Genomic DNA, 271,718 nt, shown 5'->3' on the forward strand with positions numbered 1-271,718 from the left:
GGATCTATAGCCATCAGAATTGTTGTCTTGAGGCCAAGAAAGATGCCAAGGGGATTTATTTTAAGTGGATCATCATATTGGTCCATTTGATTGACCTTTATTATAATTATGAATTTATTTTATTTTCAGTTGCAAACGGGACAGACATGACTGTGGGATAGGACAGGGGGAAAGAATGAAAGAAAGAGGGGGAGAGAAAGAAAGAAAACCAAAGGGGAGAAAAAAAAAGAACAATACAAAATTTGTAATTTATTTTATCAACTTTCCTTCTGACGATGCTGTCTGTGTTGAGCGCTCAGTGAATCTGCGTTCGACTACTCCGCCTAGGCTCGAGAGTGCAGCCTAGGCGGAGTAGTCGAACGCAGATTCACTGAGCACTCAACACAGACAGGATGGTCAGAAGGAAGAGCGCAGGGCAAGCTAGCGAGACAGAAGTGGACCTCCCCACCCTCATTCAGATCTGGCGTTTGGAATTATTTTGGTTTTCATGTGACGTATGACCCTGAAGGTAAGCGAGTCATGGACTAAAGTAAAACAGTATGTTGGATGTGCCATGCAATGCTCAATTACATGGGTGGGAACTAGTGTGTTAGCGCAGTTAGCTCGTTAACGTGTTGGCCGTCTAGCCCCTCTGTATAGGGTAGCTCGTTAACGGAGATTTGCCGTGTTGTGCCGTTAAGGTTATTTCAACGAGATTAACCTGAAAGCACTAGTGGGAACACAACGAATATGACTGCACATTTACACCAACATCATCCTAGTGCAAAGACAAAAACAAGCATGAATGCTACAAACTTTAGCCGAGTCATTTAGACAGCTGTTAGCACAGGATTCTCCTTATGGAGACCTGATATGTTTAATATGCTGCTGAGAATATAGCCCAGAAGAAACGGATAGTATAGCTTTTATTTTGGAAAGAGACATTTCTCTGTAATAAACTCTCTTTTCCAAAGATGAGTGATTTCTTGATCAGAAAGATTTATTTATTTATTTTTATTATTTTGTTGTTTCAGCAACATTTAATTTAAAAACTGTACTTTTGAATTAAAATATATATTTATAATTTTAATAGATGACAAAATTAAAAGGCATGAACATTTTTTTGTATCGAAAAAATATTGAACTGTGACACCAAAGTATCGAACCATCACTGCTGAAGACAAACAAATTGCTGTTCATCAATACTTTGAAACATAAGAGTTCAGTTTGAAAGCATACAACACAATATTTGTGAGTACTGTTGCATCACCACCAGGTGGTGCTTTTAGGTTAACTGAGGATTTTGTACATTACAAGAAAAAAACAAAAGAAACTCACTGGCACATTCAAATCTTTATATTTTTTTTTCATTAAAGGAAAGAAAAAGGATGAGTTTGAAGTCACAATCCATAGTATGAGTTTTTGTTTCTCTGGTTGCAAAATCAACCTTTATGGTATAAAATCCATATTCAGATGTGGACAGTATCATTTGTGTTGTTATGTGTGAGTGAAGAGTAGATTTGATCCAGGTCCCTGCTGGCTGGATCAAGGCTCTGATAGATCGGATCGTCTGGCGTCGGGACTGGAGAACAATTCTCATAAAGTGTAACCTAGGGGAAAATATACAGATTTGATAAAACTGTGACACATTCAAACAGAAACTGATGACATGCCTTAGCTTTAAGTAATTGAGGAAAATTGCAGAATTCACCACCATCCTCCCAGACATTTTCACCAGCACAATGCATCCGGACCTCACCACCATCATCTGCATGTTGGTAAAATACTTAGCTAACTAGACATAGAGAGTTAGACTCCATCCCCAATTTTTTCCATGTCACTCTGCACCACTGCTCCTCGAAACCAAGCCCACTGCCTTACTTCCTGTAGAAACCAAACAGCGAGCCCATAAATGCACGGCACAACAAAGACAAGCCACCTCGACAGGACAAGACTCAGCTTTACATCTGCATCTAAAGACAAACGGTCAGATTTTCAAGGATGCAAGTGTTCACATTTTGGTCCAAGAAGACAAATGGTTTGAAAGAGCAGTGAAAGAGACCATTTATGTCCATCATCACTGATCACAGATGAACCATTATTAAACAGAGGGGGTGGCTTACGACATCAATTGTCAGTCTTGAGATCCCTTCCCAGGCACCTCAACCTCTACTCACATCTCGCATCACCTCAATAAATCCCATGATAAGCTGAGGCAATATCACACAGTGGTTTCACCCCAAACCTCTGGTGGTAATGACCCATGCTTTTTTTCACACAGGCAAAAAACACCCTACATGGCGACATCCGATCTGCTGCAAAGATCATTGGCTTATCACTACCCACAAAGGATGACATTACCACATCCCACTCCCTCAGTAGAGCCAGGAACATCATAAAGAATCCCTTACACCCTGGCCATAATCAGTCCTAGCTGCTGGCATCAGGCAGGCACAACAGGACTGCTAAAAAATCCGCATCCAGACTCAGAGATACTTTATTCTCAGTTCCAAAATCATAAACTCTTGTATGCAGTAACAGTCACTGAGTCACAGAGACAATACAATCAATCTTGATTTAAAAAGAAATGTGATTTGTGATTCCTTTCATCGATAACATATTGCCACTGTTGTGGTTTACAAAGAAGACCCGGATTTGTCTGTAACAAGTAGTGAAACCTGAAATATGTGTGATGCACACTGGAAACTGAGATCTTCACATTCAAAGCACAAGTTTCACCTTACAGCTACTCCCAGCATGTTTCAAAAGGCACATCAGCAAACAAACAAAAAGAAAAATGAAATTGTACTAAAAGATTCATAATTGTCAACACAACACAAAGCTATTTGATACACCATTAATTAAAAGAAAATCTGATTACTGCAACTTTAATTAAAGGTGAAGTAGGGATTTGATACAAAATCAGAAATAAAGCTCTTCTAAAAACAAAAGAAGAAGAAGAAGAAATGAAGATGGCTCGCCTCAGTCTGGTTGTGGTCGGGGTTTCTCCGTCTGTTCTGACCTATAGAAAAAACATCAGTTAAATATAACTTCACAGTCATGAGGACAGTAGAAAGAGCATCACTTCCTTTGAGGTGACAGTGCTGACCACTGCACTACTGGGCCACCTGACTATTTGAATGAGTTACAGTATCTCACAAAAGTGAGTACAGCCCATACATTTTTGTAAATATTTTGTTATATCTTTTCATGGGACAACACTGAAGATATGACACTTTGATACAATGTAAAGTAGTCAGTGTACAGCTTGTATAACAGTGTCAATTTGATGTTACCTCAAAATAACTCAACATATGGCCATTATTGCTTAAAACCCTGGCAACAAAAGTGAGTACAGCCCTAAGGGAAAATGTCCAAATTGTGCCCAAATAGCCCTTTTCCTTCCCTAATGTCATGTGACTCATTAGCGTTACAAGGTCTCAGGTTTAAATGGGGAACAGGTGTGTTGAATTTGGTGTTATTGCTCTCACACATTCTGATATCATCATGGCAAAGTATTCTCTAAGGATCTGAAAAAGAGAATTGCTACTCTACATAAAGATGGCCTAGGCCAGCGGTCCCTGACCTTTTTTGATAAATACAACAAAATAAAATGATACGACCAAGACAATAACTGTGGTGCTTTGTAAATATATATAAAAACATAAATTCACTGTGCAATTGTGTAACTTTATTAGCAGCGTCCTCCTGAAATGCGCCAACAACATAGTTATAGTTATAGTTTATTTATTTATATAGCACATTTAATTACAACAGGAGCGTTGACCAAAGTGCTGTACAAGAATACAACATACCTAAAATAAAATAACTTAGAGTATTGATGGCAAAACACCTAATATGAATTAACAAATAACTCTCATGCTGTATTAAAGGCCAGTAAATAAAAATGTGTTTTAAGATAAGATTTAAAAAGATTGACAGTACAAACCTCGCCATGGTCGAATATGGTCTGATGAGACCAAGATAAACCTATTTGGTTCAGATGGTGTATAGGATGTGTGGTGGTAACCAGGTGAGGAGTATAAAGCCAGATGTGTCTTGCCTCCAGTCAAGCATGGTGGCGGGATGTCATTGCTGCATGAGTGCTGCTGACACTGGGGAGCTACAGTTATCTGAGGGAACCATGAATGCCAGTATTTACTCTGACATACTGAAGCAGAGCATGATCCCCTCCCTTCAGAAACTGGGCCACAGGACAGTATTCCAACATGATAACGACCCCAAACACGCCTTCAAAAAGACCAGTGCTTTGCTAAATAAACTGAGGGTAAAGGTACTTGACTGGCCAAGCATGTCTCCAGACTATTGAGCACCTGTGGGACATCCTCAAATGGAAGGTGGTGGAGCGCAAGGTCTCTAACATCCACCTGCCCCATGATGTCATCATAGAGGAGTGGAAGAGCTCTAGTGAACTCTATACCCAACAGAGTTAAGACAGTGTTGGCAAATAGTGGTGGCCACACAAAATATTGAAACTTTGGGAACAGTTTGGACATTTTCCCTTGGGGCTGTACTCACTTTTGTTGCCAGCAGTTTAGAAATTAATGGCTGTATGTTGAGGTATTTTAAGGTGACATCAAATTTACACTGTTACACAAGCTCTACACTGACTACTTAACATTGTATCAAAGTGTCATGTCTTCAATGTTGTCCCATGAAAAGGTATAATAAAATATTTACAAAAATGTATGGGGTGTACTCACTTTTGTGAGATACTGTATTCTTAATCACACAGATAAGGTTGGAAGGTAACTTACGATCAGAGATGTCTGTCTTCTTTTTACAAACAAGAAACAGAAATACGGGCAACACCAAAACCCACAACGCCTCCTTTTTAAACTCAGGCAAATCTAATGGAAGACAATGAGAAAGCGAGACAGAACTTTAAAAGGCCAGAATAACATTATAGGAAGGAAAGAGACCCTTGAAGCTCAGACTACCATGTAGAATAATGAAGGTGAATTAAACTTTCTTTAAAGGATCAGAGAAATCAAGCTACATTTTTTTAGACAAAACTCACCTGTGACGACAATATGAAAATTACAGCACGACTCCAGATTCCCCGATTTGTTCAAAGTGCAGTTGTACATGCCTGAGTCTGAGTTTTTCAGCTGTGTGATGCTCAGATAAAGAAAATCTTCGTTGTGAATGCTGTATCTCTCCCTCTGAGCCGAGTCGTTAGTTGTTTGAAAGAGAATAATTGTGTCACCATTTTTCTTGCAGAACAGTTTCTTTTGTCCAGGAGAAGAACATTTGCACATGATTGTGATGGACCCTCCTTCTTTTGCCATATGATTGGGAAAACCAGTGTTTCCATCCTGCAGCGCTGTTGAAAAACCATTAGTTAAGATTTTCCTACAGGTTAAAGCAGTTTACAATTTGATTTGATTATTCAGATTCAGAAATTTATACAACATTATCTTCTGCCAGAGGTGTGGACTCGAGTCACATGACTTGGACTCGAGTCAGACTCGAGTCATTAATTTTATGACTTTAGACTTGACTTGAAAAAATGTTCTAAGACTTGTGACTTGACTTGGACTTTACACCAATGACTTGGGACTTGAATTGGACTTGAACCGGTTTACTTGAAAAGACTTGATATTTTACCCCAAATATAAAATTTAACATGCATATTATATAGAGATTGAAAATGTGACGTCATTCACGGGTAGAACCGCAAAGGATTCTGGGAACTCGTGGCAAGAGGTACTAGCGCACACAGACTTTCAATTGAAATCAGTTATACAGCGATAAAAAGAAACACAAAAATGTCAAGAAGCTGTTGTATTATTAACTGCAATAGCCGGTCGCATGACAGCCACGGGAAGCCGACGGGTAAAGAGATCGGTTGTTATCGGATTACGTCGTTGAAGAGAAATTGTTCGAGCCATGTTTCCGAAGTAACAAAGACGCGACGGATGGCCTGGATTGCAGCCATTCAAAGACCAAATATAACGTCCCAGAACACTCCAGCTCACAGGTTAGTCTGCTCCAAGCATTTACACGAAGGTCAGTCTGCTGTTGTAGTTAATGCGTCATTTTTCATAAAATAATTGGTGATATAGGTTACAAGCAAGTCTGGCGCTGAACAGAAATGGTCGCGCTATGCTCCTTTATTTATTGTGTTTATTGTGCATACATGATATTGTCCTGACATGATATTGCGTTTCGCTTCTGTTATTATGGTACATTGACAAAAACATACTTTTATTCACAGGATAAAACAGGTTTTTTTGTATCACTAATTGCCCAGTGCGATTACAGCATACAGTATTATTGTCACTGCTACATTTCTGTGATGGGTACCAGAAATTATTTCCACTACTGATTAATTACCGTTGAGCTCAAAGGTCCTATTAATAAACGGTTAACGAATGTGTATTTATGAAGATGATTTGTGAGACTGGTAAACTTATGATACGTACGATGGTCTTTCGTTCGACACGGTGCATTTCAAGGTCCTGCACCCATCCGTCGGTAAACTGTACCTGGGCTTGTTGCAGTGACCTGAAGTTACTAAACTTCATGAGTGTATGCACTCACTCCAAGAACCGTATAATTATAAATATGCATATAAATATGCTACGATGAGATAGCTGACTTCATCTAACTAGCAAATGTTGTCCAGGCTACGTTGGTGATACAGTTTTTTTTATGTGTATGATATTTTTGTCATGCGATTTTAAAGCCGGTCCTACAACCGCATCCAAGAACAACATGCAGCTTATCTCAGAACTGTCGGTGAAAATTATTCTTGGAGCTAGGTTTAATTGAGCTGCATTTTAAAGAGGTGCAATTTCACAATTTGTGTATATTTTCTAAGTTCACTATTTTGTCATGTGTTGAGAAAAACACAGATTTAAAAATTACATGGTCTAATATTTACATTTAGCATAACTGCAACATTATTTTTTCGTTTTTTTGAATGACTCGAAAGGACTTGAAATTCAAAGTTTCAGACTTGTGACTTGACTCGGACTTTTACACCAGTGACTTGAGACTCGACTCTGACTTGCCTGACATTACTTGAGACTTGACTTGAGACTTGAGGATAAAGACTTGAGACTTACTTGAGACTTGCAAAACAATGACTTGGTCCCACCTCTGTCTTCTGCTAATAAATGTATAAGACTTGTAAAAAGAAAAAATACCAGCAGCCTATAGAAAAAATATTGATGTGACCAAAGTTTATTGGTCTTCATCTGTGGATTGCATTTTGTGTAAGAAAAGGTCATGGATGTGGAAGAGTGCATCTACAAATGTTTTTATCAACAAGTTGTTTAGTGGTGAAATGCTGTTCTAAAAACTCTGTGAAGGTTTTCAGTCATCTAGGTCATCGTAGTCTAAGGAGCTTGGAAAGAAAAGCGTCTGGACTTATTTAGGTTGCTTGCAGACGTTTCATCTCTCATCCGAGAAGCTTTTTCAGTTCTAGGATTAAATGGTGGAGGGTCTCAGATTTAAAGGGAGTGTCCCCCCAACAGGGATAATGGGCCCCCTTATGATCCTCTAATTAGTCACACAAGCCAAGGTGTGAAAAGAGGTGTAGGTCACAATCAGCCAAGGTTTCGGGTGAACTCATTGTGAAACCTAGCCGTACCCTATCATGTGAGTGGGCGTTAGGTGTCTGGGAAGGGATCTCAAAACTGGATTATAGATGGCAGACAGTTGGTGTTGTAAACCACCGCCTGTGTTCAAAGACGGTCGTTCACAGTGGAACTAGATAGCCCCAGTGGACATAGATGGAGTCACCACTCCCACCACCCTCTGGAACACAAACTTGGAGTAATCAAGACCCTACAACACTATCCAGGAAATGTTCCCTCTGAGCCTGATGGGAAAAAGAAGGAACGCACACATGTGAAAGAGGCTCTTAAAACATGTGGTTATCCTAATTGGGCCTTCATCAAGTCAACAAAGAGACTGAAAAAAAGATCAGACAACTGGGGAGGGGAGGATCAGAAAGAGAAACGCAATATTATTATCCTGTATGTAGCAGGTTTATCAGAAAAACTCAGGAGAGTCTACAAACACTACATCCCAGTGTACCTCAGACCCAGCAACAGACTCAGACAAAAACTGGTTCATCCCAAGAACAGAAATCCTAAACACAAACTTAACAACGTAGTATTTGCTGTACAGTGTAGCCAGTATTGGGGAGTAACGGAATACATATGAGTAACTGTATTCCGTTACAGTTACCGTTCAAAAAGGTGGTATTCAGAATAAAGATACTTTGTAGAAATAAAAGGATTACACAGTGGTCTTCTCCTGTTTCATATGTTAGGCTATGCTCTCTCTATTTCTGGTAATTCCACAGCAGTGGGAACACCCCCCCCCCCCCCCCCCCCCAAAAAAAAAAAAAAAAAAACATGCATTAAGAGGCTCTAATGCCTGTGTCTCAATCTCGCGGCCCATGTCACCCCTAGTTGCGGCCCGCATTATGAAGTGAAGAAATATTTTAAAAAATTATTATTCAAAAACTTATTTAACATGAAGGCAATAGGCAGAGTGTTTGTACAGGCATCACCCTAAAGAATGTAGCTTCATGGGCAGCGTAGCCCATGCTGCACGGAGAATGGAGGGAAGGAGAAGGTCACTCCTTTGAGGACACCTATGTTCACATTTTGGACAGAGAAGACAGATGGTTTGAAAGATGTCATCTATGAACGACCATCTTTGAACAGAGGCGGTGGTTTACAACACCAACTGTCTTCCATCTATAATCCAGTTTAGAGATCCTTTCCAAGACGCCTTAATGCCCACTCACATCCTGGGCGTTTGACCTCAGGAAATCACATGATAGGGTATGGTTAGTTCTCACAGCGAATTCACCCGAAACCTTGGTTGATTGTGATCTACACCCGTTTTCACTCCTTGGCTTGTGTGATTAGGTAGAGGATCATTAGGTGGTCTATTTTCCCTCTTGGGGGGACTCCCCACCATTTGACCTTAGAACTGAAGAAGCTTCTCGGATGAGAGGTGAAACATCTTAAAGCAACTTAAAGAAGTCCAGACGCTTTTTTTTCCAAGCTGTGCTAATAAAATAAAATAGCATGTTTTAGACCAGTGGTCCCCAACCCCCAGGCCAAGGACCGGTACCGGTCTGTGAGTCGTTTGGCACCAGCTGGGGTGTGAAATTTATGGCTTTTGGGGGTTTTAACTCGGTTTCTCTGGCTCTTTTCCTGTATTGTAGTTGTGTGTCTGATTTTGAAAGAAATATACATGTTACCATTGCGACCAGAAAGCATTAAGGGGCACAGAGAGGAGGATTTTACTCTCAATGTTGTCAATATTTTAAAGGCAGGTCAGTGAAAATATTGTCTGACATTAAAACGGTCTGTGGGCAAAAAAGGTTTGGGGACCGCTGTTTTAGAACATAAGGAAGCCTCTAAATTTAGTGAACTTGTCATTTGCAATGGGGTTTTCCTAGCTGCAGTCTAATAAAAGCAAAATCCACCCACTCTTGTTTTGGTTGAGTGAGCTTCCTGCTTTATCTGTTTTAGTATCTCAGCTAGAGCTAGGCAAAAGCAACATGAGTAAAACCTAAAAATGTGTTAAATCTTTAAAAAATATATATATTTTTACAGCTTGGACAGTCTCTGTCGTTGTGTCCTTGGGCAAGACACTTCACCCGTTGCCTACTGGTGGTGGTCAGAGGGCCCGGTGGCGCCAGTGTTCGGCAGCCTCGCCTCTGTCAATGCGCCCCAGGGTGGCTGTGGCTACAATGTAGCTTCCATCACCAGTGTGTGAATGGGTGGATGACTGGATGTGTAAAGCGCTTTGGGGTCCTTAGGGACTAGGAAAGTGCTATACAAATACAGGCCATTTACCATTTACCATAGTTAGAAATATACTGTAGTATAATATATAATAAGCTCAAGTTATTTGTGTCCAGTTATTTCCAAATCAATACCCATTATCGATTATCCTAGTGCTACACAATGTTTGTGTAGTCAAAGTAAACAGCTGTCAATATATCAGATTTTTACAGCACTACAAACTCCTTAAAGTACATTTAAAAAGACCAAAGGAAACAAAATGAATATATATACAAAATATATTATATCATTTTCTTAAAGTAAATGGTGCCCAGAAAGTGAGCTCCCTTGGTTTGCTCTCACAGTGCTTCGTGTGTGTCTGTTCTTATCCTGAGTATAAATTGCTATCGAACTGTGCTTTAAAAAGTGCTAGACACTTATTATATAAGTTATTATTATTATTGCTGTTACTGTTATTATTATTAATATTGTTATTATTATATTATTATTATATTATTGTTATTATAATTGTTGCCTAAATTAAAATTGATAATTGATAATGTGCACAAACTTACTGGTCAACTCTAAATATGTTAGTATGTAAATAAAGAATAACATATTACAAAGATGTACTCACAGATGAAGACGAGGAAGATCAAAGTCTGGTATACAGTCATGTTGAGAATCTGGTTTCATCTGACGTCTCGTTTTTCGCTTGCGAACCAGGAACTTCTTACTTCGATTAGTAATGAAACTGTATTTTTCTTTGAAAGACAGCTTTTGTTTGATTTCTCAGCAAACCAGACTTCACATAATAATGAGCTACAACATGCTGAGAGAGCGAAAGATCATTCACCAAAATAACTGTGTAGAATTCATATGATAAGAAAAAGTCCAGTTTTCCCTTAAGAAATGTCTTCATGTATTTCAGGAGCTGATGCATTGGTCAAATCTTAATCACCTCTGCAGAAAACAGAAGGATCAACTTGTAGATTCATGAGAAGGCTACTTTAATGATTCGAGTCATTGTTATAGAAATAACTCCACAGGAAAAACATCATAGTGGTGTCATTTAATGTTTGAGACAATTTTAACTTTTCTAAGAACCATTTTCTTAAACTCCCTTAAATACTGTCACTTCCTTTTTTCAAACCTCTGTATGCAATTGTTCTTATATCTTATAAAGCGCAGATTAATTTTAAATACCTTCAAACTTAGGGGAAGTGAAAAAAGTTACTAGTAAGGCAAGAGTAAATAAACATGTTGTTGGTGAGTCATATTCTAAAAACAAACAAACCAAAAGTCACTTCTGAAGTTCTTTATTGTTAGTAAAAGGAAAGTTAATCACAAAATCACCACTGAAAATGATCAATAATAACATTAGCCTAAACCACATATAACAAGTTAAACATTCTAAGTCAAAACAATTGCATTATAATGAACTTTAATGAGTTTCTTAGATCAGTGATTCCCAAAACGTAGGCCATGTCTCACAGGAGTATCATGAATGTAATGCTCGTGAAAGCGAAAGGTCCTTTAAGGAAGTGTTTGCTCACAGGGGGTCGTTTGACGGTTGGGGTTTTCTCTGTACCACCTTAAAATATAAAGAGTTTCCGGGTGACTGCTGTTGTGATTTGGGGCTTTATAAATGAATTTCAATTGAATTTATTAACAATAAATATACACTAATAATCACATGATTATGTCCACATTGCTAGGCTGGGCCCCATTTTACCTTAACTGTAATAATTTCAGTCCATATTGACGTGATAGCATCACACATTGCTGCAGATTTGTTGGCTTAACATCAACAATGCGACTCTGATTCCAAAACAAAAGTTGCTTTACTTCCTAATTAAGCTTCAAATTCAAAGTTGCATTTTCCTTGCACCGCTCCATCAAAGCTTGCTTTGTAAAAACACATGCTACCAATGATGCCTGAAGCAGTAACTGCTTCGGCCCTCTGTTTGAATCGCATGACTGGTCCAAATTAATGGAACTGCTAAGCAACGCAAAATGCTTCGTAACAGCTCATCAGTGCTGGAGAAAGAAAAACTGCAGAAAAGATGTTGTTTCTCAATTACAGTCTTTGAATTCCCATACCATAACTACACCCTGTCCTAGTTATACAAGCACAGCTTACCATCGCATCCCCTGTTTCTCCAAGCACATCGTCTTCCAGCTACTAAGTTACATAAGTTTACAGAATCAATTGGCTAGTCAAACTATCTTTACAAAATTGTATTTACATCATTCACACAATCCTTAGTTACACTCAGCACATGATTACTGAGATGTTGTTTTGGTGTCTCCTGTTTCGCCACTGTCACTTAAACAAAGCTTTGAATGAATGAACCAACTTTCAAAACAACTTATGAAGTGGTTCAATACTGATTGATTGCTTTATTTGCACATCACTACTAGCAAATAAGACAGAAGCAAAACAACCTCACAACTTCTCATCTAGTTTTGTCATGCATCATGGGGCTGAAGAATGACAACAGTTTTGGGTAGGAACAGACTGACAGGGGCTCAGAAAACAGAACAGCAGGAGAGGCAGACAATATACAGTGGCTTACAAAAGTATTCGGCCCCCTTGAACTTTTCCACATTTTGCCACATTACAGCCACAAACATGAATCATTTTTATTGGAATTCCACGTGAAAGACCAACACAAAGTGGTGCATACGTGAGAAATGGAACGAAAATCAGACATGATTCCAAACATTTTTTACAAATAAATAACTGCAAAGTGGGGTGTGCGTAATTATTCAGCCCCCTTTGTTCTGAGTGCAGTCAGTTGCCCATAGACATTGCCTGATGAGTGCTAATGACTACATAGAGTGCACCTGTGTGTAATCTACTGTCAGTACAAATACAGCTGCTCTGTGATGGCCTCAGAGGTTGTCTAAGAGAAAATTGGGAGCAACAACACCATGAAGTCCAAAGAACACACCAGACAGGTCAGGGATAAAGTTATTGAGAAATTTAAAGCAGGCTTAGGCTACAAAAAGATTTCCCAAGCCCTGAACATCCCACGGAGCACTGTTCAAGCCATCATTCAGAAATGGAAGGAGTATGGCACAACTGTAAACCTACCAAGACAAGGCCGTCCACCTAAACTCACAGGCCGAACAAGGAGAGCGCTGATCAGAAATGCAGCCAAGAGGCCCATGGTGACATAGGACAACTATTAGTCGTGCACTGAACAAAGTTGGCCTTTATGGAAGAGTGGCAAGAAGAAAGCCATTGTTAACAGAAAACCATAAGAAGTCCAGTTTGCAGTTTGCCACAAGCCATGTGGGGACACAGCAAACATGTGGAAGAAGCTGCTCTGGTCAGATGAGACCAAAATGGAACTTTTTGGCCAAAATGCAAAACGCTATGTGTGGCGGAAAACTAACACTGCACATCACTCTGAACACACCATCCCCACTGTCAAATATGGTGGTGGCAGCATCAAGCTCTGGGGGTGCTTCTCTTCAGCAGGGACAGGGAAGCTGGTCAGAGTTGATGGGAAGATGGATGGAGCCAAATACAGGGCAGTCTTGGAAGAAAACCTCTTGGAGTCTGCAAAAGACTTGAGGCTGGGGCGGAGGTTCACCTTACAGCAGGACAGTGAACCTCACGTGTACACCACTTTGTGTTGGTCTTTCATGTGGAATTCCAATAAAAATTATTCATGTTTGTGGCTGTAATGTGGCAAAATGTGGAAAAGTTCAAGGGGGCCGAATACTTTTGCAAGCCACTGTATGTACAGGAGCAGATTAGGGCAGAGTGTACACACCCGAGAGCACAGCTGAACAGCATCAGACTCACTAGACAGGGGAAGCAAAACTGAACCTAACACAGGAACCAGAAATAAACAGACATGGAGACATGACTTACTGGGGGCACAAAAGGACGGAACACAGAGAGATGATAAAGAGATAAACACAGGGACCAGGAGATAGAGTGACCAGACAGACACAGGGGTATGACTGGGGAGACAGAAGGAATAACAAAACACAGAGACAAGACTGATTTCCACAGGGTCGCTGATGACAAGACAAGAGACGAGATTGGGACAGATAGGGAACTAACATAATTAAACAAGAACCAAGAACTAGAAATATCTCTAGAAGTAGAAGAAGTATCTCATAATATTTGCAGAGAAATAAATCATAAGAACAGAACAGGCTCAGTGATCCATCACCGTTGGCTTGTGTGTCAACATTAAACAACTCATTAAAAGTCAGGGTCCATCTGCAGATAGGATCGTGTGTGTTATTGTGCCTCCATGAGTGTGGAAAAGGTCCAGTCCTTGTCCTTCAGGTTGCACCAAGAGTAAGGTAAGTTCAGCCTTCACATTTGGAGGTTGGAGAAGTGTCATCATAAAGAACCATCTGAGGGGGGAAATAAATAAATAATTTTGCAGAAGCTGTCAACAGACAGCAGATTTTCACTTCAAGTTGTTTTGTTCATATTTTTTTTATCTATCTACTGTATATCTATATATAGTTTTATATTGTATATATATATATTGATTCCTTTTTCTGTGAAAGCTTTCAAAGTTTATGTAGGTTGTGTGGGTATTGTTGAGAGTCCATATCATAGCTGGTATGCTCTTTGCAGGGCCGATATTTAAACTGCCACAGATTTAAGTAGAAATATTTGATTTACAAAACCAGTGGTTCTTCATCATTTTCATTTTTATGTTTTTTTTTTTAATTTAGTTTGCCTTTCTATTTGAAATTCAATTTAGTTTTAATTTCCAGGTTGAGTCAGTTCAAGTGTGAATAAAAATTTGTTTTAGTTATACGTAACTGTGATTGCCAGTGACAACACTGTATACAGATATTCTAAAACATTATATTATGAAACAACTTCAGAAGAGCATTCAGCTTTTTAACAGGTTAATTATTTTATTCAACAGAAAATCACTGACTGTGTCTGTCTGTGCATTGTACTGGGGGTTCACTGAGCTTTGCTCTTTTTTGTACTCAAAAGGCTTAACAAAAGCACAGACTCTAAACCAAAACAAACACCAACACCATGAACAATAAAACCAAAAGACTGCAATCACAGAACTGAACAATTATGAGGTGTAAAAATTCTGATATTACTGGTTTTAACATTACGTAAAGATATTTGATTGACTGTTAATATAATTGCAGATTAGCGAAATTTTCAGTGAAAAGAAAACTTTAAATAGAAACAGATGAATGATTGATCTTGGACTGAAATAATTTTCTCATGAACATTAACCACAAAGATGACCATGAAGTTAATCACTGCCCTTAAAACACGGCTCTGAATTGGTAGCATAATGATGATTTAACTTTATAGTCTTTGTGTTTTTGAATGTAAAATCCTTGACTGCAGTTTTAGTGGATTTAGCAAACCGTGAAATCACTCCTTGGTTCCTTCTTTTTATTAAGTAGTACTTAATACTAAAGTACTTAAACTTACAGAGAGAATAAACAAAGATAAGTCACCTCAGTCTGGTTGTGGTCTGAGCTTCTCCTGTTTAAATCTGTAGAAAACACATTGCCATTGTCTAATCAGTCATGGCACTGTTGAACCACCGAACTACTGTCCCACCTTTTAATAAATTTAATTTGAATAAATTGCTCTTAAGGGTGCAGAAAGAATCGTTTGGACTCACCATTAGAATGAACTGCCCTTTTTTTATAGATGAGCAGCAGAACAACAGGCAGGAGAAACACAGCCAATACCACTATTATAACCACAGGCAAGAGGATACCTGTAGGAAAGAAGATGCAATTAAAGAAGCCAGAATAACCTCCACTATATGCACTGCAGAGTAGTTAGGAAAGGAACTCTGTTCCTGTCCATTGGCTGAGAGAAAATCTTATAAAATGTAGAATAATGAACCTGAACTTGCAGGTGATGTTTTAGGCTGCTTGGTGCTTTCACTGAAGGCTGATAAAGGTAAGGTGCTTCCTGAAGTAAAACTCCATGTTAGTGGTTGTGGTGATGAAGGGAGATGTGCTGACGATGAAATAGGTTTCACATGGGATTTAGTCTTGAAAGTTGAAGCTGAGAACAAAGAAACAATCAGAACAACACTTACTGCTCAAAGCAGTCTCTAACCAAAGAAAGTTCACTAATATTCTAACAACACAGTTGTTCTCAATCTACGATAAACTAAATACACATATAATCCTCAGAGACATGAAGGTTTTCGTGACTTTCTGTAGAAACTCACCTTCTGTGACAACAACTTCAAAATCCCAGTTTAAAGATAAGTGATCTGAAGGTGTTCTGTCCAAAGAGCACCTGTACCGCCCTGAGTCAGACTTTTCCAGCTCAGTGATGCTCACATAGACAACTGTATGAATGAGAAAAAATCCTTCTATATATTTAATACTATATCTGCCACTCTGGGCTGAATCATCTGTTGTTTCAATGAGAATATTTCCTTTTTCACATTTTTCTTTACAGAAGAGCTTCCTGCTTCCAGACAGAGTAAATGAGCATCCAACTGTGATGGTTCCTCCTTCCATTCCAGTGCGGATGGGAATGACTGCACCGACAACACCAGTGTTTCCATCCTGCAGAGCCGCTGAAAACACGAAAAATCATTATTTACTGTCTTCATGTAAGACAAGACTGCTTTATATTTAAAGATACACATGTTGCTTTGATTTTAAACTATTTAAAATGTTCTAATCAATTCTGTTTACAGATACTCTACATAAAAAGGTCAATCATGATCGCAAAGATCTAGATTGCTGAGAATTGTTTAAAAAAAACCGACACGAAAAATCATACAACGATTTTTGATACATTAGTTCTGAATTTAAAATTTACCAGTAGCCCAAAGTAAAACTCCATACTGTGTTGCAGTTGTCTTAGAGAATTACTACAACTTACACATATGAAAAAGAATATTTTCACATGACCCTGTGTACTTCTGTGATTGAGTAGCTTGCTGAACCACCATAGCAGTGGTACCCTGAAATCATTGCTTCTAACATAAAAAGTGTTTGTTTTATCAGTCTTTCATATCTTTGTGGACACAAAGATATGGCCCACTCTTATTTACAGTGTAGGCTCAGTTCAGTCGAGGCTTGCAGGTATTCATTTGTGCACTGCTCTCTTAAGTCCCACCAAAGCATTTTAATCAGGTTGAGGTTTGGACTTTAACAGGGCCATTGCAATATCTTTATTCTTATATTCTCCCTCAAAGGGAGGCAGTATCAAATTGGTTCCATTTGTTTGTCTGTTTTTTAGAAATCCATCCATCCATTCATCTTCTTCTGCTTATTGTGGCCGGGTCGCGGGGGCAGCAGCCTAAACAGAGAGAACCCAGACCTCCCTCTCCCCAGCCACCTCCTCCAGTTTCTCCGGGGGGACACTAAGGTGTTCCCAGGCCAGTCAGGAGCGTGTCCTTCGTCTGCCCCGTGGCCTCCTCCCAGTGGGACATGCTTGTTACACTTCACCCAGGAGGCACCAAGGAGGCATCCTTATCAGATGCCCAAACCACCTCAACTGGCTCCTTTCGATGTGGAGGAGTAGCAGCTCCATTGAACTCCTCACCGTATCTCCAAGGAAGAGGCCAGCCACCATTTGGAGGAAGCCCACTTCTGCCATTTGTATCTGCGATTCTTGTATCTTTCTTTCGCTCTGTCTTCACCACAGTGGACTGATAGAGTGTCCGCATCACTGCAGCAACAGCACCAATCTGTCTGTCGATCTCCGGCTCCCTTCTCCCGTCACCAAGACCCCGAGATACTTGAACTCCTCCACTATGGGCATGAATTCGTTCCTGACCTGGAGTGGGCACCCCACCCTTTTCTTGCTGAGGACCATTTGCCTCAGAGTTGGAGTGGCTGATTCTCATTCTTACTGCTTCACTCTTGGCTGTGAGTGCTAGTTAGAAATCTATCCTTCAAATTCTTATCATATTCTTAAGATTTTGATTCTTAAGATATCATGTTTTGTGTGAAGACAGACAACAACAACAACTCAAGCTGATTTAAGTTTGGTGAAAATCGGGTCAAGGTCACACCGTTTTGGGGGAGTCTTATTTTTAGGCTTCTGTTGTGATTTAGGTTTTGAGTGCTCAGATGAGTAGAAAAGCGCTATATAAGAACCAGTCCATTTACCATCAGCTCATCACAGCGGTTGATAGGGGGGATAAGGTAATAGCTAAAGATGCTAAAGAGGATGATGAGACAGACAAAGGGTTATTTAACCTCACATTTCAGCCTATCAATCTCAGGCTATGTTGGCTGATTAGTTTTGTCCTAATCATAAAGTGAAGCATCTGATCCACTGATGTCATTTCAGTTGCTGTGTAGAAGATGCTTAAAAAAGATTGTTCTAACTTATTCACAACAATAAAAGGAGACATTGAAGAGAAGCCAGGAGCCTGTGAAACTGCATCAGTGTCAGACAAGCTGCCCACTGTTCATGTCTTTGAGCGTGAAATTAGATTTTTGATGTGTTGCTCAATAAGCAGTTTACTGCCGCACTGCTGTTCCTCTTTAACATTAGTCTAAAAAACAAACAAACATGTTTTTCGTCACCAGCTCTACAAGGCATGTAGAACTATTTACAACACACTTTGTGTAGAATGAAAGGTACACTCTGTGAGTGGGTGGGGATGTTTCAGGCTATTTGTTGATTATAGTTGAATAACCCACAGATCACCTATAAATAAATGAATAAAGCAACAGGAAACAAAGAGGTGGATGTACTTACTGAGGAAGATAAAGGCGATAAAAGTGTGGCAGACTTTCATTTTGATGCTTTGATCGTTTGTCGCTACCTCCTCGTCCTTCTTCACTGGCAAACCCGAAGCGTCTCGTTCTTTTTATGTTTGGGTTCTTCTTCTAAACACAGGACACACTCAGCCCTACTCTCCTCCCCATCTCTCTTTACTCAAGGTTCAAGGCTCAAGGTTCTTTATTTGTCACATGCATAGTTATACAAGTATAACACACAGTGAAATGTAGCCTGACACGCTCCTTGACATGTGCAAATTTGGGGGGGGTGTAGAGGAAGAACATTATATATATATATATACATATACATACATATAGTATGTACATTGGGTGAATGTGCAGTAGTAGCAGCAAGCAGGTGAATTCTGTACATTAATATGAATAGACATCTGACTATTTTACAGGATAGACAATATAAACATATTTAAAATTAAAGGAATTGAAATGTACATTGTGCCTTGGTTTAGAGTGTCTGGAAGAGTCCTGTCTCAGTCAATTATAGATGATGTGAGAGGGCGGGTGTGTGTGTTTAGGGCACGGATGGCTTGGGGATAGAAGCTCCTCTTGAGTCTCTCTGTCCTTGCCCGGATGATGCGGAACCTTCTACCAGATTGCAGAAGTTGGAACAGTTTGTTGCCAGGATGGGACGGGTCCTTCAGTATCTGCGCTGCTCTAGTCCGGCATCTCCTGGTGTAGGTGTCCTGAAGCGGGGGGAGAGCAATCCTGCAGCAGCGTTCTGCTGTACGGATCACTCTCTGGAGAGCTTTTTGGTCCTTCACACAGCTGTTCCCAAACCACGATGTCATGTTCTGTGTGAGGATGCTCTCCACAGCGCCTGTATAGAAAATCCTGAGGATCTTTGGAGAGACCCTGAACTTCCTCAGTTGTCGTAGGTGGTACAGGCGCTGCCTAGCCTTTTTGGTCTGGACCTGAATGTGGGCAGACCATGTCAGGTCTGAGGAGATGTGGACACCAAGATACTTGAAGGACTGCACCCTCTCCACTGGAGCTCCATTGATGATGATGGGCTTGTAGTCTCTGTGCTGACCCCTTCTGAAGTCCACCACCAGCTCCTTGGTCTTGCTGACGTTCAGCTGGAGGTGGTTGTCCTGGCACCACGATGCCAGATTCTTCACTTCATCCATGTAGGCCGCCTCATCGTTGTTGGAGATGGCACCCAACACCACTGTGTCGTCAGCAAACTTCACAATGGTGTTGGAGCCGTGGGTGGCCACACAGTCTGAAGTGTAGAGGGAGTAGAGCAGTGGCGAGAGGACACATCCCTGAGGTGCTCCTGTGTTGATGGTGATGCTGTTGGAGAAGCACCTGCCCACCCTCACCACCTGAGTCCCTGCATTTGATCGTATTAACTGATATAATACAATGAAAGGATAAAAAATTAAAGCCCCATCTAAATGTTCAAATATGTAGAATTCATGTGGTGACAAATGATCCAGTATAATTCCTGGAGCAATTTCTTCACAAATTTCAGAAGTGGAGTTTTTGGTGTAAATTCGGATCTTTTACTCAGTAAAATCATTTTTTTTAGTAGTAATGAAAGACTTACAAGAGCTTAAAACCATTAACAACAACCAATTAACTAAAGAAGAAGTTAAACATAAAGAAAAAGAAAATAATGTTTAAATACAGTTTTTGTCATGGATCCTATGTGTTAGCACATGATACAGAATATAGCGGTGCTTCAAAAACAGATGTCAAGTCATGATTCTGTCTAAATCTTTTTATGAAGTTTTGTCTTCTGCTGGGAGTCATTCCACAGCAACATCAGACATATTTACTTTTAAGTCAGACCAGATTTTGGGGCAATTTTATACTTCTCTTTTCGACCCATTATCACAGATCAAAAATAAATAAATAAACATAACTAAAAATCCCCCCTCCATGTATCGGGGTTTGTGTCTCCCACAGGTTCCAGGGTGTGTGCTGACAGTTAGCTTTTGTTCCCTGGTAGGGTCTCCCATGGCAAATTGGTCTGGGTGAAGGACCCGACAAAGGCACTTATCAGTGTAAGCTCAAGGGAACAGTTCACCCTGCCTGGGATAGGGTTACCAGGGCCCTGCCCAGGAGACAGGCCTGGAAGGGGGGGGGGCAAGGGAGAGATCTTGGTGGCCAGGTTGGACCGGAAGAAAATGGGTGGATGACAAAAAAAAAAAATCCCCCCAAATAAATAAATGAAATTGCAATTATTTTTTCTTTTTCTGTTGTAACCATCTCCAAGTAGGTTATGTTTCTGGTAGTTTTAACATGCATGTGTGTCATTCTTTCTGTGTGTAAACACAATAACTCAAAAAGGTTTGTGTGAATTCTAATAAAACTTTGGTGGATGTTTGCACTCTCAGAGTGCTTCGTGGTTTTTAGGGTAGGAGGGTTTGTTTTCCCCTCTGGTTCTCAGATGTTCTCAGAGTTTGGAAAACCTGTTTGGAAAGAAGACATACCAATATACAAATGTTTATTATTGCTTTGCAACTTTACAGATCAGTTTGATGAGCTGTTATTTAATCCTGATATTTGTCACTACTCCTACAGCACCCCCAGGTGGTGCCTTTGAATATAAGATGAGCTCTAATTTTGCACCAGAATGAGAAGAGAAATTATTTTAAACCAAAATATTATAATGATCATAATGCTCAATCTGTAAAATCGTTATCTTTTAGTAAAGTGAAGAATAAAGAAGTGTTTAAAGATGTTGTCTGTTGTATCAATCTGTGTCTGTTGTGACACATAAATTCAGGCCTGAATGCTGGATTATTTGTGCTTTCATGTCTGTTTAAGTGTAAGGTACACTTGGTCTTCATCCCTGCTGGCTGGATCCAGGCTCTGGTATACTGACTCTTCAGGTGGCAACGTCAGAGGATTGTCATAGAGAACAATCTGGAAAAGACAGAATGATGAAAGTAACCCTGTTAAATCAGAAGCTCTTGAGGTTTGAGATAAGCACCTTTAGGTGGGGGAACTCCAGGCCTCAAGGGCTGATGTCCTATCTCCTCAACATGTCTTGAAGTTCTCCAGAGGCATGGTAATGAACTAATCATTTGATTCAGGTGCGTTAACTCACGGTGATATCTAACACCTGCAGGACACCGGCCTTTGAGGCCTGGAGTTGCCCATCCCTGATATATAGTAATAATAAGGACTACATTACCCAGAATGGCTCCAGGCATTCTGGGTAATGTAGTGCATAGAATGAGGCATTACGAATAGGGATGGGTATCGTTTAGGTTTTATCCGATACCGGTGCCAAACCGGTACTTTTGAAACAGTGCCAGTGCTTAAACGGTGCTCAAACCGGTGCTTAAAGAATGGAGAACACAAACTTTGTCGAAAAACCTCTCATGTTTAGCTGTTTTCCACTTTTTCTTTGGTCATTTTTGCCCAGGGTGAAGGGAGTATCTGCCATCAAGCAAGAAGACAGCCGCATTTAACTACGATGGTGTTTGCTAGTTCACCTTACATGCATTAATGTAATAACGTGGTTAGCCTACTCAGCGTAAATTACACATGAACAACATTAAGCTACTCACGCAGAGAAAAACGGCTGCTGCTGCCGTCATCATCCGTCATCATTTCTGCTACACTGGCAGGGCTAGGGATCTGGACTGTACTCTTCGGGTTTTTGGAGGATGTTGCTAACTCCAGGTCCGATAACAGACACCACACCCGCAGTAGATGTGCTCGGCGTGAGGTCCCGCAGCAAGCTATCAAATACGGCGCATTTCTGGGCTTTTAAAAAAAACGCTATGCGTCGCCAGGTGTTTCATCAGATTCGAGGTGTTACCTCCTTTGACAGTATCACAGTATCAGCTTAAAGCACTTGTTGCAGGCTGCTGAGTTTGCATATTTTGCTGTGAAGTACAGCCAGACTTTTGACCGCTTCGCCTTGGGCATTTTTAATCTGTAGCTCTGCTCTAAAAGAACGTACGTACCTGGCCCCGCCTACTATCCTCGGAAACGTAAAATGATTGGCTAGAATCTAAAGTGTATCACAGCTCAGGAAAAAAAAGCACCGAAATGTGCGCTGCTTTTCGGTCTGGTTACTACCGTTTAATCAGAATCAGAATCAGAATACTTTATTCATCCCGAGGGAAATTAGGGTTACAGCAGGCAGCACGCTAATGGCGCATGCGCACTTACAATGTCAGAACGATACCGGTACCCATCCCTAATTAGGAATAGTGCCATCATTATTGTTGTTCTGGCTGAGTATAAAACTTTTGGGCCAAGTCAGTGTACTATAAGCGCTGCTTTATGCTGTTCATAAAAGATGCAAAACAAGATTCCTCCCCCTGCCTTCATTGGTATTCGTCATGTTGACATCATAAACAATAGATTCTGTACAAATTACCTCGCTCTTTTCATAATTCAGAATTTTCTGTTTCTTCAAACCTGAAAACGGTAAAACACAGAAAAGTATTAGACAAACATGAAATATTCTTAGATGTAAGGCTGGTTGGAGACTGTACACTCTGTGCGCTCCACAAATGTCAGCAGTCGGTTACAGGGTTAAAAATCCACACATTAGAATCACTAATCAGCTTATCATAAAGGTGCCAAAGAGGTGAAACATAACTCACAAGAGTCCGTAGTCTTCTTTTTGCAGATGAGATGCACAACAACAAACAACACCAAAAACACCATGACTACAGCTATAACCACAGGCCAGAGAAAACCTGCAGAGAGAAAAGAGAAGACCAAAATATGGGAGAATATAATCTTTGTATAAAAACTACTGTTCTTATATATGTATGTACGTATGTATTTATGTATAGAAAAACTACCCCTTCATGTTTCTGGATTGAGAGAAATAACTTGTGAAATATATTTCACTGCACCTGAATTTACAAATGTTATTTTAGGCTGTTTAGTGATTGCTGTGGAAGTTGAAAAAGATTGCGGGCTCAATGCTGGTGTTGAAGCTGTTGATGCTGCAAACAGGGACACAATCAGAAACATTACTGATGTAAAGAAGTTATCAGTGAGCAATGAAAATATTGCATGTTAATGATGACTAGTAAAAACTCACCTTCTGTCACCGTGAGCTGAAAGCTATCAAACAAATATGGATCCAAGTCTCTGTCCAAATAGCACCGGTACAGCCCCGAGTCAGATTTTTCCAGCTGTGTGATGCTGACATAAAAAACTGCATGACGTGTTGGAAACTCTTCTTCTTTGTATTTAATAAAGTATCTGCCTCTTTGAGCTACAAGGTCGGCTGTTTCAATGAGAATGTTTCCCCTTTCACATTGGTCCTTACATAAGAGCTTCCACTTTCCAAAGATATAAAATGAACATTTAACTGTGATGTTTCCTCCTTCCACTCCTGTGTGCATGGCAATCTTTGCATTGTAAGGAACAGTGTTTCCATCCTGCAGTGCTATGGAAAAGATTAGTAAATCATTACTATCACTCAAATAGATATTCGGGTCTGGTGATAATTTGAAGATCAACAAATTGATTTAACAATAATTCTCTGTACAAATATCCACATTTCCTAACACCTGAAATACTATATTAATGTTTTATCAGCTGTAATTAATATTTAGAATCTCTCTATGTTCACCTAGGTTGATTTTCTTGCTTAATTTTATCCTTTAACCATCAACTAAATGCTGATGTTCTTTCAGTGGATACTGAAGCTGAAGACGTACTTACTTGTGAAAGTCTGCTTTGTTTTCACAAGTATTTAAGCCTCAGCTCCACCAAGAGACTCATTCTGCTTTTATGAACTTTATAAAGTGCATTGGCAAAATTCAAGTGGCGCTGTGGGAGTGTTGAGGGTGCCACAGCACCCCCTGTGTAAAGCTAAGATCACTGCATTCCCAGTCAAGTGCAAAAATAAATAAATAAATGCACAATGTAATAATTTAGTAAAATAAACAAAGGTGTTAAAACACTTAAAATATTATTTATCTAAGAAATACATGAGTTGGACAGCTGTGGTAAATAAATCAGTAAGGATTTTTCAAACATATGGTCTTATGATTTTACACGTAGCCTCTTCGTCACCATTAACACGAAATTATGCAAAATGAGCTGACAGATCATTTTGCATAATTTCCGGCTGGTTCAAATGGGCTGGTATCTGATAATTACCACAGCTGTGGTAACGAGCTTGCAGCTGCTGCTGTGTTTACCCATGTCAGTGGCCTCATCCAAGTGAGCATTACTGACAGACCACCATAATGCAAAAGTGACTCACGCACTGTTGTTTTATTAATGTCTTCACAGACATTTTGAACACATCAGTGCCCCTCATGAAGAAATTTATCACCAAGTCACATTATAAGTCACAATATCATAACTGTGCACCCAAATCAAGGTAAGTCTTTGGCTAATTATGAGCAGCACAAGACCCGTTTAACATTAAGCAGTAGTTCACCACTGCTGCGAAAGGGTGTTTGATTATGTTATAATATGTTGATTATGTTACTCAACCTCACGACTATTCCTGAGGCTCTGAATGCAAGTTAACAAAAAAAAGTTTGGTTTAGAAAATGCTAATATAGTTGGAAAAGGCTCTTTGGTTAATCAGAATAAATGTGTTCCTGTGTTGATGTATAAACTATTCTGAGAAATACATGAAATGCAAGAAAGAGACAAGTGGTGTCAGAATGATGAAGGTAAAATCTCCATAGTGACTAATGAATCTTAAAAATTAAATCAAATAACAAAAACCTTTAGAAATAATACAGGTAAATGTACTTACTGAGGAAGATGAAGCAGATAACAATGTGACGGACTTTCATGTTGAGACTTTATCACTCGAATCCTTGAATTTCACTGTCATATCAGAAACTCCTTATTTCTAAATGAAGAACTTGTTCTGCTAAATAAACAGTCAGCCCTACTCTCCACCCAAATTTTTGCATCATTTCTCTTAATTCAGTCACAGCAGGACACTTGATTTAGCTAAGTCACGGTCAGATGACTTTGAAAGAAAGCTGTTATTGGTATTTTTTTCTTATAAAGATATGAAATAAGAAAGTTTTTTTTGTTTAGTTTTTTTTTTAATTATAAGATTAACTGTATGCTCTTTCATGAACCCTCACTGACCTTTAAGGTGTTGTAATTACTTTAAGATTTCACAAGAGAGATTGCAGGAAAACAGCTGCTATGAGGAAGCACGCTCAATGAGTATATCATTTTGAAATTTCTAAAAATGCAAGAACATGAACATGCTGGTGGCAGAACTGCATTTTTCTTTTTCAAAAAAAGAGGGGGAAAGGACATATTTTTCTCTTCCGGGTACTGGTTGTTTTTTCATTTGTTTGTTTTGAAATAGAAATGAATACCTAAATTTAAAAATGTGCATTCTGAAACTAGATGAAAAAGTAGCTGATATAAACGCATCTGAAGCGCTATTATTTTGAAATCCAAAGTTCCATAAAGTAACGCTGAGTGTGTACCCTGTCATCTACTCTTCCACTGGTCTGTGGAAACAAAAACTTTCCTTGCAATAGATTCTGAATTCACACACAAACAAGATCATGGTAGCGATTTCACAAGGCTATTATTATGAAATCCAAAATCAGACTGACGTGTGATATTGACTGAGTAACAATATGAGGGCGTATTCTGTTGATCTACGTATAAACTGGTCTGTGGAAACAGGAAGTTTCCTTATAACAGCCTTCTAGTTTCAGAGAAAAATTGCGCATATAAGACATTTCTGAGGGCTTTCAATTTGAAATTAAAATTCATGTTTCTTTTTTTACAAACAAAATATGATATTGGCACAATAAAGGATTTTCTTTTTACCACACAAATACAAAATTAATTGGTATTTTGTAATGAAATCGAAATTCAACTGTAGACAGGCTCATTTGTGTTATTGTGTCTGTGTGTGTTAAAACAGAATGATAATGATATTTATTATGACACTGATGTTTACACTCTGTGAAACAAAGTAAGCATAAACAGACCGGTGGAAGTTTGGAAAGTTTCCTTAAACGTTTTTCTTCCACTTTCTCTTTGAGAAACCTGTCACGCTGTCACTTTTTTTAATGTGTAAATAACTTTGAGACTATGGGGTAAATAGTTTAATTTTATCAGAAGCATAATGACCATGCTGAGGCAAAATCAGGTTTGAAAACTGTAACAAACTCTAATCAATAAAGATGTGCCTATCCTCACCTATGGTCACAAGCTGTGGGTAGTGACCAAAAGATCAAGATCGCGGATACAAGCGGCAGAAATGATCTATCATGTAGATCGACTTCTTTCCATAGTAGAACTTTTGGAAGTATTAGAAGCAGGTGTTACTGGTAGGGACTCAAGCCAATACCATCATTTGCAATAGTTAATATCATTGTATGTATTATGTAGAGACAAAAGTAGTAGTTTTCATCAGGAACAGGTTCTTTAAAGTGCAAAAGAAGGTTCTGGAGAGCTGCTAAGTCTGCAAAGTTTTTGAAAACTTTATTGAGTTGAATGAACTCATTAAGTAAAAAGAAGACAGAGTCATTCAAATGAAAAGACTGAAAATGCTGAGATCAATTAATTAATAAAACTTCCATACTTAGTAAGGAAAAAACAGGTAATTTCAATTTCAATAAATGTAGTGAAGGAATAATAGCGGTGCTATATTAGGCTTAAATGTGGCTCAGCAGTGCACATTCTTGACTCACTACTTCCTCATTTTAAAATGCACTAAACGTACAAATAATTGTTTTCTATATTTATCTATATTGTTTTGGGTTTCAGACATTTTTAAGACATGTACCACAGCTATTTAAATGCAAAGTATATCCTTTATAATATTACTGACTGCATCTCATTTTCACTGTATTTTATTTCATTTTTACAGCTCAGTATCCAGAGAAAAGCAAAGAGCTGCCTGAGGTGTCAACACCTGAAGACACAAGCGATCCAATTTCAGGTAAAACACACCTTACAAAGTAAGTCTCCCACTTCTATGGGAGTTTCCCTGTGTGAGATTCAGGGAGTGTAAGTGTGAATATGTTAAGGCAACATTGAGTCAGTTCAGTTCGACTTTCTATGACTATTTCATACAGTTTCATCTCCTGTGTTTAATAAAACAAAATTAAGAAAAAGCTAAAGTGACTGTGGAAAATTACAGTATGTAATTTTCACTGTTCACAGCGTCAACCACGTTCCCTACAACCACCAAACTGTATGAACGGGAGCTGGCTGAGAAATCAACTACAGGTATTAATCCACCTTCTTGGCTTTAATTACCTTGCAGTCCTACAGCTGATCATTTTATTAAAGATGAAAGACTTTAGACAGTTTTTCAACTCTCAGTAATGCCATAGTGATCGTTTGATATATGGACCTGCAGCGGAGTTTAGGTCCAGACACGGCTAGTGACGTCAGACTGAACAACCGGATATACGCGGAATTCTGAGGACTCTCCTTATCAATCTTGCACCTTCCGCAATGGGTTGCTCGCGTATACGGACAGGACATGGCTGCGACAAACTTCCCAAATCCACCTTCGCTTTTATAGCCGTGGTCTCTCATCTTGCTTACATGAAGTAATTTACTATTACTACTCTGAACTGTGAATTACATCTGAAATAATCAAATACATGAAATAGAATGATTAATAGTACATTTCCCTTTTTTTAGGAAATGACCTGTATGTATCTGTATGAAATCAATAAAAGGATCAAGTGCTGCATTATCTTTAGTTACATTGATAATATTTATTTATGGTGAAACAGTGGTAAAATATCGCTGTTGCTTTCGTATAAATGAAGCGGACATACCTGAGTGGCCGCGATCTAATCTTGTTTACATAAAGTAAACCTGCTCCCGAGCAGGTTTACGCTTACGGATCTGTTGCTATGACAGCAAGTCCCGTATGAGCTTCGGAGAACCGAACGATCCAAGATCACGCGAAATCATCAGCAATCAAATCCAGCGAGGTACGAAGAACGGACCCCAGGTTATTCTCCTGCTTGTCTTTTTAGTAGACCACATATTGTAGTTATGGCTACAATATGTAATAATACATATGATTTACGTACTACATATTGTCGTATGTAGTACATAAATCAGTTGACACCAAATACTGTACTCAGACCACTTAACCACCTGCAGTATTTAAGTGTTCATGATCTTTTCAACTTTTTAGCGTCCATCAACAGAGTCTGAACAAAACAAGAACAATCAGTAGCAACTTGGATACTTTAATTGGATTGAGAGAGAAAACATTGTATTGTGCTTAAACAGCACAGCTGCTTTGAAAAGTTCAATAGGTAAACGCTCTACAGCAGGGGTGCCCAATCCCGGTCCTCGAGAGCTACCGTCCTGCAGCTTTTAGATGCATCCTTGTTCCCACACACCCGAATCAAATGAATGGCTTGTTATCAGGCCTTTGCCAAACATGATGGCATGCTGAAGAGGTAATCAAACCATTTGATTCAGCTGTGTTGGAGTAGGGATGCATCTAAAAGTGTTCCGTTATTTGAGGTCATGGATGTTATTTGACTGGAGGCATAACTCACAGACACACGAGACGCGCCATTACTCCAATGAGTGTCCTTTATTATTTTTCATCCCCCCCCCCACAACAACAACCCAGCAGAAACGTTCCTACCACTTAACATTTACCTGATACTACAAAAAGCTGCAGGATAGTAGCTCTTGAGGACAGGGATTGGGCAGCCCTGCTCTACAGTATTTAATGAAAATTATTACCACAAGGGGGCAGTGTTTTCATCAGGTTTTAGTCAGGCAGCCGCAGTGGATTCAGCTCTGTTCTTCTGTACTGTTATTTTCATGAATGACTTTCCAACGATTCTAGTGCTTCTGTGCTCTTCTAGCTACCAAAATAACTGTGAAATTATTTCTGATCAAAAGTTGAGCTAAAAGTAGCTTTAGGGATTGTAGAACAGCTCATGTTGGGCAGATTTTACTTTACTTTTTAAAAAAAAAAAAATCATCCAAAACCTACATTAAATGAATAAAATGAAGAGATAAGGTGCTATGTGGAATGGCAGAGCTTGGTCACTGTCTTAAATAGACACTACCGGTATGAAGAAAAGTGTATTTATCATGTTTATTCAACACCAAATCTTGCAGGTATTCGTTAAAATGCAAACCACACCTGATCAACTTCCTAATTTCTTGCTTTGTCTCTTATAGTTTACACCCTGATTGTCATATTTACTGCGGTTTGTGCTACGATGGTTGTCATTGTGGTGCAGGTGGTTTTACTACTACTGTTTTATAAATGGAAGTCAAAGGTGGAAACTGCTGGTGAGTTACCTGCTCAGGATTTTATTTATTTATTTATTTATTTTTAGTTTATTTAAATATACCACTGGGGATGGGAACTGATAAGATAAGTTCTCATTGGCTCATTGTCACCTTGATCTCTAATCAGCATACCAAAGACATTACATTCATGCAAATGAATCACATGCTACTAAGTCAAATGTTTGTGAATGTTGGCGGTATTGGCCGTCTTTGTTGTGATTGGTGTTGAATTCATTGCTCAAAAAAAGTAAAGTAAAAAAAGTTATTACACATATTGCACACAACACTTTTCTTAAAAGTAATGGAGTACTTTATATAATTACACCCAGTAGAAAGACATTCATTATACTACTTGTTACATTACTTTCATGTCAACAATACAACCCTACAGGGTACAGCCCTGCACACCAACACACACCAGCACAAAGAGACTTTAAAGCATCACTGTGATTCTACTGCAGAAACATAAACAGGTAGAAACGGAGGCAGCAGCATAACTGCTCATCAGTTTGTTACCTGTTAAAGTGACTTCTTGACTAGCTTATTGTTAGCATACTGTCTGTGCAGGTGCTTGCTAAGAGCCGAAGTTGCGTTAACAGTATAATGCAGTTGTTTCTGTCTTTGAGCATTGTCCACTTTACCATTTGTGCAACAAAAATAAACGTAATGTCCATAGTAGGGTTGCCAACTATCCGGCTTAGTCCCTTATGAAATGTCCCGCATATTGACCGGTACCTGCAATGTCCCTTTCTGACCAACAGATGGCACTGTGATACATACCAAATCTGATTTGATCGTGATTATATCAGATAAGCGCTTGTGTCCAGTCAGTGATGGCCCATCATGCACACCAGATGTAAGGTGTTATACGTGATTCGTAAAAATATGGCGAGGTTTGGTCTGCGTAGCATAATAACATGAGTCATTAAAGCCGGTATTTACAGTATTTTAAAATTTTTGTCTTGCTTATTTTTCAAAGGAAATGCCCAGATATGACGCAAATAACAAGAAACTGCATGCAGTCATGACGCAGTCTGACCCAAGACAGTACAAATTTCCTGCGAGTAATTCTTCCTCCCTGTGTTTATTTCAGGAGTTAGAGCTCGATATAAGGGTTGAGTCTAAAGTCTGCACATTTAACCTCATTGCATAATACTCACCACGTTATCATTTACAATTTTTGATGTCATAAAAAGCATTTATATAATAAAACAAGTGAACAGATGTTTTTTCACATTTTTACACCTGTAATTTTCTGTTCAATAAACGAACGTTTTGATCTCATATTGCTGGAATTTGCTCACTTGGGAAAAAATATAAACTGATTAAAAATAAAAACCACATCCTAAAATTGTTGCACTTTAAATGTTTTTATTTTAATGAACACATTCTTCAATCTAAATGAAGCAGCCATCTGATGCTAATAAGAAAAAGAATACAGCAATAAATGCGAAATATGCTGTCACAGCTTCATAAGTTAAATTACACACACAAATAAAAAACAATTTTATGTGGCAAAATGTGATTATTATTCTTACTACTCATCTGAATCACCTAATTAATCTAGTTACTAATTGATCTAGTTACTTGTCCTCTGAAAAGTGCCAGGACAAAATGTATAGAAGTAGTACAAAATAAGCTACAGCCAGATTTCCAACCACTTGATTGGTCTGTTTTTAATAAATCAGCATGGACTAACAATGCCATATGTGAAAAATAATCAGATAAACTGAATGTCCAATGCATCTCACCTGTTAACCAGTACCACCACAAAGAGATCAACAGCCTCATGTATGAAAACTTTTTGCACCTGAATTTGTTTGTACTTTATGAACAAATAGGCCAGTAGCATATTTACTGAAAACAAGTAAGAAAAATTCTGTATCTGATAAAACTAGACAAATGTTTACAGACGTTTTTTCCTTTAAGACACTTTGCCAACAGAAATTCTGTATTTTAACTAGCATCATTAAAAGAAGATAATCCCTGTTAGCTAAAATCAGAGGTTTCAAACTCCTCTGTCTCTGGTTTAAACAGTTCTCTCTACGAGGCTCCATAAGGGGTCAAAGGAACTAGAGATCCTTAATATGGTCTACCCACCAACCAACTGTTCCAAACATCTGTTTACAAGAGATAGCCAATTAGAGAAAAAATAGCTTAAAAGAGGTTAGCTTTAATGCTACAGAAGCTGATTTCAAAAAGAAGATTAACTACAGGGCTGCACCAAGAACCAGTATAAGATAAAGGAGGATTACCTTGCTGACTGAGGTTAGCGAAATGAGATTAGCATAGCAGATTCAGGTGGGGGATTCAAAACATTATTTGATTTAAAAAATTTATGTCATTGTCATTAAATTCATTTTCAATGTGAGATCTTTATATTTAGAATCTTAACACTTTCTTTAACAGTATATTACTTGAGCTAATTCATACTCTTTGAACCATCAAATATACAATATAATCAAAGTTGTTCTATTTTTTCCTACTAGATACATGTTAAGAAATTTCTGTTTAATTCTATTCTTTTTTTTGATGATCACTTCCACTTTCATTTATATCAATTTAAGAAATCTGTATTACCACAGGCTTTCGGACCCCTGAGGAGAAAGGGACTCTTGAGATGCAGATATCTCTAAATATCACAACCTGTTATGTACGGAAATAGACACAATATATTATCTAATGTGACTCCACAAAGTACTGATTAATTCTGATCATTTTTATTTTTTACAGAAAATCTAATCGGTCTTTCTCAGATCTGTCTCCACCACAATAAGGAAGTAGTCACTTCCTTATTGTGGCACCTGGCATCTATTATTATGTTTAAATTATGCTGCATACCTTCTATGAGTAACAGCCAATCGAATTCAACTGAAATTTGTCAGATGTCCTATAAAATAGAAATTGTATGTTTGGAGGTTAAACTGAGACATGTGTTTATACAAAAAGAGAAATTTCAGGGTGGCACATTTTTCTCAGTTTAGAATCTAAAGTGAAACTTGAAATAAGTTTTTTCTTTTTCTTTGTCATATATAATCCCTGTAAATACAATTCAGAGGGACCAGGGGCTTTAGAGACTCATAAGACTTTATCATTGCATTGACTAAACAAGTCAAATTTATATAGCTCAGTTTAAACCACCAATATACAAATCATTTCAAAATTATTTAATAAACAGACTTCAGTTTGAATTAAGTTCTGGAGGTGGAAGTTTAAAATAGACTTTGGTAAAAGAACGATAATCATAAAAACAAGTGTGCAAAAATTACTGAGGATGCAAGAGTGTGTGGGTGCAGGAAAATATGTTGTAATGAAAACTTTTCAGAAAAGGGAACTAGAAAAAGAATGTATGTGTCACACAGGCAGAAACAGAAAGTGTTTTTTCCTTTACACTTAAAAGAAATGTCCAATCTGTCTCATGTGCTGAATGCTGGGTGGGGACTCATCACCTTAATTTATCTTAAATGCTTTTCTTTGTGTAACATTTGTTCTTTAGTTGTGCTCAGATGGAAAGTTCTGACTACTCTAATTATTATCACCATAGTCTTCCTGAACATGCTCTTCATCATCATCCACACAATCATCATCATGTTTATTAATATAAATCCTTAATTTATAAAACCTGGAGTGTTTCTGTGGACGTAAGATCTAGGCATAACCAGGTGGTGGAGTGTGTCCACTTTGGTGGCCTCAGGATTTCATGTTTGCTTTTGACAGACAGATTGAGGTGATGTCCGCAGTGATGTGGAAGCTTTACTAATATGTTGTGTTAGAGAGAGACCTGAGCATAAAAGTGAAGCTGTCGATTTATCAGTCAGTCTATCTTCCTACCCTCACCTATGGTCACGAGCTCTGAGTAGTACCCGAAAGAATGAAGTCGTGGATACAAGCAGCAGAAATTAGTTTCCTCTAAGGAAGAGTGGCTGGGCTGTCCCTTGGAGATAGGGCAAGGAGCTGGGTCATTCAAGAGGGACTCAAAATAAAGCCACTGCTCCTCCACATCAAAAGAAGCCAGCTGAGGTGGTTTGGGCACCTGACAAGGATTCTTCCTGGGCGCCTTCACGGTGAGGAAGTCCAGGCATGTTGTACCGGGAGTTGCCCCGGAGCAGACCCAGGAGTTGCCTTGGAGATTATGTCTCCCGGCTGGCTGTCTCAGTGTCCCCCTGGATGAGCTGGAAGAGGATGCTGGGGTGAGGGAAGACTGCGTTTCTCTGCTCAGACTGTTACCCCCGTGACCTGAACCCTGTTAGGCACAAAAATCACACAGAAGTGTAAGAATCAGTCTCAGCACTTAAAAAATGATGCTGCAGTTTTTTTTGACACATCTGCCAGTTTGACCTTTTCAAGAAAAGAATATGTTTAAATATCTAAGGTGTTTGTTTAGTCAGTTTGTAGAGAATCATCCTTGTCAGTTGTATTCAACCGGGAGAAAGATCTGTCAACACCTGAGACGTAAATGCCAAATAGATACCAGTGAGGAAGAGTGAAGTGGTTTAACTGGAGGAAAGGGGTGACAGGCATCATCTAAAAATGTTCAACATTTATCTCAGGTTATTATTTCCAAATGAGGTCACAGTCAAAACAAAAATAAGGAAGACTGAGTGGGAAATTGAGTAAAAGCTCAGTTTTGGAGAAGGCGGCAGGGGGGTGACATAACAGTTTAGTGGAGTAACTTAACTCAGGAAGTTGGTAAAGGTTAAACTGAGAAGTTGCAAGGATTTATTTAAACACCAGACAGAGGCAGTTCTCAAGCCATTTGTTGATTGTCTGACTGTCAAACCAACAGGCTCAAGATTCAGAATGAATATCCACCATGTTCTGTTCTTCTGTGTCTTATCAGGTGAGTATCCGTCACCAGAATGACTCTTAAATACAGCAGCTCACATTTTGTGAAGTTTTCATTATCATTATTACCAGTTTCTGGGCAAAAAAAGTTAAATTCATACAAATTTATCTCTGAACACACAGAGACTATGAATTTGCAAATTTTGAATGTTTTTTTATTGATATTGATATCATTGTTTGTCAATAAAATAGTCCAAAATATTTCTTACTGTCCAGGGTTTAAATCCAAAACCCAGAAATGTCAAATTTGGATGACAAAAGCAAGAAAAACACACCTGCAAATTTCATAAATTAGAGACATTAGAGAAAATAATCAAAATACAAGAAGGTATTAAATTAGCTAAATACTCACAACTCTTGAGTTGAGTCACAAACAAGAGTTTTATATTGACCAAGGGTGTTGTTCTTTATATCACAGCAGGACTATTTGACAAAAATACTCATCTCATCAACGCACAAACAAACCTTTATACAAAAGTGGAAGGCGAAGACTTCAGAATTGAACTTGACCATGAAGTGCCTGCAGGAAGTAGAAAATATATCTGCAGGAATGACACTGAAAAGGAAGACATCCTCATTGAAACTACTGAAAACAGAGCTGAGAGTGGCAGATACATAATACGATATGACATAAGTGACAAGAGAGTGCATGCAGTCATCAAAGAGCTGACCCAGTCTGACTCTGGACGGTACAAAATTGGTGTGAGCAATTCTTCATCCCTGAATTTATTTCAGGTAGTAGAGCTCAAAGTTAGAGGTGAGTTTCTTCCAAAGTCAAGGATTTTATATTGATTGCTTCAGGTAGTTCTCTATGTCAGTCTATATTTTTATATCTCAACAGAACTCTGTGAAGAAGATATCACCAATGGTAAACCCAAAGTCTACAGTGCTACTGTGGGAGGAGAGGTTACAATCAGATGCCTCTTGCCTTTACATTCACGAAACATAAAGTTCCTCTGTAAAGATGAATGTAAAACAACGATCATCAACACAAATAATCTCACAATTATGAATGGCAGACATGAAATTGAGTATTGGAGTAACACGGTGTTTAACGTGACCATCACAAACCTAATCAAGTCGGACTCTGGGCGGTACAAGTGTGGCGTGCGAAAAAAAGATGCAAAAAATACATGCCTGGAATTTGAGATCTCAGTAACAGATGGTGAGTTTCTACTGGAAAATGTACCTGCATGTCTCCGGGTCTGATGAACGACTTTACTGATACATGCAATGGTCCATAGTAGTCCTTCCATTTGCTTTCATTGTGTTTTCAAGATGAAGAATGAACTTTTCCAGTCCAACTTGATGCAGTCTGCAGAAACCCTGTATCAACTTACATCCCTTAATCAAAGAGTAGCAGGTTATAATCAAGCTTATATCTCATTTTAAAATGGGAGAATATGTGAGGCATCTTTTAGAGCCCTTATCACAAATAAAGTTCAGTATAACCAGAAAATCCTTTCCTTATCTGATTAAGTTTACTTCAATATCAGGAATCACACAAAGACGGTTACCACCTCAATAAGTTGATCCAGGGTTTCAGGCAGTTTGTTAAATTATTTTAATGTGCATAAAACTCTTTTCTCCTCAGTCGTTTAGTCCTCTTCTTTCAGCTGCAGTCCCAGGAGTGTTAAAAGTGAGATCATGCAATGAACAAGTATGAAAACAAGAATTAAAACCAGCAGGAATGAAGTTTGTAAGAGTCAGTGTTTATACAACTACTACTTTGGATCTTATTAAGCAGACTCCAATCCTGCTTCATCGTACAGACCTTGAAGGTGTACTATATGAGAGAAAATTACAAGCTAATTTGCCCGAGGTCATCTGCAATTCTCATGTGCAAATGGTTTAATTTGTTCAATCGTTCCCACTCTCCCCCGCCTCTCAATCAGGTAACATCCTGCTGCTGGCTGTATGCGTGACTGTGGTTGTGGTGCTACTCGCTGTTTTTGTTCTGCTCTTCTACAAACTGAAGATAAAGCGTAAGCGTGTTCAGTGTAAGTTACTTTTATTGTTTATTAAGTTTCTATTAAAAGGAAAGAAAAAAACACGTTTCTGCTATATCTTACAGATGTGAACACGAGAGGTAATGGAAGAAATATGGAGGTATTTCTCTCTGAAATCAGTTATTTCAGCTATCACTCCTTGTCATCCCAATAATTTGTTTGTGGGTCTGTCTGTTTGCTTGATCGATTGTTTGTTTGTTTTAGGTTGCTGTCTATGATGATGTTGCTGAAGTCTACCAAAGTGCCACTGACGGGTCAACATACCAGGAGCTCAGCAGCAGGGAAGAAGCGCTGTACTCTTTATTTGAGCCTCCACCAAATGCAAATCTGCACTGATAATCAATAGATTATGTTCGGGGGGGTTTCTTTCTGGTAGAATGTGTCTTTTCCTTTTCCTCACATTGTTTATAAATTTAGTTAGAAAAGAAGAAGAAAGGCAAAAGGTGTGGATTTACTTTGGTAAATCTTTTATTCAGTTAAAAGTAAGTGTTACCTGGTTAGTTATGGAGTATTCAGTAAAGATGTAGTAGTTTCTCGTGGTATTTTTGCTGCATGTGACAATAAAGCTTAAACAGTACGAACAATTTGGAGAGTTTTACTTCATGTCTACATAATGAAATAAAGAGAAAAAACATAAAATCAACATTAGCCTTCACTGGTTTATTGCTAGGCAAGGAATGTCTCAAGTCAATGAGCGTGAAGTTAAATTTCAATGTTTAAATGATATCTGATCCCCTTAAATGCGGCCCTGTGAATGTAATTTATTGGTAATGTCACATGAATCATAATTATTCTTTTGTCTGCTAGATACATGTCAAGAACTTCCGTTTATTTCTATTCTTTTTCATGATGACTTCCACTTTCATTACTATTATTATAAGAAATCTGCATTGCTGTAATTTTTACGGCCCTGAGGAGGAACTCAGGTTACCTCAGGTACCTCTCAATATATATATATATATACAAACACAATATGCTATCCAGCCTCAATCTGACTCCACAGAATACTGATCACTTCTGACAGGAGATGTAGATGATCTATTTTTTCTTACATCTGTCTTCACCACAATAAGGAAGCGACTACTTGTCAGAGAGGCACCTGGTGTCTATTTTTAATCTCTTTGAAATTATGCTGCAGAGTTTTCAGGAGGAGCTTATCAAATGTAACTAACTTTGATGTTCATATATTTACTCTTTGTAGAGTAAATATGTATATTTTAGAGACATTATCACGTAAACAGAGGATATGACTTACAAAATATATCCACTTCGTGTTGTATTAGGCACATGGCAACTTAGAACAAGACAAAAAGAGCATTTACCTTCTGCTGCCTTCATCAAAAATGGGCACTGATGTACATGAAATACATAAACTGTAAATAATTAAACAATGTGGTCAGACATACTGTGACCATTAAATTTCAGACAGTCAACATCCCAACAAAAAATACTCAGGTTGAAAAAGTTATTGTAGGAAGGAAGATGTGGCGTTAAAGTTCACTCCAGGTGAACCTCAGCGGGGGTTCAGTTAAAGTGTTTTTGTTTTTAAGATTTTATTTTCTGCAGCGTTAGCGGGGAGGGTAACCTTTGTGTTTTCAAAACAAAGAAAACAATCTTTAAATCCTATATTTTACTGGTAACCAGTGAAGATAGGCCTTTACTGGGCAAGTATTACTGGTGAATTCTGAACCAGCTGCAGGTCAATAGGACTGACTGATTCCTAACACAATTAAATGGTGGGTGTAGAAGAAAAGTTCAAAGCAAAATGAGGAAGCGAGACACTGAAGTGTGTAGCTTCAGCTTCCCGACTGCTCAGATATTTAGAGACTAGAAGCAGTGAAGTGATCTCCTGCAGTTTATTCTCCTACTGAATTAACTTCAGAATGAACATCCACTGTCTCCTCTTCTACTGGTCCTTCTTCTTCTCAGGTGAGAACTCATTGTCCTTCTCATCATATTGATTCAAGCGGTTTAAAGCAGCTATAGGTTCACTCAGGCGCTTTACTTTATAGTGCATTTCAGTGTTCCAGTATTAATCATATGCATCTGTTTCAATATATTTTTGTAATCTAATTTAGTAAGAACTAAAAGGAGTGTAAAAAAAAAAAAAAACCTATCTAAACCTAACTGGCCCAATGCTAAAAGAAAGGAAATTAATACTTATTTAATACTTATTTCCTTTTGTTTTCTGTCATAGTGCTATTTAATTTATGTTTTTATTTATTGTTACGTTTCGGTGTTGTCAGTTTTTTGTTTTTTGCGTGACTGTCATGTATTTCCTGCTTTACTTTGAAAGTCTGTGTTATCTTAGTGTGTTCAGTTTACGTTTCCTTGTCTCGTCAGGTCTAATTTGCCCCAGCTGTGTTTCCCTCCTGTGGTCCATTCCCTGATTGCTCCTTCTATGTATTTAAGCCTTGTGTTTCAGTATGTCATGGTCGCGATCTCCCCCCCGTGTTGTAAAGAAATAGTTTGTTGTAAATAGCTGTAAATGGGTTTTGTCAATACTTTCGTTTTGAGACACTTCCGTTTTGGGAATTTGGTGGAGAGCCTTAGTGGGTTTTTTTGTCGTGTGTTTTTTCCTTATTTTTATTTTCCTGCGTTGCACGCCGGTTGCCTAGGCCGGGGTGTAACATAATAAACATTATTTTGACAATTTTCCAGCCAAAAATTAACATTTGTATATATATTTGGTTTCCTTTGACGAAGTAGTAAAACCTTGTGCAAAGAAAGAAGGGAAACATATTTAATGAGAATGACATAAGGTAAAAAGAAAAAGAGTTTTAAAATTTTAACTTAGCAGTTAACTGACTGGACCTTTTAACCCAGAGTAAAATTTCCACACTGTAAGATTTAACAAATATAGAGTTAATTATATGAAAGAGAGACGAATGCAGACGTAAATCTTGATTGTCGGTAATAAACTAGATGAATTAAACAGAATCAGAGATATGCTGAACGTTCTCAGCCTGATGCTGGATTCTGTTCAACAATTAACGTTTAACAGAAAAGAGTAATCACTATCATTATGTATGTTTTCCACAGCGCTGTGTAGCTGTGGGCTCATCAGTGCAAAAACAATCATCCACACAGAAGGAGGCAGTATCACAGTGGAGTGCTCCTTCTCCTTATCTGGAAGAAAAAAGTTTCTCTGTAAGGATAAATGCGAAGAAGGAGACGTTCTCATTGAAACTGAAGGTGACACAGCTCAAAGGGGCCGATATAGCATCCAGTATGAAGAGGGATCCTTTCCAGTATCGTCTACAGTTCTGTATGTGAGCTTCACAGAGCTCACAAAGTCCGACTCTGGACGATACTCGTGTGGTTTGGAACGGCCTCTCTTACCAGACTCATATCAGGAGTTTGAAGTCAGAGTTATAGATGGTGAGTTTCTTCGTCATTTATAAATAAGGACAAATCAAAATCCTCAGTCATAATCCTCACAATGCATTGCATTTTTATGGATCAGCCATAAAGTTTTCACCATTTCGTTTCATCTGTTTTGTGTAATACAAGTGCCGCACCTGCAGATTTACCTGCAAGAACAGTCAAGACATGTTTTACTTTACAATCCGATATTGAGCCAGTATTGATAATATTAAAACTTTACAATTTTAACATGAGGTTAAAAAAAACTAAACAAAAAAAAACAACCTTTTACTGTTAAAGTCTGATGTGAGCCTTTGTTTCAGACATGAAGGTCACAAATAAGAAAAATGACCTCACATAGACATTGAACAATCCCACTTAATTCTTAAGTCATGCCTTAAACCAAGTAATGGTTTAAGAAATCAATGGTTCTGCGTTTTATTATCAAGATTTCTGCAAATGTTAGCTTAATGTGTTCCCGGGTAACATGTATAAAAAAATACTCTGGTCCAAAAATACAGTAATTGGTGGCGACAGTCGATGTTGCCAAAACCCTCGTTTCATTTTTTTTATAGATTACAGACAGCTGCTGATCTTTTAAATGTCATATTATTATATTTAAATCAATAAACTTAGTTGTTGGTCATAAAGTATTGCATGCATCATGCAGCTACATTAATTAACTGGTTTATTTTGTTATTCACAGCCTTGAAGACTTTCCCTGAGACACTGAGGCAGCTTGAACAGCAGCAGACTGACGAAACCGCTCAGGCTCTTAGTTTCAAAGGTACGAGTGTGCGCAGCTACCTCTCTCATATCTACAGAATATTTTGTTATTTATAACAAAATGTAAAGACTACTTCAAGTTTTTAAAACCTTGTTTTAGGAGTCAGTCAGAAAGCTTAACTAGTGACTCTCTGGAGTGTTTTTATTGTCTGGTCTGAGTGAAATAAAGTTGATGCCTTGGACTTGGGAGCTGAGAAAGCACAAATAAGCATGTTGAGCAAAAATAAGCAAAAAGAACTCCCTGTATTTTCCTTGTCCTTGAAAATATTTGTCATCTGACTGCTCTTGTATATACAGATTCATGACTATATACACAAAATGCAAATTTTTCACCTTTAAGCTGTTAAAAGTACATTTTTGAAGGCAGAAGTGGTTGGAAGTAGCATAAATAAACTTTATATACTGTCTATATATTCTACATCAAAAGGTATTTAAGTGGGTAAAGTATTCACTTAAATAATGATTTAATTATTATTCATTTAATTTTTCTGATGTTTTCTTTTACTCCTGTCTCTTCTTACCTGCTCAGCTCATGTCCTGCCTTTGGTCACATGTGTCTCTGTGCTGTTTGCTGCTGTTGTGTTGCTCTTCTACAAATGGATCAGAATAAGGGAGACTGACGGTGAGTGTCCCTCTAGCTCAATATTAATAATATTTTAACTAAACAGAAAAAGAAAAGAAAAGCTTTTGTATTTGTGCTCCACAGGTTTGACCACCAGGAGGCAGTCAGACACAAAGAACAACACAAGCAGAAACCTGGAGGTGAATCATCTCTGTTTATGTCTAAATTCAGAGGCTGGATCACCGAGTATATGAATGTAGAACTAATACTTTACACTGTGTTGTCAGTTTTCCACATGCAGGAAGTGCTCTCCAGTCTCTAGATGTGCAGACTTCACCCCCCCAGTGGATGAAACCTGCAGCAGTCATAATAAAATCTACTGTAACCTCTGAACCTTTGTTTCACCTTCTCACCATCAGAACTAATGCAACTAAAACGATCTAATCACTCACCAAACAATTTATTAGGAACATCTTGCTTTTACCAGGTTGGGGCCACTTGTCCCATGCTGGAAGCACCTGCCGTGTGGTCATAAGGTGTTGTACATGTTTAGCAACAATACTCATGAAGGCTGTGGCACTTAAACAATGCACAGTTGGCACTAAAGCCCCTTTTCCATTAGTACCTATTCGACTCGCCACAACTCTACTTGTATGTGTGCGCTTGTCGTCAAACGCATCTCTTATGACTCGAGTGACGCTCATAAAGGGAGCAGCTAAAAGAAAAAGAACATTAAGATCAGAAAAACATCTTGAATCCACAAAAGACTGTTTATATGTGATATAGTGTTTGTTCAGTTTGCTTATAAATGTTATAATTGTGCCAAAAAGGACCTCCCAAGGTGTATAACCTAATAAACAAACCAGTCTTTATTTAGGTGAAAAACTGAAGTCCATAAAAATCCACAAAGAAAACTCAGAAATGACTCCAAAATCTTCCTGAGCTCCAGAAGCACACATGAATAGGCAAAATAAGCAAACTACAGAATAAGGAGAACATTACACAGGGTTGAAACTCGGGCCAAAAATATAGATGGTCTGACTAAGGAGAAAGGGGAGACAATTAATTTATATACACACAGTAGGCAATAAGGAAAGACTGACAATAACTAAAGTGTTAAGGTCAGGCTGTGTGGCAGGCAGGACGAAGGAGCAGGACTCAAGACAGAGGATTAAAATCAAAACGGCAGCTTTTATTGCTGGAAAAAACTAACATCAAATGCAAAACTAAACTAGAAACTTCAACAAGAAAACAAACCAGAATCTGTCAACTTGGCATAATGAGGGTACAACACAACAAAGAATAAGGGAAAACCCAGGGCTTATATAAACAGTGGCATAACAAGGGAATGAGACACAGCAGGAGAAAACAGCTGGGAGTAATCAGACTTAATAAGACAAAAAAAAAAAGCAAAGCAGAATCCAATGACTAAAAACAGACTGTCAAAATAAAAGAGGAAGTATAAAACAGAGAAGCGGACTCTACACTGAAGCTGTGTCCCAATTCAGGGTCTGCACGCGCACTACACGTACTACGTACGGTGCGTACTATAAGTACGAGAAGTGCGGAAGTGAGAGGCTTGTGAAATGGGACGGTATACGCTTCGTCGCGCTGTTCAGGTTGCCTAGCAACCATGATACTAACCGCGAGACACGGTACATACAGCGTTGTTTGACAGAAATGAAGGAGAAAAATGTTTTGTTGGTCATTCATTTTTGTCATGACATCACTATGATTGGTTGAATATCTGAGGCTGAGACCACGGGACTGTAAAACATGATAGTTGGGCTTCATTTCTGTGCTGAACAGTCATTTAAGATTAGTTAGTGAATAACAATTAGCTAATGTTGTTCATTAGACTAAAGTCATCTCACTGTGGTAATGTAAATATAATATAGCCAATATTATAGTATTGTCAGATTATTATGATATATATATATATATATATATATATATATATATATATATATATATATATACACACACACACACACACACACATATATCACTGACTTTCAGCTTGTTGTGTTTGTGGATATATGACTGACTTTAATTATTAAACATTCGCACATAAATAAGTGACGTCATATTCAGTACTTTTGACAGTTCACTCTTCGGCCGCTCCATCTCATTAGGGAAATTCCATATACATAAATGTAAATTTCAAAACTCAACCCCATCATTTAATTTGTTTTTGATTAAAATTGAATATTACTTAAACTCTCTTAAATTAACTTCCAATAAAAAAGGTTTATCATCGATTGAAATTCATTCAGAAATGTTTAACGAATGAGCTGTCACAACTTTCAAGTACAAAGTTGTTATGAAGTCTGTCACATCCCCCCCCCCCCCCCTTTTTTTTTTTCTTTTTTCTTTTCTATCCTTTATTTATTTATCCTTCTTATTTCATTGTACTGTATATTGTTACTCTTATTTGCCTTGTATGTCTACTGTACAAACTGAACTGGAATGACTGACTGTTCGCTTTATAAGTTCAATAAAGTTTTGGGAAAAAAAAAAACCTCTTCGGCCGCTCCCTTCTGCCGTATTTTGCGGCAAAATTCTCCACACCCACCGAAGCGCTATGAATTGTGGGATATATGGGACCACGAAGCGTGCACCGGACCACGCTTGATATTTGGGGAAATCGACGGCGCATTTGGAGCATGCATTTGAAGCACACTTCGAATTGGGACAGCCGTCGTCGCGTGGCGGTGACGTAACCGCACTTGAAATGCGTACTTCATGCGTGCAGACCCTGAGTTGGGACAGAGCCTGTGGCAGAGGATTGAACCGTGGGACGGGAAAAAAGCACAGAGTAGATATAACATGTTCACAGGGAAGGCACACTAACTGAAACTATAAGCTAGAGCAACACAATATAACCTCAAAACAACTAAAACCATGAATAACAAATAATCAAGAAATATTAATTAAACACAAAACACTGGGTCACACCCAGGACCATGACATTGAGAATTACACACAGCTGAACAAGATCAGATAATGAGATTTGAGAAAGTAAAATAAAAACAAGGCACAAAAGACAAAGACTGTCAACTTAAAGCAGAAAGTAAACATGGCAGAGAAACAAGAAACAAAGTATACAAGGGAAGCTTAAGTAAACTTAAAGACAAATCATTACAACAACATGATGTCACAGCCCTGGGCCTCGGAGGGAGTGAGACCTCCCTTTGCTTCAAGCAAATCCAAGAGTGCAAGGACTCGTTGACAATTGGTTAATTGGAGTCCTGTGCCTCCCTCTCGTAGGCAGATTGAAGTGTGACAGCCCACGCAGATGATTGGCTGCCTGGGGATCCCATGGTAATCCAAGAGGCAATGAGTGGCTGATTGTGTGCACTGCAGTTATAAAAGGCTGAAGCGCCTTCACTCTATTCACTTCTTTCTAATCAATGATTTTAGATGTTATTTTTTTCTCTTTTTATATAAGCAAATATGTGTTTTTGTGCTTGAGTAAATTAAAGCCCAATTTAAAAAATATAAGATGTACTATGTTTCATATTATAATCATGATGATTTTCTTTTGCGTGTACGCCAAAAATCCTGTCAAGTGGAATCAAAACATTCTTGTATGCATAAAAAATTCCTGCAACACATTTTGGAAAACTTTATATATGTAATATGAGACAGAAAATGGCATCATATTTTTATTTGAAAATCTTGTTTTCTGTAACATGCTTTGCTGACTTTTGAGTTGTCTAGTTTAGAGTTAATAAAATAAAAAAAAAAGAGTTAATAAAATCATACATACAGTAGAAATCAGAGTAGAATCAGTCTTCATCTGTAAAAGTGCACCCTATTTGCTACTGTCTTGCAGCCACTCACAGCAAATACTTGCTCCAGTTTGGGGTAATAGACTAAACTTCTGGCCACCTGGTCTGCCACATTTTCATCTGGCTGAAGACCTTTGTCTCTCATCGCAGCCATCGCACACTGTACAACATGTTTGTACTCCAGAGGCAGGAATGGGATGAAAACATCAACCAGACAACTGTCAATCAAAGTTGACTTTGAAAAACCGCCTACAAAGAGAGATTTTCAGTAAGAAAGATGATCATCGTAAGTGGTGAATGATAAAGACATAAGGATACACTCACTTTGATCACTGTTGAAAACTATAGGAGAAATGAAACTTTCAAAATCTTTGAGCATCATCTCTTCTCGATCTTTTCCATTTTTCCAGAAATCTACAGCTGTTTTTGTAATTTGATCTGCTCCTGTATTGCTGTGAGAAAGAAAAAAGAAATAGTAAAAACATAAGAAGTGTCATAATGTGAATGAGCAACTGGTCCGTTTTCAAATATTTTGTATTTTATAATAGGTGCTAACAAATATAACTATATATAACTATAATATATTTTATAGATAGTAGATGCTAAGATAGCATCTTAGTTAGTTTGTTAGTTATCACTTTTCTAATCACATGCCTGTTATCATCCAGATTTCGGTGCCATGTCCTCCAGTTAAACCTCTTTTACCTGCGCATGAATTCTGCATCATCACTCCGGCTACTGCTGGACATTTCTCGGCTGTTTATCAGAATATTGGTGTCCCTTCCTTGGACAATTGTTCCCTTAAACCGCATGCTGATCATTTGCTCACTTTGTTCAATACCACTTGTTCAAATGTTCTTGATATTGTTGCTCCTTTTAAATAAAACAAGTTTAATAGGTCTAAAATGATCCTTGGTTAAACTATGTCACTCGGGCTGTCAGAAGGACGTGTAGAAAAGCGGAAAGAAAATGGAAAAAGATAAACTCCAGATTTCCTTTGATTTGTTAAGGGAAGCCCTATTTCTTTATCAGGATGCTATTCAAAAAGTATTTATCAGATATAATCTCTAACCACAGCTACAGGCCCCGTGTCTTATTCAACACCATTAATTCTGTTATCAACCCTCAACCCACCTCACACCTACCAGGGTCTCCAGCCACCTGTGAAAACATTTTTATGTTTTTCTGTCGATAAGGTTGATACTATCAGGTCTCATATCTCTCCTCCAGGTTATGATCCCTTTGTTCCCCTGATTTCCTCAGTTGTGTTTGATCACTTTGAGCCTTTTTCAGTGAGCACTCTGCCCGAAATAGTCTCCCATCTTAAACCCTCTATGTGTCACTTTGACTTTTTTGTTTTTTCTTTCTCACCAAATGGACCATCCCAGCCTTGCCATATTGGTCTATTTGATTCACCTTTGATTTAATTGATTATTTTATTTTCACTTGCTGAACACAGGACAGACTTGACTGGGGAAAAGAAAAGGGAGAAAGAAAGAGGGAAAGAAAAATAGCGGGGAAGAGGAACGGTGATAAAGGGCAAAAAACAAAAACCAACAAAACAAACTGACAAAAAATACATAAATCAATCACCTGTTGAGAAAGAAAAAAGAGAAAACAAGCAAAAAAAGAGCAATATAATAAACAACATCATTGCGATGATCTATGCAAATATAACAGTAAATACTAAATATTGAATGTTGTTGTGCAGCATGCAGGACCGACAGCGCACAGTGTGCTTTGAGCCAAAAAGGGTGTAATTTGTGTGTGTGAGCACCCGTGTGTACACCTGTGAGCATGAGCGCGCTTGTATTTAAAAGGTTCCTTCATGTAATGATCTGGTAGAGGGTGTGAGGGGGGCCATAGCCCCATCCTCCTGGGCATGAAGCAGGTATGGGGGAGATCCAGGCTCCAGACATCCAGAGGCCCTCAGAGCACAAGAGACCAAGGAAGACCAACGGAGGGGCAGCTGCCACTATCCCAGAAAGAGCTGAGGAGAGCCCCAGATGAGGGGTCACTCAGCAGCCGCGGAGCAGAAGCCAGAGGGAGTTGCAGTGACGTGCCCGTGAGCTCCGCCGGCAGCCAGCTGTGCCAGAGTGACCGAGCCCCAGGCCAAGAGCCCGGGGGCACCCCACCTCCGAAGGGGCCCGAGCGAGCCCCAGGCTCCAGGCCCCGACAAGCAGCCACCAGGAGTGAGCTGGTGCGTACCTGGACGCCCATCCCCGAACACAAAGAACCACCAATGCACCGATGTCTGAGAGCGTCTGCCACTGGCAGGGGGAGTGGTGGGGGGAGATAGGCCTCCATACCTTGGATGGCCTGAGATGTCCCTAGAGAGGTGGCATCTGATACCCGACCTGACATATATTGTAACAAATTATTTTACCAGTCCCTAACAAAGTGGAAGCATTAAACTTACCTCTGGAAAGGCTTCCAGATTTTTACCTGAGAAAGATGATGATCGATCTTTGAAAAAAAACTCCTTCCACTTTTCCATAGTCCAGATATGGCTTTATGCTGTCAATCACACCATGAGGAATTTTGTCCATCTCATCAAATATGAACATTGAGCGTTCACAGTTTGTAACGCTGTTTTTGATCCACTCCTGTAACTGAGACTGAGGAGAGAGCAGCAAATAGAATTAATACAGACAGAACAGACAAACCAACCAGAACAAATAAACTGAGTTTCACTTGAAACACATGATACTCCATACTTTATAGGTAACAATTTCACTTCGATGGGGGAAGTGATGTGTAGCTGAGAACACGTGAACAAACTTGCTGTGATATCCCTTCTTGTAAACATTGTCTGCAATCAGCTGGCTAACAAAGTTCTTCCCTGTGCCAGTTGGTCCGTGCAGAGAGAGCACCAGAGGCTTCTTTGGGTTATTATCTTTCATAAATCCACTCACAGATTTAAAAATGGTATTTGAAGCAATATGTTGTCCAAAGAGTTTGTTTCCCAGGTCAGCCTTCAGACCTATAGAGTGGAAGAATACAGAAAGTCACCAGGATCCGTTGCTAAAAAGTGACTGAAATTACACTAATCCAGTAAAATTCTACTTCCTGTGGTAACCTAACATGTCAAGTCAGCCTTCAGACCTTGAGAATACATAGCAGAAAGTCAGCAGGATTAGTGACTGAAAATGTGACTGACGTGAGAGGAGGTTTAAAAGAAAAGCTATTTGAGCAAGGGTGGACTTAGCAGATCTACCCACGCAAAAATTGAGACAAAATTAATTTTTTGTTCAGTGAATGGAGAAATTGCATAGACTGCACAAGAGCCCTGTCTACTTTCCAAAGGGGTGGGCAGGCTGCAGGCCGACAAAAATGTGTAGATCTTCACTCCTACAGCAATGACTGTTGCTCTGAGAAACCATCACAAAACTTGTGTACATGTGTAGTTTAGTGGAGTTGTTTACAGTGCTAACTTTTGTTAAGTATCATATACAAAACTGCCATCTCAAAAATGCCAGGATCTCAATATGGACTCAAAACAGAAGCCTGCTACTAATAAATACTGCTTTTTAGTGCCTAGCCTGATCAAGTATCTCCATAAAGATTTTTAACGCTCAACAACTGCTGTCTTTTCAGCCAGTCGTGGTTCATGTCATGAAGTCATTACAGTTAAAGTTAAAGAAACAGAGCAACAGAACTCTGTCTTTTTGTCAGCCTGACTACAGTGCTGAAGAGAAATGTAGGGTTGTTCTTATTTTCTTCAATCAGTGATGAATAGTAAAATGATCTAGCTTTATAGAGGGCTTTTTTATAAAGCAGTAAACTACTTTTCTAGACTAAAAGATGATCTTCTAAATTAGTGCACGCCATTCCTTCTCAGGCTTTAACCTCCTAGGACCTGGCGTCCACATATGCGGACATCACATTTTGGGTTATTTAGACCAAAATACTCAATTTTGCTCTGCAAGGGCCTGATATCCACTGACGAGGACTTTATAATGCTACTGTTCAATTGAAATTTTAAACGAATATCCTCATATGTGGCTCTCATTTTCTTAGAAACAAAAATTAGGTTAAAAATAATCTGGTAATTCTTTGTTTTTACATTCATCGGGTCCCAATCAGTCCAAATATCAAAGAGAAATTAAAAATGCATGCTGTGGAAGAGTTTGGGACTTAGGAGGTTAAGGTGAGTTTTTGAGAGTTATACCAGGAAATCAAATACTTCTGATTTAAGGCTCTCTGTTTCTGAGAAGCTACAGTATCCAGTCATCCACAGTGAAGATGTAAAACCATTAACAGTATAATCGACCTCTGTTGGATTTGCGTTCATGTAGCTGCTCTCCACTGTGTTGGTTCAGGGCATTGAAGATGATAACAGTGGGTGAATTATATTTTTCAACTTAGTTACAGTGTTTTCAGAAAGATATCTACTGTGATGAAATCTACTACCCAGTGCTGTGTAACCAAAATGTAAATGTTTTTAGGAAATGATCAGAAAAAAGAGGTATTTCAGGAAATAATGTTAAATGTTACGTTTCTATGCCATATGTCAGAACAAGATCTAGAGTGTGATTAAAGTGCTGGGGGGCTCTTTTACATTTAGAATTAATTTAATTCAGTCTAATAACAGATTAAATGCTATGCTGAGGCTGTCATTGTTAGCATCTAAACATATATTAAAGTCTGACCACTAAATCAGATTAAATAAAAGCCCTGAGAAATCAGACAAAAACTTTGTGTAAGGCCCAGGTGGACGATAGATAATAACAAATAAAACAGGTTTTTGAGTTTTCCAGTTAGAGTGGACAAGGCTAAGCATCAGACTTCAAATGAATCAAAACTCTGTCTGGGTCTTTGGTTAATTGAGAGTGGAAGACTGCTGCCACACACCCTCCTCAGCCTGCGCTTCAAGGATTCTGATAGTATGACTCGGGGGTGTTGATTTATTTAAACTAACATAGAAACATCAAGGATGATCCAGAAGCAATCTTATCTGGGGCAAAGCTAATTTAAAATAAACTGAAGCAAAGTGCAAAACTGTTCTGTGGTCAGATTTGATCAAATCTGTTGGGGTTTTTTTGTTTTTGTTTTTTGGGGTTGTTTTTACCAGCACTCAGTTCAAAGCGTGCATTTGCTGATAGGATGTTCGTGCATTAGTACCTATGGAACTGGCAGCTTGAACAGCTGGAAAGATTTTTAGAGTAACATATGCTATCATTTCTTTTTCTGCAGGGAAAGCTTTGCATACTTCAGGAAGACTGTGTTAAATCATACACTACATCTATTGGAGATTATGTATCTGAATTTCAGGAGCGGGACCACGCCTCCAAACACGCTCCTTCTGGTTGCATCTATATAGGTTCCCCCCAGTTCCACAAACTGTTCATTCTCGTTTACGTGCCCCACCCACCCTCCTTGTTCTCAGTTCTTTAACTTCTTCACTTCTATTTAATACATGGGGATCTGCCAGGCCCGGGAGCCGTCGCCAGTCCCCTTCGAGGCCTTCCCCACACCGCAGCTCAATTCATGTCCAAGCATTCACCTTTACCTACTAAAACGCTGTAAATCCTAAAATGAAGACGTGGGCCCAGCCAGTGAATTACAACAGCATGACTTTGTAGAAGACTCTGGATGCTTTACATTGAGCTCTTTGCCCAGTAGATTTATATTTAAAAAACATAACATAATAATTCTCAATTGAAATAATATCAATATCTGTACTGTATATCTATGGAGCTATTTTTTTAATCATACTAGAATGCTAGTTCTAGTAAAGCAGAGATCACAAGCATTTCAGAAGCAGTCAAGTAAGCTAGGACTTTTGTGCCCCACCCTGAAAGCAGGTTAAACCTGCTTCTTGGGTTTTGTTTTAAGAGACAACAGACACTTTGATATCTAGACTGTGTAGAATCACAAAGACTCAAGGTTACACAGTTCTTCCTTTTCTACATGGCAAATGTATGAATAATAATAATGATAATAATACACAGTGGATCACCCAAACTGTGTGACCATGTTTGCTTCTGTATTAATCTTTTATATTGTTTTGTATTTTTTTCATGTAGATTATTTAATATACAGTAGTTTTCAGTAACTACAAGGACTTATGATTTGGAAATACAATAAATATTTGTGATGTATTATTTTGTTATATGGACTTTTGTTTTCAAGGCAGATGCACCCCAGTTGATTTAGGGGGTGGACTTCAGCCCACTACCAAGATCCAACCTGTAAAGGTGCTGTATCTGTGTCATTTATAAACTATATTCTTGTCATCAGTCTTTTTTCTAAACTCAATTTAAATCATGAAAATTGGTTACCTTCCCAAGTAAAGTTAAAAAATAATAATTAGACCTTTACTGTTTAGATTTCACAAGCTGTTTGCTGGGTGTGTTACCTGTCTGGTTGAAGGAAATCCAGTATGAATTACAGCTCTCGCCCCAAATAGAATTCCATGTCTCTTTGATATTAGGGAATTTGAAACTGCTGAAGGGCTCAGTTTCCTTGATCACAGTGGAGGAAAGTAGAATCCACAGCAGTAGGACATGTTGCTTACTTGGTTTCATTTTGCAAGTATTGCACCTTAAACTAGCCCAAAGAACAAACTAACCAAGAGTTAACATCATGTAACTTCAGGGCGTTTCATCGTGAAATCTAAAAATAGACATCAGTTCAAACATACAAAAGGAAAGCAGTCTGTCCTCTCAAACAGTGTTGTGTCACTTATAGTATCGAATAGTCCCTGTTTTCATTAACCCTGTATTGTAGCGCCATCTTGTGGCCATAGTTGGCCATTGTATTTGTAACGTGTGTGAACACTCATTCATCATTTTATACTTTACACTTTATTCTACACTTTTCTAAGTACACAGTTAAACTGCTTATTATTGCAAATATCTAATCAGCCAATCACATGAAAGCAGTGTTAAAATGTACCTTGAAAGACCTTGAAGGTTGATAATTAGTATGACCACCTTTATTCTTCAACACAGCCTGAGCTTACTCATGGACTCTTAAAGTCACCATCAAAACTGAAAGCAGAACAATTTTTTGGCAGAAATTAAAATTTTCAAAGACCGAAATACCATTAGCTCACCATTTTTTTTGTTTGCAACAGCGTGGCAATGAACATTTAGATGTCCACTGCTGTTCTACCAGCAGGGTATCATTTGCAATGGTAACTGATTTAGTTTTACACACTTGAGTTTCATAATAAGACTGCCAGCCAGTTTCCGCTGTACCCGAATAATTTCCTGAATGTTACTCTAGTAAACTCTTAAAAATAACATTTGTTGGTTTACAGTTTTAAAAACATTACACACCAATAAATGATCAACCATTTGTTGTCCTGTAATAAGTCATAGTGATGTAAAAATATTAATATTAATGTTCTTTTTTACTGAAAGAAGGTTGGAAGACAATCTAGTGGTTCACACTATTTTATTATCAAACAATTCGAGATGCACAGCTGTGCACACAAAGTACAATTTGTTATTAAAGACAGACAATACATGTGATTGGCCATTGATGGAGAGAGTCTGTGGTTTAAACTTGATTCTGATTTGTCCTCCTTGTGTTCTTTCCGCATGCCAATTGTTGGTGTTGGTGTCAGCTTTAACCCGACACCTTAAAGTCTCTGTGCCTTGCTCCACCATCACCAGTGCAGGAACACCATTCTATCATAACCCCCCACTCATTTCTAAGGCAGCTCTCGCTGATAGTGATCTGTATTGGTGTCAGTGTGAGCCAGTCTACCTTCAACACGCCCCTTCATACCATGAAGTTAAATACATGCAACTTTCTAATAAGAAGTTAATCAACTCTATTATGAACATACATTACAATTATTATTAAAAAGGTTATTAAAACTTATTTCTAACATATTTACAGGCTCTTGATGATGTGAATAAGCTGGTTGTGACTGCTACACCTCTGGAACACTAAAGCGTGGTCCTTCAGATGTTCATTCCCACTCTACCGTTCAACAAATTTGTCTCATAAGGGAAACAACTAGGTCGTGTAAGAAAAAGCTAATGTTCTGTCATATTAACAACTGCATTTCCTGCTGGTGATATAACTTTAAAACCACTCCCTTCATAATCAAGCTTTAAAAGTCCTAGATAGCAAACCAGTTTTATCACTGCAATGTTCTTGGTAAATATAAAATTATGCTTTGTTAAGTTCTTTATTCACATGCGTGACTATGTGTCATTTTATTAAGACTTGGGCATTGTTTGTGATTTTGACATATCAGCTTGGGTGTTTTATTTGTCCCTTAATTTATTGATTTTGTTATTAAATATTATTAAATATTTACAATTCGGTTGTTATCTTATTATCGTTTACATTTTCATCTTGTATTTCCTTAATATTTTGAGTCTTTAGTTAAACTGGAATTAGTTGAATTTCATAGAGTTGATTAGTTCCTTTTGTTTTACCCTCTTTGCTTTATTGTCTTTCTCCCATCACGTTTACTACTGTCTGTGTTTTCCTATTTGTTGGTGGCGGTGAATTTTTTATTTATTTATTTTTTAAACCAATGTCTGGTGATAAAGTGGTTTTTTTTAAATTAATTTCTCTTTTTTGGGGGGGGTTGACAGTGCTACCACTTAATTTGCTGTTTTCTTTGCCACAGGTCCATATTTTCAGTTATTTTGTTTAATAAAATTATGTAAATTGATTTGCCATGCCTCTGCCTTTGTTAATAATGAGCCTGTGTGCCTTTGCAAGTAGTAAAACCTTTGCGCTGGTTTATGGCAGTTCATGAGATTTTAGATTTTTTTATTCTTTATTTCTAGACACCAATTCCTGTTGTTTGTCCATTTGAAAAACAAAAAATCTATTTCTTCAAATTAGAGCCCGACTGAAAAACCAATGGGAGGTGAAATGTTTTGGGGTTTTCTTTGTGATTTGTTTTGTTTTCAAATGTATAAGAAATCCTTATAACCTGTATTAAAACATGTCTTGCAAAAGTTGCTTTCAATATGATTTATTAGCAGTACAGTTTTTTGATTCATATCTGTGCAAATGCCCATTTCTGTAACACATTTGCTGTGATGACCTGTGTACGGTAAACATATGCATAAAAAATCAAATAAAGACAGTGTTTATTGTTTATCTACTCACATTAACTAAACAAAGCTGGGCCATTTCAGACCAATGCAAAAAAGTAAAATCAGGAGCAAATACACAGATTTAAAAAAAAAAAAAAAAAAAAAACAGTGACAGTTTAAAAGGAAACCAACACTCATTCACATATGACAGCATTAATCTTGAGGTACCCATTTGTTACCTGAAAAAACAGAAAACTCCTCAGGCTCTTTATTCAGTATAAATGAGACAGGTGAAGGCTTCCTGATATCAAAGCTCAGACACAGAGACAGACCTCCACACAGACAACAGTGAAATATTTGAAATAACCGAAATATATTTAATTGTGAAGGAAAATAGAGCAGCTTTCAACAGTGCAGAAAGTGTATGGATTACGATGGATTTTTGGTTCATGGATCTAAACCATAAACCAAACATATTCCTGATTACTGGGGAAAATTCAGTGTTGGCACACATAGACCCCTTGTACAGCAATCTGAGAAGTTAGTTAAGGAATGACTCCTCTTTGGACCCACCTCTAACAACCTCAAACCAGGATAACAGACAAAGGGAGAGAGTGAGCAGTCATCACAAGTGAACTTTACCTCCTTAGATGCTGACATTAAATGTACAAGTACAACCTGCTTGCTACAGTCATACAGCCACTCTTGACAAACACATTCTCAGAGAGGTGAACATAGGATATATCTCTGACTACTCTGTCTGCCACATCTTTGTCCGGCTGAAAACCTATGGCTTTCATCTCAGCCATCACACACTGGATAACATGCCCGTACTCCAGAGGCAGGAACGGGATAAAAAAGTCGACCATGTTGTTATTAATAAAACCTGAGTGGATAATTCAATCAGTAAAGAGATTTTCAGGAATAAAAAGGGTTTTCATCAACACTGAGTATTCATGCATTTTATACTCACTCTGGTCATTGCTGAACTGAGAAAGTGACGTTTCCAAATCCTTGAATGTGATCTCTTCTCGCTTTCGTCCTTTGTTCCAGAAATCCAGAGCCATCTGTGTAATGACGTCTTCTCCTACATTGCTATGAGAAAGACCATAAATAGGTATAGACAATTGGTATAAAGGTGAAATTCAGTGAATTAATTTAATTTGCATTAACTCAAATGCAAACTAATCTAGGGACAACAAGTAAGCCTGCAGTGCGAGAGCAAAGCACTCTAATGGGGTATGAGGGTACTATAAGGTCATTAAACGATGAGGCCTGATTATTTAAAATCAGGCCTTTCAAGAAATTAAATTTTTTTTGAAGACAAGTCATTTTGTTTGTGTTTTTGATAAACCAAGATGAATAAATGTGTTATACCTAACAATTAGGGGTGCAACGATACACAAAATTCACGGTTCGGTTCGATACTTTGGTGTCACGGTTCGATATTTTTTCGATACAAAAAATGTTCATGCCTTTTTAATTTGTCATTTATTAAAATTATAAATATATATTTTAACTCAAAAGTACAGTTTTTTAATTTAATGTTGCTGAAACAACAAAATAATAAAATAAATAAATAAATCTATCTGATCGAGAAATCCCTCATCTTTGGAAAAGAGAGTTTATTACAGAGAAATGGCTCTTTCCAAAATAAAAGCTATACTATACGCTTCTTCTGGGCTATATTCTCAGCAGCATATTAAACATATCAGGTCCCCATAAGGAGAATCATGTGCTAACGGCTGTCTAAATGACTCGGGTAAAGTTTGTAGCATGTGTGCTTGTTGTTTTTGTCTGCTTCCACTTGTCTTTGCACTAGGATGATGTCGGCGTAAATGTGCAGTCATATTCGTTGTGTTCCCACTAGTGCTGTCAGCGTTAATGTTGTTAAAATGACTTTAACGTCATAACGCAGAAAATCTCCGTTAACGAGTTACCGCGGATCGCCCCATGCGAGGGGCTGGACGGCGTCAACACGTTAACAAGCTAACTGCGCTAACACACTAGTTCCCACCAATTGAGCATTGTGTGGCACATCCAACATACTGTTTTACTTTTGTCCATGACCTGCTCATGCTTCGCATGAAAACCAAGATAGTTTCAAACGCCAGATCTGAATGAGGGTGGGGGAGGTTCAATTTCGGGTAGCATTGAGGCAGTTGCCATGTTGCAACGAGCTTAGCTTCTGTCTTGCTAGCTTGCGCTGCGCTCAGTGGATCTGCACTCAACAGTGCAGCCTAGGCGGAGTAGTCGAACGCAGATCCACTGATCTCTCAACACAGACAGCATCGTCAGAAGAAAAGTTGATAAAATAAATTTTAAAAATTGTATTGTTCGATACATATGCGTACCGAACCGAAGGCACTGTATCGAACGGTTCAATATCGATATGAGTATTGTTGCACCCCTACTAACAATAGAGGCTGCCACGCCTCCTCACTGACAAAGGTTTTATTCCCTTCCTTGCTCTTAGAGTTGCTCTTAGAATTTTCTCCAAAAGTTGATTCTGTTCATCTGGACATAGCGTTTTCAGTGGGAGAAACAGTTCGTCACTCATCCAAGTGACTTCTTCAGTCTCAGCTGACTGCAGGTTCCCCCAATCTTATAAACAGTACATTTGCATAATGACTGAAAAGGTCAGTTCCTTCTTCATAATTATGCAAATTCTCATGACCATTGATCAACAACCACTGATCAATGGCCATGAGTACCATTTACAGAGAGTTGGGGAATGGCTGCAATCACAGCATTGTAAGATGGTGAAAGATGTACCCTTAGGCCCCCTCCTCAATTCAGAGATGGTTTTTCCCTTTTCACGTAAATGACCTCCTTGACTCCGCACTCAAACCAGCGTTCCTCCCTGTCCAGGATGTGCACATCCTCATCATTAAAAGAGTGTCCACTGGCCTGTAGGTATAAATAGACTGCTTAGTCCTGGCCTGACGAGGTAGCTATTCTGTGTTGTGCCATCCGCTTAACCAGAGGTTGTTTGGTTCCCCCGATGTATAAATCCTGGCCATCCTCCTGGCACTTAACAGTGTACACTATGTTACTCCGTTTGTGTCGGGGGACTCAATCCTTGGGGTGGACCAATTTTTGGCGCAGCGTGTTTTGGGGTTTAAAAGCCACAGATACGCAGTGTTTAGAAAAATTGCGTCTCAACTGTTCTGATACTCCTGATACATACGAGATCACTATAGGTTTTTGCTTTTGGCGCCTTCCCAGCTTTGACAAAAGTCCAGCTAGGATAACAACATTTACTCAGGGCCTTCTTCATGTGCTGTTCTTCTGCCTCCCTGGCCACTGTGTGTGTGGGGATGGTGTTCACTCTGTGTTGTAGCGTCCTGATGATGCCCAGTTTATGCTCCAGTGGATGATGAGAGTCAAACCTTAAATACTGATCCGTATGCGTAGGTTTATGGTACACATCAACTTTTAGATGTGCCACATTACTGATGGAAATCTCACAGTCTAAGAAGGCTAACCTGCCATTTTTCATATCTTCCCTGGTGAATTTGTGTTGGTCCACCTTAAATGTGATCTGTAAAATGTGGTATGTCCTGGTGTCCAGGTGTCATCCACATACCTGAACCAATGACTTGGTGGTGTTCCAGGGTAGGACAGCAAAGCCCTCTTTTCCACTTCTTCCATTTACAAATTGTCCATGAGGGGTGAAACTGGGGAGCCCATGGCACACCCACGTTTCTGCCTGTAGAACTGACCCTTGTATATGAAGTAGGTGGAATGAAGACACAGTTCCAAAAGCAAACACACTTGGTCAATGCTGAGAGTGGTCCTGTTGCTGAGGTTGGGGTCATCCTGTAATCTCTTACGAACTACCTCCAATGCTTCGGTGACTGGGATGCAAGTGAAGAGAGATGTAATATCGTACGAGACCATGGTTTCATCTGCCTCCATAATGACATCTCTCACCTTCTCAACAAATCCAAGGTGTTCTGGATGTGGTATTCAGAGCTGCCTACCAGTGGGTTGAGGATCAAAGCCAGAAACTTAGAGATGTTATAGGTAACCGAGTAAATCATGCAGACAATCGGTCTTAGAGTTGCACCCTGGCAGCTCTCACTCCTAACTCCAGTGAATCAATCCTGTGTATTTTCCTCTTTGAGTTAAAGTCTTTAAAAACGACATTTTCTGCCTATTTTGTGTGAGCATTCGAGCCCTCTATTCTTTTCTGGTGGTCACAGACTTTAAAACAACTCCAATTTAGAATCTCCAGGTAACCTGATATGAACATCTTTGTAATGAAAGAAAGCCAGAGAGAACCCATGGAGGTAAACACCTCACCACTGTGCACCCAAAAATGCAAGACTGAATGGCAAAATTAAAACACGAATCCAAAATTCAACAACAAATGACAACAAAATTTACTTTTGAACAAACACTACACAAGAAACAGCCAAATAATTACAGGTATTTTATTAATGTCTGAAGCCAATCGTGTGGTTATGAACCTGCCCTGTTGAAATGCTTTTAGTTTTTACCTGAGAAACATGAAGATTGATTTCTGAAAAGAAATTCCATCCAACTGAACCTGGTGGCTCAGAAATGGCTTAATACTATCAATCAAACCAGGAGGCATTTTGTCCACATTTTTAAAAATGAACATGGAGCGTTCACCGTTTGTGACATTGCTTTTGATCCACTCCTGTAACTGAGACTGAAGAGAGAGCAGAAAAAAGAAATACATATCAGTGGCCAAACAGAAAAGTTAAACCATTTTACTTGAAAATAAAACGTGTGGTACACCATACTTTATAGGTTACAATTTCACTTGGATGTGGGAAGTGATGTGTAGCTGAGAACACGTGAACAAACTGTCTGGCTTTTCCCTTCTCATAAATGTTTTCAGCAATTAGCTGGCTAACAAAGTTCTTCCCTGTGCCAGTCGGTCCATGCAGAGAGAGCACCAGAGGCTTCTTCGGGTGGTCATTGTCCATGAATCCACTCACAGCTTTGAAGATGATGTCTGATGCAATGTGTTGTCCAAAGAGTTTGTTTCCCAGGTCAGCCTTCAGACCTATAGAGTGGAAGAGTACAGAAAGTCACCAAGATCAGTTGCTAAAAAGTGACTGAAATTACACTAATCCAGTAAAATTCTACTTCCTGTGGTAACCTGACATGGCAAAACAAAGTTAGACCAGTTTTACATAATGGCCATATAACAAGCCATTTAACATTATGAGCAAATGTCAGCTTGGCTGCTTCGAAAGGTAAACTAGTAAACAGCTATATCAGTTCAACTGTTGCCGGAGAAGTACTGCAGGAGAAAATGTCTCCAAACGTAGTGTTTAAATTGTTCAAACAACCCAGTAAACAACCCACACTCTGAAATCTTGTCTCACAGGATTTCAGAAATCTTGTCTCACAGGATTTCAGAGTGTACTCGGGCGGGATTATCGCTCATGAAGTCAAGCTTTCAGGTCCAGCGAAGTTTTGTTAATTCACTTTTTAATTACGTTTTCCTTAATGCCCGAGAGAATTACCTCAGTCGCTTTGATACTGGGAATTATTGTCATTGAGCACATAATTTTTTAATTTAAAATTTTCATGAAAAAGATCAATTTTTAATCTTTTGTAAGGCAGACTGAAAGGATCAGTGTTTGTGGAAGCATTGCTAGTGCCCGTCCATATGGTGCCATTTTTGCTGTAACCAGTTTTGACTGATTGACAATATCATGATGTTTACAGCTGCCCAAACCAAACATGGCAGGTAAAAACCCATCCTGCTGCTTGTTAGGTTTTGGCTGTGAGAGTTGAAAACCACAAGTCACGGATTTTTAATGTCTAGACTGTGCAGTAATTTAGATAATTAAGGTTAAAGCCAATTATCTATAGTAACAGTTAAACATACCATTATCATATTGCAAATATCTTTACACGGTTCATCATTTCCATAACCACTTATCCAATTCCATGAGGAGTTGGAGTCTATCCCAGTTAACTCTAAAGAGGCAGGATACACCCTGGACAAGTCACCAGTTTAATTAGCCAGTGTGCACCACCGGGTTCTTAATTGTGTCCTTGATGCCACCAGTCCCTTTACCATACAATAATAATAATAATAAATTATTATTAACTATTATTAGCCTATTTATATCTCAGTTTACAGCCTGCTTTGGGGGATGGAGAAACATAAGAACATTAAAACGGTATGTTTAAACAGAAGAACACCAAAGTCACAAATGAAACAATGAAGGAAAAGATAAGAAAAAAAAAGAGGGCAACTGATATCGAGTCTCTTACATTATAACACTACCCACCTGCTGCATTGAAGCCCGTCCCTTCATTATCACGCCGAGTGCGGTGCTCTGTTTTTGGAATGAAATACTTGAACAATACCCCTATCCCAGTCCCAAGTAAGACACTGAGAGGCTCTATTGCTTGGTTCGAGCCCGAGCAGAGTAGTATCCCCAGCAGCAGGATGTGTTGCTTCCTTGTGTTCATTTCGCACGTCTTCAACAAACTGAAAGACAAACTGCAAAAGTAGACTTAGTCAACATCATGGGTGTTCCCTGAGGGCATGCAGAAGTGCTGAGTGAAGTCCATTAAAGTACAGGGTGGGCCATTTATATGGATACACCGTAATAAAATGGGAATGGTTGGTGATATTAAAGTCCTGTTTGTGGCACATTAGTATATGTGAGGGGGCAAACTCCTCAAGATGGGTGATGACCATGGTGGCCATTTAGAAGTCGGCCATCTTGGATCCAATTTTCGTTTTTGTTTTTTCAATAGGAAGAGGGCCATGTGACACATCAAACTTATTGGTAATGTCACAAGAAAAACAATGGTGTGCTTGGTTTCAACGTAACTTTATTCTTTCATGAGTTATTTAAAAGTTTCTCTTTGTTCACAGCCATTGACATGTCGAAGAGGTTAACATGTGAGGAGCGGATTGAAATCGTGTTGATATCTGGTGAACGCAGTAACCGGGTCATTGCAGCAGATATCAATGCAAGACACCCTACGAGACCACCCATCTCCCATGCTACAGTTAGCAAACTGCTTGCTAAGTTTCGTGAAACTGGTTCAGTGTTGCCAAAATGTGGACGCAAGAAAACTCACTAATGAAGAAACATCAGTGGCTGTCCTAGCTTCATTCAGCAAGAGCCCACAGTGTAGCACTCGCCGCATGTCACTGGAGAGTCGCATTAGTCGAACATCCCTTCGGCGGACGCAGAAGATTTTGTTCAGTGATGAGGCAAACTTTTATGTGAATGGTGAAGTTAACAAACAAAAGTGATGGTTTGGTGTGGTATATGGGGTACAACGATAGTGGGTCCATTCTTCATCAATGGAAACCTCAAGGCCACTGGATATTTGAAATTGCTACATGATGATGCGTTTCCCTCTTTATGCACTGAAGCTGGCACGTTCCCTGAGTTTTTCCAGCAAGATGGTGCACCACCACATTATGGGTGCCAGGTCCAAGCATTCCTAGATGAACAGTTTCCTGGAAAGTGGATTGGTTGTCGTGGGCCAGTTCAATGGCCCCCAAGGTCTCCCGATTTGACCCCCTGAGACTTTTATCTTTGGGATCATCTGAAGGCAATTGTCTATGGTGTGAAGATACGAGATGTGCAGCATCTGAAACTACGGATACTGGATGCCTGTGCTGGCATTTCTCCTGCGGTGTTGCTATCAGTGAGTGAAGAGTGGGAGAAGAGGGTTGCATTGACAATCCAACACAATGGGCAGCACATTGAACACATTTTATAAGTGGTCAGAAACTTGTAAATAACTCATGAAAGAATAAAGTTACATTGAAACCAAGCACACCATTGTTGTTCTTGTGACATTACCAATAAGTTTGATGTGTCACATGGCCCTCTTCCTATTGAAAAAACAAAAGTTGTATCCAAGATGGCCGACTTCTAAATGGCCACCATGGTCATCACCCATCTTGAGGAGTTTGCCCCCTCACATATACTAATGTGCCACAAAAAGGACTTTAATATCACCAACCATTCCCATTTTATTACGGTGTATCCATATAAATGGCCCACCCTGTATACCAAAGTGATCTCTATCCACACATTTCAAACAGTAGTGTTCTGTACCACAGAGATGCTAACATTGTCTTTTTGCATCAAGCCTGTAAATTCCTACCACCTTGTGGTAGGAATTGGCTGTCATCTTTGTAAGGTTATTACAGTCATAATGATTTTCCTTAAGGACCTGAATCCTTTTCCTTAAGGCCAGAATCTCTTTAGGGGACATTTCTATTTGAACCTCGTGATTTTAAGTAAACGATACAGTGTTATGACCATACAAAATCAACAATGTACCTCATTGCTGAACCCTAGTAAAATATAGTGTATATGTATATTAAATTTGTAGCCATAACAATAAGACAGCTGAAAACACCTGAGTTCGAATTTTGGTTGGTGCACAGTGTTTAATATTGATTGGCTAGTAAATAACTTTGAAAAGTAACTTTTTATTTACTGAAAATGCAAAAGATTTCAGGGCTGGGGAACGCCCCCATTGTTTCCCTATCCTAACAATGCCTCTGGTGATCATCAAAGAATGCAATAACATTTCTGACCATTATTCTATGTTTAGAAAGTTGTTTATCCTCTACTGAGGGGGTATCAGTTTCATTTTGACTCACATAAGTTTCATTTTGAGTCTCTGCTCAACAGAAAACAAAAGTTAAAAAGTTCAGACCAACTAAGGCTACTCGTGGGTGCACTCAGCAGAAACGCACACACTACACTCTTTGTCGAGCAGGAGTAGGTGCTCCTGGTTCAGTGTTTATACTCAGTTTTGGATTGTGTAACACCTATGCCAGTCAGTCGTATCTGGCGGTGCTCTCTGAGTTACTCAGCTCCACCTCTCCTCCTTGCAGTTGAGCTAAAACCATGAGCTAAATCCTGTGTGTTTGTTTCCATTCAGAATTCTGTACAGTAGGTGAGAATTAAAAAATGTATGATACAGGTGATGAATGCTATAATGATTTTCCAAACATCATAGTAACATAAAAGTTGTATAAATGGAGGGAATACATCTTCAATGTTAAGCCAAGCTTCAGTGTTGCAGTTAAGATGGCGCGGCCACGTCCAGACGCCTTCCTGACCGGTCCGCTCCGACTATGCACATTTTTAGTTTTTCACTTATTTTTTGCTCTGGTTTACATTCCAAAATCCTCTAGTTTTATAGTCTACGACAGCAGATCACTTGTAAACATTGGTGACAAGGTTGCACATTTAATCTTGGACACTTTTAAACCCGACCCATCCTGGCCACCAGAGATACTACTCGGCACGGAGAACAACAACGGACGGGCCGCTCATCCAAGGCGTAGAACAAAGAAGCGCGCTGGCATTCGGGACAGACTGAGACAGCAGGCGCATCGCTCACCGCTGGCTGCCCAGCATTCTACTGGCCAACGTACAATCACTGGAGAACAAGTTCGATGACCTAAGAGCAAGAGTCACCTTCCAACGTCACATGAGGGACTGCAACATTCTGTGCTTCATGGAGACATGGCTGACCCCCACCGTGCCGGACCAGGCCGTAACTCCGTCGGATTCATTCTTTGTGCTCCGCGTGGACAGAACAGTAGAGTCAAACAAAACCAAAGGTGGAGGAGTGTGTTTCATGGTAAACAGAAAGTGGTGTGATGCCGGGAGCATTTCTACTCTTTCCAGCGGTTGCTCGCCACATCTGAAATTCCTGAGCATTAAGTGCCGCCCTTTCTATCTGCCCCGTGAGTTCACCTCGGTCATCGCCACGGTGGTCTACATCCCACCCCAAGCGGACACAGGTATGGCTTTGTCCGAACTACATGATGTGCTGAGTTCGCTTCAAAACCAGGACCCGGGCACAGCCCTCATTGTAGCAGGAGACTTTAATAAAGAGAACCTTGGACAAGTCATGCCAAATTTCTACCAGCATGTCTCGTGTCTGACGAGGGGGGAATCGAATTTTGGACCACTGCTATACGCCATACAAGCAGGGCTACAAAGCTGTCTCACACCCTGCTTTTGGGAAGTCTGACCACAACACCATCTTCCTCATTTGCCAGTATAAACAAAACATACGGAGGGAAGAAGTAACCAGAGATGGGCAGTAACGCGTTACTTGTAACGCGTTACTGTAATCTGATTACTTTTTTCAAGTAACGAGTAAAGTAAGGGATTACTTTTTTTTTTTTTTTTTTTTTTTGCCTGTCCCGTTTGGCTCTTTTGCCATCAGAATTGTTGTCTAAAGGCAAAGAAAGATGCCCATTGGATTTACTTTACCAAACTGACCATCCCAGCCTTGCCGTAATGGTCCATTTGATTCACCTTTTATTGTTTATTTTATTTTCACTTACTGAATACGGGACAGACTTGACTGGGGGAAAGAAGGGGAGAAAGAAAGAGGGAAAGAGAAACAGCTGAGAAGAGGGACGGGGGAGAAGGGCAAAAGACAAAAACCAACAGAACGGGCAGAGAAAAAAAAATGCATATATCAATCACCTGGATCACCTGCTGAGAAAGAAAAAAGAAAGCAAGCAGAAGAGAACAAGAGTAATAGAATAAACAACATCCCAATGATATATGGGAATATGACAGTAAATACTAAATGTTAAACATTATTGTGCAGCACATAAGATCAACAGAACACAGTGTGCTTTGAGGTAGGAGCCAAAAAGGGTGTAGTTTGTGGGTGTGATCACCCGTGTGTACACCTGTGAGCATGGACGCGCTTGTTTTTTGTTTTTTTAAAAGGTTCCTTCATGTAATAATCTGCTAGAGGGTGTGGGGGGGCCACAGCCCCGTCCTCCAGGGCGTGAAGCAGGTGTGGAGGAGATCAAAACTCCAGACATCCAGAGGCCCCCAGAACACAAGAGACCAAGGAAGACCAACAGAGGGGCAGCTGCGCCACTGTCCCGGAAAGAGCTGAGGAGAGTCCCAGATGAGGGCTCACTCAGCAGCCGCGGAGCAGAAGCCAGGGGGAGTTGCAGTGAGGGATTACTATTGCAAAAACGGTAATTAGATTACCGTTACTTTCCCGTAGGAACGCTGCGTTACTGCGTTACTAAAACCGTGATTTTTTTGCGAGAATGTCTCACGACAGTGACGTAAGCGAGTGCGCCGTTAGTGACAACAGCTGTGTGCAGATCAACAATGGATCATATATCGATTGTGGGAGAGAGTATGAGCGTGCAGCGTTTAAAGCGTGGAAGTACTGACCTTACTTTGAGTTTGATTCCATAAAAAGTGACAAAAACATTAGCGTCCATCGTGCGTGGGAAGAAAACATCTTTTTACAGCGAAAAAAACCCCTAAACTTCCAAGCAAGCACCGAGTGCGCAACGACATAATGGGAAACTCACAGAGAAACTCGCGGATTCTTCAACTGACCGTGGCACACCTGCACCAGGGTAAACCTCCGCCTACCGCAGTCCTGCTTTACAGGTGAAAATAGAGCAACAGGACCGCTGAGTCTTTGACTTTATTTATTTTCTGCTGTTTTACTTGCATCTATTTGAAAGAGTGAGTGTAAACACAAAAAATATTTTATTTTATGTGCTGGAATGTGTAGAAAATAGGTTTAAATGTTAAACTAATTTATTCAAGTCAGAGAATGTTGCATATAATTAAATTTTTGCTTGATGCATAAAGTTAAAAGATTAAAACTAATAAAACAAGTTAAAAAATAGACTTTTCCATTTGATTACATTTTATATGATGGATTATGTAGAAAAAGTAGAATTGGGCTGAAAGATCTATTGCTTTATCACCTCTTCAGGTTGTAAATCGTGTTTTTAAAAAGTAACTAAGTAACTAAGTAATTAATTACTTTTGAAAATAAGTAATCAGTAAAGTAACGGGATTACTTTTTTGGGGAAGTACTCAGTAATTAGTTACTGATTACTTTTTTCAATTAACTTGACCAACACTGGAAGTAACCACGAGGGACGTGAAACATTGGTTTGCCCAATCAGAAGCTACACTACAGGACGCACTCAACGATGTAGACTGGGACATGTTCAGAGCATGCACAGTCGACATCAACGAGTTTACGGAAGTAGCAGTATGCTTCGGCAATATGCTAGCGGAGGCGATTATCCTCACTGCGAGAGTCACCACATTCCCGAACCAAAAACCGTGGGTGGACAGATCGATCCGCACTGCAGTGAATGCCAGGACCGCCACCTACAACGCGTGTCTCGCCACTGGCGATATGAGCGCCTACAAAGCGGCCTCATACGGCAGTGAGAGATGCCAAGTGCCGGTACCGGGAGCTACGCACCATTATGGACTACAAAGCAAGGGACACTGCACTGATCAACGCCGACTCTGCATTCACCAACAAGCTGAACCAGTTCTACGCCCGTTTCGAGGTTAGCCAGGCAGCTAATGCTAACTATCGCCTGACTACCGAGGACAGTGACGTCATCAGCGAGAGACCGGCGATCAGCATCGCGGAGCACGATGTCCGAGCGGCACTGAGGAGAGTGAACACAAGGAAAGCGGCGGGGCCAGACGGCATCACCGGCCATCTGCTGCGCTGCTGTGCTGACCAGCTAGCAGGTGTGTTCACTTCCATCTTCAACGAGTCCCTGGCGAATTCTCTGGTCCCCACATGCTTCAAAAGATCCACCGTCATCCCTGTGCTCAAGAACAGCAAATCCTCATCCCAGAACGATTACCAGCAAGTTGCACTGACCTCGGTAGCAATGAAGGTGCTCCTCCATCCCACACACCATAGATCCGCTCCAGTTCGCCTACCGGCCCAACAGATCCACAGAGGACACCATCGCCCACGTCCTGCACACCACCCTTAGCCACGTGGACAAGAAACAGGGTAACTATGTGAGAATGCTGTTTGTTGATTACAGTTCAGCGTTTAACACAATAGTGCCCAGCAGACTGTTCACAAAGCTGATGGATCTGGGACTCAGCAGCCGTTTGTGTGCATGGGTGTTGGACTTCCTCACTGGCAGAACTCAGGTGGTGAGGGTAGGTAGATGTGTCTCTGACAGCATCACCATCAACACAGGAGCACCACAGGGATGTGTCCTCTCGCCCCTGCTCTACTCTACACTTCAGACTGTGTGGCCACCCACGGCTCCAACACCATTGTGAAGTTTGCTGACGACACAGTGGTGTTGGGCGCCATCTCCAACAATGATGAGACGGCCTACATGGATGAAGTGAAGAATCTGGCATCATGTTGCCAGGACAACCATCTCCAGCTGAACGTTGGCAAGACCAAGGAGCTGGTGATGGACTTCAGAAGGAGTCAGTACAGTGACTACAAGCCCATTATCATCAATGGAGCTCCAGTGGAGAGGGTGCAGTCCTTCAAGTATCTCGGTATCCACATCTCCTCAGACCTGACATGGTCTGCCCACATTTAGGTCCAGACCAAAATGGCCAGGCACCGCCTGTACCACCTACGACAACTGAGGAAGTTCAGGGTCTCTCCAGAGATCCTCAGGATTTTCTATACAGGCGCTGTGGAGAGCATACTCACACAGAATTATGGTTTGAGAACAGCTGTGTGAAGGACCAAAAAGCTCTTCAGAGAGTGATCCGTACAGCAGAACGCTGCTGCAGGATTGCTCTCCCCCCGCTTCAGGACATCTACACCAGGAGATGCCAGACTAGATCAGCGCAGATACTGAAGGACCCATCCCATCCTGGCAACAAACTGTTCCAACTTCTGCAATCCGGTAGAAGGTTCCGCATCATCCGGGCAAGGACAAAGAGACTCAAGAGGAGCTTCTATCCCGCCCCACCCCACCCCTTTTTGCACAAGTCGAGGAGCATGTCAGGTTACATTTCACTGTGTGTTATACCTGTATAACTATGTATGTGACGAATAAAGAACCTTGAATCTTGAACCTTGAAGCCAGAACACTGAGGATGGGTCACAAATGGGTCCAAATCATAACACCGATGCAGCAAAAAGAATGGCTAAAAAAGAAGCACATTAGGGTAATGAAGTGGTCTAGCCTAGTCTGCTGCAAAAACAGACAAAACCCATCATTTCCATGGTGAAGAGAAACCAAGTGAACAACACTCTCCAAGAGGTGGGCACATCGATATCCAAGTCTACCCTAAAGAGAAGACTGCATGACAGTAAATACAGATGCCACTGTCATTTTCGTTCATAGCCTTGTTACCTCTCAGATCTACTGTAATTTACTCTTATTTGGCCTTACACAATAATCCTTTAATAAGCTTCAACGTGTCCAGAACTCAGCCACCCGTATTGTCACTAGGACTCCCTCTACCCACCACATCACCCCTATTCTGAAGCAGCTTCACTGGCTCCTGGTCAAATCTCACATTATATACATTTAAGGCTATTCATTCTCTCTCCCCACCATACCTTTCTGACTTGGTTCAAATCGCCATCCCTAACCCCTAACCCTATCCCCTAACCCTATCCCACTTTTCAGCTAAAGTGCGGATTATTCACAGACTGATCAAATCTGTTCATCACCTTAAAAACGTTTCAAGGGACAAATATCCGCCCTCCCTGAACAAAATTTTACAGAATTTAATGACTGTCATTAAGCCAGCTGCACCGAGCGAACAAACACAGACTCGAATCGAGGGTAATGCGAAGAATTGGGCATACACAACAGCCCTAATTCTCCGCGATCATTATTCTATGGCTATGGAGGTGGAGCTAAAACGCCTCTTTGAGTTTCCTAAACAGGACTGGGAAGGACCCTTTGAGGTGGCGTCATCCTGGGCCAAGCGCAACCTGGGCCGCCGTCTCCGACCGGAGTCACTGGACCAGACCCAGGCAGCCATCATAGCCAGACTGGCAGACCTGAGAGCGGACACCGAATCGAGAGAACAGAGCCGCGGGACCAGCGAGCCGACACGACAACCAGAGGTGAGAGATGATCTCATAACACTCGACTCGACCGAACCTCTGACAGAAGTGTTGCAGCCAGCTCCAACTGCACAGCCTGCCACGCCACAGCCCAGAGCCGGCCGAACCATAACGGTGACTGCACAGGTGCATGCTCCACCCACAGCGCGCCCTGTCACCACGGCGACGGCGACCACCATGACCGACACCATCAGCGGTGACTGGTCACCTTTCATAGAGCGCGACGGTGAGGAGGACGACGATCCAAAACCCATCACCCCCACCCCCCATGAAGACCCTCCTGAACCCACACCAATGTCACCAAAAGACCGGAGAGTGGAGAGGGTATTCGCCGCGCTTCGCACGACCTCTGCTGAGGAGGAGCCACCCCCGCCCACTCAGTCCCCGCAACCGGAAGATGACATAATGATCGAGGTAATGGACCTCACTCAGGGGGACGACACCATCCCCACGAGACCCATAAAAGACATTGAAACAGCGCCTGGACCGTCCACGTCCGCACATCTCGGCCTGCCACGCACCACACAGGACAGACTGAAATCCTGCGTGCAGACCCGCCTCCAGACGAGGAGAATGGAGGAATCCTCCCAGTCTCCTCCCCTTGCACCTGCTTCACCTGCTGAACAACCCGTCCTCCCCACGAGACACCCAAACACGCAGAGGAAGCTGCAGGATTGGAGCCTCCACATCAGGAAATCAGCACTCATCATCGGTGACTCAAATGTAAGCACACTCCCATCTTTTTCAGCGGAGAACGTGCAAATTGACAGCTTCCCCGGTGCAAAGTGGTGCCATGCACAGGCCCTGCTGGAAAAAGCCACTTCCAGCGTAGAGGTGGAAACAATAGTTTTATCTTTTGGCCTAAATAACAGATCACAGAGGGACAAGAACACACCAATCACAGAACTGAAAAAGGCACTACTGACGGCCCAGAATGAATTTCCTGAAGCTGACATCTACGTCCCAGTGGTGAACTACTCCTCCGCTCTGCCCCAGAATGAGCAGGACACACTCCTGCACTTAAACACTTTCATTACAGGTCTGGTGAACCACATACCGGCTCTTCCTGCTGACAGTTTTGAGACAGGAAGGGACAACATCCACTGGACTGACGTGACGGCTTTGCATATGTTGGAGCACTGGAATGCTTTTGTGGAGTCCCCTTGAGCCCATCTGATAAAAGGGAGGGGGTAAGTTCTGGTGTTATTAACTTGTCTAAGCATTTTAAGCCTTCCACTGCCCAGCGGAACCTCCTGAATAGGGGTCTTAATTTCATTCCTGCAATAGGTCCTGACAAAAATTTCAAATTACAATGTAAGCATGATATTCAACAATATCACAGGAGAATCAAATTGGCTATTCATTATGGGGAGAAGTCTGATGCAGAACCCCAGCCTTTCACTCTTAAATCTGAGTGGTCTCCTCCATTAGGTCAGCTTCCACAGGAAGTGTCCACTTTAATGAAAGCTGACTATGAATATTTTAATAACCATTTCCACATCAGCCACGTTAAACCAAATTTAACGGAGGAGGAGCTCAAAGCTCTTAAAGAACTGAAAGAAAATAAATCAATAATCTTAAAACCAGCAGATAAAGGCAGCGCTGTAGTAATCTTGGACAGGGATCAATACCTACAAGAGGGCTACAGACAATTACATGATAAAACCTATTATTCTAAATTAAAGAAACCTATCTATTTGGACACATTACCTATTGTGGAGAAAATTGTTAATAATCTACACCTAAAAAAATTCATTAATTTGAAACAAAAAACCTATTTACTGGGCTCCGCTGAGCCAAGGGGAAGGCTCTTTTATTTATTACCTAAAATTCACAAAGACCCAGCAAAGTGGTCTGTGCCATTTCAGGTGCCTCCCGGGCGTCCCATTGTGTCTGATTGCGGTAGTGAAACTTATCACACTGCAGAATATCTGGACTTCTTCCTTAATCCCTTATCCATAAGACATGACAGTTACATTAAGGATACGTATGACTTTGTGGAAAAGGTTAAGCAGACAGAAGTCCCCATTGAATCATTTCTCTTTTCAATTGACATTGACAGCCTCTATACTAATATTGACATTAAGGAGGGAATAAACTCCATCAGGAATATTTTCCAAAAATACCCAGACAAAAAAAGACCTGAAAAGGAATTATTACAATTATTAGAAATCAACTTAACGAGAAATGACTTTGAATTCAATGGGGACTTCTTCTTGCAGATAAAAGGTACAGCCATGGGCAAAAAATTCGCACCGGCATATGCCAACATTTTCATGGCAGAATGGGAAACTGCAGCCCTGGCAAAATGTGTCAAGAAACCACTGTACTACTATCGGTTTCTTGACGACATCTGGGGCATATGGCCACACTCTGAACAAGATTTTGAAACCTTTCTAAGCACTCTGAACGGCCATAATGATTCGATCAAATTAAAATCTACAATTAATAGAACCACAATTGATTTCTTGGATACAACCACTTTCAAAGGCCCAAATTTTCCACAGACACACAAATTGGATATTAAAGTATTCTTCAAGCCCACAGACACACATGCCCTTTTATTCAAAACAAGTTTCCACCCAAAACACACCTTTGCTGGTTTAATAAAGTCACAACTGTTGAGATTTCACAGAATTTGCACACAACCTACTGACTTCAGAGCAGCGACCAAAATTTTATTCTCAGCTCTCACCAGTAGGGGGTACTGTCGCTCTTTCCTCAGGAAATGCTTCAATTCATTCCTGCAGACAAAACCCATTGATTTGACACCTGTCCTGCCTGTCGTTTTGACCTATGCCCCATCAACGTGCAAACTAATCAGAGTGATTAGAAACAATTTTCAGGATCTTGTCCAGAAAACCCGATTGCTGGGGGATCATAAGGTAATAGCTGCCTTTAGGAGGAATAAAAACCTAAGGGATTTCCTCATTAAGGCAAAAATCTCACCTCTCTCTGAGCCCAAACTCAGAGACCAGGGGCAATTTTTTAAGCACCAGAAATGGTTGCGCAGTTTTTCTAATGGGACTGTATTCTGCTCACAAGCTAATGGGACTCCACGCTCCAAGAACTGTGTATATATGATCACTTGCAGCAAATGTGGAATTCAGTATGTGGGTGAGACAAGTAACACAATTCTGACAAGATTCACCCAGCACAGGTACAATGTGTTAAGGAAGAAGAACACACACACACAACTAGTGAAACACTTCCTGTCACATAGCTGGGAATCTGTCAGAGCCACAGTAATACAGGCAAATCCCAGATGGACTACTCAGCAGAGGAGGAAGGCTGAAAGACTCTGGATTGCAAAACTGGACACGGTACACCCTAAGGGGTTAAATGAAAAAAGTTTTTAAAGGACATAAAGTCCACATAATGTACATACTTGTCTATTATTTATGTCTATTATTACTGTTTTGTTATTACTGTGATTACTATGTTCCTTATCATCATCGTTGTTACCAGTACTCCGCCTGTCTGTATATGTTTACTGGAGCATCCTGACCATGAGACTTATCCTGACCCTAACCAGTCCTAACCCTGTGCTGAGTTTAATTTCATCCTTGAAGCCCAACCCTGATTTCAATTCTAAACCTAACCACATTTAACCCTATATTGGGATAACCCTCAACTCCAAACTCCACCCTCCCTCCCTCTCTCTCTCTCTCTCTCTCTCTCTCTCTCTCCCTCTCACACTCTTTCTCTTTCTTACCCCTTTCTCCTGCCGCCCCCCCCTTATCTCGGGTTCATCACAATGGAAGTCTCATGCCCAGGATGCCAACACAATCCTTTTTAGGACACCACATTGGAGACATGGTTCCTTGAGCCGGGAGCAGGGATGGCCAGTGCATTGGTGCTCGATCGCCTGCGGCGACCGAGCCCCCATCTTATGTTTCCCTATTCTGAAGCAGCTTCACTGGCTCCTGGTCAAATCTCACATTATATACATTTAAGGCTATTCATTCTCTCTCCCCACCATACCTTTCTGACTTGGTTCAGATCGCCATCCCATCCCAGTGCCTCAGATCATCCTCTTCCCTTTCTCTTTCTGTTCCTTCCTCTCCTCTTGTTTCTATGGTGTGGCAGGGCTTTTAGTCGCTCTGCCTCTCGACTTTGGAATTCCCTACCCCCTTACCTCAGAAACATCACTTCATTCCGTCTTTCGAAGTCCAACCTGAAAACCCACCTTTTTAAAACTGCCTACTCCATATAAATTATCCATGATCTTAGACTTTCTATTTGCTACTCTAATTATTGTGTATATTTCATGTTTTTATCACTTTTTTATTTGCTGTACAGTGTCCTTGAGTGTTTTGAAAGGCACTTTTAAAAAAAATGTATTATTATTATTATTATCGTTAATATTACAGAGGGTTCACTGCAAATGCAAGCCACTATAAGCTTCAAGGATAGAAAGGATAGATTGGACTAGATTGACACTAAGACACTCCCAAACCAAGTGAACTCAAGCTTCAGGAGATGAACAGATGGCCAGACATTCTCCTTTGGGATTTTTGGTAAGCGGGAGAATTCATAGCTCCATCAAGTACGGTAAGTCGTTCAGGTCCTGAAGCAGCAAAGCAGCCCCAGACCAGAGACACACTACCACCACAAGGTTTGACTGTTGGTATGATGTTCTGTGTTGTTTTTACAGCAGACATAACGAGACTTCAGGATGAAAAAAACAAACAAACAAAAAAAAAACAGCAGCAGTTTTTACCTTGAAACTCTCCCGTGATTCCATTTTCACCCAGTCTCTTTCTTATGGTTGAATTACAAACTCTGATCTTAACTGAGGCAAGTAAGGCCTGCAGTTCTTGAGATGTTGTTCTAAGTTCTTTTGTGATCTCCTGCATGACTATTGTCAGTGTGCACTTGGTTGGTCATCCCAAAGTCATAGAAATGGATTTGCAACCCTTGTCACACCAAATTTGTTGACGTCTGTCAATTGCATAGTTATCTGTCAAAATCATCTGAGGAAGTCATCTGACAAAGTAATCTGTCAACAATGCCATCAACTTTATTTCTGATCTTGAGGTTTTTAGACTGTGGCATAACGTGATGCTTTTTTAAAAATCTGTTAGCCTGATTGTTCAGACAGGTTAAATTTAAGCGATTTCTCAATTCAACATGGAAGTAATCAGGGTGTTGTAAATTAAATCAACTCAGATGATCCTATTTCATTATCACTGTGTGCAGTGATACAGCTTGTTTTAAGTTCGTCCTTCCTGATGCTTGCAGAGTTCAGTAAACTCTATGACTAGATTTTACAATGTTCCTGTCTGATATTTGTCATCAGTTCTTAAGCACTGCATCACTGTGAAAACTGTACCTCCAAAAACAAAAGTTTTTGTCTGTGCAAACTGATACAAATCAAAAGATGCAAAAAACCCAACCTATCTCATAGATATTAGATGACTTTAGTTTCATTTGGAATCACAAGTTTTTAGTATGTTAAACAGAAAGCAATTAAAATAATTGTTTTTCTTCTAATGGTCTTCTATTATGCACTTGTCATAGTATTTGAAAAAAGCGGAAGCTTTTTTTCTTAACAGTTTTTAAGATTTTTAAGTTTTGAAAGACTTTGATAAACTTATACATACATTTATCACCACTAGACTGGACTACTGCAACTCTCTACCTCTGCCTCCAGCACTCTTCTCTCCATCGTTTGCAGTTATTTAAAAATGCTGCTGCACGCCTTTTAACTGGTACTAGAATGTATGATCACATCAATCCAATTTTAGCTAACTTGCACCGGCTCCATGTCAAATATCACATTGATTTTAAAATTCTCTTGCTTACTTTTAAAATTTTAAATAACTTGGCACCTAGCTATCTATCTGAACTCCTACAACCCCAAAAAAGAACAAAGATCTTCTAGTCAGATGCTCTTAGTTCAACCAAGGTCTCGGCTGAAGTCCAGAGGTGATCATGCCTTTGCAACTGCAGCAACTAGACTCTGGAGTAAACTTCCTGTTGATTTTCGTACTTCCGAGTCTATTCAGTCTTTTAAATCACTTCTAAAATTCACTTTTTTACTTTGGCTTTTAAATCAAAGTAGTTTGACTATCATTCGGCTTGCTTTTTATGTTTGTCATCTGTGTAGTTTGTTGGTCTGTTTTGTTTGTTGATGTTTTGTATTGAATTTTTTATTCTGTTTTTGGCTGATTGTGAAACACTGTGGTCAACACTGTTGTTTTTAAAATTTGCTATAGAAATACATTTTGATTTGATTTGATTTGATTTAAAGAATCACCTTCATTGCAAAAATCAGCGGCTATGTATTATTATTATTATTATTATTATTATTATTATTAATAATAATAATAATAATAATAATAACAATAATAATAATAATAAACATTGACTTACCCTTAGCATCTGGATTTGAAGGAAAGAAAAAATGTTATTTAGACAAGATTTTTAGTCCTTTTTAAAAATCAGATCAAACTTGTTGAACTCAAAATTACTTTTTTACTTTTTTTCTAGTCATGTTTACTCCATTCGAGATGGAAGCAAATGAAAAAACATACATATCAGAAACTTTTAAGGTTTACGAAAAGGTGATAGCGTTGGTTAAAATATATTTCTTGTATTTCTGTACAGTAAACAAGAAAATATGTTTGTTTGCATACCAGGCATCTTCACATGATTTTTAGTCTCTCTTTACTCTGAAATGAAATGTTAACCCATGATTAAATTATTAGACTAGTAATTTAGTAAATTATAGATTATATAATATTAATTATTGAATCCAGAGAAAATGATTTCTGTATGAATGTTCAACAAGTATTTAAAATTAGTTTTAAAAGTAACAAAAAGCTGATTCACAGTCCTCTGCAAGTCAGCTTTAAAAGTAACAAAATATCAGAAATCAGACAAACTATAACTTGCACTAAAACATGCCACACCATTTATATTATAACACACTCACACACATAGGTTTTTTTTTAACTCAATAGTTACATCATCCCATGATTACTTCCTTAGAGAAGTTGCTCAGATTATAGGAAATGGTCTTGTGCTGGATGCACCGAGGCGGAGGGGAACAAATACCAGACCAAAAATAGAAGAGCCCTCCCACCCAGTTACTGTGTGTGTGTGTGTGTGTGTGTGTGTGTGTGTGTGTGTGTGTGTGTGTGTGTGTGTGTGTGTGTGTGTGAGAGAGAGAGAGTTTGACAGTAATATAGTGCACGTAAGAAAGAAAATGAGAAGAGACTAATACAATTAATAAAATATGGTAAAGGGCTCATACAGTGTTGTGTACAAGCCCTGACCATCTTTATGCTTTACTTAGCTGACAAACTAGTATTGAAATAAGTTGAAAGATAAAAATTTAAAAATTCAGCTATTAGTAGGTAGAAGACTGACCATTCTAAATTAAATACCGCACGTGTTTATTATTCATCATTCTATTATTCTTCATTTCTCTAATAAGTCTTTATTATTCTTATTTTACCATTTCACACATCAAGGTCAGTGAAACTGCTATATAACTTACCATATGGTTAGGGTTAGGGTCTTAGAGGGTTAGATGCCTTGATATCTCGCTCTGTGACTTTGCACTTATGCTGGATGCACAAGGGCGACCGTGCTGTACAAACTCTAGCACCAAAGCTGTGGAACAGTTTACCTCCCCCTCTACATACCATTAACTCTGTGGCTTCTTTTAAAAGCTGGTTTTTATATTCCCCGTAAAGCACTTTTTAATAGAATCCTGTTGTTAAAAGTGCTATATAAATCAGTTTTACTTACATAGCCTGATTCTCTGACCTCACCTGCAGCTCAAGTGTTATGTAACCCTCCATGGCGTCAAGGCTTTTATGCTAACATCAGCATGTGTAGTAGGCTATCCACAGAAACCTTAGAATCTCAGCTAAATTCTCATACAAACCTTTTGTACAACCACCACATGTAAACGGCTAAAGAAAGGCTAGTTAGCTTCTAGAGCTATCACCAATTCCAAACACCAAGTTTCACCATGCTCCAACTAAAATTCAGTGAACGAGCCGCAAAAGAAGACCACAAAAACGTGTAGTGGCACAAATGAAACTGAGTTTTTAATTGCAGAGAAATGCTCCACTGCTTTTGGGCATTTCATTTTCAAGCAGGAAGCTCAGAAAACCCCTAGGGGCTTAACAGTGACCAAATATATGGGTCCATCTCTCTGTTAGCACTGCGTCAGACTGACCAGGGTGTTCTCTGCCTCTCGCCCTGTGCAAGTTGGCTCCTCTTTTCCAGATATTTGCTCAGTAGGTACAAATGAACAACTTAATAATAAATCTTAGGATGTCCCATTTTTCTTCATGACATGTTTACTTTTGTGCTATATCAGTATTTGTTTTTGTTTGTGTGTCTGTGCCTGCTTGCACATCTTATAAGGCTGAAAACTAAAGCAGACAGAGCTTTCACCACAGCAGCCTCCAGACTGACTTGCGTTTGGTAAACTTTTATTTTCTTCTTTTTAATGATCTGGTATTTTTGTTGTGAAGTACTTTGTGACTCAAAAGGCGGTATATAAAAACTTACTTACTTGTTTATTTGGTGTCAAAACCAAAAGGATGAGAGAAAAAACAAAGACTACTGTATGATACACAGTCAGTCTTAAACCTTGTGAAGTAGTATTGACCTCCAGCTCCAGTCCATCATTTACATAAACAGGAGGCACTCTGAAGGGCACCTCTTAGCCAAACAATGGACTGCTACCCAACTTCTGGAAAAGGTGCAGCAGACTGTTTTTCTAAACCAGCTTCTGTCTCCAAAAGTCTTCATATGTACTCTGCAGATGTGTATATTACGTACATGCAGTACCTACATGCATGTATTGATATAGATATGGGTAGATGAACATTGGTGTGTATATACTGAAACCAGGCTGGAGGGTTCCTGTTTTCTTATTGTTAAAGGGATGTAGTGGAGTGTGGTCTGTGACTCGGCTGCAGGGAGGGGTAGTGCATTGGGTTTAGGGGGCAGTGCCAGGGGAGGCTGGCCAACGCAGCTGGCAATGACCATCTAATCATGCCTTTCCTATTTCAGTGGCACGTGGAGACCTGGAAGGGAGAGGAGAGAAGCGGGAAGTGGACAGCAGCAGAGAGCAAAACACAAACAGAAACTCTCTATGAGCTAGTTGATGACATCATCCTGAGCCATCCTGTAAATCAAAGACTGTAGAGCACTGAAACGGTTGTCCTGGTCAGGAATAGCACAGAATCATGTTACAATCCCTGTGGGATGGAGATTTTCCAATCCCACATTAGCAAAGAGCTTGCTCATGGGGTTATTTGATTGTTGCCGTTTTCTCTGTATTACATTGTGTAGTCTTTACATTATAATAAAAAGTGCCTTAAAGAAAGCAAAGCAAATCAGTTCTGTCAGTTTGACAGCTTTATACTCCATAAAATGTTACCATTGTTTCATTTAAGTCTGTAAGTCATGACAGAATATTGAAATTGTCAAAAACTTTTATACAAGTATTTTAAAATGTATTTATCACGGTTCAGCATAACAGAATAAAAAAAAAACAGTCAGTTAAGGCCACGTGTTTTTTGGGCAATGATAATTACTAATTTGGTAATTTTGGATAGGTATACCATTACAGCACATTTTAAGCAAACAGCTGAGATGAGATTAAAGTGCAGAGTTTCAGCTTTAATTCAAGGGCTTTAACAAAAAATGCATTAACAGTGGATTAACTGTTAAGGAGTTAGAGCCAGTTTATATACGGTACCTAATCCATTCTATTGCCTATCCAATTCAGAGTTGAAGGGTGGTGACCTTTAACAGAGTGTAGACTGAAAATGAAACTGTCACTTGGGTTAAGGATAAAAAACTTTCTAAACAGAATCTATCAACAGGAAATACACTGTGTATTTACCACATTTTACGTTCTATTTAAACCAGTCAACTTTTCACTGCTGCTGTCGGTGTATAAGTTTGTGTGTGTTTTGGTGGATTGCCTCTAAAACTACCTAACTGTTCTTTACGGCTTTTGTCTTGTCTTTCACTTTTTCTTTCTGTTTACTTCAAGAATATCCAGTGCTTTATGGTACCTTAATCATGTTTATACAAATCATATCGTGTGATAGAGTATACTAATACATCTTGTCGCATAGCTTTACTCTGTGACAAGATGTTTCTAATTTAAAAGATGTTGCAGAAATGCAAGAAAGCAGTCCTAGATATTTGTTAAATATGGAGATTAAAGTACATAACCTGGTCAAAAGGGATTCTAAGATTCTTCACAACCAAGGTAATAACATCCAGAGTAAGTCTGGCTAGACAGCTCGACTTACCAGAATTATAACCATTAAAATTTCACTATTTATTTTAGTGCTATGAAGCTTTAATAAGGACAAAGCTATTTTTTAACTTTATTATTAAAAATGTATTGATCAGAAAAAAACAAACAAACTGCACCTTCCATCTACTAAACCAATTCAAACGATTTAAATAAAAAGACGACTGCCTAACGTGAAGTAAAAAAAACACCTTCAGCTGCACGATGTTGTTAATTCTCACCTACTGTACAGATGTCTCAAAAAACATTTCTAATTTCCTTTTCTTGTTTTCTGTTTGATCGGCTTGTCACTCAAAATTTAAATGAAAGCCTTCTAACTACCCCTAGCTCAAATTAATGACACCCCCTTTTCCTGTCAGTTGTCCTTTTACCTTTTTCACATCTCGTAGCTATTTTTGGCTGCTAGGACACTCACAGGCAGAGGGTGGACTTTTGATCTAGTATTTAGTCCTCTTCCCCACAGTGGACACACCATAAGAGCATTTCTTATAACCCAAGCAACTTCAAGTAATTGAAGTAAGTAATCATGAGATTTTTTACATATGCGATTTTTTTCCTTCTAAAGTGTATACATTAATTGTCAGTGTGCGCATTTTGAGTGTCTTTTGTATTTTTGATTTCTTTTTGCTGTTTGGGGAAAATGTTTTAGTTCTAGTGTTTACAGTTAGAACCTAACCAAGACTAAACTCCATACCAAGTGTAAGTGTAGTTAGTCTTATGCTCTGTTTTCTTGTTGATGTGTCTTTCCCTGTTTCCTGTATGAGCCTGTATGTCTCTTAAGTTATGCCCGTGTCTCCCTCTGTCTAAAAACTATGTAAACTCTTTCGGTTTACATATTCCCCTCATTATATTACTCTGTGTCTCCCCAGCATGTCTCCTCCCATCGTTGTGTGAAATAGTCTGCGTCTTATTGTTTCCTGTTTTACTTTGACAGTGTCGTGTCCTGTGTTCAGTGTGTATAGTTTTGCTTCCTCTGTGTTGTCAGTCCAACTTGCTCCAGTTTTGTTCCCTGTGTGTTTCCACTCTCCCTAATTACCCTTGTGCACTTATATTGTGTCTTTTTTCCTCTTTCCTTTGTCAGATTGTCTCTATTTCCTCTGTGTCCTTTGTGTTATGGTCCAGTTCGCTCATTCGATTTTCCCTGTGTTTTACTTTTGCTTTTGTTTTTCAAGTTTAGTCAGTTAGCCTGGTCTCGGTTTCATGTTTTGCCTTTTATGTTAACATTGCAGCTTCAATAAACGGCTCGCTTTCTGTTCAGCTTTATTAATTTAAAATGTCTGTAGAACATTAATCAATAATTAATAAATTGTTTAACAACTTGTGTCAGAGTGGAAATATATATGGGCCTGACTGTATTTACATATATATTGGTTGGGATTATTTGAAGTTAAATAAGGCCAAGCGTGAATCTGACAAACATTTTTGCAATTTTGAAAAAATAATACTTAAGCTAATGAAATTTCTCTTGTTTTTTCAGATATGGAGGCTGAGGGTAAGTGATGTAATGTGGCAGTCCTACAGTCATTTTCAGAATGTCTTTTAAAACTAAAATAGTGGTAAGGTATGCGGTGAGATGAGAGATGAGAGAAAATGGGAGTAGAGAGATACGAGAAGAAAACACAAAGTAAGGAAGCTGTTTGAGAGGAGTAGATTAATAAGCTGGAGCCTGTAGCGTAAGAGGCAGGCTACATCCTGGACAGGTCACCTGTGGGCTAACACTTAGAGACAGACAACCATTTGTACTCACATTCACACCTACGGACTCACACCTAATCTAGAATGACCATTTAACCTAACCTCACTAAATGTCATGGTCCTGGGTCATTTGACCCAATGTTTTGTTTTAATTATTATTATCTTATGCTTTAGGTTATTCTGGTTATGTCTTTTGTTATGATTTCTCGTTCCTAGGTTTTGGTTCCCATGCTCCCTCTGTTCCAGTTCAGTCAGGTCTTTGTGTAAAGCCCGTGTCTCTTAGTCTGTGTCTTTGCATGTGTTTTTTGAGTTTCCTGTTTTATTGTGAAGGTCTTTGTCTTATGTCAGTGTGTTCAGTTTTGCCTGTCTCGTCTTGCTTATTAGGTTCAGCTGTGTCTCCCTCCTGTGTGCGGTTTCCTCATTTCCCTTTGTGTATATTAGTGTGTGTTCTCCAGTCAGTAGTGGTTTTTGAGATGGGCGACTGGTAGTGGTGTGCGGATCGATACTGAAGTATCGATTCTTCTGATACCAGTAATTTATGTTCTAGAATTGATTCTCATATTAAAATATCGATATTTTAGTACTTTGGGGTAAATTTGTAGTTTATCATTAACAGGAACACAGTGGAAAGAAACTCATTCGGATCATCTGGATTGTAAGGAACTACTTCCCCTTACGCCTTTCATAGTCATGTGCAAAATACGGCTGAATAAATGTGTCGCAGCCCCTGGCATGCGCACTCACAACAATGGCTGAGCATAAACGGAGTGGCACCTAATAACCAGCTCGAAAAACAAAACTACACAAAAACAAACCAACAAACTAGGGCTGTCAACGTTTTACGCTGTCATCACAATTAACGCAATTAAAAATTTTAACGCAATTAATCCATCTGTGGCGCAGAATTACTCAAAATCCCTGAAATGTTTCTGTCAAAGCATTTCAGGCTGTTTGTCCAAAGTTTGTCCATTCTGCGCTCCAGATGGGTTGATTGCATTACAAATTTTATTCGCGATAATCATGATGACAGCGTTAACGCATTAACATTGACAGGCCTACAACAAACACAAAAACTGAAGACATTATGATATAGACTTATAATTTGCACCGATGTGTTTTCTAAATTCTATCACACACATATACGCGAAAATGTTCGCCCAGGGCACCAAACAGGCTGTTGGTCCATCTGTGTTACCTACGTTTCTCTGCTCACCGTGTCCCGTGTTTCTCCCTGTGTGCTTATACAGTGGGATGCAAAAGTTTGGGCATCCTTGTTAATAGTCATTATTTTCCTGAATAAATCGTTGGTTGTTACAATAAAAAATAAAATGTCAGTTAAATATATCATATACGAGACACACACAGTGATATTTGAGAAGTGAAATGAAGTTTATTGGATGTACAGAAAGTGTGCAATAATTGTTAAACAAAATCAGGCAGGTGCATAAATTTGGGCACAACAAAAAAAGAAAGAAAATCAATATTTAGCAGATCCACCTTTTGCAGAAATTACAGCCTCTAAACGCTTCCTGTAGGTTCCAATGAGAGTCTAGATTGTGGTTGAAGGTATTTTGGGTTTGATGGCTTCCGAGCATGGACAGCTCTCTTTAACTCACACCACAGATTTTCAACAATATTAAGGTCTGGGACTGAGATGGCCGTTCCAGAACGTTGTACTTGTTCCTTTGCATGAAAGCCTTAGTGGATTTTGAGCAGTGTTTCAGGTCGTTGTCTTGTTGAAAGATCCAGCCCCGGCGCAGCTTCAGCTTTGTCACTGATTCCTGGACATTGGTCTCCAGAATCTGCTGATACTGAGTAGAATCCATGTGTCCCTCAACTTTGACAAGATTCCCAGTCCCTGCACTGGCCACACAGCCCCACAGCATGATGGAACCACCACCATATTTTACTGTAGGTAGCAGGTGTTTTTCTTGGAATGCTGTGTTCTTTTTCCTCCATGCATAACACCCCTTGTTATGCCCAAATAACTCAATTTTAGTTTCATCAGTCCACAGCACCTTATTCCAGAATGAAGCTGGTTTTTCCAAATGTGCTTTAGCAAACCTCAAGTGGCCCTGTTTGTGCTGTGGGCGGAGAAAAGGCTTCCTCTGCATCACTCTCGCATACAGCATCTCCTTGTGTAAAGTGCGCCAAATGGTTGAACGATGCACAGTGACTCCATATGCTGCAAGATGATGTTGTATGTCTTTGGTGCTGGTCTGTGGGTCGACTCTGACTGTTCTCTCCATTCGTCGCTTCTGTCTATCCAAGATTTTTCTTGGCCTGACACTTCGAGCCTTAACTTGAACTGAGCCTGTGGTCTTCCATGTTCTCAATATGTTCCTAACTGTGGAGACAGACAGCTTAAATCTCTGAGGCAGCTTTCTGTATCATCATGATGGTGAACAATCTTTGTCTTCAGGTCATTTGACAGTTGTTTTCAGACCCTCATGTTGCTACTCTTCAGGGAAAATAAAAAGAGGAGGGAAGCTTACAATTGACTCCCTTAAATACTCTTTCTCATTATTGGATTCACCTGTGTATGTAGGTCAGGGGTCACTGAGCTTACCAAGCCAATTTCCGTTCCAATAATTAGTTTCAAAGCTTTTGGAATCAATAAAATGACAACAGTGCCCAAATTTATGCACCTGCCTGATTTTGTTTAAACAATTATTGCACACTTTCTGTACATCCAATAAACTTCATTTCACTTCTCAAATATCACTGTGTGTGTCTCGTATATGATATATTTAACTGACATTTTTTATTGTAACAACCAACGATTTATAAAGGAAAATAATGACTATTAACAAGGTTACCCAAACTGTATAAGCACACAGGGAGAAACACGGGACACGGTGAGCAGAGAAACGTAGGTAACACAGATGGACCAACAGCCTGTTTGGTGCCCTGGGCGAACATTTTCGCGTATATGTGTGTGATAGAATTTAGAAAACACATCGGTGCAAATTATAAGTCTATATCATAATGTCTTCAGTTTTTGTGTTTGTTGTAGGCCTGTCAATGTTAATGCGTTAACGCTGTCATCATGATTATCGCGAATAAAATTTGTAATGCAATCAACCCATCTGGAGCGCAGAATGGACAAACTTTGGACAAACAGCCTGAAATGCTTTGACAGAAACATTTCAGGGATTTTGAGTAATTCTGCGCCACAGATGGATTAATTGCGTTAAAATTTTTAATTGCGTTAATTGTGATGACAGCGTAAAACGTTGACAGCCCTAGTTTGTTGGTTTGTTTTTGTGTAGTTTTGTTTTTCAAGCTGGTTATTAGGTGCCACTCCGTTTATGCTCAGCCATTGTTGTGAGTGCGCATGCCAGGGGCTGCGACACATTTATTCAGCCGTATTTCGCACATGACTATGAAAGGCGTAAGGGGAAGTAGTTCCTTACAATCCAGATGATCCGAATGAGTTTCTTTCCACTGTGTTCCTGTTAATGATAAACTACAAATTTACCCCAAAGTACTAAAATATCGATATTTTAATATGAGAATCAATTCTAGAACATAAATTACTGGTATCAGAAGAATCGATACTTCAGTATCGATCCGCACACCACTACCAGTCGCCCATCTCAAAAACCACTACTGACTGGAGAACACACACTAATATACACAAAGGGAAATGAGGAAACCACACACAGGAGGGAGACACAGCTGAACCTAATAAGCAAGACGAGACAGGCAAAACTGAACACACTGACATAAGACAAAGACCTTCACAATAAAACAGGAAACTCAAAAAACACATGCAAAGACACAGACTAAGAGACACGGGCTTTACACAAAGACCTGACTGAACTGGAACAGAGGGAGCATGGGAACCAAAACCTAGGAACGAGAAATCATAACAAAAGACATAACCAGAATAACCTAAAGCATAAGATAATAATAATTAAAACAAAACATTGGGTCAAATGACCCAGGACCATGACATTTAGTGAGGTTAGGTTAAATGGTCATTCTAGATTAGGTGTGAGTCCGTAGGTGTGAATGTGAGTACAAATGGTTGTCTGTCTCTAAGTGTTAGCCCACAGGTGACCTGTCCAGGATGTAGCCTGCCTCTTACGCTACAGGCTCCAGCTTATTAATACTTATTACTAAGTACTTCAAATAGTGTAGTGGTTAATACATTAAAAACTGTAAGGCTGCACATTTAATTCCAGCTGGAGATATTAGCTTTTAATAGTAATAAAATTCTGGAGCTTACCACCAGCACATTGTTATTATCCATCATTAAGATGGTATATTTCCTTCTGTGTAGCCCATGCAGATATCTGAGGACCTTATGTTGGGTTATTTGGCAGACTGGAGGTGATCGACACTTTTCTCTTTTCTCTTTATATCTCTGTATTTGCAGCGCATGCAGTTCTGCAAGGAGGTGCAGAAATTACTGTTAATATGGCCGGGATAGTGGAGATGATCGACACCTTTGATCGGCCCGGTAAAGCTTTTGCTGCTGGTACCTACGCAGGAGCAGATGCATTTGCAGATGGATTTGAGGACAAACCTGGAAAGCGTGTTCCAAAGGCAGGAGTGTATGCTGCTGCAGGAGTGGGCTACGCTCGTGCTGAATGGAGCGTTTTTGACGCGGAAGCCAAAGGTCCAAATGCCAGTGCAGGAGCCGGAGCTTCTCTATCTTCTCTCAGTGCACGAGCTTTTGCCAGAGCAGAAGTAGCCAGTGCTTCAGCCTCTGCTGGTCCATTGAAAGCTAAAGTCGGCCTGGCAGTAGATACAGGAGTTGGAATTGGTGCCAGTGGTCTAGAAGCACAATTTCTAGGAACTGGTTTCACTATTGGCCCTAGAGTGAAGATTTCCCTGTTAGGCAACAGTTTTGAACTTAACCTTGTATAGATGTCGGCTTTATACCAAGAAACCATCATCTATTTATGGCTTCTTGGTGAAACTGATTACTAACTAATAAATAAATAAAATAACTAATTATTTATTAGTTCTTTTAGTTATTTTAAACAATCTGTTGGGTAATGAACTTACAATGAAATTCAGAATCCACTTTAAAACTCTGTTATTAACATATTAAGTTGTAGATTACAGGTCCCTGCTTATATATCACAGCTTCTGAGACCTTATCAATGAAGCTGGCATCTCCAGTTCTCTAACCAGGGTTTCCTAACTTTGCCTCGCACTGATTTTAAAAGCAGGGCTGATGGTGCTTTTGAGGTTGGTGCGCCCAAGCTGCTTACTGCTGAAAACACATTTTTATTCATTAGCTTTTCTTTAATGTTCACCTTACAGCCATAGTTGGCAACTATTTGCAGGTATGTGTGTTTGTTGGAATGAATGTCTGAATGCTACGGTTGATTATGTGTCTGTAAATTTGAACATGTTTACATAGCTTCAGTCTGTGGCTTTTGTTTTAATTCAATCTTTTGCTTCAATCTGTTTTGAAAAGTGCTATACAAGAGTATACAAATAAAGGTATTATTATTATTATTGTTACTACTACTATTATTGTTATTATTATTGTTGTTGTTGTTGTTATGGCAAAAAATTATAATCATGACTACTTTAGTCAGTATTGCAAATATTTTTCCTAATTATTCAGAAAATAAAAATAATGCCATTGCTGGAGTTGTGTTTTTGCAGGAAGTTGCTGTTGTTGAAAAACATGCAAAAAAAAAAAATTAGAACAAAAAAGAGAAAAAAATAAATAAATGATGAGGTGGTGCAGGACGCAAGTTCATCCACTAGGTACAGTTTGGCACTTTTTCACCTGTAAATCTTGTGAATAGGATGAGCAACTGTAAGAGCTTGTCACCACTGTAGGATTTTGAAGGCATAGATGAGGCTGAATAGATGCCTGGGTGGCAGTAGACTCTCCTCATGTCTTAGATCTCATGTAGTTAGTAGAATGAGACATCCTTACCTCACAGCCTCATTTTGATTGAGTGATTGATGACAATTGAATACACTGTGCAACAGAGCTACATCATAAATAATTTCGTTTAATTAATTGTCCTCCTTTCTTCTATGGTTTGTATATTTGACCTGTGTGCCTCTTTTATATGTTGAAATCACTTCTAACGGATACACCTGTGTGTCATCCAGCAGGCTTCTATTCATCACATACACTTTAAGAAGAAAGACATCTATCAACATGGCTTTCTGAGATCAGATTCTGGGTCACAGACAGGAAGACAGGACACAGGAAGGCACAAATTATAGAAATTAAAAATGAATTAGGTTTAGCTTGGGATGAGAAACAGAAATCCAACAGCTAGCTCTCCCAGGCTAACAAGCACCTTGTATGCAAACAATGGATACAGTCTCTGTGATGTCACCTACTGGTTGTGTTGCACTGTATTGCGTTGTGTTAGTTGGCTAACTCTATCCAGACATTTGTTGGTCAAAGTGGCCACACGTGTCTAGCAAGCTGGTGCTCTTTGGTGGTGGAGGAGGGAAAATATCCACAAAGGCCCAAACACTCTTTTAAAATATTTGTTTAATCTCACCCACTGTACATAAATCTGAAGAAAAGTTGTGTATTATTTTACTACAGCAGTTCTCACAGTGAAATTCCAGGACTAATCAGCTTTCATTCAGGGTAAAGCTGAAGTCAGAAAATAGGCAAAAACAATTTCAAAGTATACTTCTTTACTTAACTCAAATAACTATAGTTTATTAAGTATTCTAAATAAAAGAGATTCACTTTGATTAACCTTTAGTTCTGACTTAGATATCTGTGGAAACAAATTAACCTTTTTATGTTGATAGATTTGAGCTGGGCATCAGTGATATTTTGCGCAGTTTTCACCTCTCGCTATGAACACTTGCTGTCAGCTGCACACAGTGATAAGCTGGTTTAATGTTGTGACTGACTTTTGTAATACCATGGCCATAAAGGCTGCCACAAGCACAGTCAAAAGTTTCACAAGGTGTGCAAACAAATTGACAAAATGACATGTAGATGCAGGGTTTGTGTTCTTTGTTCCCCTTCAAATCTTAGTGTAACAGACGCATGCCAGAACCGACCACATATTCACACTTTCGAACACTTTATTTGCTGTCTCTTGTAATGTGCGGTGGAGATGAAGTGACAAGTGTCAATGCAGTTTATTTCCAAATCATTAAGCCCATTCCCATATCCGGATCTGGCCCACACATGGGCCAGCACAAGGCCAGTTGCAGACACACTGGTGGTCCTGTCCTGGCGCATGTGTGGATTACCTCTGGCAAACCTGATCTGGGCCACCAAAGGGCCATCATTCTTTGCGGTATGTGGGCCATGTGTAAGTTTTGTGCAGCCACAGGGCCAGTTGCAGACACACTGCTGGCCCTGTGCTGGCCCAGAACAGTTTCAGCTCTGGCCCCAGATGTCAGCCTAATGTGTACCTTAATCAAGCCATGTAATAACAACATGTGCATAATAGTGCAAACGTAACATGACAAAACTCTGTTCAGACAGTGAATTAACTTATTCTTATATAGGGCTTTTGTACTCTCCCATATTACTCAATATGCTCTATACAACATTCAGCCAATTTCTCTACACTGAATGCCCCCTAACTACATTCATACACATTCACACTTGACATGGTGGAATCAGGGATTGAACCACTAACCTTCCGATCCATAGGTGACCTGCTCTACCTCCTGAGACACAGCCCCCCAGTGGTAAACATGAGTAAGCCCTCACTAGGTTTTCGATAAAGTGTACACACACAAACCTGTCAAACCTGCATTTGAAACGTTGGTTACCATAGCAGTATAGTGTTGCAACATGGCATTTGGGTCTTCTAACTAAAGTAGGAAAATAGGAACCTAAAAAGTCCCACATCTGGTTGACATACACCCTGCCATGACACCAGTCAGTCAGAAGTGCCAGCTTGATACCAGATCCGGGCCAGACCTGCTTGCTATGTGGGCTACTGTTGCCATAATTTGCCCCAAATCATGGATCATCCCATGAATGCATTTTTCTGTTTGTGTGTGTGATTTTGTGTACCTTTCTCTTTGCAGTGCTTCAGATACCTTCTCAATTTTCCCAATTAATAAAGCAGTCATTTTTTTTCCAGTCAATGTCATTTGGCAAAATCTATGTATTTATTTCATATTTCATATCAAATTATGATATTGGTACATTATATTTTTATAGACTGATTTGTTGCATCTTTTTTCATATTAGACCACTTTTCCTGAAGATGGCAGGTAAGAACATTTAATCTAAATGTGTAATTTTGTCTGTCCTTTAAGGATATTTAGGGAAAACCTTTAATTTCATTTTATCTCAACTGAAAATGAAACTAGATCTCTTTAACGTTATATCAAATAACGTTTCTTTTTTTTTCAGATAACGAGGCTGGGGGTAAGAAAATGGATTGGCTGGACAGTAGAGAGACTAATATGCTACAATAACTGTATTTTGTACGTAAGACTAAGGTCCAGATGGACGAAAAAATGTATGATGATTTTTAATTATTTTTCTGTCAAAAAGTTATAAGAGCAATATGAAAAATATGGGATTCAATTTATGGGATTTCTGTTAAATCAGAATATTTGATCAGAAACATATGCCTAAAACTCATGGCCAGTGTTGTCTATGATGCACTAATGCATTATATTACTAGTACTGTACTGTATATCACTTGAAAATGTTACAGCTGAAGAATAATTTAATTACTTATTTACAGTTGGGGAAGTGTAGTAATAAGACATTGGTGTATTATTGTTGTACCAGCATAATATCTACACGATGTACTCAAAGATAAAAATAAAAATAAAAATTTAAGCTTTAAAATAAACTATATGTACAACATAGTGGAACAAAGAACCATAACATTGAAATACTGAAAGCATCCAACATTTTAAATGTACTTAAGTAAGAGTAATCCTCCTCCTCATTGCAGCCCAAGCAGTCCAGTTAACACGTAAAGAGCTTGTGGGACCTGGACTACTGGGGTGTGCCAAAATGTGAATCGGTCCGGTAATGCTTTTGCTGCTGGTACCTTCGCGGGAGCTGACGCATTTGCAGATGGATTGGACAAAGCAGGAGCGTATGCTGCTGCAGGACTGGGCTGCGCACGTGCTGAATGGAGCGTTTTTGATGCCGAAGTCAAAGGGCCTAATGCCAGTGTAGGAGCAGGAGCTTCTCTGTCACCTGTGAGTGCCAAACCCTTCGCCAGAGCAGAATTAGCCAGTGCTTCAGCCTCTGCTGGTCCAGTGAAAGCTAAACTCGGTCTGGCAGTAGACACAGGACTTGGGATCAGTCCCTCTGGAGTTGAGGTGCTGGGAACTGGCTTGTCTGTAGGTTCTGGTAAAATTAGTGTTTCTCTCTTTGGCTCTGGGTTTGAAGTCAGTTTCTGGTAGATTGTACAAAATACAGATTTTCTAAACTATATTCTGCCCTTCATTACAATATTGAAGCCACTTTTTTAGCATTTAATAAGTGTCATGTGCATAAAATGTTCTAACATTTCAAATCATCTGTTAGAAATGTTTTTATGTAGTTTACGTTAATCTTTTTTAATGTTTTATTTTATTGAGTGTGCATGATCAGATTTATTGATATGAGATGAGTGAGGTTTTTTTTACTGTTTTTTTATTTGTTTATTTTTATTGGTGTAATGATTGGTTCATTGTTGTAACAAACTACTCAGCTGCCTTTCTGCTATCCAATCCAATCCAATCCAATTTTATTTATAAAGCACTTTAAAATACCCAGCACAGGAACAAAGTGCTGTACAGAAAATCTATCCTGTCTGATTTCAGTTTACTTTATATGTAATGTGAGTCAGTATATGTCAGTGTAGAGAATAAATGACTATTCAAGCCCATCTTCCATTACTGTTGGTTCTTGTTGTGGTGGAAAACGATTCTGGAATTTACCATAGTTTTCTGATTATATAAGACAATTATAAGAATATAAGGCGCATTAAACGAAACAAAACAGTCAAGTAAGTCAAACTTTATTCAACTCAGTCACAATAATGTTCAACATTGTTTAGTTGTAACACATAAATTACAGAACAATACACTTTCAGTTCATTCCTCTTTCACAATTCCATCAAATTCTTCATCTTCAGTGTCTGAGTTTAACAGTTGGGCGTTTTTTGGCATCAAGTATGCCCAGATCCCTCTCATCACTATCTGAGTCAGTCTTGTTCTTGTTACTTAGCTGTTCAGTAATGATTCTAGCCTTTTGGAAAACAAGGACGACACTTGAGGCTGATACCTTAGCGCAGTCATCCATGATCCATTGGCAGATAGTGGTGTAACTCACCCGCTTCATAAGCATGTCTCTTAACAGGTGCCATTTTGGGGTCCTTATACACACATCATAATATTATGTTGAAGCACAGTACATATTACTCCGTGAGGCTCCTGACTACAGTAGCCATAATGCTCCAACAATCCATCAAGCAGTGTGGTTTCTTAGCTTACCAAAGTCATACTAAAACATTTTGACAGATTTTAAGGATTTTAAGGGCACCTTATCTCTGAAAAATACAGTAGCCTACTAAACAAAATAGCGGAAAACAGTAACCAGTAAGACATGAAATCCAATCAACATGTCATGTACTGTAAAGATATCTGAAGAAAGTAAAAAACAAAAAAATGGAAATACACTCGGCATTCACACCTACAGGCAATTTAGAGTTTTCACTTAACCCCTATCCCTACTAAATGCATGTCTTTTGGGAGGAAGCCAGAGGACTCACACAAACACAGGGAGAACATGCAAATTCCACACAGAAAGACCCGAGCCTGATGGTGGAATTGAACACAGAACCTCTTTGCTGTAAAGTAGCAGTGCTAACCACCACACCACAATGCGACAGCATTTGCAGCACATTAACTTTATATTTAAACCAGGTAATTTATTTTTGTTTTATTAATTTTGTATTAATACCACGTGGAAAGCATGTGATATACTGCAGCTTTATTTCTGACAATGAAAATGATCCCAAAACATTTTGCCAGCCCAGTAAATTCATACCCAGATAGAAAAAAAGCACAGTGGCCATGTATTGGCCTCTTCACAGCCTGGACCTCAAGCTTGCCGATAAGATAATTCAGACAATGTTGAAAAATCAAGGTGGATATACCAAATATTGACTTTCACTCTTGGCAGAAGTGTACTGATTCTTCTGCCAAGAATGGGGGCCCGGCCCTGGAGCAGGGTGCCGCCGGTGCATCGAGCCGCCTGGGGGGCTCTTCAACTGGTGGGGGGGATGGTCACATCTTGCAGGAGCTTTCTTCTCTCAGGAACTCTCTGCAGGAGGGGGAGATACAGGAGAGGTGGAGGAAGATCTCAGCCTGGGCGTTTACCGTCTTATGTAGTCTGGAAGATGAGTGGTTGGTGGGGTGGGTGCAGTTTTCTCTGTGGTGGGGTTGGGTGGACTGTCCAGGGCTCTGTGGAGCCGGGGGGCGCTACTGCACTGGGCCCCGGTCTGATGGGCCTGGGCCCCCCTTCCCTGGCGGGTCGCGGAGGGTGGGAGTGCCTACTGGGGTCAGCGGGGGAGCTGGCCCCAGGGAGGGGTTACCTGCCCCCCCCTTCCTTCCCTCCCCATCTCCAGCTGCCTCCCTCTTCCCGCTCCTCCACAACCACCCACACATGCAGGGCCTTGGAGTGGGGGTATGTCACCAGGGTGCAGAGGAGGCTACCCCCCCCGTCCCCTTCTGGCTGCCTCTGCCTCAATTTTATCCCACAACTTAGACATTCACATTATTCACACTCTCATTACACATACATATAGGATCTTGGGGGTGGGCACAATCACGGAGTCCAAATCACCATCAGGGTGTATACCTCACCCCTGACGTCGTTGCCCACCTCTCAATTTTAAATACACTTAGTCATTGAGGGTTAGCAGGAGGGACTATGCGCTTACCTGCTGCTCCTTGGCAGGTAGCTCCATGCCCTCCTGGGTTTTAATTGCACCTTAGAACACATATGCATCAACACTACAATGAGCGGGTGGAGGGAGGTTTGGAGTCTTCTCCCACCCCCATTCTCTGCGGCCTGCTGGAGCGGGAGGGCTAGTAGGAGGAGTTGGCCGTCCGACTGCGGTCTGGGGTGTGGGGCCTCCCTGCTGCTGCGGAGTCGGGGTGGTCTGCCTCTCCCCACCGCAGGGAAAAGGGTAACACCACCTGGGTCTGGGTGCAATTCCCCCCTCCAGGGGCAAGGGTACCTAGACCCGGTTTGTAGAGTACGCTTGGGGAGTGTGATTGTGTGTACAGCGTCTCTTTATGTCTGTCTCCACGTTGGTTGAGTGTGGAGTGAGTGCATATGAGAGCATGAGGGTGGGAATGGATGTTTGTGTCTGTGTGTGCCTGTATGTCTGTGTCTATATGTCAGGTTGGGTATCAGACGCCACCTCTCTGGGGACACCTCAGGCCCTCCAAGGTTTGGAGGCCTATCTCCACCCACCACCACTTCCCCTGCCGGTGGCGGACTCCCTCAGGTGTCGGTGTGTTGGTGGTTCTTTGTGTCTGGGGGTGGGCGTCCGGGTACACACCGGCTCACTCCTTGGCGGCCGCTTGTCGGGGCCTGGGGCCTGGGGCTCGCTCGGGCCCCTTTGGAGGTGGGGTGCCCCCAGCCTCTCGGCCTAGGGCTCGGTCACTCAGGCGCAGCTGGGGGCCGGCGGAGCTCACGGGCGCATCACTGCAACTCCCCCTGACTTCTGCTCCGCGGCTGCTGGGCGAGCCCTCATCTGGGACTCTCCTCAGCTCTTACTGGGACAGTGGCGCGGCTGCCCCTCTGTTGGTCTTCCATGGTCTCTTGTGTTCTGGGGGCCTCTGGATGTCTGGAGTTTTGATCTCCTCCATACCCGCTTCACACCCTGGAGGACGGGGCTGTGGCCCCCCCACACTCCCTAGCAGATCATTACATGGAGAAACCTTTGGAATGCAAGCATGCTGATCCACACAGGTATGCACACATGGGTATTCACAGACGCGGACTAAAGCTTTCTTGGCTGCTGCCTCAAAGCACACTGTGCGCTGTCTATCTTGCGTGCTGCACAATATCGTTTATTACTTAGTAAATACTGATATCTATGACTAGCTAGTTTATTGTGATGGTGCTTTGTTTTCTCTATTATTATGTTGCTCTTTGTTGTTTGCTGTCTCCTCTGTTTGTTTTTGTTTGTTTGTTTGTTTGTTTTTTTCTCCATACAGGTGACCCAGGAGTTTTTTTTTTTTTTTTTCTCTCTCTTCCCCCCCCTTCTCACCGTCTCTTCTCCCCTTTGGTTTTCTTTCTTTCTCTCCCCCTCTCTCTCTCATTCATTCCCCCTGTCCTATTTATTAAAAAAAAAAAAAAAAAAAAAAAAAAAAAAATGACAAAGGATGAACTGAAGCTCTGCCATCACGTAATGTCGCATACTGCTGTTTCTGATGTCATTTAGAAAAAAAAAAAAAAAAAAAAAAAAAAAAAAAAAAAAAGAAGTGTACTGATTCAGTTTTTGCCTTATATACTGTATTTTCATGCATGTTTACGCAAGTTTCAATAAATCACTTCACCTATGTCACATTTTCCTGGAAAATCCAAGTGAACCAAAATGTGTCACTACAAACCATGTGAGAATATTCAGTCTTCTTACTGGTAAGATAAGTCTGGGCCATGAGCAAAAAAGTAAATACAAGAAGAAGGTACTGTGTTCTGGACTATCAGAAAAGATAGAGAATTTACATTCTTTGAGTTGGCCCATACCAAGCACATCAGGTGCGAAAACACCCTTAAAATATTTAAATACATTAATATACAGTGATATAATTTATTATCTTATTCATCTAAATGTATTAGTAGCAATAGTCTTTGTTTTAGGCAAGGTGATCCACTTTGTTACCACTTTTGATTTGTTCTGTTTTTTTAGCTGAAGAAAACACAGTAATTGTAATTTCATACCCAGAGAAATTTACTTTCACTTTTCATGTATGAGTTTGTGTGTGTTTTGGGGGATTACCTCTAAAACCACCTAACGGTTCTTTATGGCTTTTGTTTGTTTTCGTTTTCACTTTTTCTTTCTGTTTACTTTGTGTTTTACTTGGCTTCAAGAATATCCAGTGCTTTATGGTACCTTAATCAAGTTTATAGAAATCACATAGCGTGGTGTAGTATACTAATACAGCTACAGTCACAGAGGTTTACTTCACATTGACTGAATTGTTGCATGAATAATGAATATCCCAGAATAAAAAAGCTTACTTTAAATGTTACTTTAAAATGCCTGTAGAACATTAATGAATCAATCGTTTTGTCTGGGTTCAATATTTAACTGGATATATAATTTCCTACACCAGTTTAACCAGCTTTTGACATTTTCTTTCAGAGTAAAATACCTGAAAATGGAAGGTAAGCAAACATAATCTAAAAGAGTAATTCTCAATCTGGCAGTCTAATTTTTTAAAGCTATATTGACTGATAGTTTAACTATATGTCTCTCATTTTTTATATACTGTATATAAAGCATTTTATGTTTTTGCTGAAATATAATTTAGGGACAGATTTGCTAAACCAGGCAATATAATGTGTGACCACAATAGCACTGATAGGTTTGGTTATTTTTGCAAATGATTTATAAAAGTTGTGATGTTTTCAGGTCATATATGTGTACGTTAAATACAGGCCTACGGTGGCAATCAGGCAAATAATGGACACAGGCTTAAGTAATTGACAGGCTCCAATGTAGGACTTTAAACTGTGCAACAATATACAAAGACAACTTCAATGGATAAAACGACCTAGAAATGTCTGACTGAAAAAAAGTTTATTTCTCTCCTGGCAGTGGTGATGTTAACTGTCCACCACAATGTTTTTGCTTAGTTACAAAAATAAAGTTGCTAGTGACCCAGGATGTTATAAAGCACATTCCAGGCTCCTTCTATGCCAAAAATGATTTAGCTAGATGGCTGACATGTACAGTTAGGTCCATAAATATTTGGACAGAGACAACTTTTCTGTGCATTACCACAATTAATTTTAAATGAAACTCAGATGAAGTTAAAGTGCAGACTTTCAGCTTTAATTCAGTGGGTTGAATAAAAAGATTGCTTAAAAATTAGAGGAACTAAAGCATTTTTAACACACTCCCCTCATTTCAGGGAAGTAAAAGTAATTGGACAAATTAAATAACTGAAAATATAGTGTTCATTTAGAATACTTGCTTGAAATCCCTTTGCTGCAATGACAGCCTGAAGTCTTGAGCTCACGGAAATCACCACATGCTGGGTTTCCCCCTTTTTCATGTTGTGGCAGGTCTTTACTGCAGCAGCTTTCAGTTACTGTTTTTTTTAACAGGCCTCGTTAAACGGCTCGCTTTTTGTTAACATTCAAGTTTTGTTCCCTGTTCCTTGGAGTCTGTGTTTTGGGTCCTTTTCTTCAATCCTACAGTCTGCCTCTGCCAGACTGTGACAGAACGTCCTGACCACGCTTTTATGGTAACCCTCTATAACTCTTCCTTACTTTGCTTCCTTTCCTGTGAAGGTGGGGGTTAGCTGTTTTCCTGCACCATGCCATAGTTCTTCATACATATTCTAACAGTACTTTCTATTTGTGCTCTCTACGCCCTAGAAACTGCCATATCATAATATTGCGAGCAATCACAAACTATAGCCTCCTTAAATAATGTACAGGGTGGGCCATTTATATGGACACACCGTAATAACATGGGAATGGTTGGTGATATTAAAGTCCTGTCAGAAGAAATGCCAGCACAGGCATCCAGTATCCATAGTTTCAGGTGCTGCACCTCTCATATCTTCACACCATAGACAATTGCCTTCAGATGACCCCAAAGATAAAAGTCTAAGGGGGTCAGATCAGGAGACCTTGGGGGCCATTCAACTGGCCCACGATGACCAATCCACTTTCCAGGAAACTGTTCATCTAGAAATACTCGGACCTGGCACCCATAATGTGGTGGTGCACCATCTTGCTGGAAAAACTCAGGGAACGTGCCAGCTTCAGTGTATAAAGAGGGAAACACATCATCATGTAGCAATTTCAAATATCCAGTGGCCTTGAGGTTTCCATTGATGAAGAATGGACCCACTATCGTTGTACCCCATATACCACACCAAACCATCACTTTTGTTGTTCCAACAGTCTTGGAGGGATCCATCCAATGTGGGTTAGTGTCAGACCAATAGCGGTGGTTTTGTTTGTTAACGTCACCATTCACATAAAGGTTTGCCTCATCACTGAACAAAATCTTCTGCGTGAACTGAGGGTCCTGTTCCGAATTTTTGTTTGACCCATTCTGCAAATTCTGTGCGCCGATCTGGGTCATCCTCGTTGAGATGCTGCAGTAGCTGGAGTTTGTAAGGGTGCCATTTGTGAGTAGCTAATATCTGCCGAAGGGATGTTCAACTAATGCCACTCTCCAGTGACATGCGGCGAGTTCTACGCTGTGGGCTCTTGCTGAATGAAGCTAGGACAGCCACTGATGTTTCTTCATTAGTGACAGTTTTCTTGCGTCCACATTTTGGCAAATCCAACACTGAACCAATTTACTTTCCCTGGAACAGTCTCTCACTGTCGTTCTCTAAACCTAAAAGAGAATTATGGATTTGATCAACTGGTCTCTGAGTGCTATTGACACCCTTTTCTCAACGAGAAGTCTGGGCTCGGGAGAGCCTGAGTGCCCTGGAGGGACTTTCCCTGCCGGTTACACGATGGACGGGTGGCAGAACTGGAGGACCGTGTGCCTGGCGGGACTGTTGATCGAGGACGCTGAAGATATCTACCTATTCGGAACCATGATAACAGGGTTCATGCTGATCGGCGTTGGCTTAGCCCTGGTTTATCAGAGAAATAAGAAAGCGGAACCGGCTGTTCAAACCCCCACAAGTCTGCCCGCTGGATTCGAAGCGACGGGACGAGGTGCGACCTCTCACAACGAACGTAATATGGTCAACACCTTGGAGACGCTTACAGCTGCTGTGAAGGCTCAAAACAACACCATTGAGCGTATGAGGGGAAACATCAGAGAGAGGCCTGCTCAAAATGAGACCCTTGAGCGACAGTTGGAAAACATCGCGGAACGGATCACTGTAGTTGTGAGGTCTCAGAATCAAAAGACTGACAACACCACGGAACAGAAGTTTGATACCATCATGGGGAGGCTCGCAGCTCTTCAACGGGAGATCGAGAGACCAGCCTTGGAGTGCTAGAATTCGAGCTGCTCACAAAGGAGAAATCAACAATATTCAACATTTGGACACCACGGCCCCAGCTGCAGGCCCAAGGCTGGAGCCCACCAAAACAACTCCCTGATAACGACTGTGTGATGACTATTCTTCCCGCCCCATGAAGGACACCTGGATTGGCTGGAGGACTGTTTACTTAGCCTGATAGGCCGAAGGACACTGTCTCAGCTAAACTATGGACACACACACACACACTTACACTGATAAGCACTCACTCATCCCCCTCCCTTTCCAACGCCTTAGATGCTTGTGCCCTACCGGGGATGATAGCAGTCAACTGGACCAGCACAGATGCTGCAGGACCGGATGCGCTGTCTACGCCGGCTCTCTCTTACCCTTTACCCGCCCTGTTGCTTGTCTCGTGTTTCTATGGTGTATTGATAGTCATGTGCTTTTGTGCTGAGGTGTTTTTTCTTTTATCAAACTGTTCTCCCACTAGGAGCTCAGTCTGAGTGGAGTTTTTTTTTCTCCTCCTCTTACCTCATGTAGTGTATTTTCGTTGTTTTTTTCCTATCAGCCTACCTTCTGACATGTCTGCCCAATGTGATGTTTGTGTAAAGTTGGTCAGAAGGTTCCTTTGTGAGTGCGCATGCGCCATTAGCGTGCTGCCTGCTGTAACCCCTAATTTCCCTCGGGATGAATAAAGTATTCTGATTCTGATTCTGATTCTGAACCAGTTTCACGAAAATTAGCAAGCAGTTTGCTAACTGTAGCATGGGTGGTCTCGTAGGGTGTCTTGCATTGAAATCTGCTGCAATGACCCGGTTACTGCGTTTACCAGATATCAACACAATTTCAATCCGCTCCTCACGTGTTAACCTCTTCGACATGTCAATGGCTGTGAACAAAGAGAAACTTGTAAATAACTCATGAAAGAATAAAGTTACGTTGAAACCAAACACACCATTGTTTTTCTTGTGACATTACCAATAAGTTTGATGTGTCACATGGCCCTCTTCCTATTGAAAAAACAAAAACAAAAATTGGATCCAAGATGGCCGACTTCTAAATGGCCACCATGGTCATCACCCATCTTGAGGAGTTTGCCCCCTCACATATACTAATGTGCCACAAACAGGACTTTAATATCGCCAACCATTCCCATTTTATTACGGTGTATCCATATAAATGGCCCACCCTGTATATTAAGGAATTACTTTTTTTTTTTTTTTAAATAAACGTCGATTCTTGTCTACTGTGCAGATATCTAAAAACAATCAAGTTATTTGAACTTGAAGCCAAACAGCAACACTGTAAAATCTAGAGCAGATTTTCGTTACTTGAATATTCTCACTTTGACAACTTTAGCTTATCGTACAGTACAGATATCTGGGGTGGTTTTGATCCCTCCCTGTTCATATTTCCTGCCTTCACAGTGCAAGCTGGAACAAGTGCTCCCCCACAATAACAGTCTATGCCGCTTTTAGTTTAACTTCTGCATTTTAACAGAATCTTGTGAGTCACTTGTAAATTAATAATAATTAACTTACTCGTACTTTGTTCTGAAAAACAAATCAAAACAATAAAAAAAAAATACTGCATGTTTAAGCACCTTTGTGTTTAAATGTTTATATATTCAAGTATTTCAGAAGTAACTTTTTTCTTTCCAGGACATATCCAAACAAGAAGCAGCTCAACAGCAGCAAATATGGGAGGTAGGTTTCACCCACAGGCTTCTAACATAATTTTAAGGGTGTAATTTAACCAAAGTTACTAATTTCTCCCAACAATGAAAAAGTACGTGTGATGCAGTGTTGCCAAATTAGCGACTTTTCCGCTATGTTTAGTCAGTTTCCAGACCCCCTGAGATCATTTGCAAGTCCCAAGCCCGAGTAAAGGAGGAGAGTTGGAATTCAAAGATTGAGAGGGGAAAAAACCCAATAATTGCTAAAAGAAATTTAATTTGTAGTTCTAAATATATTCTAAATACATTTAGGGTGCTTTTTACTGACTTTATGTCTCTTCCACGATGTTATTTCTCTTTCCTACAGCGTGGGTTACAATTACATAAGCATGACCAATTATGCAAATTAGGCGATTATGTCATGTAGCGACTTTTAGGACAGCCAATAGCGATTTCCCTTACTGAGGAATTGGCAACACTGGTGTGATGGTTTGTAATAAAACTGTGACAGATGTCTAGCAGGAAAAACTTGAAGTAAAACATAAAATACGATAATGTGGGTTTGTAGAGTACTCTGCTTTCTTCTTGAATGGAGTGCACTTACTGTCAGCTGCACACAGTGATAAGTTATTTTGAGTTAATCAAGATTGATGTGATTTAGACAAAACATGTCTACATAACATTTTTTTTCTCTTTCAAATGCAGATGCTGGTAAGTTTTGTGTGTGTCAAAATACATGTGCATGCGCTATTTTTCATGTAACATTAAGTTCTGTATTATATTTTCTTATATGTGTTAAAAGAATTGAATGTAGAAATTAAAAGTACTTCATATGTGTTATATTATTTTATAATTTTGAGTATGAAAACAGAATACAGTGAAAATAACGAATTTTGCATATCACTCCTATAAAATTTATGACCCCCTTACAACAACATCAATATTTTCATGTAATGGATGGATTTGTCATTCATATTTGTGAGGTTTAACACCTTTGCATTAACAACAATGTTTTAGTCCATCATTTAGCATAATTCTTGTTTTAGTACCCCCTTTTTTTTTTTAAATCCCATTTCTATAATATTGTAGGAATATCCACTGCTATAACATTGTCTTCTATGTATCTCGGTTTACATTTCTCCTTACTTACAGCCCATGCAGGTGGAGCACTTGAGATGATCGATACCTTTGATCGGCCTGGCAGAGCTTTTACTGAGGAAACCTTTGCTCGGGCTGGAACATTTGCAGATGCATTTGAGGACAAACCAGGGAAGCGTCTTCCCAAAGCCGGAGCATATGCTGAAGCGGGAGTGGGGCACGCCCGTGCTGAATGGAGCGTTTTTCATGCAGAGGCCAAAGGACCCAATGCCAGCGCAGGAGCTGAAGCCTCTGTGGCCTCTGGTGCCCAAGCCTTTGCCAGAGCAGAAATAGCCAGTGCTTCAGCCTCTGCTGGTCCAGTCAAAGCTACAGTTGGTCTGGGATTAGACACAGGAGTGGGAGTTAGTCCCACAGGTTTCGAAGCCAAGGTGCTGGGAACGGGTATCTCCTTTGGTCGCAAAATGGGCATTTCTCTGTTTGGCACTGGTTTTGAATTCAATCTGTGGTAAACTGTGCCCAGTACAGATCTTTCTAAACCGTGCAGTGACATGTATCAAAAACAAGGCCTCAAATTTGCACATAATTAATAAAGTATCATGACATCTATAATCACCTCTGAAAGATTCTTCAAAATATGTATTGTTGCTGCTGATAAATAAATTGATGACTGATTTTGTGTTTATTTTTATTGCTTTCAGATTTAATGTCCTTAAGTGAACATTTAAAAGTTTTACCACTTCACTTATTTTATCATCTTACTTTATCGCTTTATGACACTGAGATTAAAGAAAAGGAAAATTCATTGTAGCTAATTTAAAAACAAGTTTCTCTAAAATGTAAAAATAACTTCTCCTTTTAGTTATTCAAATCCAGAGGCTGAGTGTAAACTAATGTTTTATTATGAGCCATATTAGGCATGCTCATGAATCATATTATAAATAGGAAGTTAATTTTGTTATGATATAAGAACAGTAAAATAAATACTTTAACTTTGATGTAACCCTACAGTTAGATATGATATACTACTGTTCAGGAATTCAGGCAAACTGTCAGGGTTCCTGGGTCGTTGACCCAGTGTTTTCAGTTTTGTCATGTTCCATTTATTTTCCACATTCATGTTTTCACTTCCTGTTTCCTGTTTGAATGTGGATTGTTTGAAAACTAATCATGAAGCTATAGTTCAGTCCATTAATTCAGCACCCACAAGTATTTAAGGGACAGAGTACTAGGACAGTTTTTTGACATTAGTTATACACCAATAATGGACTACACTGGTGGCCAATGACATTCTAAACCACCCCAACTTTGTCAAGTTTATGACAATCTTAAGTCATAAAGATTGTCATAAAGGTTTATGTGGCAGATAGCTGTTCTTACTTTCTTACTTGTCCTGTATTTTATCACAAACAGCTGTACAAAGTACTAGACATGGACCAATCCGATATATCGGTATGAGTCCGATACTGACCTAGATTACTGGATCAGATATCGGAGAGAAATAAGAAATGTAATCCAATCCATTAAATATCACAAAAGCACCTCACAAAACTTGCAACACAACCTTAGCACGTCAGAGCAGTATGCGTCACGTGCTGGAGCGGCAGCCTGTGGCTTGCAACATGTCGGCGGTCTGTTTGAGCATTTGGAGACTCGCTACCAAACCGGCATCTCATCTCCGAGAAAGCTATCCCAGAGAAGTTCTTTTCTGAATGTTTGTAAAGCATTCCCACGTTAAGCTTAACAACCGATATATGGAGCGACTGCCTCGTCTTCTCTCCCCCTCCCTCTCCTGTTGCTACTTCAGTCATGAAACTGATCAATGATCAGTGGATTTATCGCCCACTCTCGTATAGAAAACTATTCCGTGCATATATAAAACAGGTCCGCGGCTCCGAACCGTAGTAAAGGGACCTCTGGCTAATACGTCGGGTTCGTGTCGGGCTCGTAGCCGAAAACTAGCTTTACTTTGTTGTCTGGGTCAACTTTGCTAGCGAGAGACAGAGAGAGGCGTTGAAAGACTGCTTCAACCGAACTTATTGTTTCGGAGGAAAACACGAACACAGTGTACAGTCGAGTCTTAATAGCTTACTTACAGCTGGGCTCGTCAGGCACTCTGTTTGGCTGCAGTGGTTATTATTATATTTACATGCTTCCAGCTCCCGTTTCTGCTCGGTGACAGCTCGTACTTTTCCTTTTTCTCCCTCCCTCGCTCACAGACACATCATGGATATGGCAGTCCATTCTCCCTGCAGCACGGACTACACTGCCCATGAGGCTACATTGTTTAGGGCGATGCCTGTAACACTCTGCCTATTGCCTTCATATTGAATCATTTTAAAAAACATTTCTTCACGTCATTATGAGACGCGAGATTGAGTCACGGGCATTTGAGCCTCTTAATGCGTGTTTTGTTTGGGTTTCCACCGGCGTGGAATTACCAAAAATAGAGAGGGCATATGAAACAGGAAAAGACGGCCATGTAATCCATTTATTTCAACAAAGTAACTGTATTCTGAATACGACCTTTTTAAACGGTAACTGTAACAGAATACAGTTACTCATATTTTGTATTTTAAATACGTAACGGCGGTACATGTATTCCGTTACTCCCCAACACTGTATATAGTAACTATTAAGTCTAATATATACCCTAGTAAGCTATAATACTTTTTCCTCTGGGAAGGTCTGCAATTCTGTTGAAGAAAGATGTTGAATCTATTTAAATATTGTAGAAAAATTATTGATTTCTGTGCATTTGTTTTACACGTGCATTAAATTAAAGTCGATTACATAGATTAAGCATCATGGGGTGGGTAAGTCTGAATCCAAGAAACTGTCTCCCACCTTCATCGGCCCGTTTGAAATTGACTCTCTGCTTAACCCGGTGTCTCTGTCCGTCTAAAACTGCCCCAGAACATGCAAATCCATAACGTTTTCCATGTGTCACAAATGAAACCTTGTCTCTCCCCGTCCCTCACCTTGTTGTAAATAGCACTTCCCCCGCATCTTTTTGTATATACACCTGGTGGATTTGTAATAAAATTATTGTGTGCATCTGATCCTGGAGTCCTGCGATTGAGTCCTCTACGTCAAACCGTAACAGAACTTATACAAAATGCAGCAAGATTTTTTTTAAACAGTTTTATTGATTATAAAATACACTATATTGGATTCAAATCAGTATCGGCAGATATCCAAATTTATGATATCGGTATCGGAAATAAAAAAGTGGTATCGTGCCATCTCTACAAAGTACACGCACACTGAAAAAATGAGACTGGCCATCTCTTCGTTTTATGTAAACATCTTGCATGTGTTCAACACAATTGCCTGATGTTTTCAAGTTAAGATTCAGGATTCAAGAGCTTTATTGTCAATACAACAGTATACACTCCAAAAAGTAATTCATCAGGCCTTTTACCACCACTTGATTAAATCCATGGCTGCAAGATAAAAATTCTAATTTACTGATTAACATAGACCTTCTAAGTTGCAATCCTTTTTGGGGTTGTGTTGAATTAATAATGTTGGTAATTACATTAAATTAATTTTGTTATTTTCTAATTTCGATTATGATTATTTCATTTTACCAAAATTAGAAGCCTTTATGCTGTAAATAGTTTTGTCAGAGGGATAACCGTAGAGGCTTCCTTTAAACACCTATTTTATGTCTTTATAAAACTTGCCTGACCTATACCATAATATTACATTGAAAATGACTTTGGTTACTATTGTGATACAGCTTAAAGTAAGTATTGTTCTTGATCTTAAGAGCTGTAGCTATCTTTGTTTCGTTTGTTTTTTGTTTTTTGTTTTTTTAACCCATCAGGTTGGTGTGAAATATTGTTAATGTCTCCAAAAGTTGATTCTGTTCATCTGAACATAGTGTTTTCAGTGGGAGACACGGCCGTGTGGACACACCTGCACTGCATCCACAGTCACGCCCGCCGTGTTAAAACACGGGTACTCAGGGGTTGGGGTGGTTGGGGTGGTGTGATGCAAATGTTAAATAAAGATGGCTCAAATCGCAGATCTGTGGTCCCGTCGTGCCTTATTCACACCACACTGGTGCCGAAACCCAGGACGCAGCACGGCGGGCCTACAACCAAGCCAGAGGGAGGAGCTGGCCCAGAGGTGGCCCAGCGAGAGCAGGTGGCGGAGGTGCACCGCCAGCGGGAAGAGCTGCGGGTCAGACCGAGTAAGGATCTTGTTAGCCACAGTGTTTCTAAGATTTTTACGCCCCGTTACAATAACCTCAGTTTTAATGTAAACAGAACTGATCTTTGCACAGAAGCCTGTGGAGCTTCATAATTAACCTCAGTGTGTGAAGAGGACTCTCCATTTAATAATAGCTGTAATAAAATGTTATGGCCAACGGTGTTAAACGCTGCACTTCGGTCTAGCAGGGAAGATGTGGCTAATGTATTATTTGACTTCAAAGGCACGCACACACTCACACACACACACACACACACACACACAGAGAGACACAACAACAACACAGAGAAGAAGAAGAGGGGTAGTTTTACTACGCATCATAAAAACGCAATCATTCATCTTCCAACTGTATCTTTCTGTTCTGGCTTTAGAATCATTGGTTGTTTACTGATCTGTACTTTGGGAGTCATACTGTTGTGATACTGGGGAGAATAGGGTAAGGTTTGATAGACTAAACCCTTAAACACAAAACTTCAAAAACCTAGAGAGTGAGTAAGACTGCTAACTGTATCGTTCAGCAATAAACTTATCTACAAATGTGTTAGAAAAGAAACTGCAAACTATAAAAGGAATCTGGATTTAAATAGAACATAGTAGTGTTGGAATAAGTGCAGGAAACACTAGTATTAGGTGTCTATGGAACAAATCTCCTTCAACGTTCAAATGACCAAAGTGAGGACTACAGGCGTTTCTCTCAGTTGGTTGTGTTCAGGGAAAAAGCAGCTAAATACGCTGAGACTTCTCCACATTTGTTAGTGAGTTAACTCTGGATATCTGTAGGTTTTGTCAAACTTGGAGTGAACAAAAGCAGAAAAACAGTAAAAGATGCAGACAGTGAAAGTCTGGTTTATTTTATAAGATAAGATAAGATAAGATAGAACTTTATTAATCCCTCGGGTGGGTTCCTCTGGGAAATTCGACTTCCAAAAAAAAGCACAGCAACGACCGAAGTTACAGTTACAGAATTGTTATATATATATATATATACACACACACACACACACACACACACACACACACACATATAAATACAGAGACAAATATAAATAAAATATACAAAGGGGATAAATAGAATAAATAGGAATAAAAAATAAAAATACAAGTGAATTGCACATTTCAAGTATTGAGTCTATTGCACTGTTGACTATTATGAACACAATAATACTATTATAACACTATTATGACATTATGAACACAATGAAACATTTTACAGTCCACAGAGCAAAGTAGCATACATGATAAATAGATACACATAACACGGTCAGTGAGAAGTAAAACTCATCGTCTTACCACGTGTTATATTCTGTAAACTTAAAATAAACCACAGAAATTAGTGTTTAGTGTTTTAAAGTCATTATTAAAAAACATGAGTCAACATTACTGAAGTGACACTTTAACGATGCTTCATATCACAGTCTTTATGATGATAAAACATATTCTCTCGTTAGCACATGTCTGCGCTGACACTTGTCATGAAAATGTCCTGAGCCAGGGTTCAAGCTTCCTCTTCAATTACCATTAATCATTAATAGGACGCACAAAAGATTTGTCGCATTATCCCCATAAACAACATGCTTTTATAGAAATCATTGTGACACAAATATTTAGATTCTTGTTTCACAATGTGCCTGAACTCAAAATCTTTAGAGTTTCATATTTATAAAGTATCGCAAAGAATACATTTATACCATTGTATGAGCTACACTTCTTGTAAAAAATAAACTGATTGGTAATGCGTTTGAGAAAACCTCCTGCTGTGACCTTCCTTCTGTGAGGGCACACACACTCACACAGAGAGAGAGGGGGGAGATCATTAATACAACGGCTTGGAACCGGTTTTTGGATTTTCACTTGTTGTTGGCTTTAATATGAACAGTCACATAAAATTCATTCCAATTTTTTGCCTTTGCTTCAATTAAGATGTTTCTTTAAATCTACAACAGCTTCCTTTTCGAAAAGTTTACTGACATAGTAAGGAAGTAGCTAGGGAACTCAGTAAGTATGAGCAACAATAGCTTAGGGAAAGTTTCTACAATAAAGAGGATTTCATCATCTGCGGTTCGTCAACAAGTGTCGTATTAAAAACAATTCAGCAGACTCTCAGAGTGCAGATACAAACTGTTTTCAGCTGTAGAGGTAGAGATACACTTCATGTACTTATCAACATACAGTTTAGGGGCTTGCATTAGAGTGCTTTGGTGCTTGGGCCTCTTTTATTTAGCATAGTTATACCATTGTGAATTTATCATATCAGCTATCATATGTTTGACATGCAACTAAAAATTCGAAAATATATTTTTTTAAATCAGTAACTTTGCAAATTTAGAGGAAATGTTTTCGGACAACATATGTGTCACATTTTAAACAGGGTTTGAATAATCAGCGCTGACATACAGACATTTATGCGCTGGGTATAACAGACATGCTTACCTTGTGAAAGGCCCTCGGATTTCTTGGAGCAGAGAAACACACTGTATTGTTGCTTTTCTCTATTGTATAAGCAGCGCCCGACTGTCAGAAACGCTCTGTGTGGGTAGCAAAGTCGGCTCCAACGCACATCCAGGAATCCGTGTGAAAGAAAGGTGTCGCTGCAGCTAGGCTCTCAGGATAGTGAGGCTTTTATTTATATTTGCATTCTGGTGTGTTAAAACTAGCAGCCTCTGTGTCCCGCTTGGATCCTCATTCCGAAAATTCAGATATTTAAATAAAATGGTGAATTGGCTAGTGATGAGGAGCCACTTAGATCCGTAAAATGAGGTTTGATTAAGTTGAACTCTTATGAACAGCTATGAATTCTACCTCTCTGCTGATGTGTTCCAAACAATCGATGTTTTTTACATGGCCAAATTGTGTGCTAACTACCTCCCACCGCTGTGTCTGAGATCTGAAAAAATAAAAAGTTAAAACGATATACCTTGCGGCAGTTGTGAAGTGCTGAGGAAAATACTGTGTGTCTGATGGGGTGTTTTTATATAGGTGGACTTGGTTTCAGTTGGGCTCTGAGATGCAGATATAAAGAGCAGGTTGTAAAGAGAAAGGTGGAAAAACTATGGTGGTTCAGTTAGTCAGTAGGAGGTGTAATTGTCTGCCTGTAGAGATAAAGGTGTGGGGTGTAAGAAAATGTGAAAAACCTTTGGAGGTTCAGTTGGACATGGTTTCAGTTGACGTCTGACATGATAAGATAAGATAATGGAACTGTTTGTAATTAAAAAATGTGGAAACTATGGAACTACAGTTGGGATGTGTGTGCTGGGATGGTCTTGATAAGGGAGCCTCTTTTATTGTTTTATGACTTCTTTTGCTGACTGTTGGGGCCCTACCTGTAACCCACTCTGTCTAACTGTTACAGAGTGTGACTAGGTGTGAATATGTGGTTTTAGAAGTATCACAAGAAAAGTTTATTTCTAAAGGAATACCTGTTGTTGTTTGTGGTACTCTATTTAAAACTATTAGCCTCTGTGTCTTTTCGGAGCGCTAAAGAAAAAAGTAAAATGCCCCTAAAGTAGTTAAATCATCTATGTGTAATCAACAAGTCTTACTGTTGCAGTGTGTTTGTGACTAGTAGATAATTATAGGGCTAGTTGCATTAAAGGAACATTGGGGTTGATACAGTGCTAGTGTGACTAGGTGTGAATATGTGCTTTTAGAAGTATCACAGTTTATTTCTAAAGGGATACATGTTGTTTGTGGTATTCTGTTTAAAAACTATTAGCCTGTGCAAAAAAAAGTGCCATTATATTAGGGAAAGGGGAAGTTGTGAGGGGGGAAAGGGGAAGTGTGGGTGTGGGCGGTGAAGGGGGAGGCAAAATAAAGTACCATTATATTACTACTCTTTTGTGTTGTTAACATGTTTAATGTTATGTATTTTCTTCTATTTAATCTCAAAAAGATCCTAAAACAGTCAGTGATCACTGTTGACCTCCCTCGGCTTTTATTACCGCTAATCATTTATTTAAGCTCAGTTTTTAAAACCTTGGGATGTAACTACAACCCAGCCCATGCATCAGTATATGAATGACTAACCTCGTATTGTGGATGGATTATCTCAGTTGTTCTCCTGGCTGAAGTTTGGTCCTTTTACAGCATCCTGCCATGCGATTACATTTGTTCCTGACCACTGAGAACACTCACGTTAACTTTTATCGAGTGGAAAAAAAGTTAGCTTGTTTATATTATGCTAACATAGCTGTGTCGCTAGCGGTCATGTAGCACATCATTATATACCAGCTAGCCAAACTTCAGTAACCCTACAAACGTCACTGCTGTTTAGCTTTCTGTCATTTATGTTGGAAGTGATAACAGAGCTGTACGTTTTAATTTGTTTCCAAAACCCCGCAGTCAGGACATGCTATATTGTATTTAGATAGAAGCTAGCGAGCTAACTTCCTGCTAACTTCTAACTCCGTTAAATGTCATAAATTCCGTTTTCATGGATGCCTGGATGTTAAACTCAATTGTTACACCTGTTAGAGCAGAACGCTGATCATTTTATTAAAGATGAAAGACTTTAGACAGTTTTCAACTCTCAGTAATGCCATAGTGATCGTTTGATATATGGACCTGCAGCGGAGTTTAGGTCCAGACACGGCTAGTGACGTCAGACTTTACAACTGGATACATCTTGTCACAGAGCTTTACTCTATTTCACTATTTATTTGAGTGCTATGAAACTTTAATAAGGACAAAGCTGTTTTGTAAATTTATTAATAAAAATGTATTGATCACAAAAAACAAACAAACTGTACCTTCCATCTACTAAACCAATTCAAACTATTTAAATAAAAAGACGACTGCTAAACATGGAGTAAAAAATACCTTCAGCTGCACAACGTTGTTAATTCTCACCTACTGTACTAATTTCCTTTTCTTGCTTTCTCTTTGATAGGTTTGTGTCTCAAAATTGAACTGAAAGCCTTCTAACTGCCACTAGCTCAAATTACTGACACACCCTTTTCCTGTTGGGTGTCTTATCATTTGTTTCACATCTTCGAGCTATCTTTCAGTCCTTATTTGGTCCTTATATCCTTCTGATCATTATTCCTCTTAGCCACAGTGGACACACCATAGGAGCATTTCTTATAACCCAAGCAAATTCAAGTAATTGAAGTAAGTAAACATGGGATTATTGAAATATGGGATACATACACCATGCATTAATTATCAGGGTGCTGAGATGTTGACCCAGCATTTTGAGTGTTTTTTTGTTTGTTTTTTTGTATTTTTTATTTCTTTTTGCTGTTTGGGGTAAATTTTTAAGATCTAGTGTTTACAGTTAGTATGGAGTTCAGTCCTGGTTAGATTTTAAGTGTAGTTATTCTTATGATCTGTGTTTTCTTGTTGATGTCTCATTCCCCATTTCCTGTATGAATCTTTCATGTCCTCTGCTTATGTCTCCTAAGTTATGCCTGTCTCCCTCTGTCTAAAAAATACAATATGTAAACTCTGTCGGTTTACATATTCCCCTCATGTTATTACTCCGAGTCTCCCCTGTCAGTATTTTGTTTTGTGTATGTTCTACCGAGTCCGCCATGTGTGTCTCCTCCGTTGTTGTGTGACTTAGCCTGTGCCTTAATATTTCCTGTTTTAATTTGATTTTGTGGTTGTGTGCTTATATTGTGTCTGTCCTTTGTCAGGTTCTCTGGATCTCTCGTTTTGTGGTCCAGTTATATATATATATATATATATATATATATATATATATATATATATACACACATGTGTATATATATATGTGTGTGTGTGTGTATGGAACGCCAGGACTGCCATAATATATATATGGACCTGACCGTATTTACATATAAATTTGTTGGGATTGTTTGAGGTTAGATCAGGCAAAGCATGAATCTGACGAGCTTTTGGAATTTTGAAAATACAATATTTAAGCTAATGAAATTTCTCTTTTTTTCAGATATGGATGCTGAGGGTAAGTAATGTAATGTGGCAGTGCAACAGCATTTTGAGAATATCTTTTAAAACTAAAATAGTGATAAGGTTGAGGGTGAGGAGGAAGAGAAGAGAGAAAATAGGACTAGAGAGACACAAGAAGAAAACACAAAGTACAGAAGCTGTTTCAGAGGAGTACAAGTTACATGTATAACGTGTACAAGGTATAATTACATTAATTATACCCATACAAGAATAGTACTTCAATGAAATACTTAAGTAAATAACCTACTAGAGTACTTGTTTTTTTATTATTATTATTATTTAATTAATATTAATATGGGTTAGCACAGTGGCACTGTTGCCTCACAGCAAGAAGGTCGTGAGTTCGACTCCACCAGCGGGGTCTTTCTGTGTGGAGTTTTCATGTTTACCTAGCATTTGTGTGGGTTCTCACTGGGTACTCCAGTTTCCTCCCACAGTCCAAAGACATGGAGTTAGTGGGGTTAGGTTAGACAGGCGTAGGGCCATGCAAAGATGTTTGAAGGGGCGGGGTCTCAAAGTTAAAAAAGGGGCACATAGAACCAGGCTGAATAACAACAACCGATGACACGAAGTACCATCATGTGGTGGCCTTGCTGGATCCGCTGTCCACTCGTCGTGTGATGACCCTCATCCGGGATCCCCCCACCCAAGGGAACAACCAATCAATGAGTCGGTGGCCCCTGGGAGATTTGGTGGGGACGCGGGAGATGCCATCGGATGCCGAAGCTCCTAGTAGCCGGGAGAATGTGATCCGGTTCTTCTGTGAGTGAGTGGTAATCCTTCGCGGCCAGCAGCAGGAAGTTGGCAAGGCCAGCTGGCATTAGAGCCAGCAACTGTTGAAGGAAGAGGTGAGTGAAGAGGAATCCGCCATTATCCATTCCTGGCAAGGACAGCATGCTCTCCATGAACTCGAGAGCGGTACCATCACCCAGGCCTGAGTGAGAGAGGAGTTTCTCAGCCCGCTCTGCATCAGAGAGGGAGTAGTGCCGCAGCAGTGCCTTCAGAGTGGTGTATTTACCTTGGGTTCAAGGTTCTTTATTTGTCACATGCATAGTTATACAAGTATAACACACAGTGAAATGTAGCCTGACACGCTCCTCAACATGTGCAAAGAAATTGGGGGGGGGGTGTAGAGGAAGAACATTATATATATATATATATAGTATATACATTGGGCGAATGTGCAGTAGTAGCAGCAAGCAGGTGAATTCTGTACATTAATATGAATAGACATCTGACTATTTTACAGGATAGACAATATAAACATGTTTAAAATTAAAGGAATTTGAAATGTACATTGTGCCTTGGTTTAGTGTCTGGAAGAGTCCTGTCTCAGTCAATTATAGATGATGTGAGCGGGCGGGTGTGTGTGTTTAGGGCACGGATGGCTTGGGGATAGAAGCTCCTCTTGAGTCTCTCTGTCCTTGCCCGGAAGATGCGGAACCTTCTACCAGATTGCAGAAGTTGGAACAGTTTGTTGCCAGGATGGGACGGGTCCTTCAGTATCTGCGCTGCTCTAGTCCGGCATCTCCTGGTGTAGGTGTCCTGAAGCGGGGGGAGAGCAATCCTGCAGCAGCGTTCTGCTGTACGGATCACTCTCTGGAGAGCTTTTTGGTCCTTCACACAGCTGAAGGATGGGGGTGGGGGTATCTCCGGGTGGGGGTATCCCGGAGTAGGGTCATCACACGGCAGGTGGACAGCGGATCCAGCAAGGCCACCACATGATGGTATTTTGTGTCATCGGCTGAAACACCCCAAAGAGCAAACTGAGCTTCGACTTGCACAAACCGCGAAGGAGGGTCGTGAAGCCAAAAATCTGGCCGCTTAACCGCCACTGCAAAAATGAAAACATACAGCTCTGCTATCACTTCCAGCATAAATGAAGACAGAAAACTAAACAGCAGTGACGTATGTAGGGTTGCTGAAGTTGGGCTAGCTGGTATATAATGATGTGCTATGTGGTGGCTAGCTACACAGCTATGGTTAGCATAACATAAACACAGTGCTGCCAGTGTCCGGCAGCCTCGCCTCTATCAGTTGGGTTATTTGGCAGACTGGAGGTGATCGACACTTTTCTCTTTTCTCTTTATTTGCAGCACATGCAGTTCTGCAAGGAGGTGGAGAAATTACTACTGATTTGGCTGGGTTAGTGGGGATGATCGACACCTTTGATCGGCCCGGTAAAGCTTTTGCTGCTGGTACCTACGCAGGAGCAGATGCATTTGCAGATGGATTTGAGGACAAACCTGGAAAGCGTGTTCCAAAGGCAGGAGTGTATGCTGCTGCAGGAGTGGGCTACGCTCGTGCTGAGTGGAGCGTTTTTGACGCGGAAGCCAAAGGTCCAAATGCCAGTGCAGGAGCCGGAGCTTCTCTATCTTCTCTCAGTGCACGAGCTTTTGCCAGAGCAGAAGTAGCCAGTGCTTCAGCCTCTGCTGGTCCATTGAAAGCTAAAGTCGGCCTGGCAGTAGATACAGGAGTTGGAATTGGTGCCAGGGGTCTAGAAGCACAAGTTCTAGGAACTGGTTTCACTATTGGTCCTACACTGAGGATTTCCCTGTTAGGCAACGGTTTTGAACTTAACCTTGTATAGATGTCGGCTTTATACTAAGAAACTGTCGTGTTTTTATGGTTTCTTGGTGACACTGATTACAAACTAATAAATAAATACAATAACTATTTATTCATTGATTGAGTGATTGATTAAGTGATGACACTGTGCAAGAGAGAAACATTATTTTGTGTAATTAATTGTCCTCCTTTCCTCACTGTTTTGCATATTCAACCTGTATGCCTCTTTTATATGTTGAAATCACTTCTAACGGATACACCTGTGTGTCATCTGACAGGAGTCGCTTCGCCACATACAACCTGATCGGAAGGTTGGTGGGATTGATCCCTTGCTGCTCTAGTCTCCATGCAACTTGGGCAATATACTAACCCCAAGTTGCTCTCCATGCATACATTTGAGAAACACACTGTATTGTTGCTTTTCTCTATTGTATAAGCAGCGCCCGACTGTCAGAAACGCTCTGTGTGGGTAGCAAAGTCGGCTCCAACGCACATCCAGGAATCCGTGTGAAAGAAAGGTGTCGCTGCAGCTAGGCTCTCAGGATAGTGAGGCTTTTATTTATATTTGCATTCTGGTGTGTTAAAACTAGCAGCCTCTGTGTCCCGCTTGGATCCTCATTCCGAAAATTCAGATATTTAAATAAAATGGTGAATTGGCTAGTGATGAGGAGCCACTTAGATCCGTAAAATGAGGTTTGATTAAGTTGAACTCTTATGAACAGCTATGAATTCTACCTCTCTGCTGATGTGTTCCAAACAATCGATGTTTTTTACATGGCCAAATTGTGTGCTAACTACCTCCCACCGCTGTGTCTGAGATCTGAAAAAATAAAAAGTTAAAACGATATACCTTGCGGCAGTTGTGAAGTGCTGAGGAAAATACTGTGTGTCTGATGGGGTGTTTTTATATAGGTGGACTTGGTTTCAGTTGGGCTCTGAGATGCAGATATAAAGAGCAGGTTGTAAAGAGAAAGGTGGAAAAACTATGGTGGTTCAGTTAGTCAGTAGGAGGTGTAATTGTCTGCCTGTAGAGATAAAGGTGTGGGGTGTAAGAAAATGTGAAAAACCTTTGGAGGTTCAGTTGGACATGGTTTCAGTTGACGTCTGACATGATAAGATAAGATAATGGAACTGTTTGTAATTAAAAAATGTGGAAACTATGGAACTACAGTTGGGATGTGTGTGCTGGGATGGTCTTGATAAGGGAGCCTCTTTTATTGTTTTATGACTTCTTTTGCTGACTGTTGGGGCCCTACCTGTAACCCACTCTGTCTAACTGTTACAGAGTGTGACTAGGTGTGAATATGTGGTTTTAGAAGTATCACAAGAAAAGTTTATTTCTAAAGGAATACCTGTTGTTGTTTGTGGTACTCTATTTAAAACTATTAGCCTCTGTGTCTTTTCGGAGCGCTAAAGAAAAAAGTAAAATGCCCCTAAAGTAGTTAAATCATCTATGTGTAATCAACAAGTCTTACTGTTGCAGTGTGTTTGTGACTAGTAGATAATTATAGGGCTAGTTGCATTAAAGGAACATTGGGGTTGATACAGTGCTAGTGTGACTAGGTGTGAATATGTGCTTTTAGAAGTATCACAGTTTATTTCTAAAGGGATACATGTTGTTTGTGGTATTCTGTTTAAAAGCTATTAGCCTGTGCAAAAAAAAAGTGCCATTATATTAGGGAAAGGGGAAGTTGTGAGGGGGGAAAGGGGAAGTGTGGGTGTGGGCGGTGAAGGGGGAGGCAAAATAAAGTACCATTATATTACTACTCTTTTGTGTTGTTAACATGTTTAATGTTATGTATTTTCTTCTATTTAATCTCAAAAAGATCCTAAAACAGTCAGTGATCACTGTTGACCTCCCTCGGCTTTTATTACCGCTAATCATTTATTTAAGCTCAGTTTTTAAAACCTTGGGATGTAACTACAACCCAGCCCATGCATCAGTATATGAATGACTAACCTCGTATTGTGGATGGATTATCTCAGTTGTTCTCCTGGCTGAAGTTTGGTCCTTTTACAGCATCCTGCCATGCGATTACATTTGTTCCTGACCACTGAGAACACTCACGTTAACTTTTATCGAGTGGAAAAAAAGTTAGCTTGTTTATATTATGCTAACATAGCTGTGTCGCTAGCGGTCATGTAGCACATCATTATATACCAGCTAGCCAAACTTCAGTAACCCTACAAACGTCACTGCTGTTTAGCTTTCTGTCATTTATGTTGGAAGTGATAACAGAGCTGTACGTTTTAATTTGTTTCCAAAACCCCGCAGTCAGGACATGCTATATTGTATTTAGATAGAAGCTAGCGAGCTAACTTCCTGCTAACTTCTAACTCCGTTAAATGTCATAAATTCCGTTTTCATGGATGCCTGGATGTTAAACTCAATTGTTACACCTGTTAGAGCAGAACGCTGATCATTTTATTAAAGATGAAAGACTTTAGACAGTTTTCAACTCTCAGTAATGCCATAGTGATCGTTTGATATATGGACCTGCAGCGGAGTTTAGGTCCAGACACGGCTAGTGACGTCAGACTTTACAACTGGATACATCTTGTCACAGAGCTTTACTCTATTTCACTATTTATTTGAGTGCTATGAAACTTTAATAAGGACAAAGCTGTTTTGTAAATTTATTAATAAAAATGTATTGATCACAAAAAACAAACAAACTGTACCTTCCATCTACTAAACCAATTCAAACTATTTAAATAAAAAGACGACTGCTAAACATGGAGTAAAAAACACCTTCAGCTGCACAACGTTGTTAATTCTCACCTACTGTACTAATTTCCTTTTCTTGCTTTCTCTTTGATAGGTTTGTGTCTCAAAATTGAACTGAAAGCCTTCTAACTGCCACTAGCTCAAATTACTGACACACCCTTTTCCTGTTGGGTGTCTTATCATTTGTTTCACATCTTCGAGCTATCTTTCAGTCCTTATTTGGTCCTTATATCCTTCTGATCATTATTCCTCTTAGCCACAGTGGACACACCATAGGAGCATTTCTTATAACCCAAGCAAATTCAAGTAATTGAAGTAAGTAAACATGGGATTATTGAAATATGGGATACATACACCATGCATTAATTATCAGGGTGCTGAGATGTTGACCCAGCATTTTGAGTGTTTTTTTGTTTGTTTTTTTGTATTTTTTATTTCTTTTTGCTGTTTGGGGTAAATTTTTAAGATCTAGTGTTTACAGTTAGTATGGAGTTCAGTCCTGGTTAGATTTTAAGTGTAGTTATTCTTATGATCTGTGTTTTCTTGTTGATGTCTCATTCCCCATTTCCTGTATGAATCTTTCATGTCCTCTGCTTATGTCTCCTAAGTTATGCCTGTCTCCCTCTGTCTAAAAAATACAATATGTAAACTCTGTCGGTTTACATATTCCCCTCATGTTATTACTCCGAGTCTCCCCTGTCAGTATTTTGTTTTGTGTATGTTCTACCGAGTCCGCCATGTGTGTCTCCTCCGTTGTTGTGTGACTTAGCCTGTGCCTTAATATTTCCTGTTTTAATTTGATTTTGTGGTTGTGTGCTTATATTGTGTCTGTCCTTTGTCAATTTCTGTGATTAGTAGCTAGTAAGCCCTTAAGTATAGAAGAAAGTGCTTGGATGAATGGGTGTGAATGAAACAGGTATACATGTATAAAGTGCTTTGAGTGCTCTGGGAGAGAAGAAAAGTGCTACGTACGAATCAATCCATTTACCCCCTTCCCCCTCTCCTCTTCATTTGTCTTTGACCAAGAGTTAACAATAATCCTGGACCAAGATTATTGTTACCCTAGACCCAGATCAATCCAGTATGGAAATCTTATTTTTGATGATCTGCATGTTTGATTTGGTGAATGCTGTTTTAATGCTGGACACCGTTCCTCGTGCAACCGTCTACATATATACAGGCTTGGGACCAGCCTAATGTGACCTTAAAACTCATTACAGTTGAAGAAACTTTTGTCGCGGGGTCCTGAAGAAATGCAGGCATAGTCAGGAAGCGTTCAGTGTGGATAGTTTATTCTGCCGGCATCCCAGGTGCACAAAAGATTATTTACAAAGAAAATAAACAACTAACTTAATTCAAAACAAAACAAACATCTATATACAAAACACAAGCAGCTGAGCCAGTCTTCAAGTTACCCTCACTGTAACATCTCACAGAAAGCCCAGGTAGGCCCTGACGGCCTCCCTTTATATCCCATTGCCCCTCCCACTAGGCATAATAGTCATCCCTTTATCATTTCTTTCCCCAAAACACTCATTTTTCCTCAGCTTATTTCCAGCTGTATTCCTACAATACATATATGTATACACAAATTTATGGCCACTTCCAGACAGCCTAAAGTGTTTCACAGTAACAAAAAAAACACAAACAAAAATAATGCAGTTCACGTGACCTTTCCAAGCGCATGCGAACCCACTATTTGAACCCCCAGAACACCATACCATTATGGCATTATTTTTGTGCCACTATTCTGAGCGCACGTAAAAAAAAATTGAGCGCACGTAAAAAAAAAATTTGCAGGTGCAAGTGTTGCATTTTGAGGAGAAATTTTATTTTGAGCGAAGAAAAGCTAAATTTGAGTGAACAAAATTCATTGCTGCATGCAAAAGATGTATTTCAGTGTTTGCTATTATCCACACACACACACACACTAGCAGCCCCTCTCGCTCAGTTTTTGCATTTGTGCTTGCTCGCAATGTGTTGCTTGCGCTCTCAACATTTCTGCCCGTCTGCGCCAACTCTTTCTGTATATTTGTGCCACAAAACCAGCCAATCACAGACTTGGATGCAAAAAAATCTGATTGGCTGTTTTGATCTCCAATCAGCTCGAAATGACGAAATGCAATATCCCAGAATCCATTTCATCCAAAACTCAAACGAGGCAGTGGCGGAAGAATACAGAGTGGCGGAGTTTGAAATATTACTCTTTCTGGGTCAAAAAATAAACTTTTAAGATATTTTCATGCGAGAATGGTGCTGTGTAAACTTAAAATACCTGCTCGATTCATCAAGACATCACATATTTGCATAAGTGCTCTAATGTTTTCGGAGATGCCTGTTACCCACCAGCTGACCGGGTGGTCACTCGGGTTAAACATAATATATAAGGCTGAACTGACAAAAAATCACCGACTACACCACCAGGTATTATAGGAAAAACCATAAAACCTTTGAACTAAAACAAGCTGACCACCAGCTGACCAGGAGGTCAAGGCTCAATAGAGCGTGCGAGCACAGCTAACTCCTGGAGTATGGTTTTCAACCCCCCTGCGGTATTTTGCTACTCAGGTTAGTTAGTTATGGCTACGATTGAAAATACCCCCCACACCCCACCCCTAATGGTTGCACCTCCCGAAACTTTTGTCTGGGCTCTTATCTCATTTTTTTATTTGAAACAATCAACAGAGAATTTCACACATTTCACATATTTTTATAAGGTTTTTAAGGCTGTGGTGTTAGTTTTTTAAGTAACATGAGCCCAGCAGCAGCAGCAGCAACGCTAGGCTAACACTAACTAGCTAGCCATATTATAAACCTCATGCTAAACTAACAGAAGCCACAAAATCAGTTTAAATAATAGTAAACATTTACTCACCAAGTCAGTGTATCAGGTAAAGATCCACAGCAATGACAACAATAATCTCTTGAGCTGTAGCTTCTCCAGGTTTGCTCAACATATTCCGGAAAAAAAATGCTGGCACCGCAAACATGCGGACTGATCTGTGCGAGGGAGGAGGATGGTAGTGACGTGGCATTTTCAAAACACATCTTTCATCCTTCCGCACTGACGAGCAACATTTCCAGTTTACTTCGTTTTTCTAAGTTAAGAAAACTCAAATAAATTGAGCTGATCAGCATTTTTGCATAAAAAGTATTGGTAACTTATTTAAATTGAGTTCTAATAACAAATTGATAAAGATTGAGTTCAGCATACTTTTTAATTAAACACAATATTACATTTTACAGTGTAGGTTAATTGGTAATTCTAAATTACCTGAATGCTAATGGTTGTTTGTCTCTATGTGATAGGCTGGTAAGCTGACCAGGGTGTACCCTGCTGCTTACCCTATCACTTCTTGCCTCAATGACTACCGCCCAGTAGCACTCACCCCCATCATCACTAAGTGCTTAGAGCAGCTGGTCCTAGCACACTTCAAATCCTGTCTCCCCCCCACCCTGGACCCCCACCAATTCGCATACCGCCAGAACAGGAGCAGAGAGGATGCAGTCTCCATCGCACTGCACTCTGTCCTCTCACACCTGGACAACAACAACACCTACGCCAGAATGCTGTTTATAGACTTCAGTTCAGCATTCAATACAATCCACCCCTCACAACTCACGAGGAAACTGACAGACCTGGACATCAGTTCCCTCATCTGCAAATGGTTACTGGACTTCCTGACCAACCGCCCCCAACATGTCCGGCTGGATAACCACTGTTCATCTACAATCACAATGAACACCGGTGTACCACAAGGCTGTGTGATGAGCCCTTTCCTCTACTCCCTCTTCACCCAGGACTGCAGACCTGCTGATGGTTCCAACACCATCATTAAGTTTGCAGATGACACCACGGTGATTGGCCTCATCAGTGACAATGATGAGGCCGCCTACAGGGAGGAGGTGGATCGTCTGGCTGAGTGGTGCGACACAAACAACCTGCTGCTTAACACCGAGAAGACCAAGGAGCTCATCGTGGACTACAGGAGGAATGCTGACCCACATCCACCCATCCACATTAAGGGGACGGCTGTGGAGCGTGTGAGCAGCTTCAAGTTCCTGGGAGTCCACATCTCCGAGGATCTCACCTGGACGACCAACTGCTCCAAGCTGGTCAAGAAGGCTCACCAGCGCCTCTTCTTCTTGAGGACTCTGAGGAAGAACCACCTGTCCTCAGACATCCTGGTGAACTTCTATCGCTGCACCATCGAGAGCATCCTGACCAACTGTATAACAGTCTGGTACGGGAACTGCTCTGCCTCGGACCGGAAGGCGTTGCAGAGGGTCGTGAAAACTGCCCAGCACATCGCCGGAGCACCACTTCCTGCCATAAAAGACATCTACAGGAAGCGGTGTCTGAAAAGGGCTGGGAAAATCATCAAAGACCCCAGTCACCCATCACATGGACTCTTCACCCTCCTGCCCTCTGGGAGGCGCCACAGGAGCCTCCGGACTAAGACCACCAGGTACCGGAACAGCTTCTTCCCCACAGCTGTCAGACTCCTGAACTCTGCCTCCTGACATCTGACCCACGTTAACACATGAACTGAACATACACACCCCCACAATGGACAACTGTACCCTCAAACACACAATAATAACATGGACTGAACCACCACTCACAACCACTAGCACTTTATACAGCCTCTGTAGAAACTATCTACACCCTCACTTATCTTAACTGCACTACTGTATAGCTCTGTGTAAATAATCATTCTGTACATTCGATAATTTTTAATCCTACAACTGTTTACAACTTGCATAGTTCCCATTTCTGTATAGCTGTATATCTCAGATTTCTGTAAAGTTATTTATTTCATATTCTGTATAGTTTTTCATATTTATATCCTGTTCATAGCCTGTACATAGCTTGTACTCACTACAGCCTGTACATACTTATAGTTATAGAATATTCACAGCATACTTCATACCGTGTACATTATAACATACCATAATAGACCCATTTCTGTAATATACTTACATATCTATACTATTGCTAATATATATTGTAATATATCTATATCACTAAAGCACTTCTGGATGGATGCAAACTGCATTTCGTTGCCCTGTACCTGTGCATGTGCAATGACAATAAAGTTGAATTCTATTCTAATTCTATTCTATTCTGGGTTATGCCCTTGCAACCCATATAAAGATAGGAGGACGGTAGTCATTGTAGATCCATTCAATTCTTATGTCAAACCAGACTCTAGACTTTGTTGAACATTATGTAATATGAAGACAACATGTAGTATTTAAGTGACCAAGTAGTATTGGGGTAAACGTTATTGAATAGTGTTGAAATAAAATGAAACTTGTTTTATTAGTTTTAATCTTTTAACTTTACGAATGAAGCAAAAATTAAATTATATGCACTGGAAGAAATTTGTTTAACATTTAAACCTATTTTCTGCATATTCCAGCATATAAAATAAAATGTTTTTTGTGTTTACACTCACTCTTTCAAACAAATGCAAGTAACACACAGCAGAAAATAAATAAAATCAAAGGCTCAGCGGTCCTTTTGCTCTATTTTCACCTGTATAGCAGGAGTGGGGCAGGCGGAGGTTTGCCGTGGTGCAGGTGTGTCATAGCGGTCAGTGGAAGGATCTGGGAGTTTCACATTCCCGTGGCAGCGTGTGGGTGCTTGCTCGGAAGTTTAGGGAGTTTTTTTGCTGTAAAAAGAAGTTTTCTTCCCACGCACATCTTTTTACACACATGACTTAAAATAATTGAATGTATTTTTTATAGTTATGTTGCATATTTGCATTTACAGTCATGAAGTATAACACCTTTGCATTCAAGACACTCTTACTATAACATCATAACATCATTCTTGTATAATTACAGAATTTTCCATCCTGTTTAAATGATACTCTATGAATAATTTACACTGTAACATTGTCTTCTATATCCAGTTTTGGTCAGAAGTTTACGTACACTCATCATGGGCATTAATGACAGGGCAATTTGAGGGTTTTGGTGATAAACAACAGTTCAAATGACACATCTTTAATGATTATAAAAACAAACAAAAAAATGATTAAAAGCCCAAAATTGCCACAACATTGATTCTGCTGATGAATGTATGTGTCTTCTGGCCATAACTATATCTCAAATATGATATTTCTCCTTACTTACAGCACATGCAGTTGTGTGAGCAGGTGGAGGAGTTACTGCTAGTGTTAGTGGAGATGATCGATACCTTTGATCGGCCTGGCAGAGCTTTTACTGAGGATACTTTCGCTCGGGCTGGAACATTTGCAGATGTTTGCAGTTTAAAGACAAGCCTGAGAGGCATCTTCCCAAAGCCAGAGTATATGCTGAAGCGGGAGTGGGGCACGCCCGTGCTGAATGGAGCGTTTTTGATGCAGAGGACAAAGGACCCAATGCCAGCGCAGGAGCTGAAGCCTCTGTGGCATCTCTTGGTGTAAAAGCCTATGCAAAAACAGTAATAGCCAGTGCTTCAGCCCCTGCTGGTCCAGTCAAAGCTTCAGTTGGTGGGAATCGGTGTAACAGGAGTGGAGGCCAAAGTGCTGGGAACCAGTATCTCCTTTGGTCGAAACTAACAGTCTATGCCACTGTTAGTTTCACTTTTGCATTCTGTTTAAAAGAATCTTGTGAGTCACTTGTAAACCCGCCCCAAGGCCTCCACCCTCCTGGTCTGCTATTTATTCCTCTGTCCCTCAGTGCTTGCAGCAAAGGCGTGCAAACATTTCCTGTAACCCAAGAAACATTATTCGGGTAAGTAGTCATGGGATAATAATCTGATTATCTGAGTCTTACATTCTACAGTCCATATCAAATGGTGTAGTATATATTAATATATGATATTTTAATTGACTTGTTCTTGCAAGTTATTGTTTCAATGAGTAAACTTAAAACTTATTCACGGATGATGACAAACCATCTTTTATTTGTGTGTAACTGATGTTTTTCTATATTAATTCTTTACAACAGTTCTCCCAGTTTTTTAAACAATAACTGACCAATAACAATGAAGAAAGTACTGGATGTTTAAGCGCTTTATAGTGTTTAAATGTTCATATGTGCAAGTATTTCAAAAGTGACTTTTTTTTCCAGGACATATCGAAAAAGGAAGCAGCTCAGGCTGGGAGAAAGAAAGTGGAAACAAAGGCACAATAACAGAAAATATGGAAGGTAGGTTTCACCTGTGTGTGTGTGTGTGTGTGTGTGTGTGTGTGTGTGTGTGTGTGTGTGTGTGTGTGTGAGAGAGAGAGAGAGAGAGAGAGAGAATACAATATTGATACTTATTGATAGAAAAACAATATTGCTATTTTCATGTGATAGGACATATTTGCCTTTCATATTTGTGAGGTTTAACACTTTTGCATTAACAACAGTGTTTGTTAGTCCATCATTAGCATAATTCTTGTTTTAGTACATTTTTAAATCCCATTTCTATAATATTGTAGGAATATCCACTGCTATAACATTGTCTTCTATGTAGCTCAGATTACATTTCTCCTTACTTACAGCCCATGCAGGTGGAGCACTTGAGATGATCGATACCTTTGATCGGCCTGGCAGAGCTTTTACTGAGGAAACCTTTGCTCGGGCTGGAACATTTGCAGATGCATTTGAGGACAAACCAGGGAAGCGTCTTCCCAAAGCCGGAGTGTATGCTGAAGCGGGAGTGGGGCACGCCCGTGCTGAATGGAGCGTTTTTGATGCAGAGGCCAAAGGACCCAATGCCAGCGCAGGAGCTGAAGCCTCTGTGGCCTCTGGTGCCCAAGCCTTTGCCAGAGCAGAAATAGCCAGTGCTTCAGCCTCTGCTGGTCCAGTCAAAGCTACAGTTGGTCTGGGATTAGACACAGGAGTGGGAGTTAGTCCCACAGGTGTCGAAGTCAAGGTGCTGGGAACGGGTATCTCCCTTGGTCGCAAAATGGGCATTTCTCTGTTTGGCACTGGTTTTGAATTCAATCTGTGGTAAACTGTGCCCAGTACAGATCTTTCTAAACCGTGCAGTGCCTTGTATTAAAACAACAAGCCCTCAAATTTGCATATAATTAATAAATTGTCATGACATCTCCAATCACTCCTGAAAGATTTTTCTTAATATGTGTTGTCGCTGGTGATAAAAACATTAAAATTGATAAATGATATTGTGTGTGTTTATTTTTATTGCTTTCAGATTTAATATTCTCATATGAGCACAAAGTTTTACCACTTCGCTTATTTTATCATCTTCCTTTATCACTTTATGACACAGAGATTAAAGAACACACACCATCCCGCAGGTGGTGACAAGGAAAAGGAAAATTCATTGTAGCTTATTAGAGTTGGATGTCTCGAGACTGGTCTTGGTTGCAACACGTAGCAACTAAACTTTCCACACTGTGTCACGCTGAATATGATATAAAACTTTAACCTATAATAACACAAAACTCCAGACACTGAAACGGGTCACTCAGCAATCACTGGGCCCATAAATTGATTTATTCCTACCTACAAAACTAAATTCAGAAAAATAGCAAAATGTTATCTGAACTTTTTGATTTCTCTTTAACGTGCAGGGCTCGAAAGGATGCCTTCACTTCCTCAACTAAGAATAAACTACTTTGAGAATTCGGTATGACGCTTGTTCTATTTTTCTTAATATGACCTCAATATCATAAAACACTCAATAAAAGCACTGAAGAGAATGTGAAATCTGGTGAGTCATGAATAGGGATGGGTACCGGTGTCGTTCTGACATAAACGGTAGTAACCAGACCGAAAAGCAGCGCACATTTCGGTGCTTTATTTCGGTGCTTTTTTTCCCTGAGCTGTCGTTTTACGTTTCCGAGGATAGTAGGCGGGCCCAGGTACGTACGTTCTTTTAGAGCAGAGCTACAGATTAAAAATGCCCAAGGCGAAGCGGTCAAAAGTCTGGCTGTACTTCACAGCAAAATATGCAAACTCAGCAGCCTGCAACAAGTGCTTTAAGCTGATACTGTGATACTGTCAAAGGAGGTAACACCTCAAATCCGATGAAACACCTGGCGACGCATAGCGTGTTTTTTTAAAAGCCCAGAAATGCGCCGTATTTGATAGCTTGCTGCGAGACCTCACACCGAGCACATCTACTGCGGGTGGGTTGCCTGTTATGCAACATCCCCCAAAAACACGAAGAGGAGCGTCCTGGCCCCTAGCCCTGCCAGTGTAGCAGAAATGATGACGGATGATGATGCAGCAGCAGCCGTTCTTCTCTGCGTGAGTAGCTTAATGTTGTTCGTGTGTAATTTACGTTGAGTAGGCTAACCACGTTATTACATTAATGCATGTAAGGTGAACTAGCAAACATCATCATAGCTACATGCGGCTGTCTTCTTGTTTGATGGCAGATACTCCCTTCACCCTGGGCAAAAAGGCTAAAATGACCAAAGAAAAAGTGGAACACAGCTAAACATGAGAGGTTTAGGACAAAGTTTGTGTTTTTTCCATTGTTTAAGCACTGCTTCCAGCCAAGAGTGATACCATATATGCCCCATAGCTGCAGAAAAGGCTAACATTGTTATCTTTTTACAAAAACCAGCTGAACATGAGAGGTTTTTGGAACAATTTTGTGTTCTCCATTCTTTAAGCACCGGTTTGAGCACCGTTTGAGCACCGGCACCGTTTCAAAAGTACCGATTTGGCACCGGTATCGGATAAAACCTAAACGATACCCATCCCTAGTCATGAAGCTGCAGAAAATCCAAAAAAAGCACTCAACAAAAAAAGGACTGGGAAAAAAATCATCAATTAAGTCTAATGTGGCTATGAATTTTCTTTATATAGTGAGGAACTTTGTTTCTTTCTTTCTTGTCTTCTGTATCACCACAATACTGTGATAACATACAATGTCTCCCAGAGGCTCCAGGAAACTGCAGCTCTAAACTGATGTTGGCATTTGTTCATTCAGAGTAAAACACCTGAGGATGGAATAATGGCAAAAACTGTTTATTGATCCCTCTCTTTCAAGCAAAAGCTAAATAAATTCTCATCTACTGTGCAGATATCTAAAAACAAACAACTTATTTCAACTTGGTTTTGCTTTCTCTTTCAGGCTGGAGGCTTGTGACTCAAAGTGAAACTAAAAGCCTTCTAACTGCCACTAGCTCCCATATTAAATTATGACACTCTTTTTCCTGCAGTTTGTCTTAATTTGTTTTTTTTTTACATCTGGAAGCAAACCAGTGAACCTTTGGTGTCAGAATCGGCTGGTACAGACTTAAAACCTGTTTTTTGGTTTGTTTTCTCTTTAGAAGTTACATAGTTTTTAGGTTTTGATACATTCAAGTGCAGATTTGATGGAAGAATTTAGGGGTGGGCGATATAAACAATATACGATAGAAACTATATAAATTTGGCCAACGATAGAGATGACTATATCGCTCTATCGCGATAGCGCATGTTGATGATGTCATCAGGCTGCGCCTGTTTTGGTCGAAAGCATCGCAGCGGCTACAACCATTATCATCTGCAAATTATGCCGGGCGACAGTCATAGCAAAGAGATGAAGCACTTTTGAAATATGGGGAAAGCCAAAAACTGCGCTTCCTCCACTTCTGTACCATTGATTCATTAATGTTGAATTCTCTCGCAGCTGCTCTATTCCCATGTTGTTGCAGTATATTAGTAACTAACCTCGTATTGCGGATGAATAATCTCAGTTGTTCTCCTGACTGAAGTTTGGCCCGTGTATAGCATCCTGCTATGCGATTGCATTTGTCCCTGACCACCAGAATCCCTCACGTTCACTTTTATCGAGTCGAAAAAAAAGTTGGCGTTCATCCTCCAGCTTCACTGTGCTAATGTTATGCTAACATAGCTGTGTCGCTAGCAATCACGTAGCACATTATATACCAGGTAGTCCAACTTCAGTAACCCTGCAAACGCCACTGCTGTTTAGTTTTCTGTCTTCATTTATGTTGGAAGTGGTAGCAGAGCTGTACATTTGAATTAGTTTCAAATATCGTGATATATCTCTCAGTCAGAACACGGTATGAAATGTTTAGGTGTAAACTAGCGAGCTAACTTCCTGTTAACTTCTAACTCCATTAAATTTCATAAATTCTGTTTTCATGGATGCCTGGATGTTAAACTTAATTGTTACACCCGGTAAAGCAGCAATGCTGATGATTTGATTAAAGATGAAAGAATTTAGACCGTTTTTAACTCTCGGTGTTCGTTTGACTTTGGGACTTGAAGTGGACGGAGTTTTGGACCCAGATTACTCCGCGAAGCTCCTCACTATGGCAGCCGTAATGCTCTGACAATCCATCAAGCAGTGCGGCTTACCAAAGTTGTACTAAAACGTTTTTTAACAGATTTCTGCACGCCAAAATCGGTTCGAGGTCAGTAAGCACAACCAGAATTCATACATAAGGCACACTCTCGATTTTTGAGAAAATTAAAAGATTTTAAGTGTGCCTTATCGTGTAGAAAATACGTTATACAGAAGAAAATAATATATCGTGATATATATCGTTGCCGCACGTGCTTCAAATTATATCGCGATATGAATTTTAGGCCATATCGCCCAGCCCTAGAAGAACTTTCAGTTTCCATGTAGCACTACAGTTAAGTGATGTTCAAGAACTGAAGACAAACAGGAACACTGTAAAATCTCGAGCAGATTTGTATTACTTGAATATACTCAATTTAACAACTTTACCTGTATCATACAGTACAGATATCTGGGGTGGTAGAAGTTGAACTTTTAAACCCTCAAGTACTGTTTATATATATCCTGCCTTCACAGTGCAGCCTGGAACAAACTAACAGTCTATGCCACTGTTAGTTTCACTTTTGCATTCTGTTTAAAAGAATCTTGTGAGTCACTTGTAAACCCCCCCAAGGCCTCCACCCTCCTGGTCTGCTATTTATTCCTCTGTCCCTCAGTGCTTGCAGCAAAGGCGTGCAAACATTTCCTGTAACCCAAGAAACATTATTCGGGTAAGTAGTCATGGGATAATAATCTGATTATCTGAGTCTTACATTCTACAGTCCATATCAAATGGTGTAGTATATATTAATATATGATATTTTAATTGACTTGTTCTTACAAGTTATTGTTTCAATGAGTAAACTTAAAACTTATTCACGGATGATGACAAACCATCTTTTATTTGTGTGTAACTGATATTTTTCTATATTGATTTTTTACAGAAGTTCTCCCGGTTTCTTTAACAATAACCGGCCAAAAGATGCCAGGTAGGCAAACCGTTTCCAGGCTTTTCCAGGAAACAGATTAACTTATTAACTTTAATTAACTCGCATTTTGTTCTGAAAAACAAATCAAAACAATGAAAAAAGAAACTGCATGTTTAAGCGTCTCTTAGTGTTTAAATGTTTATATGTCCAAGTATTTCAGTCACTGAAGTCACTTTTTTTCCCAGGATATATCCAAACAAGAAGCAGCTCAGGCTGGAAGACAAAATGTGGAAATAAAGGGGCGATAACAACAAACATGGCAGGTAGGTTTCACACACAGGCTGCTAACATAATTTTAAGGGTGTAATTTAACCAAAGCTATGAGTATAGATGATGGTTTATAATAGAACTGTGACAGATGTCCAGCAGAAAACTTGAAGCAAAACATAAAATATGATAATGTTGGTTTGTAGGATACTCTGCTTTCTTCTTGAATGCAGTGCACTTACTGTCAGCTGCACACAATGATAAGTTATTTTGACTTAAACATGATTAATGTGATTTAGACAAAACTTGTCTACATAACATTTTTCTTTTTTTTTCAATTGCAGATGCTGGTGGTAAGTTGTGTGTGTGTGTGTGAGAGAGAGAGAGAGAGAGAGAGAGAGAGAGAATACAATACTGATATTTATTGATAAAAAAAACAATATTGCTATTTTCATGTGATAGGACATATTTGCCTTTCATATTTGTGAGGTTTAACACTTTTGCATTAACAACAGTGTTTGTTAGTCCATCATTAGCATAATTCTTGTTTTAGTACATTTTTAAATCCCATTTCTATAATATTGTAGGAATATCCACTGCTATAACATTGTCTTCTATGTAGCTCAGGTTACATTTATCCTTACTTACAGCCCATGCAGTTATGCGAGCAGGTGGAGGCATTACTACTAATGCAGCTGGAGCACTTGAGATGATCGATACCTTTGATCGGCCTGGCAGAGCTTTTACTGAGGAAACCTTTGCTCGGGCTGGAACATTTGCAGATGCGTTTGAGGACAAACCAGGGAAGCGTCTTCCCAAAGCCGGAGTGTATGCTGAAGCGGGAGTGGGGCACGCCCGTGCTGAATGGAGTGTTTTTGATGCAGAGGCCAAAGGACCCAATGCCAGCGCAGGAGCTGAAGCCTCTGTGGCCTCTGGTGCCCAAGCCTTTGCCAGAGCAGAAATAGCCAGTGCTTCAGCCTCTGCTGGTCCAGTCAAAGCTACAGTTGGTCTGGGATTAGACACAGGAGTGGGAGTTAGTCCCACAGGTTTCGAAGCCAAGGTGCTGGGAACGGGTATCTCCTTTGGTCGCAAAATGGGCATTTCTCTGTTTGGCACTGGTTTTGAATTCAATCTGTGGTAAACTGTGCCCAGTACAGATCTTTCTAAACCGTGCAGTGCCTTGTATTAAAACAACAAGCCCTCAAATATCCAGTCACCCTGAGAGACTTTTCTTAATATGCTGACAAAAACATTAAAGTTTAACACTATTAGTGCCACCAGAGCAGACACCAGGTTTGTTCTAGAGATTTCACTCAATCTTTAACACACAGGAAACACAGGTCATCCCTCCAATCTTTATGTATGTATTAGGGGTGCAACAATACTTGTATCGATATTGAACCGTTCGATACAGTGCTTTCAGTTCGGTACGCATATGTATCGAACAATACAAAATTTTTAATTTATTTTATCAACTTTCCTTCTGACTATGCTGTCTGTGTTGAGCGCTCAGTGGATCTGCGCTCGACAGTGCAGCCTAGGCGGAGTAGTCGAACGCAGATTCACTATGCGCAGGGCAAGCTAGCGAGACAGAAGTTAAGCTCTCCTTGCAACATGGCAAATTGGACCTCCCCCACCCTCATTCAGATCTGGCGTTTGGAACTATTTTGGTTTTCATGTGACGTATGACCCTAAAGGTAAGCGCGTCATGGACAAAAGTAAAACAGTATGTTGGATGTGCCACGCAATGCTCAATTACATGGGTGGGAACTAGTGCGTTAGCGCAGTTTGCTCGTTAACGTGTTGGCCGTCCAGCCCCTCGCACGGGCGATCCGCGGTAGCTTGTTAACGGAGATTTGCCGTGTTGTGGCGTTAACGTCATTTCAGATTAACGCTAACAGCACTAGTGGGAACACAATGAATATGACTGCACATTTACGCCGACATCATCCTAGTGCAAAGACAAGTGGAAGCAGACAAAAACAACAAGCACGCATGCTACAAACTTTACCCAAGTCATTTAGACAGCCGTTAGCACAGGATTCTCCTTATGATATGTTTAATATGCTGCTGAGAATATAGCCCAGAAGAAGCGTATAGTATAGCTTTTATTTTGGAAAGGGACATTTTTCTGTAATAAACTCTGTTCCAAAGATGAGTGATTCCTCAATCAGATAATTAATTTTTTTATTACTTTGTTGTTTCAGCAACATTAAATTTAAAAACTGTACTTTTGAGTTAAAATATATATTTATAATTTTAATAAATGACAAATTAAAAAGGCATGAACATTTTTTTTTTTTGTATCGAAAAAATATCAAACCGTGACACCAAAGTATCGAACCGAACCGAACCGTGAATTTTGTGTATCGTTGCACCCCTAGTATGTACGTGTACATACATACATACGCATGTGACACCAAGCTGCATGTCAGGTAAACATCCCGGGGAGATTGTAATAATTATAATAATAATTAAAGCTGCAAGCAGCGTTATGAGGGCCCTCGCACCCCATCGCGTCGAGCCACACCCAACACCTACAACCAGCACCTCCGATCTGATGTCACATTGATGGAATTCATGCATTTAACCACCAGCTAACATTTCATCTCATTCAATCATCATTATAGTCGTCCCACTAGGTGGCGCTCTAACCATTACTGACAAATGGCATAACAAACATTTCCTAGCTCGTGTCTCATCACGCCTGCGACCTTTGGGAGAGTTTGGACATTTTGATTTTGAGTGACAGCAGATTACTGCTTTTTGGCGAGTGATTGAAACTCCACGTGCCGCCATGACAACCCCGTTTCCCTGAACGTAAAAAGCTTCGCAATTTAACATCACAAAGGTCTTTAGATTCCACACACTGGAGATTGGTTCAATCTGATGAAATCCCTTGGAGGAGTTCGTCAAAGAACGGTGCCTGGAAAGAGGGGAAAATGTTGCCAAAATTGCACATTAATTTTAAAATGGCTGACTTCCTGTTGTATTTGGGATATTGCTCCAAGAGACTTTTTTGTACATCTTGATATCTCCTATAAGCCTACCAGGTTTCAGACTCATACATAAAACACAGAGCTGGGGCTGTGGTTTTGAAATTTTGTAGGGGGCGCTGTGGAGCCATTTTGGGATATTCAATGAAAATGATCACATAACAACAAAGCCTTAAGCACATTGGAGGTGTGGGCCAAATTTCAAGACTTTTTAAACTTTCCAAGCCCCTCAAAAACCACTTCATTTTTCATGGTGAACAGCGTTGCCACCAGGGTGCACCGTTCAGTATAAAGTCACAATTTTCGCACTGCAGCATCATGAAGGACTGACGGTGACATTCACCGCTTTTGAGGTATCCACAATGAACCTGTGAAAATCAGTACAACAAAGTGTAAGACATGACATTTCCTGTTGCCACTAGGTGGCGCTGTACGTATTCCCGACAATGGGCACATCAATCTGTTCAGGGCGGGTCTGACATCATGCCTGTAAAGTCTGGTACTGAACAGACTGGATTTCATTGAGTTATACTAATTTGTTTCTTCATGGCGTGACATCAAAGTTCGCCATGCTGCTGGGGTCACACCCTTTTGCGAAAAGTCACAGTTTTCACTGTAACCCAAGACCAACTCCTTAAGGCTTTCCTGGAGAAATTTGAGGCTGCAGGTGTCACCCATCACTATACTGTACCCCAAAGTGTAAAACATGACATTTCCTGTTCCCACTAGGTGGCGCTGTCCCTGGTGTCAAATATGGCAGTTGAAATATGTTCCGGGGTGGAGCCTTATCATATGTGTTCACTTTGGTCAAGGTCAGAAAATGTATGACAAAATGAGAGGCAATAAGATTTTCATGGCGAGTCATCGAAATTCGCCATGGCACCACGGCCTCATAGTATTGTGAAAACTCAAAAGCTCCGCAATTTAACATGGCACAAGGGTGTAGTTGACACTGTCCAAATTTGAAGGTTATGAAATGAAACCCCAAGGAGGAGTTCGCAAAAGTTCGAGGCATGGAAATGGCAAAATTAGAGCCAAAATGTCACCTTCTCTTCCAAATGGTGGACTTCCTGTTGGGTTTGCGTCAATGGGCCCACAGACTTTTTTGTTCGTCTTGGCATGATACACATGTGTGCCAAATTTCATACATGTAGCTCAAACGATGTGGTCGTAGGGCTGCATTTAACAAGGCATAGGTGGCGCTCTAGAGCCATTTCCCAGTGCTCATATGTAAAACCATTAAAATACAAAATTTTTCACCAGACCTGGCATGTGTGCAAAATTTCATGAGTTTTTGAGCATGTTTAGGCCCTCAAAAAGGCCCTTGTTTCGCCTGAATAATAATAATAATAATAATAATAATTAAAGCTGCAAGCAGCGTTATGAGGGCCCTCGCACCCCATCGCGTCGAGCTACGCCCAACACCTACAACCAGCACCTCCGATCTGATGTCACATTGATGAAATTCATGCATTCAACCACCAGCTAACATTTCATCTCATTCAATCATGATTATAGTCGTCCCACTAGGTGGCGCTCTAACCATTACTGACAAATGGCATAACAAACATTTCCGAGCTCGAGTCTCATCACGCCTGCGACCTTTGGGACATATTGGACATTTTGATTTTGAGTGACAGCAGATTACTGCTTTTTGGCGAGTGACTGAAACTCCACATGCCGCCATGACCACCCCGTTTCCCTGAACGTAAAAAGCTTCGCAATTTAACATCACAAAGGTGTTTAGATTCCACAAACTTCAGATCGGTCCAATCTGATGAAATCCCTTGGAGGAGTTCGTCAAAGTATGAAGCCTGAAAAGAGGGGAAAATGTCGCCAAAATTACACATTAATATTAAAATGGCTGACTTCCTGTTGGATTTGGGATATTGCTCCAAGAGACTTTTTTGTACATCTTGATATCTCCTATAAGCCTACCAGGTTTCAGATTCATACATAAAACACAGAGCTGGGGCTGTGGTTTTGAAATTTTGTAGGGGGCGCTGTGGAGCCATTTTTGGATATTCAATGAAAATTATCACATGACAACAAAGCCTTCGTCAAATTGGAGGTGTGTGCCAAATTTCAAGCCTCTATACACTTGCCAAGACCCTCAAAAGCCACTTCATCTTTCATGGTGAACAGCGTTGCCACCAGGGTGCGCCGTTCAGTTTAAACTCACAATTTTTGCACTGAAGCATCACGAGGGACTGATGGTGATATTCACCGCTTTTCAGGTGGCCACGATGAACCTGTGAAAATCAGTACAACAAAATGAAAGCCATGACATTTCCTGTTCCCACTAGGTGGCGCTGTCCGTATTTCCGACAATGGGCACATCAATCTGTTCAGGGCGGGTCTGACATCATGCCTGTAAAGTCTGGTACTGATCAGACTGGATTTCATTGAGTTATACTAATTTGTTTCTTCATGGCGTGACATCAAAGTTCGCCATGCTGCTGGGGTCACACCCTTTCGCGAAAACTCACAGTTTTCACTGTAACCCAAGACCAACTCCTTAAGGCTTTCCTGGAGAAATTTGAGGCTGCAGATGTCACCCATCACAATACTGTACCCCAAAGTGTAAAACATGACATTTCCTGTTCCCACTAGGTGGCGCTGTCCTTGATGTCAAATATGGCAGTTGAAATATGTTCAGGGGTGGAGCCTTATCATATGTGTGCTCTTTGGTCCAGATCGGAACATGTATGACAGAATGAGAGGCAATAAGATTTTCGTGGCGAGTCATCGAAATTCGCCATGGCGCCACGGCCTCATAGTATTGTGAAAACTCAAAAGCTCCGCAATTTAACATGGCACAAGGGTGTAGTTGACACTGTCCAAATTTGAAGTTTATAGGACCAAATCACAAGGAGGAGTTCGTTAAAGTACAAGGCATGGAAACGGTAAAATCAGACCCAAAATGTCACCTTCAATCCAAAATGGCGGACTTCCTGTTGGGTTTAGGACATTGCCATAATAGACTTTTTTGTTCGACTCTGAACGTTATATAGGTGTACCGACTTTCAAACGTGTAGGTCATACCCATACCGGGGGCTCGCGTTTTTAATTTTTCTAGGTGGCGCTACTGAGCTAATTTTCCCTGGCCATGTCTGGGAACATTAAAATACGTAAATTTTCACCAGACCTGACGCGTGTGCAAAATTTCATGAGTTTTCGAGCATGTTTAGGCCCTCAAACGGCCAATTCATTTGCCGGAATAATAATAATAATAATAATAATAATAATAATAATTAAAGCTGCAAGCAGCGTTATGAGGGCCCTCGCACCCCATCGCGTCGAGCTACGCCCAACACCTACAACCAGCACCTCCGATCTCATGTCACATTGATGAAATTCATGCATTCAACCACCAGCTAACATTTCATCTCATTCAATCATGATTATAGTCGTCCCACTAGGTGGCGCTCTAACCATTACTGACAAATGGCATAACAAACATTTCCGAGCTCGAGTCTCATCACGCCTGCGACCTTTGGGAGAATTTGGACATTTAGATTTTGAGTGACAGCAGATTACTGCTTTTTGGCGAGTGATTGAAACTCCACGTGCCACCATGACAACCCCGTTTCCCTGAACGTAAAAAGCTTCGCAATTTAACATCACAAAGGTCTTTAGATTCCACACACTGGAGATTGGTTCAATATGATGAAATCCCTTGGAGGAGTTCGTCAAAGAACGGTGCCTGGAAAGAGGGGAAAATGTCACAAAAATTACACATTAATTTTAAAATGGCTGACTTCCTGTTGGATTTGGGATATTGCTCCAAGAGACTTTTTTGTACATCTTGACATTTTCCATAAGCTTACCAGGTTTCAGACTCATAGATGAAACACAGAGCAGGGGCTGTTGTTTTGAAATTTTGTAGGGGGCGCTGTGGAGCAATTTCGCGCTATTCAATGAAAATGATCACATGACAACAAAGCCTACATCCATTTGGAGGTGTGTGCCAAATTTCAAGCCTCTATAAACTTTCCAAGCCCCTCAAAAGCCACTTCATCTTTCATGGTGAACCGCGTTACCACCAGGGTGCGCCGTTCAGTTTAAAGTCACAATTTTTGCACTGAAGCATCACGAGGGACTGATGTTGATATTCACCGCTTTTGAGGTGGCCACGATGAACCTGTGAAAATCAGTACAACAAAATTAAAGCCATGACATTTCCTGTTGCCACTAGGTGGCGCTGTACGTATTCCCGACAATGGGCACATCAATCTGTTCAGGGCGGGTCTGACATCATGCCTGTAAAGTCTGGTACTGAACAGACTGGATTTCATTGAGTTATACTAATTTGTTTCTTCATGGCGTGACATTAAAGTTCGCCATGCTGCTGGGGTCACACCCTTTCGCGAAAACTCACAGTTTTCACTGTAACCCAAGACCAACTCCTTAAGGCTTTCCTGGAGAAATTTGAGGCTGCAGATGTCACCCATCACTATACTGTACCCCAAAGTGTAAAACATGACATTTCCTGTTCCCACTAGGTGGCGCTGTCCTTGATGTCAAATATGGCAGTTGAAATATGTTCAGGGGTGGAGCCTTATCATATGTGTGCTCTTTGGTCCAGATCAGAACATGTATGACAGAATGAGAGGCAATAAGATTTTCATGGCGAGTCATCGAAATTCGCCATGGCGCCACGGCCTCATAGTATTGTGAAAACTCAAAAGCTCCGCAATTTAACATGGCACAAGGGTGTAGTTGACACTGACCAAATATGAAGGTTATGAAATCAAACCCCAAGGAGGAGTTCGCAAAAGTTCGAGGCATGGAAATGGCAAAATTAGAGCCAAAATGTCACCTTCTCTTCCAAATGGCGGACTTCCTGTTGGGTTTGCGTCAATGGGCCCCCAGACTTTTTTGTTCGTCTTGGCATGATACACATGTGTGCCAAATTTCATACATGTAGCTCAAACGATGTGGTCGTAGGGCTGCATTTAACAAGGCATAGGTGGCGCTGTAGAGCCATTTCCCAGTGCTCATATGTAAAACCATTAAAATACAAAATTTTTCACCAGACCTGGAATGTGTGCAAAATTTCATGAGTTTTTGAGCATGTTTAGGCCCTCAAAAAGGCCCTTGTTTTGCCTGAATAATAATAATAATAATAAGAAACAGAGCAGATACAATAGGGCCTTCGCACAGTCAGTGCTCGGGCCCTAATAATTAAAGCTGCAAGCAGCGTTATGAGGGCCCTCGCACCCCCGGCGCGTCGAGCCACGCCCAACACCTAAAACCAGCACGTCCGATGTGATGTCACATTGATGGAATTCATGCATTTAACCACCAGCTAACATTTCAACTCATTCATTCATGATTAGTTAGTCGTTCCACTAGGTGGCGCTCTAACCATTATGTACAAATGGCATAACAAACACTTCCGAGCTCGAGTCTAATCACACCTGAGACGTTTGGGAGAGATTGGACATTGTGTTTTTGAGTGACAGCAGATTACTGCTTTTTGGCGAGTGATTCAAACTCTAAGTGCCGCCATAACCACCCCGTTTCCCTGGACGTAAAAAGCTTCGCAATTTAACATCACAAAGGTCTTTAGATTCCACAAACTGCAGATCGGTCCAATCTGATGAAATCCCTTGGAGGAGTTCGTCAAAGAACGATGCCTGAAAAGAGGGGAAAATGTTGCCAAAATTGCACATTAATTTTAAAATGGCTGACTTCCTGTTGGATTTGGGATATTGCTCCAAGAGACTTTTTTGTACATCTTGATATCTCCTATAAGCCTACCAGGTTTCAGATTCATACATAAAACACAGAGCTGGGGCTGTGGTTTTGAAATTTTGTAGGGGGCGCTGTGGAGCCATTTTGGGATATTCAATGAAAATGATCACATGACAACAAAGCCATCATCACATTGGAGGTGTGTGCCAAATTTCAAGCCTCTATAAACTTGCCAAGACCCTCAAAAGCCACTTCATCTTTCATGGTGAACAGCGTTGCCACCAGGGTGCGCCGTTCAGTTTAAAGTCACAATTTTTGCACTAAAGCATCATCAAGGACTGATGGTGATATACACCGCTTTTGAGGTGGCCACTATGAACCTGTGAAAATCAGTACAACAAAGTGTAAGACATGACATTTCCTGTTCCCACTAGGTGGCGCTCTTCATATTCCTGACAATGGGCACATCAATCTGTTCAGGGCGGGTGTGACATCATGCCTGTAAAGTCTGGTACTAATCAGACTGGATTTCATTGAGTTATACTAATTTGTTTCTTCATGGCGTGACATCAAAGTTCGCCATGCTGCTGGGGTCACACCCTTTTGCGAAAAGTCACAGTTTTCACTGTAACCCAAGACCAACTCCTTAAGGCTTTCCTGGAGAAATTTGAGGCTGCAGATGTCACCCATCACTATACTGTACCCCAAAGTGTAAAACATGACATTTCCTGTTCCCACTAGGTGGCGCTGTCCTTGATGTCAAATATGGCAGTTGAAATATGTTCAGGGGTGGAGCCTTATCATATGTGTGCTCTTTGGTCCAGATCGGAACATGTATGACAGAATGAGAGGCAATAAGATTTTCATGGCGAGTCATCGAAATTCGCCATGGCGCCACGGCCTCATAGTATTGTGAAAACTCAAAAGCTCCGCAATTTAACATGGCACAAGGGTGTAGTTGACACTGACCAAATATGAAGGTTATGAAATCAAACCCCAAGGAGGAGTTCGCAAAAGTTCGAGGCATGGAAATGGCAAAATTAGAGCCAAAATGTCACCTTCTCTTCCAAATGGCGGACTTCCTGTTGGGTTTGCGTCAATGGGCCCCCAGACTTTTTTGTTCGTCTTGGCATGATACACATGTGTGCCAAATTTCATACATGTAGCTGAAACGATGTGGTCGTAGGGCTGCATTTAACAAGGCATAGGTGGCGCTGTAGAGCCATTTCCCAGTGCTCATATGTAAAACCATTAAAATACAAAATTTTTCACCAGACCTGGCATGTGTGCAAAATTTCATGAGTTTTTGAGCATGTTTAGGCCCTCAAAAAGGCCCTTGTTTTGCCTGAATAATAATAATAATAATTAAAGCTGCAAGCAGCGTTATGAGGGCCCTCGCACCCCCGGCACGTCGAGCCACGCCCAACACCTAAAACCAGCACCTCCGATCTGATGTCACATTGATGGAATTCATGCATTTAACCACCAGCTAACATTTCAACTCATTCATTCATGATTAGTTAGTCGTTCCACTAGGTGGCGCTCTAACCATTATGTACAAATAGCATAACAAACATTTCCGAGCTCGAGTCTCATCACGCCTGCGACCTTTGGGAGAGATTGAATATTTTGATTTTGAGTGACCACAGATTACTGCTTTTTGGCGAGTGATTGAAACTCCACGTGCCGCCATGACCACCCCATTTCCCTGAATATAAAAAGCTTCGCAATTTAACATCACAAAGGTCTTAAGATTCCACACACAGGAGATTGCATTAATCTGATGAAATCCCTTGGAGGAGTACGTCAAAGCACGGTGCCTGAAAAGAGGGGAAAATGTTGCCAAAATTGCACATTAATTTTAAAATGGCTGACTTCCTGTTGGATTTGGGATATTGCTCCAAGAGACTTTTTTGTACATCTTGATATCTCCTATAAGCTTACCAGGTTTCAGACTCATACATAAAACACAGAGCTGGGGCTAATGATTTGAAATTTTGTAGGGGGCGCTGTGGAGTCATTTCTCGCAATTCAATGAAAATGATCACATGACAACAAAGCCTTCGTCACATTGGAGGTGTGTGCCAAATTTCAAGCCTCTATAAACTTGCCAAGACCCTCAAAAGCCACTTCATCTTTCATCGTGAACAGCGTTGCCACCAGGGTGCGCCGTTCAGTTTAAAGTCACAATTTTTGCACTGAAGCATCACGAGGGACTGATGGTGATATTCACCGCTTTTGAGGTGGCCACGATGAACCTGTGAAAACCAGTACAACAAAATTAAAGCCATGACATTTCCTGTTCCCACTAGGTGGCGCTCTTCATATTCCTGACAATGGGCACATCAATTTGTTCAGGGCGGGTCTGACATCATGCCTGTAAAGTCTGGTACTAATCAGACTGGATTTCATGGAGTTATACTAATTTGTTTCTTCATGGCGTGACATCAAAGTTCGCCATGCTGCTGGGGTCACACCCTTTCGCGAAAAGTCACAGTTTTCACTGTAACCCAAGACCAACTCCTTAAGGCTTTCCTGGAGAAATTTGAGGCTGCAGATGTCACCCATCACTATACTGTACCCCAAAGTGTAAAACATGACATTTCCTGTTCCCACTAGGTGGCGCTGTCCTTGATGTCAAATATGGCAGTTGAAATATGTTCAGGGGTGGAGCCTTATCATATGTGTGCTCTTTGGTCCAGATCGGAACATGTATGACAGAATGAGAGGCAATAAGATTTTGATGGCGAGTCATCGAAATTCGCCATGGCGCCACGGCCTCATAGTATTGTGAAAACTCAAAAGCTCCGCAATTTAACATGGCACAAGGGTGTAGTTGACACTGTCCAAATTTGAAGTTTATAGGACCAAATCCCAAGGAGGAGTTCGTTAAAGTACAAGGCATGGAAACGGTAAAATCAGACCCAAAATGTCACCTTCAATCCAAAATGGCGGACTTCCTGTTGGGTTTAGGACATTGCCATAATAGACTTTTTTGTTCGACTCTGAACGTTATATAGGTGTACCGACTTTCAAACTTGTAGGCCATACCCATACCGGGGGCTCGCGTTTTTCATTTTTCTAGGTGGCGCTACTGAGCTAATTTTCCCTGGCCATGTCTGAGAACATTAAAATACGTAAATTTTCACCAGACCTGACGCGTGTGCAAAATTTCATGAGTTTTCGAGCATGTTTAGGCCCTCAAACGGCCAATTCATTTGCCGAAATAATAATAATAATAATAATAATAATAATAATAATAATAATTAAAGCTGCAAGCAGCGTTATGAGGGCCCTCGCACCCCCGGCGCGTCGAGCCACGCCCAACACCTAAAACCAGCACGTCCGATCTCATGTCACATTGATGGAATTCATGCATTTAACCACCAGCTAACATTTCAACTCATTCATTCATGATTTGTTAGTCATTCCACTAGGTGGCGCTCTAACCCTTATGCACAAATGGCATAACAAACATTTCCGAGCTCGAGTCTCATCACGCCTATGAGCTTTGGGAGAGATTGGACATTGTGTTTTTGAGTGACAGCAGATTACTGCTTTTTGGCGAGTGATTGAAACTCCACGTGCCGCCATGACCACCCCGTTTCCCTGAATGTAAAAAGCTTCGCAATTTAACATCACAAAGGTCTTTAGATTCCACACACAGGAGATCGCATCAATCTGATGAAATCCCTTGGAGGAGTTCGCCAAAGAACGGTGCCTGAAAAGAGGGGAAAATGTTGCCAAAATTACACATTAATTTTAAAATGGCTGACTTCCTGTTGGATTTTGGATATTGCTCCAAGAGACTTTTTTGTACATCTGGATATCTCCTATAAGCCTACCCGGTTTCAGATTCATACATAAAACACAGAGCAGGGGCTGATGTTTTGAAATTTTGTAGGGGGCGCTGTGGAGCCATTTTGGGATATTCAATGAAAATGATCACATGACAACAAAGCCTTCATCACATTGGAGGTGTGTGCCAAATTTCAAGCCTCTATAAACTTGCCAAGACCCTCAAAAGCCACTTCATCTTTCATGGTGAACAGCGTTGCCACCAGGGTGCGCCGTTCAGTTTAAAGTCACAATTTTTGCACTGAAGCATCACGAGGGACTGATGGTGATATTCACCGCTTTTGAGGTGGCCACGATGAACCTGTGAAAATCAGTACAACAAAATTAAAGCCATGACATTTCCTGTTGCCACTAGGTGGCGCTGTCCGTATTTCCGACAATGGGCACATCAATCTGTTCAGGGCGGGTCTGACATCATGCCTGTAAAGTCTGGTACTGATCAGACTGGATTTCATTGAGTTATACTAATTTGTTTCTTCATGGCGTGACATCAAAGTTCGCCATGCTGCTGGGGTCACACCCTTTCGCGAAAACTCACAGTTTTCACTGTAACCCAAGACCAACTCCTTAAGGCTTTCCTGGAGAAATCTGAGGCTGCAGATGTCACCCATCACTATACTGTACCCCAAAGTGTAAAACATGACATTTCCTGTTCCCACTAGGTGGCGCTGTCCTTGATGTCAAATATGGCAGTTGAAATATGTTCAGGGGTGGAGCCTTATCATATGTGTTCACTTTGGTCCAGATCGGAACATGTATGACAAAATGAGAGGCAATAAGATTTTGATGGCGAGTCATCGAAATTCGCCATGGCGCCACGGCCTCATAGTATTGTGAAAACTCAAAAGCTCCGCAATTTAACATGGCACAAGGGTGTAGTTGACACTGTCCAAATTTGAAGGTTAAGAAATGAAACCCCAAGGAGGAGTTCGCAAAAGTTCGAGGCATGGAAATGGCAAAATTAGAGCCAAAATGTCACCTTCTCTTCCAAATGGCGGACTTCCTGTTGGGTTTGTGTCAATGGGCCCACATACTTTTTTGTTCGTCTTGGCATGATACACATGTGTGCCAAATTTCATACATGTAGCTCAAACGATGTGGTCGTAGGGCTGCATTTAACAAGGCATAGGTGGCGCTGTAGAGCCATTTCCCAGTGCTCATATGTAAAACCATTAAAATACAAAATTTTTCACCAGACCTGGCATGTGTGCAAAATTTCATGAGTTTTTGAGCATGTTTAGGCCCTCAAAAAGGCCCTTGTTTGGGGTGAATAATAATAATAATAATAATAATAATAATAATAATAATAATAATAATAATAATAATAAGAAACGGAGCAGATACAATAGGGCCTTCGCACTGTCAGTGCTCGGGCCCTAATAAGAAACGGAGCAGATACAATAGGGCCTTCGCACTCTCGGTGCTCGGGCCCTAATAAGAAACGGAGCAGATACAATAGGGCCTTCGCACTCTCGGTGCTCGGGCCCTAATTACAGTAAATGGACAGGCGTGCACTGAGATTTTAGACTTTTCTCTTTCCATGGATGAAAAGTAGATTTATTAAGAAGTATATTTGTCTAGACGATAAAGGATCTTAACACAGAGCAAAGAATGCTCATGTTTTTCTTCCGAACCGACATAATGACTCAGTGATGTGTCCCACAAACAGACTGGATGTCAAGACAAATAAAAATTTATAATAGAAATTGAAGGGGGGAAAAAGTTCATGGCAATGCAAAATCTCTGTCGGTTTCTATTTAAGAAAGCTGGAAGTAACTTTATTGAGAATATTATTTTCTGATTAGAGAGGTTTGAGAGTTTTGCTGAGGATTTTTTTCCCTTGTACTTGTTCTGGAAAACCAATGTGCCAGTAATTAAAATAATTTATCCTCCAGCTTTCACGAGGCTGGAAAGTTCATGTACTAAAGCAAAAATAAGATTTGTGTTATATATTTGTTTGGGTTTTTTGCTACAGATTAAAAAGGAGAACATCAATCACGTGAGGTTAATTTCCATCATTTTTAACCACTTTCACTCACAGATTAGTCAAACTTGTGATGTTTATTGTACCATAGTCAGTTTTTACATTCCCATAAAATTTTGATAAAACAGTCAGTGATTCCTGACAGACATATTTACAGTGTGCAGATTTTTACAATGTAAATACAGCCACAAAGACAAACATACAAGACTTGTTCTATGAACTCAGCAGCCTGTTCTCACACTGTAGATGCTGTCAGATGCACAATGTTACGTATGATTCATAGCAAGAGTCGGACCCATTCAGGACCACGTGGCGTCACATTTAAAGGCACTCGGGCACTTTTTTTCTCTGCGTATGGATTTCTGTGTATTTTAGCTCCAAACCTACACGAGTAGCTAGAAGTTATCAGTGAGTGAACACAAAATTTAAAATGGAAAATGCTACCATACGAGAAACAAACCGCAGCCCTCCTGCTTTCTCAAACTCCTCACATCAAACTACATCTTTCATGTATCTTTGTGTCGCCAGCAGATTCTGATAAAACACTGAGCTGAGAACGGCTCAGGGCTGCATGCGAATGGCTCCGTCCAGTCTAATGACCTCCCCGTTGATCATGGGATTCTCAACCAGGCATGTGACCAGGTGAGCAAACTCAGCGGGGTCACCCAGGCGCGAGGGGAAGGGCACCTGGCGCGCGAGGAATGAGCGCACCTTCTCTGGAAGACCGGCGAGAAGAGGAGTGGAGAAGAGCCCTGAAGGAAAAAACAGTTTTGTTGATTTTTGTGTCAATTTTTGATAAAATAATCAGAAAATCTAATTTCTCCACATAGTTTTCGGTTTAGTCTAAGTTAACTATAACGGGCTAAGTAGGAACACTAACCGGGTGCTATGGTGATGACTCTGATGCCCACGGGTGCCAGGTCTCGTGCGATGGGAAGAGTCATCCCAACGATGCCGCCTTTAGAAGCGGAGTAAGCCGCTTGTCCAACCTGAAGAATAAATAAATACAAAATCACTCATTTATTTTATCACTCACTTAAGAAATACTATATATAGTATTTTTTTTAACCTTACCTGTCCATCGAAAGCTGCCACGCTGGCGGTGTTAATGATGCAGCCTCGGTGTCCGTCTGCGTCGGGTTCGTTCTTCCCCATCTCGCCCGCAGCGAGGCGAATCACATTAAAAGATCCTGCAATGTTCACCTGCAGGTTAAATTAAATAAATAAATAAAAGCCACATGTGATTCTCTGATTACTTCTTCTGTCCGTCTGATCATCTGTCCGGCCGTCTTACATTGATGACACGCTGGAAGTCCTCCAGGCTGTGAGGGAGGTCCTTCTTAAAGTTATATGTTTTCACAGCCACAGCAATGCCAGCGCAGTTAACCGCCAAGTCCAACTTCCCAAACTTCTCTTTGGCCAGGGAAACAGCTGACCGCACCTCTGCCTCTGATGTCACCTGGAAAACGACGAGGACAAGAAGCCCTTTTGCTCACATCAAATTATAAAGCATTCCAGCCAATAACAACCCCAGTAGAAGAACTCGAAATGCACCAAAGATTCTTTATATTCCCTGTTTGCAGGAAAATAGAGGACAAATAAGAATAATTATGGCCAAAATATACAACATGAATGCACTGGGGCTCAACATCTACTGTGTGTGAGCGCCATCTACTGAGCTGACAGGGTATTACATTTCCAGTGGCACATGCAGAATCTACACGATGGTGAGAATTTCACATCCAAACGCTGAACAGACAAAGATTGTATCCACGTGATGGCTATAAAGGAGCTGTTGTAATTTTGCCTTTGTGTCAATGCTGGTGTGAACCTCGTTCATGCTGTTTTGATCCCTTTCCGAAGGTTTTCACTTTCTTTCAACAAATCTCAGAAATCTGTTTGGTTTTGATGCTCAAATTATTTTTCCACAACTCACCCCACTATATATTTATCTGTCTGTCAATCAATCTAGTGGTCTCTGGCTCAGGTTTTAGCTGCCTTCATGTCAAAATGTATGCCACATTCTTTTCTATGGGGTCAGAATGGCGTCCTCGATGGTTCTAGGTTGAAGTTGTTGCACTTTTTTTTTTTCTTATTAATCCCACACACCCCAAAAATCCACTAAAATAAACCCTTTTTAGGAAAAGTCACGAAATATAAGATGATTGTGTTTTAATTCAACAGAGTTACTTGATTTTTTTTTAAATGCCAAGGATGTCAAAATGACCGCTTTTGTGGTTCTAGTGCTAAAGGACAATCAGTATTCATTTCACACATGGCGTAAGAAGCATTTTGGTCCATTTTGTTCTATTCGATTCATGTAAACTCTATGCCCCGCACAGCTCGCACAGATAGGAGTGTTTACAAATGTGACTTTCTCTGTTAATGTTTCCAAAATATGCAGTCTCGCGTCGGTTGAATTTTGGACTCACATCTGCAGGAGCAAAGGCACAGCGGTTTCCCAGACTGGCTGCCACAGCCTGTCCGTCAGAGGAGGGCAGGTCCACGATCACAGCAGACGCTCCGCTCTGCACCAGACGCTCCACGGTGGCCCGCCCCAAACCGGAGGCACCGCCTGTTACCAGGCCGACCAGACCCTGCTCAAGATAAGATAAGATAAGATAACCTTTATTAGTCCCACACATGGGAAATTTGTTAAAAACACACGTAAAGAGGGACGCCCACCGGGACAAGAGGAGGGGGCAGAAGAAAAGGGGAAAGAAAGTCGCAGGCCAATAAGAAAGACGAGTGAAAGGACAGATCAGAACATCACTGGGTTCCTTTCAAAAAGACACTGCATGTTTTATCTGTTAAACGTTAATTCCTCAGTAATGGATTATATTAGGTACACTTCATGAAATTGTGATGGGATTTGTTTTTGGTTAGTCAAACATATTTGATGTTAAAGCTGCTTCATTGAATTTAAAATACTTTTAAAATCTTGTCCAGTGTCTTTAAGGTGACTACCAATGAATCCTATTCAATATCTCTCTGCTGTGGTTTTCAATGATCGAAATTCAATAGTAATCAGATCAATACATCAATAAAGGCCTTTCAGAAATAGTATAATACTGCAACATCCACACTGTATTGAAAGAAAGCTTTAATTCGAAATAATCGCATGCCACAATTTCCCTAAAGATACTGTTGGAGTGGAAAAAACTGCTAGTTGAATGAACTAGACGAACTTTGGCACCATTTCTTCGTAACGCTGTACCTTGCACTTTGACCTTCCTGCCGTATGTGTAGCTGCTGCTGTGGAATGAGGAGCATTTTAACCCAAAACATAATCTTTACCGACATCTAAGCAAATGGCATTGTTACTTAAATTTAACAAAACGGCGACTGAAAACATGTTAAAGGAATGAAACCTTTATGGCAGAAACATTGAATATAAAGTAGCCAGTCGCCATAAAGAACACAAATAACATACATAACTTCTGACTGTCTGATCACAGACATTTCATAGGAAATTTAGCTGTCATTCAAATGTTTTAATTAAAGAAAAAAGAGACATGAATTAAGGTCTGCGCTGCAATAATATGAACTACATTCCTTCCATTGTATAGGAGGCATATGAACCATTATTCTACATGTAAACGTCTAGATCGTGTCTTTATATGGGAGATGCAGTCAGTGTTTCCTCAGCGTTTGCTGGGATCAGTCGTTCATTGTTTGCAGTCTACATCAGGAGACCCATTACATCATAATGCCACAGGTTTCCCTGCATATGAACATTTTGTCACCCACCAAAGAGGCTTTTGTTTCCCCCATGAAAGAAAATCACAGGATGTTTAACCAGGGTTTTATACACTCCAGCATAACATAGACTGTTTGTATCAAATATCCGGAGATTATAAGAAACTTCCCAGGCTTCCGTGATGTAAGGTGACACAGACTCATTGTGCTTTTGTTGGCAGACAGTCTCCAGAGACCAGACTTGAGCCTGAAAAAACCTGATGCGTAAAATACTGGGGGGGAAAAATTTTAAACACCTTCTTCTAAATTATCTTATTTGTTATTTGTCTTATTTGTTTTTGCAAAGTTAACAAAAAAAGGGGGCTAAGCACACATGCGCGCACCTTCATTTACTCTTCAGATTCATCTCAGTGACCGGTTTTTATTAACTGAAATATAAATACAGCATTATTAATTTAATTAATTAATATAAGCTGCCATGTTTAAAAGCCCTCGTGTGTCCTGTGTCCATCTAACTGACAGCCGGAGGTCAGCCGGGAGGGCTGAAGGGGGAGCTATCAGCATGTTTGCTAACCTGCAAGTATGCTAGCCGAGCACTCAAACTTATGGACTACAAAGAGAGCGTGCACGCCGAAAGAACCAGAAAAACTCGCACAAATCGAAACCGAAGCAGGGTGAAAGTCTAGCGTCATATTTCCTCAGAGGAAAAGAAAACGGCGAGGCAGCGCGGAGGTGTTTCATGTTTATTCTGCTGCTCACCTTCACACACCGAATGTTCGCCATCGTAGATCCGACTCGGCTGACGTCATACCAAAGATCGTGTGTGTAAGAGAGAGGCTGTGATGGATCTTCTTCTTCTTTGTGTTTAACGGCGGTTGGCAACCAACGTAAAGGAGCATTACCGCCTCCTACTGTTCCGGAGTATGGGTCAGACAGTGAGTTCACAAGCTGTATAAAAAAAAAAACTAAAAAAAAAAACCCTACACTCTTTCATAAACACCTATAGCCTTCAGAAACCCCACCAGTTCCCTCACCTGTGCCCTACTACCCTCCAACACACTCTTCAGATTAAATTCCCCAATTCCCCGCTCCGTCAACCTATTCTGCAGAACTGTCCTCTCCACATCATAACCCTTGCACCGCAGTATTACATGCTCTACTGTCTCCACCTCCTCCTGGCACACTCCACAAAGCCCCGTCTCATGTTCTCCTATCATCTGTAGCGTTTTATTTAATGCACAATGTCCCAGTCTAAGCCTGGTAATGACCACCTCATCTCTCCTATTACCCCTATACAACCTACTCACTGCCACCTCCTTCTTAAGATGATACAATTGCCTGCCCGTACTCCCTGAATCCCACCGCTTCTGCCACTCCTGAACAACCTGCCTCCAAACAACACCTTTCCCTTCAGATCCACTGCTTGTAAGTTCCATCTCAGTCCTACTTTTAGTCAACGCTCTTTTCGCCAACCTATCCACCTTTTCATTTCCACTGATCCCTACATGAGCTGGCACCCAAAGAAAGTGAATATTGCCACCACAACACCTTATCCTGCTTATAGTCTCCAGAATAGCATACAACATGCCCTGCCTTGTCTTCGAACAAAACGACTGTAGACTTGAAAGAACAGCTGCCGAGTCAGAACATACTACCACCTGCCTGATTTTCGAACACTCTACCCATTTCAATGCTACCAAAATTGCTACCATTTCAACCGTGTATACTGCCAGTCCATCCGAAGTGTATTCTGTGTATTCCAATATTTTTTGACGGAACTGTTTCCAAACCCTGTACTTCCAGTAACTGGACTTTTAGCACCATCCGTGAACACATGAATACACTCAGGGTATTCAGTCAAGCTGTGAAAATGAAATGCTGAAACAAGATCGACTCTGCCTTTCAATGTTCTCTTCAGATCCAGCAAGTACCAGTCCACAGGAGGAGTCTCCAATAACCATGGGGGAACCACAGAGAACACTACTGCAGGACATATTTTAAGTTCATACACCTGACACTCCTTAGCCCACTGATTCCCCACCTTTCCAAAATGAGCCTTCTGACTTCTTCCATACTCCCAGCATTCCAAAAGTACCTCCTTTGTGGGATGTGCATCACCATGACCACCAAGATGAACCCAGTAATTCACCGACACTTGCTTCCTCCTAAGATCTAGGGGCATTTCTCCCATCTCCACCTGTAGGGCACCGACTGGAGATGTCTTAAAAGCTTCACAGCACACTATAAGGGCTTCCGATTGCAGAACATCCAAACGTCTCAACGCAGAAGGAGCTGCTGAACCATATGCCACACACCCATAATCAAAGACCGACCTAATTAATGCCAGGTAAAGTCTTTTCAAAGCAGAAGAGCTCGCTCCCCAACCCCTCCCAGCTACACACCTCATAACATTAATAACTTTTTAGCATTTGGTTTCAATCCAATCAATATGCTCCCACCATGTCAGTCTCGAATCAAACACAACACCTAAGTACGTAAAAGAGCTCACTTTCCCAATTACCTTGTCATACAGTGTCAATGTCAAAGTCTCACTCACTTTTCTTTTGGTAAAGAACATCATTTTTGTTTTTTCCAAAGAAAACCTGAAGGCTGTGATGGATGAAGACGAGCTGAGCTCTTTACTGTTACTTTACTGATTTACTGTGACCGATACCGCGTCTTTAATATGAGATTTAAAAAGGTGTAAAACGTTCCTCAACGACTGATAATAATAATGTGAGCAGCTATTTACAGTTTGCACTTTATGCTTTATTCTGCGCTTGTAATATGAAATGTTTGTAACATAACAGCTACAAACACTTGGTAGAGCCTACATTAAGACACACACACACACACACACACACACACACACACACACACACACACACACACACACACACACACACACACGGTTTGTGTACCCGAAAAACCATCAAAGTGAGAGCGCTTTTACTTATCTTTGCTCAGAACCCCGCCCACTAAGTTCTGACCAATCCGGTCTTTAAGTCTGACATCGTAGGGTCGCTGTCAGACCGGATAGATAGGCTGAACTACTGTAATTCATTATTATCAAGATGTCCTAAAAATTCCCTGAAAAGCTTTCAGCTACTCGAAAATCCTGCAGCTAGAGTACTGACAGTACTGCATACTGCAGCTTCCAGTTTGGATTCGGGAAATTGACACTATCTCTACTTTTAAGATTAGGCTTAAAATTTCCCTTTTGCTAAAGCATATAGGGCTGGATCAGGTGACCCTGAATCCTCCCTTAGTTATGCTGCAGTAGGCGTAGGCTGCTGGGGGGGTTCCATGATGGATTGAGTGTTTCTTCTTCAGTCACCTTTCTCACTCACTATGTGTTAATAGATTTCTCTGCATTGAATCATTCTTGTTCCTAATCTCTGGCTCTCTTCCACAGCATGTTTTTTGTATCCCTCTTATCCCCTCCCTGAGCCTGGTTTTGCCGTAGGTTTCTTCCTTGTCAAAAGAGAGTTTTTCCTTCCCGCTGTTGCCAAAGTGCTTGCTCCTAGGGCGTCATATGATTCTTGGGTTTTTCCTCTGTATGTGTTATTGCAGGGTCTAGTATAAAGTGCCTATTTTAAAAAAAAAAAGGAATTGAACTGAAAATTGTTCCCGTCCTGGTTCCCTGCGAAAGCAAAAACCCGTGCCTCCACCGTGACAGAGCTGGAAACAGCTTGAGGTTATTGGTGCTCATCTCCTTATCAAGAGCATTCTCAGTCCATGTGACAAAGTCAGCCAGGGTGAGACTCCCTTCAAGGCTGTTGTCATCTTAAACTTTTCACAATATTAAGCACGAACTGCCTAGACTTACTTTATCATTTTAATCACTGGTGGTTCAAGAAATGAAGTGTAATCTCACAGACTCAGATTCATGGAATCACGGGTGTTTGAAAGATTTTATTGCATGTGTTGTAAAAAAGTTGTGTTTAACTGCAGTAACATCATAACTTACAGGGCAAAAAGTGACTTAATAACAATAATAATAACAACAACAATTATCATCATCATCATTATTATTATTATTAATACGACAGTGTATTTGCTAAAAACATCAGTCATAATCAGGACAATCTCAAGCCCACCAAGGGAGGGCTCCAGCAAAGTAAAATCTATGGCCAGGATTTCATTTAGCCTAGATGCCTACAAGTGGCCCATATAGCTATGCGATACCAACCCTGAATCTTTTGTAGTTTGACAACGCTCACAACCCTGGACCCACTGCTTGATGTCAGAGGACATCCCTGGGCAGTAACAGTGCTGTCTGACCAATTCGGTGGTATGCTATGGTCCTGGTGCAGCTGTCTCAGCTGAAGTCCCAGAGACTTTAGAGAATCTGGGAGGACAAGTTGGAGCACTTCCTCACCCCCATCAGGACGTGAAGTCTGCTGATAGAGTATGCCATCCTTCTCTACCAAACGGTCCCACTGACGTAGCAGAACCATAACTGGCTTGGGAACCTCGCTCCTCTCCCTTGGAGATGGCGGAGACTGCCTTTTCCAAAACACCAAGAAATCCCTCAGGTGTGGATCAGCCTGGTGTCCTCTGGCAAATGCTAAGCTTATGTACTAAGAAGTGGTCTGTGGTCACCACCTTGCTAATTGCCTATAATTTCCACCTATTGTCTATTCCATTTTCACAACAGCATGTGAAATTGATTGTCAATTAGTGGACAGTTTGATTTCACAGAAGTGTGACTGACTTGGAGTTACATTGTGTTGTTTAAGTGTTCCCTTTATTTTTTGAGCAGTGTATATACATCCCAAAAGGCTCACACAAGCTAGGTCCCTTAACTTTTGGTAGCTGTTGAAAGGATTAAGTTGTGGTATACCAATGGCCAGAAATGCCATTATTATTACTTCATCACAAAGTCAGGGGTGATCTGAGACGAGTGCTGCAAGGTACACTGTGCTGCAGATGTGCTGTTGCTATCCTCCATCTTCAAAATGCATCACCCTCCAGGACCTGAAGATCAGTGAAGCACCAGCCAAACCAATCTTAATATTGGAACAATATTATAGTTTGATGTTGAATTTCCACCACCTTTGCACCAGTGGTTAATGTTGAAACAATAATAAAATCATGATTAAAAATCAACAGGACTTCACAGATATTTCAATCAATACTAAACCACTGCAAATTACCATCAATGTCTTTTTCAGAGGTTTATTATCTAAAAAAAAAAAAAAAAAGGACACAATTTAACATGTCCAAAATAATATCTCTATAACATTGAGTGCCAGACCTGATCTAATAAAAAAAAAAAAAGACATTTTTGCATCAATTAAGAAAACAGTTTATTTTATGAAAACATTTTTTTGTTAAATCTATTATTTACACAGTGTTTTCAGTTTACTCTGTGATGGGGCTGGACCCCCCAGGACCGTGACTCAGATGTTGCAGGACACTAAAAGCTGTAAGGCTTGCAAAGAAACAACAGAGAAGCACCTAGAAACACTGTGAGACTAGTTAACAGCACCCAGTGCAGGAGGAGTTTCAAGTGAAACCATTGTGAGACCTTCTCTCTTTAAATGCCCTCTTTTGGTTAGTCAGGCCCTTATTTTTTCCTCCCAGCCCAGTTAGGTCCAGAGGCCAGCTCAATTGTAATGGGAAAGGCCAGCATGCGACAGACTTGCACCTCCTGTGTGTTCCCTCCAATCAAAGAAAAGCCTTCCAGGTTTTGAATTAGTTTTTCTCTCTCTTCCTGATAATTTTGACAATGGAACAAAACATGTTTAATAGTTTACTACTACATTTCCCCATTTGATTTTTCCCTATAATGAACAGTGAACTGTTTAACCCAGTGTGTCCGAATCTGAATCGAGATATTGTCTCTTCTCTCCTGGTTCTCCTACTTTCCTTTGAATAGAATAAAACCATCTCCCTGTCCTCTCCTCCTCCCACCGATTTGCCATCTTTCCCTTGTTTTCTGTTTTACCATGCTCTTCATTTCAGCTTTGCCAATACTGACATTTAAATCAACTTGATCTCCTTTAGCAGCCTGCTTTGCAATTTTATCTGCCACCTCATTGCCAATAACACCATAATGTGCTGGTATCCATACGAATTTAACTATCAGTCCCATTATATTTATTCTGTAGATTGTCTGTAAAATCTCAATTAAAATGTCTGGTCTGGCATCTGAATGACTTATCCAAGCTGGTCAATGATGAACTAGAGGGAACAGATTATTGTCCATAATGGCTTGTTATCCTCCACCCACTGAACAGCTAACAACAATGCCAACATTTCCCCTGTGCACACTGAAAGTCCATTATTGAGCCTTTTTCCAACCTTTATCTTCAATTCTGGAAAATTGAATGCCACACCCACTTGATTGCCTATATTTTTTGCTGCATCTGTATAGAGTTGTTCAAAATCATAAAATTGATTAATATAACCCTGCACTATATAGGAATTCAAAATAAATTCCTTGTCTTTGAAAACATGCGACACTGAAACCACCACGTGTGCTGCAGGCACTTTGGAAAATCTGATCACATTTCCACAGATAACCTAAGCAAGGATCTATAATCCAAAAATAATAGAAAAATGATTAAATATTTTTTAAAAAAGACCAGTGGAAAGTTACAACACTGGAACAAATTTATGACCAAAAACCTGAGGAGGTAAGACGATGGAGGGGATGGTTTCGGTTGCCGTGAGAAAGACAGTAGGCTGTATAGTTATCTCCCAGATCTGGTGTGATCCTAAAACTATACAAACTACTACCTCATTCCACAGCTCCCACTTTCTCCCTCAGTCCACCCCGGTCATATATTAACTTTATATGAGCATAATAAACATGGCCCTGCACTCTTGGAAACAGGACAGATGACCGGTCTTCAGAAAATCCTGCAGCCGTCTTCCCAGAAGCTCTTTGTTCTTGAGTCATAGGTAGGCATCTCCCAGGACAAACCTAGGAGAAATTTAAAAAAAAAAGTAGTAATAATAATAATACTACTACTACATCTTTAAATGATCACAACCAACAAAACCTGAACAAAACAAAAAGCATCAAAGAAGAGTCAAATAAGATGTGGGAGATGTTATGACGCATCATTTGAAGGCCAGCAGAAGGTGACATTAGATGTGCTGCTAATAAAACGTGTGAATTAAGGTATTTGTTTGCGGTACCTTTTAAACTCATCTTTGCTGATACTGTGTTTGAATATTATCACATGTATCTGCACTGCATAGGCTCAGGAGGGCATTTCCTGTTCTACATGCAATATATTTTTACAAAGCAAGAAACTTCTTCCTGACAGTGAGATACGAGAACAATGACAGCGAGCAGATGTGGGGAAAAAACAAACCCCAAAACAGTCAAACAGGGTTTTTAACATTGCTTCTCTGATTGTTTAGTGAACTTCTGTCATTGTCACTGAACCCTGGTAGATATACAAGATATTAAATGGTGGATGGCTCAGAAATTCCTGCAGCTAAAGAGGAGATCATTACCTGCCCTCACAACCATGTCAGAAATGACACTTTCCAGTTGTGTTTTATTCAACAACTCAGTATGATTAACTCAATTTTATAAAAAACAAACTCTAGGGACAGCCATGCATGCATTAATCTCCTCAAGGTTAGATAATTGCACTTTATGACACACTTTCAGGCAATATAACATGAGGTTGCTCTGCTGACCATCCCACAGTCTTGGCTAAGAACCAAAGTGATTGGGCTTTTTCTATCAGGACACCCATCCTCTCCCTGAGGAGATCAGTTTGACGAGCACACTGTTATCTTTTATATCCGTCTTAAAGACATTTTTAAAGCAGGTTTTTATCTCTTTAGTGTCCATAATTGTTTTACCACCTCCTCTACATTTTTTATTTGTGCTTTTAAAATACCTGCATTTCATTTTTAACTGTCCTTATTTCCCCTTTTAACTCCTTCCTCTGCCATTATTGATGTTCACTTTTTCCACGTCATACATTTTTTATTTCCTCTGTCACATTATTCTTTACACATCAAAATCAACAGACATTGTGACGGTCCATCTGGATTTAAATGATAGATTCACACAGTTAACAGCGTGGAATAGTGGTCAAAGTTTTAGTCATTTTTGATGGGTCACATCACACTGGCCACTAATGAGTGGCATGACGGGAATCTGCAGTGTTTCTGGATGCAGCTGCTTTTTGAATTGAAAAAGGAAGAATGTGATACAACACCACAAACCTACAGCCGAAGCAAATCCAACATGCAAGCTTTTCCCCGTAACAAAAGCCTTTACGTTTTGCTATTTCTCTGTGGGCGCTATCCAAACACAGCCATTTCTAAACATCAATTTGTGTTATTATATTAATAAAACGCAAATGAAACCCTCAGCTTTCTGCCTGTGTGGTGTTCAGAGGTGATACTAAAGGTTTGGGTGGGCCCCCTGCAGATTTTCACACTTCAAACTGGTTAGTCTGATGTTTGGAATGACTGCAGTAAACGATGTGGAGTCACTATTTTAAACATGTACGCATAAAGTGTGTGCGGCAGAGAGTTAAACTAAAGCAGGGATCCCGTATCATTCTACATTATTAGGTGGCGCTAACATGCTAACCCGAGCACAGTCTCAGCCTCTGGAAACATCGGCTGCTTGGTTTACAGTAACCCTGTCCCCGTCAGAATCACAGCAGTATCTGTTAAAGGAGGATGGAAAGCAGCCACTGCCACCGTGTGTGGAATATTTATCTGAGCCTGCCTCAGAAGTAGCTAGCCCGCTGTTAGCTCACAAAGCTAGCTGACAGCTACCTCGAATTGGCGGTTCTCGACCTGCTGTCATATCCGCACCGCACGCGACAACACACACCTGCCTGTAGGCTCGGTACTTCCCCCCGTAACTAATCGAGTGTTTGGGTGCCGACCTACAGTAGTGGTTTACCTCAGAAGCCTCCCTGTAGCCTGGGTGGCCCCCCATATCATCGTCGCCATCTTTCCGAGCGGAGCGGTTTGCAGCCAGCTGCTGATACGCACAAATATCGCGAGATTCATGTGTCGTGCCGGGATTTTTTATTTTTTTTTTTAACGCGTATATAATCCCTGAGCTTATAAAATATCAAGATTTCCCACTTTCAGGACTTCTTACTTCAGAGTGGGCGCCAATAATATGAAAATTTTGTTGGGGGGGGGGGTAAACTTCATGATAGATTTAGGCGATAGATTTAGTGGAGTCGTTTTTTTATGAAGTTCCAGTCTGAAAGTCACTGTTAAGCATAAATTAGCAGAATGCTAGAAAATTAAATTAAAATTTTATGTCTAGAAGACAGTGTAAATAATAATTTTAAGCGCTTAGTTCTATCATGAGCGCCCTCTGCCGCTCTCCAACGTGAATTGCAGCCAATTTCTACATAACGGGAGTCAAAGGAAGTGGAGTCACTCTCGATAGATTGGCTCCGATTTTACATACATCTTCAGCAGAGGTGCTTTTTACTTCTTTATTTAAAGAATTTACACCTGGGTCATTTCTTATTAAGTCATTGGGAGGAGCCAGCGAAGTAGTAGCACACCAAGAAGAGCGCATCTACTGATCGTGAAGATTTTGAAACTTAAATTTCAAAGCCGTAACACACATCTGCGAGTACTGAGAAAATTATTTTAACACAGAAGGAATTACATCTAGAAGTTTGTTTTCTTAAATATAAATATGGATAAAAAGGATAAGGTTGAACTTTTTTCTTTGACCAACCAAAACAATATGACAGGACCCTTTAAAGCAGGGGTGGGGAACTCCAGGCCTCAAAGGCTGGTGTCCTGCAGGTTTTAGATGTGTCAGTGATTCAACACAGCTGATTCAGATGGCTACATTACCCTACTCACCATATCTTGAAGTACTCCAGAGGGCTGGTAATGAACTAATCATTTGATTCTGGTATGTTGACCCTGGATGATATCTAAAACTGCAGAACACCGGACCTTGAGGCCTGGAGTTCCCCACCCCTGCTTTACAGGTTATCCAAAGTGGACTTTTTGAAGTTTCCTCCAGTGAATCATCAGTGTTTTTTTTTTTTCTTTTTAAAATCCCTCTACATCACAGACATTACATTGGTGCAAATTTTGCTATTAAAATCCCTCAAAAATTCAATGAATGAAGACACAGGACACAGGAAATACTTTTTTTTACTAAAAGAATAAATTTTATTTCAGCACTGTAAGTCATTTCCCAACCAGTACAAACATGACTGCCATCTTTGTCTCTTTCTGAACCATTCCTCCCCTGCCTCTGTGAGATCAGACCACCAACAGCCAGACAAATTAAAAACAAAAGAACAAAAAAAACTTTCTCTCACCTTTCCACAAACCGTCTGGTGCTTCCATAATGCTAACAATGATGACAAATTATACCAACCATAATTATAACAGCAATAATGATGATGATAATATTTCTATAACAATAATATTATGGATAAATTTTAACCCTTTTTTCGCTGCACAGGTAGTTTTTGGGTGGTTCCGGGTACTGATGCGTTGACCGATGTGATGTGAAACGGCCCCCAACTTGACGGGGACTTGGCCACGAAGGGAGGGAGGTGGAAGGGGGGGACAGGTTATTCTGAACCTTCTGGGGGGCTGTTGAGGGGGGGAGAGTGGCAGTGTAGAGAGAGACAGAAATTAGGGACCCTTATTCAAACCGGACAAGAATGCTGTGAGATTTCCTGGACAGATACAACCCAACCGATGACTCCTTTCTGTATGACAGAAGATAATACTGTTTCATTTCTACAATAATACATGCACACACTCCTGTTCCGGGGCTTTTGCTTCTCTTCAGAGGATGCTCCCGTTTTCGTGGGCAGAGAGGTGGGGGTTACTTTTAACCAGCTTTATGACACAAATACTATCATTTCAGTCAGAGAGCAAGAATTTTCCTCACAGCGCTTCAGCTGAGACGGTTTAAACCTCCTGATTTAAATCAGAAACTGGAAATAAAATTTTATGATGATCAAAGCGAGATGTAAGCCATGGATTGGAATTTGTTAACTAGGACTGCAGCTAAGGCTTGCTTTATCGATTCCTTCAAAATAAAACCGCTTTTAGCAGAGAAAATGTCTTAAAATTGCTTCTTTTTATTTGAACAAAAGCCTCTAAACCAATAAATGCCCTAACTAAGATGGAAAATAATTTTTATTCACTATAAAAACAGGATGTTGACTATGGACTGGGATTAACTAACAAGTTCTGCAACTTGCAATGATTTTCACTACTGATGTCAAAAGTAACAGACAGCATCTTAAAATCTCTTATTTTTGTCAGACCAACTGTCTAAAATTTATATATTTAGCCTAAATCATATCCGATCATGAAGTCAATGATGCAGCTAACAATTCCTTTAAATATAACTTAATGATTGCACTAAAATGTGCCAGGAAGTAGCTGTATTTTCTGCAGCTTGATGAGACTAACGTCAATTAGCTTGTTATGGTTTAAACGTACAAATGTCAGAATAAAACACTAATTTCCACCAAGAGATCGGCCCTACATCTACCAAATATGCATTCTGATTTTTAGTAAGTGACAGAAAATTGCTCATCTTGCAGCAGCAAAACGGCATAATTAAAATCGCAAGTTCAAGTCCACAAAACTATGAGATTCTATCAAATTATTTTGTATGAGAAGCCCGAAAGCTCTGAAAGCAGATCCTCATGGCTAAAATGTTTATTTCCTTGATGTGAATAAATCTCCTGGATGGTCGATCAATCTCAGATTCGCACTGTGAGGAAAACTGTCTCTCTTTCCTCCGCCTCAGTGCCCACGTACAGCATGAAAAGACCCGCTCAGCTCAAGTCCTGGGAGCTAAAAGACAATGTTTTGAAGAAGAAGAAGAAAAAAAAAAAAGCAATAGAGGGTGCCAAGAAGCTCGGCGTGACAGAGAACATATTTGTCAGGTGTCGTTCCTTCTTCCCGTGTGTGTGGTTACTTGTAATAATTTGATGTGATAGGAGCAAGTGGAGCAGTTCACACCGCCTAAAACTTCACCATGAGGAGCGAGCGGGAGATTTTGATGAGACACTCACTCGCCGCCCGGTCCGTCTGCATCTCCACGAAAACCACAGTATGAAAAACAACAAAAATAAAAATGAAACACCACACCGTTACCTCACAGATCTGTCGGATAAATCACACGTGCTGTAATGTCATTATACATATAATCATCAGAAACTTATTACTCAGGGTGGCGGGGCGGGGAGCTGTCAATGTTGGGCAGGGGGAGGGGCTATAGAGGAGCTTGTTTTTGGGGGGGCGGTGGGATAGACGGGGATACTAGGTGTACTTTGGTTCTCAGGTGTTCACAAGAGATATTTCGCTGCTTTGTGCAAGGGCGCAGAGTTGAGCTTTGATTAACGACGAAGAGCGAAAACTCGTTATCGGGGATAATATGAGAATCGAACATAGTGCAGACGACGATTTTCAATCCGAAAAAACGGGCAATATTTACTTACGTACAATAATAAAACGGTGAAGTGGTCTACAGATGCCATATAAAATACAGGTAAGGAAAATGGCGATCGTTACAGTTCAAATCTCTAGGTTGGCTAAGCGTATTTCAGTACTAACTGAAGCGATGGTAGAAGGATTAGATTAGAAGATGTAATAACATTAAAAATAGTAAGAAAAAACACATTTTGCACAATTGAATAAAACAGTTTTGATTTTTTTTTCAGATTTTTTTTAAATCCACTCTGGCTAGATACATACAGAAACTGATTATCAACGTTAATATAACCTTTACTGTTAGTTGGGTTGATTAAGGGGGCGGGGCAGCCCGAAGAGAAAAAGAGAAAAAATAAAAACGGCCAATAGAAACGGTCCTAAAGGGGCTAACGGAGCGGCAGAGAAGGAGGTGAAAGGAAACTGAGATACAGTGGGAGGAGGACAGGGGTGGGATTAACCTGTGTGGAGGATATCTGTGTGCGTGTCTGCAGTGGGCTTGATTTATGTGTGTATGTGTCTGTGTGTGTTTTCGTGGATGTAAGTACTCTACAAGGAGGCCGAGGAAAAATTTGAGGGTGGGAGAAAAGAATAAATGGATGAACAGCGAGAAGAAGTGTCATAGCAGGGGCGGGTTAGAGGATAACAAGCATAAAAATCACTGATCAAATACCTATCAAACTAAAACAGACGAGGACAAAAGAGGGACACTACATCATGTGTTGTGTTGACTTTTTTTTTCCTTTTTTTTTTCCAAACTATCTACTGTGTAACTCAGGATTTAACATCTATATATCCGTGTGTTTATTATGTGCGTGTATTCTAAAAATGTGTCAGTGTGCGCGTGTTTCTCCAATCTGTGTCCATGCAGCAAAAACTTGAACGTGAATGTGGGATTTATTTATTTTTTCTTCCTCCTCGCGGTCAGTAGAAAGTGTTACCAAAAAAGATCTCCGATGAACTGATGACCACTCCACTGGGAACTGAAACTGCACGAAAAGAAATCACTTCAGCACGAAAGCAGAGAGAATGCCGCTGGTAACAAATCAACTGATTCCTCTGTGTGTGTGTTTATGTATTGTGAACGTGTGTGTGTGTGTGTGTAACTGTTATCTGGCGAGCGAATCGAGAGAGGGCATCAAATACCAGGTCACACTCTGGATCGCCGCAGAAAAGCCATCTTCTAACAATGTACTGCTGTAATACACGTATTTGTAGTAATGTCAAAAGTTGAAAGCAGTTAAGTATATGACTCCTAGTAATTCTAGACTTAGTATTTCGGCCAGTGGAGCTATATTCTCTAGCCTAGTCTTGGTGTCTGTTTTACAGTCCTGTGTTAAGCCCCGACACTGTTTACCTACTCTCAACCTAAGAACACCTAAAGTGCTCGTAGATCCCTACCCATTAACGGCTAACTAGTCCGAACCTTTTTTTGATTTCATTTGGTGTTGGTGTAAGAGGCGGCGGCGTGGCCTCGGCGGGCCTACGCTCACGGCTGGGTCGACTGTCAGCGTGTCACTGTAAATGGCTGAGTTCATAACAGAGGGGATGTCTGACGCGACTACATTAACACTTACTTATATATATTTATATATATAGTCAGGGTCTTCTGTTTCCTTCAAAAAACAAAAAAGAAACGAAAAAAAAGAAAAAAAAAAAAGCATTTCATAGGAGCTTTTTTCTTCCGTGTTAAATTTTGTGGCACACGATGAAGCGCAAGTCATCAATGTAGTAAGAAAATAAGGTGCTTCTTTGCTGACTTGCCCTTTTTTCCATGTGACGAGTTTATTTCAGCCTCTCTACGTACGTTTTAGAGATTACAACGACCATGGCCAGCATCTCTCAGGCAGTATCTGTCGCTCTACTGCTTTGACGTTTGCAGTTGTGCTACAGCTAATCGTTAAGAAGGTACATGCTTGTATTTCCTTTGTCAGATGAGACGTTACTGTGTGTGTGTGGAGGTGGGGGACACATTTCATTCTCTACAAACATAAATGCTCTAATAAAACATTTCCTAGAAGTCTCAGATTGTGAGCGGCACGCTCGGGGGTCCGCCACGAGGCCTCCCTCTCCCCTGTCAAGTGACGATGCGGTCCAGCCCGTGAAGGCTCGCGCCACGCTCGGCTGAGGCGCTTCAGGGGCAGGGAAGTGCTTCCTGCTGGTCTAAAGTGACACACCAGAGCTTCGCCGAGCAGCGGCTCTCAGTGTCGGGCATTCGTAATGACAACAGCTGCTCAATCTTTTGAGGCTTTGCTGCCACGCCCCTTTTATATCACATGTGTCTTATGAAAATACACTTTGGAAATAGTTTTTAAGAAATCTGAAATGATTCCCAGGATCTCCTCGACGTGGACGATCAAGACTCCTTTTAGCTTCATAGCAAAGTGAATGTATGAGGGCAGTCTGAGGGGAACTCTGCCTGGCAGCAGTCGCCCAAAAACCTCACCGCTCATTTCCATCTTTTACTGGACAGTTTCCATTCCTACGTTTTTGGCCTTTAACTGAAGAAGGTGCCTCAGAGAGGTTGTCATTTCTATATCAACTGTTAGAGGACTGTCCAGTGTGGTTTAACATTTTTTAAAACAAAGTGCTTCTTTGTCTGAAACCACTCTGTTCACATTCTGACGTCTCTCAAATAGATCTCTACCTTTAAATGTAGATCTATGTGTCATAATGATTTAATCGGGCGCGGGGAACGCCCCTCACCGACTGTCAATTCAACTGTCTAGGGGCTTGTTGAAATCCATTATATTTAAATAGAACATTAAGTGCTTCTGCTGGGGTAGTACAATCAAAGCTTTGGGAGGAGGGGGCCGGGGTGAGGGGTGGGACAATAACATAATAATGCAATTTTTTTTTCTTTTTTTGGAGGGTCGGGGGGAAATCTTGCATACTGTAGGGCTTAAGGTGCATAAATTCATGGGATCTCTTAGCACAGCTAAGTACTAGGCTATGCTACACTGGGCAAAGTAAGATATCACACTAATGCCGTGGTGGTGCAGAAGTGCTTCAGTGACTGATTAACCAATCAAATCAATCAATCAAAGAATAAAACGAAACAAAAAATAACGGGGTTTGATGCGAGTGCTACCGCTGCATGTTTAGCAGCGCTGCCCGCCGACCTGGTTGCAGAATGGAGTTTGGCAAGGGTCGCTGCACAGAAGAGTCAGACTCTGAACATCTCTGACCTCTCGTGAGTTGGCTATGGCAACAAACCACATCAACATACAACGACTGCCTGTCACCGTTGCTGCATGCTTAACGTTTGTGTGCAGAGTCGAACAACGGGACGACTCAAAAAACTAAATAATCAAACTGTACAAACAGCCCTAATAAACGGGGGCGGGATTGATTAAAGATGTGGCGGTGATGGGGCGGGGTTTTAAGCTTATTTCACTCTGAGTGCGGATAGGGGAGGATTTTTTTTCTTTTGACAGGTGGGGCGCTTACGGACTCATGGAAAAACGTCTCTTTAGAAACAATGTAAAACCATATGAGAAAACTTATAGGGGGGAGGGGGGAACGGCTAACTGGTTTAGCTAATCACACGTCGCAGCAGAGGAGGCGAGGACGGGCCTCCCGTCGCCTCCTGCGCCGTGTGATGATGTGCACAGCTAGCAGACAGGGCTACAAAAACAGGGAAAGGCAGTCGAACACAGATAACTCTCTTAGAGCAGCACATCCTGATAAGGATGCCATCACTCCTCCTTCTGTAGTGCTCCGTCTGACGGGCAGTCGTCAAGGCAACAGGGGTCCTCCACTTCCACCCCCTCTGATTGGTTGTCTCTGCTGGCTAAGGCACACGGGGTTGGCTGGGCCAGGGGAGTCAGCTCCAAGGGCTGGCCGATGGCGGAGGCTGCTGAGCTGCCATTCAGCTGCTGAGAGGCAACCTCTGGCGTGGAGCCCACCTCCTCGGAGGGCTTTGGGGGACTGCTGGATGGGGGGGACGACGTCTGGGGAAGGAGAGACAGAAATGTTGGAGTGCAACAAAGTTGACGTCCACGCCTGATTTCAGTGTTCACCTGAGAGTACAGAGGCTTGTCTGGGTTTGTCTGCTGTCACACCTGTGTTCTGTTGGCAGTTGTCTTCTTCCCTCCCCTTAGTTTTGCTGGAGTCTCTTTACCCCTCCTGTGGTGCACAAAGAGAAAGGCTTTTTAAAAAAAAGTCTCCACTGGGTTAACATTACAGTTCTTTTAGGTCGGCTCCAATGCATGAAGTGGCTAGTATAACCTTTAGGCCTTTGACTAGAGATGAACTAACTGGCTGGTGACCAGAGCAGCTGATCAGCCTCAAATATATCCAGTTCTGTAGCTTTATATTCAGTCTTTTTAGAATGATTTTACATAATGTAAACAGGAGGGAGGGAAAAATACTACACACTAGTTTAAAAGCAGGAAAACACAGGAAACGGTCAAAACACAACTCAATATTCAGGATTAAACTAAATTAGGGCTGCCACAAACGATTATTTTGATAGTCGACTAGTCACCGATTATTTTTGCGATTAGTCGACTAATCAGATCATGCATCCATTGGACGTACAACGTACAGCTTATTGCACCAGCAGCATCTGCTCTTATATAACTATCATTAGCTTACAGCTTTAAGTGTTTAAGGTGCTAACTAAAAATAAAGACAAGATGATAGTTTATTACATTTTAATGAAATCTGCAGATTGTTTCGGTGAGGTTTAATAAACTCCTTGCTATCTAAAATATAACAGGACACCGGAGTAAATTCTCGAGCATCTCACACTTCTGATAATCAGCCGTCTGCTTGACATTTATTCAGCTGTGTAAAAACTTTAATCTCAGCCAAACCGATTTACTCAGGAATAAATAAAATACAAAAAAAAAGCCAAACAATAACATTTTTAATTTATCTAAGTGACTCATATATTTAACATGAGCAGCGAAAGACGGCGGTGGGTTTGAAAACGATTTGCCGGGAGTCCGGTGTTCTCACGGCTCTAGTGAGCCTTGAACCCCGGCTAGCTATCGAGCTAGTGGGTAACAGACGCCTCCGAAAACGTCGGAGCGCTTTTGAAAATATGTGGTGTCCTGATAAACTGAGCAGATATTTGAGGTTTACACAGCTACATTCTCGCCTGAAAATATGTTAAATGTTTATTTTGTGACCCAGAAAGAATAATAAGAGTAACATTAAAACTAACTAGCTGCCGCCATTGTTGGAAACTGAGCTGGGCCGCGCTATGAATTCTGGGATACAGCTTCTTCTTCTTCGGGGTTTAACGGCAGCTGGCATCCTTGTACATGCAGTGCTGCCATCTTCTGTTTCAGTCCGTTATTACACCCTTAAATCATACTACTTATTCCTGCGTCTTTTGGATCTTACAAAGCTTCAAACGAGGCGTCGACTATTAAATCAGTCGTCGACGATTTTGATAGTCGACGTAATCGTGACTAGTCGACTAATCGTGGCAGCCCTAAACTAAATGCTGTTCTACTTATCATGTAGTTGAAAGAATAACCAACTCATATTGCGCATTTGGGATGGTGACTTCACGGCGGTCATCTTTTGTACAGGCTATGATCGACACAGGATTTGTTTCATTAAGTAGTGATCTCTTTTTTACAACTGTCTGTCCTTGAAGTCCGAACAGTAAGAGCTGACTTTACAAACTTGATCCAAGAAAGAGGCGATCGATGGTTTTCAGAGGCTGAAGAAGACTCGTCACTATAAGAAAGATGAATTTTGAGAAGAATTTGTTTCCCTGTCAATGTAGATTTTTACTACTTTGATATATTAATTAGATACCAGAGCTGTTAATAAACGGAAAGAAGCCCAGAGACTATGGCTCAAACGACATCATGACTTTTTAAACTCAAGCCGCTTATTCAAACCCTGCAATGTGTTTATTTTACTTGAAAAAAAATTATAGCAGAACTCACCCTTTCCCGGCTCCCACTGACACCACCTGCATGTTCAAGCCCCCTCTCCCACGGACTGGTTTGTTGCCAGCCCACTGACCAACCACCATGCCAGCGATCTCCAGTTTCCCTCCCTGAGGGGGGATGGACTGAATGCCTGAAAGAAAAGATTGCAAAGTCACTACACACCAACTCCCTGTGTTCCTGTTTATATTCCATATTATCTTAATAGGACATAAACTGCGTATTTATCTATATTCTACCATGTTTTGTCACCTAGTAGATAACCAAGCACACAGTTTTATACCAACAAGAAACTGTACAACATTAGTCTGGAGTCAGAAACATTTTCTTGTATCAATTAAATGTAACTGCATTACATACAAGACAACTTTCTGTTCAATCTGTAAAAGGAAATCTATTCTGCTTCATACTGAGGTCAGTGTATATTCAACGACTACTTGAGTCGTACAAATCTCAGTTTTCAGACTGCTCCAAATGCTCAAGAAGTATTTTCCTGCTTTGTAACTCACAGAGTGGATATTTATAATATGGTCATCTCAGAGCTCAAATGTTTTGTTTGCAACAAACAATCAGAAAAAAGTTGCTTAAAAGAAGTTGGAAAGGAGCTCAAACTACTTGTTTCAAACAGTGGATGAACTGTGGCATACCTGGGAAGCCTCGGGGTCTGTGCTGGGCTGGGTGGTGTGGATGATGTGGGTGATGCGGGGGCATGCCGCCCATGGGACGGGGTGGGTAGAGAGGAGGCATGGGGTAGAAAGGGGGCATCATGGCAGGGGGAAGGAAGGCAGGAGGTGGAAGAGGTGGTGGTGGAGGAGGAGGGCGAGACAGGTTAATGCCCTCGAGGATCGCCTGGCGCATCTTCTCGACCTTGGACACCAGCTCTTCCTGCAGAGAAGAAAGAATTACGGCTGTTAATACGCGACAGATACAGAGTAGATCCCACTTTCTCTTTAACTGTCACTTTTATTATCCATAAAACTGGAGTGGGCATATTGATGTATGGAAAAATAATAATAATAAAAAATAATAATAAAAATAAGTGTTTCTCTCTGATGGCGACTCAGTGCTACGTTTTTCCTCCCACGCCAATAGTGTAACTCCATACATATAGATATCTATTAACTTATCTTCCTCCAATCTCTTATGTATGCACCTATGTGGGTCAGGACGTAGTTAGTTGTACTCTCACAGTTCTGGATGTAGCATGCACCACACTCATTAACCCCCCCAAATCTATCCTGCTTATTTTAACTTGTCCTGTTTCCGAGGCTGCATGTCTGCATTCTGTCTTATTGAAGTTCTATTTTTGCAAAAAGTTAAATATAAATATATTCTTGCCATACGGTAAGTCACTTTATTACAAAGGTTTAATAACATATGAAACACAGCACAAGCCCATTTTAGCCCATGTGACACCGTCACAATGATTTCAAACACAATTTTTATTCATTTTCAATCTGCTGTCATTTCAGCTGTGAGGATGAATAAAGCTTTTTTTCTGAAGCTCTTTATCACAGGTCTGTGTGCTTCCTCCTGTACTCATTTTTCATTCTGTTCTTTTAATGTCTACTTTAAAATTTGGCCATGGGATAACAGCTGGAAACTTTGTTAACACACACATTCAGAGACATGGTGACTCATTTGCACTTCTCCTGATAAAGTGAACTGAGCAGCCAGCCTCCACCACGGTCACTGATTAGGGCTTCAACCAAAAAACACAAAACAAGTCTTTAATTCCTTCAATAATTCAGTTTTGTATTTGTGTTAATTCTTATAGTACTTTCTATTTTTTTTATTAATTTAGCTGTTTAGCATGATGAAACATCGCTGCCCTAGCAAGCTAGCAACAGAAATATAAAGTTAAACTGATCAGTGATATTCTATTAATGTAAATTTACAGTACCCTACAGGAACTAATGCGTTAATAAGGCAAGTTTTGTATCACGGCTGGGTAAGCTGATACTGTGTGTTTATTTTGGGGGTTTTAAAGGCTTCGTTTGACTGGAACAGCACAGGAACACTGGAATGGACCTGAGCTCAGAGCGCTGCGGTAAGCATCAGGCCCATGGGCTGCCAGATGAGCTCCTATATGAAGTACACCAAGGCTCTTAAATAAAGCCGATATTTGCACGACCGCAGTCATTAAAATGGTCTCAATTTTGACTTGTCTCAATGTCTTATTTGTTTCTATCCCAATGAAGGTCGCCAAGAAAATTTGTGGTTTATATTTTTTTGAATGTTTTTTTGGTGCTTTTAGGTCAAAGGCAGTGTAGAGCAGATGGCCTGAGGGTGGAGTTGATCGACCATCCCAGTACATGCAGCGTGCTCCAATCATTTACAATTGTTACGTTTTTGTGTTATTGTTGGGGGGGAAAAAAGGACAATTACAATATGTAACAAATTTAAAAAAATATATTTAGAAGGCAGCTGACTTAATCTTTTTTTGACTCCTAGTTTTTCTTGTCCAACATCCCATTTTATTCACCTCTGCGCACTCCCATTTTCTATAGTTATTGGTTTGTGCCGTGTATTTATTTCAAACAGCTGTTAGCTTGTGTTTTTATAAGCTGTATTGGTGTGTCCAACTTAAATGGGCAGAGTAACCGTAAATCATTTTGAATCAATATTACACTTCAAGTCTTAAAACAAAAGAAGATATGAACTTCCCCATCCTGCTCTTTAAAATAACCTTTACAAATTTCTTAAATTGTGGGGGAAGGTGGAAAAAGTCCATTTTAAAAGCCATTTACACACAGAGCTGTATGATGACTGGACTATAATTCACCCTCCAACAGGGATTTTGGGACATGAAAGACAAACGATGGTCACACTCAGCCCTGCGATGCTCTGCTTCGTACCTGCCCCTCACACATGTCCAGCAGGGCGGCTCGGTCGCGGGCGGCTCGGGCCAGTTTGCTCTGGAACAGTTTGCCGTCGAAGAAGCCCCAGGGGCAGCAGTGTTCCCACGGCAACGGCTGACCGCAGACATCATTGATAAACAGCGCCGTATCGACGCCGGCCATAAAGAGAGCAGCCAGCTGCACGCCGCGAGCATCCACCTTCTCCACCTGACAGCCAACACACAGATGAAAAATGACAGCATTTAAGAGGTGGGAACAGAAACGAGAGCAGAGAGGTGACGGCGCTGAAGAGCTGCGAGGTCTCTGCGACACGTGAGCGTGCACTCTTCTCAGAGACTTTAGCTTATCGGGGATTTTACTGACTCTACAGAGTTTCATAAAGGCGCCTACACACTGCGCTCTCTGGAGGTTCACTGCCACCCACATCACAGCTGATGCATGTATCATGATAATCAATACCTACTCAGGGCCAAGAAGCACATCGCCACTATTCATTTTCACGCTACTTCCTCCTTGGCTCGGTCGATGATACATCATTCAAACAAAGCTTCTGTTAAAACTGAACTAAATTTTCCTTCCACAGTTGAATCTTAACTTTTTTCGAGGTTTTTTTACCGCCACCTTTTCTGTTTGGGTTTATTTTGCTGTTTTCACATTTAATGGTGCATGATTGTGCATTTTGGCTTCTTGTGGATCTCCTGTTTTTTTATAACCTGCTTCACATAGTACAGCCAGGATTTCAAAAGAAAATTTGAAAAACGTGGCAATGACTTCACTGAGTGAGTTCTGATTTTTTTTGTAGTTTTCTGGAATTAACTTCTGGAGTTGTGACACATATCCTTAAGGAGAAACACGGAGCATGTCGAGGATGCATCAACCATGACCGTGGCATGAAAACCTACGCAAAAGCGGGAGTGTTTGCAGTCAGCTGGCAGTTTGGGTACGTCGCGTCCACCTGCAATGAGCTCCTTCGCCGATGGAAGCGGAGTATAAAGTATGTGATACAACCAGTCTGTGGGATACTCTTGATTCGTTGGTCCGAGCCAGCCGTGGAGAAAGGCGAAGTTATAACAAAAAGAGCGGAAGTGAAAACGAGTGTCCATTAGAGCCGCAGCCTGTTCTTTTCATGCTGTATTTTTCATTTTTGGTGGGGTTTTTTTTTTTTTTTTGCAGTTCACCTATTTCTAGTGAACTCTGCCGTCACTCCCTCCCTTATTTCAGTCCACTTGTCAACCGGTAAGCATTCAGCAAACGCATTCCCCATCCAATTCCAGCGACATGGAGTCGGCATCTGAGGTGTGTGAAAACCCATCTCCACTCACCATTCAAATGGAAACATATGAGAAGACAATAAATTACACTTTAACATGCCATTACATTCTTCCCTTATTAACCAAACTGCCTCAGAGGGAAAGGATGTTTTATTTTTCAGCACTTCAGTTTTCTCAAACAGCACCAAGACATATAATTTACACCACAAAGCAAGAAAAATAAGTGCAGGAACAACTCTTATTAATGATTATTCCCTGAAAGGAGGGGACTCTCACCTTCAGCTCCTGTAGCTGGTCAGGCTCATAGAGCTGGCTGGAAACAGCTTGGGCCAGGAAGGCATCGAGCTCATGTCTCTGGAGGATCCTTCCTCCAGGCCACTGCATCATATACCTGAAAGAACAATAATTAATTCAAACAGTGCCCTGGAAGTTTTCAGTTTTAATAAGCAACAACAGAAGCAGAAACTGTAGTTTTCTTTCATTCTTCAGGGAATATGACATAACAGTTCTCAGAGACACACACTTATATTTAAATCAAAAGGATGACTCGAGTGCAGATTTCGATGAAAAAAAGAACAATAAAAAAAGATTAACTTCAGCATCACTCTTACACTCTTCTTACATGACTGGAGTGGAAAATCTTTAAATCAGTTTTTATTGCTTATTGTATGAACGAAAATGATTTCTTGCAACACAAATTGTGACAAACAAAAGCAATTATATTTATTTTAGGGGATATCGAACAGTCGAACGCTGATGTGCTTTTTCAACATGTACGCAATGAGGAAGTGAAACTGGGAGTCTTGGGCTAACACACGCAGCATTAACCTGCATGTTTCTGAGAAACCGGAGCTCCCAGGCAAAAGCCAGAACAAGCCCAGAGACATCCTGCACCATTACATAAATCAATCCTAGGCAAGGCATACATTCGGTGCCAGTAAGCTGTTCCAGTTCATGTCTGAAATGCAAAAGTGAATTTTCATCTCGTTATTTGTTAATTTCTCAAGTGTGCCTGTTGTAAATGTTCCTTCCTGCTGTCACTTTGTCTGCATCAACAAGGCTGAAGCTTCCCTTCATGTTTCACTCGTGAAAAACAAAGCAGCAACTATTACCTCTCTGATGAATTAAAACGTAGTTACATTTAACTGTAAAGCATATAAATACCCACACAAATCAAAAATAATCAGCACGTTGTTTAGTTTGTCTCCAGAAAAAGAAAGCAGGGCAATCTTGTGTAGGATTTATGCTGCAAAGGCTGAGTTACTGGCTCCATTGTATGAACAGACATGTCATTTTCTGTCAACCTACTGATGAGCCTTTTTCACAGAAGACATCCTGACATGTCACAGTAAGAAAAGCACTGCTATAAATAATAACGCGACTGTTGAACTGCAATTAGAGTCCTGGTGTTGGGAGTGCTGGCTCACTACAGCGCTGATGGGGTTTAATGGGAGAGCAGACAAAGTTTTTGTTAATGGTATTACACGTGTCTTTCCTGCTGTAGTTAGTGGAAATGTCGGTCTTTTTAATTTGTAACTATTTGTTATAATCTACTTTAATAACAAGCAGACAGGAGGATACTTCTAAGGCTGTAATCCATGTCTCCAGCTGGTTTATCAACAAGTGAAACCAGATTCAAGCAGTGTGTATTTATTTTATTCTTGTAACGCGTGACCCTGAGCAAAGGTTGCTCTGACCTGAGTTTTTGGGCAGAATTGCTCCGTAAATACAGCCACGAATGAGGACTGAGAGGAGACAGGAGATCGGCAATAAGAGAACATGACAAGAACAAGACACGTGCTGGAGCGCCACAGTTCACGGCCTTGTTTGCAGAAGACATTCTGGCTTTAACAGGTATAATTATGACATCGAACTGAGTGACATTTATCGTTGTGAGCTTCCTGTTCTGTGGTAGCCTGTATGCTGACTCACTGTTTGACAGGAGCAGAGCCATCGTTATCATAACGGACATCACGTGTGACAAAACTACTACAAACAGTAAGGTGTCAGTTTAAACTGAGTAAATTTAGCATTTGATGAACTGGATAAACATAAATACTACAAACAAATATAAATGGCATATACCTGCTACTGCTCAAGTCTAGGATATTACTGTTATTACTGAACAATGGCCAAAAAGAGTAAATCTTAAGGAAACCAGTAGGGGTTTTTAAGCTTCAAGAGAAAGGTTTTCTTAAGACAGGGCTCTAGACTAACTTTTTGCCATGGGCGCACCGGTGAGAATGAAACAGAAAAACATGAAGGAGATTTTTCTGGCCTGGCTTTTTATAGCAGATAACCTTAAAAATATTCTGCAATATTCTGCAGTTTTGCATAATTTTAAAAAGTTTAAATTTCTTTAGTATTGAACAGCAGAAATTTGGCTTTCTTGTCCGAGGTCATTTAAGTGAAAAAAAAAAAGAAAAGAAAAAGACAGCAGCCGACAGCGCTGTAAACAACGGTAGACTGGTGGGTAATAAGCGAATGAATAATGCAGAAAACAGATTTGAGACGGGAAACTGTTCTTGAAGTACAGAGAGAGAGAGAGAGAGAGAGAGAGAGCTAGCTGTGCATGAAGTGTGATTTTTATCGTGGTGGAAGCAAAACAAATGTGAAGCGCAGTTTGCTGCTTCTTTTGCTGCTGGCTCGGTGAATTTTGGTTGGAGAGAGACAAAACCTGCAGCTCAGAATCAGCGCAAAAAGACGTAAACACAGAGCGGACCCGACGCATCAGATTCGCTGAGCTCCGACAGCGTTTCCATGTACGGACCATCGGGTGAGAAAGCCGAGAAAGACAAAGCTGATTCTGATGCGTCGGGTACGCTCTGTGTTTACGTCTTCGTGTGGAATCCGTGTACCTGCTCTCATTTGCTGTTTGGTGATTGTTAAATAGTTTTGTGAGCTTTAATCTGAGAATCAGTCCACACCTGGACTTTCAACTGGACCACAGCCAATCAGAGAGGTCCCGCCCCTGACCATCTCCGATTGGTTTAGTCCACAATTTTATTTTTATTTTTTTTTAGTCGCACCACTGAAAAATTTGGTTCGCAAGAGTTAAGTCTTGCAAAATGTGTTTTATGTATCACCATTATCACTAAACAATAGTGCCTCTGGGAAAATTCAGGAGAAAAATGTAAATACTTTGAATTACCTATGACATCAGCCTAAAAAAACTGTTTCATTGTAACAAAGGCAGAAGTAACATTGGATCAATTCTCAAGCAGGGAGAGGAAAAAAGAAAAAATAAAGACACAAGGTCTGTTTTTCTTTTCTTTTTTTTAACTATTTGACCAGATTCCTTGACATGTTTTAAAGTAACTACCTACAGGAATTGTCAAGATGCCTGCTGAGTGCCAAAACTTGCTTCTGAAAGGATTGGCTGTTTGGTTATACCCAATTATGCACATATTTTGCTCTGTCACCTTTATACAGGGCAGTATTTGCAACAGAAAACATATTTGGATATCCCACCCTCCAAAAAACCCTATTTGCCAAATTTAGATTTGCACCCAGCAAAGCGTTTTAAAATCCCTATAACTGATGATACCTGAGCACGCAGCACATGAGCAGCAGATGCTGTGGGACCTGTGCTGGGTTGAGGAGGGCTGGGCAGTCAGAGCGTAGGCAGGCCAGGAAGGCCCTGGTTCTCCTGGAGCGGTCCTCGCTGGCACGACCTAACCAGAGCCGCCGGAGGTTGGGGCAGGTCCACTCACGGAAACACAAGGCGGGAACCAGCTCTGGTGTTAGGGCCGACTTGGCCTTACCGCTGCTCCACTCTTTGATAATCACTGGAGGAACTGCAACACAGAAACAAATGTTGGAATAATAAGATACATACGGTGGCGTTGCTTATGATGCAGATGCCTCAGTTTTGGAGATTTCCGAAGCTGCTAAAGATGAGAGCATGTAGAGGTTTGAGCTGTTTCACACATAGAGATTCTGCCAGTGCTGTGAAATTGGAATATTTAGTGAAGAGACCTTGAGCTGTAACGACCAGCTGGGTACACAACTTCTGCCTTTGTTTGCCACACATGACAGTCGAGTGAATCTTTTGTAAAACAAAAATTCGAGGATGTCCAACATGTCACTGCAGTCATCATTATTTAATGTTTACAAGCCTGAAGGCTCGTCTGACCTATAATGACAATAAACAACAACTTTAAGTCAGTTAATGTATCTCGAACATCTATGGCTGCCTGAGCCATACCGACTCAAATCAGGTAATGGCAGCATACGTACAAGCCTGATTGGCATACTGACCCAGGTAACAGCAATGTATGAGGAACAGGAGGTTTTAAGCCTGTATATTCCTTGACTTTAACAGTACATCTCCCTACAACACAGTTGTCGAACTCCAGGCCTCGAGGGCCGGTGTTCTGCAGGTTTTAGATGTGTCCTTGATCCAACACAGCTGATTTAAACGGCTAAATTTCCTCCTCAACATGTCTTGAAGTTCTCCAGAAGCCTGGTAATGAACAAATCATTTCATTCAGGTGTGTTGACCCACGGTGATATCTAAAACCTGCAGGACACCGGCCCTCGAGGCCTGGAGTTCGACACCCCTGCCCTACAATGTCATATTAAGTAGTTTCTCAATATGAAATCAAAATGACTTCTGGATGAAAAAGCCCAGGAGCAGATGAAAAACTTCAAATAAGCATCTAGCCAGCTTTCTGACAATTCAGCAAATATACAGCAAATATACCTTTTAGTCAAGAGAACAGAGAAAGGAGAGAAAGGGAAACAAGCACAAATATAGCTAGCAAGATTTTAAACGACAGGTGGCCTAGTAAGAGGCCAACATGAAAAATGTACCAAGTAAGAGTAAGGTTTGGGAGGCTACATGATACTGACTGAAAGTGTAATAAAAATTGAGTATCTGTAGTCTGTAAAGTCTGTAATCTGTCTCAGCTGATGCAAGCTTTAGATGAGAGGCCTATTTAAAGTGAACCAATGTGGCTTCAACACACTTTTTATTCTTGAACTCTAGTAGAGCAGCATGACTTTGTTCTAGCAGTATCCAGTTCACAGCATGCTTGAGCCTTGGTGGTTCACGGGTTCTTCCTGAGCATCCTAACCAACTTCCTCTCATCTGAGGGTGACTGTTCGAGACTTCCTCCAAACATTAGAAAAGTGGAAATACATTCAAGTAACTTCTACTTGCATAGAATTGTTTGAACTAATGATCTTGGAATCTGTAGTTATTTAGAAATGGTTCCAAGAGGCCGTCCCAGCTTGTATAAATCAATATGCACTTCTCCTCCTTAGACCTGCTTTTTAAAGTCATTAAAGATGCATGCCGTACAATCGTTCCAGCTTTGATAAAGAACAGTTCGAAGAAATCATTAAAAGCCCCAACTATGATGACATTCATGCCATCATTCATTCATTCAACTGTAGTTACACTGAGGTTAACTGGTCTCTCAAATGAAAATATTTCAAAGAAAATTGCAGTGTAAAGTGTTTATCCAATCACAATGCCTGTTATTCCATATTGCACTCAGGTATCTAAGTCCATCCCAGACCAAGACCTACCTTCCAGGGGAGCCCTCTTGCGGAGAGCGAGCCTCTCCAGGCGGCGGTGTGTTTCAGCCAGGCTGAAGAGGACGCCGTAGGCATACTGTCTGGCAGCACGGAACAGCAGCGAGGCAGGAGGCAGCTCAGAGTTACACTCATCCTCTATACACACTGGCATCTTCATCTCTCCCTGAGGGATGCAGGGGCATAAGGAATAGTTGAGGACAAAATGAATAAGAGAGCAGGATCGAGAGCTCTAAAGAGTCTCATACGCTCTCTCTTAACAAGACAATATCATTTAGACATGGACAAATGCATAGATACGGCTTTTGAATGAAAACAATAACTATTTAACAGTCTTCTGCAGAGTGGTGCCAGCCTAAGAAGGTGTTTTCAAATTTGTTTATGTTGAGTCTTTCAGTCAGCCTTGAATGTATTTCGTTAGTCCAGTTTAACCTGCAGGAGTATCTGAACACTTCCGTAATGCATTTTTCTATGATCAGCAACAGTTTAATAACCTGAAAAACATGTATGATAGATTAAAACTACACGCTTAGGTTTCATTGTTGCGGTACACCACATTTTACTACAAAACAATTCATTTAAAATTTCAGAAAACCCTTCTTGCTTTTTGGGGGTTTTTTTAAGGAAAATGACATGGGATCGTAGAATATAAATGGCTGGGATGAGGATTAGCACCTACAACATCGAGGCCATACTTCTCAGCCACAAAAGTGTAGCATGCCAGCTGGAAGTTGGAAATTAATTTCTTCGTCAAGTTGTAGCATTGCAGTAACACGGGGATACCGCGGATCGGGGGATAGACAGACGGATTGGTGCAGCATCTGCAGTGTTGCGGATGTTGTACCGGACTGTTGTGGTAAAAAGACAGAGTATAAAACCAAGGCTGTCGTTTCACTGCTCAACATACGTTTCTGCCCTCACCTGTGGACACAAAGTTTAGGTACTAACTGAAAGAATGAGCTCATGGATACAAGGGGCATAAATGAGGCTCCTCCAAAGGGTTGTCTGTGCTGTCTGTGGGCTGAAGCTCCTTTTATCTGACGGGAATGCCTCCTGGCCGCCCTCTTGGTGAGGTGACCCTGGAGCAGACCTAAGACTTGGTGGAGAGATAACGTCTCTTGGCTGGCTTGGGAAAAACGCAGTGTTCTCTCAGAGAAGCTGATGGAGGTGGTTGGAAAGACGGCGGTCTCGGCATCTCTGCTGAGCCTACTTTCCTGCATGTATCCAGGGTTGGTACACATGGCTGAACTTTGATGGATAGATAGGTAGGTGTATGTAAGCATACGATGGCCATTTTTCAGCAACCATAACTTCAGTGTTCAAAAGACACACTGCGCACCTAAGACATACCTATGAGGTTAAAATAACTTTTTTCCCTCATAACATTTTTCAAACTTATATTAGTACAAAAAACTTTTCTGCTGATTAAAAAGGAACACATTTCGTTAGTTGAGTGTGTGGCTCATGAGTCTCTGTAGGTTTGATTACAATCTCTAAACTTCAAACTTTCAGAAACCTGAAAGTGTTTTTGTTCCAGGAAATGAAGGGTATTCATGTGACACAGTGTTTCATACAGGGGTGTGCACTACTCTCTTCACAAAATAACACCAAAAGGCTCCAACCAGAGAAAGAAGTCAGAAATCCCAGCACAAATCTGAGCAAAAACACCAGTACACAAAGGGGGTTTTCCTGCATAGAAGCACTTTTTGACAACCCGCAGAGACTTTTTAAAGAATTGTAATAAAGTGCCAGAAATATAATGTTTATAAATAGATTTCTGCAACATAACACAGCAAAGGTATGGCGTTGTCTTTACTGTACATGGCTTGTTCATGTTTAGTAAATGGCCTGTATTTGTATAGCGCTTTACTAGTCCCTAAGGACCCCAAAGCGCTTTACACATCCAGTCATCCACCCATTCACACACTGGTGATGGCAAGCTACATTGTAGCCACAGCCACCCTGAGGCCCACTGACATATGCATAATCAACCAACAAAGGCTCATTGTAAGCCAGGAAAAACCTTAAGAAACAGGTGCCCTCACAGGTCCATTAATGGTAGTTTGTGTCAGGTTGTGAAGGCAGTAGTACACACAGCTGTAAAGTTTTTGGGCATTTGAAGACTAAAATCAAAACTACAAAGGACAGTCCTTCAGAAATCTAACCAACCCAATGATCTTCTCCAATGAGCAGATTTTCTGCTTTCTAGTTGTGCTGTTAACATTAAAACTCGTATTACATAACACAATGTCTGTGCTGGAGCAAAGGATTGATGGTCTCAGGTTCAAGTTTCCTCTCAAAAACAGATTTCGAAAAGGAAATTAAAACCTTAACGAACTGTTACTAAGAACTGTTTCACCTTGGTCAATATGTGGTAAATCTGGGGGTACATCAGCCCTCTTCTGTGTCTGTGTTCGGCTACACGAAGAACCTCAGCGCTGACCTAAAATTAAAAACAGAAACACGGTGACAGACTTTCCCCAGAAACACCCCACAACTGTGCTGTGAACTCTGGAGTTTGTGTCTGACCTGAGGCAGAGGGGGTGTGGTTATGTCCATGTGACTCCGCGTCGCCATAGATAACAGTGACGGAATGTTTGACCCGCTCCCGTTGCCTTGGGAACCGTCTCCAGAGCCGGAGCCCCCTCTTCCAGTGGGATCCTCCCACCGAGAGGACTTGTCTGTCAAATGGCTGAGGAGAGAGGGATTATGAGAATTTTTAAGTTATCCAGAAACTGGCATTCAGGGTCAACACGTGTGTATTGTGGTTAGTTGAGGTGTAACAATTAGATTGACAAGGACAAACCAATAGTTTAAAAGTTTAAAATAATGTTTAGAGTAATTTGACTAATAGCCACTTCTGACTATTGTCTCTGCATTTATCAGCACTGGATGTTACACCTGTCATCATTATGACATAGATGTTAAAATACAGAACAAACGGATGCTGTCTGTGACTTTTCAGTAGGTTTGCATGAACATTATTGGCCACCAAGAAAGCAGTGGAGGGTGAACCTGTATTAACAAGGTGTTAATAAGGTTTAAAAATATAACAGCACAACCATTAATATTCTAAAACTAATTATGGCTGTGTGGTTTTATTAAATAATTTCATTAATTTTTGTTATTTATTATATGACATTTTATATTCTACCTGCAACGGGTGTGTTAATGGTCGCTCATATCAAGGATCACCCCTGGTCACCGATCATTTTCACCAAGAAATCTCCCCACAGATGCATTAAATTATTAACAGACTCATAGTAAACTAAATCAGCCTCAATATAATATCATGTTGCATCTCCACATGTGAAAGAGACATTTCTGGATGTGCACTTTAACATTCATTGCTATGTGTGATCAATCAACCATCTTTAAAAGAGAAAACAGGAGGCCAATTCTGGCTGCTGGTTGAATTAATTTCACAGTGCACCTGATGAGACACTCATCTATCACGTTCTTCACTTAATTTTTCTCCCACCCCTTCCCGTGGCATGTGTGATTTTTTGGTTTAAAAAACAAAACAAAAACTCCACAGTGTGTGGAGGGCACAGGTGAGACACGCACACACAAGAACAAACTTCAGTTGTGTGTTTATTCATAAACTAACTAAATAAAAACAACAAAAATACACAGTTTTAGCAGTTCAAATATGTGTCCTCTCATGTTAACCGGCTACTTTAAAATTAGATCATTTGTAGTTGTGTGTCGACGTCTCCTCTAGAAGTGAGATATGGGCCCCACATTGCACATCATAGAGAAAGGGTGGATAGCACAACCATAATGTTTGCACATTCACCTCCTGTGCCAGCCTGCCATGGCTGCACTGGTATGAGTCATAGGTGATGTCACAGGGGAACAACCGGATGATGGAGCAAATCACCCAGCCCTACTACCTATTCCTAGTAGGAGTATGAATCACTGAAATACTATATAAAAGCCTACTTATGAAAAATAAGATTAGTAATTAAACATTAAATACTCCGACATCGTGTGAAACTGTAATTATTTTATATGTGGTGTCAGTGTCCACTACACGTCAGATTTATGAGCCATGGCTGCCTGGGCTTGCTCAGTCTTGTCTTGATGAACAAGTGCCCTAACAGGTTGGTATGACATGCATATGTCTTCATCCAGAAATGCAAAGCTCTTTGACTTTACTTTTCAGACACATGGTACCAGGGTTGTTTTATACTCCCGAGTAGGGCTGCCACAAACGATTATTTTGATAGTCGACTAGTCACCGATTATTTTTGCGATTAGTCGACTAATCAGATAATGCATCCATTGGACGTAAAACTTACAGCTTATTGCACCAGCAGCATCTGCTCTTATAGAACTATTATTAGCTTACAGCTTTAAGCATTTAAGGTATGTGCTAACTAAAAATAAAGACAAGATGATAGTTTATTAAATTTTAATGAAATTTGCAGATCCTTTCGGTGAAGTGTGATAAACTCAGCCATCTGATCCTTGCTATCTAAAATACAACAGGAGTAAATTCTCGAGCATCTCACACTTCTGATAATCAGTTGTGTCCTTGATGTTTATTCAGCTGTGTACAAACTTTAATCTCAGCCAAACCGATTTACTCAGGAACAAATCAAACACTGAAAAAAGCCAAACAATAACATTTTTAAGTTATCTAAGTGACTCATATATCATGTTTAACCTGAGTAGCGAATGACGGCGGTGGGTTTGAAAACGATTTGCCGGGAGTCCAGTGTTCTCACGGCGCTAGTGAGCCTAGCCCCCGGCTCGCTATCGAGCTGGTGGGTAACAGACGTCTCCGAAAACGTCGGAGCGCTGTTGAAAATATGTGGTGTCTTGATAAACTGAGCAGATATTTGAGGTTTACACAGCTACATTCTCGCCTGAAAATATGTTAAACGTTTATTTTGTGACCCAGAAAGAATAATATTAAAACTAACTAGCTGCCGCCATTGTTGGAAACTGAGCAGGGCTGCGCTATGAATTCTGGGATAGGTTGGACCACGAAGTATGCACCAGACCCATCCTTCAAATCTGAGGAAATGAAGGCCGCATTTGTCGGAGCCTTCGAATTTGGACAGTCTTTGTCGTGTCGCTGTAAACAGGAGGATGCGGTTCCTGAATTTGGACACAGCTACGATAGCGGACACTACGTCGTCTTCTTCGGGGTTTAACGGCAGCTGGCATCCTTGTACATGCAGTGCTGCCAACTTCTGTTTCAGTCCATTATTACACTCTTAAATCCTACTACTTATTCTTGCATCTTTTTGGAACTTACAAAGCTTGAAACGGCGTGTCGACTATTAAATCAGTCGTCGACGATTTTGATAGTCGACGTAATCGTGACTAGTCGACTAATCGTGGCAGCTCTAGTCCCGTGTTAGGAACCCACAGAACCACTTCAAACTGTGCAAAAGGAACCTGACATGCTCGAAAAGTGTCTTACTTGGCGTTGCTGTCATTGGGTTCATCTCCATCCGACGATGAGGAAGGAGACGGAGAGGGGCCAGACAGAGGGCCGGTGTGATGATTGGGTAGTCGACTTCCCCCCTGAGTGGAATCATATGGAGCTGACCAGTCAGTGAAGCCCATCTTGCCCGTCAGTGAGTCATTGCAGTCTTGGGATGGTGGCTGTGGGGTCTGGAACAGAGGGCCAGGTCCATATGGAGCATTTTGATAGTGTGGCTTTAACCCCGGGACCTGGGGGGGAGGGAACTGGGAAAGGGGGGATAAAGAAGGAAAATTGGGTTGGTGGAGGAAGAAGCATGGGAAATTGAGTACAAAAGAGGAAGAGTAGGGAAGAGAAGACATCTCAGGGGTGGGAACTGATACTGTCCTATTTTATATCAGATCAAACTGGAAGCATATCATCAAGGCTGGTGGGAGGATACAAGACGGGAAGAAGTGCACCCTCCTCCATCAGTCACTAAACGAGCACATGCCTCAAAGGGATTTCAAAGAGCAAAGGGAAATAAAGCCTAATCCACTATTCTACATGTAGACTCATGTAGACAGAACACAATTACACATCAAAGAGACTTAAGGATTAGCGAGAAAAGGAATCTACCTGATTCTTTCCAGGCTGCATCGGTCCCATGTGACCAGGTGGTCCCCCAAATGGAGCAGGTCCAAACCCAGGTACTGTGCACAGCGAGAGAGAAAAAAAACAGGGATTAAAAACAAATAGACAAATGTGTTTTATTCACAGTGAATAAAAGTACATCGAGCAAGCCAAAAAGATTACATAACAGCAATCCTGTTTTCTGAACTTGCGTCCTGAGCCGCTTGCTACTCACAGATGAAAGAGGAGGGCCCCATGTTAGGTGAGCGGGGTTTGGAGGCAGCTGAGAAATACTCCACAGCTTTCTTGAATCGCTCCACCTTGTCCTCCATACGAGACTGCAAAGGGGGGGCAAAAGCATTATAAAGACTACTGAACCTGCTGGTATTAAAGATGGCAGTGAGGATGTTCTAACTGAGGGATCTGCTGGAGAGATTTCCTGCATTACGCACCCAAGAAGGAAAAAACAAGAACAAAAAAAACCTTTGGCCTGTTCTCTGTCCGTGGACCAGTGTTTGATGTTTTGGTTTTACAAAGGGGAGGTTGTCACAGCAACATAGCCATAAAGTCAAACCTACTTGGTCACTGGTTTATCCAGTGTAAACAAGATTAAATAACATGCCTAAGCCCTGATTTAGACCTCTGCGGGGACTCTTTGTAGAGCCTACAACCTATAACCTACAACCTATAACCTTTGCAAGTGGCCGATATCTTTGCCTGCATTCATGCTCATGTGTGGCACATATGCATTAATTACCGTATGGTTGTGTCCCACTGATTTACATGCTGTGCTATCCAAAAGAAAGAAAATAATGGGACGTTTTTCACTTTTAAGTCCCTGCTCTTTGTTTTGGTCAGTTTATTTTCCAGGGGCACATGGCTGTGTCCCTCAATTTTTTCTACTTTTTTGTACATCTCCCCACGTCCAGAAACAGTTTCAAAAATCTTCCACAGCATGCATTTTTAATTTCTCTTTGATATTTGGGCTGATTGTTTTTACATTCATCGGGTCCCAAAGAATCACCTTTTTTTTTTTTACCCGATTTTTGTTCCTAAGAAAAATGAGAGCCACGTATGAGGATATTCATTTTAAATTTTGATGAAACTTAGGCAGTAAAATGTCCTCGTGAGTGGATATCAGGCCCTTGTAGAGCAAAATTTAGTATTTTGGTCTAGACAACCCAAAATGTGATGTGCACATATGTGGACACCAGGTCCTAGGAGGTTAACATTTACTGATATGTTGACACGAGTCTATATGGCTGAAGTATTGGTCCTTTTCTGTGTCATTCATTACTACAGGAACAACTGGTTTGGTTTCTGACACCTGGTTAGATGTTTGCCGCTCTGGTTCCAGATCACTAAGTCCTTGTAGCTGGAAGAGAGTCGCCATGTTTACTATAAACTGACCCCATGCAAAGGTTTATCTTTCAATCTCCCCGTCCTCTCTGTGACACTTTGGTTATAACTGAAGACACAAATCTGCTTTTGAAGAAGAAGAAAAAAGGCCCCACATGTACTGTTTAATATCAAACAGGAGAATATACTGCATTTAGAAACCTATACTTTGGTGTGGATTAAACCACGTTAATGCTAGAGTGAGCACATGTATAGACTCAGAGTTTAATGTGAGATTCGTTCAAATTAAAGAGTGAGCAATAAGTTATACGTACATCGTTATCAGAATCTAGTTTGCTGCTGGATTCAGGAAAAAATACAAATAAAGTCGCTTCTTACTGAACTCTGTGATTATTCCAGCTCAAGAAAAATGTTCAGCTTTACATACTTTAACTGCAAAGATAAACTGAACATGTTATAACAAGAATGGCAAACTCTGTTTTACAAAAGGCTATGTGGTTTATTGATAAGTTGCTTAATATGAGATGGGATGGACGCGGTTTTTCCAATAACCCAGTTTGGGCCATGGTGTAATGGCAAGAATTTAGACATAAGCCACACAGTAAGTAACAGCAGCACACTGCTGTGGTCATGGCAGGTCAAAGTAACTTTTTTCTAAAGGTTTATAACATTTTTTTTTAACCTTTATTAATGGCTGAATCCAGCGTGTCGCTTTCCATCAAATGGCTGAATAATTACCATTTAACTTTGTATTATGGACACAGGAGAAGATAAGAACAATTACCTATACTTTTACATCTTCCTCCAGAAAATTACATGTAGTGTAACCCTCTGTTTACTTAAAGGAAATTTATACTTCCATGTTCCACTCTACAGTAAAATGGCTGTTGATTGGTTCCTAGTTACAGGGGGGACAACTGTCATCTCTACTCTACATAATTATCCCATAGATGCCATTTTATTTTTTTGGTCCCTCATCCTATATCCTTGTAGGTACTTTCCTGTCCCATTTAGTAATTACAACTGTAATAACAACTTTACTCAATCACAACATGTTTTTTCCAACGTATCAGTTTATTTGGCAGCCCTAAACCATTTTGACGTCACATTTCATCAAAGTCAGAAGCCTTAAGTACTTGAGTTTAGCATGCATCTTTGCTTCACAGATGGACAAAAACAACAAAGATGCACTGGTTTATTTTGGGTATTTTAGGTTTGCCTCAACTTTGTGCGAGTCGCTCACCCTCACAAAACCTGGAAGGCCTGTTTTGGGCCATGAAAACAAAGTACAGAATGGCTTCTTGTATGTGTTGTCAAGTAAATGCACCATCTTCACCGTTCAGCTTTTTTTTGCTGTGTGAAACAGTGGAAAAACACATGCACTCTAGCAGCGCAGCTCAACTGATCATCTAAACTAACCACAGTGGAAAAACCCTATTAGTCAAAGAGCCATATAGTTTATAAACATGTTCAGTAAACTACGACTTAACTCCTACCATAACTTTCCTTTTACAGAAGACATCAAACTCAACACGCCACCCAATTATAGATTTAAATGTTTATGTCCTTTAGACATGAACAACACAGCAGAAACCACTTCCCGAGGCGACACCGGGGACTAGCTAACCCCGTGCAGCACAGATTTATATCGGATAAGCAGAAGGCTACAGTTTAGCACTGATGTGTGAGGAAGTACAGTTGCTGACTCAGGCCTTGTGTCAACAGTAATAACCTATTTAACTGTCAGCAAAAATCTGATATGTAAAGTCAAACCTCGGCTAAAAGCATGTTCACATTGTTCTTTTCTTTTCATGTAAATCTTATTTAAAGACATTTTAATTCACCCGGCAGGATGTCGGTCTCCGAGCAGTCGGTAAAAAAACCCATCAGTGACACACATGACCTACCTGTGACTGTTTGAAGACATCTCTGGCAATGGCGTCGAGGTTTCCCAGGTCTTTGATGGAGGCGACGTACTCTGAGACGGCTTTGATCACCACCTCACAGGGCGGCAGCACCAACTGATGGGCTCGCACCTGACAGCAAGAGAACAAAGGCTCTCATGTACTTATATCGAGCTACGAGGACAGCGGCACTGTGAAACAGCCGCATGACAGACAGGTAGATTTTTTAAGAAGCATTGCACAGAAGCGGCATTCATATTGCTCACTTTTTTTTATTAGATATTTATTATACACTTTTTTTCTAAGCAACTTTGGTGATATATATATATATATATATATATAAAAAACACCAAATACTGCAATGTTCACCAATAAAAAAATGACACTTTTGACAAAAGAATGATTCCAATAACAGAACGATCGCGTTACAGATATGTGGCTTTTGGCATGTGCCCATAGGAGCGTTAAATTAATAACGCCTGTTCCTCGCTCTGAGGGAGAGGCTGGTTAGGTTTATCAGTTTGTTTGCAGGGTAACTAAAACTTTATGGAGAGCTTTGCATGAAATTTGTGCCACTGGTGGGGCTTGGCCACACTTGAAGAAGAAAGAAATGATTAACCAATAGCATTTCGTGGCAGGTAGTGAATATCAGAAACTCTAAACTATTGATCGACTCCTGGATAGGAATTTTCCACTTTAACTATCATCTGACCCATTTCAAAAGTAGTCATTTGTGTCCATGTACACGAAAGTGTATTTTCCTTTTTTTTTTTAAAGAGTGAAAATGTCAACGTTCGAGTCTCATAGGTCACAGATTATTATCTACATTTTTTTTAACATGCTATTAATTTTATGATTAATTTGCATGGAAAACCACTTTGTTAGAGCCAGGCATTCAAAATGACTGAGATTTAGGTATAGAAAAACAACTTATGTTTAGTCATAAAGACTCACTGTCAAGTTTAGAAACTAAACTATGTGATTAGGGTCAGACATCATAAACAGGTTAGGTCTAGTCTTTAAAAGATCATGGATAGTGGGAAACAACGCAGTTGCCACTTTTTTCAAAGCTTCATTTCTTTGGTTAGCATACTGACAGATTCCACACGCAAGCCTTTGGACTGTGGGAAGAAGCCAGATTATCTGGATTGAAAGATCCCAAAACCTTCTTGCCACAGTGCTAATAACAGTCCCACCTGCTGAAACACTTTACTTACAAAGTCATGTTGACTGTCACAAAAAACCAAAAGAAAACAACAAAAAAAAACATGACATTTCATGATCATGAGCACGATCTATGTTCACAAGTATTTCACAAGTTATTTACCTTGTGAAATACTTGTGAACACAGATATGTAGATTAACCTCTGAAGTCAATCTACATATGTGTACAAGAATTACCATTCCTGCCAAGGAATGTTAAGATAAGTAATCACTAATGGAAATCAATAAATGTTAAAAATGAAAAAACTAATTAAACTGGGAGATCTGCTTTCCAGTTCCAATATGATACCAGTGGTGTTGCTTCAGGTATTTGCTGATAACAAGTACTCATCCAATACCAGCGCTAAATTAATAAGCCTTATCCCTCAATGCTAGGAAAGGACTTGTAATCATCATTTTATGTGTCAGGAAACATACAATATGCAAAAGTAATGGACTGATATTTGCTGATAAATTAATGCATATCAAAGGAAAAAGCGTAAAAGAAAGATAACTGTATTTATGTAAGGGAACTAATTCATTAAAATTTGTTGTTTACCGGTCACACCGGCTTCTTCTTTCCCTGCTCTCAGTTTCAATGTGGGTACACCTCTTCATATACGAGAAACAAAACAGATGAGAGGAAGATGAAGTGAAGATAAGAAGCGAGTAGAAAACAACTTACGTCACCCTTAAAACAGAAAATCTTCTGAACAAGTGTTAAACTTATTGGAACTATAGAAAGAGGGTGAAAAGTCAACAAGGATAGCGTAGTCATCTGAGCCTTTCAATTATCGTCAGCAAAACTTGTTAGTGCAGGTATTCCATACCTGCTGCAAACTGCTAACCCTTTTGTTAGCACTATTTCTAGCAACTGGTGCACTGCTGCTGAGGCATGGCAAAGTAAACACAGACCAATGTAGAATTAAAATATTGACTGCTTGCCACCAGTACACAACTTCTTGAGTCACTGTCAGAATAACGTTTTTTAAGGTTCATCTGCCTCTGCATTTGTCTGGCTAGCAAAGATAAACACTACCTGTATTTTGGGGGTTTTCAGCCATAGCTGACTGTGTGCTTTAAAGGGATGGATGGAATTCACAGTATTCACATAATCATATCAAAAGAAGAAGAACATTTCATTTGGATGTTAACCTTTGACAATATCACTGAGGGGCAAGGCCTCTCTCGTTTAACGTTATCTGATCCCTGATCACTTATATCCACTGAAGCAGAACTAACTGTAAAATATTTATAAGAATCCAGGTTGTCTGCTTTTTACAGGATAATGGGAACTAGGCTATACTGTTATATCTTGGCACAAAGAGTCACTTTTGAAAGTAAAATTAAATTTTAATGCAGCCACCAGGAGCCCCAACCTTTGACAACACTTACCACACACTGTGTGATGGGAAATTATAAGCAAGCTAGATGGAAAGTAAGACAAGACTGGCAAGTGAACCAGCAGCGTACTGCATTACTTCAAGCTTGAAAACACAATCATATAAATGCCGTGTCAGCGTAAACCACATCAACCACATTGTGCAGAGTGTGGACGAAGGCTGCAAATGCTAGCAGTGCTACACACCACACTCGGCACTCTGTAAGCCATTAATTGTAATACAACGTCGGTCTGCCACTGTTGCGGGCACAACATCAAAGTTCAAAACAGCCAGTGGAGGAAACGTTGAAGGCATGTGACTTAAGCACTGCACCCGGACCACGGGACCAAAGGCCTTTCTTGGAAACAGGTTCCATCCGGTGATACACTTCAGGTGTATTTTAACAGTCAGCTTGTTGGAACACGTCAATACATTTATTTATTATCATTTGCTACAAACATTTCACAATAAAAGCCTTCTAAAGATCAACAGATGGATCTTGTTGTAAAAGGGGGAAAAACGTAGTGAGAAAAATAAGACACAAAAATGAGGTAAGGGTTCATGTGACATTACATACTGTTACAGCTAATATTTTCTTTTATTCGCAGAGAACTATGGACAAAGAAGCAATCGTTACCTTGAGGGAGGCTAGTGGGTGTTCTGGTCCCAGCAGACTCCAGTGGAAGGCAGCCAGGTCTTCATCAGGCAAAATATGATTTCCTGAAAGAAAGAAGTTCTTAACTTTTTGTTGCATCAGTGAACAAAAACAACAGACAAAGGCAGCTGTCAATTATAACCCACGTACAGGGGTGTGTCCTTCAAAAGTAAGAAGTGTGGTATATAGTTTGGATTTTGAGGTGTGTGCCATTGTATCGCTCCTCACCCAGCAGAGCAGCAAAGCAGGGCAGGTGCTGTGTCTTGAGCCCGAGCTGCCTGGCGGCCTCGGACAGCAGATACTGGTGTGTGGTCAGGTTCTTTCCGTTCCAGCTCAGTTTGAGCGCATGCGAGGAAAAGTAGGCGGGGACGTTGCAGAGGGCAAACTCTGAATCCTGAGCGATCAGGCCTGCAAATCCATAGTCCCTGTAGAGAGAGAGCACTTCCTGGTGGTGGTCCTCCAAAGTCTGTACAACCTGTAGATACAGAGAAGACAAATTTGTTAGCTCTATGAAATTTCGCACCACCTCTTTCATATTTAAAGTATAAATGGATTAAGAAAAAGTTATTTATTGCTTATCTGATCACTGTTTAAGTTGCTTTTTTTAAGAATAAGAGACAAGTTTTACTCAAACTTAGCTTCTCTAATTTGTGGCTTTTTGATATCAGCGTTTCCCCACACAGAGCCTGGAGGTTTATTTTATTAGCTTTCTATACAAGTTTACAAGTGGAGAGCCTGCACACTCTTATTTTGAAAGCTGAGCTGCTGCTAAAGTCTGTATACAAGTGACGGAGCTAGCCATTGGGATGTTCCGCCTCAACCTGAGACTTTTTGTTTGAATAGCTATCTGTCTGAGAAAACATGGAACGCTGCTCAACCATAGGCTAGCACAGCTGTCAATCACACAGCACACCTTACCCTGCTTTACCCCAACTGGTTTTTGTTGTTTTACACCAATGGGGACCATAATTTACAAAATAAACTTTCTGCTGCATTCATTAAAACTTGAAGCCAGTGGTTGAGACTATAAATGGTCTAATGAGATCAGAGTAAGAGAGCTGAAGGGAGGTTTAGATAGATTGGACTGTAGAATTTGGTCACCCACACCACTGTAGTACAAGACAGCTGGTTGGTGAATCACGATGGGCATTTTTCAGTACTCCCCAATGTTTTATAGACCAGATGACATTTCAGAGGAATTGAAATTATTATTTTTTTTTGAAGTGGACTGCCAATGGAGAAAATGACAGTCTCTCGTGCAAGCTGTCACTACAACATACTTCGTTTATGATGAATGTAGATGACAGACTAAAACTGGCAGTGACACATTTTATGCCAACACAATACTTCTGCTCCACGGTCCATGACAAGGTTTCATAAAACACTGTTTGCTCGCAAAATTACATCTGAGGCAAAACTGTGCTGTACCGGTTACTTTCAGTGTCCTGGTGATGCATCTTTCTCAACATATGGCCGCGTAATATTCTTCATAGTTTGTGGATGAGGGGCCATATTTTTGTCAGATAGAGGGAGAGCACTACGGCCTCGGGATTATGTGGAATCTTTTTAATCGATGTCAGCGTTGATCAATGTGAAAACTAAATAATTAGACAAAGCTTTGTTATTAAAATTCCATTTAATGAGCTTGTAATCAAATATCTTTTTTTCAAATGAATGCAATATGGGACAAAGATGGCAAGGATGATTGAGACTTGTTTAAACTATTTCATCTCTCTGTATCACTAAAACCAAGCAAACATTAAGAATCAATCCATTTTAAGATCTTAAATAAAACTGAAGAATGAACAATGTCAAAACGATGCAAGACATTTATTATCATTGGGAAATACTAATTAGTTACTATTCAACAGTGCTAGAACCACTACAACACGATGATGCTTTTAAATCAACTAACAGTGAAGCAGACTTTAAAAGCCTAGCAGCGATATAACAATGACATTCAGCGACTGGTAGCAACAACAGTTAGCGACAGGGAGAGTGGGCGTGTACGAAGTGAAAATTCAAAATTTTGAGGTGGATAATTGAAGTGACTACCAATGGGAGCAAAGAAAACCACTGATTGATGTATAAAAAAAACTTTAGGGTGACAACTACCGTGTTAAAAAAAATGCTGTAAGCTCAATTATATAACGCAGTTTACTCAACATTAGTTTACTGAACTTAAAAAAAAATCTTTAAGTCTTTTTTTTCCCCCATCAACTACATATACTGTATACCTAATTCAACGCACAAATCAGTAGGTTAAAAACGTGAAAGTGGTGGAGCATGCAGATGCAAATATATTTGACTATAAAGCCCAGCGATTCTGAGAAAAAGGCTGCGCTAACTGTGATGATCCTTCCACCTTCGTTTGTTGGATCCTTTTATGACTTTTACTGTTTTGAGATAGCTTGTAAACCAAGGACACTCTTTAAGCCCACTCAAATCGAGCTGAACAAAATGATGATTGCGTTTGTGCTTCAAAGGAGAGGATGAATGCACGATGCTATGAATAAAAGGTCTGCAACCCAAGACAAAATGAGTGACATATTTATAAAGGCCTGTGGCTAAATCCAAAGTAAAATGTTAATTAAAATTTCAATAATCAAGCCACAACATGCAGTAAACACTAGAGACGTGCATAACTAGTTGGCCAGATATTTAAACGTTGCCACCCTCACTAGTCAGCATTAGAAACTAGTTGGTTACACATTGATGTGTAGCAGTTGGTTGTCAGATGTTATTATAGCCATGGCAATAGGCTGTATTTAGTCCCAAATATTTTGAGTGTTTTTTGGGGGGGATTAGTCAGTCTTATTTTTCCCCCTGCATATTTAAACATTCAATAAATTAGTTGCCAGGGACATCCTCAGTAAATACCTGACTATTACAAATATTCAAATTTATTTAATTTTATTAAGACTAAGAGTAGGTTATTAATTGTTTTGGTTGTATGGTCTTTGTTTTATTTAAGTTAACGTTTATAACAATGTTAAAACGTTAAACGATCGTGGCTCAAGAGTTGGGAGTTCGCCTTGTAATCGGAAGGTTCGAGCCCCGGCTCGGACAGTCTCGGTCGTTGTGTCCTTGGGCAAGACACTTCACCCGTTGCCTACTGGTGGTGGCTCCAGTGTCCGGCAGCCTCGCCGGACACTGTCAGTGCGCCCCAGGGTGGCTGTGGCTACAATGTAGCTTGCCATCACCAGTGTGTGAATGTGTGTGTGAATGGGTGGATGACTGGATGTAGCGTAAAGCGCTTTGGGGTCCTTAGGGACTAAGTAAAGCGCTATACAAATGCAGGCCATTTACCATTTACCAATTTGTTTCTGACAGAAGAATGAATGCCCACTTAAATAGAAATTATACATCAATAATGGCATAATATACAATAAAACAGCTAGAATCTTAAAAAATATTGTGATGTGAATTTTTAGCCACACAGTCCAGTGCTAAAAGTAAACAATTAGTTTCAGCTTTAAGTCTGTATATCTAGAATTAATACCAGAGTTTAATGACCAGAAAAAGGCATGTGTAGCAACTCCAAAAACACTAAACTGGCATCCAGTACACATAGAAGTAAGCAGAGACCCAAAGCTGCACAGATAAGAACAACAGTAACTAAAGTGAAGGTGCAATGCAAGCAGAGGTGAAATACTTGGAGCTGCAGAAGCAACACAGTTTCTCAGAATACAGGTAGGGCAAAACAAGCGTGCACACATGGGAACTGTGAGTAACGATGCTGTACGAGCACATGAAGCATCAGAGTGTGTTGTGTTGTAATGTAGGTGGGATTTTTCTATTCTAACAAGTATCCTCTCAGGAAACAATATGGCACTGTGTTTTTGTTATACTAGCTATGGGAATGTAGATCAAAGGCAAAACATGACAGCAGGCTACATAAAGCTGACAAGAGGGGACTGCTAGAGGCACATTTATGGCTCTCTAGGATGCATTATATATTTCACATTACTGTATGATAACAGCAGAGTGGTTCAGTGCATTTATAAAGCACATTACTGATGTTTCAAAAGGTCAGATGCACAAAAATATTTTATTTCTAGTATTCTGTATAGGGCTGTGCAATATGACCAAAATCTCATATCCCGATATAATAATTCTATCGTCTGACGACGATATAAATCACAAAAATGTAACATTTTCTGTAAATTCTGTGAATCTCGGGCAGCTCGACTTGCGGGAAGCGTTTCCTGCATGAAACTATACATTTTTAGACATAAGTTGTAACGGCCGCCGTTTTCTTTGAGTATTTATTACACGGCGTGCTGCGGGGAAAAGCCTGTTCTAACGTTTGAGTCTAAGGTTTATTTTTTAGCACCTGGAGGCTCTTTTTTACTTCTCATCTGTAAATAATCTGCTCTTTCACGTGATTCAGTTTATTTTGAAAAGTCTCAACAGGGTCTTGAGCTTTATTGTGAAAGGCTTATGTGGAACATAAACAAGCGGACACGCGATGCTGTTACCTTCATTGTTGCTAACCACAACGCATAAAAACAGGCGCTTGTCCGTCTGTAGTGTGGTTATATTAAATATAAGAGAAAGAGAGAACTTTAAGAAATTAATATAGCCACTACAGTGACCATCAAAACGATGACAAAATATTGCCTCAAACAGTTTATTTTGCGACACCACGAAACAAACAATAGCGTAAAATTAAAGATAGACGTTTTTATATCGTCATCCGATTTATATATCGTTATATCAAACAGCCCTATTCTGAAACACCAACTAACTCAAATATACAAATTAATTCAAAGTATACCACTGTAAGTCACCTGGGAACTATAAATAGTGCTCCCAACTCAGCAGCTGCTCAACAATGTATAAAAAAGTTCACCGAGTTCATGTTATGTAATATATAGGCTAGACAGGTCATGCCTTAAAGTACATGTTTCCAATCTCCACTTTGGAATGACAAATTCTTTTAGACCAAGCATTTATCACTATATCTGAATTTATCTTGGACAGACTTCACCTCCTTCCAGACCGTTACAAACACGGGGCACCAGCTGCAAGGACCAGCTAGAGATACCAATTGCTAAATTCTTTAAAATCATGACAGTTGTGTGAGACATATCAAATCTACAGAAATCTTGCTGAAACACATCTAAGCTATTAAAATCCAGGCATTTAGAAATCCCTTTTTGGACAGGTATTTTAGGCACCTCTGAGCAGGTGACTTCTTCAAACAAAAGACAATAAAGTAGCCTGTTATCAGGCAGAATTATCAGCCGTTTACACTGACTTTCATGTTTAAACACGAGGAAAAACAAAAAAGGACTGACAAGAACTGAATCACATCTATGGGAAGGGAAAATAAATGAGAATAATTATTTGAAAGTAATGCAGAATTCCCCAAGAGATTTGCTGAATTATACCCCAGATATTAATAGCATAAAGTGAAAGGTGAAAATTGGCCTAAAAATTCACCATGAATAAGTGCAACTAAATGCCCTGTGCTTAAGCCTGCATCCATGATTGACAAGTACTAGGGGCTCAAGGAACAACTGGAGCAGATGGGGAAGGTGAGGACGGTCCCAGCAGATTCCAAACGCATGTGAGTGCAAAGAAGAGCAGCTACACACAACAGCTAGAAGCAAATATGTAGCTCAACCGGGTAGAAAAAGCCTGTGCAAATTTTCATAAATATCATCACTGGTGTATATGGAAAGTGTAGAATTTCTTTTCTTAAATAGGCAGAAATCCTACATTAAAATTCAGGGACTTATAAATATATTTTTGGACAAGTGTAATGCAAAAGCAGGCTATATCACCCCCCCCCCTCCAAAAAAAAAAATAAATAAAATAAAAAAATAAAAAATCACAGAAGTAGCTCACTAGCTCACTTTCAGACAGAATTATCAAGTATTCACACTCTGATTCTCATGTTTGGTCCACAAGCACAAAAGAGACCAGAAATGAAATCATGAAAGCAATACAGAATGCATGAGTGAGACTATACACTACATCCCAGATATATGCAGCATAAAATGATGCAGAAAAGATGGGAGGGGGGGGAAAAAAAAATCACAAAGAGTGCACTAGAATAAGTGTCTGGCGCTCCAGATCTAGTGGGTTGGAAAAAAAAAACCTATGCTCAGGATTTTGGGACTACCAGTGGCCAAAAGAACAGGCGTGTCTGAAGCATTGGAGGCTGTAACCCCACAAAGCAAAGAGCAGCAGCCACATGCAACAGCTAGAAACTGACATCTGGCTTTGCTGGGTGGAAAGAGCTAGTCCAAAAAACACTGCTTTAACAGAAAGTGATTGCATTTGTGCAAAAAAAAAAAAAAAAAAACAAAACAACGGAAAAAAAAAAAAACAACGAAAAAATAAGCATAATAATAAGACTCAGGTGTTCACTCGTTTCTGTGGTTAGAGCTGCTTCTTGCACTTGCCACAAACCAGGGAAGGCGTTAAAACGGTTGTGAATGATGCAAACAGCTAAATGGGCCTGCTGCACCTAACAAGTGTAAAATGAGCGGCACGCCGTATGACACGACCACAATAAAACAACTTTCACACAGCCATGATTGATCTGCTTACCCGCACTCGGAAGCGGAACATGGCGAGGCGGACACAGTGGCTGAGGCAGGCCGGGGGCAGGAACCATGCCCGGGGAGGCGGGGTGGCCTTGCTGCCGACGTGGTTGACTATCAGCTGCGCCGTCTGTCGCTGGCTCTGAGCTCGCCGCGCCCACTCGGGCCAGCGCTCCTTCCCCAGGGTGCCGTTGAAAACCACGACCAGCTCCAGGCCACCCTGGTACAAGCAGGCCTGCGACAGGGCGGCCAGGTATCCCAGCATGGCGTTCCACTCGCCTCCGCACACCCAGTCCGTCTGGTAGCCGCCGTACAGGCGCTGCAGGCCGGAATCAGCGTCGATTAGGATCCTGGCAGGCGGGGGCGGGGGAGGCATGGGCCCGGGGTGATGTGGGTGGTGGTGTGGGTGATGATGGTGAGGGGGCTGGCGGGCCGCGGTCCGGGCAAGCTTGAGGAGGTCCACGGGGACCGTGGCCCCGGGACACCGCTTCTCTAAATACTCCTGAAAGCCCTGCACTCCCATGACGGTGTTATTGAGCCGGTGCGTCTGACCGGGAGCGGGCTCTGAATACGTTCTGTACGCCGTGTTTGTAACGTGTTGTGGGGCGAGACTTGCAGCTAGCTGTGCACTCCGGGGCAAAGCTAACTGGTCTCCGATGTAGTGACAAAACTGTAGTTTAGTTAACCCAGCAAACCAACTTGGCTGTCACGCTGCCTAGCAAAACGAGTCACCATGCACCGCCGCACGACTGTTTCTGGTAGTTATCCCAAGATATCGAAATGCCAATTTGTTTGTTTTATTTCTTTACTTTAGTTTTGGTCGAGGGTGCTCAGTTTAGTGTCCATCCCTGTGGATTTTTGGTGAGATGCCAGAAAAGGCCAGTGTAGCTACCTACCTACCAGAAAAAGTTTAACACGTTTCCTGCTCCCATAATTTGGCTTTAACAAGACCAGCTTCCAAAATGCAGTCGGTAGCGAGTAACAAAAATGCAGCGAGATGGTGGACCGAGAAATGTCTGCAAAATAAAAAAAAATCCCGCTGTTTTGTGCACATGAAACAGATGCAATACTGCGATTTTTTTAGTTAGCAAACCCACAGGCTGGATGGCCAGTTCGCGGACATGATGGTGAACCGAGCAGCTTGAAAACCGTTTTTTTTTTAAACCTGACAGATGAAAATGTTCACATTTATTCGCCACTGGCTCTGGGAAATTTCAGCACGTGTGCTACACCAGCGTGCAGGATAACAGGTGTCAGAATATTAATTTAACACAAACTAATGAGCAGCGTGCCTGGCTGCACTAATATTTGCTAACTGTGGCTAAGCTGCTAGCTGCTGCTGGCAGGGTCCCCGGCGTGATTTGACGCGTCAACTCCCGAAGACAAGTCCGGGGCGGACACGACGCGGAATGAGATGGATGTTTGACGAAAGAAAAGAAAAGTAACTAAAAGAAAATAAAAATAAAAGCCCGATGGTGCCTCCCTCGCTTTCTTCCACGCTCACGGCTTCATGTTGCAGAGGGGAACGTTACTTCCAAGCGACGTCAGCCATCTTGCGACTTCCTCGCGGCCCAGTGGAGTGGGAGGGAAGGCGGAGGGAGGCGAGGAAGGAGGCGCGGCAGAGCGCGGGGAGCGACGGGAACAGTAGTCTGACTATGGCATAGCGTCCGTCCAGAACACGAGCGTCGGCAACGAGAAAAAACTACAACTGCCAGCGACGGTTTGTACGAGGATAAAAAAGCTGGAGAGCAGCAGTTCTCCAAGTGAACCCAGTAAATACGTGATTATTTGACAGTTCAACGTGCAGACCGTTATTTTTTCTTTAAAATAAAAGCATAAAAGCAAGCAAAATGTATCGAAATATAGCTGGTGTTTTATATTTCTGATATTGACGCACCAATCTCTATCGTGTTGAGATTTTTTAAGCATTTTATTCAAGGAATCAAAGTAGTATAAAGTGGTCAACTACAAAATAGATATAAATTGGTGGTAGTTTAAAATGAATCAGTTACTTAAGCAGTGTAACAGGTAGAATGGCGCTGTCCCACCTGTGCCGAAAGTCTTTGAGTTTGTCGCCTCCTTGTGGCAGCATATATCAAATGTGCTGTTGAGAAAAATCAACGTACTGTATTAAAAAAATCATCTTAATAAGTCTTTATACAAGTTATATGAAAAGAAAGAGGAAATGAAGAATGAAATGAAACCAGGTGGCGTGGTCTGAGGGGAAATCAGAATAGCTCTGGACTCCACCTGTGGGAACACTGTGCAAGGTTTTCAAGCTGATTTCTGGATATGACTAGAAGAGTAACTGAGCCTGTGGTGACTCAGGAGGGATGTATTAAATGAGAAATTCTGAAAGCCTAACATTGCTAACGTCTGCCCAGCAGAGACTCACCTGCTCTCTCACATTAATGGTTTATTTCACTTTAGACTCTGTACATTGAGCCACAGTAATTCTGTGAAAAAGGATATTTGAGACACTGTTATTTACTTCTACCATTCAGTAACATTAAGCATGTTTAGTATTGTATCCAGACTACTGAAGTTTTGCAAACATGTGACTGCTGGATGGAGGATTGTGTGAATAAGGCCCTGGTCAAGCTTAGAGACTGCTCTGGTCATCTGGCAACCACCATTTATGAAAGAAAAATGATTATTCCCTGACTGGTTGGAAGGTTGCTGGGAGAATGACTACCAAGGCCAGGAAGATCGTGAAGGACCTCAGCCATCCCAACAACAGACTGTTCTCTCTGTTGAGGTCAGGAAAGCGATTCCGCTCCCTGAAGACCAACACAGAGAGACTGAGGAGGAGCTTCTTCCCGCAGGCGATACGGTCTCTCAATCACACCACCACACAGTACTGACCCACACATACAGTTCTTACACACACTGGACATTCTGGACATTGTTTTCACTTCATCACTTAAATCACTTTAAGCATATTTGCACTGCACAAGACATAATGTGGATTGCACAACACTGGACATTATATTCTTCATTTCCAGTTAATACTTGTACAGCTGCTGTTATTGTGTATTTATTTATTTATATTTCTTCATACATTCTTATATAGTTCTATATTGTGTATTTTGTTGTACAGTTATTTTATTTTCAACTTTAATTTATATATTTTATCTTATTCTTTCCCAGTTAAATTTACCCTTCATTCTAATTTGTGTTGTACAGTTATTTCATTTTTAACCTTAATTTATATTTTATTCCTTCCTAGTTAAATTTACCCTTTTTAATTTTTCATATTTATTTCCTATCTTATTCATAGCCTTTTCCTTTTTTGTTTTCTTTAGGTCACGAGCAGTTGTCCAAGCATTTCACTACATATTGTACTGTGTATGACTGTGTACGTGACAAATAAAATTTGAATTTGAATTTGAATTTGAATTTACCAAAGCCCCAGTCATGTTGGCTAGAGATCAATCAGTAGGCCATATTTTTCCTTAGAGATCCACCTGTTGCCAAGGAAAAACCTTGTTGCATGTAATTTGCATGGAAGTGATTTTTCTCCTAACATTGCAGCTACGCACTTGAAATTGTGAAAAGTGTGATAGAAACCAGAAACAGGGACCATTCCCCTTTGAACTCAGTGTTACACCTTTTGAAACATGTTGGCGGCTCCGAGGCACAGCTTTTACTTCAAAGGCGAACATTAAAGGCCCATCTATTCACATGTTACTACCATTGGAGTAGTTAGCGAGTGTTTGCAGAAAAAATAACAAACTAAAGGCGACTGTGTAAATCAAAGCAGTCACTGGCATGTTTTTGGTGCTACACTTTATTTACTGCTGATTTTAATACCAAGAAGTTATACGTGCGTTTCCGTAGCAACCGGTGATCATATTATTTCCAGCGTTACTGAGGAGGACTTCACGTTAAATTGTTACAACAAATTTTCGATATGTTTCAGGTGCTTTTGGTTGGTTTTTAATTCTCATTTCTGAGGTTGTTTGTTTTGTTTTTTTATTTCCCATGAGCCTCCGCCCTCCACACCCTGATTCTTGTAATCCCCGTGGCACCCCATTTAAAACTCCTGGAACCGCCCCTGGCTGTAGGGCTCAAATAAAACCTACGCCCATTACAGACAGATTAACGTGATCGCACAGCTCGTCCCCGTGTCTTCCTGTCTTCAGAGGGAAGAGTAGACATGACGACCCGCTCTATGCGCGCTCTGTCCGGAACCCTGAAACCGCTCTTCAGCCCCCGGTCACCGCAGGTAGGAGCCGCCCGGTGCGGTTACCTGTTGAACACACCGCGTTTTGGATGGTGCAGCAGGTGGTTAGTTAGCTGCCGCTGTCCGTTCAGCACCAGGGGTCAGCGTCCGGTTCGCGTCAGCGTTTTACGTAATTCTGCAGTTTGAGGATGTTTCCTGCTGCCATCTGTAAGCCTACACTCTTCCCTGCAAAGTCATGCATTATTCAGAGACTACACCTCTGCGCCGAGTAAAGACAGACAGGTTCACTTCTCCGGCGGAAAAGCTGTCTGTTGTCCACGAGTCCGTGTTTTGCTTGTGTTGTTACTCAGACGCAGTTTTAAGAAGTTTCGAGAAGGTATAACTACACAAATATGCGCCTCGCTGTTGTGTAGACATGCCAGTCTGCACAAAACAAACGCAACAAGCCTCATCAGGCTCGCTCTTATGTTTAAGCTGCCAATCCGGAAGGCATTTCCTGTTTTGTTTTTCATTGTATTTGAGCTCAAAGAAAAACCTCAGTTTTCCACGCTCGTCGACTCTGCTATGCTTACATGTTCATTAAAGTCTGCAGGTCACGGTGGAAATGCATGTTTTTATTTATTTATGATTCAAACAGCCTGTCGAGACCCATAATTACGTTTGTTTTCACTCCTGTGTGGTAATACTAGCATCACAACATAGAAAACATCGACTAATTATTACTTTATTGCACTTGTAATACTTCCACCAACCCTCCTAAAAATATCCAAACAACAGAAATGTTTCTTTTGTTTCATCTGCATGTGGATGAGTAGTGTCAAACATATGGGCCGGGTTCCAGAACAGGTCCATCAAACACGTCCAGATCAGCCGTCTTTATCTAAATAACAGCGTAACAGTGAAGCTGCTAGGAGTAGAGGCAGCCAGCCTCCAACGTGTCTGTGACCTGGTTTTATAGCTAAAAACAAATAAATAAAATGAAATAAATAATTTTTATAAAAGTCAAAAACTATATATATGTAGATATAGTTTTTTTTTTTTGTTTTTTTTTTTTTTTAGAACATTTTAAAATTAGAATACTATTTATTATGAAGGTAATTTGGTCATTTTAAGAGGACTTGTCTGCGTGTAACCTCTGTTTTTTCTCTGCATCTTTAGGGTTTTGTTGTGGCAGCCTGTCATCAGACTCACAAGTCAACTTACACTGTAAGTTGTGTTATATATGAGGATTTATTTTATAGCTTCTATAATTTCTGTAAGCTCGGTCTTTAGGAGACCTTCTGACTCCCCACCCCTCACCATGATTCACATTTAGAGTCGATTCTCCAAGAAAATGTGGTCTCAGCCTCTCCTTTGTCCTATTTTCTCTCCCCTGTTTGCTCTGAATCCTTCCTCCCTCCACCCACCCACCCAAGACCATAGTGAGTATGGATGCTTATAAGTGCTTATAAGATTTAGTGTAACAGCTAAAAGAGTGACAGGTCTCTGTAGTTTGTTTAGGGTTGTATCTAAAATGTGTGTGTTTGTGCATTACAGGCTCCACCTGCTCGTTACGGAGGCAGACACACCGTGACTCTTATTCCTGGAGATGGCATCGGACCGGAGCTGGCCAAACACGTGTGTGAGCTATTCCGGTGAGAATTCCCTCATGCACTCACGATTACTCTCTGCAGAATTTCACTGAAACATTCACCACCAGCGTGTTGAAAATTCAAAACTTTTTACAATTTTTAGCACTTCATAAATTTCGTCCAGAGGCTTTTTGCCTGGCTGCCATTGTAAAGGATGTCTGGATAAATAAAGGTTACCCTGACTTCTTGAACCATCCTCGGCTAATGTTTCCTTCTCACAGTGTGTGCACATTTTAGACAGAAAGCTGTTCATAGTAACAGCTTTTAAAGTATTTTTTAAAACACAGAAATGTATAAGCAATGAATTTAAGACTTCAGTAGAGTTTAGAGGATTAGATTTGCACCTCATGTCAACTGGGATACGCTCAAGCCTACATCCATCCATCCATGCATTCCCATGTCAGATGAGATGTATAACATCTCTGGTTGATTCTGTGTCTTCAAAGAGAGGAGCTCAGACAATTGAACCATGTCAACTAGCTCCTTTTGACGAGTAATACCAGCAACTCAACTCTGAGCTTCATCTGGATGTCTGACTTCCTCACTATATCTCTAAGGTTGACTCCAGCCAGCACACAGAGGAAACTCTGATGATGCCACACAAATCCGGTCGTCCTCACGCTCCCTCTTTCTTTCACTTCTCAGTAAGATTGTGAGGTCCTGCTCGGAGCAGCCAATCTCCCCAGTCCAGAGGGAGCAGTTTTAGAAAAAGAAGAAGCTTAAGTTGGATAAGCGGTTAAAAACAAATGGGTGACTGATTAGTTCCTTTTGGCTCTTGCTAAAAACATAAACTGATGCAGAAAGGGCACATACTGGTGCATTAACATTCAACAGAATGCCAGGATTTAAGTCGCTGATGCTCAGAATTTCCCGTGGGATGCCCTGAGACACACTCCATAATGTTGACTACACACACACACACAGATGCAGTGCTAATATTAGGCCACTAAATGGTTCAGCTCTCTCATTCATAAGTGCTCTCTTTGCCTGTGTTCACTATCAGATTCTGCTGTGTGCCTGTAGACTTCGAAGTCGTCAATGTGGACTCGACTAAGACCTCAGAAGATGATATCAATAACGCCATAATGGCTATCAGACGCAATGGAGTTGCACTGAAAGGTAACTGTGGAAAATATACCTTAAATGAAGTTATAAGGCAGGTAATATGCAAAAGAAACACAAAAATTGTAAAGTTTTTTATTTTTTGTGTCTCATAAACAGTAAACATCATGTTCCTAAAAAAGAAAAAAAAACACAAAAGAAGCAACTTTCATGACTAAATCATTTTTAGAGATGTAAGTGAGACAAACGGACATAAATCATTCCCAGAGGCGATAACACTGAACCAATCATATACAATAAACACAATTGAACTTCTTTTTCCTCTTCTGTTCCGATTTATTTTACTGAGTTTGATTCTTGTGCTCTACTTATAATCACTTCCCAACAAGTACAAGATGAATTTCAGATCAAAAGAGGCAGACAAATGAAGATCAACATGTGAATTACCTCTGATTAGTCTTTATACTTTTTTCATGGTAAGTATTTGAATGTAAATTTTTAAGTGGCCCAACAGTGAGGTGTGACTGGTACAAGAGATTTTTAATGTTCTTAGGAAGCTTTATTGATTCCTTTTTCGTATACATGTAAACATTTTATTTATGTTTACAATTCATAATAAAAATAAATAAACGGAAACTCTGAAATGAAATATTTGGATGTGCATGTTGAGAAAATCACATAGTCAGTGTTGTGCCTAATGATGTAGAGAGCACAGAGGAGGAGGAGAATCCAATCACAGGACATGAGAGGAAGAAATAAGAAGCTCAAAGCTGAAGTATTTTACTATCCAGGGTGAGGTCATACAGGAGTAGACAGTCAGTGAGGCAGACACCAAAGGTAACAGGTGTGCAAACATGTCATATCCACAAATAAATAAAGAACCAATAATAAGAGAAACAAACTGAACTTTACACAGGAAAAACGTATGCAAGGAAATTAGTAGAAAACTTAACTAGTGCAGAAAAAATCTGTTGGAAAGATGGATTTTTTAATTTTGGATTGCAACAGTTCATTTTTTTTCTCTTTTAAACATAAATATGTTTGTTTATTTAGGAAATATTGAGACCAACCACAACCTGCCACCTTCCCATAAGTCCCGAAATAGCCTCCTCCGGTGAGTCGACAACTCTTTGGTTTTCAGCTCGGATTTTTTGCTGATGTAAAGTCACAGAATTTGAGCTCTCTGTTTGTGCTCATCTTCCTCGCTGCAGTACCACTCTGGATCTGTACGCCAGTGTGATGCACAGCCAGTCCCTGCCAGGAGTGAGGACGCACCACAGAAACATCGACATCATAACAATCAGGGAAAACACGGAGGGCGAGTACAGCAGCCTGGAGCATGAGGTGTGTCTCTGTGTGTGTGGATCCCATCTCTTTGAGTGCATCTCTAACTAATCAGTCTCTGTTTTATCTCCACTGCACCTCTGCAGAGTGTACCAGGCGTCGTCGAATGTCTGAAGATCATCACCAGGACCAAATCTTTACGCATCGCCGACTACGCCTTCAGGACAGCTCGAGAGAAAGGACGCAGACGAGTCACCGCCATCCACAAAGCTAACATCATGTCCGTTTCTGTTCCTGTGTTTTATCTCGTTTCTTAAATGTGTTCCACTCATTTTTCGTCTGTTTCTCGGAGCAGGAAGTTGGGCGACGGCCTCTTCCTGGAGTGCTGTAAAGAGGTGGCCAGTGGTTACCCTGAAATCACCTTCAACAGCATGATTGTGGATAACACAACCATGCAGGCATGTCCATGTGAGACCATTTCATTGTGTGGTGTCTGTGTCAGCATGTCCCTCACATTCTTACTGGGGTATTTAATCAGAAAATGTGAGCGTTTTCAAGCCAAGACTCTTGAGAGTCACAACAGAAGGCGGTTAGTCATTGAAACCTCCTTCTGTATTCAAAAAAACGTGTGTGTGCTGGCTTCTCCAGCTTGTAAACATGTCCTAAAATGAGCTTTTCTGTGTGTGTTTTAGCTGGTTTCCAGGCCTCAGCAGTTTGATGTGATGGTCATGCCTAACCTTTATGGCAACATTGTGAGCAACGTGTGTGCCGGCCTGGTGGGTGGACCCGGCCTGGTGCCTGGAGCCAACTACGGAGAAAACTACGCTGTGTTTGAGACGGTGAGACAGGGTTAATGAGATCTCTACATGTCTTGTGGGTTCTTTGTTTTTCTCTCTGGGGTTAGCTGCAGTTTTTCTAGGGTCCACTTGAGGCTCTCTCCAAAAGCGAGTCATCTTTGTGGACTGCCCTGTTAAAATCCCACCGTTAAAGCATCAATAATCATGTTAACAGCCTCGTACAACAAAGGTTTTGGTCTCTATCAATATTTATAACTCACCAGCTAAAAGAAGAAGTTGGAGTTGGGTGTGTGTGGCCACTTTGACTGGCTAAGCTTCCTGTATCGTCAGTGATTTGTCTGCTAGCCTCGCCTCCACTAACTGGAATCACTGAACTGGTCCGGTTTTCAGACAAGTTTTTTTGTGGGTGTGTATGATGTTCATCATCTCCTAATGAACACATGTCCATGGCTGGGTGGTCTGAGTGCTCCTCACCTCACCCTCGGCAGCTGAATCCCAGTCCTGCTTCTGGTCGTCTGGTTCTTTCCTTCTTTTCTATTTCACCTCTTTCATGTGAACGTGCAGCGTTAACTTCCCTCTTTTGAATTTTTCCCTATTGTGTAATCTAAGCACTTTAATTTTTAACGAAACCATAATTGTTGTTTTTCCAATCAAGCTCTATACGCACATATGAGTGTACACTCACTCAAGCCTCCCCTGATGTAACATCTCATTTTTGTAAGGACGTATAAATGGATGTATCACTTTTCTAAATGTGCTCTTCTCTGTACAGGGCACCAGGAATACTGGGAAGAGCATCGCTAACAAGAACACGGCAAACCCCACGGCCATGCTGCTGGCCTCCTGCCTCCTGCTGGATCACCTTAAGCTCCACGGCTACGCCAGCATGATCCGCAAAGCCATCCTCTCTACAATCACCGATTCCCAGGTACGATTTGACCAATGCTACATGCAATTTGTTGGTGGTATTCAACTTTTATTGTTATGTCCTGCTTTGTATTTCGACATTACTCTAAATATGTTATCTCCTTTGTGTTCCAGCTGCACACTGCTGATCTGGGAGGTAAGGGCTCCACATCTGAAATGGTCCAGTCCATCATGGATGCAATCCAGAGCAGTGGACCTCGCACACAGAGACACTAGAAACCAGATGACTGTACGATTGCACCTTTCATTGTAAGACTGGACTGAAGCTGTAATGTATGGACAGCTTTTATTTCCTATGTGGGTTCAGTGGTTTAAAAAGCCCTCTGTGTAAAGCAGAAATATATAATAGTACTATGATAGATATTATATTCAAGATTTCCTAATTATTGTATGAATAATTTGTGAAACTGCAAAAAATAAAGCACCTGTTTGAGATCCAACTAATGCTTTCTATGTATCTTATTCTGGATCGATTTCTTATTATTATGGAAAACTGTTATAAACCGTGCACTAAAAATCAAAACATTAACCAAACTGTTGTCACCTACTGAAATATAGCTGTTCCAGCTTTGCATTTCACATCATATTGTGCAACCACAACATTTTGATGCATGGGTGGATGGATAGCTGAATGGATAAATTACTGTGCCTATTTGCACCCCCCATATTTGCATTCTTGGACACCTACAGAGCAGCTTTGCACAATTCAAAGATAGAAAAAGTAATCACGTAAAATAAGCTGGAGCCCTTCAGTTCCTTCACTGTCTCTTTAATCAGTGTTTAGAGCCTGAGCTTTGGGCTTACAGGGATTACTTGCACTTACACCTCAGTATTTGAAACTCTGGTCATTTTTATATGAACCACTGTGATAATAAATATATGGAAAATGTATCGCAGCCCTGCTTCAAATAACTAAATATAAATAAAGTAACTCAGATCACAGATCAAGTTGGTCAAGGGCAGTCTTTCCTTAGACTTCTAATGGAAGTATTTTTGCAACCAGAAGTCGCCCCCCGCTGGCCAGTAGAAAGAATGGAGGTTTAAGGCATCAGAGATACGGTTAACTAAAAACCTGTGGAGCATCCATCCATTTTTTACCTGCATGAATTTATTTTGGCTTGTTTTAAATGGGAGGGGCCAAGGCTACAGGTGTTGTAACATGGTGTTAATAACAGTAATTATGTAATGTGGCAGCCCTCTGGTCACATTTCCTTCTGTCTCGTCTGTGTTGTTGTGCAGTTTTCAGAGTGGGCGGGGTTAATTAGCGCTAATGGGCGCACCTGTTCAGTCTCCGCAGAGCATTTAAGAGCTGGCTGCGTCGTTCTCTCCCCGTCCACCCAGCATCACAGTGTTTGTTTGGGTCCCTTCAGCCTCATTATTTTGTGTTTTGCACTACACAACACCAGACGTTTCAATACTCCTCCAGCTGCTGATGCGCCGATAACACTAACAAACCCCATCAATTTAATTATCGTTTTGCTTCTTATAAATACAATTAAAGATCAATCCTATTCACAGAATTACACACCCACCATGGTGGTATTTCCATTGCCCTCCATTTAAAGGTAAAAATACAGCATCAAATGTAACACAATAAACATTCAAGTGATTGTGAAATATCCCTTTATAATCAGTGACAATCAGTTAATTGAAGGCTTAACCAGAGTGTTTTTAACTTAGAGGTTTCTGTTTGTTCACAGTCTGATGGTTAGAAGGTAAAAGGCCCACCGTTTTAAAAGGGTGGAGTTACATAGGCTCACACATGTGTCCTACAGATTGACATATGCTGGGTGTGTGCGGTAATTTATTAAGTTACTGTGAATCCTTTCGGCCTTGAGACAGTTTCTCCATCAATCATCACAACCAGCTACATGAAAGTATCTGTTGCAGTTTAACTACACTTCTGATGACTAGTTATGGAGAGTAAACAGGCAGAGAGTCTCACCCTGACGTAAATCCAGATTCAATTTAATTTGGTTCAACTTTATTTATATAGCACCAAATCACACCAACAGTCTTCTCGAAGCACTTTATATTTTAAGGTAAACACTCCACATTAATAGAGAGAAAACCTCAACAATCAGCACTTGGCAAGAGTAGGAAGGAAAAGTCCCTTTTAACAGGAAGAAACCTCCGGCAGATCCAGGATCAGAGAGGGGCACCTATCTTGCGACTGGATGGGGTGAGGGGAGGAAGAGAAGAAAAGGACATGCTGTGGAAGAGAGCCAGAGATTAATAAGAACTAATAATTACATGCAGAGAGGTGTATGAACACATAGTGAGTCATACATCATGAGCATCATGGGAATCCCCCAGCATAACGTATTGCAGCATAACTAAGGGAGGATTAAGGACCTCCTGATCCAGCTCCAACTATATGCTTTAGCAAAAAGGAAAGTTTTAAGCCTAACCTTAAAAGTAGAGACATCTTTTAAGTTCAAACTAGAAGCTGGTTCCACATAAAAGGGGCCAAAAGGCTGAAGGCTCTGCCTCCCATTCTACTTTTAAATCCTCTAGGAACAAAAAGTAAGCCTGCGGTCTGAGAGCGAAGTGCTCTAATGGGATAATATGGTACTATAAGGTAATGAAGATAAGATGGGGCCTGATTATTCAAGACCTTGTATGTGAGGAGCAGGGTTTTGAATTTGATTCTGGACTGAAGAGAAGCCAATAGTGAGAAATATGTTCTCTCTTTCTAGTCCCTGTCAGTACTCTCACGGCAGCATTTTGGATCGACGGAAGGCTTTCAGGGAGTTTTCAGGACAATTAAAATGGATCAGTAGCCATTTTTGGATAAAATCAACATTCAACTACCTGTGTGGCTTTTTTTTTTCTAGAACCAGGCCTCAATAATGGTTTCCAGTTAACTGGAAATAAAAGACAGGAAGCAAAATATCTCTCACCCGTAGCTGGAAGTTGCAGATCTATGAAAGGTTAGACTTTACAAACAAGTAAAAGGACTTTACAGTCTTTTCTAAAAGGCGCAGGAAGCCAGTACACTGACACAAGCTGCGAGACATCAGTATGCATGACCTGCCTTAAAAGGACAAGTTTCTTCAGTAGGAACAGAGCACAGCGGGTAATGAAGGGATTTGCTGACCAAAACAAAAGTCTTTTTTTTGACTGCCGTGCAGCTAAAAAAACCAACAATTCACACGTAAACTAAAACTAATTGAAGCCTGGTGTTCATGCTTAATACTTAACAGACATAAGAAAGTTGTTTATACACAAATGGCGGAGCAGCAATGAGCCTCGCGCTCGACTGTTTCTGTGTGTATGTTTAAGGTTGCTCTGCGGGCCCCTCGATAATTAGAGGCCTCTCCAAATGAGGGAGCAATCGAGGGGAAGCAAGCAGATTACCGCCCCGTCAGAGGGAGAAGGAATGAGAGCGGGAGAGGAAACTGGAATGCAGGACAGCGAGATGCAGAAGAAGGGAAAACAGTGGAGCAGGGGTGAGAGGGAAAAAGGTTGCTGAGAAAGACAAGTCTCCTTCTGTTGCTGCTGCCTTCTCATTTCTCTCCAAAAACCTGAGCTCCCATCTGTCACAACATCTGACACTCTCTCTGCCCGCCTGCTCACACCCCTCTCGACCACCCGCTGATGCAAACTCACACGTACGCATATTAGTTTGCGCGTATGAAGGGTCTTTGATCATTTCTGGAAGCCTAATAGAGAAAATCTCATTTCATCTGCTGGTGTATGTTCCCCATGATCTGCTCTGAAGGGTGGATCAAAAGCAGGGCCAACAGCCACATGTTTAATATCAATAATCAACAGGAAATCACATTAATTCGCAAACACTGCCCGGGCACTGCGTCCTTTCATCACCCTCTCTCTCACTCCTCCTCTTCTTCTTCCACGTTCATAAAATCCAGAAAGGCGAGAGAGAGAGAGAGAGGGATGTGCTAAAGAGGAGAGAGAGGAGAAACAGCAGAGCGAGTTGGCAGAGGTCACCATCAGTGTAATAAGCACACAAACGCACACAGACACATGCAGCAGACACAGCATGGATGCAGCTAGTGTGTGCAACAGCAGATCAGGTTGTCCTGGCTCCTACAGATGCTTCACGGGACGCTGAGGAGGAGGTGAGTCGGCTCCGTCTCCTCGTATTTCCCTATGATTTTCCTGTTTTTCATGAAAATGGGAAATTAAAATCTGTACAGATAGATGTTAATTTTAGTCACGCACTTTAAACCTCCTGTTTCATGCTCTTTAGGGTTGTTTTTTTTTTAAATCAAAAGCGGTAGAGGATTGCAAAAAACGAGTAAACTGAATTGATTTTTAGCTTTACGGCTTCTGCAAAGCAAATTATGTGTAAAGCAGCAGGTGTCCAGCTTTCTAATAGGATTAAAGGAGCTGAAAGGTGTCAACAAACTCAGCTCCGTGGGCTGGAGGGAATTCTCTGTTCATCTCTAGTGCTTCCAACCTGACACCTCCGGCTGACTGGAAAATATTTTCTCCTCTTCCGACTGAAATTCATGATGTTCAAACTGAAGCTTAAAAAGAAAACAGAAAAGACTAAAGAAAACTGATGATTTTAGCTTTAGCTTTGCCATTTTTGCAAAGCAATAGGCAAAAAACCTTCAATATAAAGCAGGCGTCTAGCCTTCGTCATCAGTCTCGGCTGTTCAGTTTATTTAAACAGATACTGGAGTGACTCCTGTATTTAGCTCCTGCGCAGACACCTCTGGCTGAATGAAAAATACTTTCTCACCTGCAGACTCTAACATTTACATCCTAAAGTGTTTCTTTCTGTCAGACTTGGCAATAATTTCAACAAAAACATAGAAAAAGAGGAAACACAAAAGAGATCTGATGACTTTTCTTTAGTTTTGACATTTAATTAGCATTTTGTGAATGAGTTTTAACTGCTGCAGTTTTTTATTATATAACTACTGGAGGATGAAGTTAAAAATCTGTTAAAGTATATATCCTATAATAAATTATTAATATTACTGTATCCATGCAAGGTTTTACTGTTGGAGTTCATTTAAATCATTTTCTGTCTGCTAATGATTGTTTTTTTTTTAAATCAATAATTTATCTGCTGATTCTTTTATTGTAAAAATTTGGGATTAAATCAGAAACTCGGCCATGATCACCTCAAATGATTTTTAAAGCAGCTGCCAGTTCAGATGATTCACTGGCAAATCCCTTTAGCTGTTTTTGTACAAACTGAATTTAAAAAAGATGATGTTTAAAATGTAAACAAAACGGACTGCAATGATGTGCAAATGTCACAAACCCGCATTTTATTCACAATAGAGCACAGAAAACATATCAAATGTTTAATCTGAGAAATCTGACAGCATTTTAAAAAAAATCCTTTTTAAATTTGGTGACATTAACACATCTCAAAAATGTTGAGGCAGGTGTTTAAAAGGCTGGAAAAGTGGTACTTTTAACAACTGGAGAATCACTTTTCAAGTAATTAGGTAAAATGGCAACAACTAACATTGACTGTTTGATGTGAAAATAGCATCTTGGAGAGACAGAGTGGATCTATTTCTGAATAATGTTCATCAATGTAATATTGTGAAAACTCTGAATACTCATCATCTACAGTATGTGATATCATCAAAAAAATCGGAGAATCTCGAGAAATCTCTGTGCACAAAGGACGAGGTTGGCAGGTATGCCTGTGATGGACGGGTCTTCCGACAGCACTGCATTAAAAACAGACGTTATCACTGCATGGACTCTTCCAGGAATCATTGTGAACAGTTCACGGTGCCATCGACAAACGCAGTTATAAGCTCTAGCATGCAAATGACAATGAAGGTTTGACTGGATTTATATTTGATGACAGCTTGATTAAAGGCATTTAAAACGTGTGACATCCTCCTGCGACGAGCTGCTTTTTAGTAAGCAATCAGAAGCATGTTGCATTGTTATCCGCATACCAAAGTGTTTGACTCCAAACGTGGATGAACTTAGAACAACCTCATTAGGAGCTCAGATCATCAAAGTATGCGAGCAGTTTGCTGCGTTTAATCCAAATCCTGACCTAATTCAGTTTTGCCAACACAAGCAAACGCATCAGTTGACGAGCTCTGTGTAGACCAGGGGTTTCAAACTCCGGTCCTCGAGGGCCAGTGTCCTGCAACTTTTCCATGTGTCCCTGTTGCAACATACCTGAATACAATTAGTAGGCCATTAGCAAGACTATAGAACCTGACTGCATGCTGAGGTGAACATTCAGCCATTTGATTCATGTTACAGCAGCTCATGTGTGAATGAACATGATGCAATAAAAATACTTTGAGAAGTATATCTTTCCAAACACATTTACTTAAATTTACTTGAGTAGGGTTAGGGGTTGCCACTTCAGCATGCAGTCAAGTTCTATACTCTTGCTAATGACCTACTAATTTTATTCAGATGACACATGGAAAAGTTGCAGGACACTGGCCCTCGAGGACTGGAGTTTGAGCCCCTGGTGTACGGTGCGAACGTCCTTGGATGTTCCAGCATCAGTGTGCACTTCACGGGCAGTTTGGTGCCTCCTCAAACTTGGACTTGGATCTGATTTCATGACCAAGCAGGACATCTGTCTGATTTTGAATGCCATGTGTGGAGTTGCACCGGGAACTGAATTAGGACCTATAGACTTTCAAAAATGGATTAACAGTTCAAGATAAAACAGAACACTGGAGGCATATGGATGACATGACTCATGACCCAGGTGTGAGGTCATCATTATCCATGATGATCTACCCACTTCCAGCGAGTCAGTGGGTAGACCATGCTATAACCTCAACCAAGACGAAGCTTTCTTTTTCTACTGCCCAAAGAAATTTGTTGTCTGAGACTAAGAAGTGTTTTTATGTCTGCAAATGCTGCATGCATCTACTGATGTCTGTCACACTCACCTGACTACAGAAGCACTTAAAACAATGAAAACTATGCAGAAATGGGCCTGTAAAATCAGACTTGGCCAGAGGTTCTTAGGACACTTGAACAGCTCTTTGCACACTTGGATTTTGTAGGTCCAACTTTGCTTTGGGTTTGCTGGGAAGCTGCTTAGGTCTACCTTTACCAGCCACTTCCATGTAGGGTTTAGCAATAGTTCAGGAGAGGGGATTTATTCACATACAGAATAAATTAGACTGCCCCGGTGCTCAGAATCTACATCAGGGCTGCCCAATCCCGGTCCTCGAGAGCTACTATCCTGCAGCTTTTAGATGCATCCCTACTCCAACACAGCTGAATCAAATGAATGGCTTGTTATCAGGCCTTTGCCAAACACGATGGCATGCTGAAGAGGTAATCAAACCATTTGATTCAGCTGTGTTGGAGTAGGGATGCATCTAAAAGCTGCAGGACGGTAGCTCTCGAGGACCGGGATTGGGCAGCCCTGATCTACATGATATGTGCTGGTGGTGATGAAGATGGCAAAGGAGGATTGGATAAGGAGGAAGCAAGTCAGAAAGGCAAATAACAGAAGAGCCCGGAGCTTTAAACCGCAAAGAAGAGAGGCTGATTGGGTAAAAGGAGGAAAAGAGAATGATTGGCCTACAGTAATGATGTTGATACTGAGTTTGATGGGAAAGAGGAAGTGATGTAAAGAATAGAGTAGCAGCCTGAACGCCAAGGAAAATCAAACAGATTAGCTCTTTATTGAATAAATGCATAAACTTCATAAATGATTAAAAAAAAAAACTGTTTTGGACGTTATTTAGATTAGTGATTATTTCAAATAAATACTCAAAGAATTTGGGGAAAATGGGTGTAATGAGTACAATAACTGAAAGAATGGAAAAGAAGAAAAAAGAAAAAAGAAACAAACAGTGCATCTGACAGAAAAAGAAAGGGAACATTTTCAAATGTTTTTATAGGATCTTATACAACAGTGCCATTTGTCTGGCCCATTTGGGATCAAATTGGTCTTTTTGTGTCCCGTGAACTAAAAAGAGATCAACACTTCTTCCCTAAACAAACAAATAAAGGGGTGGAGGGCTTCAAGAATCACAAACAAAGACACTCGGCAGTTTTTACAGTTCAGTGCACGCACGCAGACACAATCATAGAGCCCACAGGGCTCATCAGACCAAATGTGAAGGCAGTAATGAAGTCCTGTTGTTTGGCCAGTCTCCAGTGAACATCATTACAAACTTACGGGCAGTTAGGGATTTCCCCAAAACTGCACCTGATTCTAAGAATTTAACAATAAACTTTTTATAGTGACTGAAAATACATCAAATTAAGAAAAAATTGAATAAATAAATAGATTTTAAATTAACTTGAGTGCTGTACTTCAACCCACTTTTGAGGTGCTTGTATTAAACTTTCTAAAACGTAATAATAATCACCTGTATACAAAAGATGGACCAGGAAAGATTAACGTTTGTTTCACAGTTTTCCTTCATAACGATGTCATCGTCTTGTCTTTCTGTGGTGTTCCTCTCCTGTCCCAGCCAGCATGTCCGTTTCTGTGATAACAGACACGTATACGTCCATTGACCGGCCGGCGGTCTCTGAGACCCCCACCGGTGCTAATGCTACAGAGCGGGAACGAGACGCCCTGCTGGCCGTGGCCGAGGTGGTGGTGCTGGCGGTCATCTTAGTGATGGCGTTACTTGGCAACGGGCTGGTCCTGGTGGTGTTGCTAAGACGAAGGCGACACCACAACCCCCTGCACCAGTTCATGCTGAACCTTTGTGTGGCTGACCTGGTGGTGGCGCTGTTCCAGGTAGCAAACACTCATTCACGTTGTGGGTTATATGTGTGTTATACAGGTGTGTAATTGTAGTATTATCTGAAAATATGTGCAGATACAATAATCTGGAAATGTGATCTTTTTTTTACAGTTTGTAAACAAATACATAAATCTGGAAAAAGACAAACACACTGAAGTCAGCAAATGTCTTCACAGGTTTCCAAATATGCACACCTACATGTAAATGTGAACTAAACTGGGGTAAAAGTGCACATGAATCTATTATGTGGGGCGACCGTGGCTCAGGGGGTTGGGAAGCGTATCTGTAACTGGAAGGTCGCCGGTTTGATCCCCGGACTCTCTGTCCTGGTGGTTGTGTCCTTGGGCAAGACACTTTACCCTACCGCCTACTGGTGTTGGCCAGAGGGGCCGATGGCGCGATATGGCAGCCCCGCCTCTGTCAGTCTACCCCAGGGCAGCTGTGGCTACAACCGTAGCTTGCCTCCACCAGTGTGTGAATGCGAGAGTGAATGAATAGTGTAAAGCGCTTTGGGTGCCTTGAAAAGCGCTATATAAATCCAATCCATTATCATTATTATGTGCACAAATACTTGTAATTTTTCATTGATTTTTTTTTTTTTTTTTTTGTATTTTGTACACAAATTTGAGATTTTAAATGTACATGCAAATTCAGAAAAGTGCACAGAAGTCTTTCAGTTTTTGCATTAATCTGTAAATTTGAACTGGAATATGTAAATGTGCTCTGGGATTTATGAATGAGCACACTAATCTGTACCTCGAGATTTTTAATATGCACAAATGTCTGTGTGTGTTTGTGTGCATGTGTGTGTGCATAAAATTTGTGCATCATATACCACAACTCTCCACAGAGAAAATATATTGCGACATGTTACTTCAAAAGCATATATCCTTCCTCCCTCTCCTCTTCCTCTCTGAGGTGTTGCCCCAGCTCGTGTGGGACGCTAAGGGACGCTTTCCTGGTCCTGACTTCTTATGTCGCCTGGTGAAGTACCTTCAGGTTCTTGGAATGTTTGCCTCCTCCTACATCATCGTGGCCATGACAGTGGATCGCCACTATGCTATCTGCTGCCCCCTGCAGGCACATCGCAGCGGGGCCACGAAGCGCTGGAACAGCTTCATCGTGCTGGCCTGGGTACTGTCGCTGCTGCTCAGCCTGCCACAGGTATGCCAAAGAGGCTGGCCACAGATCTGCTCCTGAGATGCATAACTTAGGTTCTGATTACCGTTAGGCTCTTAAAATTAACATTAAAAAGAGAAGAAAACAAGGTGATAGTCAAAGAAAGGACAGGGGCATCATTCTGGTCTTAAGCTGTTACTTTAAAGGCCTATCATCAAATTCACATATGTTTGCCTTTAACTTTGAAGATAAACAGAGGTAGTGTCCCATTTTGTCACATTTCCAACCAACACTTTTATCACGTTAAAACACGAAGTCGTAAATAAGCACCGTGCCAATTAAAATCTTATAGAAGAGAGCACAAACACAAAATCAGACTGTTTGCTGTTTCCATCATCTCCACTCATCTCTTTGCTGGTTTGCAGGTCTTTATCTTTTCCCGTTCTGAGTTGGCTCCAGGTGTGTATGAATGTTGGGGCAATTTTGCCGAGTCCTGGGGCCTCAAAGCCTACGTGACGTGGATGACGCTAGCCATCTTCATCCTCCCCGTTCTGATCATCACCATCTGCCAGGTAGAACAGAGAGAACCAGAAGACAAGATGCTTCTGGAAACAAAAATTTACCCTCTCTCGTCTTTCTTCCTTTAGGTGCGAATCTTCAAGGAGATTCATAACAATCTGTACCTGAAATCAGACTGCCGCCTGTCCCCCGCTGCTCTCCCTCAATTAAGAAAAGAAACCCAGAGAGGAAAAAGAGGAGGAGGAGAAGGAAAGTCTAATGTCCCCTTCTATGTTTCCCCCCTCGTGTACAACAACCCTGGAAATGACTGCAGTTTGGACCCTGTGTCCACCTATCAGCACCTCCCGATGGGTGATCATTCTTGGACTCTACAGTAGCTTTGCATGATTCACTAATGATAATAATGCTTATTTATCCTACACTGAGCCTTGAGATGGACGTATCTATAAGCCTTAAACCTGCAATAGTTTATAATGGCCAGCAGGGGTCGACTGCTGTAGTTGGTAAAGGACAACAGTCTGTAAAGAAGCTTATGGAGAAACAACCCTCATGCTAACTCATGTTTCCTGATTAGTTTAGGCGCTCAGTCACAGCTCTGCAGTCCTGTTGAAATCAACATGATGTTCATTTGGTAAATTATGGTCCTCACTGGTCTGCAGACAGTTAATTATGTATATGAATTATGGAGTGTTTTACCACATGACTGGCACGTCACCACCTAAGAATGTGCACTGTTCTTCAGTTTCTCAGTCAGCAGTTATGAATAGAATAGAATAGAATAGAATAGCCTTTATTGTCATTGTACAGAGTACAACGAAATTGGAGTGCCACTCCCTTGGTGCAAGTTTCAATAATAAATATAAATGTAAAATATAAAAAGTACAAAAAAAACAATCGTAAGTACTCAAACAATAGTATGTACAATATATACAGGATAGCAGCATTAATATAATGACAGTATGAATAGCAGCATTAATATAATGACAGTGATGGTATGGAATAGGTTCAATTGTTTTTGTGCTTATTTACTACGGTGATAGCTCTGGGAAAGAAGCCATCCCTGAATCTGTTTGTCCTGGTTTTATGTGACCTGTACCGTCGGCCTGACGGTAATAGTTCAAACAGTTGGTTGCTGGGGTGAGAGTAGTCCTTGATGATATTGCCAGCTCTGCTGAGGTACCGAGAGTTTGCAGTGACCTCCAGGCTGGGCAGAGAGCAGCCAGTGATCTTCTGGGCTGTGTTGATGACCCTCTGCAGTACTTTCCTGTCTGCAGCTGAGCACCCTGCATACCATGTTGTTATGCCGTACGTTAGGATGCTCTCTATGGTGGCTCTGTAAAATGTCACCAGCAGCCTCTCCTCCAGGTTGTTCCTCCTGAGCACTCTCAGAAAGTGGAGATGCTGCTGGGCCTTTTTAACCACCGCTGTAGTATTTGCAGTCCAGGAGAGGTCATCAGATATCTGCACGCCCAGAAACCTCATGGAGCGTACCCTCTCCACACAGTTCCCGTGAATGTAAAGTGGGGCCGGGTCTGCTCTGCCCTTCCTGAAGTCCAAGATAAGTTCTTTAGTTTTCGTGGTGTTCAGTTGGAGGTTGTTAACTGAACACCACTCAGTCAGTCTGTTGACCTCATCTCTGTAGTCCGACTCATCCCCCCTTGAGATGAGTCCAACCACTGTGGTGTCATCTGCGAACTTTATGATGGTGTTTGAGAGATGGGTAGGGGAGCAGTCGGATGTGTAGAGCGTAAACAGGAGGGGACTCAAAACACATCCTTGTGGAGACCCGGTGCGGAGTGTGATGGTGCTGGACAGGTGGGGGCCGAGTCTGACAGACTGTGGTCTATTTGTCAGGAAGTCCTTGATCCAGAGGCAGATGGGGGTGGAGAGTCCCAGGTGAGACAGTTTCTGGACCAGGATCTCCGGGATGATATGATTGAATGCTGAGCTGAAGTCCAGAAAGAGCATTCTCACATAGCTTCCTCGGTGCTCCAGGTGACTCAGCGCAGTGTGGAGCGCTATGGTGATGGCGTCCTCGGTGGAACGATTTGTCCTGTAGGCAAATTGGTGGGGGTCCAGAGTGGGAGGCAGACCGGCCCTGATGTGCTGACAGACCAGTCTCTCAAAGCACTTCATCACTACAGGCGTAAGTGCAACAGGCCTGTAGTCATTTGGGCTGGCCACAGCTGTCTTCTTGGCGATGGGGATGATGGTGGAGGTTTTGAGGCAGGGCAGGACGGTGTTTGATGACAAGGAAAGGTTGAAGATTTTAGTGAAGACTCCGGTCAGTTCGTCAGCACATGCTCTGAGAACCTTTCCATGTATTCCATCAGGACCTGCCGCCTTCCTGGGATTCACTGACCTTAGAACACACCTCACTTGGTGCTCCCTAAGTGTTAGTGTGCCAGTGCTGGGGGCGGGTGGAAGTGGTGTGGCAGCTGAGGGCCTGGTCGTCTCAAATCGGGCGAAGAAACGGTTTAGATCCTCAGCCAGTGAGGCATCAGTCCTAGATGTTGCCTGGTTATTGCTTCTGTAGTTGGTAATGTGATTGATCCCCTGCCACATTTTTCTGGGGTCGTTGTCAGCAAAGTGATCTTCAATCCTCCTCCTATAGGCAGCCTTAGCTTTCCTGATGCCTCTACTCAGGTCTGCCCTGGCCGCCCTATACGCAGCCCTGTCCCCTGACTTGAAGGCAGTGTTGCGGCTTTTTAGGAGGGATTGCACTTCGCTATTCATCCAGGGTTTTTGATTTGGAAACACCCTGACCCTTTTGTTGACGGTGACATTGTCAACACAGTTCCTGATGTACGAGAGTACAGTGTCCGTGTACTCCTGGAGGTTGTGGCTGGAGAATAAATCCCATACAGTTGTTGAGAAGCAGTCCTGCAGTTGAGAAAGGGCATGGTTGACATGTTGGTGCTGCTCAGGTAAACTAAACTTTCCATAAAAACTCTTCACCCATTTCTGATCATGCTTCAGGCACTTGACTTATTGCAGTCTTACTCCTAAAGCAATGTGGTGGTAGAAGGTGACTAAGATCTGGAGTATGCTCCTCATCTCATGCCTGAAATTAGCTAATATGTGCTTTTACTACAATCAAAAAGTTATATATAAAAAATTAATAAATAAAAATGTAACCATATTTATGGTCTTAACTCATGAAATGAGGAAATTCAGGGAGAGTGAGCGTCACAGGAATGTTTTTGTCCTCCTCGTCAGCTCAGCTGCAAGCCGGCGTCCCACCAGATCCAACAACGCCCTCTGCTGCCTGCTCACCACACCCCACCAAACTGCCTCCTGTCAGAGGTGGAGAGGTAACAGCAGCCATGTCAAAAACGGTGAGGATGACGCTGGTCATTGTGCTTGTGTACTCGCTCTGCTGGGCCCCGTTCTTCAGCGTCCAGCTCTGGGCCGCCTGGGACCCTGACCCACCTCAGAACGGTACACACACACACACACACACACACACACAGTCCTGCCAGACCAACTTGATGTAATTTTAAGGATTTTTTTGTTCTCTACATCCCTAAAAAAAATTAAATAACTTTACATAAATACCTTTAACCCAATTTAAATGGAGCAGTAATCTGTCAGGGTGTTTCTCCGCCTCTCATCCTGTGACAGCTGGTGCAGGGTCCAAACTGTACAACACAAAGATGCCTTAGACATGAAGTCATTGTGTTAACTTTAAAACTCTCTAATAAACTTTTATATACAAGACTACAATAAGTACCTTTAGGGCTACCAAAGATACCACCCTGAAGCAGAGTTTGACTTGATGGCCTGATCTGCAGTCCCCTGTGCCATTTACGGACCTCCTCCTCCTCCTATGTGTGTACACAGGTGTAGCGTTTACCCTGCTGATGCTGTTGGCCAGTCTAAACTCCTGCACCAACCCCTGGATCTACTCCGCCTTCTCCAGCAGCGTCTCCCCGGAGCTTCGTCTGCTGCTTCACTGTCGGCCGCACACTCGGCGCCGAGCTTCCGAAACAAACGACTCCACCATCACGCACACCTCCAACTGAACACTGGACACGATGAAGGGCAACTCCCTCTCAGTGGCACAGCTGAGTCGGCTGATGTTTAAGGAAATATTAGTTGAACTTTTAAAATGAGACCCGAGTGAACCTATGTGAAGGGGCGCTGAAAATGAACAGGGGTGAGTGGAGCGAGGATTTTTATTACAATAGAAATATGTGGAAAAAAATTCTAAAACAAAAATGTAACTGTGTATTGCCTTAGCCATGAAAAACACAATAACTACATTATTGGGCTTCGGCACTGCAGAGCTCCATCACTCACACACCCTCCATGACACCATGGAAACCACGAGTCTCTCCAAAGACTACAAAAATCCATCTTCCAGCACCTGTGAGGCTCATTTCTGGGTCGTGTTTGTTAAATCTGAATGTTAGAGCTATGCACTCATTCCATTTCATTAGGTACACCAGTGCAAATTCTTAAATCAGCCAATCAAATAACTTTGTCTGCACAACTGAAAGCACCATGTTGAGACAACCAGCTGAAGTTCAAACCGAGAATCACAACAAGTAATTTAAGTGATTTTGGAAAAGGTGTGATTGTTGGTGCCAGACAGGCTGGTCTTTCAGAAACTGTTGATCTGCTGGGATTTCCACACACACACACACAACCATCTCTGGAGTTTACAGAGCTGTTAAGAAAGAGAACATATCCAGTGAGCAGTGATTCTCTGGGTGGAAAAAAGCAAAACTATACAATAACTCATAACTCCTGGCTATAACCAAAGTATGTAAAAGTAAAAGAGGCAAAAGAGCATCTTTAAATGCACAACATGTTAAGCCTTACAGCAGATGGGCTGCAGCAGCAGATAAGCACGCTGGGTGCCCCTCCTCTCAGCTAAGAACAGGAAACTGAGACTCTAATTTACACATGCTCTCCAAAATTGGATAATGGAAAATTAGAAAAACATTCACATGGTAGGGGTCAGAATTTGGAGTGAACGAGCACGAATCCATCCCACCTTACACCAGCAGGCCGAGCTGCTGGTGTGGAGGATATATTCTGGCATGCCTTTTGCCACGTGGCACCAAATGAGCGTGGTTTAAACACCGCAGCATACACACAGATTGGTGCTGTCCGACCCTTCTATGTCTGATGGTTGCATCCAGCAGGATAACACATCATAGAACTCAAATCATCTGAAACTGGTTTCTTGGATTTGTATGTCCCCCTTGATCTCAAGCCAACAGATGTGCCATGAAGAATCAAGGAAGTCTAACCCTGTACTAGCAAGGTGTACCTAATGAAATGTCCAGCGAGTGTGAATTTGTCATCGAGTTTCACGTTTCTCTCTCGTCAAGCTTCTGTAAGTATTTGCTTGCTGTGGTAGCTTCAGGTATATAGAGATGCCTCCTTTTCAGGATTTGAGTGCAAGAATTTAAGTTTTATATAAAAATGTTAGACATGTGTAATGACTGTAAATGTACAGTTTTTCTGCTAATTTTGAAAAAAAAAAAAAAGCTTTATTTTTAAGTTACAGAATCAATACAACAGGTTTCATTTTAAAAACTGTTTATTCTCAACACTCAAAATAATAAGAACACACATAAAAAAAATCCACAGCAAGTAAAAGAAAAAATATTACAGAAACTAAAGTTTTGTCCGCTTTATAAAAACACTAAAAAAGGCGACTATTATAATACCGTTTTAAAACCCAGTTTAAATGAAACAGTATCGCCTCCTTTCAGTGTGTCACTTCACAAAACGCTCATCCTGAAAGTAGAACAACTTTCAATTTGAAATGACCATAATTCAGAAAATAAAACCTAGAATAACAGTTTATCGATTACCAACAAGTTCATGAAGGTCAGTTTTTTGTTTTTATTTATTTTTTAACGGAGAAAAAAAAATCAGGGTTTGGAGCAGTCGAATGTGGCCGTACCGATGCAGCAGATGCTCTTTCCCCTGAAATATGAACCTGTTGAACAGGTGGATACTTCAGCGAGGAGAGAGACCAGTTTCCCCATTGGTACCAGTAGTACCTTTACAAAAATACACATGAAGAAACAAATTCACACTTTGTAATTAATCACTTTGAATACTAACATTTGGTCATATTTAGTCACCAAAATACATAATAACATAATAAGTATCCATTCCTACTGAAAGGGAAATGTAAAATCTGTCGCCCAATCGGAAGCTTTCCTCTGTGAGGAAGGAAATGCTTGGGCGACCGTGGAAACGTCTCATGTGGGCAGGGACTTTATCCGATTCTAAAGCTGGTCATGTGCAATATTTCTGTTACTCTCAACGTGATGAAAACAAAGATGATAACCGTGTTAGTCCCTCTCCCAACACGTTCTCAGCTTTCAGCCCCGTTAATTCACCCGGTTAAATCTGTCCTCCTGATATGAGTAATTCTGTACACTTCACAAACTGACTGAACTTACAATGAATGAAATGACAAAATCCCCCCAAACTTTAAACCTACCTGCTGGAACACAAACACACCTCACTCACTCACGTCGCCACTGATCCAAATACATTAAACTCTATAAAAAGGACCTCGTTAGATTGTCGTTTCCTGAAAGCTAAAATATTTTACTTTTTTTGTAGGGATTTGTAGAAACTGAACTAAACCGTTTTCACTATTCAAATACCACAAATGTGCTGTTCTGCGCCCCAAAAATTACATAAAAAAAAAAAAAATTTTTGTAGAAAATGTTCAGAGCACACAGAAGCCACCCAACCATCCATCTACTCCGCACAGCTTCACCCCCTCACACGCACCAACGTGTGGTGCCGTTTATTACCCAACCCAGCCTGCAGCTCACGTGGTGGATGCATCAGCAGGGTTGGAGCCCGTCTGTGTGACCTGTTCCGATGATGTTCATAATCTTCATCAGTTCAATAAAAGATCAGAGCTGCTCTGAAATTCCACATTTCTGCCTCCATACCTGCATCCTGACCTAGTTTCATACCGCTCAGAAGATTCCTACATTACAGCTTCCTGATTTTCCACAAACAGGAAAACTGATATTTGTTATTCTACATTCCTAAAATGTTAAAAAGAAGAACCTTAACTTTTCCCTGTGTTGTAGTGAACTACTTTTTACCCCATATTTTTTTAATTAATTAAAAAAAAATCCTAACTAATATTATGATTAACAATGTGGATGCGAGCGCTTACATCCAGCCCTTGAGCAGTGAAGTGATTGTGCAGAACACGAGGGAGAAATTTCTGTATTGTAACATGTATGGTGACTTATTAAAAAAAAAAGTTAAAAAGTGTGCGCACGAGGCCCTGAACCTTTGTGACAGCTTGAGACCCTGAGACAAAGTCCTCGTTACTTTCCGGGATGGTTACAGTCACTCCGTCTACTGTGCGTCTATCTGGTGTTTATGCAAGCAGCACCGCCTGGAACGCTCTCAGTTCACCAAAAAGGCACGTCAAAGACCAAAAACCGGAGGTCTGAATGAGGCCGAGCGCAGATTCACATCAGCGTCACCGCAGCAGGCCTCTGGTTTTAATCATGGAGCGGTTTCTATGGCTTCAGGGTGGTGTAAAAAGGGATTATTCTCTATAAAGATGCTGTGTGGTTGTAACTGCAGCTCTCGTGCGTGTTCATTTCTTCTCAAGTTTGTCCGTTTACACTGTGTCCTCATCCATCCTGGAGACTTCGTCCATTGTGACAGCTGCTGGTACGCCATCCTCGCTCGATTTTGCCGGAGAAGAAGGCGGCAGCATGGCAGCACGCTCCTCCCTCTCTTTTTGCTCCTCCGCTTTCTTTTCTCGGTCTAACATGTGGTAGTTGATGCCCATTCCCACAAAGAGGAAGATGCTTCCTATAATGAGGACGATGCCGCAGGTGATGTAGGTGAAGTCATAGTGTTGGTAGTAGTTATAGAAGCTGCCTGGAGGTGGGCAAAAGAAAGGAGATTCAGATTTTATGATCTGCGTCAACATTTTAACAATTATTACACTGATAATCTTTGACATCAAGTTTTATAACAGCCCAAATCTCCACCCTCCCTCTCCCTGGGATGTCTTACCTGTCAGTGGTGGGCCCAACAGCACCGGCCCACACTCCACGATGGTGACCAAACCCACAGCTGAAGAAAACCTCTGAGCCCCCACCAGGTCCATCAGCGTCTCAAACAGCACAGAACTCAGCCAGCCAAAACCAAAGCCAAAGAAGATAGCGTAGACCACAAATCCCGAGTAGTCTTTTGAAATCGGCGCCAGCACGTGACACACACCGTTGTACAGGACGGATGCAGCAAAGTAGTACTGGATCCTGGGCCGGACCCATTTGGTGTTCGCCAGAAAGCCCATTGAGGGCCGAGCAAACATGTCGATGAACGCCAGCACTGACAGAAGGAAGGCCGCCTTTTCTTTGCTGATGTCCTTACTCTTGGCGTAATTGGAGAGGAAGACGAGCGGAGAAAAGAGACCAAAGAACATGACGAAGTTGCCCAGCAGGTAGAGCAGGAAGCCGCGGTGCTTGAAGAGCGTCAAGTCGATGAAGGAGTTGATTTTCTGCAGCACCGTCCTCTTGGGCTGAGGCTGCCCTGCTTCCACCGCCTCCACTTTGGGCGGCTGAGGTTTGGGGCCGATGGGACGCATTAGCGAGCCGGCCACGCAGCAGTTGAGCAGGAGTCCACCGAGGATGAGGAAGCTGCCTCTCCACCCAAACTCATCGTACAGCCAGGAGTTGAAGGGAGCCAAGGTCGACAGAAACACGGGGCTGCCCGCCATGGCGATGCCGTTGGCGATGGGCCGGCGCTTGTAGAAGTATTTACCGATCATAGTGAGCGCCGGATTCAAGTTGAAGGCCAGACCCAAACCTGGAAACGAGGGCACAGAAACAACATTAACAAGAAAACAAAACTCAGCCATCAAAAGAAAGTGTCATTTTGAGGATTTACTCAAGAAAACTGATGAAAAACAAACCTCCAATTACTCCAATGAAGAAGTACAGCTGCTGCACCGTGTTGCAAAAAGAAGCTGCAACCAGACCAGACCCTGACAGACAACCGCCGAGGATGATGATCGGTCGGCTGCCGAATTTATTCACGAGGATGCTGCTGATTGGACCTGGAGAGGAACAAGAGAACGGTAAGAAAGAGAACCATCACCAAGTAGAGTGATAGAAGAACAGAGTTAAATATTTAAAGTACATCTGTGGCCAATATTTTGCAGCCAGCACAGCAGGGAGGACTAACAAGCTGGTTCAGCAATTTCCCATTTTTCACCAAAGAAGAAGAATATACACTTTTTGATCCGTGCCAGTTTAATTCCACCCAGTTTTTGAGCTTAAGTACAAATTTTCTTTTCTTCTACCATGTCAGAACTAACTACGGTATTTTCCTTCTTTTATTTATTTATACATACATGAGATTTAATCTTTGGTTTAAATAAAATGAGGTACTTAAGATGTCTCCTTGAGTTGCTATTAGGATTATTAGGAATTCCACCTTTTTATGCCGCACTGAAAACAACTTGAAACCATTTCATGATAAAAACCAGCAGGAAACTGAAAATCTGTTTACTGATATTTTAACTCGTGTTTAATACGATTAAATCCCCTTTAAATCAATTAGAATGACCAGAAGCCAGATAATTGGCAGAAGTTAATCTAATTTATATTTGTTGAGCTCCTGACATGAAATACTACTTTTAATAACTGCGTGACGGACTGCCTCTGGTAACACCACCCACTCAAACATGTGTCTCAAGTTTATGCCACATCTACACCATCAAAGAGTAAATACTCAAAAAAAAATGTGTAAATTAAATTTAGGGCATCTTACAGACATGGATTCAATGCTTTTAAGACCTTAAGAATTACAGACAGACTGGAGAGCAGATTCACCAACAGGTGGTGCTATGACAGCACAAATGAAAAACTGGGACAATGCTTGCATAACAGCAAGAGTTATAAGATGTTCACTAGAGAAAGAGGGGAGGAAGGAGTGAGACGGGAAAGAAATGGGTGAGGAGGAGGAGAAGGGAGCCAGGCAGAGGAGGCCCACGTGTCTCCGCCTGCCTGCCAGGCTCGCTATGAATGGGCCTTCACATGGATCCAGGCTGACAGTGAACACTGGCTCTGCTGGATACGAATACAAACTGAAGGCCTGCACATGAGCCTACAGTTACTGCTCGTACAGCATTTTGTTTTCTATAATGTAAACCAAATATCTTTGGGGTTTACACAAGTCAGGAGAAAGATAAGATTAATGGTGACCAATTACAAATTAGAAACATTTCCAAGTTTCCACTCACATCTGGTCTGACTCCCAGTGAAGACTAAAGTGCAGTTTCGCCACTTGTGCGTTTTCCCTTGGGTTCATTTCATTATTAAAGGTGTGAGAGGTGCATTTAAGTCGACCCTTATGTACCAACCATGACTCAGTCGTTTCCCCTCACACTTCAGGTACAGCATTAGTTAACTTAATTCTGGTATTAGCTCCCTGAAGTTAAGATAAGACATTTCTGAAAGCTGCACGGTCAAAGTGGTGCATCTTGGTTTCAAAACCAGCACATCCTTTACATCTATGAGGCTGACTAACACAAGGACAGTGAGCTTTTTCAACCCCAAAGGAGCTGGTTGGCTCCTCCTTCCTAAGGAGGGACGGACACTGAAAGACAGCCGTCACGGCTGATTAGGGATAAACATCAGGATAGTCATGGCTCATCAATAGGGAACCTAAGGTGACTCCACAGCTTCCCAACCAGACATTTATCACAACGTGTTCCACAGCAATATTTTTGAAATCCTGCAGTCATCAATAAATAATTTGTAATCATGTCCAACAATAAGCTCCAAGAGGACAGAGAGAGGAGGACAAAAATAGAGTCTTTAAATATTCATGATTTTAGAAGACTCAAAGACTCAAGTGCACTTAGCCAGCAGCCATTTCCATTTCACTCGGCCTGGGTCCTTCACGTAGACCACGGTGGCTTTGCCCTTCAAACTGGGCAGAAGGCCACAAAGACCGAGGGCGCTCTGGTTGCACGAGCACTTACTCATGCACCGTCTAAATACCTCTGTCTCGGACAGCTCGCTTCTGTGTTGTGTCTGTCCCCGACTGAGGGTCTGACCGGCTGGCACAAAGCCCAAGCTGGGCAGGCTGCCATGTTCAGGGTGGTGGGTTTCCACGTTCGAGTCAAACGGGTAAAGTCGTGCTGTGCTTAAAACAAAGACTTGTGCCTGCTGTCAGAGCTTGTTGGAGCTTCACGGTAAACTGAAGTGAAACTGCACAAAGACAGGAATAAGTACAAACCCTCAGCACACAGGCTGCACATAAACAACTCCTGACAGTGTTTGCTGGCAAAGCACAGAGAGCAGTGTTCTCAGATATTATATAAATGATCCCTTCTCCCCCTCCTTCATTTGCTCCCTTTCTCCCTGTGACACCACAAAGACTTGTCCTCATCTCCACTCTGACACAGCATCCACAAGCAGAGAGCAGTCAGGTGTGCAAGCATCTAATTTTAGCACCGACCCTTCTGCTTCAGTCCAGGACTAGATTTATTTAAATAAAAGCATCCCAATAACAGAGCGCTAGCATGTCTTAATTTCATTTGTTTCATTAAACAACGACTGATCAGACTCCGTGGCAAAAAGAAAACAGCAGAAGAAACAGCTGATTGGATTTGCCCCAACAGTTCTACTGCATCACATTTCTCCACCAGCCACATTACTCACAAATCAACGTCCCTCCATCTGGCCTGCATTAAATGAATCCTTTTTTTTTTAAAATAAATAAATTGTTTTAAAGCTCAGTATGACCATCACATTCAAAACATCTACAACAACTTGATTCAGGCAGAAGAAGAACTGAGGAGTTGCTCCAAAGCTCACTATAAGCTAAATCGGTTTTATTTATGACACTGACTCATGCAAAACTACTCTAGGCCAAAGCTAAAAATATACAGACAATCTGGCAATGAAACTGCCGTTTCAGTGCATATTTTATCACTCATTGTTCAATGCTCATCCGAAGCCACAGCACAGCAGGGTTTGTAACAGAAAAACACTCATTTTCTAACACTGGAAGCCAATATGAATGAATGCAAGAGAAAAACAAAACAAATTGCCAGCAGTGTCAACAGGAATAAAAATGGACAATAAAACATTGTTTGTGTTTGGTGACCAAAAGTGAACTTCAAACTCTTTTTGCTCTAAAACATCAAGACACTAAAGAGCCTCTGCTCTTAGTGCAGCACAATAAGCACCAATTCCCACTCATCCCTTCTTCAGACACAGGCTCTTTTTCCTCCTACTGACTCAGAAAAGTCCTTAGATCACAAGATAAGTCAGAAAGAGACGTCCTGTATCCGTGCGCCTACTCATCATGAGGTTTGTGACCGGAATTACACACGGGCCACATAAAAAGCCCCCTTTCCCCACCCCGCCACCTAAAATCCTGGAATTCCTGACGACAAAGTTAGCGAACGTGTTTTTGTTTGCAGCTCCGCTACACGTCTAAAGCTGTAAGGATTACAAAAATCAGGATCAATAATCCTCTTGCCTGGGTTTCCCAAACTGCTTCTGCCAAACAATTGTATGCAAACTTTTCCTGTATTAATATATGCATTTGTTGTTTTTATAAAAATCAGATGGCTTTCTTTAAAGGGACCCAATTCTACAGCTCTACAAAGAGCACTTCTTCATAGAAACAGATGCTTCTGCGTGAACCTCACGGTATTCTTTTATGAGAGAATACTGATACACAGAATGAGAACACAAAAACTAAGGCTCTGTAAGCATCGTGTTTGATTTCCCTTCATCCTCTCAAATTTTCATTTTGTGCAGAGTTTTATCTGAAGCCTTTCATATCGTTTAATACATGAGGTCTGTAACCTCAGTAACAGTTCCAGTTGAAAAACAACTTTACAACAAGAACTCATCGTGCACATCGCCACTTATAACAGTTCCTCCCAGAAAGACAACTTTTCTGCTTTCTTAACTAGCCTTTAATTCCATGCTCTACTTTCTTTAAAGCAGCAGGCAAAAGAAATCATGTATGAGAAAGTACAAACCTTGGGAAAGATGTGGGTTGAACTTTTAAGCATTTAACAAAAGAACAGGATCCCATTTAGACTGAGTCAATCAGACATAAAGAGCTGGTGTACACAGGGCTATTGACATTGCTCAAACAGCCAAATCTCCCAAAGCTACTGCTAAATCAATGCAAATCTGTTTACTGCATTTACAAAGAGGGTATTTCGTGTGGTTTCTGGGAAGAAAAAACCCCAAAACAAACCCCACACACACATTAGTGGGGTTCAATGTCAGGAAAGATTATTTCACAGCTATGATTAAAGATGTTTTGACTAAGTCTATCTGACCTTCACACTAAAAATGCCCTCAAAGCATCACATAGCGAGTGTGAACACCAGGAAGAGCGGGGGTTATTAGCAATGTTTTCATGAGTAAAACTAATCATGGCTCTCTGAAATCTTTATTCCTGACAAGGGAAATATGGAAAGTTTTACAAAAGATTTAAAAACAAAAAAACAAACAAACAAAAAAAAAACCTCTTCACTCACGACCGCGAAAGTCACATTCATCTCGTCTGGGACCTTCGATCACGTTTTCCTTTCGGCTGAAGGAACAAAACTGAGTTTGGGTAAAAACTGACCCTTTTAAAACAAACCGAGATGGACCAGATTTCAGTGTGAGCAGGGTGCCAAGTTCAACCCACTTATTTTACATGCTCTTATTTATATAACTGCTAGAGACAAGTTTCAATAAAAATTATATCCCAATAAGAGGTTTAATGAAAAACCTATAGCGTCATTCACTGAGAGAGGACAGTCCAGCTCAAGCTTCCAGCTCAGTGACCACATGACCTCTCCTAACCTAAGTACACTACAGTGTTTGGGTGTGGTCTATGGCCAAAAACAGCTCTACTGGTGTAACATACAAACTAGTGAGGAGTCAGTGGTTAAATGGCAGTTTCTGGGTCAAATAATGATCTTTGTGAGAAGATTCTCAAAGATATGAAGTCATTTGTACTACTTTGTTGTTGGTATGTTTAAAATGCACCAATAGTACATCAAGTAAACCCAAAGATGTTTAACCAGAGCTGAAGAATGACCTGTAATTGCATTCAGAGTTTCCCGTCTCTGGATTAATTGCCCCTTGTTGTACATGGACTGACTGTTTTTTGCATGTGTAAATCTAAGCCTGGAAAAAAAAAACATTACATCAGACAGTTTAATACAAAACAAACCCGTTTTAACCAATGCCTGGCCTTTTGCCATCATTCTGTCAGCAGCTGTGACCTTTTTATGCACCACATGGTGTGACTTTGAAAGCAGTAGGGCAGAATGCAAGTGAAACTCACCTGCATTTTGCCTAATGCTTTAATACAGCTGCTCCTTTTACACCATGTTAAACCGATCTGCTGCTGGAACACAGCAAAAAATGACTATTCTTTTGTTTTAATGCATCTGATCCTGAGTTATACACTTGCTGGTACACAACATTACATACACTAATTCTTCATTTTTCGTAAACACTAAGTCTTGGATCCTGTTCCCTGTTAAACACAAATATTCCAACACTTTTGGCTAAACTTGTGGCCGGCTGCTGAAATATTACTTTCTACTGCCAAATGACAACTTTGAGGGAATCACTTAGAATATGTTGGTGGTTTTAATTTCAGTACGTGATGCTTGACTCGTCTTTGGTTTCTGGTTAAAAGGGAAGTTTGCGGGTGTTAAATAGTCTCCCTTTATGATTGTCTCACTCTTACCTACGTACAAAACATCCTGCGCATTTATTTGTTCACACTGTTACTCAGCTTTCAGTGACGTTGTGCATGACTCGTGTGTGGTGTGGTTTTTTCCCCCCTCCTTTTGTGGAAGCCGGTGTGTGTACGTGCCTTGCCTCATGTGTAAACCAGTCGGTGAGTAAAATGGTTGCGGTAACCTAAACCTACAGTCTTTCAGCTCCTCTCATTTAGTACAACGACTCCAGGAACTGGTGATCTGTGAATTGTGAAGCAAGAAAGGAGGAACATTTCAATATTTGGGGGAATACATTTCACCAGCTGGCTCCTGTTGTGCAATTTCACTCCTCCCATCATTTCCTCCCTCGGTAGTTTTATAAAAGTCTTAACCTGCAGAAAGAGAGTGCAGACAGAAATTCGATCTGAAAATCCCGCCCAACCTGAAAATCCACTTCTGTCTTTTTGTAAATATGTCTCAACAATCTCATGTATTGTATATGTAACTAGAAAGTGCATTTTCTGAAGAAACTGCAGTGTGAATGCTTGAATCTGAATGTATGCACTGAAATGAATTAATTACTGAATTTAAGTTAAAAATCTTGAATGAGATAAAAAAAAAAACCCCGAATTTAACCTGAAAACAAAAGTGCTGAACTGCTAAAACCTGAAGGTTACACAGAAGAAGAAGTTGGAAAAAAGCTGAAAATGTTTTAATTGTAAATTAGAAAACCCTAAGAAATGAGAAAAGAACATTTAGAGTCAGAAAACATCTGAATGAATATTAAAAGGTCATATTCTTTGAATCACTGAATGACTCAAATGTGATCCCTCCACTTTGATCCACACAGTTTAAAAAGTTTAAATGCCTGAGCTTTGAAAGACACGGTGTTGGAAAGAGAACAATAATGGCGACAATTTGAGGGTAAAATGATGGCTGTAACACTGTGGACACAGCAGCAGTTGAAAGAGAAGTGCTAAAGATGAATCTTGGTACAGTGGCAGGCAGAGCTCGTTAAGCAGGCAGGTGTGAGCCTGGTTGCTATAGTGACTGCACCCAATGGCTCCATACACACGTACACAGACATGCGCCTCACTTTTGCTGCTTAAAATGAACAGAAAAGTCAGGCCGAAACAAATCGCTCCCAAATGAAAAGTATAGGTCGTATTGACGAAATTCTTTCACCGTGAGCGGCAGCAATGTCTAGTCTACCTAATTCTCAGTTTTCATGCCTGTGGAGTTTATTATATGGACGTGGTGACAGTGTAAAAACACCATGCTCTTCTGATTTTCAAACCAACCTTCTGAGCCGTTTTAACATTAGAGTCTATGGAAGAGTTGGAGGGAGGAGGCTGTGCATTGGTGACATTTATGAAAGAACCATAACACCTAGGACAATAGTAAACACATTGGATGAAAGAGGACAGCGATGGCTACGTTTTGAGGGTAAAATCATACCTGTAGAGCAAACGCTGCGGACACAGCAGCAGTTTTAAAAAAGATTTTAAGATTAATTTTTTTGCTCCTCTCACTCTAGCAGTTGAGCTGCCTCACTCTAGCCCCAACATTCCGTCCCATACACACCCATTATAAACTCTGAAACGGGTGAAAAAACATCATGAAACTTAAACTGGAACTGAAGAAAAAGTATAATAGATATTGAAAAGATAAATACAAGTTGAATAGTTGAATGTCTTGTCTTCGTTTTAAAGTTTGAATGGTGGCTCTATGTCAATGTATGTGGAAGTAGTAAGAGTTTAAAAATGAGTAAGTTGAATGAGGATTTGAAGGGTCTCCCCATTGAAATACATTATAAATTTTTGTTGAAAAAAGTTGAATAAAATTAAAAATATAAATGTTAAAAATGAGAAAAATAGAAGCAATGTTGTCCAAAAGAATAGGAATCTAACGGTGTTTGAATGGTTTTTCTAAGTTGAACGGTTTTGAAGGAGTAGGCTTTCAAAAAACGTACGGAAAAATAAAATATAATAATAATAAAGATTAGAATAACAATACTGTGAATGCTTTTCAAGCATTCACACTAATTAAGCCCAAGGGGAGGCTGCTTTCCAATGAGCAGACTCATAGTTTAGTCGTGTTTGTACAAGGACTTTTTTCACAGGATAGCAGGAAACAGCCCATTAAAGATGCATTTACTGGAAATACTCTGAGTGCTTTAAATGATGAAGATGCCTGGACAGAACATGCAGCAGGACTTGCTAGTAGTAAACCTGGACCTAGTATGTTAAAGATCAGACAATCTGATCACATCTGACAATCGTGTTCTTACATGCGTGACAGTTGAGGAAGTCCTAGAAAGCAGCTCTGCAGATTTCCCTTTCTGCCAGGCCTGATGGGACATTGTTCTTACCCTACCCTCTAGTCCTGACAACTTCAGGATACCTAAATTTAAAGCTCTATTCCCAGCAGTGACAGAGGTGCCTAACTAGAAGAGACAGAAGACACTACCAGAAATAACACTGCTGTAACGTCCATCTTTTCAGATTTACAAAGACTTGTGAAGTTCAAGGTGATTCCTCTGCAGCCAAAAACAAATCTCGAACTGCTCAGCAGTATGGGTGGCACATTCATTTCAAACACACATGTATCTAAACATGCAATTAGCAAAATCTCTCCAAGCAGCACTGAGCTATAAGAATACACAGCTTAGAGGCAGCTTGAGATGACTATTCTGATGACCAGATTTGTTCCCTGATTATTCAACAAGCACAAACTTGATTTTTGTACAAAGTGTTGAGTTTAGCAAGCAACGAGCCACCAAGACATCTAGCCAGTGTCGATACTCAGTGCATGTTCATGTTAACGTCAAGTAAAGCTGCGTTTCTGGGTTTATTTTAGAAATTAGTTCTTTTCAACTAAAGTAGTGAGTTTGTGCAGATGAGCCTCATACATGCCAACTGAACCTTTGTCAGCTTTAGGAAATGCAGCTGAAGAGTTAAACGTACTTTTCATATCACTAGTTAGCGTCACTGATGGCCTTAAGACATCTCAGCCAGAATTAGACCCCAAATAAGATAAACAAACACCACATTAACATCTGGGCAATCCAGTGGAGAGCGCCAACTCCAGCCATTGTCATCAACACGTACTTATAACCCAAATGAGGTCACGTGATGCATGGGGTACTTCCGTGTGCATGTTACTGCTTTTTCCAGCTTAAGTGGAAGTTTCACCAATACACAGCCCACAGAAGATTTTTATAAGCCAGAATTTGGAAAATCCTGGCTTTATGTTGGAGTCAAGTGTTAAAATCGATGGTATTATCCTGATTTTTAAAAAGCTATACGAGTGTCACCTTTGAAACTCCCATTTCAAAAGTGCACTTTCACAGCCTCATGAAAGAGTCAGTTAAAACTTTGCAATGAAAAATTTCAGATATGTTGAAATACACGTAGATTTCTTTTGTATTATGAGCTGTTCAGTTCATTTTATTTACACTAAGCTTATGTATCGCCCATTGTAATCCCTACGTTTACCCAGTAAACCACAGCATGAACCCTTATGAGAGAGGTGAATTCAGTCATTAATACAATGTGTTCTTTTTCCATTAGGTTTTGAATGGGTTACAGTAGAACAAACATCTGCTTGATTTCCTTTTTCTTTTAAATGCAAAGGCACCCATTGAGTGCTCAGTGAGGGCTATTCAAGCTGTGAATGACTCAGAGTTTGAGTGGTAACGGATGGAGAGCATGTTTACTTTGGGCGAAAGACAGAGGCAGAACCAAGAAAGCGCCAATAAATGTTTAAACCAACAATGACAGATTAAATAAAAATAAAGTGCTCCAATAATTCTGTTTCACTGCCAGCATCCCTTGCTCTGCCTCAAAGCCAGGACACTACAGGGTCATCCAGATGAAGCCCCATTAGAGCCAAGTTATATAGGTCTATCTTAATAAACTATGTAATTAAATGTTGACTGCAAATTGTAGTCAACTTGACATATTGGTTTGACTATCTCAGTCTGCCTGCCATCAGATATGAAGTCTTTCAGGAAACTAAAACCTCAGCTGCAGTTTTGTTCTTCTGTCAGGTAGTGACAGACTTTTCCTGGTAGCTGAAATGAGTGACTTGTTCCAACGGTGGAATGGCATAAAAAGGGGGAAAGGGGAAGCCCCGTTTTTGAGGCCGTGCTGCATGCATATTAGGTTAATGGCTCATAATTAAAGGATAATAGGAAGTACATCAAATGTTTAAAATGATAAACTCTAAACTAGAATGAAAGATTTAACTGAGCTCCAGGACATGAGTTCAAATCATATCTGATTAGCACCATTTCTGCTGTTTACACAAAAACATAACATTTGCACCTGATACAAGGACGTGTTTCTATAAACACAAAGCAATCCAGTCTTTGCAACACCAGGTGTGGAGGTGTGTTGTATATTAGTGTAGCATCCTCGAGTAACACTTCAGGAAGCTACAGCCAGTGGCGTGTCTAGAAAATTTTTGTTGGGGGGGCCAGGTAGGGGCACAGATTTGGAGAAGGGTGGCAGATTTAATTGGCAGATAATGTTTAAAAAAAAAATTCTACCAACCCTTAACCATAATTCAATAATCCTATAAACCTAATAACCAAATGCACTTTTAACTCTTATTAGAATGAGATTTTAACCACTACGGTGCAAAGTTTTTAGATACTGCGTTGATAAAGTACAAGAGATACAATCAGTGCTTTGTCAGTGTTTACTCAGCATTCAAGGACAGCAATATTTGCATAGTATTTTTACTGACATATACTGCACATATGTTTTGGGCAAAAACATTTTTGAAAATTAAAATACGAACATCTGTAACAAACAATTGACAAATTAGCCAGTTCCAATGTAAAACTTTATCTGCCTGTTAAAAAAAGAAGATAATCTTCTCACAAACTGGTGTTTGATTTTGAAACAGGAAAAAAGTGGGGAAACAACTGAAAAGACTAACATTTGAATAAAACCTGAAAGCAAGTAAATACTTTCTATGCTGCCTTATGGTAAACTTTGGTAATATTGATAAAGAACAACACTGGCTGATGATGAAATACAGTCAGCTGGCATGGTGACACTGCCAGTATAACCTGCAGGGCTGGACTGGGACAAAAAAAATTGGGCATTTTTACTACAGACCGACCCACCAGGTATTAAAGCCATAAAGACTTTGACTGAAAACAAACCCTGTTGTGACAGTGATGTACAGTCTTGTTGGTATATGTATGATTTCTATACATTTTACGTCAGATAAAAACTTTGGTTGTAAGATTTAGATAATTATTTAATAAAAACTAGGTATTTTAAATGAGAATAAGAAAGAAAAGTATTTCTTTGTGCCCACCTTTCCCTGTTAATGCCCTACCTGGCCCCCTGGCAAAACTTTGCTAGACCCGCCCCTGCACAGTTACCAGCTGTCAGCTACATAAAAAAGGATCCTGGTGTTATTTGTCTCTCAGAAACAGTTCATAACTTCAACTCATTCATGTCACCTAAAAGGTAAACCTGTTTCTCCATCACCTGTTCAGCTCTGATGGTTCAGTAAGGACATCTCCTGGTTTCATCTTCATGTTTCCCTCTCACCACATATCTAAACAGACATCATGACCAGCAGCTTTACAGCTGTGGCTCCAGCAAACATCAGCTGATACTAGAAATTAATATTAAATACATTCTAACAACAGCTGATCAAGCTTAAACGTGCTGCTGTTGTTTAGCGCGACATCTGCTGGTTTCCTCTTTCTGGCGCAAAGTGAGCGATAAACAAGAGAGAAAAGCTGATCATTGATCAGTTTCATGATTGAAGTAGCAACAGGAGAGGGAGGGGGAGAGAATGAGAGAAGAAGAGGCAGCTGTGCAGCATAAAGACAGAATAAATCCAGCTTTGTGTCTTTTTCCATTCTAGCTAAAGTCCGGGACAAACTGCGTCTCTTCTCAGCTCAATACGAAACGCGTAATATTTTCTCTGATTGAGGGACCATTCCATTTTTTTAAGGAGCCGTTGGCAACTCTACTAACTAACCTTATGAATAAAATAAAGTTCACTATCAGTAACATCATAGCACCCACCCAGCTGTATAAAAACTCCATCAAACTGGCTAGAACGCAGTATGAGTTATTGCAACTGACAGTAAAAAGTCAGCAACATGAAAATAAACTCCACCTAAACTTGGTTTATATCTGACCCAGATAGACTGCAGCTCATAACTTCTTACCTGAAGTTCAGTTCACCTGACACTCGGACTGGTGGCTGCTTCGGGTCTCTCCTCCTGCCTCCCCTTCCCTCATCCACCTGTTGCCTCTGTGGAAGCCCCGTCATAGCCACCACCAAACAACGGAGTTATTTCTACACATCGACCTGCATCTGGCCAATCCACCACCTCTCATTGTTCATGCCGTTACAAAAAAAATAAAAAATAAGTCAAATAATCCCGATGGCCAGTCCAGCTATGTTAACCTGCAACCAAATCTGCAGCTCCATACAGCAATGTTACGACTTAGATTATATCTTATAACTCATAACTCTTATGTTAGCTGCCCTCAGTAGCATACTGTCTGAAATATTCCACAGCTGCAATAATTCTTTAAGTGTTATTTTTTTCCTTGGTATTCTAATTTCACCGAAGTTTACTAAACTCAACAAACTTAATATTACTGACCGGGACATTTATTCTGTCCTCATTTTCTTTCACCGAAAAATTGTTTCCTGCAGTGCCATCTTTTGCGCTTGGCTCTCCTACCTTTGCTAACGATGCACATAGCGCAGAAGCGATGCTGCATTCACTTACACTCGGATATCTGAGCGTCACCGTGAAAACATAATCGGACATTTGATATTTGATTGAATTTTATTGTTTTGCCTTTGGGGTGGCACCTGGGGTGGCCAGTCTGGTTTGGGGGGTGGCCTGTGCCCCCCCAGGCCACCCCGCTGGACACGCCATTGGCTACAGCTGAACATAACTAAAGCATACAGGAAGACTTTTTCTTGCAGCAGGTTATTAAAAGTAAGCTCTCAGTGTTTCGGAAGCTGTGCAGTAAGTTTGGCTGACTGGGTTTATCACAGAAGTCATTCCTCTAACGTCTTTGACCATGACCATTATATTAGGAGTGGTTCTGTAAGGAAGAATGGAAGGAATGTCCAAAATGTGGATTTAATGCTCATGACTATCAATTAAGGTGATAATTGATTGAACAAAAATCAATTTAGTAGTTTTTGATTCTAAAATTAAAATTACAACCTTAGTTTCAGCTTCTTATCTTAAAGCGTTAACAACACTTTTCTGCTTAATTCTGGTTTAGTGGCCACAATAAAAAGGTCTAAAAACAAACATCTTTGTGCATTTGTATAACACCTGACAACAAACCAATTTAAAAATAAATAAATAAAATTCTTAAGGACACGTCAAGGTTTTAGTTGTTGATGTTGACGGCTGGTCACTCACCTCCTGCATACATGACAGCCAGCATGATGGAGGAGATCCAGGACACTTGACTTGGTGTGGCATCAAAGATGACCTCAATGTCTTTGAAGAACACAGTGATGGATTTGGGGAAGGCGTAGGAGAAGCCAATGGAGATGAAGGCCCCCAACACCACCACCCAACCCCAGCCACCCTCAGGAGGGGTGTACCCTACTGGCCCGCCCACTGCTGCAGGCATATCTGCTCACGACAACTGGGATGACGATGGAAATTGTGTTTAAGGCTGTTCCTGGAGGACAGCGGAGCGTCACAGGATTAGAGGATGCAGCACAAACTGGAAGTAGAAGCTGTACCTGTGAAGGAAGCGAAGAGCAGGGAGTGTGTTAAAATCCAGAAAGATTGTGCAACAAGGTGATTGCGATACAGAAAATTCCTCAGAATTTATCTAAATTACTCCCACTTACAAGGCACCAAATCAAAGTACAGTCTTCATAATACTAGACCTGTCATACTAATACAAAGACATTTACTATTTTTAAAACTTTTAATATTCTGACAAATCTCAGGTGATCTGGTCTTCCTCAAAAGGAATTAAAAGTCACCAAGGATACTGCAACCACACGTGTATGCAGGGTCGTCCCCCAAAGGTGGATTTCTCAGCCAGGAAAAACCCTGCTCGTCATAGCAGGAAGAGTGCTGGTGTGACTAACAACACATCTTAGCTGAGTTGTGCCAGTAAGACACAAAAGTGCCGCAGGGGTGTATAATGCTAGAAACCTGCAACTGAAGCTTCAGAATGAAAATTAATACTCTAAGGCCAAGGGACTCGCAAGCCAGTCGACTGACAGCCTAATGGACAGATGGATAGATCAGGGGACATCATGCCAAAGCCACCACCCTTTTGAAGCCCCGATATATGACATTCTCAATTCCCAAAGAACACCTGCCAACGTTTTATTCTTTCTCAGCCATCGTTTTAATTGGGTACAAAGGTAAACGCCAAATGTCTTCATACATGTTGCCATTTGGTGACCTGGTGAATTACTTTATCGATATAAAATTCCACAGCATTATAAACGTTGGCACCATTGGGTCTGATGAAACGCCAACAGCTCAGCTGGCAATCATTAGTCATGTCGAAATTCAAGACCTGAAGGACCATTGATCAACTGGTGAAAACCAAGTTTTAAAAAAACAATGAACAAGGCCAGGGTGTGGCGTACTCCGTTTTATTGTTATCTAAGATAAGATGGCGTAAGTAGTTAGCTTTGGCCTGTTCTTTGTTGGTCTCCCTACAGTCAGAGTTTATGTTTTGCACAGAAATTAAGAAGAGAGGTTCAATCTATTCCCTGCTCCATGATGTAAATTAGCCTTTCTAGGTGAAGTGCTTAATGTCCACTTGCACAGACAGCAAGCAGGAATCATGAAGCTCTTATCTTATTTCTCTTCTGATGAAACTCAATTGCCCGGTAACTGTGCCATTTAAAACATTCCTGTTCGTGTTCAGTTCTTGAGAAACACTCCTCCCTTTGAAATGGAAGAAATCGGAAACGTAACAACCTTTATTTAAAAATTAAAAAAAAAAAAAAGTTGTTGCATCAGACTCATTTCATGGCAGAGAAAGCCAAACACAGAAGCTATTTAGTGAACTGAGTGTAAAAAAAAATAAAAAAAATAACCAGCAGCCCCAAAAGAATTACTGTTCGCTTCAATCACATCTCAAAACCTGCTCGTCCAAAGCAGCTTGCAACCCAGATAGCTGTCATGTTTCCTGTTAAACTCACTGTAAGGTTTTCATTAAGTGTTTGGCACATTTACAGCTGGAAATTCCTGATCTGCTTCTATGAATGCAACCATCTAAATGTCCCCTTTCCAATTTAGGTCACACACAGACAACTGAGCTATTTATAGCTGGCTCTGACATCATCTCTGCTACTGTTTGGTTTTGCTTTACCTTAAATGGACTTTAGAACACACCTTTATTAACCAAAAATAGACTGAAGGGACACTATAGCTCTATACTGATGCTATTTAAAGCAGAGTCATAGAGAAGCTCCCACTCAAATCACTTAAACCAATTTTTAGTGCACTGAATAAGAGGACTGTGTTCTGGGAAACTTCAAGAGCATCCAGCCAGTCTTTCAGTAAGAAATGAACAGCCAGGAGTGAAGTTCTCCAACACAGCATTTAGCCTTGATCATGTTGTAAACAACCATGCTCCACCAATCATTACAGATGTAGAGTGACTGGTTAACCCAGCCCCATGCTCACAGCACATCCCCACAGCTCTCACTGTTCACTCTTCTCTCACATGCTGAAACTTGTGCAGCCATTACCTCTGCCTGTGTTGGACAGAAGGGAACTAAGTTACTAGGCTAAAGACTGCATCAGCCAAATTTAAAGCACAGACTCGTGTCATTTGAACTTTTTGCTTATTTGGCTTTTATAATGAGCTTTCAGTTTCTCCAAGGTCCATCAGTCAAACAATGCTGTTTGGTCTGGGTCTAAACAGAGCGCGTTGTGTGTGACATCTTCTTTTGCGCATGCGGCCGCTTTGAGGGTTCACACTAGAGCGAGTTTGCTGTTGCATTTTATTTGTAGAGTGAACAAGCAGACAAAAAAAAGAAAAAAAAAAAGAAAGAATCAGATTTGATCAAAAAATTGGAATTGAGCATTAAGACCTGCAGTATGAACGTAGCCTAAATCTTGTCCTAAAGTTCATGCCTCTTGTATTGGTAGTCTAAGGCTCCATAAGCTCAGAGTTCAGACCCTATGAAGGACTGATTAAGGCATATTGAATCACTCCTAACTGTTACTTTCACTGCAATTTATTCCTAGATTTTAACTTGTATTTTTTATAAAAGTCGGGTTTTGTCATTTTGGAGCTTATGAGCCAGATCATTTCCATAAAATCGGGCTGGGATTCACAAAAGGCCCTGGGTAAAGATGTACCAATTTATGGGTAAACCTACTCACTTCAGTGTTCATGTTGCCATTACTTTCCTCTAACCCAGGGGTAGGCAACTCCAGGCCTCGAGTGCCAGTGTCCTGGAGGTTTTAGATTTGTCCATGATCCATCACAGCTGATTTAAAGGGCTAAGTGACGCCTCAGCATTTCTTGAAGCTCTCCAGAGGCCTGGTAATGAACTAATCATTTGATTCAGGTGTGTTAACCCAGGGTGCAATCTAAAACCTGCAGGACACCGGCACTCGAGGCCTGGAGTTGCCTACCCCTGCTCTAACCTAATTACAATGTACCAAGAGCTGCTGCTGTTATATGGGAAAGTGGCAGCTAGTGGCAATTCACCCTCACTACTCCAACTAGTACAACCTGTGGTTGAGGGAGTTGATAAAATTGAAAGGAGCAGACGTACGACAATTCCCATCAAGAGAGAAAGCCGGTGAGAACCTTGTTCACATTCAGCACACAGAGTGAATAAAAGACAATTATCAGCCTGCATCATAGTAATGTGACTCAGTCTTTGTTCTTCAAAATTCAACTGCTTTAGAGCCACTTTAACGACTGACAACATTTAACAGCAATAGACTAGTAATTAGCCAACTACGCAAATGTAACAGAGCTCTGCAGTAGGGCTGCCACAAACGATTATTTTGATAGTCGACTAGTCACCGATTATTTTTGCGATTAGTCGACTAATCAGATCATCATCCATTGGACGTACAACTTATTGCACCAGCAGCATCTGCTCTTATATAACTATCATTAGCTTACAGCTTTAAGTGTTTAAGGTGCTAACTAAAAATAAAGACAAGATGATAGTTTATTACATTTTAATGAAATCTGCAGATTGTTTCGGTGAGGTTTAATAAACTCCTTGCTATCTAAAATATAACAGGACACCGGAGTAAACTCTCGAGCATCTCACACTTCTGATAATCAGCCGTCTGCTTGACATTTATTCAGCTGTGTAAAAACTTTAATCTCAGACAAACCGATTTACTCAGGAACAAATAAAATACTAAAAAAAAGCCGAACAATAACATTTTTAAGTTATCTAAGTGACTCATATATCATGTTTAACCTGAGTAGCGAAAGACGGCGGTGGGTTTGAAAACGATTTGCCCAGAGTCCGGTGTTCTCACGGCTCTAGTGAGCCTTGCCCCCGGCTAGCCATCGAGCTAGTGGGTAACAGACGTCTCCGAAAACGTCGGAGCGCTTTTGAAAATATGTGGTGTCTTGATAAACTGAGCAGATATTTGAGGTTTACACAGCTACATTCCCGCCTGAAAATATGCTAAACGTTTATTTTGTGACCCAGAAAGAATAATAAGAGTAATATTAAAACTAACTAGCTGCCGCCATTGTTGGAAACTGAGCTGGGCTGCGCTATGAATTCTGGGACACTGCTTCTTCTTCTTCGGGGTTTAACGGCAGCTGGCATCCTTGTACATGCAGTGCTGCCATCTTCTGTTTCAGTCCGTTATTACACCCTTAAATCCTACTACTTATTCCTGCGTCTTTTGGGATCTTACAAAGCTTCAAACGAGGCGTCGACTATTAAATCAGTCGTCGACGATTTTGATAGTCGACGTAATCGTGACTAGCCGACTAATCGTGGCAGCCCTACTCTGCAGTACAAGATTTCTTCCTGTTTAAAAAAAAAAAAAGTTTTTCCTTCCCACTGTCACCAAGTGCTGGCTCAAAACACGTTTAATTGTTTGGCTTTTCTCTGTATTATTGTAAGGTCCATCTTACAATATAAATCACCTTGAATCAGAATACTTCATTAATTCCTAAGGAAATTAGGAAGAGACTGCTATTGTGTAAATAAAGTTGAATTTTGTTTTGCTACCTATGAAGTGCACTTATGACAGATAATTGGGCCCACTGCCTTTGAAATACAGCAGGCCTTCTATGCAAAGTCATTGCTTATAGGAAAAGATTTTGCTGCAGGTATTCAAGTTCCAGCTGGGCTTCAAGTCCACTGGCGAGAACCCTGGTAGGTTGAGAGAGCTTACCACATCCCAGTTGGTCTGCACTTTGCAGAGTGCCAACACGCGGTGTATTTCATCATATGGGTTTAACAGACCTATTGTGTTACTACTCATACTAAAAGTGGTCTGTGCAATGAGCATGTGTCACCATTCCTGAAAAGGAAGGGATGACACTGAGGTCATCTCCATCCAGTTTTACCTGCATAAAAATAATGTGACCTTTTGAGATATTATATGGCTAGACATGACCTCCACGTGCGCCATTATGCAGACACATGGGAGTTTCTGAAACTCAGCGGGACTCTAGACTGAGTCATGATGTACCAAGACAGTTCAGTTCTCTCAATATTTAGGCCACAAGGGTTGAAGCAATGTTGCAAAAACATCAGTGGATTTACAGCTAATTATGGGAAGTTTCTGACAATTTTAAAAGCAATTACTGAGACAGGCTTGTTAAACAGTGAAGAGCAAACAAGGCAGTTCTACTTCCTCTTTACATGCCTGTTCTGACGGTTTCAGACTCCTGACATTAACAACTACAGAGCTGCCAAACACACACAGCTGAGACCTCAACATGAACCCTAATGGCCATTAAATAACATTTACTCCAAGCTGGCTGGTCTACACTGCATGCCTGGTCGGATCTTCTGTCGTAGACTTTGGTTCTCTCACTCACTCACACGCACACACGCACACACACACACACACACACACACACACACGAATAATTTCAGAGTATCTCCGTGTACTTGTATTTATTCATTAGAAAACATTCAATTTTGAAGGAGGTCCAGATTAGGCCAACTAAATGTCAGTAGCTCAGATACTTTGGCTCTGGCCTTTAATGTATCATGACCTTCAAGAAAGCCAACTGTAAGTCATCCAGGGGCCACAAAGTAAGCCTGGCAACAGCAGTCAGGTCTTCATGTTGCTCAAGGAGTTGTTACCCAAGTCCACTTTCAGTGACCTCACCATGCAGAGTTCTCACATGCTTGTGCAAACACTTGCACTGTACCGCAAGTCAAAGTCAACCTTTGATGTGCTGTACTTAAGTGCAATTTCATAAGGGAAAAAAGCCTAAATGTAATGTTCCAATCACCATAACAAAAAACAAAAAGAAAAAAAGGGGGGCATAAAAGTCCCATCAATTGTTACTGAGTCAGCGATAAGCTAAGCAGTGGGGTCCTGACATGAGTTGCACCACTGCCTTCCTGTGCTGAGGAGGAATGTGATGACACTGCACCCAATCTTCCTTTATTACTGACAAATCAAACTGCACTGTGTGCATTTTAAGTGTCCCCCACCACCCAGAGTTTCCTCTTCACTCCAACTTGTGGATGTTTCTATTTGAGGCTGATGAAATAGTCCCATCAGGCTCATTTATGATCCTCATCATTTACAGGAAAATGTGACACTAACTGCTAGACCGAGAGCAAACATCGCAAAGAAAGCTAAAAGGAAAGGGTCAGCAGTTTGATGGATGTTTGAAATGGACTTAACCACCAACTGTGGTCAAGATGACATCTGATGAAAAGCTCCACAGACGCCGCGCTTCCTTTCTGCCGCTCACTCACCATTAGGGCTGCCACGATTTGTCGACTAGTCACGATTACGTCGACTATCAAAATCGTCGACGACTGATTTAATAGTCGACGCGTCGTTTGAAACTTTGTACGATCACAAAAGACGCAGGAATAAGTGGCAGGATTTAAGAGTGTAATAACGGACTGAAAAAGAAGATGGCAGCATTGCATGTACAAGGATGTCAGCTACCGTTAAACCCCGAAGAAGAAGAAGAAGAAGCAGCTGTGTCCCAGAATTCATAGCGCGGCCCAGCGCAGTTTCCAACAATGGCGGCAGCTAGTTAGTTTTAATGTTACTCTTATTATTCTTTCTGGGTCACAAAATAAACGTTTAACATATTTTCAGGCGAGAATGTAGCTGTGTAAACCTCAAATATCTGCTCAGTTTATCAGGACACCACATATTTTCAAAAGCGCTCCGACGTTTTCAGAGACGTCTGTTACCCACTAGCTCGTTAGCGAGCCGGGGGCTAGGCTCACTAGCGCTGTGAGAACACCGGACTCCCCGCAAATCGTTTTCAAACCCACCGCTGTCTTTCGCTACTCAGGTTAAATATATATGAGTCACTTAGATAACTTAAAATGTTATTGTTTGGCTTTTTTTTTTAGTATTTTATTTGTTCCTGAGTAAATCAGTTTGTCTGAGATTAAAGTTATAGTTTGTACACAGCTGAATAAACGTCAAGCAGACAGCTGATTATCAGAAGTGTGAGATGCTCCAGAATATACTCCAGTGTCCTGTTATATTCTAGATAGCAAGGAGTTTATTAAACTTCACCGAAACAATCTGCAAATTTCATTAAAATGTAATAAACTATCATCTTGTCTTTATTTTTAGTTAGCACAGACCTTAAACACTTAAAGCTGTAAGCTAATGATAGTTATATAAGAGCAGATGCTGCTGGTGCAATAAGCTGTAGTTTTACGTCTAATGGATGATGATCTGATTAGTCGACTAATCGCAAAAATAATCGGTGACTAGTCGACTATCAAAATAATCGTTTGTGGCAGCCCTACTCACCATGTTCCTTTACACTTGTTGGGAAGGTTTTACTACACTTAAACATAATGAGTTCTTGGAAGACTAGCCTCTTTTTAAGTACATATTTCCTTCCCTCTCGCTTATGAATTAAAATCCAGTAGAGTTCATTTAACGCTGAAATGTCATTAAAACACTGACAGATGCCAAAAGTCAGGGTCTTAAAACTGATCGGGATCTGTGAATCTTTATTATACCTATGAGTAAATCAATACTTACACAATGCGTTGATTTTTCTATTCACGGAAACAAAGTGAAATAGTTGCACAGCTGCAATTTGATAACTGGAAAAACAGATCAAAACACAGGATGTTACAATAAGCCATGTTCCCTTTTTTAATGCCTTCAAGCATGAATGAAAGATGTCGCAGATCAGGAGAGCAATATCTGCAATTCAGTCTTTGGTAACTGAAGCTAATAAAAAGAAGCTTTTTAAAGCAAGTTAATCTGTATTTTGTTCTTTGTACTGTACATAGCCTTGCGTGACCGTGGGTTACCTTATGTACTTGGGACAGAAAGGTCATCAGAGGCCAGATCTGGCTTGAACACGCCAGCTTCTCAATTACACTTGGAAAGGGAACAGCTTATAACAACATATAATGTTTCTTTCTGCATACTGGATCCCATTTTAGCACCATACTAACCATACCAAGACTAAGACACATTACTTTCAATTTCTCCAGGAAATGTGACATTTTCTGAACAGTGATGCTCTGTAGACCAACAGCAAGCTAAGCAAACTTTGAATAATTTGGTCCATGCAAAACAGTTGCCCCATTACAAACTTTGTTCGTATCATATACAAATAGCCTTGACTGTTACTAGCCTTAATTGTAGTAATCAACCTCATTACTGCTCTGTGTCTTCAGAGTGTTTGATATGGGTGTAAACTTCCTGACAGGAAACTAAAAAGAACGTGTTTTTTAAACTACCCCTTTTTCATTAGTAGTATAGTATAGTAGGGCTGCACGGTTTGCATAAAATGAGAATCACGATTTTTTGGCTTAGAATTGAGATCACGATTCTCTCACGATTTTCCTTTCCAGTATAAATATTTATTGCACTTATTAACTGCACATCAACTTCGTAACAGTTGAGACTGAACATAAAAACAATAAATAAACATAAAAACAACAAATGTCTCACGTTTTGTTGTTGCCTTAAAATGTTGTACTGCTTGAAATTCCGTCTCCACCGTTGCTCGACGCTGCGTGTATAGAGCAGGTAGTGCAACAATAGTTGCGGGGCGGCACTGTGTAGCGTTTGTCTAGGGTGTTGATCATTCTCCTAAATCCCTCGTTTTGCACAGTGTTGATGGGAGCCATATCTTTGGTCAGGTGATAAGTGATAGCCTCCGTAATTTCTTTGTGCCTGCGGGAGTTCGACGTGTATAGGGAAGCGCTGTATAAGGTTCCCGTTATTGATGTTTGGGTGGTTGACCGGGACGGATTTTCTCCTGTCACTTTCTCGTCATCCCTGACGTGCTCTCCGTTGTTTTTTCCCTGCTAATTTTAGCATCACACGGCACAGCTTCTGTATCACGTGGTATAAGGCTCCGCCCTTGTCATTTGTTGAGCAGGAAGAGTGAGCACTTGATTTCATGCAGATTACGTCCCGGATCAAAATGCGGTTAGGGCTGCCACGATTAGTCGACTAGTCACGATTATGTCGACTATTAAAATCGCCGACGACTAATTTAATAGTCGACGCATCGTTTGAAGCTTTGTAAGATCACAAAGGACGCAGGAATGAGTAGTAGGATTTAAGGGTGTAATAACGGACTGAAACAGAAGATGGCAGCACTGCATGTACAAGGATGCCAGCTGCCGTTAAACCCCGAAGAAGAAGAAGCTGTGTCCCAGAATTCATAGCGCAGCCCAGCGCAGTTGTCAACAATGGCGGCAGCTAGTTAGTTTTAATATTACTCTTATTATTCTTTCTGGGTCACAAAATAAACGTTTAACATATTTTCAGGCGAGAATGTAGCTGTGTAAACCTCAAATATCTGCTCAGTTTATCAAGACACCACATATTTTCAAAGGCTCTCCGACGTTTTCGGAGGCGTCTGTTACCCACTAGCTCGTTAGCTAGGCGGGGGCAAGGCTAACTAGAGCCGTGAGAACACCGGACTCCCGGCAAATCGTTTTCAAACCCACCACTGTCTTTCGCTACTCAGGTTAAACATGATATATAAGTCACTTAGATAACTTAAAATGTTATTGTTTGGCTTTCTTTAGTATTTTATTTGTTCCTGAGTAAATCGGTTTGGCTAAGATTAAAGTTATAGTTTTTGCACAGCTAAATAAACTTCAAGCAGACAGCTGATCATCAGAAGTTTGAGACGCTGGATAATATACTCCGGTGTCCTGTTATATTTTAGAAAGCAAGGAGTTTATTAAACTTCACCGAAACAATCTGCAAATTTCATTAAAAATTAATAAACTACCATCTTGTCTTTATTTTTAGTTAGCACAAACACTTCAAGCTGTAAGCTAATGATAGTTATATAAGACCAGATGCTGCTGGTGCAATAAGCTGTACGCCGTACGTCCAATGGATGATGATCTGATTAGTCGACTAATCGCAAAAATAATCGGTGACTAGTCGACTATCAAAATAATCGTTTGTGGCAGCCCTAAATGCGGTACAATCGTCGTCTTTTTTTTTCTATTTTTATAATCGTTGTCATTTGGAAATGAGATCGCACATAAGTATGAATCGAGATAGCGATTTTCTAACGATTAATCGTGCAGCCCTATAGTATAGTATAATAATAATAATAACAACAGATTGGATTTATATAGCGCTTTTCAAGGCACCCAAAGCGCTTTACAATGCCACTATTCATTCACTCTCGCATTCACACACTGGTGGAGGCAAGCTACGGTTGTAGCCACAGCTGCCCTGGGGCAGACTGATAGAAGCGAGGCTGCCATATCGGCCCCCAGTAGGCAGTAGGGTAAAGTGTCTTGCCCAAGGACACAACAACCAGGACAGAGAGCCTGGGGATCGAACCGGCGACCTTCCAGTTACAGATGCGCTTCCCATACATGAATCAAAAAAAGCTGCTCGAGGTGAATCTTGCATGCTCTTACCGAAAGATTCCCAGAAAACAAGTACACTGTACCGTGGGATGTTCTGTCAACCAAAAAGGACTACACACAAAAATCAGTTAGAAAAAAGAAAAAGCTACTACATAGTAGTGCACATCAAAGGCCTTGAGTAAAAAATAAAGACCTAAAGCTGCCTGGAGAAGTTACTGTGAGAGCTACCCATCTTATGATGGCTCCAAGTTTGTTTAAGGGTACCTGGAAACCAAAAATCCCTTCAGAAAGAAGAGATTTCTCTTTTTTTCCAGTTTTATCCACTTCAAAAGATTCCTGGACCTGAATTGGAGGACACAAGATTGTTTGTTGGATTGTGTAGAATTATCTGACCACGACATGGATGAAGGTTATGCCAGTGGATCTTATTCCTAAGCAAAACTGGGTTTTTTTTGTTTATTTGTTTTTGTAGGCATTCCAGACGTGTTTCTGCAGATATGAATACAGGTGGGCATTGAAACGTTTGGTTTGCACTTCTGTGTACCTCTGCTGCCCTACAGCACAAGTGCAAATGTGCAGTGTGCGAATAAGAGGCTTGCTACAAAAACAAATTCTCACTTCATGTATTGCAAAAACCCAACTACATGTGCATCACCGGTTAGAAACGTTCGTTTTATACGTCACAGACCAAACCAGCATCAGATATCATGTCACCCAGACAGAAAGAAGTGAGATGTGAAGTTTACGGACTGCTGTTAATGTGAAACAGGCTTCACCAGTGGGAACGGAATAATGCTACCTTTTCCCCTGAGGTCCTACTGAGCTGTGCTGAAGCCCAGTTAGGTGTTTGTGTGCGCCAGTAAAGCAGGACAGGTCCTGAAGGAACCATCAATGAGGCCATTCATCCCCACTAACAATGCTTCTCTCAGAGTGTAGAGGGGATGGGGTTACCTGAAATCCAACAGACTGAGAATAAATAAGTGGGTACAGCAAGTGAAAGGTTACAAAAGTCTGACAATAAATCAAACTGAGGCTGGATTTATACAATGTGCCCTTGTACTGAGATTAATGACCAACCTTTAGAGGGTTCGACTGCAGGACAAACACTATCAGCACTGAGATTAAAAATACCAGGCCTACTTAATTTCCCAAATGAAAGACAAGATACTGCAGCCACTCACTGAAAACTGGTGACAGGAAGCAAGGGAAGGAAGAGAGAGAAGAGGGTTAACCAGGGAGGAGTGAGTGTGCAATTTTACAGCATCATGATGACTCAGGAATTCCTTAACCCCATGACTGAACATAAGACAACGGGAGGAGTGAGTGTGCAATTTTACAGCATCATGATGACTCAGGACTTCCTTAACCCCATGACTGAACATAAGACAACGTAAGTTTTGAACTCTCACTTTCGATTGGATTTTAATATCTTGGAACAGCAGAAAAATTACTTTAGATGACACAAGATGATCTTTTCAGTTAAGACTTGATTTTATATAAACCAACTGAACCCATTTTTCTGATCATTACACCAAACAATATTACTAGGCAAAATAACTGCAGTGTGATGTTTACCAGCTTGCAGTGATTAGCACTTAAACCCCACTGCTGTTAATGTGGCCCCATTGTGCATTTCAGAAACTCACGTACACATAAATCCTTATACTCTTGCATGCAAAGCCTGTGCATGTACACATGCACGTAGGCCTGATCGAGGACAATCAGCTGCCACACGCAAATGTTCTAGCCTGGAGTCCAGCGATGCTCACGTAAAGCTCATGCAGGTGTAAATGCACGTACTCAAACCATGACCAGTGTCAAATACTACTATAGCATTCAGATACTCGCATTACAGGATTCCTCTTTGTTGTGGAGTATCTGCTTAACTGACCCGTTTATTGGAGAAAATAAAATATGGATTTTTTCTAAGGCCAAGTTTTAAATATTTAAACAGGACTTTTTATTTATTCAAACAAGCTGAAAGGCCAAAATTACAGATTTGGATTATTAGATGGAGGGAAAATGTTTTCCCTCCCATCTGATCACTTAATCGCTTATCATTAATTGGGGTGAATTAATAATTCATCCATTTGGATAAGGGAATTACGGGTGTGGCTGCTGTGACTGACAGGTTACCTGACACACCTGACCTGCAGTCACTAAACTGGACCTTTCCACTGCATTTATGTAGTCACTGTGACACCTTTTTAAAATATTATCCCACTTGCTTTACATAAGTCATTTGCACGCATGAACTATGTCCATGTCAGGAGAATCACTTGAGGACATTGTCAAACTTGTGGTTTCTAACATGTGGAGAACTTGTCACGTGCAGGCAGGCAGACTTGCCTTTCACCACATGAAAACAGTTTGTCCCCTCCATCATGTGGTGCTGCTTGGGTTAAGGGAACAGGAAGACGATCCGGTGTGAATTCCCTATACAATTACCTGCTCAACTTTCATATGGACTAATTACACAGACTCTGTATCTCATTGTACAACTGTATAGTGACAATAAAGGCATTCTATTCTATTCTATGGGGGAGATGACATGGTCAAGACTATTTAAAGTCCAACCTGACAAATTAAGAGATTTCTGTTCTCACGTCCTGCTGCTCTGGTTAATGTCTATAAGGTTGAGAGCTGTGGTGCCAGTGTAAAATAGCTCAAAGCTATAAATGAGAGTACCACACTACATTTACTATCTATTGCTCCAAAAGATCCGCCTAAACCAACCCAGGTTGATTCAGGTGATAGATACTGGGTGTCTTCTCCAACCAAAACAATGCAGTCTGTAACCAACGACTTCTGGTATTAACACACTGGATACCTGCCAACAATCACAAAGACAAAGATGCACTTGAGTGTTGCAGTTTTTGAAATTTGGCTGTCATATCCTCAGAATTGATCAGTCCTAACAATAAAGATTACCTGCAACAAATATTTAATAATGAAGTACTGCTGACTACGTGCTCACCTTACCGGCAATACCTGAGTGCTAGAACATGTCTGTAACACAAAAACCACACTGGGAAGACCTGGAAATCTTCCAATAAATGCTATGTGTGTTTTTAAACAGGAATACAACCAAGAAAGAAAGTGAACAAGTGAACTTGTTTTAATAAGGTGTTCAGTGGGAAGATATATTTGAGCTCCGGGTCCACAAAGTCAAATTTAGTATCATTTTTGGCCCCCCACAGATAAGAGAACTCACAGCTGGAGCAAAGTGTTAGTTTAATATTTAGTGCAAATGATTAACTTTGGGCTTATGAAATGTCCGGTTAAAGCTGTGGGCTTGCGTACATAGTTGAAGAGGGGAATCTGTGACACCCATGGTGCATTTTGGCAACGAACTTTTAACCACATTAATTTGATTTCAAATGTACCTACTGGGCTCATTTCCAGTTGCACAAGGAGAACAGTATGTCACTATTATTAAGTCTAATCAGCAAACAGGTTTAAGCAGGACCTGTTCTGCTGGTTTCAAGCTCCATATTTTATTCTTGTGCCTCTATTAAAAATAACTGCACAATTCAAAGTAATCCTTATTTATCTTAAACTGTGCCTTGGTGCAGCCACTCAGTCTGAAACTAGCCATTTTAGCTCGTAGGCTTTGTATAAATGGTAATATGGTTAGTGAACTCCTGTTGTGAAACCTCAAGCCGAGGCCCTTCACAATGGGATGTTAACACCTTGGTGTTTTGAAACTGGAAGTAACAAAAGTGCACAATTGTAGAGTAACAACTTTGCTAGCCCCGTCCTAAAGCGTACCCATGTTCTTGATTTCCATTGAAATAGGGACTGTTGTTTACAAAATAAACCTGGAATGTACATCCATTTACAGACCTTCTTAAGGCCACTCTCCCTGTCAGCTGAAACAAAACATACGAACAGCAGGTAGGTACCTGGTAAATGTGCTTAAAAAAATAAATAAATAAATAAAAAAATAAAAAAGCTGAAAAGTCTATGTAGTATCTACACTTTCTCCTCCAATGGTGGATATATTTCTGTGAGAAATTTTAATCTAGTACTGTGACAATTATTCACAGTAAATAATCATTCTGACTAGTGTGGATAGTACTTACAGGAAGTTTAAATGTTAAATATGAGCAGACACTCAGATTTCAACTTTAAGACATCTTCCTTTCAAAATATAGAAGGGACTTAAAAAAAAAAAAAAAAAAAAAAAACCTGTTTCAATAACTTCTGTCAGCTACAAATTGTGTTTTCCTGAAACCCAGGGGGAGATGTTCAGCTGTTTAACTGTCAGTCCACTAGGGAGGCCAGAGTTCAGAGGACAGCCACCAGCACTCAGTAGCTACAAAGAAACATAAATCCAGTGCAGTGTTTATCCTTGTAGGGGTCACCTTGTCACCGCAAGTGGAAAATGACACAGCAATCACTCATTTTATGCACCACAGCTTGAGAACATGCCCTGGTTACACACCTATTAATAAACAGTTCTGGCTGTTTGGGGACAATAAGGGTTGCATGGGATCCCTTTGCGTGTGGCTGTCATGCGATCTTTCCATTCACCCGTGACCCTGAGAGGGTCAGCATGTGAAACTCATTGAGTGAGATAACACGTTCGCCTGCAGTCAGATGCAACATACTGGAAATCACACCTAAGATGCAATTTCTATGTTGCCATTAGACCTTTTTAAACAACAGGGATGATTTGATTCTTTTTCTCCCCTCTGCTCACATATTTTCAAGCTGTTGCATCATTGCTTTCTGTGTAATCTGAGAACTGGACTGAGCTTTTTGAAATGCAGAAACAAACTAACACGACACCAAAAACAGAGACTTTATCATATTTGGATGCTTGGAAACAGTGTTATCAGCCAGTAATATCAAATCTAGTAACTAATAATCCAATTCTTATTACACTGGGCCAGATGAAGCCATTGACCACAAAAGCTCGACGTAGCTTTCGGTTGAAAATGTGAAGAAAATAGGGCAATTTCTCAAACCTGACTTCTGTTTAATTGCTAGCATGGAGCAACACTTGTGACTGCTAAAAGACTATTGTTATACATAAGAACTTTTATGAGCCCTTTTAATCTGACTTCTGAACTCTTTACTGGTCATTTTATGGACTCAGTCGCAAGTTTCAGGTCATACAGAATAAAACATTAAGACATTAAGAGTTAGAAATTAGGATTATCCAGACTATGTTCACTGGTTTAGATTTGTCCATCACTGGCTGTTAGCCAACAAATGTACTGTTCCCAGACAGACTCTCTTGCTCATCACATCCAGTTTCAAAACACTAAGATGTGGATGGCGGAAAAAAAAGCAAAAAAAAAAAAAAAAAGCTTGGGTCCATGCTATATAACATGACTTCAGAAACCATTTTTGTGATGGCACATCATCTGTATCCAGGTTTTACACCACCTACGAGCACTACACAGAAAATTTAAGAGTAGTTTTCCATGGGGAAACGACCACAGTGGTCAGGATATGCAGGCTGAATCTCACTTCTGAATTTCTTGCAGCGGTGACTTTTAATAGTCACTGACATGGGTGGGACGATGGTGCTGACATTTTCGAATAAGAGGCAGTGGAAGAAGTTTCAGCCTTGGCACTGGCATGGCGTCTCTGGAAATTGTGGCATCTCCCCCCCAAACAGACAACAGTCAAGAGATTTTGTTCACTTTCTGAGCTCTTCACTCACTTTCCAAAGTAATAAAATACATTTTGCTTATCAAATGACTGGCATGATAACAAAAACTCATTTCCTTAAAACAATACAGACTAATCATGCCTAGTCAAGCTTTCAAGAGCTCCATTTTAAGCCAGGAAAAACACTTTGTGGGGACGTACCAACCGAATTAAGTGAACTGGACCTGTGGGTGGATGGGGGCACGCTAGGGACCCAAAGGTCCCTGGGGGAAGGGGTGAAATCACTAGAAGAGTGAAACGTCCGTGGAAAACCACAATAGGAAACGAGGGAGAGGACTCTCAGTCAACACAATGAGATGGAAAATGACAAAATTGACATCACACTGACTTTCTGTATGACTGTTCTGGTAAAGTCACAGAAACCACTAAAATTCCTTTTTTATGCGGCTTCGACAAACCTCTCCAGCAGATGAGATGTGAGGCCCTTCACGTGTTTGTGCCACAAAACTTTTTTTTTTTTTTTTTAAACATCCACATTGCCTTCACATGTGGATGTAAAAATAGCGGCAAGTCAGCATCACGCCACGGTAAATGAAACCACGTCGCTTCAGAGCGTCCTATAAGGCCACTTGGCTTCAATCATGTGCGCCTTGTCGTAGTAAACGGACTAAACAACGACAGCGGAACTAGGTGGGATGAAAGTGGCTCACACATGAGGCGGCTAACCGAGAAGCAGAGCAAGCTAATTTAATGCAACTTTAGCCGTTGAGCCCAAATTGTGATTTAAAACTATAAAAAGCGGATCTTTTGCCTCAACGCGCCACGTTGGGATTCTCGGTCCCGCTCACTCACCGCGGAAGGTTCTTCGGCTGCGTCCGCTGGAAGCTCGGTTGAGCTCGAGTGGCCCCCGGTGTCCCTTTTGTTGTGGAGTACAGCGACACGTTGCTACGGTACCACCTCCGGGTACCACAGACCTCAGACTGAGAGGAGTTACGGGATGGTGATGGCGTTATAACCGTAGCGCATGCGCATGTGAAAGAATCTCATAGTCGCAGTAAGGGGAAGCTGAAAACGTGCACGTGCGACTATGAGGCGGGGCCTAGCGGGAACCATATGTGACTTCAACGGAGAACGGACGTTGCTTTGTAAAGATGAAGTCTAACACGTCACACTACGTGCTTTAAGCGCCTAATTTTACAGAAGAAATGAATGGAAACCAAATGGAGTCACTCTACTGAGCCTCTATTTACTTACAGTTTTATTTGGTTTAGGTTTGAAATATTGAGAGATGCTTGAGATCTTTGTCTCGAGTAGCAGCCTAAATACTTTTTATATCCATCACCTCATATCCTAAAACCATATTGATTAGCAGAAACACTGCAATATCCAGCAGGCTGTCTCTAACAGTACAATTTATATTACTCAGACATGCCAGTATCTACCTATGCTTCAACCCCAAGTCAAAATTAAATCTAGCTTAAATTCAATAGAGCATGAATGTCAAACTGACTTTACGTAATGGGCCACACTTTGATCTTAACTGGACTGGACTGGTGAAACTTGTCGTTTGTGTCAGTGTAAAGAAGTGTAACTGCGCATTTAACCCTCATAATTAGAAAAAGTGGTGCAATTAATTAAATGATAAAAAGTAAAATTACTGAAAAGCTTCTAGCAGCTCATTGCCCAGACTGTCCTGTAATCATACAGCAGAATTCACAGAAAATGTGTTTCATTTACTGTTTACATTGTAAATAAATAAATACATTTCTGTTCTAGACAGTAAAAAACTGAAAAAAACAGACTTTTCTCCAGTTTAATTGTTTTTCTGTTACTTCATTGCTTTAGTGTAGTGTGAATGTCTGTGGTGAAAGTCTATCAGTAGGACAAGCTGTAAAATTTATGAAAATCCAGTTAAAAGCCCTAAATGTAAGTACTCCTCATTTATCGAGAAGGGCTGGATTGGAGTCTTTGCTAGGCTGGTTCTTGTACTTATTTTTGCAATAGAGAGTCTTTAGGGACTTTAATCCAGTAAAAGACAGTAAATTATCATTTTTCAGGAAACATAAACCAAAGACAAAGGAAGAGAGGAAAGGGGGAAGACATGTTAGGAGGTCTGAGAGAGAAGGGAAAAGAAAGGACCACAGAAAAGATTAGTGGATGTATTATTGGAGGACATACAAAGGGTTGGTGTGACAGAAGAGGATGCTAGTAATAGGATGAGATGGAGGCAGATGAGCGGCTACTGTGAATCTTAAAGCAAGAAGCCAAAAAAAGAAGATATGTAATGAGACTCTTTGGTATGTTCTGTAGTGGTCTCAAATAACTGAGTTTAGATTTCACTCAAAGTCCTTCTAGAAGCCAATCCAATCTGATTGTAAAAATTCAAGGAGCGTTTGCTGACTCTTTGCTCATACATGACTGTATTTACTTAATAGATGCTATTAATCTTAGGCTCTCTTCCACAGTGTGTTTTTGTCCTGTCTTCCTCCCCTCACTCCAACTGGTCTCGGCAGATGTCTGTGCCGAAGGTTTCTTCTTATTAAAAGGGAGTTTTTCCTTCTTACTGTTGCCAAAGCGGTTGCTCATAGAGGGTCATATGTGTTTTTGGGTTTTCTCTGTGTTATTCTATTCTATTCTATTCTATTCTACAGCATGTGTTTATCAGCAAGTCAGTAGCATGAAGCATGGATGAATGAACAGGTGGCACCAAAGAGCATGCTGTTCACTCCAGGCTCAGGTAGCTCGCACGGCCTCTGATCAGGTCAAAACAGGCCACAATACAACAGAGGCACGTAGGACACCCTGAATTACTGATCTGAAATACATACTCAGCACTTAGTGTTAAAAGCTTGCCATATATGCTTCAGCTGCTACACACACAGATGCACACACAGTCATTAGCTGTTTATCATTAATATATATTTGAACATTTTTATGATTTAGAATAAAATAAATGAGCGGTAAAGCCACAGGTAAAAATGACAGAATTACATAATATTATAATGCATGTATTGCATTACCTTATTATATTACAGATGCTGAAATAAAATATCTATTTCTCTTTGCTGAAAAAAAGAAGAGTTTGCGTAAACCTGTTGGTATGAGCCGTCTCTCTAGAACCAAATAGTAGAGGCGCATTTTAGCGTTTCAGGAGGTACTAACAAATATACAGTATATACATATTCATAGTACTTCTCTGTGTTTGGATAAAATGTCATTATATACAATGACACACATGCAGCCTCAAAAAATGCTGACTGAGCACTCCTCTGGCACTGACCGCTTCTTGGAAAATTTCATATTTCAAAAGACGTGTGTGTGTGTGTGTGTGTGCGCGCGCGCGCGTGTGCGGGTGCGTGTGTTTCATTTGACATTTTATTCTAATGCATTATACAATATCATATTTTTACTGCATACACACAATTAAAATATCATGTGTTGCAATCATGCTCCCTCCCATTCTTCTCCACTCAGACGATTGTTGCCCAAACTGAGAACCCCTGAAATGACCTGAGGACATGACGGGTGTGTTGTTCAAAGACACAGCGCTTAGTAATCAAATCAGATTTGAAGGTATTACAGCTGCAGTAAGATAAGCAGGAGGCAAACTCCTTTGCAATATGTACTCTGTTCCTTTTCTGTATTATTACTGATAGATATTAATGTAATCACAAGAAGATCAAAGGCACAAAGGATGTAATGTTTGATAGTGATACGCTCAGTACTGCAATCCAGGAATTTCTAAATAGGAAGTTTCTGTCGCATTTCTTTAAGTGCTCATTTATTTATCGAACCTGTACCTTTCCTCTGCAGCTCCTGCTTTACATTCCCACAGTGAAGCTAATGTACAGTTCATCGGATTAACATTCCTTCCTCATCCTCCACTGAAAAAAGAGATCACATGCCCACTGACCCTGCAACAGTGAATGCAACTGTATGTACCCCTACTACACTCTGTTCTCCAGCGCTCTCATGAAAGCACTGCGCTGGGGAAGAGATGAGATTGTCACTCATGTACAATGGGCATTTGTTTAGTTACCGCGGCCATCACCGTCCTCTGTCAAATGCTTCCAGCTGACTGCATGTGAGGATGCTTTTGGCACCGTAATATGACAGCCCTTAATTGGAATATTCATCATATTCATTCAGCTTCTGCTAATGAGGAAGAGAAAGAGTCCGACTGTGGCAAAGCTGAGTTTGGAAGCGTGAGAGATGGAGAAGAGGAAGGAGTTTAAAGTAAAGTATTTATCAGGTCCAGTCCAGTACAATGAATATGGCTATGACTGCTTGCCTAGCTGCCTGTGATCCAAATCCTTAATCCGAAGCTTAAGTCATAAACGTGGAGGCAGTCGTATAGGTGAACAAACCAGTGAGGAGGAGCCTGGTCCAGCAAAGGATCACACAAGGTTAGAACTAAACTAAAAACAAGGAACACAAATGAACTGAGAGAAAAAATCATGAACTAAGAAAATACACAATGAAAACGTTAAATAAAAGAAAAAAGAAAAATACACTGCAAGCAAATAAACATAAATATGTACTTGGGGAAAGACTTGTGTTAAATAACAAGCTCATACTGCAAGTGGGAGGTGGACTGATTGGCTGATTGAACCCACTTATGATACAAAAAAAGGAAAAGAAAAAAAGGCATTGGCAATAACGAATAGCTACAAAAGCTTACAAAAATAATCATCCTTCCAAAAAAAAAAAAAATCCAATTCAGGGTCACCAGCAGGGCGTTGGAACCAGCTGACACGTGAGAAGCAAGGTACATGTAAACTACACGTCCTGGCACAGTGGGAGGATACCAGAATATCTCCAGGCATGGATAGAACATGTAAATGCCACACAAATGCCTTCTTGCTGTGAGGCACCAGTGCTAACCACTCCACCACTGTGTCAGTCCAAAGGAAACAACTTCAGCAATGAACACAACACAAATGCCCAAATACTAAAAGATCTTACTAAGGTCATGTCTATCCACTCATTCGTCATCTAAAAAGCCCAATACTCTGATGTTTTTCAATCCCTAAAATCAAAAATCAGTTTTAGATTGAAAACTCCGGGAGCGTTTTTAGTTTGGACAGATAGAAATGTCTGCAAATTATGACACAGGCTCAGACTGAGAACTGCAGAATGACTCCTGTCCAAACTCATAAACAAATGTTTTTGGGTTACATACCTCCAGCATCTCCCCATTAAGAGCAAGGTGTCCTTTGGTGCCAGTTTTCCGACTGATGGCCACAACCAGCAGAGAGGTAAGAGGCTTACAAAAACCACATTAGAAGTTTAGAGGACAGATTTCTCTAAACTTCAGTTTCAAGTTTGCCAAACTGGTTTGCATCCCATGGGATCTTTGTGTTTCTGAACTTTGGCTGTTTTTGGTAACTCGATGTTTAGGTTTAGGTAAAGATTGTGGTAAAATGGGTTACTACACAATAGCCCCGAACTTGCAGCCTGAATCAACATGGTATCACAAAACAGTGATTTTCTAATAAGCAGGACACTGTATCTGTAGCTACAGGATAAACACCAGATTTCTAATGAGGTGAAAAAGCTGGTGATGTGAATTCATTCACTACCCTGCTAATTTCTAGTTTCTGTTTCTTTGCAGCAGCTTAGTTAAATACCATTTACTTCTTATTCATTCCATCAGCACTCATGGAGTGGTTATGATGGTAATTCAAATTGTTGTGGAAATCTTTCTTGGTAAAGGAATATCTGAAATAAGAACCTGTAATGTACCATGTTGAATCAGGGGCTAACTAAACAACAGGAAAGCGGCAAAGCTTGTGACAAAAGTCCACAATAACAGTTTAAATTAACTGTGTGGGGTCACAGAGATAAAGAGCCCCATAGCTAACAAGGTGACAAAGGGGGGCAGACGAGAGTCCAAACAGTCCAAAATCCACAGGGATTTGATAAAAAGCAGTAGGACACGGGCAGTAGGTCAGCCAAAAAAGATTCAAAGTATCAGCAGGAAACTGTTGGTACAAAAAGGATCACGGCTGTTTACTAGGTGAGTAATAATGTTCTGTTCCAGAAGTCAGAATTTCCCAGTCAAAATTTTCAACTTCCTTAAGTTCAACTTCTGCTCTGTAAAGTGAAGTCAGCTCCACCAACCCTAACTTTGCAATCCAAGATGGAGGTGGCAGATGTTTGACCAGGTTCTATCCATGAACGTGCTGCAGCAATGTTTCAAAGAGCAGAAAAACAAGCATCGTGCTGTATTTCTGGCAATGCATGAATTGGTCTAGCTTGTCAAGGAGAGAAACATAACCTGTTTTTCCTTTCTTTTCCAACTTTACCACTGAAATGTACCCAAGTGTTGTCACCTCCAGCTCTGATGTCATGTGAGGTAAATGTAATTGATGTGACAAAGTTGTTGGTGGGAAACAGCAACAAAGGCAGGAAGAACAACCAAAAATAAAGCGACTCATTTAAAATGTAAGAGAAGAGGAAATAATTATTTGGAGACAGTCTGGGTCTGTCCCACCGCTAACATAGACTCGACTGATTCATCATTCCCGAACTCTTGACTGTTTTCTGGAACAAAGCAAAGGCCTTCATCCTTGTGCAAGCATGGATAATGAAGGACAGGTACTGCAGGACATCTAAGGCTAAAATGTGCAGGAGTTAAACAACCGATTGCACAGGAGTGGTAAGCAGTGACAAAGCCTTCTGAATGTGTGCTAAACTGCTCATCTGAAGAACTCATTCGTACAGATGCAGCCAAACACAATAGCCAGTTCAAGGAAGACACATGCTACTGTGTAAACACTAACCGAGATGAGGGGGAAGAGAGTAAAACAAAGACATGGGGGCAGGCAGTAAAAACAAAAACCGTAACAGTGAGGGGGATGGTATCTGTGAAAAAAAAATAGACTGAAGGAGAAATAGTTTTTGTCCTTTGAACAGTTCAGTTTCGGATGTTAGGAATTCATGCTGCAATAACAGTTTGTGCGCACGAGGATTTCCTTCTGTTTACATAAGTATTTCTGCTCATGTGAGCCAACAATTTCTTCATAATTCATCATTCTCCAGCAGACAAACCTTGAATCTGTGAAAGCGGTCAAAGTACAGAGCTCACTACTTCTGTTAAAGTAAGCCGCTGATAAAATTCTTCTGTTGAGCATGTCTTTATCTGTGCCCAGATCTTCGTCTGAGTTCTGATGTCTTCATACTTTTATTGTATCCATTATCTAATTTACAACCTTTACAGGTACAGTGTAATTATTTACTTAGGTGAGATCATTTTTTGTCTCATGCTTTTGCATCAAATCACAATAACAGTGGGTTCAAGGGGGTAAATCCCCTGCCATAATACAGAGGAACCCCCAACAATCAGAGAACCCCCTATGAGCAAAAATTCCCTTTTAATGGGAAGAAACTTCCAGCAGAATCAAGCTCAGCTAGTCAGCTATCCTCTGTGACTGGTTGGGGGTGAGGGGAAGAAACACTATGCATCATGGGAACCCTCCAGCAACTTATGCCTCTTGCACCGTCACTCATGTGTGAATTATGTTTCCGCTGGAAATCTACTTTATAAGAAATGTAACTACAAGTTAGGTTGACCCACTGCACAATGAGAAAATGAGTTTCTGGTTATGATGTAAGTTAGGATTAAGATGTCCCGCAGTAATCTAAATCAAGCTTCAAAGAGGATTCACGGTCGCCTGATCCAGCCTTAGCTATATGCTTTATCAAAAAGTGAAGTTTTGAACATGCTCTTAAAAGCAGAGAGGGTGTCTGTCACCTGAACCCAAACTTGGAGTTTATTCCATAACAGAGGGGCCTGAAAGGGGCCTGAAAGCTACCGATAGTGAAGTACTCTATTCAGGTGATATGGTACTGTAACATCTTTAAGATAAGATGGGGCCTGATTATTCAGGACGTTGTAAAATTCTGGATATAAGAGGAGAGTTCGCCAGTTTGCGAAAAATACACACTTTCTCTTAGTCCCTGTCAGTGATGTTGCTGCAGCATTTAGGATCAACTGAAGGCTTTTCAAGGAGTTTTTAGGACAGCTTGAATTCTTCTAGTCCAGCCTAGAAGTAATAAATGAATGAACTAGTTTTTCAGCATCACTCTGAGGCAGGATGTTTCTAATTTAGAGATATTGCACAAATGCAAGAAAGCAGTCCTACATATGTGTTTAATATGCAAAACTCCAACATTCCAACATTCGTGTTACTGGAGAACAAGGTGATGCCAGCCATCTGGTTAGATATCCTGTTTTATGGATCCTAACATTTGTGAGTATGGCACATTTAACCCGAGCAGCACAACCTGTTGTCAAGGGCAACAAGACAGCATATAAAAGGTATTAAAACAAACAAACAAAAGTTACATTTCACTTCAAGCTACGGTATAAGCTAAATCTGCCACCATGTTTTCACTCACAGCTCGTCACATACTGACACGTGGTCAGGAGCCCCATTTTAAGACAAAGTGTAGCCACTTAAGCATCAGCTTTCCCCCACTTATTTGTTAATCCACCCCTTCTGTTGCTGGTTGTTTAGATCAGCCATTAAATTAGGTGTTGAATGCTGAGAGTTGTTGATGGGATAGGAGGTGAGGAGCTGAGAGTGAGAATGGGTTGGATCTGTGTGACATTTGGACAGACATCACCTTGAAACTTTAAACCGACCTCAAAACGTGGACATCTTAGCCTGAGCATACACAAAATGTGATCGATCGGGTGTTTATGCTTGATTTGATTTCATCATTTCTCTTACAAACAGTACACCAAGTGCGTCATTGTCAATAAAAACTACGTGTTCTGTTCTGTTTGTGTCTGTGTCTCAAATCAAGCATGCGTTGAACCAACAAGTAGTGACGTCTCTGTGTTTTTAGATTATTTAACCCCTTCCGCCCCGGAGGCCTCTGTCCTGGGTTCAGGCTATGTGCCATGACGACAGACTTAAATGGATAAATCATGTTGTGTTTCACTTATGTTTCATTAAAGATCTTGCAGGTGCAGTAACATCAACGTCCATTCACTCAGAGTTGTAAAGAGGATAGATGTAAAACTGTCAATATCTGCTTTTCAGATTCTACCCTGGACTGGTGAACAGGATTACACGTCTCTGCTCCAGATGTGAGAAAGTTTCTTTGGTGGGAACGTCAAAACAATAGCCTTGGACTTTAAGAGTTAAACTGGAGTTTGGGTCTGTCATCTCACCCACGCTAGTGCTGGACTCCCTCACCTTTGTCCCATAGATAGTGTTAATTTTTAAAGACCCTCTTACCTTTGTCCCATTAACCTTCATCCCACTTCTGCCTCCCACAGTTTTATCTTCTTTTTTTTGGCTATAGGGAAAAAAAACCCTGTGATGGATTGGTGACCTGTTCAGGGTGCACTTCACCTCTCACCCAGTGGGATGGGCTCCAGCTCTGTTTAACAATTATTGGTAAGGGCACAGGCAGAGCAGCTGATTTTACAAAGAAATAAAAAACTATACTGAAGGAGAATATGAAGATGTTAGGTGAACAATACAGAGTAAAAAGCGACACTGGAAGCAACACAGCTGCACAGGTGAAACTAATGAACATGAGAAAACCATCAGGAAATCACAGTAGTGAGAAGACAAAGGCAGAAACTCAAAAAAAGGAAGATGGACAAAGAGAAGCAAAACCCAAAATAAAACTGTCAGTGATAGGTTTGTAGCATAAACCCTATTCGCTGGAACGTTGAAGACAATATAATTACACCGCAAAGCAAGACTCAAGGCACCAAAGTTCTCTGGTTACTCATGCATGAGGGAGACCTGCCTGGAGCCAAGCGTCGTTCCACCACTTGACCTCTGTCAGACTCTCAGCCAGATTTCCCCACAGCACTCCTTTTATTGTGGTTACATGAATATGCATAGGTTCATTAACATATAGCATCTTACCTAGGTATACATGTGAACAAAGAATACTGTGTGTGTGTGTGTGTGTGTGTGTGTGTGTGTGTGTGTGTGTGTGTGTGTGTGTGTGTGTTACTGCTGATCAAAGGGTCATATAACATCCTTGGTCAGGAAGAGGGTAGACTAGACCCCCCCGGTGAGGAAGTCCAGCAGTTCATCTAAACAGAAAAGCACTTAGACTAGAACAGACGTAGCTACGTTAATCCTATCATAAAACAATGAGACAAGATGCAAACTTTTCCCATGCCCCCAAGATGCAGGGGTGCATTCCAGTGTGGAATACACACCAAGCCTCTGTAGCCTGTTAAAGATCACACAACTTATCACTACACAATTGATTATACACCTCTAAGCATATATGGTTAAATATTTCTAAGCATAAATGACAATCAACAATACAAACTCTAACAGTCAGAATTAATACTTCATTTGGACACATTGCAAAAGAAGATATACAGTAAAACAAGAGATTCTGCTGAGGCAGGTAAACCAAAGATAAACTCTTTAATCAATAACTGGAGATTAGAGTGTCATTGTGCAAATGTTGGGTCATCTGCAGAGATTTCTGGGGAAGACTTCAAGTGTGGAAAAAAACACAACTAAAGAAAACAGTGGATGTGATCCTGTCTGCTTTTATCACAGAAGTTTAGTTGATTATCTGGCGAGGACTGAATGGCCAGGCGTGGTGTGGTGCAGATGGTGTACTAAATGATGACCCAGAGGTTTGCAAGTGTGCTGAAACTGGAGAGGGTCATGTCTTTGGGGATCTACACACAAACAAAGGCAAGTAAACACAGAGAGGGAGCTGGGTAAAAAGACTCACAAAGCACAGCTGGGCCACAGTGTAGGCATGCATGAGGCAGATAAGGAAACAATAAGAAGCGTCATTATCTCAAAAACTATCCCAGCTCTTTATAAATACCTTAAAAGCTGCTGTTATCAGTATGGATCCCCAATAAACCTTAGCCCTGTGTACTCATAATGCCTCCAATATTAAGCGTAACTCCTTGTGATAGAATTCTAAAGCGTTCCCAGAAATATGATGTTTTCTAGGAATTTCCCCATAATGTTACGACTAGATCTTGGCAAAGATGTTATTTACGAAAGTCCTTTAGCCTTAAAAGATATCCTAAGGAAAAAAACAATGTTGGGAGCACAGAGGACTTTTATGAGGTACTGAAACTCACCAGTATGATGCTCTGCCACATTTTCTCTCCAAATGAGGAAATAGAAAATACATATTCTGCATAATTCAGTTAATTCTTCTTGTTTAATGAGACAATGAAAGTGCATCACCATGAAAAAAGTCTGTCAGTTGCCTTTATATAGCACAGTGAGTCTGTTTAACTATTTTCTTCTAAAGTCTGTGGCTGATAAACTCGTGTAAAGTGGACTTACTGACCTATTATTTGATCGTGTGGTTTAGAGGCGGCCGATTGATACAAATATTGAACAGCATTGGTATTCGTATCGGACCAATACTAGTGCGATATGATAGATACTTTATTTCTATCCTCTAACTTCAGTGCACAGCCCGCTGAATTGTATTGAATAAATTACTATTTTTAGAAATGAGAAAATAAAACGGTTAAGGTTCAAAATTCTGCTTTGGTGACTATTACTACCATCTTTTTATCCAAATTAATTGTGCACAGGAAACCGTCTGGTAATAATCATTTAAAGACATTTAACGATATGGAGCAATTTGATATAATTTTCTAGAAGCCTCAAATTGCGGAAGCTTTTACCAAACCACAAAGAACAACTAACAAAGGCAAAACGAAAATTAGGAGGAAATGGTAAATATTTAAAAACAGAGGAGGGTTGTGAAGTTGGAGAGTCTCTGTGCGCTCTGCTGGACCTCAGCCCTGAAATCAAAGGCTGTTTGACAAACTAGCAAAATGACATTTCTCCGGAATGGCGCTGCATCCATCCTTGGATGAGGCGCTCAGAGATTTACTTCCATAACGTGTTTAATCTTAATCAGGACGACCGTCGCTTTTCTGTTCAAGGTCACTGCTAAGCTCCTTTTTACAGCGCCCCCTGCTGTGTGGATGCCAGTGTCAACAATTCATTTACATCAGCTGTATTTACGTCACGGATAGCGCGCGCGCGCGCGCGCACACACACACACACACACACACACCGCCAAATGTCAAGCAGCAGGTCCAAATGTAACTTTCTTATTCGCTTCAGAAATGTTTTCACCAAAATGACGTTTTTGTGTTTGTTTTTATTACTTTGAGTGAAATCCTGCTGAACAGAGCTTCATCCACAGATGATATTCCTTCATGTTTTGTTTTGTTTAATTTGTGTGCCTCATTATTGTTATTATTATTATTATTGCCTGCATGCTATAACACTACCCTATACGTGTAAGAATGGTACATTTGACGCTCTCACATCCGCGTCCTTCCACATTCCCAAACATTTTTCCTCTTGTCTATTTGCAGCTATATCCCAGCTGCAACTAGAACATAGCTTTGTCTGTTAGATTCGCTGCTCAGAGAACCTCAGTTATTTTAAATTAGAGACAAGATTCAAGAGATGAAGAAGAGATTTGAGAACATGAGGACTTTTGTCCTTACTGGACCATGCAGACAGGAAGAGATGATGTGGAGCAAACTCAGACTGAGGCTACTGCAATCTTCAGTATGCGGCCTAACAACAGCAGTTCAGAGGCTACAGTGAATTTGAAGGCGAGGATAAGACTTGCCATTAGTCAGCTTCAAAGACACATCAGCAGCCAGCAATGGGACAAATATGGATGTCAACAAATGGTGAAACTGAACAGTCATCTGGAAAATCCCTGGAGATGTTCCTGGATCTAAATTCTACCTTAAATCCAGTCAGAAGAAGAAAAGAAAGAGATGAACTATACACTAAGGATGAAGAAGTAAGGATCAGTAGTGATCAGAAACTTAGCTTCCTTGTTTTAGTGTTTTTATGACTTTTTTTCTTCTTTTTTTCTTATTTTATGAGAAAAAAAAACGAAACAAAAAATGCTTTTGTTCATAAATAGGCTGTAATACCAGTAAATGTCAAATATGAACCATATATGGCGTCAGTAGTTCTTGGAATTGGGATAAACATCTGCTAAAGATTTCCAAATACATTTTTTGGCTTCATTGATTAAAAAAAACAAAAAACACCAGACACTCGACACTGGCTGACACCCAAATATGAACACCACATGGGTGTTACACATTCACATGCAACAGCTGGTAACTCTAAGTGCTCTGCAGCTAAAGAGGTAGCTGAAGCAACAGAGGCTTTTAAACCTTATCTTACAATATCTGATGTTTACAAGAGGAGTTGTGATTCATTAAATAAATAATAAGATATAAAACTAAGCTAAACAACTAAAAATGGGTTCAGAAAGAGGTCAAAACACACAAGGTGAGCCACGTGTCTGCCACATACAGTGTCCAGACTAATGGGGAGGCTAAAGGTAAACGTTTAACAAGAAGAAAGTATCTAACAAGGGCAAGTGTGTGGTCATTTCATCTCAACAAATGAGCGAAAAACAAATAAAACCTAATCCAAACCCAATGTCGAGACGCTGCCAAGGACACTTTGCAGCACAGCCCACAGTCAGGAATCCATCGCAGGCTGCTGTGAATCAAATCATGCAACACACTGACTTTCTGTACATGCTAGCCACAGCCTCTGCACCCTGGAACAAAGGCGAACACCAAAACTTTAAATTAAAGCCATATGTAGATTCCACCCATGATTCCCTCCAATCACAGCCAAGGTGGAGCTACAACCCAACCCCCGCCGACGAGGTCATCAGCGACAAATGACTCAGCTTTCTTTTCTTCCTCATTCACATGTTGATGGGGGCTGGATGTCTGTCCTTCGTTTCTTGTGATGGAAACACTGTTCTGTACTTGAATGTTTAATAAAATGAGACATCCTTGTTTCAGAGATGTCATTTTAAAGCGATATCAGCTAAAGATTAAGTGTGACACAGCAACATCACCTATCCATTGTTTGCTGCTCATTTTCTGTGGACCTCTGCCTCTCCTCCTTCACTACATCCATAAATCTTCTCTGTGGTTTTCCTCTTTTCCTCCTGCCTGGCAGCTCCATATTAAACATCCTTTGTCTAATATGTCCACTCTGAAGGGGTTTGTTTACCCGTACTCATTAACATTGTGACTGGGATGTATTTACCCAGTGTTTTTGTCACATCATAGATTCATCATCCTGCTGTCCTCATTCCTACCAGGGTGCCAGACAGGGAAAGGTGAGCCACACCGTACTGACTATGGCATTTAAACGGGTAGGGAGGAAGGGAGGGGGATGATGAAAATAAATGGATGATGGGATCAAAGGATCAGGCACAACAGGTGGTAGGACACCACCTCTAGAAATTACTTCATTAGCAAAAGCACACATTGATTCAAGCCTTCTGAGAAACGGCTCCAGGAGTTGTACTCAGGCTTCAGATGTGGTTTAAGTGCCAAAGTAGCTACAGGAAGTCTATTCTTTATCAAAGAATAGCAAGTCTACATTAACATTCCTGATCAGTTTTTCACATGAAGAAAGGCCATTCAAAGTGGCCAAGTGAGAGCCATGAGCTGAAGTAGGGCTCTTCAGGCACAAACTCAACCTCTTTAGCGTTAGAGAGAAAGATCCTTATATCCAACTTAGTTTATTTTAAGTTTTTTTGACATAGTGTTGTTTGTTTGTTGACATCCTCTCACAGTTCACTGAGAACCCCACACGTCTCCTTCCAACACAAATAGAACACAAAGAGTCCCTAAAAGACCCATTTGATCTGGTTCTTAACTTATTTGCAGCTAATTGTGCTGATTGTTTTTATTGCATCGTGTGGAGATTAGTAGTAAAACTTTCTGATTAAAAATAGTTGGCTTTCCATTTATAATTGGCCAGAAACTGTTGGACGGTCTGCTTGTCTGTTCATTTGAAAGTGTTCCTGCATACCTGTGTCACTGTGAATGCTCAATGTGTGAATGTACCAGAACAAACAGACTAAAAATAGCCGCGGACAGTAGAGCTTCTGAAGTCACACTTATATAAGTATGTAGGTAGGTTGCCAGATATGTGGAATGACACAGCCATGCAGGCCATTCATGGTCTAAGGTGGAAATAGCTCGAAGTGTGTAATAGTGGTTTTCGTGTGCCATCTAGTGGCGAAGTAGGAACATTGCATAAATAATTAACATTACTGCCACCTGCTGGGCTAAACTATAAGTTTCGTGTTGTGATGATTAAAAAGAGAACTTTATTTTGAAAAGAATCACACAAACGACACTTCGGGTAGTGAACAAGGTAAAAAAAAGAAAGAAAAAGAAAAAGAAGAAGGCGCCTTTGTTCAAGTCTGCTGCTCATCTGAGGTATTAACAAGTTATGTTAATATTGTCTTTACATTAAGAGAGGTGTTGTGACTTAATTTATCTTCTAAAAGTATTACAGCTACTGACTGTGTTCTTATTTTTCTTGCTATATTGTATATTTATTTATTTATCTTTCTGGTAATAACTTGTATTATTATTATTATTATAACCTCAGAACAGCTTGATCCAGATATCAGTCCGCTGTCTGGCGGAACGATACTATTCAGCCAATTAGCGCGGATGAAAACTGGGTTAATTGAAGCTTTGTTGCGCCTTTTGTGAAATGTGAGCGGTCCCTGAGGCTCAGGTGAGAGTGAGTTCCTGAAAAGAGTTCCCGTAGAATCTCAGGTGAGTGTGAGAAATTACAAAGAGAAAAAAAAAAATAGTGCAGACGAAGCAAATGAGTCAGCAGGAAACGTGCGTAAACAGGACTGAAACACCGAGCTGCTTCATGTCCAGACAGACCTGTGAGTCAGTTTTCACCTGAGCTGTACCTGTTTCAAGGTCCTGGGAAGACAACCTGTCTTACCTAAGCTAACCAGCTGGTGTTGTGGGAAATGTTAGGTCGGGTCGACCAGGAGATTGGCTTATGTGGTTCTAGATATTATCTGCTGGATGTGAACCATATCCATAGCTCCTCGTGACACCAGGACACGTGACAGTGGAATTTAAAAATATTCTAGCTTCTGTATTCTTAATGATAACTATCAGTTAATGATGATAATGAGATAAAAACACACATTCAGGATTTTTAAAATTGTGTGTCCTCCTTTTCATGTCAAATTGTCTTAAATCAGCTTCACCTGTCCAGTTAAAAATTAATAAACTCAAAAGAGCGATAGCAACACAAAACATTATTTCAGAGGTGATAAAATAAACTCAGAATAAACAAATCTATGGAAACAGATTTGTATCATATGAAATTGATATTAACATAAGATTTTGTGACAATCTGATTGCACCCAAACAGGGTTTTGTAAAGATGTTTCCTAATGTTTGGACTATAAAACAATGATCAATGTGATAAAGAACACAGTTTTGTTTTGTTTTTTGGAATAATAAACTGAAGCGAACATGTGGAAAATATTTCAGTTAGCTCGAATGTGGCGCAATTACAAAGCGCTGTCAGTTTGGTTTGATTTCTCGGCATAAATTGCATAAAAGGATATTTTCAGTCTCTACAAAGTTCCTCCAGAGCCAGTGAAACATCAGGCTGCTGTTTATGGTTTTTCTCATGTCATGAAAAAGGTTGTTTTAATGTGTAACATCTACTCGACTGTGGGGAGGGCTGCACCAGCAACCTTTTGTAAAGAAATAAAATCAACACTGAGCAGAATTGAGTTCAGGGTACTGGTGCAGACTTCACAGCAGTCCCAGTTTCTCATGTGACCCTGTGGGGAAAAATTGCCCTGCTAAGTCCTATTGAGGCTGTAGATATTATAACATGATGGGAAGGGGAGGTTTCTTCCTCCCTGAATGCAGCAATCTGAATAAAGCAGTAGTGACAGGAGACTCATCGATGATCAGATCATCAGGATAAATGACAAACTGAAGCTGGATCAGACAGGATTCTCATCTGGGAGGACGTCTGTGTCTTGTGACGCGTTTAAACTGGTTTCTGATTAATAAAAGACGGCAGTCATCTTTTCTCTTTCCTAATGACACGCTGAGTCACAACACAGACGCTGATCTGTGCGATGGTTTCATATCTGAAGAGGAGTGTGTGTCTGCTGACACTGACATTTCTGTGATTGCGTCTGTGCTCAGTGAGGTAAAGGTATCGAGCGTTACTGAGCACAGACAGACTTAAATCTGCTCTGTGGGTCTGCTGTTGATAATTAGAGAGGCATTTTATCAGAAATGGCAATACGGTCCATGATGTTGTCTTTGGATCTCTTGTCTTGTCTGGCAAATGATTCAGAGTTTTAAGAACAATGTCTTTACGTAATTTTGTGTCACATTAGTCTTACAAAATCTTTTATTGTGGAAAAACTTGTCAAAATTTTCTGGTATTAGCCAGTCTACATTTAGAGGTTGGAGAGATATGTTGTGATGCAAAAAGTGCAATGTTTTTTCATGACTCTTCAATGTTTTGCATTGACGCTGGGATGGAAGAAAACATCAGTTTACAATGAGGTGTGTGGTTTTTGTGGTAAGATCCCAAAGACTGTCACTCTTTGTTTGCATGACCCTTCCAAGTTTACAACATCGAGTGGGAGTGACTTAACAAAGTCTGCAATGATTCAGGCTTAGTAACCTCACTGCAGGTGAGCCACGTGTTCTTTCCCGTATGGACGTTTTGGAAGTTTTTAAAAAGTGCTTTGATGTAATTTTATTTTTGTTGTTTAAATTATTACACCTTTCTTCTTAGCTCAGCTTCAGCTACTTCTGTCTAAAGCTTTCATCTCCCGGCCTTTCCCACATTTTCTTTGCTGACCTCTTTCTTTGAATAAGTACCTGCGCTTCCTCATTCTACCGCCAGGTCTTCTAGTCCTTTCGTCTTTCCAGTTTCTTGTCCGTATAATGTGATGTAAAGAAGCATCTAGGCAACTTGATAACCGAATACAGCATTGCAGGGAAGCCATAAAAATGGGTTAATTTTTAATTACCAGTTTGCCAGCAGCACAAACACCAGTTGCATGGGCATGTGTTAGTAATAATAAAGACTAAATGCTTTTCTTTTTAGCCCACATTTACCAAGAGCAGGGCTCCTCAACGTTTTGAGGACAGAGTAGCAATTTAAATACCCAACTTATGCATCATTTCTGTGTTGTGGTTGCTTTGCAGTTGTGATTTTGTGTGTGTGTGCATGTTTACAGTTTTATACCATTAGTGAGGTTTCATTTCTTCACAGCAGCTGTGTTTGTCAGTGTTGGGAAAGTTTAGTGAGTTACTGTAAGTAGAACAAGCTGGAGAGAAATGGATCTGTGGCTCTGCTCTGAGCTTCCTGGTGAAGAAAATTAAAAGTGGTAAATGATTGAATACACTCGAGGGCCTTCATTCGCCTGCAGGCTGGAGTTTATTTAGAGGTAAAATAGGAAAACTGACAGCGATCAATTGTTCTAAACGGATTTTGTTGAAGTGAGACTTCCCTGAAATAACTTCCTTATCTTCTTGTTTCATTGTTAGTGCTGTGAATTGAAAATGAAAGTTTGCGTGCATGTTAAAGTCATTATTATTCTATTGTTTTCTGTCTCAGCAGGTGAAAATCAAAGTAGCTTTGTAACCTTTTGAATTTCTCTAGAATCGTACATGCAGGAGTTGTTGGGAATTTCTAAGGTAAGACAAAGTCAGACCCACATCCGTCATGTGTTTGGGATTAGCCCCACTGTTAGGAAGTGACACTGATGGAGCTGGAAGTCTTTAGGGACACCACGAGGATGAAGTTTAATCATCCCAGAGGGCCTCTGTGTAATGTTCTACTCCCTAATAGGTCTCCTAATCACGTTTTTCAAACAAAGCTGGAAAACATTAGTTTAAAGGATGTCATGAATTCAGTGGAAATGTAAAGTAACGTGACAATCTTTGTTTATTGATCAATGCTCAGACAAAAATAAGTCTCGATGAACTTTTTGTTGTAAACTTTAGAGAAGAAACAGATTATAAATTGGTTTACAATTGCAGATTAATCCATAATGAAAATGGTCGTCCAGTAATGGTTCCAATATACACCAAGTGTGTCAAAAAATTAACCCC

General features: G+C 40.7%; 15 protein-coding genes and 1 long non-coding RNA gene across 19 annotated transcripts; 8 read left to right on the forward strand and 8 right to left on the reverse strand.

The window, feature by feature from the left end:
* Window positions 1-13,527: 13,527 nt before the first annotated feature.
* LOC146684966 (uncharacterized) lies at window positions 13,528-18,514 on the reverse strand. The gene is made up of 6 exons (XM_085443902.1): window positions 18,475-18,514; window positions 15,974-16,330; window positions 15,640-15,804; window positions 15,410-15,508; window positions 15,240-15,277; window positions 13,528-14,147 (listed from the first exon to the last, which is right to left on the reverse strand). Exons 1-6 carry the CDS (start codon window positions 18,512-18,514, stop codon window positions 14,100-14,102), a joined length of 747 nt encoding a protein of 248 aa, XP_085300028.1. The 3' UTR covers window positions 13,528-14,099.
* Window positions 18,515-20,701: 2,187 nt separating this feature from the next.
* On the reverse strand, window positions 20,702-25,305 carry LOC146684967 (uncharacterized). Its single transcript, XM_085443845.1, has 6 exons — window positions 25,222-25,305; window positions 23,539-23,889; window positions 23,348-23,440; window positions 23,090-23,185; window positions 22,861-22,901; window positions 20,702-21,389 (listed from the first exon to the last, which is right to left on the reverse strand). Exons 1-6 carry the CDS (start codon window positions 25,259-25,261, stop codon window positions 21,276-21,278), a joined length of 735 nt encoding a protein of 244 aa, XP_085299971.1. The 5' UTR covers window positions 25,262-25,305; the 3' UTR covers window positions 20,702-21,275.
* A 9,203-nt stretch (window positions 25,306-34,508) lies between these two features.
* On the forward strand, window positions 34,509-37,179 carry LOC146684968 (polymeric immunoglobulin receptor-like). 2 transcript variants are annotated; one of them, XM_085444029.1, is made up of 6 exons: window positions 34,509-34,581; window positions 35,005-35,343; window positions 35,428-35,751; window positions 36,482-36,586; window positions 36,661-36,695; window positions 36,800-37,179. In XM_085444029.1, exons 1-6 carry the CDS (start codon window positions 34,542-34,544, stop codon window positions 36,929-36,931), a joined length of 975 nt encoding a protein of 324 aa, XP_085300155.1. In that variant the 5' UTR covers window positions 34,509-34,541; the 3' UTR covers window positions 36,932-37,179. The 2 variants fall into 2 exon arrangements, with proteins under 2 accessions (XP_085300155.1, XP_085300156.1); XM_085444030.1 differs by having other exon boundaries at window positions 36,482-36,571.
* A 1,261-nt stretch (window positions 37,180-38,440) lies between these two features.
* Window positions 38,441-42,041, forward strand: LOC146684969 (uncharacterized). Its single transcript, XM_085444151.1, has 6 exons — window positions 38,441-38,524; window positions 39,638-39,976; window positions 40,668-40,748; window positions 41,277-41,369; window positions 41,454-41,509; window positions 41,597-42,041. Exons 1-6 carry the CDS (start codon window positions 38,479-38,481, stop codon window positions 41,699-41,701), a joined length of 720 nt encoding a protein of 239 aa, XP_085300277.1. The 5' UTR covers window positions 38,441-38,478; the 3' UTR covers window positions 41,702-42,041.
* Window positions 42,042-44,964: 2,923 nt separating this feature from the next.
* On the reverse strand, window positions 44,965-51,748 carry LOC146684970 (torsin-1A-like). The gene is made up of 5 exons (XM_085444149.1): window positions 51,465-51,748; window positions 47,821-48,086; window positions 47,549-47,721; window positions 45,428-45,555; window positions 44,965-45,352 (listed from the first exon to the last, which is right to left on the reverse strand). The coding sequence occupies exons 1-5, from the start codon at window positions 51,631-51,633 to the stop codon at window positions 45,108-45,110; spliced, it is 981 nt and encodes a 326-aa protein (XP_085300275.1). The 5' UTR covers window positions 51,634-51,748; the 3' UTR covers window positions 44,965-45,107.
* A 2,206-nt stretch (window positions 51,749-53,954) lies between these two features.
* LOC146684971 (torsin-1A-like) lies at window positions 53,955-60,588 on the reverse strand. Its single transcript, XM_085443874.1, has 5 exons — window positions 60,405-60,588; window positions 58,896-59,161; window positions 58,626-58,801; window positions 55,094-55,215; window positions 53,955-55,006 (listed from the first exon to the last, which is right to left on the reverse strand). The coding sequence occupies exons 1-5, from the start codon at window positions 60,586-60,588 to the stop codon at window positions 54,780-54,782; spliced, it is 975 nt and encodes a 324-aa protein (XP_085300000.1). The 3' UTR covers window positions 53,955-54,779.
* An 18,603-nt stretch (window positions 60,589-79,191) lies between these two features.
* On the forward strand, window positions 79,192-85,870 carry LOC146684972 (uncharacterized). The gene is made up of 3 exons (XM_085442983.1): window positions 79,192-79,249; window positions 80,775-80,789; window positions 85,299-85,870. Exons 1-3 carry the CDS (start codon window positions 79,192-79,194, stop codon window positions 85,868-85,870), a joined length of 645 nt encoding a protein of 214 aa, XP_085299109.1.
* An 11,620-nt stretch (window positions 85,871-97,490) lies between these two features.
* LOC146684973 (uncharacterized) lies at window positions 97,491-98,850 on the forward strand. The gene has a single exon (XM_085444094.1). The coding sequence runs from the start codon at window positions 97,541-97,543 to the stop codon at window positions 98,147-98,149; it is 609 nt and encodes a 202-aa protein (XP_085300220.1). The 5' UTR covers window positions 97,491-97,540; the 3' UTR covers window positions 98,150-98,850.
* A 6,059-nt stretch (window positions 98,851-104,909) lies between these two features.
* Window positions 104,910-113,715, forward strand: LOC146684974 (uncharacterized). The gene is made up of 4 exons (XM_085442984.1): window positions 104,910-105,105; window positions 111,034-111,048; window positions 111,705-111,815; window positions 113,057-113,715. The coding sequence occupies exons 1-4, from the start codon at window positions 104,910-104,912 to the stop codon at window positions 113,641-113,643; spliced, it is 909 nt and encodes a 302-aa protein (XP_085299110.1). The 3' UTR covers window positions 113,644-113,715.
* Window positions 113,716-122,828: 9,113 nt separating this feature from the next.
* Window positions 122,829-131,055, forward strand: LOC146684975 (uncharacterized). 2 transcript variants are annotated; one of them, XM_085444557.1, is made up of 3 exons: window positions 122,829-123,096; window positions 123,436-123,513; window positions 123,852-124,478. In XM_085444557.1, the coding sequence occupies exons 2-3, from the start codon at window positions 123,507-123,509 to the stop codon at window positions 124,304-124,306; spliced, it is 462 nt and encodes a 153-aa protein (XP_085300683.1). In that variant the 5' UTR covers window positions 122,829-123,096; window positions 123,436-123,506; the 3' UTR covers window positions 124,307-124,478. The 2 variants fall into 2 exon arrangements, with proteins under 2 accessions (XP_085300683.1, XP_085300682.1); XM_085444556.1 differs by lacking the exon at window positions 123,852-124,478 and adding an exon at window positions 129,411-131,055 and having other exon boundaries at window positions 122,832-123,096.
* A 12,301-nt stretch (window positions 131,056-143,356) lies between these two features.
* hsd17b10 (hydroxysteroid (17-beta) dehydrogenase 10) lies at window positions 143,357-147,839 on the reverse strand. The gene is made up of 6 exons (XM_085444249.1): window positions 147,757-147,839; window positions 145,731-145,895; window positions 144,593-144,757; window positions 144,373-144,501; window positions 144,179-144,287; window positions 143,357-144,050 (listed from the first exon to the last, which is right to left on the reverse strand). The coding sequence occupies exons 1-6, from the start codon at window positions 147,778-147,780 to the stop codon at window positions 143,860-143,862; spliced, it is 783 nt and encodes a 260-aa protein (XP_085300375.1). The 5' UTR covers window positions 147,781-147,839; the 3' UTR covers window positions 143,357-143,859.
* Window positions 147,840-152,292: 4,453 nt separating this feature from the next.
* On the reverse strand, window positions 152,293-155,959 carry LOC146684977 (uncharacterized). Its single transcript, XR_014917149.1, has 2 exons — window positions 155,894-155,959; window positions 152,293-153,931 (listed from the first exon to the last, which is right to left on the reverse strand). It is a non-coding gene; the product is annotated as an uncharacterized LOC146684977 (long non-coding RNA).
* Window positions 155,960-157,119: 1,160 nt separating this feature from the next.
* Window positions 157,120-195,779, reverse strand: fam120c (family with sequence similarity 120 member C). Its single transcript, XM_085444797.1, has 17 exons — window positions 194,146-195,779; window positions 187,810-188,056; window positions 187,564-187,646; window positions 184,345-184,473; window positions 181,314-181,416; window positions 181,085-181,158; window positions 180,464-180,732; window positions 177,556-177,718; window positions 177,386-177,469; window positions 175,021-175,192; window positions 173,033-173,282; window positions 169,762-169,876; window positions 168,212-168,421; window positions 166,001-166,238; window positions 165,351-165,486; window positions 163,503-163,566; window positions 157,120-163,391 (listed from the first exon to the last, which is right to left on the reverse strand). Exons 1-17 carry the CDS (start codon window positions 194,659-194,661, stop codon window positions 163,137-163,139), a joined length of 3,108 nt encoding a protein of 1,035 aa, XP_085300923.1. The 5' UTR covers window positions 194,662-195,779; the 3' UTR covers window positions 157,120-163,136.
* Window positions 195,780-198,251: 2,472 nt separating this feature from the next.
* LOC146684979 (isocitrate dehydrogenase [NAD] subunit gamma, mitochondrial-like) lies at window positions 198,252-204,465 on the forward strand. Its single transcript, XM_085444798.1, has 11 exons — window positions 198,252-198,366; window positions 199,483-199,530; window positions 199,861-199,958; window positions 200,959-201,074; window positions 202,071-202,131; window positions 202,229-202,361; window positions 202,448-202,581; window positions 202,657-202,759; window positions 202,994-203,140; window positions 203,871-204,026; window positions 204,140-204,465. The coding sequence occupies exons 1-11, from the start codon at window positions 198,298-198,300 to the stop codon at window positions 204,239-204,241; spliced, it is 1,167 nt and encodes a 388-aa protein (XP_085300924.1). The 5' UTR covers window positions 198,252-198,297; the 3' UTR covers window positions 204,242-204,465.
* A 7,982-nt stretch (window positions 204,466-212,447) lies between these two features.
* LOC146684980 (vasopressin V2 receptor-like) lies at window positions 212,448-219,589 on the forward strand. Its single transcript, XM_085444233.1, has 6 exons — window positions 212,448-212,717; window positions 213,643-213,888; window positions 214,269-214,415; window positions 214,491-214,713; window positions 217,582-217,803; window positions 218,206-219,589. Exons 1-6 carry the CDS (start codon window positions 212,448-212,450, stop codon window positions 218,385-218,387), a joined length of 1,290 nt encoding a protein of 429 aa, XP_085300359.1. The 3' UTR covers window positions 218,388-219,589.
* Window positions 219,590-219,898: 309 nt separating this feature from the next.
* LOC146684981 (monocarboxylate transporter 1-like) lies at window positions 219,899-253,778 on the reverse strand. 2 transcript variants are annotated; one of them, XM_085444232.1, is made up of 6 exons: window positions 253,598-253,778; window positions 247,920-248,071; window positions 236,520-236,851; window positions 223,298-223,441; window positions 222,397-223,191; window positions 219,899-222,258 (listed from the first exon to the last, which is right to left on the reverse strand). In XM_085444232.1, exons 3-6 carry the CDS (start codon window positions 236,734-236,736, stop codon window positions 221,993-221,995), a joined length of 1,422 nt encoding a protein of 473 aa, XP_085300358.1. In that variant the 5' UTR covers window positions 236,737-236,851; window positions 247,920-248,071; window positions 253,598-253,778; the 3' UTR covers window positions 219,899-221,992. The 2 variants fall into 2 exon arrangements, with proteins under 2 accessions (XP_085300358.1, XP_085300357.1); XM_085444231.1 differs by lacking the exon at window positions 247,920-248,071.
* Window positions 253,779-271,718: the final 17,940 nt, after the last annotated feature.

The sequence above is a fragment of the Copadichromis virginalis genome, linkage group LG20 (assembly GCF_057382275.1).
Source record: "Copadichromis virginalis isolate Kocher_CV1m ecotype Utaka linkage group LG20, C_Virginalis_male_GT1.1, whole genome shotgun sequence".
NCBI classification, from domain to species: Eukaryota; Metazoa; Chordata; class Actinopteri; order Cichliformes; family Cichlidae; genus Copadichromis; species Copadichromis virginalis.

Bases quoted from the DNA above. Each gene is read 5' to 3' on its own strand.
- LOC146684979 (XM_085444798.1), top strand. From the start codon at position 198,298: ATGACGACCCGCTCTATGCGCGCTCTGTCCGGAACCCTGAAACCGCTC. The intron at 199,531-199,860 runs GTAAGTTGTGTT...TGTGCATTACAG, and splicing joins CTCACAAGTCAACTTACACT to GCTCCACCTGCTCGTTACGG. The intron at 199,959-200,958 runs GTGAGAATTCCC...GTTCACTATCAG, and splicing joins CACGTGTGTGAGCTATTCCG to ATTCTGCTGTGTGCCTGTAG.
- LOC146684967 (XM_085443845.1), bottom strand. From the start codon at position 25,261: ATGAAAGTCCGTCACATTGTTATCTGCTTCATCTTCCTCA. The intron at 23,186-23,347 runs GTGCAGTGAAAT...TTCTCTCTGCAG, and splicing joins AATAACATTTGTAAATTCAG to GTTTTCTCTGGCCTGTGGTT. The intron at 22,902-23,089 runs GTGAGTTATGTT...TACCGTTTTCAG, and splicing joins AAAGAAGACTACGGACTCTT to GTTTGAAGAAACAGAAAATT.
- LOC146684973 (XM_085444094.1), top strand. From the start codon at position 97,541: ATGGATTTGATCAACTGGTCTCTGAGTGCTATTGACACCCTTTTCTCA.
- LOC146684971 (XM_085443874.1), bottom strand. From the start codon at position 60,588: ATGAACACAAGGAAGCAACACATCCTGCTGCTGGGGATACTACTCTGC. The intron at 58,802-58,895 runs GTATGGTGTACC...CTCTCTCTTCAG, and splicing joins GTGAAATTGTAACCTATAAA to TCTCAGTTACAGGAGTGGAT. The intron at 55,216-58,625 runs GTAAAAACTAAA...TCTTTCTCATAG, and splicing joins TCAATCTTCATGTTTCTCAG to CAATGTAGGAGAAGACGTCA.
- fam120c (XM_085444797.1), bottom strand. From the start codon at position 194,661: ATGGGAGTGCAGGGCTTTCAGGAGTATTTAGAGAAGCGGTGTCCCGGG. The intron at 181,417-184,344 runs GTAGGTCATGTG...CCCCCTTTGCAG, and splicing joins ATGTCTTCAAACAGTCACAG to TCTCGTATGGAGGACAAGGT. The intron at 177,719-180,463 runs GTAAGACACTTT...CTCTCTCCTCAG, and splicing joins CCCAATGACAGCAACGCCAA to CCATTTGACAGACAAGTCCT.
- LOC146684972 (XM_085442983.1), top strand. From the start codon at position 79,192: ATGGAGATTAAAGTACATAACCTGGTCAAAAGGGATTCTAAGATTCTT.
- LOC146684974 (XM_085442984.1), top strand. From the start codon at position 104,910: ATGTTAAATAAAGATGGCTCAAATCGCAGATCTGTGGTCCCGTCGTGC. The intron at 111,816-113,056 runs GTGAGTGAGTGG...ACATAAACACAG, and splicing joins GAATGTGATCCGGTTCTTCT to TGCTGCCAGTGTCCGGCAGC.
- LOC146684980 (XM_085444233.1), top strand. From the start codon at position 212,448: ATGTCCGTTTCTGTGATAACAGACACGTATACGTCCATTGACCGGCCG. The intron at 214,416-214,490 runs GTAGAACAGAGA...TTCTTCCTTTAG, and splicing joins TGATCATCACCATCTGCCAG to GTGCGAATCTTCAAGGAGAT. The intron at 214,714-217,581 runs GTGATCATTCTT...CCTCCTCGTCAG, and splicing joins CTATCAGCACCTCCCGATGG to CTCAGCTGCAAGCCGGCGTC.
- LOC146684970 (XM_085444149.1), bottom strand. From the start codon at position 51,633: ATGAAACCAAGTAAGCAACATGTCCTACTGCTGTGGATTCTACTTTCC. The intron at 48,087-51,464 runs GTAACACACCCA...TCCACTCTATAG, and splicing joins GATTTCCTTCAACCAGACAG to GTCTGAAGGCTGACCTGGGA. The intron at 45,556-47,548 runs GTAAAAATCTGG...TCTTTCTCACAG, and splicing joins TCGATCATCATCTTTCTCAG to CAATACAGGAGCAGATCAAA.
- LOC146684968 (XM_085444029.1), top strand. From the start codon at position 34,542: ATGAATATCCACCATGTTCTGTTCTTCTGTGTCTTATCAG. The intron at 34,582-35,004 runs GTGAGTATCCGT...TTTATATCACAG, and splicing joins GTTCTTCTGTGTCTTATCAG to CAGGACTATTTGACAAAAAT. The intron at 35,344-35,427 runs GTGAGTTTCTTC...ATATCTCAACAG, and splicing joins AGTAGAGCTCAAAGTTAGAG to AACTCTGTGAAGAAGATATC.
- hsd17b10 (XM_085444249.1), bottom strand. From the start codon at position 147,780: ATGGCGAACATTCGGTGTGTGAAG. The intron at 144,758-145,730 runs GTGAGTCCAAAA...GTCGTTTTCCAG, and splicing joins GTGCCTTTGCTCCTGCAGAT to GTGACATCAGAGGCAGAGGT. The intron at 144,502-144,592 runs GTAAGACGGCCG...TTTAACCTGCAG, and splicing joins ACTTCCAGCGTGTCATCAAT to GTGAACATTGCAGGATCTTT.
- LOC146684966 (XM_085443902.1), bottom strand. From the start codon at position 18,514: ATGAAAGTCTGCCACACTTTTATCGCCTTTATCTTCCTCA. The intron at 15,509-15,639 runs GTTCATTATTCT...TCTTTCCTACAG, and splicing joins AACATCACCTGCAAGTTCAG to GTATCCTCTTGCCTGTGGTT. The intron at 15,278-15,409 runs GTGAGTCCAAAC...TGTTTTCTACAG, and splicing joins AAGGGCAGTTCATTCTAATG to ATTTAAACAGGAGAAGCTCA.
- LOC146684981 (XM_085444231.1), bottom strand. From the start codon at position 236,736: ATGCCTGCAGCAGTGGGCGGGCCAGTAGGGTACACCCCTCCTGAGGGT. The intron at 223,442-236,519 runs GTGAGTGACCAG...GTTCCTCTCCAG, and splicing joins GGCTGTCATGTATGCAGGAG to GTCCAATCAGCAGCATCCTC. The intron at 222,259-222,396 runs GTAAGACATCCC...GCCCACCTCCAG, and splicing joins GTTGGGCCCACCACTGACAG to GCAGCTTCTATAACTACTAC.
- LOC146684969 (XM_085444151.1), top strand. From the start codon at position 38,479: ATGAACATCCACTGTCTCCTCTTCTACTGGTCCTTCTTCTTCTCAG. The intron at 39,977-40,667 runs GTGAGTTTCTTC...TGTTATTCACAG, and splicing joins TGAAGTCAGAGTTATAGATG to CCTTGAAGACTTTCCCTGAG. The intron at 41,510-41,596 runs GTGAATCATCTC...CTGTGTTGTCAG, and splicing joins ACACAAGCAGAAACCTGGAG to TTTTCCACATGCAGGAAGTG.